Source organism: Sphaerodactylus townsendi, linkage group LG14 (genome assembly GCF_021028975.2).
Source record: "Sphaerodactylus townsendi isolate TG3544 linkage group LG14, MPM_Stown_v2.3, whole genome shotgun sequence".
NCBI classification, from domain to species: Eukaryota; Metazoa; Chordata; class Lepidosauria; order Squamata; family Sphaerodactylidae; genus Sphaerodactylus; species Sphaerodactylus townsendi.
The window spans coordinates 6,066,448-6,300,759 of record NC_059438.1 but is presented as its reverse complement, the minus strand read 5'-3'; the positions used below and the strand labels follow the sequence as shown (position 1 = coordinate 6,300,759).

General features: G+C 44.0%; 2 protein-coding genes and 1 long non-coding RNA gene across 5 annotated transcripts; all 3 read right to left on the bottom strand.

Moving 5' to 3' along the window:
- Positions 1–14,370: 14,370 nt before the first annotated feature.
- Positions 14,371–164,067, bottom strand: LOC125443503 (c-Maf inducing protein). Of its 3 annotated transcripts, XM_048515673.1 has the most exons (21): positions 163,048–164,067; positions 93,360–93,485; positions 80,035–80,085; positions 54,964–55,125; positions 52,143–52,184; positions 43,405–43,467; positions 42,659–42,739; positions 36,641–36,744; positions 35,302–35,406; positions 34,105–34,458; positions 29,637–29,702; positions 27,044–27,070; positions 25,523–25,571; positions 24,710–24,817; positions 24,169–24,285; positions 22,396–22,536; positions 20,738–20,785; positions 19,601–19,747; positions 18,834–18,939; positions 17,672–17,742; positions 14,371–16,496 (listed from the first exon to the last, which is right to left on the bottom strand). In XM_048515673.1, the coding sequence occupies exons 1-21, from the start codon at positions 163,447–163,449 to the stop codon at positions 16,443–16,445; spliced, it is 2,424 nt and encodes an 807-aa protein (XP_048371630.1). In that variant the 5' UTR covers positions 163,450–164,067; the 3' UTR covers positions 14,371–16,442. The 3 variants fall into 3 exon arrangements, with proteins under 3 accessions (XP_048371630.1, XP_048371632.1, XP_048371631.1); XM_048515675.1 differs by lacking the exons at positions 80,035–80,085; positions 93,360–93,485; positions 163,048–164,067 and adding an exon at positions 68,994–69,120; XM_048515674.1 differs by lacking the exons at positions 80,035–80,085; positions 93,360–93,485; positions 163,048–164,067 and adding an exon at positions 58,425–58,537.
- A 17,465-nt stretch (positions 164,068–181,532) lies between these two features.
- LOC125443605 lies at positions 181,533–192,629 on the bottom strand. Its single transcript, XR_007246150.1, has 2 exons — positions 182,455–192,629; positions 181,533–182,397 (listed from the first exon to the last, which is right to left on the bottom strand). It is a non-coding gene; the product is annotated as an uncharacterized LOC125443605 (long non-coding RNA).
- A 1,113-nt stretch (positions 192,630–193,742) lies between these two features.
- Positions 193,743–222,282, bottom strand: GAN (gigaxonin). The gene is made up of 11 exons (XM_048515188.1): positions 221,938–222,282; positions 207,301–207,415; positions 206,171–206,521; positions 204,765–204,982; positions 203,924–204,045; positions 202,956–203,068; positions 201,983–202,132; positions 200,139–200,275; positions 199,408–199,536; positions 197,059–197,168; positions 193,743–196,412 (listed from the first exon to the last, which is right to left on the bottom strand). Exons 1-11 carry the CDS (start codon positions 222,111–222,113, stop codon positions 196,231–196,233), a joined length of 1,803 nt encoding a protein of 600 aa, XP_048371145.1. The 5' UTR covers positions 222,114–222,282; the 3' UTR covers positions 193,743–196,230.
- Between the last annotated feature and the right edge of the window lie 12,030 nt (positions 222,283–234,312).

Sequence of the window (234,312 nt, the reverse complement as noted above, 5' to 3'; positions counted from 1 at the left end):
GCCATGCTGAGTTCCCTCCCCAAATTCTCCCCTCCCCAGGCTCTGCCCCCAAATCTCTTTGAGAAACAGGTGTCCACAGTGGCCATTTCTAGGCAACTACGCTGGCTTTCATGGGGTGCTGCTGTTAATTAATAGCAAACTGCTGAGCATAGGTGAATCATAGCAAGTCACAAATATCATTGCTGCCACGCCTAGCACCACTAATACTCCCTCAAGGGCCAAAAGGTCACTGTCCTTTTGTTTTTTACTGATGGAAAGTAAGAACTAATCACTGGCAATATCGTTGTGGTTGTCTAAAAATAGCTACTGAAGTTATCTGTTTCTTAAAGCAATAGGTGCTAACTTTATCATTGGTTTTTTTCCCCCCATGTTATTTTACTTATTTTATTTTAGATTTCAAGGGCCGTTTCTGCACGAATGCAGAAACGGCCGGGTCGCAGACATTCTTGGACGCTTTACTCCGACGCATCGCCAGGGACAGTCCCTCGCATCGTGATGGTCCTAGAAAGAGCCGGGCAGCCGGGCGCTGCCATGGGCCGAGCGCCTGGCCGAGCGAGATAATTCTCGGCTCTTCAGCCGCATCGCCGAAAGCCTGGGACACGCCTCTGGTCTTCAAGCGCCGCCTGCTCCAGCAGCCGCAGGGTATGGCGGTCCCCTGCGGCTCCTCGGGCGCACGCGCCGGGAGGCCCCGGGGACAAGGTGTGCGCTGAGAGTTGTGGAGGGAGAGAGCGCCTCGGCCGCTGCCGTTCCGCTTGGCAGCTGTTGGCATACATGCTTCTCAACAAGAGCGCCTAAGCCGCCTGGGGAAACGCCGGGCTTTGCGACGCTGCAGGGCGCGGGCTGGCTATGGCAGCTTTCGGGCGCTCTGTGTGAATGGCGGCCTGGGGACGGCATTTTTGCCGTCTCCAGGCCGCCATTAAATGCCCGTGCGGAAACGGCCTAGGTTTTTTGTGAACCTAAGGCTTTTCTTAGCTTCATAGAAAGATCTGTTTTGTCTGTCCATGGTCTCAATCTCTGGATTTAAGAATCCACAGATAGGGCCATGTGAAGAACTAGTTATACAGAGTAATGAAATTGAAGAAGAGTTGGATTTATATCCCCCCTTTCTCTCCAGCAAGGAGACTCAAAGGGGCTTACCTTTCCCTTCCCCTCTCACAACAAACACCTTGTGAGGTAGATGGGGCTGAGGGAGCTCTGAAGAACTGTGACTAGCCCAAGGTCACACAGGTGGCGTGTGTTGGAGTGCACAGACTAATCTAGTTCCCCAGATAAGCCTCCACAGCTCAAGTGGCAGAGAGGGGACATTGAAATAACAAACAATGTCAACCTGGCAGCCATATAGCAACCAAATTAAAAGAACTGATTTGCAAAAACACAGTGTTGACCCTGAAGAGAGGGGGGAGAATACTGAGGTGTGTCAACAAAAACATTTAGAATAACAGCTTTTATTGAGTTTATGAGTATTAAAATGATTGGATTAATTAACTACAATCTCATACAACTGAGCAACTTTATTTAGTGGTGTGACAGCCATGGTTCTCAGCAGACTAGTGATTACATTGTCAATCCTTAAAGTATTTGTTCTGGGGAAACTTCAGAAAAAAACTCTACAGTTGTCTTCACTTGTACCAGATTAATCAGTACACTACTTCAAGAGATGAGAAATCTAGTCATAAAATGCCTTCTGCTGCCCTCTTCTGATCTAAAACTAGACTAAGCAATACTTTGGTGTTTTTTAAAGTGTGTGTATGTGAATTAAGCAACACTGAGAGGATGGGACTTGGCTCTCTGTTTCAAAGTGTTCTCCTGGTTGGTTCTACAATTTAAATGCTATTTCATCATTTATGGAATGTTGTATCCTGTTGATTGTATTGAATCACTCTGTTATCTGCCTTGAATCCTGGTGAGAAAGGAGGCTATGATCATGTAAAGAAGAAATAATATTAGCGCTGATCTCCAGACTAGAGATCAGGGCCCCTGGAGAAAAGGACTGCTTTGGAGGGTGGACTGTATGCCGTTATACCTTTTAGAGGTCCTTCTGCACTCCAAACCCTGCAGTTTGGGTGTTTCTGAAGAGTGAGCTAGCAACTCTGTATCACACAAAAAACAAAACTCCTGCCTCAGATGTACTCTCTAGGGAACAAATTCATATATTATATCTCAGTAAATAGCTGTCACAGGGACTCCAGTTCAGATTGGAGCTGCAATACTGAAGGACAAAGGATTAAACCTTTTCCTCATAGCTTGCGGGAAAAGGATTAGCCCCTCCCCCCATATGGTCCTGATTCACACTGATAGGAGCTATGGAATATACTGAAAAGCCCTTTAAATTATCTATCTCAGGGCGTAACATCCATTGGGCAGTTTAGGCCATTGCCCAGGGCATCGGAATTTTGAGTCACGTGGGGGCATGTGAGCAATCGTTTTTTCCACATTTTGGCCTGCAGGGGGTGCATTTTTGGATGTATCGGCACCAAAATTTCAGGGTACCATCAGGAGATTGTCCTGATGATACCCCTTAGGTTTGGTGCAGTTTGGATCAGGGGGGCAAAGTTATGGACCCTCAAAGGGGGTGCCCCCATCCCACATTCTTTCCAATGGGAGCTAAGGAGATGGGGGCTACCCTTTTGAGGGTCCATAACTTTGCCCCCCTGAACCAAACGTGGGGGGTAACATCAGGACAGTCTCCAGATGATACCCTGAAAGTTTGGTGCCAATACATCTAAAAAATGCGCCCTTTGCAGGAACATCCCAGAAATTTGCCCAAGAATCTTTGTTCTGGAGTGAATTTTCTGAATTGCTGTCATGGGGGGGGGTGCAGGCTGGGGGGGCACATTTCTGAAGGCACAGTCTCAAAACTTTCAGGGTCCCATAAGGAGACTGCCCTGATGATACCCCCCAAGTTTGGTGCAGTTTGGGTCGGGGGGGGCAAAGTTTTGGACCTTCAAAAGGGGTGCCCCCATCCTCCATTCTTTCCAATGGGAGCTAAGGAGATGGGGGCTACCCTTTTGAGGGTCCATAATTTTGCCCCCCCCCTCGCGAACCAAACTGCACCAAATTTGGGGGGTAGCATCAGAACAGTCTCCAGATGATACGCTGAAATTTTGGTGCCTATATGTTTAAAAATGCACCCTCTACAGGCACCAATGACCTGGTGCACAAAATTTTTTTGGTCCTGGTGGGTTGGCCACCCATGGGGGGGGGGGGATCCAACTCAGGTTTTGCCCAGGGCTCCAGTTTGCCTCGTTACGCCCCTGCCACTGACAGCCCCTCCCCCTCCATCAGGGCCAGCGAGGGAGACAGGGAGGGCGGCCTGAGTCTCCCCACCAACGACCCTCCAGCAGTAGACGCCGCCACCAACCCAGCAGAAGGGCCCCCTCCTTCTCCTCGCTGGGGCCCCCTGGACGCTTCGTCTTTACGGCCCCGCCGGCCATTCAAGCGGCAGGAGGAGGAGGAGGAGGAAGGGCGGCGACCCAATCGGCGCACTCTCTCGGGACTCGTCCCTCCCGAGGCCACGGGGAGGGAGGGGGCTCTCCTCCCATCATTGGCTTCAAACGCTACCCCCCCCCCTTGGCCTGGCTCCCCCGGGACCCCACTCCCCTCGTCCTGATCGGGTGCCGCAGCTGCCCCACAGTGCTTGGGAGAGCCCTCCCGTCCCTCCCTTGGACCACGCCATGCTGACCGCCGCCTTCGCACGAGACCGCACGTGGATGTTATGGGGTGATTCCAGACGCCTCTGCGTTCTTTAGGCGAGCCCGTTAGATAATGTAGCCGAGAGTTTGTGCCACCTTCGCACGATGCTCCACGTCGAGGTTGTGGCGTGTCCGAGCCTCTTTGGGCAGTGGAGCCGCTGGGGATGCTGCTGCTGTCCTCCTGTGGCCAAAGGTGTGAATTACAAGCGCAACCCCGGCCACCGACCACCGGGCATTTCTCAAGTTATAGTTGCTAGAATGTGGCCTGTCGAGGCCCCTGTGGGCAGGGGAGCGGCTGCGGCGGGATCCCCGAGAGCGCTGTAACGCTAACTCAGGCCGCGGTAACGCTTCCCGAGAGCATTGTAACGCGTCCTGAATCCGCGCTAACCCTTCCGAGAGCGCTGTAACGCTCCTGAGGCAGCCCTGACGATCTTTTGAGAGCGTTGTAACGCGTTCAGAGACCGCGCTAACGCTTTCCGAGAGCATTGTGACGCTTCCTGAACCCGTGCTAACGCCTTAGGGCGTGGTAATTCTCAGAGCGTTACCACGCTTTGGGGTGAAAAGCGCTGTTTCAGAAAAGCTTCACAATGCTCTCGAAAGCGTTAGCGCGGTCTCGGGGAGCGTTACAATGCTCTCGCGGACCTCGCCGCAGCGGCTCCCCTGCCCTACAGGGGCTCGGACACGCCACATTCTAGCAACTATAACTTGAGAAATGCCCCGTGGTCGGTGGCGGGGGTTGCGCTTGTAATTCACACCTTTGGCCACGGGAGGGCAGCAGCATCCCCAGCGGCTCCCCTGCCCAAAGAGGCTCGGACACGCCACAACCTCGACGTGGAGCATCGTGCGAAGGTGGCGCCTTAGGGGCTCTCGGCTACATTGCTCTAACGGGCTGCCAAGCTCAAAGAGGCCTGGGAAGATAGTGGAATCACCCCATAACATCCACGTGCGATCTCGTGCGAAGGCGGCGGTCAGCGTGGCGTGGTCCACGGGAGGGACGGGCGGGCTCTCCCGAGCACTGTGGGGCAGCTGCGGCACCCGATCAGGACGAGGGGAGTGGGGTCCCGGGGGAGCCAGGCCAAGGGGGAGGGGTGTGGCGTTTGAAGCCAGTGACGGGAGGAGACTCCCTTCCCTCCCCGTGGCCTCTGGAGTGACGAGTCCCGAGAGAGCGCGCCGATTGGGTCGCCGCCCTTCCTCCTCCTCCTCCTCCTCCTCCTCCTCCTGCCGCTTGAGTGGCCGGCGGGATGCCGATATGTCATTTTGGTGCAGATGTGTCTACAAATGCACCCCCAGCAGGCACCAATGACCTGGTGCAAAACAATTTTTTGGGTCCTGGTGGGGTGGCCGCCCATTGGGGGGGGGGGGGGGCGCATCCAACTCCGTTTTTGCCCATGGCTCCAGTTTGCCCCCTTACGCCCCTGATCTATGTAAAACAGTGCAGAGAAAAAGATCCTTTGTGTTTAATTTCCAAGCCCCACAAAACAACCATCATATAATCCAGCAATTACTCAATGTTGATCCTTCCCTTCCTTTAAGGAGCTCAGGGAAACTTTTTCCCTCCCTCTCCTATTTTGGCCTCACACCAATTCTATGGGGTAGGCCAGGCTGAGAAAGATTGACAAGTCTAAGATCACTATGCCAGCATGGTGTGGTGGTTAGAGTATTAGAATGGGATCCAGGACACCCAGGTTTGAATCCCTACTCTGCTGTGGAAGAAGAGTTGGTTTTTAAACCTTTTATACCCCACTTTTCTCTGCTATAGGGAGTCTCATAGCAGCTTACAATCACCTCCCCCTACCTCCACAATAGGCACCTTGTGAGGTATGTGGGGCTAAAGGAGTTCTGAAAAAACAGTGACTAGCTCAAGGTCACCTGGCAAGCTTTATGTGGCAGAGTGGCAAATAAAATCCGGTTCTTCAGATTAGAATCCATCATTCTTAACCAATCCAATCCATTCTAAAACCTTTATTAGGCATAAAACCATGTGTGTTCATTCTTAACCACTATACCACGCTGGCTCACTAGAGGCCCTTTTCAGCCTAATTTACTGCACAGGGTTGCTGTGAGGATGAAATGGAGGATAGCAGAATCGCATAACTCATTTGGGTCCCCACTGTGGATAAATGAAGTAAATAAAGCAGGTGGCATGACTGGGTAGGCATTCAAATCTAGTCCTCTCCCATTGAAATCTGATATTTAAGCCACTACTCAACACTAAGGGCCCTTCCGCACATGCAGAATAATGCACTTTCAATCCACTTTCACAACTGTCTGCAAGTGGATTTTGCTATTTGGCACAGTAAAATCCATCTGCAAAGTACATTGAAAGTAGATTGAAAATGCATTATTCTGCATGTGTGAAAGGGTCACATGTCATAGTCTCAAATAGTACCTTCCTGCTCCCCTAGCACTCTCCTTTCCCTGGCTGATCTGTTTGGACATCATTTAATGGATAAAAGAGGATGCTGATGCCAGAAGTCACTCCTTGAAGTGACTTCTCACAAAAGTCACATGGAGTTGGGAGTGCTGCTTCTTTCCAGATGAGGGCGACAGAGATCGTGAAACACAAGGCATCCTTCTGTACAGAAATCCAGCCTAGCGCCCATTAAGAAAATCCCGAGACCGGAATGTTATGAATTGAGCAAGAGCTTGCATCAAAGCTGTCTCTGTGTGACCCAGCATTACTGCCCACATCTAAGAGATCCTGTTCCCATATTTTTGTAGGATGCTCCAGTATCCTGACACTACAGACTACATGTGAGGATTCCTCAGGAATATCTGTGGTTTACATATGAAGAGCATAAGTGGTCCATCTCGTCCCATATACTATCATAAACAGTAGCCAACCAGTTCCTGTGGAGATCCAACAATAGGATCTAGAGGCCGTGGTCTTCCCCTGATGTTGACCCCTGGCACTGGGAATCAGAGTTTGACCATGTTGGTTCCCTTTAGTCACCATCTCTTGTAACCACTAATAGGTCTATCCTCTGTGAATCTGTTTATCCTCCTTTTTAAAGCTATCTATGACTATGGTCACTACTATATCCTTTGACACTGAATTCCACAGTTTAACTGTTACTTGTTTTGGTTGTGACATCCTCAATAACAGCTCCTCAATAAATACTCCATAGGCATTGCAAAGACACACAAAAAGCGCATTCTCAGGCGTAACACCAAAATTGTAGAATTCCCCAGAGAGATTTGTTTGATGCTCTCTATCTTTATCTTCCACCATCGAGGGAAGAACTTTTTGTTTTGTTTGGTGTTTCCTTACTGACTCTCCTTCCTGTTTTTTTTAAAAAATTGTTGTATGTATAATAACATGTACGCAGGTTTTGTTTTAAAGTGGGTTTTTAATATGTTCTTATGTGTTCACTCTCTTGAGGGCCCTAATTGGATGGAAATGTTGGGTGAAAATATTTTAAATATACATCTAAACCCCTTTGCTATTTTGTTAAGAGTGGGTGACTCCTTGACTTGTATTAGTTAAGCTACCACAGTTATGCTGAGGAATCAAAATGTAACCATAACAAACAAATATGAAAACAAATATTTTCGTTGTTTTTTATTTTGGTCTTGCTTCCTCAGTGAAAACCAGAGCTTGACTACTGTTTCATCTTGAACAAACTCAAGGTTAGACTTGTAAAGTCTGTGAGGAAATTTTCTCCCATCTAGAGGGGTATCTAGGGAAAACGTATCCCAGTGCAAAAATCTGAGTTTTCTGGACCCCCCCCCCCCACTACCCAGTATGGGCAGCTGCCTTCCCCCACCACGACCAAACAATGTTTTTTGCATGTCCCACTGGGCGGCATGTCCCTGCTCCCATCCCTTGTGAACTCATGTTCCTAATGTGCTCCTGTTTTTTAATGTGGCTTCTTAAAATCTTGCAAACGATAAGAATAAGAACACGTAAATATCTCTGCAGAGAACAGACTAAGGGCTCAGTTACATGGGAGGTCCAAGACTGGGAGTTCAAAGATGTAATTCCACCCTCCAGTTGCTGCATGAGTAGGTGTGAAAAATAGATAGACTAGTGATATTGGAGATTCCACTGATGTCACATGGTCCTGTCCCTCCTAGGCCCCTTCCGCACAGGCAGAATAATGCACTTCCAATCCACTTTCACCATTGTTTGCAAGTGGATTTTGCTCTTCTGCACAATAAAATCCAGCTGCAAAGTGCATTGAATGTGCCTTCTTCTGCATGTGTGGAAGGGGCCCTAATCTCTCTCCTTGGTTGCCAGGTTTGCCCTGAAGACACAAAGGTGACAGTTCCGCTTTTCCCCTAATGGGCAGGTTGATGCTTCTGGGTATCTTGGAAATCACTACTAGAAACCAGATGCTGGGTTTGGTGAATCCTTACAACTGAATTCCTACTCCAACTTCCAATCCTGTCACACACAGTAGCCAACCAGTTCCTCTGTAGATGCAACAACAGGATATATCTGCCGCCTTTTGCAAGTCCCATTCAAATAAATTCTCTGGATTTCTTTTTATTATTATTTATGCATGACAGCATCTTGACTGATTCCTTTTTTGGACAAAATTTTTGCTTCAGGTCAACTGGACAAGTCAATCACTTGGAATCTCTGGGCCCTTTTTTAGTCCACAAATGTAGAAATAACCACTTCAAGATTTCAACAGGGCCACAGGGGAACAATTCCTTCCAGCTGCAGCATTCAACATCTGGCTCCTCCTCCCAAGCCATGCTGAAGTCCTTTGTGAGTCCTTCTGCTGGGGTGCATTTTTGGATGTATTGGCACCAAAATTTCAGGGTATCATCTGGAAACTGTCCTTATGGGACCCCCCAAGTTTGGTGCAGTTTGGTTTAGGGGGTACAAAGTTATGGACCATCAAAGGGGGTGCCCCATCACCATTCTTTGCTAAGGAGATGGGGGCTACCCTTTTGAGGGTCCAATAACTTTGGACTCCCTGAACCAAACTTGGGGGATGCCATCATGACAGTCTCCAGATGATACCCTGAAATTTTGGTGCTGATACATCAAAAAATGCATCCCCTGCAGGAACATCCCAGAAATTTGCCCAAGAATCTTTGTTCTGCATTGAGTTTTCTGCATTGCTGTCAATGGGGGTTGCAGGCTGGGGGGGGGGGCACATTTCTGAAGGCACAGTCTCAAAACTTTCATGGTCTCATCAGGAGACTTCCCTAATGATACCCCCCAGGTTTGGTGCAGCTTCGTTCAGGGGGGCCAAAGTTATGGACCCTCAAAACTGTAGCCCCCATCTCCTATTAGCTCCCATTGGAAACAATGGGGGATGGGGCATCCCCTTTGGGAGTCCATAACTTTGGACACCTTGAACCAAACCTCACCAAACTTGAGGATTCGCATAAGGACAGTCTTCTGATGATACGCTGAAAATTTGGTGCTGCTAGCCTAAAAACGCGCCCCCTGCAGGCCAAAAATGGAAAACCACTAAAATACCCAAAAACGAACCCTGCATTTTGATGCCCCCACAAGGTGATGCCCTGGGCAGCTGCCTACCTTGCCCAATAGGCATTACGACCCTGGCTGTGACTTATAAATGGAACTCCCACATATAAAGGTAGTGCACCTGTGAATACCTAACGCTTTGGAGAAACAGGCAGTGTTGACCACCCTTATGCCTTTCTTGTGAGATTCTCACTGGCTGTAGATGGAAAGGAACTGGTGGTGTGATTCAGCAAGGCAGTTCCTAGGATAGTAAAATACCGGTAATCCCATCAACCTAAGGCCATATATGAAAAAGAACCTGCAGGAGATTTGTAAGAAAACAAGAATCCTTTGAAATACAACGGATATTTTTCAGCAGCACACAGTGTTCAGCCCTGAATCACCACAGCGTGTTTTTCTTAGCTGGGAAAAAAAAAACCCCAGTATGCTATCATTTAAAATGAAGGTTTAACTTTGGATTCGTTTCGGTTTGTTTTGACAAAAGCAGGATTTGTCTCGGCTCTCCCTGCCAAAATGGAATTGTCACTTAACCAACACGAGTTTGCCAGAAGCAAATTTCCTGATTGCCAGAGGTTACCAAACAAGCACCCAGCGGCATGGGAATTTCATAATTACAGCAATGTTCTCGCCAACACCACGTTGGCAACGTGGGATTCATAAGCAAAGACCCAAAAAATGTTTTTCTGTTTTTCTTTTAAAGTATCTACAGATAGGAATCGTCGTTGTCTCCAAAATCTCAGTCTCAGAAAGACTCAAAGTCTGCAATCATTTGAATGGGGTTCATGCGCATACAGGGTGGGGGTGGTTGTCACATGGGACCATCCCAAGCTTTTCTGCAGCTCCTTACAAATAATGTTTAAAAATCCTAAAATGTCCACCATCTTAGCAAGGTTAGGTCGTCAGAACAGTGAAGCTGATGAGAATGGCAAAATGAATTATTTCTTTACTCAGCAAACAATTAAACTGTAGAATCCACTGCTAGTAGATGTAGTGATAGCCACAAACATGAATGGCTTTAAAAGAGGATTGGGTAGATTTGTTGTCCATTAATGGCTACTAGCCATGGTGACTAAAGGTGACCTCTATATACAGAGGCAGCAAACCTCTGGAAGTGATGTCACTTCCAGGTACACAGGGTATGATGCAAGCACATTGGGATGCCTTCCCCCCTCCATTTCCTGCAATTTCCCCCTTTTGGCCATCTGAGTGGCAGCAGAATCACCCACTAGTAGTGGGGGATTCGCCTCTCCTAGCAGGGGTCTGATAAGCCTAATGGCCACTGAATTCTTCCAAGGCACAGATCCTGCTTCAGAGGCCTTTTGCAATTAAGGACCCTTTCTTTCACAAATTCTATGTGACCCAATTTATAGAAGCTTATAAAAGTTTTTTCCCCTTCTTTCCATGTGCTGATAATAATATAGAAACGATCACTGGATTTTAAAACAATCTTTTGTGACTCTTAATAGCTGAACACTTCATATTTAACATCAGACCCCTGAAGATCTCAATATTTTGGCAGACTCCATCACCCAGCATCCAATATTTGATGGCGTCTGACAGCTGACTTACCTTTGTGTTTAGTTAAACATGTACAAACAGCATTTATTCATTTAACCAAGTAGGAACCATGGATTGCTATGCCAGGATCTTGAATATGCATGGAGTGAGAAGACAAACCCCAAATTTCTCTACTCAAAACATTAATTTGCACAGAGCGAAACTATGTCTCAATGACCGTTTTTCGCTTTGTTGTACACATTTTCAGAGCGCAGCCAGGGAATTCGTATCCACCCTGGCGATCAACGGGGTGACAGATGTCGCCGCCAGATCGCCCTCACAGCCAGTCAGGGAATTATAAACACCCCTGAAAGGCCTGAATGGGCGGCCTGCAGAGAGAACAGACCAAAAGTCTCATTAACCCAGCCAACATTTTGAATTTTAAATTGTGCCAGTGTGCATAGGAGCCGAGGACAATGTTTCTCCCCTTTCTGGTTCAAGTTAATAAAAGGGGAACCGGAAGAAAAGGCCAGCTTCCAACCAAGAAGCCAGCCATGCTCAGTGCCAGAGGGTGATGCCTGCATTTCTCGCTCACATCTGTTTCCTTGGCAGCAGAGAAAGCACAAGGAGATGATTTGGTCACTATGGCAACTATGACGTCACTGCCTTTGAGGCTGAAAGGAGCGGTCACCTCAAGTGTGGCACACCCCCCCCCTTCAGAACGAACATCGATGTGGTAGTATTGCAGCATACAGATCAGGTTTACCACCCAGTCTGTTTGCTGTGTGCAGATCCTTAGAGCTCATCATGGGGGACACAGATCCACAGGCGACAACACGGAGCTGTGTTCAAGAATGGGTACAAATGCTAGGCGGCCATTTATGAAGGGGAAGCTCTTCCCCACTTGACCCAGCGTAGTGTCGTGGTTAAGAGCAGGTGCACTCTAATCTGGAGAACTAGGTTTGATTCCCCGCTCTGCCACTTGAGCAGTGGAGGTTTATCTGGTGAACCAGATTAGCTTGTGCACCTCAATATATGCCGGCTGGGTGACCTTGGGCTAGTCACAGTTCTTTGGAGCTCTCTCAGCCCCGCCCCCCCCCCACCTCACAGGGTGTTTGTTGGGGGGAAGGGAAAGGAGATCGTAAGCCCCCTTGAGTCTCCTTACAGGAGAGAAAGGAAGGTATAAATCCAAACTCTTCTCCTCCTCTTCTTTTCACTCAGGCCTGGTCTACGCTTTGGCCCTACATCATTGAACATCATTATAAGCAAGAAGTCTGTTTGCCCTGTGTGCCAAAAAAACCCCCCAGCCCTGCAGCATCTTCCTATAAAGATGTTGGGATGCCAAAAAACAGAATGGAAGATGAAGTCAGTCCTAGACAACAGATCGCTCTTGATAGGAACCCACACTAACCTGACTGTACCAGTAGAAAAGTGGAAGAGCATCTTAAAGACTCGTGACATTTCTGGTAGGGTGTGAACTTTCATGAGTCACAGCTCACTTCTTCAGATCCAGCTACAATGGGAGTCAATCTGTCCTTAAGTATAGTCAGGTACCCAATGGGAACGGTATATAAAAAAGCAGGTGTAATTGGATTACCAGTAGATATTGTATACAGAGGGGTAGTAGGTGTGGAGAAAATCATCACTGGTAATGAGGCAGGAATCCTAGGTCTCTATTCAATCCAGGAGAATGCATTGTCTTGAGTGTCATTATTAGTTGTAATTCAGCACTCTCTCTTTCTAATCTCCCTTCGAAATCCCTCTCTAAGAGAACGGTTATTGACATTTTCATGCTACTGCCACTGGGCATCTGAATTTACATTTCTCTGCTTAAAGGCAGATGGACCCATATTTTAGCTCTTGGCCAGAGAAATCAGGAGCAAGAAGAAGAGTTGATTTTATGCCCCACTTTTCTGCCACAAGGAGACCCAAAGTGGCTTACCATCACCTTCCCTCACCACAAGCACCTGGTGAGGTAGGTAGAACTGAAAGAGTTCTGAGAGAATTATGACAAGAACAAGGTTACCCAGCAGGCTTCATGTAAAGGAGTGGGGAATCATATCTGGTTCTCCAGATTAAAGTCTGCTTCCTTAACCACTACACCACACTACACGTGGACTTCCTTGGTGGTCTCCCATCCAACTACTAACCAGGGCAAACCTTGCTTAGCTTTGGACAATTGGCATCACTGGGCTAGCCTGGGCCATCCAGGTGAGGGCACTTCATTGATACCTCCACCTTCTCCCAGCAGGGACCCAAAGCAGTTTACATCAGAGGCGGGATCCAACCAGTTCTCACCACTTCTCTAGAAGTGGTTAATAATCTTTTTCTGAGTGCCGAGAAGGGGTTACTGAAGCAACCTCCCTGCCCAATAGGGACTGGAGGTGCGTGATTGCGGCGGCGCCACTGTTTGAATCCCACCACCATCGGAACCTGTTATTAAAATGTTTGGATCCCACCACTGGTTTACATCCATTGAGATAGGTTAGGTTGTCAAGATGAAAGGGGTCAGTTTCACTGAAGAAAACTGCAGCTTCAGAGAGACGGCTCACTGTCATTGTATCCTCCTCTCCTGCAACCCTGCTTCCTTCAGGCTTCAACCCTAAATCTCTAGACATTTCTCAACCCTATACCACACTGGCTCTCAGTGGTCCCCCTTTCCTAGGATCCTGTGCACCCCTAAAGGTAGAATGTCCCGCTGAAGCCCCAGCTGGACTTCCTCTCTGTCATTTTTCCACGCTCACTAGATAACCTTGGCCCAGTCACATGTAGAAGAAGAAGAAGAGTTTGGATTTATATCCCCCCTTTCTCTCCTGTAGGAGACTCAAAGGGGCTTACAATCTCCTTGCCCTTCCCCCCTCACAACAAACACCCTGTGAGGTGGGTGGGGCTGAGAGAGCTCCGAGAAGCTGTGACTAGCCCAAGGCCACCCAGCTGGCGTGTGTGGGAGTGTACAGGCTAATCTGAATTCCCCAGATAAGCCTCCACAGCTTAGGCGGAAGAGCTGGGAATCAAACCTGGTTCCTCCAGATTAGATACACGAGCTCTTAACCTCCTACACCACTGTACTCATCCTAACCTACCTCACAGAATGGCTATGAAGATAAAATGGAAGATATAAATTGCTTTGGGTCCCCATTGGAATAATGTGAGGGTATAGATGAAGTAAATTTAAAAAAAAATGGCGGAAGGCACCAGAAACTTTATGTGGAAGGGAAGATTGTATTGGTTGTCCTTTACCCTTATTCTCAGTGCAGTCTCAATACTGAGCTGTGTGGAATTATAATTTACTATTTCTTCCTTAAAGAGGTAATCCAGTGCAGTGCTTAAACTGCTGGACTAAGAAACTCTGTGGCTGAAACTGAAGCACCCTGAATAAACCTGGCCTCCTCATTCTTTCTCAGCCTAGCCTAACTCACAGAGTTATTCTGAGGAAAAACAAGAGGAGGAAGGAATCATATATTCCACCTTCAGTGGGTTAAATGTGTGACAAATAAATAAAGTTGAGCCTGAAGTCCATATTTGGCTTGAAGAAACACGTGGCAGGAGCATGTTTTGAAAACTTAGCCTGGCCTTGCTTTCACAAGCCTAAATATGGCTCTCAAAAGGTCTTTCAACTGCATAGTTCACAAGACCTACACCACTTAAAAATGTGCTGGGAGCCGTCAAGATTTTCTGAATCCCTAACAGCACAAAAGCACTTGAAGCCAAAGAAAACACAATGCACGCCACTAAAAGATATTCACTTACAGTTTATTTTTTTTTCTCGCCTGAAATTATTTCACATCTCTTTGTACACGGCTACAGAACAGTAGTAGTAAACCATCAGTAAAAGCAACAGTGCTAAGGATAAAATGTTGGCATTAGTTTCTCTATTTCTTTTCTCTTTTTTTCCTTTTTCTTTTCTTCCCTCACTGAGTTTTATCATACAGCTTGGGATATAAGGCAGAAAAGCAAATGAACAACAACAAAATAATAATAATAATCTGGCACTCTTTATGAATTAAGACTTGAAACAATCGTGTTCTTTTTTTCTGTTGGAAAAAAAAACAGAAGGGAATCGAGAGACAGAGGAGACCAAAGTGTGAATAAGCTACCTAGTGACACATTTTTTTTTGTTTTAAAAAAAGTCAACCGGCAAAAGCTTCGCTTCCCATTGTATACGATTAAATATATATATTTATATATATATATTTATATATATATGTATAAAAATTACATTGCTTGGATGTTAAATCTCTGAGGTGTCAAAGAACTGGATAAAACATCTGCTGAACTTGAAGAAAGCACAAAACAAAGTCTTTATTTTGATTTTTTGTTTTGTTTTTTAAAAAGCTGTTGCGTTCAAAGAATGCTTATTGTGAGGGAAAATAAAACCCAAAAGCATATTTACTGAAAGAAACTGATATAAAAAAAGAGTTTCATCGTTTTGCACAGCAATGATTGAAGAGGATCAGGAAAGGGTTAGTGGTCATATTTCCGAGTTGAACCTAAGTGAGACTCATCAGTAAAGAAGTTGTGATTCGGTCTTCCGAAAAGGATATGCCAAATTTATGTGAACATGAGCAAAAAAATAGAGGGGGGGGGGGGGAGGAAAGGAGAGAACTTGCACGACGCAGCAAATTTGCCTTTGAAATATTGGACGTAAACAGAAGATGAAAAGGCCCATTTAGGGCAATCTAACACATAAGGTTGATTCACAGAAAGTTTCATTTAACTTTTTAAAAAAAACCTAACTCCAAGGTGGTATCTTTTCCACCTCTAATTTCCTAACCCCCAGAAAGTTCAAGAATGATTGGAAGTGTGCATTTCAGGTAATTTGTAATGTAAATCTAACTTACCCACCTCTTTTCTCATTTGTCTAGACAGACATAAACATATTTATATTTATATTCCCCACCCCCACCCCAACCCGAGGCCTCTGTAAATCAGAAATGCACCTGGGACAGAGACTACGTAATACAGTTCGCATTACTAAAAGGAAATCACTTGAGGAGGGCTTTCTGCTTTAAACAAACAAACAATAAGACGGCAAACTACTTTATACAGTACTATATGCAAAACAAAAATGAAAAAAAAGATAAAGAGAATTAACAATTCATAAATAAAAGACAGGTCCCAGACCTGTTATTTGTGAACCATTTTCTTAAATAGGTGTATTATGTAAATCTTATGTACAACAAAATTACTTTGCATAATGATTGCAAGGGACAGAATGAGAAATGCAGATCATACACGGTTCTGTTTCTTCTCCTGATGTCTCTGACCCCCCCTCACTTTTTAAAAAGCTGGAAAAGAGGTGGAAAAGCACCTAAACAGTGAGGTCCATCCACGGAAACTAAGAAAAAAAATTGTGTTTATTCTTGTCATTTTTTTCCTTTCCAGGTGGCATTAAAAATAAACAAACAGACCAAAAACACAGAAGGCAAATGAAAATCCGCATAGGTTCTTTTCGTTCCCACTCTCTTCTAATCTTCTTGCAGCTACAGTGTCTCGGCTTTTCTGTCGCCCTGCCCCCAATTAAAATTATGTTGAATTTCATAGTACGAAGCGGAAAAAAAAATCAGAGACAGGAACTGGCCATGGTTCCCCCCCCCCCCCCCCCCCCCCCCCCACGCAAGAGCCACTTTGCTACCTCACAAACACAGCTCCTAAAATTGAAGTCCTCGGAACTCACTGCTCTCTTCTCTATAGGTAGAAGCTGAAAGTTTTATTTCTCTGCTTTTTTTCCTCCTCAAAAATCTCTCCCCTCCCTCCTCCTCCATCTTCTTGTTGAAAACTGAAGACCCAGCAAGAGGGAGATTTCACCACGCTTCTGTATAACGCACATCCACTTCCTTTAGATTGGGCAATTTAGCCTGAGTAAAAAGAGAAAGAGATTCGGGTTTTAGATACCTACAAAGAACTCGTAAGCTGGCACTTAAGCTTTCGGAAAAATCCTCAGCAAGTCTACTCAAATGTAAGTCCCATGTTATTCGATGGGACTCATTCCCAGACTTTTAGGATCTGCAGCCACAGGGAGTTTGCTCCAACACTACGCAACAGCCGAATATTTTCAAAAGGTGACATCCAGAGTTGGATCCAGCCAACTTTTTCACTCCCTTCACCTAATAATCCTCCCTTCTATAGCCCACATGATATATCCAGAAGAGGAACAGAAAGAGGAGAACGAGTTGGTTTTCATACCACCCTACTTTTCTTTCCTGTAAGAAGTCTAAAAGCTACTTACAATTGTCTTCCGTTCCCCCCACCCCCCGCCCACAACAGCCACCTTGTGAGGTCAGTGAGGCTGAGAGAGATCTGAGAGAACTGTGACTAGCCCAAGAACACCCAGCAAGCTTCATGTGGAGGAAAGGGGAATTGGACCTGGTTCTCCAGGATAGAGTCTGCCGTTCTTAACCATTCCACTACGCTGGCATGATTTAACTAGAAAAAATCCGACAGTTGTACTGATCCATGCAAAATCGAAACACAGGACAAAATGTATGTCATACTTTTTTGTTGGACACCAGATGAGCACAAAACTTTTTTTTTTTCAGCTCACCAGAGTTCTGCACCAGGCAGGATGTTACAAAATTTGAAAAGAAATGAAGGCGGCCCCCGCAGATCTTGCAGTCTGATCTTTCAGGCATCCTTTGGGAAATGTCGGAGGCAGTTAGCTTCCTCACTTTGCTACTGAGGTGCAGACTCTGGGAGGCTGATGCATGACTAGGTCAAACATCACATGTCCGCTGATTGACCAGTGGCAGAAGAAAACGCGATTGCTCTGGCATTTGCAACTTGAAGAAGAGGATTAAGCTGCAGCTTGCAAAGCTTGGCTGACAAGGACACCTGTGTCCCTGATGTTTTGTGACAGCCCCCTCCGTTACTTTAACAAAGGTAACAATTGGGCCCCTGCTAGGCTCACATTTGAAGATTTCATAACAATTCTCCCATCCTTTGAACCCTGACCTGGCTGCCAGACATCTAACATGGCTGCCCTAGGCAGACAATGTTTCCCACAGCCTCCCATAGCTGTGCACATGGGACATACCTTGAGATCCTCATAGGTGTCAGCAGAAAGTTTGGTGCTGTTCATATTTAAGCTGCACAGGCTCTTCATAGCTAAGAAATAAAATATTATGTTGTTATAGACAGAGGTCTACAGAAAAACTTCAATATACAGACAATAATGGTGACTCAAAGCCACTGTATCATGATGGTTGGTTTAAGTGTCAAAAGATCTCGTTGAGCTGCTTTTGGAAAGCCATTCACTACAAGGATGTTTTCTGCAACCACAAACAGAATCTCGCCCTGCCTGACATTTGGCCAGGCCGTACGGGTGGTGCGTTGCTGAGCTGCCACTCCCCCCCCCTTCACCCCCGCAACTGCGTTCCTATCCAAACTCCATGCGGAGTTCAGGTCGGGGCGCTGTTGGGGGTGGTGGCAAAACACTTCCCACATGATCTGGCCAGCGGTGTCCATGGCTCCACCCCCCCCCCCCCCCCGCCGCCAGGGCCCCCCATGATTATGCTACTGAGCTTTTGAGAGTCAAAACTCCATTTCAAAAGCTTATGCCCCGGAAATCTTGTTGGTCTCTAAGGTGCTATTGGAACTCAAGTCTTGCTTTTCTACTGCAGACCAACATGGCTACCTGCAGGGATCTGATACTCCAGTCAATAATTAAGACTCAAGGTAAGTTTGAGAGCTTTATTGAACTGTGTCACGACCCTTGCTGCAAAATAGCCAGAGCTGAAGCTCAGGTTTTCTGCATGGATATATATCTTCACACATTACTCCTTAGATTGCTCCCCTCTCCCACACATTACCAGAGTTAGTTGCATGAGAAAAAAACAGTGTTAACAACAGGTGTTCTGCCCAAGGATTGTGATAGGGCTCAATCTCCCCTGCATATGGGCGAGGGATGAGGTCTGCACATTTCACTAGTGACAAGCAGCAATATTTATTTTATTTTTTATTTTATTCTTCTGTTTATATCCCACCCTCCCCTGAAGGGCTCAGAAAACAATAGAAAACAGGATGGTTCTTGGCCACGGATAACAGCAGATGTAGGTGTGACTCAACCCCGCCCACTGATGCCAAGCTGAGCAGGGGCTAGGCGGCTGACACTACCCTTGAGCCCGACCCCTGGTGAGTTAATTTGCTCCTCCCCCACCACCCCGGCCCCATACCACACCGTTTATTTGTTGACTTACAGCTCAGTGCTAACAAACCAGCATCGGTTACGGGGGTTTCACACAAATTGAGAACCTGCAGCATAGTGAGGTGTTCAGAAAGAAGCCGCAAACCTGCATCTCCAAACTGTAAAGGGAGAAAAGACATAACACGTTTGTGGGTTTTTTGGACACAGAACCAGAGTGCCGTCAAGAACGCACTTTGTGTACAGGCGCTACCTCCGAATAGGTCATTTTGGACAATAAAACAACAGGGAAATTAAATGTTGGCCCTAAGGCTGTGTTTGCCTGCTTCACAAAGATGCTGACTGGCCAGTTTTGGGGCAGAACAGGGGACTAGACAGATCTTTTGTCTGGTACAGCTGGACTTGGATTCTATCATACACCAGAACTCCTGAATTTGGGTCAAACAGAAAACTGGATGGTGTGTCCGTGGGGGCAGGGATCTGTTTTCAAATGCATCTTGAGCAAGCTCTAGCCAGTGTGGTGCACTGCTTAGAGTGTCGGTCTGGGATCCAGAAGACCCAGGTTCAAATCTCTACTCTACCATGGAAGCTCACTGGGTAATCCCGGGCTAGCCATGTCCTCTCAGCCTAATTCAATTCTCAAGGTTGTTGTGAGGATAAAATGGAGGTGAGAACAAAGTAAGCTGCTTTCTCCCAATGGGGAGAAAGGTGGGGCATAAGTGAAATACATATATAAATAGACAAAATAAGCTCCTTCTATCATCTCAAAACGGGCTTAACCGGAGCTCTTTTCTTCTAGGCTGAAGCTCGCGAGCCACATACCTGAGTCGACCACAGGTTCAGCTGCTTGAGTGAAGGCAGCTTGATGAGATGCTCGGCACAGGCACTCGTGACGTTGGTGAAGGCCAGGCTGAGGTTCTCCAGGTTTCCAAAGGAGCCCGAGCTTAACAACCGGGCGAGGTCAGCGTCCTGAAAGAGAAGGAGACATCGATCAGGCACAGAGGACAGCAAGCAGGGCTTACTATGGGCAGGAGGCTGGGAAAACTAGTAAAGGTCACTGCACACACACTGTACCATTCCTACTTTGCACCGCTGGCTAAATGCTAGGGGGAGGGGCTGCTTGCATCATACCTATCTCGACATTCCAATGGGATCAATGAAATGGAAGAAAGGAAGACAATGTTAGCTGGGCAGAATGATGGGGGGACACTGGTAGTGGACAGGAAATAAGGACAAAGGTAAATAAATAAATAAAGCAGCTAGCTAGCTAGCTAGCTAGCTAGCTAGCTAGCTAGCTAGCTAGCTAGCTAGCTAGCTAGATAGATAGATAGATAGATAGATAGATAGATAGATAGATAGATAGATAGATAGATAGATAGATAGATAGATAGATAGATAGATAGATAGATAGATAGATAGATAGATAGATAGCAAATAAAGACGAAGAAGAGTTTGTAGTTATACCCCACCTTTCTCTCCTGTAAGGAGACTCAAGGTGGCTTAGAAGCTCCTTTCCCTTCCTCTCCTCACAACAGACACCTTGTTAGGTAGGTGGGGCTGAGAGAGTTCCGGAGAACTGTGACTGGCACATGGTCACCCAGCGGGAATGCTAGAGTTATCTGGTTCACCAGATAAGCCTCCCCTGCTCAGGTGGAGGAGTGGGGAATCAAACCCGGTCCTCCAGATTAGAGAGCACCTGCTCTTAACCACTACGCCACTGCTGCTCCCCTGGTGTACCCCCAAAGAGGAAGCTTGGGACCCACTGTATTTTTCTGTTTTGTTTAGGCGATACCGCTGCCAATGACCAGAGGGTGATATTGGTGCCTGTCAGAAGTTAGGTGCCACAAGGGATCAAGTGGGTGGGAAGAAGGGCCAGAGAAAACGTTTCCAGCATGCGTTTATCACTTTGCACCATTTCCCCCCCCCCCCCCCACCAAAAACAGAAGTAAAACAACTCACTGTGGATTTGGATGGCAGTGTTAACCTGGTAGGTCCTCCTTTCCTTTGCTGAAACAGAACACAATTTTTAATTTGTTAATTGAACTGATTTTCCATCCCCAGTTTTTAGCTGACACGCTGAAGGAGGGGTCTGCGTGGCAGCTCACGGGCGCGCCACTGGTTGGGGCTGCCAGACTTTGTACATGTGTGCAGATGACGCATCTACCGTTTCTGATGCTATAATTAAGCTCTGCTGGGATTTTTACAAAACAACATCTCCTAATAAGTAAATCAATAAAAATTCAACAAAATGGGAACAAGTAAGGTGCTTCTGCATGGAGCCCGCTTTGGCATTTAAATGTGCCGAATTCTTGTACAATTCATGACAAACGTGCGTCAGCCTGGAACAAATGATCCTCTGCCCATTTGGCAGCCGGAGTGGGGAGGGAATCGTAGCTGGTGTACATATAGCCTTCGGATGAAAAGGCACAGGCCCCTTTAAAGGGATTAGATGGAATTATGGATTTAAAAGAGGATTAGATAGAATCATGGATGAGGTCCATCAATGGCTATTAAGCATGGTGACCAAAGGAGCCCTCCACATTTAGAGGCAGCAAAACTTTGAATACCAGTGCCTGGAGGTAACATCAGAGGAAGGAAAGCCTTGGTCTCTATGCCCTGTTGTTAGTCCTCCAGAATAAATGGTTGGCTGCTTTGTGAGACAGGATGCTGGACTTGATGGACCACAGCTCTTACCCAGCAGAGCTCTTCTTAGGTTCTTATGAATGGTTATCCCATCATATCCTCCCAAAGATCCTTTGGATCTGACAGAGGAGTCAGTGATCATAGCCAGCCAGAAGCTGATTTGAGCAGGTCCTCTGGAGAGTTGGCATAGAACTATTTCAAATTAATAAAGCATTCTACTTGTATTGGGGAGGGCTTTGTATGGATCTTGTATTATACAACAACAGCAACAATAATAAAATGTTGTCATGTCGCAACCAGCTCATGGTGACTCCTCATGAGGTTGTCAAGGCAACAGATGAAGAGAAGTGTCTTTCTCAGTGTAGCAATCCTGGTGTTCCTTGGTGATCTCCCATCCAAGTACTAACTAGGGGTAACTCTGCTGAGCTTCTAAGTTCAGATGAGCTCAAGATAGTTTGGGCTATTCCATAGGTGTCAAAGTCGCAGCCCTCCAGATGTTATGGACTACAGTTCTCATCATCCCCTGTCAGCATCATGCAAACTCATGATACCCTGCTGTGTTGGAAAGAGGTCCAGGAGGGTTTTGTGCACTATACACTGAACCCTGTGGTCTGTTCCTATAAATACGTTCTTCAGTGAAAAAGCTGGCTTCCATTTGCTGTCAGAGCATCATGCTGGCAGGGGATGATGGGAACTGTAGTCCATAACATCTGGAGGGCCGCAACTTTGACACCTGTGGGCTATTCAGACTGCTACTGCAGTACACACTACAATGCCTCAAAATGTCCTTGTTCAGATATTCCTAAACAGTTGCACCCCAGAAGGTTTAGGTCTTCCCTAAACTTCTCTAAAAACTTCTATGATGCCTGCCACAATTGCCTTTGGTTTTCTGTTTTGCCACGTGACAATGCTGTTGGCTTGCTCGCTTGCATGCACACACACACATGCACACACATACATATTCAAAGACATACCAGTTCTTTTAACTCCCTCTGCCGGTCACAGAGCTGCTCATACATTTTTTTCCCCACGTCGGTGCTCTCTAGAGTTGATATGATCTGAAGCTGTGTGTCTTTGTTATCGATAATGTTGTATTCGAGCATCAGGCAAAGAATCTGGCAGCAAAAAGATAAAGAAGTCTGGTTGTGAGAATGCTCCCTACAAGTTGTAAATGGAGGATGACAAGCAACATTTTGAATGCAGTAGTACAGAAGAAGAAGAAGAAGAAGAAGAAGAAGAAGAAGAAGAAGAAGAAGAAGAAGAAGAAGAAGAAGAAGAAGAAGAAGAAGAAGAAGAAGAAGAAGAAGAAGAAGAAGAAGAAGAAAGAAGTTTGGATTTATATCCCCCCCTTTCTCTCTTGCAGAAGACTCAAAGGAGCTTACAATCTCCTTGCCTTTCTCCCCTTACAACAAACACCCTGTGAGGTGGGTGGGGCTGAGAGAGCTCCGAGAAGCTGTGACTAGCCCAAGGTCACCCAGCTGGCGTGTGTGGGAGTGCACAGGCTAATCTGAATTCCCCAGATAAGCCTCCACAGCTCAGGTGGCAGAGCAGGGAATCAAACCCAGTTCCTCCAGATTAGATACACGAGCTCTTAACCTCCTACGCCACTGCTGCTCCTTCATTAGGCATCAAAAAGAGATACACCAGATAAAAACTGATAAAATAAGAGAATTGGGAGGAATGTCAAGAGTGTACAAACATAATGCATACAGAGAGGGAAGCCCAGAGGATTATTTCAAAGTACTAATCAAGAAATTGGCCACCATTTCCCATAACATGGGATCCTGATTATTCAGGAGATAATTCAGTTTGGAGTTAGGAGGTCAAGAGCCTGCCAAAATTGGAGCCTTAAGAAAAAAAATTGGGTCTAAATTCCCTAAATGTTGTCTGCCCAAAATGTTTCCATTGTTTCCCCTGCCGTGTTTTCCCCATCCACTCCTTCCCTCTGAGATGCTCCATGGAAAAGTTTACTCCATTTCATTTTCACAACTGGATGGGATGAGAGGTAGAGGCTAGTCCAAGGTTACAAAGAAAACTTCTTGGCAAAGTGAGGATTTGAATCCAATTCTCCCTGAATGGGAACATTGCTCTAGCTCTAACAGGGCATTCTTGACCCAACCCTGTACGCAGCTGCTGCACATTTAATTTTCTTGCTTTTCTTCCACCAATTTTGACACAAACTGAGAAATGTTTCATTCAAGCAAGCAGTGATAAAGACTTCAAACATTAGAAAGCTACCACAAAAACTCATTAAAAAGAGAAAGATTTGGCTAGAGAATTAAAATTCCCAGAGTTTCTTCAGCAGAAAGAAAGCTGCAGTTAAATCAGCTTTAATATATATTTTCAAGCAGGCTCTTAAGCTTTTTCATTTGGCTTGTATCAAACCTCTGGTTCCCACTGTAAACGAAAGTGTGGTGTAGTGGTTGACAGAAGGTGGATTCTAATCTGGAGAACCGGGTTTTATTCCCCACTCCTCCACCTGAGTGGCGGAGGCTCATTGGGTGAACCAGATGTGTTTCCGCACTCTTACGTTTCTGCTGGGCTAGTCACAGTTAATTCAGAACTCTCTCAGCCCCACCTACCTCACAAGGTGTCTGTTGTGAGGAGAGGAAGGGAAAGGAGCTTGCAAGCCACCTTGAGTCTCCTTACAGGAGAGAAAGGCGGGGCATAAATCCAAACTCCTCCTCCTCCTCATAACTAGCACGCCCCAACAGATAGAAAAGCATAAGTATTACTTTGGATCTTACCTCCACCATTGTCTGGTTGCCTCTCAAAGCTAGCAGCATGCAAGGTCCTAGTTTGTTTTCTGCCAGAGACAGCAGGAACTTTTTCGTCTTGTAACAAGAGCCCATTAAAATATGGACCTGAAAGAAGAGAAGAGAGGCTCAAGGTAGAAAAACAATCTTTTTCTAAATGGTAATCCTCTTCTTTAAGAAATGCTGGTGCAGATTCTTGTATAAATCACTGCATAGCCTTCCAAACAGGGACATGGTGGGATAAATCCACCCAAAGCTTGTTTTAAAAGTTGCCTTTAGTCAACCTTGCCCAGGGATTGCTCCGGGGGCGGGGGGGGGGGGACCTAGAGTGGATCTGGAACTTGTGAAGTCCCATTGCCACCTCTGCCCTCAGAGGTTTAATCTCCTAGGATTACACTTGTTTGCTTAGTCCCTTTTTACTGGGGTGGGTGTTGGGTGAGCACAAAACCTGTGGATTTCCCCCAATCTCTCCCTGGGAACAGTCTGGGAAGACTAGATGAACAGCCCACAGGCCCAAAGAGCAGGTACCTACCATGCTGGCAAACAGCTCCCCATCATCGTCGCAAGCCACACCACCAGGGCTGTAGAGCTGAAACCAGCCGTCCTTGCCAGCTCGAACACTCAGCAAACACGAATGGACCTGTTGAGCAAAGCAAAATGGAAGGTGAGTGCTTTTCTGTATAGTGTGAAGAATTCTCTCTATCTTTCTGCAGAAAAATAAGCTGCTAAACAAGACAGTGGACTGAATTCCCTAAATAAACATACTGTGCTGTAGATATTAGTTGCACCTTGATTGTTTGACTCACACAGGAAAATCTCAGGGCTGGAGTGAGGGGGAACTGAGTCCGGGGCAAGCGTGCGCCCCCCCCCCCAATGCCCCCACACTGGCGTATGCCTGGTGCATCACACCACCACCCCGGCACTACACCACTGGTAAATCCACTAGGAAATGACTGTAAAAGTACAATGGTAGCCACTTTCCAACCATTTGTGTAGCTGCAGCTCTCATTGCAAAAGCCTCTGAGTGTTTGTCTTGGTTATTTCAACAGCTCAAGGGAGGGTAGAAAAATCACTTGTTTCCTACAGGGAATTAAATCTTGGTGGTCACAGGCCCTGCATTTCAACAACAGGTCTCAGAATTCAGGGTAGGGCGTGTCTTTCTGTATGAGGCATGAGGTCATTTCTAATATGGCTGTCTGGTTCCCCGAGGACTGATACTGTTGGGGCTAAAATCAAAGCGGCCAAGCAGAGAGGCCCAGGGGGTCCTGCACTGGGCACTTAAAGGCCTAGCAATTTGACAAACAACACTCCCCTCCTTTGATCACAGGGCTGGAAAGACACTCACTTCTTGTCTTGGATCTTCTGCAAATCTTTGAATGACGTATTTCAGCTCTCTTCAAAGGGCAAAAAGATAAAACAAAAGCAGAGAGAGAGGGAGAGAAAGAGAGAGACAAATGACTGAGTGTCGGCCAACTTCAAACTTTATACAGCTGTCTCCTTTCATTTTGGTTTCACTTAAGAGTGATGGATGGCCATTTTTCCATAGAGGCCGTAGGGACGCAGAGAAAACATTTCCGAGGAAGGAACTGTGAAAGTCTTACAGAGGTGACCAAATGATTGGGTTTTTAGGCCATGGAAGAGCTCTCTATGAGTACCTCAAATATACCAGCATTGCTAAGTCACGTACCCAGTTGTTATGCCAGATCTTCAACTCTTCCCATCTCTGGCACCAGAGCTCACAGGCAAGCTATACTTCTTTCCCCATAGCAAGCTTTTACATTCACACTAGTCATGTAGAATAGCTCTGCTTGGAGTAGCATATCAAGATGCAGGTGGAGAACAGCACGCTTAACTGCTTTCTCCTCCCTTGAGTTAAAAAAAAATCACCCTACATGTAGAAAGCTAGTAATTCAGCTTGAAAACCCTACCGGTAGAAAACTAGAAATTCAGCTACAGAGCTAGACTAGAACTGTCCCTCCCTCTCTCTCTGTTCTATTAGTTTTCCAAGTAGATGGACCTATTTTTGTTTTCAGGAGCGTTCACATATACAGTTTCCCCCAAAAGAATGGCATCATTCTGAATGTGTTGATTGCTACCATTTCAGAATTCCAGGAGGATTCAAAATCACCACCAGCCACTTCTAGTCTCCAAGGTTTTCAGCCCCATGAATCCTGATCTTAAATGTACTTTGATTGTTAAGCTTTCTTTCAGGATAACTGACGCATTTGGAGTCTTGCAAAAATGGCCTCAGTAGCCATTTTCAAGACTCTCTTTTTCACTGGACTTTCCCACAAGGCAACGCTTTCCTTCGGAAGCCCTGTTGTTGCCGTGGCTGCCAGTCACTAAAAATCAGCAACTGACATACTGATGTACTGTTATAGTGATATGCCGCTGATTTTTTTTTAAAGTCTCAAGAGGTACTCCTTGGTGGTGAGGAAAAAATGGCTGCCACAGGGGCAGGAACAATGGCTGTGGTGGGGGAGGATGGGATTGAGAAAACACACATTTTCCTAGCTGCAGCAGCCAATATGACTTTGTTCTAGTCCTTCCTAAAACCACACAGCAAAGCATGTTTGAGAAAGATTACAGAAAAGTTGAGGGAAAGCCAGGTGGTGTACAGAAGCACCACAATGCTGTAGGGAAACGGTGGTGGTGGGGAGGACTTTCCCAAAGCATCCAACCCAGAACACATAGCCAGCGTACAAACTGACGCTACCTGTAGGGTCATTTGAACCTCACAGTTGTGATTCTACTGCAAGTTTGCAGAATCTCAAAACTCAAGAGCAGAAGGAACAGTACGATATAAAACTTCATTACGTAACTTACAACACTGTAAGTAATCATACAATCACAAGCAAACACTTACTTTGTGAATTTCTCATGTGCAAGAGCCCTGAAATAAAACACACAAAGTTATTAGCTTTTTTTTCTGATGTCCCTTTTTCTTCATGCAGGGTCTTTCCTAAAAGAATGACGAGTATACAAATTCTGTAAACTTTCAGAACAAAAAGCATTGTTTGGATGAATGGTATGAAAAAGTTAAAAAAAAATCAATTATTTAATTATAAAGGAAAGGGAGTGACAAAGCGAGGGGAAGCATTTTTTCAATGAATCTAACAGACACACAAAGCAAAGATGAAAGAAATAGATGAATTACAGGGAACTCCAAACACTATCACCTTGTGTATATAGCATGCTTTCTTTTAAATGTAGACACTTCAGTGGGAAAACGTTCTTTCCCTCTCAAATGCAGATATTAAAATGGAGTGTCCTGTTGTTTGATATTCAGTGAGGCTGTGTGTCAAATGTGTGCTGGCTTTAACTGACACATAGGCTCATTCCGCACATGCAGAATAATGCACTTTCAAACTGCTTTCAATGCTCTTTGAAGCTGTGCGGAATGGCAAAATCCACTTGCAAACAGTTGTGAAAGTGGTTTGAAAACGCATTATTTTGCGTGTGCGGAAGGGGCCCTTCTGACTTTTAACTGCTTATCTACGGTTGTGATTGCCTGTGAGCTCAACCCTGGTTTCACAAACAAACCCTGGTGAAAATAAACTGTGCTCTGAACCAGTATAAGGCAACTTTACATGTTCATATGACACCCCAAAACAATTGCCAGGTGGCTAGGCCCTCAAACAGAGTTTTGGGGTAATAAAATTTATCTCACCAAAACTGCTGATTTCCACCTGAAAACGAACCTGCTGAATAACTGGTGTAGCTCTAGTTGAGCTATACATACATTCTGTTCCAAGAAAAGGACAGAGATGACCTCAAAAGACTATCCCTGAATATAACCCACATTCAGTTTTCTAGATAGTTCTACCTTATCATGAAATCACTCATACAAAATGGATTTTCACCTGGGTGGGTTTGCACAGTTTTAGGAAAAAACCTATCTTGGTTTCAGGAGGGGGATTTTCAAAGTAGGTCCAAGTGACATATGAAAGGCTCTGAAGCACAGGCAGAAACCTTCACCTCTGGGACATTCTATGGTTAAAAAAATGTAGACCTTCTGCCAGCAAATGAACTACAGTCGAAATTAACCTATGGGGAAATTCCGTCATAGAAGAAGCTAATGGAAACTTTCAGCGACAGAAACGGCATACTTGTAAACATGATTTTCGGCTCCATCTCAATCCCAGGTGTGTTCATTAATTGCACTGCAATTAAGGTACCATCACATCTAATTAGGATTGCACATTAGTACAACAATTAATGGTCATTCTCGCAGAGGGGCGTTGCATCATGGTATTGATTTGCAATCTGCCCGAGGGGCCTTTTGCTAGAATGACTCAGGTACAACAATGCAGGGTGCTGCTTGGCCTACCCAGCCTTCCCAAAGCTCATGCAGCTGGAAAGCTAGGCCTTGCAAAGCACCAAAGGCACTGAGGGATGTGATAAGCTGGCAAATTGGACAATTATAGACTGTAATGTTCACCCTCTGAGATCTGCATTTCATAAACATCTGCGTCAATAATGGGTTTCTCAGGGAGGCTATCAACACCTCTTCTGTGGCATCCAAATAGTGCTTATGGAACAAAGCAAAGTTTTTTTTGTTATTTCAACGATGCACCCTTGCGCTTGTTATACATGCTGGCACAATCACTTGTTTTGTGATGGTATCCTGCTAGATCACCAATCCTGTCGGCTAATTACTTTTTGGGTGACAAACTGGCTTATACAGCAGTTACGATGAACAAAGAAGACTGGAGAGAGCTGTTCTTTCAGAAGCAGCCTGAACTCTGAATCAGAACTGTCAGGCATACCAGTAAATGAAATGAAGCTCTTTGGTCTTGACCTTCCCCTTCTAACTTTATAATGTGCTATTACTACCCCCTTCCCAAATGTCTTCCTGCTCAGGATTGCATCTTTTGACTGGGAAAACTAATGAGGCACTCCACAGAGCCAGGGGAGGTGGCACCAGCCAGCAGGAGGAGGCGGCACTGGCAGCATGCCACAGAGTCAGTGGGAGGAGCCAGACTGACTAGATTGACTGGCCCAATCAGCACTCCAATTGCTGGTAGGTGTCACTGTTTAAAGACGGCCACTGAAGGAGAGCTCACCATCTCCCTAGGTAGCTGACTCCACTGTTGAACAACACTTACTGTAAAAAATTTGTCCCTGCTATCCAGTCAGTACCCTGATGCCTGTATTCAAACCCCATTATCGCAAGTCCTCTGCTGTCAACAGGAACAGCCTCTTGCCCTCCTAGAAGTGACAGCCGTTCCAATACTTAAAGAGAGCAGTCATGTCCCCCCTCAACCAACTCTTCTCCAGACTAAACATTCCCAAGTCCCTCGGCCCTTCCTCGTAGGGCTTTGTTTCCAGGTCTCTGATTATCCTCATCACTCTCCCCTGCACCTGCTCCATTCTGTCTTTAGAACCTTAAAATTAGACTGAAATTTAACGAATACCCATTTTTTTAAAAATAGAACATGATATTGTCACAAACTTACTCTTTGGGGAATGGGATGGGTTGAAGCAAACTGGCGAGAGCAGGTCTCCAGTCATCGTAGTTTGACCTACAATGCGAAAATAAGAAATGCCATTAGTCTAAATATAGGGGTGCAGAATTCACAGGTTGGTTCTCTGCTGTTAAAATACTTCAGACCTAGACAGACGTAGAATGGATGTCAGGGCAAGACGAGGCCTCTGAACCAGTGGGAAACTCCAAAGCTCTGCTCCTTTATGGAGCATAGTGCATTGCCTAGTGCTCAAGAGGAGTTCTCCTCATAGAGACAACGAATTCAAGTGCTTGAAGTGTCAGTAATGTGCTAAATTTTTCAATGGCAGATTGGAAATCTCTAGCCTTTTCCTTCCCACTGCAGTCCACTGATCTCCACAAAATAGTTCTCCTGTGAGACAAGGGACCCTGAAGAACATACAAGGTGAATTAAGGAGAAGAAAGGCAAAATCAGTGGAAATTCCTAATACAGTCTGGAGCCGAACCAATGTATCTCTGAGCTATTAAAAGCAAGAAACTGAACAAAACTCTAATCAGAACAGATGCAGCAAGAGAAGGACTCATTATATCAAAGTGTTACATATCGCAGCACTGGCTTAAAACTGAGCCAACATAATCAGTTCACTGCCTCTGCAACTCAGCTTCAAAATCCTGAACAACGGGGGTTCAGGTCTTGCAACACAAGCAGCATATTGAAAATTTACTTTTGTTTAAAAGATATTTGTGCCACCTTTTCACTCTACTCAAAGAGTCCACAAGGTGGGAAACACTGAAACATTTCAAGCACTAAAACAGCATTTAAAATACAAACATAACAATTAAACAAAACATGTAAGTAAACCATGCTAATAGGCATTTATATGGCACTATTGCTTCATACAAAGTCTTGCTCTAATCCTTAAAACAGATCCGTAAGGTACACCAGTATAATCCCTGTGCGAGAAATTATTGGTTACAAATTGGGTCACAACTAACGTCACAAAGCAAAAACAAAGATGTTATTGAGGCTGAATGGTATTCTCCCAAGAGCTCTTAAAAGAACTCTGATATCAGTGTGCCTCTAAGTCATAAAATGCTATTGGATCGCTAGCTGCATTCTTTCTAACCAGAAGGCTCTGAGAGTGACACCATTTTTCTTTCCTTTAAAATACAGGGATCCAGAAATTGCAGAGCTGTCAGTCTAACTTCTGCCTCTGCTCTGAAAGATGGAAGGAACTCGTTATTACAGCCAGAATTGCTACACACTTGGAAGAACAAACTTCCGCAGAAGGATGTGTCTGAGTGGCTGTTTTTCAGCCTAATGACACTTCGAGGCACTAAGGGCTGTCGGTCCACTAAAGACCTCCAAGTTGCAAGTGAATTGCAGCAAAGGATCTGATTCTGCAAGCTCCTGCACAAGGTGTCCCCAGCCGTTCTTGCAGGGGGACGAACGGAGAGGAAAAAGCAGCCCTGGAAAAGCCCCCCCCCCCACAAGGAGGGACAGAAGAAGGGAGGGAGGAGCCAGACAGACCTGCAACTTGCTGGACCTTACTCCTGGCTTGCACTAGCAAGATGCTACCTTCTCTGGGCTGAACGAGACTCATCCTGGCTTTCCCTCAGCTGGGTGAGACGCCTCCCTCCCCACTCCTCCTACTGCCCACAAAACCTGTTATAAGGGGGAAAACATGGCCCGGGTTCCTTAAAATGCTGGCCCTAGGTATTCCCGAATATGTCCAAAAATATATGGGACCTGGAAATATAAGGTATTCCTGAGAATCCCAACTATCCAAATATATTGAACTGGATCTATCCAGGCAGATGTAATGTCCCTAATCACTTTGACCGGTATACCAGTCTCAAAAAATCTAAGCATGCTGCAGAGAATTCTGGGGCACTTGCTGGTTTTTTTTTATTTTTTGTAGGAGGTCAGCTAGGACTAATTGCTCTCCTACATGAACTGAGAGACTACCACGGAGTGCACCCATGCTAGGGTGTTCATTGCTAGGAAAGATCTGTGATTGCACTTCCCGCTTTATTCACCCCATTAAACAGCAGCCCTGGGGAATATGCATTTGATAGAGCTGCAAACCTTTATTCTTGTCCTGCTGCTGTCCCTTTAATATTATTTTGCAGCAATGACCAGATGATGTTATTTAACTTTATGCCGTGAAACACTTCCACAGGCCATTTTTTCCTCATTAAACCTCTCCTAAAGGGGCAGGACATTTTCCCTCTTGTCTGGTTTAACAACCTCAGTATTTGATGAAAACCAATAAACTTGTAAAGGACCCCTCATAAACTTCCGAAGAGCCCCAGTGTTTTAGGAGCACACCTTTGCAAATCACTGGCGTAAAATGATTTTAAAAAGCATCTCAGAGGATCCAGGGGAAAATATGGCTCGCAGCAACACTGAGTTTCAACCCTCTGGCTCCAGAAACTAAACACAGTTTACCATTTACACAGGAGGCGTCAACCAGCAGCTAGAAGTTGCCCAACCAAGTTTGGTGCCCTCCTCACACAACCACCTGACAAGGGCTGCTTATCAGGATCTTCTCCTTAAAATTCCCAAGCGTGCAAAAAATTAGCAGCTGCACATCTTTTACTGTGTAACCCTATCTGTAGAGTTCATGGAATGCTCACAGCAGGCAGGGCTGCCAAACTTGCCAAGGGTCCTGGAGGTGCCGCAGTAAGTTAGCATGAAACCCTGCAGCAGGTTAGCCTGCCACACTGGGTGACTGCAGCAAATTAAATTAGCCCCTGCCTAAATTTCATATCTTGCTCGGGGCCACTGCTCTTGTTGGCCTATATACACAAGAGGACCTTTCCCCCCTTTCCCAGTCTCATCTTTCGGTCCGAGTGAAAAAAAAACTGCCCATGGAGGTCACGTACAGCTGAAACAATCCCAAAACATATTAGCAGCCATGGGCAACCCTGATAAACATGACATCAGATTATGCACTGGGGGGTATTCAGAGTATGGAGCTGACCTAGTGGAGAATGTAGAGACGACAGGGCCAATCTGAGGAGGGAGGGGAAGAGAGATGTCACACTAGACAAACTGCAACCCTTCCCCTAAAATTTCCATCTGCTTCTTTCCAGCCCTAAGTAGAGTCGCACCCTTTGAAGTCCATTGAAGTTAAAGGGCTTAGATGGATACAAAATACAGTTTAGGATTGTGATGTTAGTTACTCAGTGATGACTTTGCAGTTAGCATATTGATATTTACACAGACATCACAGGGCCTGCAAGACAGAGACGTTCCGCCAGGCACATGGCTGAGGACAGCAACAGTTAGTATCTGCGCCTGCCCTCCCATCCACCCTATTTCCACCTGCTTTCATCCCTCTCTCTGTTCTTGGCAGTGTACTCCCTTCTGGTTAACGTACATACTGGACGGAGCCATCTTCCCGAGTGATCATCTCTGGGACAGCCCCAATCTAGGATTGCATGATTATCGTATGGTATTTTAATGCCGATTTTAAATCTGAATGTTTAATCTGTATTGAAATTTTTAAATATTGTAAGCTGCCTGGAGTGCAGCTTGGCCGAGGGAGGGCAGCAAATAAAATTATTATTATTATTATTATTATTATTATTATTATTATTATTATTATTATTATTATTATTATTATTATTATTATTATTACAGCAAGTGCCACAAGCCCAATGCAATAACACACATGGGGGACTGGCCATTTAACTTTCTAGGAAAGTGACAAAGAAGAAGAAGAAGAAGAAGAAGAAGAAGAAGAAGAAGAAGAAGAAGAAGAAGAAGAAGAAGAAGAAGAAGAAGAAGAAGAAGAAGAAGAAGAAGAAGAATCTTATATGATTATATGAGTGATGAATGGTTTTATATGACTCTTGCTTGCTCACTTGTATGACTTGTGCTCATATGAATGATCTTATAGGACTCTTCTCATTCATGCAGACACATGTTACAATCCCAAGTACGGCCTTCTGGAAGTAAGTCCTGCTGAATAAAATTTGCCTAAACAGACTTGCTTAGGACAGCTCCCAGAGATATCCCTACCACACACACACAAATGCAAGAACATACCCATGCCCATTATCATACCTAAGGGGAGTCATTACATTTTCTTTCTATACAGGTTCCCATAGGAGCCGGCACAGATTGAAAACTCCAACTGGTAGAGAAGTGTTGATTGGAAGAAGCAGAAGAATAATTGGCAGGCAAAGAGCAACCGACAGCCATAGCCAGTGGATGTTCTGGCCTTTCAAAATATGCTGCTGGGTCAACAGGCAAACAAAAGCTTTTCAACAGCTGGATGCTATTTTTGGAGCGACACCAGCAGGATCAGATGCCTGTTGCAGACATCAGACACGACTGCCAGCACGAGATTTATTACTCTGCCGTTTGCGCATCTTTGCTGGATGCCCGCAGATGTTGGGAGAAGACAAGCCAGCCAGAAACCCGTCCATTCCGCCACCCCTTGACTTTGCACAGAAGCAGCAATACTCACAGCATCTTGAGTATCTCCACGTAGCACCCGAGGACACGATCTGCCTGTGGGCTGAGCTCGATGCTGATGGTGCTGCAGGTGGGGCTGACCATCAAGCAGTCGATCAGGTTAGGCTCGCTGTCGTTGCCGACGTTGGCTGTCATCTTCTGGTTGGCCGTGTTGTTGCGCTCGACTTCCACGTGGATCTCGTTGGAGGTGACAATGACGGACTTGAGACGAGACTCAGTTAAGGTGGCCTCTTGGGACACCAGGTCGGGGCTCGTGTGGAGGAGACGGAGGGGCAGATTGGGCTTACGGTCACAGGGCTGCTGGCAGCCATTCCGAATTTCTTTCAGGCTTGGTGAGTTGTCCCGGCTGCGGTTTTATGAAAAAGGAGAGCATAAACAACTTTACCAGCCAGACATAACAGAAAGAGCAGGGAAGGAGGCCAGACTGTGAAGCTGAAGTGTGTTGCAGTGGCTGGAGTGGGTTTTGTTTTGGGGCCGGTTACAATTGCCTTATGCTATTTATACCAGAAGGAAAACAAACATCTCCAGAAAGAATTTGCAGCACAGGACCTCTCTTGTGAAAGTTTGCAAACTCTGCTTTTACAGGGAGGAATGGAGCTCTCCTTGTCGATGACGTACCAACAGCAGTGCAATACATATTCTGGTATGCGGCTGGCTACGGTTAAGGAGCTATTTTTGCTGAAGGGCCCATTTGAAGAAGGGGCAGAAGATGGTAGATCAGGGCACGTACACCCAGCGGCTTGCAAGTGTCCCCAGACACTGCTGCCTACCCACATTCTTGCTTCTGGGTTGCTAATGGCAGGGGGTGGGGAAAGGGATACCACACAGGCATGCATGCATATTTGGCCTAGGGCCTTCCAGTTGTTTATCCCTGTAGTAAATCATCCCAAGCTCAGTGCTAAAGTTTGCCTATCAGAAGACAAAAATACATGCATGTGAATGTCACATGTGTTAAAGGTTATGCTTCTCCCGCAGTCTAAGAAAGAATCCCTGTCCTTTCCAAATCGCCAGTGTATTTTACAGGGAAAACGAGCCCCATTTAATCATGCAGTCCTCTCTCACATATGAAGCATACTTTGGTTCTTGGAGTGTTCAAAATCCCTGCACAATACGGCATGATTCAACCATCCATGTGACATATTGTGTGTGGGGGGGAGGGAGGGAAGGACATAATGTCCAGAGAACTGACCTGTTGATGAATTCTTCATAGCAAGAATAAATGGCTGCTAAGCAAACAGCAACGAGGTTTGGCAGGACCCTGGGGTGGGGGCACTGCCCGGTAGGACCATGCATGCTGGAATAGAGACAAAACGGGAACAGTCTGAGAGTGCAAACAGGGCAGATATCACTGCAAAAAGCCTTCAATATGTAGGGGTTCCAAATGCAACACATAACTAGAGGGTAGGACATAAACTTCACGCAATTATGTAGGAAGGTAGGTATATATATGATAACAATTTTTTAAACATCAGAAGGCTTAGAACAGAAGAAGACGACTTTATTTACATCTATGGGCTTAGATGACCAGATATGGCTTAGAACTGTGGTTCTCAACCTGGGGGTCGGGACCCCTTTGGGGGTCGAACGACCCTTTCACAGGGGTCGCCTAAGACTCTCTGCATCAGTGTTCTCCATCTGTAAAATGGATAAATGTTAGGGTTGGGGGTCCCCACAACATGAGGAACTGTATTAAAGGGTCACGGCATTAGGAAGGTTGAGAACCACTGGCTTAGAAGGTTGAGAACCACTGGCTCCAACCCTAGTTCTGCAGTAACCAACCATGTATCACCTGCTCTCCAGCTCTGACTTTTTGCTATGTACATCACACTGTGTTCCCTAACAGGCTCCAACCATTACCTCTAGACTCTACCCTGGGCAGCCAGGCTGGCCAAATTCCTCCCCAGCTCCAGCTTTTAGCTCCCTTACAAAGGGCCAGCAGTCTTGAAATTCAGATGCGGCAATCAGAGCTGAAAGTAAGCTAGTATGGAGTACTGGTGAGAAAGCAGCCAAAGCAGTACCCCCCTATCTTCAGCTCTAAGCTCTGCCGTGAAAGACCATAAGAAATTTAACAGTGTAATCCTAAACAGAGTTACACTTTCCTAATTCTGCAATCCAAAACAGAGTTACCCCAGTCGAAGCCCACTGGACAGAGTTTCTCCAATCTAAGCCCATTGACTTCAATGGGCTTAGAGCTAATGTAACTCTGTTCTGGCTTAGACTGGACTAACACCATTCTGGATTGCTCTTTAAATCCATCTAAATAATGGGCATAGGATGTGTTAACTCCGCTTAGGACAGTGGTACATGTTACTTTCACCCCATCTATGATCCTTGGGATCAATGAAGAGACAATGGCTGAAATGAAGGCTACAAGGGGGAAGAAGGAACATTAAAGGATTAACACACTAACAGTGGCATCCCAAACAGATTTATATTCTTCCAAATCAATTGAAGTCAATGGGCTTTGCAGGGTGCCATTTTTCTTAAGATGGCTCTGCAAGAGAGAATGTAACTCAATAAGCCCTGACCTGTGAATAAATTTCTTCACCACTTCCATGCCAGCGTTGAGTTCATTCAAGGCGAGAATATACTCCTGAGTGAAGAGCCTCAACCGAGGGCACTTTCCAAAATCCTGCCAGATAAAGAAGAGAGGATTATTAATGTCCTGGAAAAACATCAGCAAAGCCTTCAGATTATGGAAGGAGGAAAAAACGTGCCTCGGCATATTATAGAATGAGAAAGTACAGTCCACCTTGTTATCCCTCCGCCCTTCTGCAATGCAAAGAGTTGACAAAGAGAACCCTTTTTCCCTCTCCTAAAATACTCAAACTTGAGGGCGTCCAACAAAGCTGATGGGCAGTAGAGTCAAGATGTACAAAAAGAAACATTACTTAACATAGTGAGTGATTAAAATGTGGAATTGACTGCCAGAGGATATAGTGACAGCCATGGAAGATAAAGAAGGAAAACTGCCTTTTTTAGATGTCATGGTCTTTCGCAAACCCAACCATCAACTGGGCCACACAAACCTACACACACAGACCAGTATCTGCATAAAAACTCCAACCACCACCCACAACAAAAAAGGGGTGTAATCAAAACTTTGACAGACTGTGCAAAATGAATCTGTGAACCTCACCTCCTCCCTGATGAAATCAATCATCTAGACTGGGCTCTGCAGCTAATGGCTACCCCACAACAGAAATCAGAAGAGCTTTAAGACCAAGAGAAACCCAGAGGACTGAGGAGAAACAGCCCCCCACAGGAAAAATATTTCTACCATACCTCAAGGGAATCACAGATCAAACAGGGAAACTGATGAAAAAAACATAACCTACAAACAATCTTCAAAGCTACCAGAAAAATACAGCAGATGCTACACTCAGCAAAGGACAAGAGAGACCCCTTCACTTCTGCAGGAGTCTATTGCATACCCTGCAGATGTGGAAAGGTCTACATTGGAACTACAAAATGCAGCATTCAGACACGTCTTAAGGAGAAGGATGGCTTAACCATCCTGAAAAATCTACAGTAGCAGAACATGCTCTAAACAAAACTAGACATTTTATTTCAAAACATTTTATTTCAAAACACTGAAATTCTGGACAACTCAGAAGACTACATAGGGAAGCCATTGAAATCCACAAGCACCAAGAACACGTCAACAAGAAGGAAGAGACTCTGAGAATTAACAGAACTTGGCTACCAGTACTTAAAAACACCAGAATCAAAGGCCAAGGGCATGCTGGGTTCATGGACAATGGACTCCACCCAGACCCAGGGTTTGCATTCACTAAGACTGTTGCTGCTGCAAGGAATGCAACTGTGAATCACTCCCTGGACTGGAAAACCCCACCCGCATTACATGCAGTCAACCACACCTTTACATAGCAAGTTCCACCCAAACACTTACTGATTGGTTCCCCACCCTGGGACATGGGCAATATATACCCCACTAAACTTTCCCTTCTCACTGGACACAGTGTATAACAGACCTCTCTCTGTGATACATCTCTGAAGATGCCAGCCTCAGATGCTTTTCATCTTGCTCTTTGCTTGCTTTTGCTTTAAAAAGCTACGCTACCAAAGTTTAATGTCATTCTTTTAATCTTTATTTTTTCTGTTATTTTGTTTATTCAGCAGGTGTGGTACTCAATAAATCCTAAAAAATATTTTATTCAATCTTTTTTGTCTCTGAGTTTTTCTGTGCACGACAAATCCTGACCCACGTTTGAGTGGTGGCCAGTCAGCACTTTCTCAACACGGCTCCTCTCCAAGTTCTAAAGCAAAGGAAGGCCCTTGCCCAAGACCTGGGAGACTTTAAATATTTTTTCATAAAACAGAGAAGTTATATAAATGAAAAGATATTAATGGCCAAGCAAACAAATATCTGTATATTATTTGTTAGTGTTCAGAATTTCAGTTTTTAAAAATATGTATTGCTATTAAGAGTTTCTTTTTTAAAAAAACAATATGTATACTATGATTTTTATACTCTCAGCTACTCTGCGGTATATGCATAATGCAAATCAACAAATAAATATTCCAGATTGGAGGTCCCAGGAGGCTTTCTTTGAATGTATCTTGAACCTACCCCCAACTCAAACAACCACCACCACCACCACCACCACTACCACCTTTATTAGGCCCCCAACTCAAACATTTTGGCACACCTATCTCATACCTGTCTTGAAACTGCTTCTATTAGTTAAATTCTGATAGCATCTAATCACAGCTCTCTGGGACTGCACCAGGCTGGGATATTGCTGAAGCGCACATTTTTGAGAACATCCTTAGAGTTAAGGAGTAATTAAACGGTTCACTTCAAAAACTAGTTTCCCAATTCCTAAACATTTTCCCTTGGAAGTAAGTCTCTGGGTTTGATGGGATCCATCCTAAAGCAAGCGTGGTTAGAATTATAGCTTAAACGTCAGGTCTCTTTCACATTAAATTGCCACCTAGCAGACGCTAGAGATCTAGAGGCTGATGTTCTAAAAGATGGTTTACTGACTATTTTCAGCAGCTTTTCCAGGTGTTTTAAGATGTCGGGCAAAGGACCACCCAGATATGAGCAACAAAAGGCATTCCAACAGCTGCATTGCAATTCTACAAAATCTTCTGGCAAGACACTTTGCTTCTGGTTTTTCTTTCTGAAATTCCTCTGTTATCTTGCAGTGCTTGTAGTCTGTTATCTTACAATGTCTGTTTGAGCACCTCACAGTTCAACTGCAAACAGAAGCGTATGAGATCAGGAAAGGAATCTTGATGTTTTGACTGATTGATGCCTCCACTTACAATCGCCATTAGAACAACAATATGGCAGCAGTCCAATCCCATCACAAGCTCTGTTCACAGGCAAACAGCTGTGGCTGTACTGAGCCAGCATCATACCTGCAAATAAAACTCGATGGATTGAAAGACTCCTACGCAAGGAATCTCCCTTCTATGAAAACATCATCCTTCAAATAGAAATGGCTTCCTTGGTTGGAGCAAGAATTCTCCTTTACTGAAAAGCTAATCATATCCAATCTATGACTGCCACGACCCAATGATCTGGCCTCTTATTGGACAACCTAAATGTTAGATTCAGATTTGTAACTAAAGAATACTCCTTCCTCCCAAGTATAATCTAAAACAGGAGAGTCAAACTCTGGCCCTCCAGATGTTAATGAACTATGATTCCCACCAGCCCCTGCCAGCATGACCCAGGGGCCAATGGGAATCATAGTCCATGAACATCTGGAGGGCCAGAGTTTGATATTCCTGCTCTAAGCTGTTTCTAATTGCCCTTTCCGAAACTGAATCATGGCTAACTGGGATATCCAAGCAGCTGTTCTCCCTCGCCGCTCCCTGCTTTTTTGAGAGAGGGAGGTATATTTCATTCTTTTAAATGAATGAAAGGAATCAAGTTTCACACCAGATTCTTAACAAGCATTTGAGATTCTTGCAGCTGCGTGTGAAATTGTGAACAGTCTGCAATCCTGAGCATCAGCCCAGCTGTTCTTCCGTCGCCTGGAAAAAGCGGCAAAACAGCCTCAGAAGCATTTTTAAAAAAATAAAAAGCCACTTGTAGACCAAGTTCATTGACAGCTGACAGCTTAGAGACTGTGTTCCAGATCAGGAAGTCCTTGATTTGAATCCCACCTCTCTGAAGAGCTCAACAAGTGGTCCTGGCCAGACTCTCTTTCAGCCCCAACCTGCAATACAGTGATGACAATACTGAACTACCTAACAGGATTACAACAAACTAACAAACTCTGAAGTGCTTTAAAGTCTCCTTAGTGCTACTCAAGTGCAAAGTACTATTGTTGTTAAAACTGTGAAGAGCAGCCAGGTTGCAACTGCATTCTGCAACTTAGTCCAACTTCCTAATGGCGCTACAGGACTATCTTCAAGCTCAATCATCTCAGCCTTAGCAACATTTGGACAACCTAACCAAAATGGTGCAGTGGAACTCTCTGAAGGTGAGTTTCTGCAATTATACATACGACTACCCGCCAGGTTGGGAACCCATGACCCAACATGTATCACACATATTAGGCATTTTGGCCCCTAAAGAGAGAAATTTGGCCCCTAAAGAGAGAAATTTTTCTCTCTTTCTCACAATACTTTCTCTCTTTCTCACAATACTAGAACCAGGGGGCATACATTGAAAAAGCTGGGGGGAAGAATTAGGACTAATAAAAGAAAACACTTCTTCAAGCAACGTGTGATTGGTGTTGGGAATATGCTGCCACAGGAAGTGGTGATGGCCACTAACCTGGATAGCTTTAAAAGGGGCTTGGACAGATTTATGGAGGAGAAGTCGATTTATGGCTACCAATCTTGATCCTCCTTGATCTGAGATTGCAAATGCCTTAGCAGACCAGGTGATTGGGAGCAGCAGCAGCAGAAGGCCATTGCTTTCACCTCCTGCATGTGAGCTCCCAAAGGCACCTGGTGGGCCACTGCGAGTAGCAGAGAGCTGGACTAGATGGACTCTGGTCTGATCCAGCTGGCTTGTTCTTATGTTCTTAAAGCAGGTTTTAGGAAAGGCCTTCCTCTGCTAGAGACCTTGCAAAGTCACCACCATTCAATATGCAGTACTGAATTTGATGGACCAGTGATCAAACACGTTTGCTTACGATTTTTAAAAACCTTGCTCGTCACTTCCTTTCTTGGATTTTAAGCACTGAGGGCTGTTTTCATTTATAAAGGACCAATGTACATTGACAACACTGTCTAATTGATAAATTGTGGGAGTAACAGAGAGAAATGGCATCTGGGGCAGTTTTTTAGAACATTCAAGAGTCTGTAGAGTTGACCTTTCCCCAAGGAGCAGTCAAGTACTCAAAACCACTCCAATTTATCTTTTTATATTTGCTGCTTTAAATTCTTCATGTGTGTACTGTGGTGTAGACATGTTTATTCCCCGCCACCACCAATTTGCAAAAGCCAAGTGCAGAAAACATGCCCAATTACCCTCAGCTACAACCCAAGACAAGCAGTACACTGTGCAGGTCTGTTTCATTCCAGATCTTGCAAGAGGGCCGGCTATTTTTGGTGTGGCTGCTCACTAATTCTATTTTGTCAAACATCCATGATCCAAGAATGGCATTTTTTTTTCCAAAACAGGACAGAATATTAAAAATAATAACAACAATAATAAAACCTCCAGACATCTGGACTATAGGAGATCTAAATTAGCTGGCCTTTTTAATGAGCTCAGTAAACAAATTTACAACTAAGACAGAAGGATGTGTGGGACCTAAATCTAGAACAGTCGGTTCCGAACATTCGCTCTGTGTCACGCTCGGAACAGTCATAACTAAGAGGCAGAATGCGGAGATCTGGTAGCGGGCTGGGGAGAAGAAAACAAAATGGTATGACCAGACAAGAGTAATGGGGACAGGAAGAGAAGATGCAAAAATAAGGGAGCAGTGAGCATATGTGGGGGAAAGTGAAGGGGTTGCTCCCCTCCCATCCTAAACTCCACCGGACTCTGCTGTTGAGGGGAATGAGGTCTGGGGATCTTCATAAAGTTTTCTTGCTAAAACAAACAAACATACTGCTTCTTTGTGATATGGACACAAGGCAGCTTATACCAAGAAAGATGGAACAAATCAACCTAATAAGTCAACCCAATAATCATATTAAATTGACAACACGGAACACGCCAAGAAAAAGAATCAACAGCAATAGCGAGCTGCCTTCGGCCAACCGGAAAGGGACAGGTACTGATATTTTAATAAATAAACTTCCAAAACCCCAAGCAGACCTTTATCTTTCTAAATAAATGCACTGGAAACCTTGAGTTATTGCGTGCTTCTAAACAATAACAGAACAGGTGCTAAGAAAGCAATTCCCACAGAAGATATCCAAAGAGAAGACAGTGCCATCACAAAGGCCTTTTCCAGGTTGCCATCTTAGCTTCCAAAAGTACACAGAGACAGGGCCTGCGATGCTCTTCACCGACGAAAACATTTCATGGATGAGCGCAGATAATTTAGGAAAGGAACAATGCCAAAGAACTCTCTTTCTCTGTCTGACCCGCAATTTGGACTCACCATGTTGTGTTTGAGGATTCTTTGCACAACCGGAGTGAAGACTTCTATGACCACCATGGACCGAGGACGTTCTCTGCAGTGCTGCATTCAGAAACGATAAAATATTACACAGGGCTTATGAGGAACCAGGGCTTGCAATAAAACATTTAAAAATACTTCAAAACCGGATTTACATGCCTTAGGTGGCAAATGTGGGACCCAAAGACTGAACAAAGGACTTTTACATAAATCTGGACATTAAAAATAACTAACGAGTTGGAATATTTTAGATCCAATCTTATTTGGAGCTGTGCTCCAAAGCTACCAAAATGTTAACTTGTCTGCTTTTCCATTTCACACAGTGTACTATTTATTAAATATTTCCTGCTGTTGAAATGTGCATATGTACATAAATCAGAATAGTATGAATGATTTTTTGAGTCTTAGCTCTTTTCCTGCCATGGTTTCCTCTAAAGATCCTTTGGAATTACAGTCTAGCAAAGAGCTCAGACTTCTTAGTTTTAAATACCTTGCCACTTTCTCCAGAAAGTACAATACCCAGGGTTCCCCAGAAGACTGGCAGTTATCAGCAGAGCTCAGAACAGAGTGGCACCATTCTATGCCCACTGACCTCAAGGGATTTAGAAGGGTACCATTTTGCTTATGACTGTACCGTGAATCAGTTTTAAGTCTAGAGCGTGGATTTGACCCAAATATAAATGAGATACCACACGTCAGATTTTTTAAAAAGAACCTTGCAAAGATACCTTGCAAAAAAATTCACATAAGTCTGGAGGTGGGTGGTTATTTTCCAGCAAGGGAGCAATTGCCTAAAAATAAAAGGAAACAAGAAGTTTATACATTGCTAGTTTCCTGAATCAGGACAAAGAAAGAGATCTTAAAAAGGAACAAAACCTAGTATTTTTCTAAGAGGCCCCCTCGGTCAGATAAGGTTGGCATCATTCACTGAGGCCTGGAACAAATTTATAATCCACCACAGTCCCAATCAGATATGTATTCTCATGAGGCGTACAAGCAAAAACATTTTATTTTTGAAACGTCATGTATTGTGATAATGGGCTTGCAGCTGGATTCCAGTAAAGCATACCCACCCATCCCAAAAAAGTTAAGGGTCTCTGGGTAAGGTGAGCATTCGATTCAGGGATGGATGAAAAATGGCTTAATACAAGGAGTCTTTCATCGGCCTCATCATCCTGACCAATTTCTTTTTTCCAGGATCTATTCAGACAGCCCATTTTCGGTATCTGCTTTTTTCTTCCAACTTTCTGGAGGAGAAAAACATCCATGAAAGGGGGAAGGAGAAAAAGATATGGAGCAGATCTTGTTTGGAGTATGGAGTCCGTCTAATGAACTCTGGGGGTGAATGTTCGTTCATCAGCATCACACTGGAAGATGATTGCTGCTCTGAGAACATAACTGCTTTCAGGAAAAGACCAAGCTCTATCTTGTGTCCCATTCTGTGTCTGAGAATAGACAGTGACAAAATGATATAAGTATACAATGGTGTCCCCTAGTTGTTAGCTCCTAGCTGATGGAATAACACTTTTTTTTGAACATAGAGGCTACAATTAGCAAACATGGCTAATGGCATCTGATAGACACCACCCTCTCAAGGCCATCTAAGGCTACTTACTAGGGTTATTAGGCCTGTTTGCTCAACCCCCAGGGGCATTTGGGAGTGGAGCATAAGATGTTATGACATCACTTCCAGGTAAAAAATTGATCCCCCCCCTTGTTTCCCTCCCACCACTCATTCAAGCAGTAGTGAGGGCCAGGAGGCAGCAATGGGAGACCTACTATACTAGGTAAGATGCAGCTCTGTTTTGCACAGACACACATATTTTGGGGGAATAGCCTGCTGTGCAAATACATTCGCTTCACTGTGGGCAGATTCTGTCCCCCCCCCCACCAGAAAGGCACAGCATAAATATTTTAGATAAACAAATAATACATTTATTATTTTCTCTCTGGGACCAAGTTCACCAGCGGCTCAGATTTGCATAACGCTGATTGGCGTGGCCCTGTGGCAATCGTGAAGCTCCCCCATCGAGCAGTTTGACAAGAATTACAAAAAGGATTAAGTGTTTTTTTTAAAAAGTGATGAGCAAACATTTAATCAGATAACCTTGTACGTTGGCTATCCACCAAAGCAGACAGCCTTCCCAAAAGACCAGAGAAGCGGCACTCAGAGTTCCATTTGCCTTTGTCAGAAGAACAAAAAACAAAGGGAAGCAGAGTTCCCCTCACAGAATAAGTCCCACTCCACTTTTGCTCAAAGGAATATCTTCATGGATCTGAAGCCAGTGTCCGCCTTTATGGAACTGAGTTTCACCCCTTCAGATACGTTTAATTTAGAAATAAGGGGGCCTGTTCCTTCTTTCTTGCAAGCTGTGTGTTGGAGGCTCCCTGGACTCCTCTGCTGGGGGGAGAGCCCCAGTCCACAGATTCCTGCATGCCACAGTTGGTGTGCTACACAATGTCTGCACACCAGAAACTGTGAATGCTTGCTCACCCATGGGCCAAGTAGATTGTGCCCAAGTTATATGACATGTTATATGATAGTGAATTTGAAGAAAGAACCTCAGTTTTTTCAAAATCTGAAAAACATGGGTAACTTTCAGAAGTTTACTGAATGCCACAACTGGGCTTGGAGATTCGGGTGCAACAAATACCAGATTCGGCCTGAATCTGGGCTAATTCAGGCATATTCAGGCGAAAGTCAGCCGAATACGTCCCGCCCGAATATGAACGAATATTCAGGTATATCTGAATATGTTTTTTTTCTTATTTGGGCATACAGATAATTTTATGCCCGAATAAATTCGAATCCGAATTTTACCGAATTTCTAGGGTATTGACCAAGCCTAGCCACAACATATATCTTGGTCAGACTCCTTAAGAGCCACTTACAAAACGTTTTTTTTAAAAAATCTCCTTATTTTTTTTGAAGTCATAATCACAGAAATAACAATAATGCAATAACATACAGAAGTTCCTTCTCTCAGTCACATTAGTCATTTAATTCATTTACAAGAAACAATGAACAAACACCAATCTTGATTGAACGCATTTATTATCTGCCTTCCCTTTATACATGAATGTGGTTCGTTATTTTTTACATTACTGCCTAGTCTCATGACCCTGCTATTCATCTTGATATTATATATTCTTTCTCTATATTTTAAAAAATGTAATATTACTGTTTTTTTAATCTACTTAATAGTTAGCAGGCATTCAATAAATACCTGAATTAAGAATTGCCTCTAAGTAAATATATCAAACATGTTTTTCAAATTAGGAAGCATGAAGTTCTTTTTCTCTTCTGACAAAAAATGACCAGCATGGGTATCAAGCGGATGTGAAGGCTAGAAAAAATGTTTGTTGCACAGCTTTAAATTCCACGTGCCTTTCACTGACGAACTCAAAGCAGCCAATCTAAAATTGCTAAAGTCCTCCCATCTAGAACTGAACAAACTTGAACTCACTTGCAAGGTATCTATACCCCATCTTTCCCTTGTGGCTCCAGGTGGCATATGATTTCAAGATCCAAAACATATAAAACACAGTAACATCCTATTAACACTCCTCCATAAGAAAATGCCTGCAGCTTAAACCGTATTAGAAGTCCATAGGTAAAACTGCCCTAGAACATCTCCAATAAACTACAGACTATGCCTGCTCACTTCTTCAGGGAGCCTGTTCCACAACATCAGCCCTTGAAGAAAAGGAGTAGTCTCTACTAGATGCCAACCCAGTCACTGGCAGTGGGGGAAATAACTAAAAGGAGGCAAGTAAAATCCCACAATTGGTGCACAGGAATGAATGGAAAAAGCAAGTCTTTGAGATATGTAAGTCCTAGGCCATGCAGAGCCTTAAATGTGAGAACCAGCATCTCAAGTTGAATTCAGAAACAAATTGGCCACCAACGTAGCTGTTCTAAAACAGGCAAGAGGTGTTCCCGTTGGCTGTGGTGATGGGAAGTGCTGCTAATTTGCTGCTGTTCCCGTAGCGTTTCAAGAACTGAGATGGTTTGCTATTGCCTGCTTCTGCATGGCGACCTTGGATTTCTCTGGTGGTCTCCCATCCAAGTCCTAACCAGGACTAACCCTGCTTAGCTTCTGAGATATACCAAAATTGGGCTAGCCTGGGCAAACAAGCCCCTAACAAAAGCCGGGCTGCTTCATTCTGAACCAACTGCGGTTTCTGATTCGCCTTCAAGAGTAGCCCAACAGAGAGCACACTGCCATATTTGCAGAGGCTGTGCAAGGTTCAGAAATGCCTGCAGTAAAAAGACAGCTGGACGTGTGGAAGCATCTCAGCTTTCCCGGCTCTCCTAAAGTTTTACTTCCCTGCCCAACCCCCCAACAAAACAAAGCAAACGTTTTGTTTCCCCATCATTGAGCTCATCCCTCTCTGCCCATCACTAGGCAACTCAATGCAGTTACATGCCGTAAACGCATTATGGGGTTATGGCTGATACAGTGCACGTAATGAAATCATGTCGATGTGGTCTCCCGTTGGAAATTACAATATAATTCTAGAACAAAGGGTTCTCAGCGCAGGGAGGAGGCCCTGGGGCTTTTCTGTCATCCAGCAAAGGGATTCCTGGTATCCGTTTAAAAATTAGAACGCCTGATACACAACAGTGTAGACAGTTCGCACACATTTTTTGTAACACTTTGGTTCCATGCCTTAGCCCTCCAAAGCCTCCCTTCCATACCACAGAAACCAGGCTTTCAAGTGACTAAAAACACCACAGAAATGACAAGAGGGGCTGTAGTTCAGCTGTCTGCTTGGTATGCAGAAAGTCACAGGTTCAGTCCCTGCCAGGTTAAAAAGGACCAGATAGTAGGCAATGTTAAAAATCTCTGCCAGGGACTCTGGAAAGCCACTGCCAGTCTGAGAATACAATTCTGACGATGATGGACCAAAGTTCTAATTCAGTATAAGGCAGTTTCATGCGTGAAAGGAAAAATGAATTTGAACAAGTGGAGCTGTCTTCTAATCATTGCCCAATTTGTCTGGAGTAGCGTGGTTAAGAGAAATTCTCTCAATTCCTCTTTAGGCAATTTCTCTCTGAAATCCAACAATCCCTTTCTTTTTCCAGGAATTTGAAATTGGTTTCAAATTGATTCGGTTTCGATCAAAGACAAAATCTGAAGGGCGTCAGGAAGGGAGGTTCTGCAAAATTTCCAAAGTTCACTCCGCAGATGCTCCAAGGGATGCGATGTCTTCCAAGGCTTCCTATGCCCTGGCTGGAGCACCACATGGTGTTGTGTAACATAAAACAACTGCCAGGGCTAAAGTTATGATAGGGAACACTGATTTCTCCCTCCAGCAAATAGCTCCTCAGGACCATCTCAAATTGAGGAAAAGAGTATGGAGTGGGGTGGGGAGGGTGAGATCTAAGCAACTTCTCACTGTATGTAACAGTCCCAATCCATATCAGGGCCTACATATGCCTGGGAAGCATGGCACTCTACAATGCATCTCTCAAGCTGATCCAGAGACATCCCCATAGAAAATGTAAAATGGAATTGCTCTGATTTTTGTGAGAAGCAATATCTCAGAGTTTCTACGTCCAGATTACCCCATCACCACCACCTTCCAAATGTTATTACTTTCTAAGAATACAATCCCTACTAATTCCTATTACTAAGATCACTACAGGCACCTTGCCTTTGGCTGGCCACTCACAGGAACCACAGTTGCCATCTTGGATACCTCTTTCTCACCCCAGTCTACTTTTTTGTGTGTGTCAACAGAAGCTCGGGGGTTTGCCGCTGCTGTCTCCTGGAATCATTTCTCCCTGCCATTCCACCCCACCCCCAGCACATTCTGCCTACTGATGTTAGGTATTAACTGAAAGCACAAATTAGCCTAGGTACTGTTTGGGATTGAAAGGAAATGCAACAGTTGCTTTGGAAATTGATTGCCATGACTACCACCCGGCTAAAGTGGACTCCTGAGTGATGGCTAAGTGCAATTCACACCTGGCGAGATTCGCTGTTGTGTCACTTTTTGCTGGAAGATTTGGTGAGGCATGAACTGATCAGGTGACAGCAACATCCTAGATTAGATTACTGAGCAAGTCTCCTGGAAATCGCCCGCAGCTGAAATTAAATTAGAATGATGGAGAGGCAATTTTCACCTCTCTGATAAATTGCTGCCACCATTACGATTTTTATATTGGTTCTGAGGAGAAGAGGAATAGTGATTCCCCTCCCTTCATTTAACGAGCTAACCGGAGATCATTAACTTCTTTGATTGGAACTGTTACCAGAAGTGGGACTGGATGTCAACTCAGAACCTGGGCCTCTGGATTGGGCCATAATTCTTACAACAATCCTGTGAGATAAGCTAGACTGTAAGGGAGCGACTGACCCAAAGACACTTTAAGGTTGAATTGAGCTCTCAACCAGGGTATCTCCAGTCCCAATCCAAACACTTATCTACTAAAGCACACTGGCTCTCCGGTGCTATCATACCACTCCAGTTGTTGCTCTTTTAAGGTTCCACCATGGCTGTGGCCCCTCCCATGGCAGTGTAGTACCTAGCAACCAAGGCCAAGTAACAAAAGACCTGTACCCTCATGGACGCTTCCCTCAGTCCTGATAATTAACCTTAGTGGTCCTGCATGAACTTCCAGTGCCACCACTATCTTTAAAGATAGAACCCTAGGAAGAAATGAACAAAAGAGATAGTACTGGTGTGGAACTATTATTGAGAGCCAGTGCCATGCAGCGATGAGTAGGTAGACTCTAATCTGGAGTATCAGGTTGGATTTCCTGCTCCTCCACATGAGCAGCAGAGTCTTATCTGGTAAACCAGATTTGTTCCACACTCCTGCATTCTTGCTGGGTGACCTTGGGCCAGTCACAGTTCTTCAGAACTCGTTCAGTCCCACCTACTTCACCAGGTATCTGATGTGAGGAGAGTAAGGGAAAGAAGTTTTGTAAGTCCACCTGCTCCTAACCACTGCAAGGTCTTATCTAACAGAATGAGAGAGGTGGCAGGGATAATAGCTACTTTTTTTGAAGGTGTGCCAGTTTAGAAATTTAGATTGGAAGATAAAATTGGGCCCCTCACAGTCATATATCAAGTTGACCTATTTCCAACAAGAGACAGTAATCTGTATGTCTTTAGATCACTGGAAACCTGGTTCATTAAAAGAATCTAGGAGCCCCAAATTTAGGAGTTTGGACTTTGGAGTCACTGGATCTGTATGTACTGGCAAGATTGCCTCAGGGAATGAAGGTGTTGTTGTACACTTTGTACGACCTACAGATCAAAGGAGAGTTGCTACATATTTTATGAAGCAAAGAACTGTGTAACCTGAAAAGCTGAATTTTGATTTGGTACCCATCATACATGAGTAAGAAACAGATGCACTTGATATCTCTTTTCTTATTCTCTAGATCAGGGGTAGGGAACCTGCGGCTCTCCAGATGTTCAGGAACTACAATTCCCATCAGCCCCTTCCTGCATGGCCAATTGGCCATGCAGGAAGGGGCTGATGGGAATTGTAGTTCCTGAACATCTGGAGAGCCGCATAATTCCTTAGATTGTCCTCTGAATAAAGCCAGCTAAGTTTCATCTATAATGTTTTAGAACCTCATGTTTGATTTTCCATAAAAGAATCTACTAGTATGTTGAGCAGACTTCAGCCCCGTACAATAAGCTAATTAGACTGCATTTAATAGGATCATTACAGAAGCTTTCATGAACTGGAGCACTCTTCACCACTTCAACCAATGTTGCACATTTGGCAACCCTCTCCTCAAAAAATATTTCAAAGAAGGCCTGAAGCCTAAATTATGTTTGCGAGTTGAATTTACAACATTTTTATTCCACCTTTCTTCTTAAGTCTCAAGCTCTATCCACTATATTGTCTCTCCGGGGATGCTGAGATTCAGCCACTTTAGAGATTATCCAAAATCAGCTTCGAAGGCACTTACTCCAAGCCTGCCCCCCCCCCCCGCAAGTACTCAAGCAGCTTCATTTCAGAAAAAGTCCCTGCTCATAAATCAGTAATTCTGTATCGGGTCAAACCACAACAAATGATAAATAATAGATAGTCTAAAAGATGCCTTCTGGCACAAGTACAAAATGACCAGTTGTTCTAAACAACACAAACATTTCATGTCCATTTATAATTTCTCCCTTTGTTTCCAGACCGACCCATGGTGGATGGAGAAGCCCTATGTCTACCCATCCTGCCAACCGTTAGGGTGCCTGGCAGCGCAGTACCAAAGTGCTATTTTCCTGCACTGGTTATTGTACCCACAAGGACAGTAAATCTTGTCTGGACTTGCCTTCACCCATATTTGCCTCGCTAAACACCTGCTTCACCCTTCCTGAAAGGATTAAAACAAAGACAATACTTCTGCTATGGAAGCCTGTTTCCACCTCCAGCCCTGGACCATCTGCCTCACAAAGACAAAGAGCATGCTAATGTGTTTGCTCCAAGGTGTGCCCGCCAGCACCATACTAATCTTAGTTCCTTCCTCTGGCTAGCTCAGGGGTAGGGAACCTGCGGCTCTCCAGATGTTCAGGAACTACAATTCCCATCAGCCCCTAGAGGCTGATGGGAATTGTAGTTCCTGAACATCTGGAGAGCCGCAGGTTCCCTACCCCTGGGCTAGCTTTTCTCTAAAGACCACCTTATTTGTATTACCATTGTTTTACAGCTGTAACTGAATCAACTCCCTTCACGCTTTTGGGCACTCCTAGGTGTAGCCATTTAAACTAACTGCTCAAATCATTAGATTAATTGCCCAACACTTAAGTGTAGTGTTCCTCTTTGCTAGGAAGAAAAGGATGCTCCTTTCTCCAAGAAGATTAAGCTTTTTCAGCATTGCTAGAGAACCCAACCTTCCCTATAAATTAGCCCCTCACCCAATACTCAGTGTCCAGTACTTCTGAGCCAGTCTTTGGTTCAGTTGCACTGTATGCCATCCCCCTCCTCTTCTTGAAATTCAGTGCAGGCACTGGGACTCTGCTTTTCCAGACTCCTCCTTCAGGAACAGGTAATATTGCCCATTTAATCCTCAAATTCCTTCACTTTTCCAAACCTATCCACTTAACTCTAAATATACCCTAGAACTGTGGGTGTGTTCTGGTGCTTTGGTTACTGTGAACTTGTAGTTTTATTATTTTGCTTTTAAGAAAGTTGTTCTCTTGAAGATTTATTGCAAAAGCAACTTTTCGTAAACTCTGACAACAAAGATTCTGAGCTTGCCCAACCTCTTGATAACCCACGTCTGCCCTTCGCTAATTCCCCACTCTAAGAGGGGGCAGTCCCCAGCATTTTGAGTAACACCTTGACTTGCGAATTTGATTATGAAATAGTCAAAAGTTTGAGTTTGAGCAGACATTACAATCAAGGAATCCAAGGAGACAAGAAAAGCAAAGTAAATAGGAATATCAAGAAAAAGAAACTAATATGACATTGATTGGCAAAAAGATGTTTCTTTTGACTTACCACAATAATGTTTTCATGTTCTTGAGTGGTTAAATTGGTATTCTGAAAAAAAACCCAAAATAAAATTAGTGTGAAAACCTGATTTTTTGAAATCAAGGTCAATGAGGCATTTGGTGCAGCTTTGCAATATGAATTTTTAAAATTATCTTAGACCTCCACCTTTCTCCTCAAAAGTGGGTTACTTCATTCTCCTTTCCTCCATTTTATCCCTACAACAACACTGTAAAGTAAATTAGGCTAAAGTGTGTGACTGGCACAAAGTCACCCAGCAAATTTCCATGGCAGAGAGGGGATTTGAACCTGGGTTTCCTGCATCCTAAACTGCTACTCCAAGCGCTATACCACACTGGCTCTCTTACTTGACCTTTTAATTAAGGGCCAAAGCAGATACGATAGGGACATGTCAAAGTTAGTTAGAGAGGATCATATTGTTCCTTTGATGGCAAGGAAGTAGGTGAAGACCATTTTTTCCACTATGGTAGATTCTACCCAATCTGGCCACTCTACTGAATAATGTTTGAAGCCTTCCCTCCAACTCAAGTGGTGCTTCCTCCAACAAACAATAAGGGGAGGATAAGACACTATGATGATGAAATTGACAGATGTAACTGTGCCCTTTCCTTAATTAAATAAATATTATCATCATCATCATCATCATCATCATCATCATCATTATCATTATTTTATGAAGTCACAGTGACCAGATCTTCAGTCAATATTGGCCTTCATGCATATTGGATTCTTCCCAAGAACCTAGCATATGTTGTTGTTGTTGTTGTTATTGTTACAATTATTACATTTTTTGCAAATGTACTCAGTAAGGAAGCTATGCACAGTCACCCATTTCCATCCTACAGCCCAATCCGGGGAGGGGCGAATCTGTCTTGGAACCGGCACAGGGTGTGCTGGTGTATCTGCCTACCCCACTGGCGCAAGTCGCACTTACACCAGCAGGGTAACAAACTCAGAGGCAAACCCTGTGCACCACACAGCTGAGCCAGCCTAAATCTGGACACAGAGGCTGTGGGTGAGTTAGGGGTGTTCCTGGGGATGGAGCCCACTTTAGTCAACTTCAATTGGGCTTTCAAGTCAGGAATGCCCCTGGCACAGGTCTCAGACTTATACCACTCAAAATCTCCAGGGGTTTCTCAACCCAGATCTGGCAACCCTACCCCCCGCCCCTGCCCTGCCAGAGGCCGGGGGGGGGGGGTGGAGGTATGGTAGGCTGGCAACCCTAACAGCCAAACAACAGAAATAAAGAACCAACTCTCTTGAATTTAGCTTAAATCCGCTGCCTGGACACCTGCAGATGATTCTTTCTCACCTCAGGCAAATAGACAGCAAGCCTCTACGGATACTAATGTTTTGATTTTACTCGCTAATTTTCAATGACATCATGTACTTCACAATGAACGTTTGAGGTATGATTAGTTCGGCAAGGCTTCCATATTTCCTGAAGAGCTGAGAAAATCTGGCTTTAATTAAACAAATTTAAAAACAACAACAACAACAAAACCCCTGCTGACAAATGCACGCTCCCCTCCATTTTTTTCCCCCGCGTGGCGATGTTGGACATATGAAACCAAACACTTAATCATCAGAAGAGGCTACCTTCAGACAAATTGCTTCAAATCTTTTAACCGGCTCTTGGGAATTGGTTTTTGAAAGCCTTCTGGAATGTGTCACTCTATTTCATGTCCTTAAAACACTTTAAAAACTGTTGGTCGGTTTTTCTTTTTCTTTCAGGCTCCACATAAGCAGGGTTTATATCTTTGAGGCTCAACGCACAGGGAATGTTTTGAGAAGAGAATAAAGGAACACCAGAATTAGGCTTGAAAGAACCATTCTGCTCCCGCTTGGGAAATGCTGTGGATCCAAACCTTGGAATTCACTGCAGATGATGGAATGGATTCGGCAATGTACTTCTGGCATGCACAAAAAGGTCCAGGCCTTTCTTGCATGTGCTTAGCCCACAATTTCCACACTTTAGGACATCGGGTATGTGACATAAGAGAGCATGCAACCAAGGAGACTCCCCTGGGCTGTGATGAAACTCAGCCCAAGGGTTTACAGCCAGGACTTTCCTGTGGTGGGTCTAATTCACTAGTGGAACTGGATGCCCTAGTGAGAGATGGCATAGCCTACCACTACATATTTTTACGATAAAGTAGAAGATCCACTTTTTTCTTACTGAGGCTACCAGCAATTACTGAGTTTTTAGAAGTTTTGCCTCATCTGCTGACAAATGAGTCTGTTGACAAACGAGTCCTTTCTCATTGAAGTCCCTCTGATTTTAATTAATGAATCAAGCAGGTGCTTAGCTTTTCCTGAAGAAATCACCATGACTTCTGTGTACATAACTAGGATTCATCCACATCCTGTATCTTTTAAGATACCAACTGATGTATTTTCCCCTTTAGTGGATAATACTAGCTCTATAAGCTGTTCGGGAGTTATATATTTATACCCTGCTTTTCTCCCTGATGGAAACCTATATCAGCTGACCACACTGGTCTCCTCTCTTCCAATTTTATCTTCACAAAAAAACAACCCTCTGGTGTTTGTTAGGTTGATACGTTCATTCTCACACACACCCCTCCATGAAAAGGGCGCAAATTTGTTCAGAGCCTCCCTGACCTCATGGTTCACAAGCCATCTCACAAAGGAAGCTTGAGTTTTGCAAAACAACTCAGGGGAATCTATTCCTCCCAACACATCAGCTGACTGCAGCGATTAAAATACACGAAGTACAGTTTTATTGGATTTTTAAAAGTTTTTTTTTACAGAAAAAAGGCAACAAAGAAAATCAGGAAGAACTTACTTCCGAGAGCAACCTGGAGACAATCTCCAGAGGAGCTTGATGGATGGATTCGTCCTGCAAAGGGGACGTCAGCGCCATGTCCACTAACGTTCGAATCTCTTTCAGCACAACCTCCAAGCGGCTTGGGTTGCTCAGCACCTTCTTATACTTGTATATCTTTTTCTAGAAAGGAAGTTTATAAATAGACAAAGGAAGTGCAGATGTTAGATTCAGTCACCACGAGGAAACGGCAAAAAACATGCAACATTCCACATGCTATTCAAACAAAAGAGATTCTGCATTTTGAACCTGGTGGTGGAAAGCGTCAGCCAGCCATAGTTGACATACGGCAACCCAGCAGGGTTTTCAAGACAGGAGAAGTCCAGAGGTGATTTGCCAATACCCTTTTCTGCATGGGCTGACAGAGTCCCCTTCTGCACATGCAGCATGATGCACTTTCAATCCACTTTCACAATGGTTTGCAAGTGGATTTTGCGATTCCGCACAGCTGCAAAGTGCATTGGAAGTGGATTGAAAGTGCATTATTCTGCATGTGCAGAAGGAACCACAGTTCTGAGAGAACAGACACCATACCTTAAAAGTGGTAGCAGATCTAACAGTAACCTAACACCTACATCCAAAATTATTCCAGGCGTCACTGAGACAGTAAATGTGAACTACCATTCCCCATGCATTCTGCAAGCATATATAAGTTACTGGGGTCGCCCTTTTGAAAAAAGCTGAACTGAAAATTGTGCCGAAGGCTGGCTTAATGACAGTTTCTCCTTCCCTATACATGAAGATAGCTAATACCAACTTGGACCAAGGTGGATATTGTTTACTTTGTCTGGAAATGGCTGTTCAGGGTCATCGGTCTTTCATATCACCTAATACCTCATTGGAGATACCCGGGATTGAACCCAGTGCTTTCCATGTGCAAGGCAGATGCTCTGCCACTGAGCCATGTCTGTTTGCCTAACCTGAGGTTTATTTAAATGTGAGAAAGGGGAACTCCCATATTCCTATTCTTTGCAGCCTCCTGGGTTATTTTTCGCTGGGTGCTGGACATTGTTAAGAGGTACAGCTCATGACCCAACTTTCAACCAACATGACATTTGAAAAGGCTGATTTTCAGACGATTCAAGAAATCAAGATGTATGTATCAAAATATAACTCTGAATCTATTGTGGAAGAATGTATTTGATGTCTCTGTCCCCCTCATGCCTTTACATGGATGAACCAGCCTAAGAACAGGCAATACTTCCTTCAAAACCTTCTTCCCTAGGCGTTTGCTGTAGTCATTTTATCATTTGCGGTACAGAGGCCAATCAAGTCTTTATTGTGCTCATCTCACAGTCTGACAAGATCAGTTTTCCACTGGCTAGCACCCTGTGCTTTTGAGAACCCTCCGTGCCCGATCTGTGTTTGTGTGCCCATCAATCAATTCCTTCTCTAGGCAGCATCTTGTTTTATGCTTAATCATAATAATGTACTAAAAAGCACAGGTATTTCGTCACCCTGAAAGGTAGAAGGAAGCAAAATAGAGGGTAGAGAGAGAAGATGGAAAGGCGACAGAATTCTGAGCAGACTAAAGCACAGGTTCTGGCTTCCGTGACTGGCATTTTGAAAAAACCAAGCTGAGAAAAACCATGGTGGCTGATTTAATCACAGTCTTCCTGTATGCCTAAACAGCTGTATGTCTAAACAGAGAGACAAAAGAGTGGTGTCACAAGTCTGGCAGGAAAGCCTAAATAAAGAATGTCATAAAATGTAGCACACATGGGCTTCCACCTCCCCCCCCCCCGAACCGTCAAATGCAATTTTAAATTTTATGTTGGTTAGGGTTTCCAAAATGAGGTGGCGGCCATCACTTTAGAGACATTGGATGAACAGGAGAAAATCAAGTGTGACCCTCCCACAATACAACATGCCCTGACCAGCCAGCCAGCAATATGTGCCCCAATCTTGTTCTGCACAATATATATCATGTGTTGCTTCCCTCACTTCTTGGTGGCCTATTGGTGGCAGCACCGATCCCATCTTTCAACAATCATTGGCTACTCTCCTTCCTTCTTTCTATAATTCTCTCACATACCCCACAGTGGGGATCTAGGGTCACACTGGGACATCTTGCCTGAAGAAACCATTGATCTCCCTGAGGCTGCATTAAATCAGCAACAGCAGTGAAAGACAAAGTTACTCATACATTAACACACTGCACACAAACACATATAGGACTGGAACCAATGGGAGCAGTCATCTCACATGTTCTCAGACCTACCTTGTTTCTTAAGAAACAGAACTAACAGAATAACACATGTGGTCTTAAAGTAAATTAAGTAGGCCTTGCCACACTGGTATCCATGAGATAGCCCCTGCTGGTTGTTGGGTAAATCTAGCATTTAAACACATTTACATCCAAAACGCTTCAGTACGAGTTGAAGAGGCACTGCAATGGACCTCAAGCCCACTTTTCTTTTACTGACCCCCAGTGGCAAAGATCTACTTGCTCGAGTTTGAATCAAGGGATAGACTCCATCATGGATGAACACAGTGAGCTCCTACTCATCCAGAATTTTCTCTACGTCTTCGGAGCCCTGCGGAATTTTGGATCAGAGCAGACATCTTTATTACGATGATGCCATTCACATTTTGCCCCTGATTTTTTAAAATAACAACCCCTTGAAGAGAGTGAAACTTGTATTGGAAAGCAGAGGCTGGAAACATTCCTGTCATCTGGTTGTGGTGGGGTTTTCTGGGCTGTGTGGCCGTGGTCTGGTGGATCCACCAGACCACGGCCACACAGCCCGGAAAAACCACCACAACCAGTTGAATCCAGAGGTGAAAGCCTTCGACAATACATTCCTGTCATCCTTATGACTGGCGGTTGATTATTTTATCTATTAGCAAAAGAGAAGGTATTTTAAAACATACATATATTAGTATTATTAATAAATAGTAAGCATATACAAGGAGTTAAAAATACCACTACCCCGTTTTTAGAGAAGTCAAGAAGCTTCTGTTTGCTCTTCCCCCAAATGATCTTTTTTAGATATCCAAGGTATCTTCTACCCTCTTAGGGACGACAGATACAGATTCTGTCAACAGCCATTGCAAACATATACTTACAGCACTTACAGCAAATTCTCCTAACAAGAACTGCTAAAAGAAAAATGCTTCTAAAAACAACTTCTAAGATATTAACTATTGCAACAAACAGCAACGAACACAATCGACCAAGCACATCCTTTTCACAGACTGCACAAACTCCTAACGTTTCCACAAAAGCAGTGAATGAAAGCAAACTGGAGAGGAAAGGTAGATAGATGCAAGCTGATCTATCAGCTGTTTTAAGCCAACCGGACCATGAAATAAACAAGACGCTCTCAGAATGGAGACCTAGCGCAGACCGCAACAAGCCAGCTGCACTGCTGAGGCAGTGAAGGCACCAAAAACCTCGCCCCACCATTCATTCCCCGCACCTCAGTATCCATTTGTGCAGCCGACCTCCAGCGTCGTTGTTCTAATCCAACCGGGGAGCAGCGTGGGAAAAACAGCTAGCACTGGGTGAAAAGACCACAGACCTACGAAAGCAGCTGTCAAACTGTCCCTTGCAACTTTTCTTTTAAAATACACAAACCAAAAACGGTGGGGGGAGGGGGGAAGCAGGGGCTTACTAAACCCACTGTAAGCCTTGTAAATGTTTTTTTTCCTCAAGAGAAATGTAAAGCCTTCCAGTGCTGCTGTTCACAGGAGAAGAAATGACGGAAGTCTGGAGGGGAACAAATTGCCCGATAGTGAAAGGGCGGGGGGAAGGAAAGGCTTGGAACGGCTGGTACAGATGCCTGGAAGATATTGCTCGAAATGGAGGGGTCAATCTGTCTCCAGGCTCCCACAGCGCAAGAGTCGTAAGAAGAGAACGATCAATGTCTCTTTCTCGCTCAGTTCCAGCTCTCTGGGCCAAAGGGCATTTAAATAGGCTTGCATAATGCACCATTATCTCTATGAAATGTTACAGTAATTCTGAATAACAGAGGAAGGGAGGGAGGGGGGCAGAAGAAAGCAGAGAATTGCCAACACTCCCCAGAAGAAAGCAGAGAATTGCCAACACTTCAGATCTGGTAATCTTGGATTTGAAGCTGGACCGTGATGCTTTTTTAAATCAGTACAACATTTGGAATACTCAGCAGAACTTAATCACCATTTTGTGATGGCAACGGGAGAGCGTCAGGCAGAAACTTAGAACAGTGCAGATGTAATTACACAGGTAAGTTGGGCATCTCCATTGGAGGATTTTTAACAATCCCCTGATGCTTGGATTTTTTTAAAAAAATTTATTGCTGTTATTTGTACAAATACAGGCCAATGTACAAGGTGCACGAATACAAAGGCAGACCTTCCTCAGAGGCGTAGCTCCAAGGGGAAGGGGGTGCGACGCACTGGGCGCATGCCCCTGTGGGGGGTGTGGCCAGGGTGTTCCAGGGGTGAGGAGAGGGCTTCTGGGGCGGGACGGGGGGTGGTGGAGGATGCACCAGTGCACCGGACGCTTTCCCCCCTTGCTACGCCTCTGCCCTGTGGTGGGATTCAAATAATTTAACAATCGGTTCCAGTGGTGGGATTCAAATAATTTACCAACTGGTTGTTTACAAGCACCATTTTAACAACCGGTTCTGCCAAAGTGGTGCGAACCTGCTGAATCCCACCACTGCCTCTGCCCCTCCTCCGAAGAGGAGCATCATTCTTCCGCATCCACTACAAACTTGCAACGCAAGGCATCTCACATGATCCTACCCTACACATATATCTCATGAGCCATGGCAGGACATTCTCTGCCCTTTTCCTGACGTTTCATAAACAGAGTGCAGCCCAAAGCCTGTTTTCCCATCCCCACATACCCTGTGAAGTATGTGAAGGAATTAAAATTTGGACAGGGATGAGCAGGATGACACAACTGGAGGGCAAGGTTACAATGCAAACAAGAACACAAAAGACAACTGGCAAGTCAATCCATTGCAGGACAATCCGGTAGACCAGGTTGCCACATGACTCCGCTGTATTTTACTATGAGAGGTTATCACCATGCAAATCAGTCATCTGTATTCACACAACTGGAATAGTCAAAGAATGAAAAGAGTGCACACCAAGGTAGAAAGCAGGCCTAGGACATTTTATGCCACAGGTTGTAAGTACAGAGATGGGAGTGATACTTGCTCAAAACACATTAATCCAAGGATCCAAAACAAAAGCTTCTCACCTGCCTACTTGCGGGGAAGGGATTTCAGCCAACCCATTCTAGCATCCTCAGTGGCTGGCTCTGCTGGTCTTCCTAACCCTTAAAATGAGATGCTCTGATCAAAGAACTTCATGTTTTTTTCTTGCTCAGGGAGACGAAAGCGGAAGCACGTGGCACACTGACATCCAAAAGTGGAAAATAACAGTGTACATTTGGATTGGTTCCCTGTTTTAACTGTCTCAGTGCCACTTTTTTGTTTCTGACTAATTCTCACCTGCTTAACAAGTCTCCAGGGGAGTCCAACTAAGCTTTGCTTTTGCAGTACTTGCCTTTCAGAGGTGGGATGGATGCCTCAGGTCCTTTCTGCACATGCAGAATAATACACTTTCAATCAGTTTTCAACGCACTTTGCAGCTGGATTTTACTGTGCGGAATAGCAAAATCCACTTGCAAACAGTTATGAAAGCTGATTGAAAGTGCATTATTTTGCATGTGCGGAAGGGGCCTCAGACCTCTACAGGTTATTATTTTATATTTGGCTGTCAAACCATACCTGTTCCTTGGAATCCTCTCTGCCTGACTTGTCACTTGGAGGGAAGCCGCTACAGTCAGGTTACTACCAGAGATTTTCTTAACTGGAGATACATGAGACTTCTGTATCAGGAAACTTCATATGCTCTAGTGAATCAGATCATCCGTCCATCCAGCCTAGTTTGGTTGACTCCAACTGGCAGGGGGCTCTGAGAGTTTCGGCCAGAGGCTACCCCTTTTTAGTTAGAAATGTCAAGGACTAGACCTGGTACCATCTGCATGGTGGGCGAAGGCTCTGTCCCCTAGGCCCATCCTGCTAAAACTGATATTCTGTGTAATCTTAAGTAGAGAATTTTGTCAATTTGAAACACCAACATTTAACAAATGGTATCAGTTTCATTTCCCAAAAATCAGAAGGTACACTTTAAAGACCATTCTGTAGTCAGTATCCTGTCACTGAAGCTGCACAAAAATCCAAAGACAATACATAAACTGCCCCAATACAGGCTGAATAATCTTAAAGTTTCCATATTTCTTGTTCAGGTTCTATTCATATTTCCACCCTTCTTCAACATCTTCTTGGCCTTCCTCCTTTCTGATCTTGGTCATTTGTGTACCTTTGGAAGTGACTAAGTTCGCAACCCTGATTTGGCAAACGCTGGGAGATTTCTGGGGAAATATCCAGGGAGGACAAGGCTTGGAAGGACGATACTCTAAAATGTCTCCTCTAGTCTCTATGGTTTTGCAGAAGGAGAAGGAAAACTCCGAATGATTCCATGCAGCATGTTTATAACGATTGCAACTCGTTATAAAGACGCTGAGCGGAATCCACTTATAACCTTTCAACTAATTAACATTCACCTTTCAAACGTATACATTTTTACCGATGCCTGGGGTGAAGAATCTTTTCATGCCTGAACTGCTAGCTGCAACAGCCTACCGGAGTCTGTCAGGAAGGGTCCGACTTTGACGATATTTCAGAAGCTTTGTTAGGCTGATTCCACATGGGCCAAAAACAGCAGTGTGAAAATGGTGTGAAAACAGTATAAACCCTTTTACACAGTTTTAAACACTTTTACACCATTTTCACACCGTTTTCACACTGCTGTTTTTGGCCCATGCGGAATCAGCCTTAGATTGGCTCGTGTCACCATGCTTTTTCCTGATGGCTTTTTCCTGATGAGAGGGGCAACAGGATCTAATTTTGGCATTGAAATTATATAGTTTTATTCCACTTCCAGGTGGTGTTTTTATTGTGTTTAAACATAATGCTGGAAACTGCCTTGAATCTTGTTAGAAAGAAGCGAAAAGACTGATGCAAAAATATAATTTTAGAACCGTCAGGTATACAATAAGGTGTGGGGTTTTTTTTGGCATGTTGTTCATAATACCAAAACACAGCATGCCGCACCATTAACTTCCAAGCCGACTTTGCCAACTCTGGCTTCTGTAAAGACGCATGTCCAAGCCCCCAGAGCACTGAATGACATCAGCAAAGCCTCTGTCACGATCTTAGTGCCATTGGATGGGACACTGAATGCGCACAGATGGAAAGGAAATTGTCGTCTAGGGGGTTGCGCTCTCTCTTGTGAAGTCATTAGGGACGCTCCCTGAGGGAATCCAGCTTTGGCTCCTCATTTTCTTCCATCGCTTTTCCTCCAAACTGTCCTTTCCATTTCTTGCTACTGTTGCCCTCTACATCTGCAACCCCAGACAAATTTCACCCATGAGACTTAAAACGTTTTCTTCCTTGATTGGAAATCCAATTCCTGCCTGTAAATCCCTAGCCCATCACCAGATTCCAGCCATGACAGGATTCCCTCTAGGGACCATCTCTCCCTATAGCGAACTGCTCGTTCCTGAAGACATGCTAATGCTACAGCTAAAATGTACACTGGCTTCCCACAAGCTGCGTGTGCCAGAAATTATTGATTTGTTGCTGAGTGCAAGCACAGTTGGCTCCAGCAAAATGAGAAAATGGCAAAGTTTCTGCAGGGAATCCCTCTTTTGTCGTCTACAGGGTAGGCCCCAACCAGCAAAGTCTACATTCAGCTCCTTTAACTTCTCTGGTGGGAAATGCTGAAGGTTAGCCTTCCATACATTCTGAATTTTGCTGCTAATTATGGATAAATGTGTGCTTAAGGCATCTGCCTTGGGGATGGTGGAAAGGCACTTCCACATACTTTTCTTTATTATTTTAGGTACTTTCAGGCGGGAGCACTAGGAAACCCCACAAATCTTATTTTCCTTAATTACTATATGTTAGCTGAAATGGGAGGGGACATGACATTCTGGCAAATGAGATGAACTTTCTCCCATTGTGAAAGAGGACATAATGCCCTCAAAATAAAGAGTTTGAAGAAGAAGAGTTTGGATTTATATCCCCCCTTTCTCTCCTTTAGGAGACTCAAAGGGGCTTACAATCTCCTTGCCCTTCCCCCCTCACAACAAACACCCTGTGAGGTAGGTGGGGCTGAGAGAGCTCCGAGAAGCTGTGACTAGCCCAAGGTCACCCAGCTGGCGTGTGTGGGAGTGCACAGGCTAATCTGAATTCCCCAGATAAGCCTCCACAACTCAAGTGGCAGAGCTGGGAATCAAACCTGGTTCCTCCAGATCAGAGTGCACCTGCTTTTAGCCACTGCTCTTAGCCACTACGCCACTGCTGCTCATAGACACACGGGGGGAGGATCTAGTATCACAAATACCCTGTGCACAAAGGACTTTGTCAGGTGAAGATGGGGAACCCAGGGAATTGTGAGTGGGGGAAGGGTGCCCCCATTGCACAGGTGTTCACAAATAAAACAATTTACTTTGCTTACAGAGGCACGCAGGTAAAAAAAACACATGATACCAGGAACCTTAAATCATTCACTCAAAAGTACTTTGTCTCTGCTCTGCGCACTTGCTTTTGCCATGTAAGATGTGTCATAAGTTTTTCAGCTTTTGAGAGCTTGATAAAGAAGGGATGTGCACAGAACAGTTCTTTACCTATATTTTCACAAGCTGGGGGCTTGCAAGGTGTGAAGGAGATGAAGTATTCAAAATGTTACTTTCCCTCCCATCAACTGTTTCCTCTAAGAACAATCTTGAGCTTCAGCAACCCCATGTATGTATTGTCCTCAATGTTCTGAGCCTCTCAGAGCATGCTCAGGAACTCCCATTTTGTCTGTGGTAGCCTGATTTTGCTGCTTCTGGGATTTGTGGGTCAGATATCCACTTTACTACTACAGAGCCAGCAAGGTCGCTAAGAAAGTATACACCCAGTGGTGGGATTCAGCAGGTTCGCACCACTTCGGCAGAACCAGTTGTTAAAATTGTGCTTGTAAACAACCAGTTGTTAAATTATTTGAATCCCACCACTGTATACACCACTTTAGGACCCTATTGGGGGAAAGTAGGGTGATCAATGAAGTAAATAAAATAAACACTCCTTGCTAAATGCCTCTGTATCTTCCCTCATGCTTCTCATGCTTCTACAGGGCCTCAATGGCGGTTTCCAAACCTTTTTCCAGAAGCGTGCCTTATTTATAAAACTTTTGGAATGGCGCTGCCAGCCCAAAGAGCATGTAGCCCAAATGACATTTCCTGGGCCCTTAAACAATCAATGAGTGTTGCCCCTTCATGCACTCTGCTGACCTACACAGCTACAGCATTCACAGGGAAAACTGCAGACATGATGGTGATAGTTAACCATTTCTGCAAAATGTATTGCAACAGCTTATATTAAAGGAATCCTTGTTGGTTGTACTTTTGATTTTAATTAATGGGATCAAGGTGGGAGACAGCCAACACCTCTCGCCTATACACCCAGCACAGGGAAGGGATTTTCCTAGCTAAGGCAAGCAACCTGTAGGTTCTTGAACTGGTGTGCATTTTTGCCAGATGGCACAGCCTCGAAACATATCTTGCAGTCTCGAGACTGATTTTCCCAGTTCCATGTGCCTGAGGACCAAGCACACTCTCTTTTCCATAAGAGAGACTTACAGGGGCTCCAGCTGCACTTGGTGCTAAACAGCGCAATTACGAATCAAGCCAGACTCATCCCACAAAGGAGACACTTGGATCGGAAACCACTTTGTGTTCTTTGAAACTTTCTAGTCTTGCTTCCAGCCTCTTTGGGCAAGTGTGTGTCTCCTTGGGCCCTGGCGCCGTTCTGAACGCATCCACGGCACATCTATATTTTGTTTATTACAGGAAAAGAAAGATTTGCTTTGGGGTTTTTAATTTATTTATAAAGGCACTCTGTCTACATGGAATTCCTCTACAACCGCAAGAAGCATCTCAGTCATAGAACCCTGAGCAAGAATGATGAGGGCATATCATGGACTGGTTGTTGTGGGTTTTCCGGGCTGTGTGGCCATGGTCTGGAAGACCTTGCTCCTAACATTTCACCTGCATCTGTGGTGGCATCTTCAGAGGTGTATTACAGTGGGATGTCTGTTACACACTGTGTCCAGTGTAACAGACTTCCCCCTGTGATACACCTCTGAAGATGCCAGTCACAGATATCTTAGGTGCAGGCGAAACGTTAGGAGCAAGATCTACCAGACCTTGGCCACACAGCCTGGAAAACCCACCACAACCAGTTGAATCCAGCCATGAAAGCCTTCGACAATACAGTATCATTGACATTTTTTAAATTTTCAAATCATCATCATCATTTTGCTGTCACTGATTTATAATTAACAAAATACAGAATAAACAACACAAGGCCATTTTACTTTGTAAAACTTGAGAAGTGTTGTGTAACAAATGATAAAGACAACAGAATTAAATCAATCACTATTTGTTTTTAAAACTCCTAAAATACTGTCAATTGTTTATATTGGTTGTTCATCTGTGAAGTCTGATTTTCCCCCCCGCCAATATGGTTTTGACAAAAATATTAAACGTTTTATAAATTAGCTCTCATAATATGAACTTTACTTTGCTTTACATCACTCAGCAGAAGCTTCTATAATCAATTTCTTTGCTGAGAAGGGCCAGTTTGCAAACTACAACTGATTTGAATGAAATGCTTGTTTATGCAGAGGAGTTGAAGGAGAACTAGTGGGAATATTCACTGCTGGTGAGTGGAAGCACAACGGCTATGCTTGTTGGGCTTACTGGTTGGGCCAGCATAGTGTAGTGTGGTTAAGAGCAGGTGGATTCTAACCTAGAGAACCAGGTTTGATTACCCACTCCTCCACCTGAGTCGCAGAGGCTTATCTGGTGAACCAGATGTGTTTCTGCATTCCTTTATTCCTGCTGGGTGACCTTGGGCTAGTCACAGTTCTTCAGAACTCTCTCAGCCCCACCTACCTCACAAGGTGTCTGTTGTGGGGAGAGGAAGGGAAAGGAGCTTGTAAGCCACCTTGAGTCTCCTTACAGGAGAAAGGTAGGATATAAATCCAAACTCTTCTTCTTCATCATATGAAATGAAATTTTCATGTGGACATAAATGTCCCTTAAAGCAGGGCACAGAAGACAAAGTCTAGCAATGGTAGATAAGATTATTTCTGGCAACTAGTTGACCATCTCCAGCTGTCAAAGAGTTCTGAGGAAAGCTTCTGGGAAATTATGTGGATGTGTGTAAAGTAATGTCAAGTTGCTGACAATTTATGGCGACTCTGCACCGTTTTCCTGGCAGGAGACTTACACAGGTGGTTTGTCCTTGCCTGCCTCTGGAAGGCAACCTTGGAATTTCTTAGTGGTCAAATTACTGCCCTATAATGAGGGTGCCCTGACCTGGATGGCCCAGAAGAGCCTGATCTAATCAGATCCCAGAAGCTAAGCAGGGTCAGCTCTTGTTAGTGGTTGGATGAGAAACCAATAAAGGACTTCAGGATTGGTTCTAGGGTTGCAATCCTCCAGATGTGTGGCTGGAGATTTCCTTCTACTGCAACTAATCTCCAAGCCACAGAGATGGTTCATCTGGAGAAAACAGCCCCCTTGGAAGGTGGCTTCTATAGCATTATACATTCAAGTTCATTCCCTTCACAAACTCTACACTCCTCAGGTTCCTCCCCACAAATCTCCAGGTATTTCTCAACCCACAGATGGCAACCCTAACTGGCACACAGAGGCAGGCAGTGATATTCAACCTGTAACCATATATTGCTTGAAAACCCTATGAGGTCGTCATAAATTAGTGTCAACTTGTCGGCATTTTTGGCTACCATAATCAGGTTTCTCAAAACATGAAGCAGGTCTCTGTGTGGACGATGTGGAGAGCAGACTATGTGGAGGTGTAAACAATGAGGAGTATGAGAAACTTACATCTCTTCTAGCTCAAACTGAGGTAAAGTTTTTGCCAATTTGCAAGATATCAAGTTTCAGCAAGTTACTCTCTTTGTCAGAGCGAGGAACTAGAAACAAGGGAACTCTTCCCTGACAGTCCAGTGTTCCAATCTTCTGTCCCCCAGTGCCATCCTAAACAAGAGAAATAACCTTCTAACACCATCAATTTCAATGGCCTTAGAAGCTTAAGAAGGCACATTAAACCCACCTTTTTTTCCAGAATATTCTTCCCATGTGTGTATCTTTCTCTTTTTGTGAGAGTGGCTGACACAGAAGAGGATGCCACTAAAGGCAGGCTATATCTTGAAAGTATATGGGAAAGACAGCAATAAACCTGCTAATCAAGGTTTTATTTTCAAAAATACAAATAATCACCAAGTTCCATCCTCTGTTGAGGCAGGCCTTGGGGCTAGGTTTGCCAACATCCATATGGGGGCTGGAAGTTTGGCCTGAGTTACCCTAACTTCAACCACCCAAGATGACAAACTAAAAAAAAAAATCTCCAGGCAGCACATTAAAGCGTCCCCACTACAGCACAATATTAAAACATCCCCATGAAAACATGCCCACACACAAAAGTTAAAATCCCAACCATAACACACACACACACACACCCATCAGTATGGTTGTCAAGATCCTGGGACACAGGTTTGCATACGTACAGATCAGCCAAGCATTGCTTGGGAATTCATATCCTATGGGAAATTATGACAGTCTGGGCTCTGCCACCAGCTGCCATGGTTGTAAGTGAGATGTAAATGCTGCAGAGAAATTTGTACACTGCTCCTCCAGTTCGCGAGGGAGGGGCAAATACACGCTGTTTATCCTATTTTAGCCTTCCCTTCTGGGGTAGGTTAGACTGACAGACAGTCCAGAGCTTTCAGTTTCATGGCAGAGCGGGAATTTGAGGCCACCTCTGTTTCCATTCCTGACTGTCTTCAAAGAGGGGGGCATAAAGGGTTGCGTAGCAACTGTCTGTGCTATCCTACTGTCTCCAGATTACACAAAGGTGAAAATGCATGCACAGGATTCCTAGCCAGCCAACATCGTACTGTTCTGTCCAGCAAAACCATGTCCAACCAACCTAGAAGTCTGGAAAAGCCACAAAACTCTCATTTCTGCCAAACTCCATCTTCACCTTGCCCTTGCCAAGTAATATCCTTCCACCCAACCCTAACACTGCACTGCCTTTTGAAATCAAAACTCTGACAACTACCGGCAACCCTGGAGCATGAATGTTGCAGAACTGTCTTTGCTTTTTTTGCTTATACTTCTTGGGCCACATCTGATTCCACTTTATCGAGTGTAGTTGTGGAAATAAGTCACTGTTTGTTAGCAGCATGCTAGGCCTGAGTGCTCGTTAACCCTGTTAAAACAGAGGCAATCTCTGGCAAAGAGGGCCTTATCTCCTTGTACTTTGACCTGTGTATTCAAAGGAAGGTAGAGCAGGCGGAGATTGCAGGGGCACAAAACATCTCCTGTTGCAGGGAAAACCAGGACCAGTCTGCCTGTTGCCTAGGTAACCCGTCTGCTGCCTCAAGGTTGAAATAGATGTGTAATATATACCCACATACATACCTGTAATCACACAAACACAGTCTAACTTTCCACATTGGCAAATGCTTGTCCCAAAACACTCCAGAAATATCTCAAGACGGCTGAGCGTTCTTCTATTTCCCTCCTAGCCAGCTCAAAAACTCAGCACCGAATCAGCCGGTCATCTGCTAAGGTGGAGGGAAGGAAGGGGCTCCTTTTCAAATCAGTTTCCAATTCGGCAAGACCGAATTTTTGCCACGGAGCCACACTCAAAGCAATTACAACTCCCGATCTGATTAAAAGGAATGACGGTCACTCCGTATTTCTCAGCCTTTTCATTCTTTCCATCTTCTACAACAGTTCCTCTTCATAGCCCCCCGCCGCACACACACACACACTTCCCCATCCTCTATAGCCTTTCAGAGCTGGGAAAACAAACCAGCAGCAACAAAAAAAAAATCTGTTTACCTACCGATTTTGCTCCCCCTTCTTTGGCAAAACGTGCTATTTTCCTGGGGTTTCAGCCCAGCACCGCCATAAATGGCTGTGAAACAGACTCCTCTCCCCAGCGTACCTGCATCATCGCTGTCGTCAGCAGCAAAAGAGATGTGCCCAGCCTGAGAAACGTGCTCGTTTCAGTAAGGCTGCTGCACGACCCTCAGGGACGGCTCGGCTCGGGTACCCAATGCAGATGTGCGATGCACTCGGGGCGGCTTTTTTTAGAGAGGGAGATGGGGAGGGGGAGAAACAGGAGGAAACAGCTGGCCGCTGGGAAGAGAACTTCACAGCGCCAATTCCCTTGTTTTGACAGGGAAGTGTCGCATCGTGGAACAGCCGTTTCTGTCCAAAACTAATTTAATCTCTGAATTTAAATCGCTGTGCACCAAATGCAGTACACAGCTCTTTAAAGCAGACACTTTTGCACGCTTTCAGTTTTAAAGTAGCTACAGACCACAAAGCATTCTCTCTGCTATCTGCTGCCTGCTTCCACTATTCAGATTTCTGCAGAAAGGTTGCTGCTTTAACATCAGTCTTCTGTTGTATGTACATGCTCCTATCCCTCAAAATGAAGGTAGTGGCAATTTTTTAAAAGGTTAGTCTGAGAGGATTCCCCAGGGCTGGCTAGCCAGCTTTATAAGAACCCACCCAACTGTTTCTTCTGCTAGTGAAAAAAGGAACAAAGGGGTTCCCTTTGATTACCAAGTATGTTTGTGCTGGGAACCCTAACATGAGGGCTACAGTAAAGAGGAGAACTGATCAGACCCATTAATTCAGGGGTGTCCAACTCTGGCGCTTCAGATGTTCATGGACTACAATTCCCATCAGCCCCTGCTGGCATGGCCAAAGTGGCGGCTAATGGGAATTGTAGTCCATGAACATCTGGACACCTCTGCATTAATTGCTCTGTGTAGAACAGTACAGCTCTAACCCATTTGAAAAACTCCCTGAATCCCCCTCCATACATACACAGAATGAGATGGCAGATTCCTGAAAGAATACAAAGGGATTCTGCTATTTCAGATTAGGCATGAAGAATGTCACTTCAGTGCCCTAACATTAAAAACCCCAACAAGTGTAGAGATGGCTCGGAAAGGAAAGAGGTTCTAGACCAGACTGCCCTCGGTTGAAGTTATTTTCTGCTTGTGGAGAGTTTGTTTACACCAGGCAGAATTTTTCAAAAAATGATAATCGGCTTTGGCATTCTAAAGTAGAAATAAATCTTCCCCCTGTATTTTACGTTCATAAACTATTTTTTTTCAAAAAATTAAATAAGCTGTATTCATTTTAAATTTTTGTATCCCATTTTCCCATTCAATTGGAAGCCCTCAAAGTGGCAAATAAAGAACCAGCATGATATATAAGAACATAAGAAAGAGCCTGCTGGATCAGACCAGAGTCCATCTAGTCCAGCACTCTGCTACTCGCAGTGGCCCACCAGGTGCCTTTGGAAGCTCACATGCAGGATGTGAAATCAATGGCCTTCTGCTGCTGCTGCTCACGAGCACCTGGTCTGCTAAGGCATTTGCAATCTCAGATCAAGGAGGATAGTGGTTAATATAGTGGTTAAGGTGTCAGACGAGGATCTGGGAAACACAAGTTCAGATCTACACTCACACCATGGACGTTGGGTGCCCTTGGGCCAGTCACACACTCTCAGCTTCAACCCTGGCAAGCATATGGATGGGAGACCACCAAGAAATACCAGGGGCATAATCTGGAGAGAGACAATGGTAAACTACTTCCCAACATCTGTTGCCTTGGAATCATAGAATCATAAGAGTTGGAAAAGACCCCAAGGGCCATCAAGTCCAATCCCCTGCAGTGCAGGAACACATAATCAACACACTCTTGACAGATGGCCATCCAGCCTCTCTTTAAAAACCTCCAAAGAAGGAGACTCCACCACACTCTGAGGTAGTGCATCCCACTGTCAAACAGTCCTTACTGTCAGGAACTTTTTTCTGATGTTTAGGTGGAATCTCTTTTCCTTCATCTTGAACCCACTACTCCTGGTCCTAGTCTCTGGAGCAGCAGAAAACAAGCTTGCTCCCTCACCAACATGACATCCCTTCAAATAGCTAAACATATGGCTATCATGTCACTTCTTAACTTTCTCTTCACCAAACTTCACCCAGCTCTCTATGTCTCTCCTTGTAGGGCATGAATTCCAGACCTTTTACCATTTGGGCTGCCCTCCTCTGGACCCATTCCAGCTTGTCCTTGAAATCCTTATGGTTTAAGTCAGCCTTAAGTCAGCTATTACTTGCCAGCAAAAAAATGGGGAATTAGTAGTTAAAAAGGTATTTAAAACCATCAAGTTATATAGAAAATAAGATTAATTAAAGTAAAATAAACAGAAAGGGGGGTCAATAGGGGAACATGAAACGAACCAAAAAAAGTATTCACCCACTGGGGGAAGACAGTGACAGAGGGGTACAGTCTAATGTCCCTTGGAGAGGAAATTCCCCAGTCTCAGGCTCATTCCGCACATGCAAAATAATGTACTTTCAAACTGCTTTCAGTGCTCTTTGAAGCTGTGCGGAATAGCAAAATCCACTTGCAAATAGTTGTGAAAGTGGCTTGAAAACGCATTATTTTGCGTGTGCGGAAGGGGCCTCAGTTCCATGACCTGATATCTTTGCATGGTAGGTCAGCAACTCTTTGTTACAGATGGCAGATAACAGGCTTAGATATCTAATGGGTGGCCCAAGCAAAGCCATTACTGAATGAAGTTCAAGCCAAGAATTCCGCTCATTCTATTACTTATAGTTAGCCTGCAATTAATACAAACAAAACCTTTGTATGTGTGAGGCACCCTCCTTTGCAGAAAAAGGCAAGTACAATTTGTAATTCTCAAGAATTTACTAAAACAACTCTCCTAGAGGCAACTGTCAACAAGCCTAGAAGAAAAGGGATGGTCGTATAAAATTACAATAGAATATGTATAACCTGAGTGAGCGGCCACCGTGACCTAGAAACCTGGAACTTTTTCACGTTCTCCATCAGCTGATCACCACAGCTATGCAGAACAGCTGCTTCTTAACTGAATGGTGGGAAGCAGGGATGTCCCAGCTGCCTATCAGTTGGCAATTCCCAAAAAACACATGGTTAGAGGCAGCTCTATTTTCTTGGAGCACGTTAAGGCATTAAGGGCTCAGCAGCACAGCACATGAAAGTGGAACAGATCATCCCAACATGACATAAAATGCACAGTACGTGACGAAGTGCACGTCAACTGTGCAAACTACCCTAGGTTTAAAAACATAACTCCCCCTGACCTATATACGCCCAGAGGTGGGCAGGATATCCTGATTTGCCAGGCTATTTTTCCTTTGCCCCACAGCTGGTGATAGAGCTCAAGAAGTCTGGGCAACTGCCCATCGCAGGGTTTGCAGATAATTGAAGGGCCCACCGAAAAGCCTATGGAGCTAAACTCGGCCCAGCACAAAGATGATAGTATGGTCAGATGAGGTACAGCGGTTGAGAAAATCGTATGCTTCCACACTAGAATATAGTCCTGAATGATTATGGAAATTATCATTCATTTTTACCAGCTGCCTTTGTCAAAACCTTTTTCAAAACACTTACTGATTGGTTCCCCACCTGGGGACATGGACAATATATACCCCACTAAACATTCCCTTCTCACTAGACACAGTGTATAACAGACTTATCTCTGTGATACACCTCTGAAGAAGCCAGCCACAGATGAAGGCGAAACGTTAGGAACAAGATCTTCCAGACCACGGCCACACAGCCCAGAAAACCCACCAGAACCACTTTAATCCAGCCGTGAAAGCCTTCGACAATACATCATAAGGGTTTGCTCAAAGGCAAGAATCATATCAAATAAAGGGTTAGATCCAATTCATTTTTTTCATTCACTCCTCATTACTACAGTCCGCCTCCTTTGGTGGTCAGAAGAGACCATTCCTTCCCTTTCCGCCATGAGAAAAGCTGACTGGATTTATTGATTTATTTTTCATATTTTTATCCCTCCCTATCCCAGAGGGCTCCAATCTAAAATCTGCAATAAGCAAATGTCATGCGAAGTGAGCTCTTTTCTAAGGAAATAGGTTTTCCATGAAGCAGGCCTTGTTTAAATTATCAACAAGGTGGGAGCATCCGTCATAGGAAAATGGAACAATGTTATCGCAGCAACCCTTACAAATCCCCAAATGCATAAAAGGAACATTCTTTGAACATTCTCTTTCAAAGATGGAAGGCACAATGTGAGCAAGTGGCACTCCATTGAGCGACACATGCAGTTTTTTCTCACCCAACCCAATGTAACTTACTCCCAAATAAATGTGTGTATTACGACATACTGCCCAAGCACTCAATGAATCATAGAATCACAGAATTGGAAAAGACCCCAAGGGCCATCAAGTCCAACCCCCTGCAATGCAGGAACACATGATCAAAGCACTCCTGACAGATGGCCATCCAGCCTCTGTTTAAAAACCTTCAAAGAAGGAGACTCCACCACACACCGAGTAAGTGCATTCCACTGTTGAACAGCCCTTACTGTCAGGAAGTTTTTCCTGATGTTTAGGTGGAATCTCTTTTCCTTCACCTTCCTTCACACCAGCTTTCTTTAAAAAAAATCAGAAGCGAAGGGAAGGTTTCATCCATCTCCCTAATCTTAGGTATATTTGTTATGGAAGTTTATCCATCAACAGAGTTCATGTAACTACATTCCTACTAGGTCCCATAAAACTGGGACCTACATTCCTATAAAATTAGGACCTACAGTCCCATAAAATTGAACCCCCAGAAGCAAAGTTCGCCAAGCCTGAATGCTATTACCAGGAGGGCCTCCTGGAGCCACCTTGAAAGTCTGGTGCCTCTATCTTCAAAAATGTGCAGCCTGCTTACACACTAAGAAATTCCCAATTGGCTACAATGGTGCCAAGGCACTGCAGAACAGAGAATCTTGGGCAATATCCTGGTGTGCCTGTCAGGGGTAGCTCCCATCTCCTGTTAGCTCCCATTGGAAACAATGGGGGATGGGGCACCCCCCTTTGGGGGTCCATAACTTTGGCCACCCTGAACCAAACTTACCAAACTCAGGTGGTATAATCAGGACAGTCTCTGGATGATACCCTGAAATTTTGGTGCCACTATCTTTAAAATGCGCCCCCTGCAGACCAAACTGCGAAAAAATACAAAAAATACCAAAAAAATCAGACGGACCCGAATATTCGGGTACATCTGTATATGTTATTTGTCTTATTCGGGCATACAGATAATGTTATGCCCTAATAAATCAGAATCAGAATGATAGAGAATTTTTAGGGTATTGACCAAGCCTACACAAGAGAGTAAAGGATTTAAAAAATACCCTGTTGTGCCTTTTTTAATGTGGGTGAGCCCAAAACAGTTTAAGTAACAAGGCATTAACACATGTAGCAGAAATCTGTTATAGTCAGTACATGTTGCATTCAGGATCTAGAACTTTTATAAACAAACATTCTTCAGCAAGGTGATTGATCGAGTGGTGGATGGAAAACCTCAGAGATCCCTGAACTTAGAGGATTGTTTCGATCCATTCCAACATGATTGGAATAAGTGTACACCTCTCAGTTATGGGATAATACAGGGGTAGGGAACCTGCGGCTCGAGAGCCGCATGCGGCTCTTCTGCCCTTGCACTGTGGCTCCACAGTGCCACAGTGCCCTGCAGGAAGCAGGGCAGGCACACCAACTGCCCATGGTCGGCTGGGCCGCGCCGCGGGCTTCCCCTCTCGCCCGCCCCATTGGAGCAGGGTGGGCACTTTCCCGGCGGACTGGCTGAGGGAGCCCGAGCCACCTGGCTTCATCCTTGCCAGCCTACTGCAGTGTGTAGCAGGGCAGGCGCATCCATGCGCTTCTCAGAATGAGCGGAGTAAAAGGTTAAAAAAACCCCTATATATATAGTGTTATCTTTATTTTAAATGTCAAAAATTATTTGCGGCTCCAAGTGTTTTCTTTTCCCGTGGAAAACGGGTCCAAATGGCTCTTTGAGTGTTAAAGGTTCCCTACCCCTGGGATAATATGTCCAGATATGAAGCAGCATTGTCTTCTGAGATGCTGCAAGACCTCTCAGATCATGTGGAGCAGCCAGACTTCTAGGGTATGCACTACTGACCATGTCAACAGGTCCCAAACACGGCTCTGAGGTCTGAAGTTCAGGAATGACTATTTTCCTGATGGATACTTTCTGAAGAAAAATTCCTGAACTGAATTTGCCCAGTAAAACTACAGCAAAGTATTATGCTCAATGATGAGGTGTTATGTTCACAGTGAAGAGTTATGTCAGACCAATTCTTTTGAGCCCAAGGATTTTGAAGACATATTTTTCACCCAGACTGAAAGGCCGCAAGCGCCTCTGATGTCATTTAAGGGTTTTGTGGGTTTTTTAAAATATACAAACCTCCACTTATTTAACAGCCCTATTTATAACTGTTGTCACGGTGATAACGCCACAAGGTGCTTCATGGAAAGGCTTTGCTACAGCCTCTACTGAGACATCCTTACCCGTTTGCAAGTGAGAAGATGAACATGCTAAACTTCTGCTGGTAACTCTGAGTGTCTGGACTCTTCACTTTGGGCTCTGGAGTCTTGGTTCCCCTTCTGAATGTGGATAAGGTCCAAAGAACAAATTTTGGTACAGCTAAATGCTTGGATGTACCTACAGGGGAGTGCCCTTTTATTAATTTATACATAAAAGGGAAGGGAGGGAGGAAGGGGCCCCCGGCATTTGGTTGTGACCTGTCCACCTTGGGGGGAGGGAGAGGGAGGGAGCCTGGCATCTGGTTGTGGCCCACCCACCCTGGGGGGGGGGAAGGTAGGGAGGGGAGGAGGGAAGGGATACTGTCTGAGAAGCCATGCAAAAAAAGAATCTATGAACTGAAGCTGCCCAGTAAAACTTCAACAATGAGGTGTTATGTCCACAATGGAGAGTTATATCAGACCAATTCTTTTCTCCCCAACTGGGGACCCCAAGTGGTTTATAGCACCATTCTCTCCTCTTGCATTTTATTGTCGTAACAATCCCTGTTATGTTACACTGACTAACCAAAAGTCACCCGGAGAGCTTCTGTGGCAGAATGAGGACTCAAACTTAGATCTCTCAGACCCAAGTCTGAGACTCTAACCACTCTAACTCTTTTGGTTACAAAAACAGGCTCTTAACTGAGCACAGTATTTGTATGTTTTGACTTCTGGGTCGAAATGGGCATGTTCAACAGGGAGGATTTCTTTGCTAAAAACATGCCAAGTTCAAAACCATTTAGCTACATTGCCATCCAAGTCTCCAGACACAGAACAACATACAAGGAGCCACAAAAAATTATTTTGAGAAAAACTCTAGGGAGCTGTGTGCAATCTTTGAGCTAGTAGCCAAAAACCAGGCTCAGAAAAGCTCTCCAGTCAAGAATCTCTAGTGTGCAAAAGGTTAGGCAGTTTTGCATGCTACTCTTAGCTCATGGGACTGGTAAAAGCCAATCCAGATCTTACCCATAATCTGTGGGATGTCTTGTACAACTTATATAAAAGGGAGTGTGTTATTAATATTTATAATTTATATTCATAATTAGCAGAGTAAGAGTGTGCAACGGAGGAGACACGCTGTGAGTTTATTAAAAAAAGCTTTGCTAAATAAGACTAGACAGGGAAGGTATGCATGGATGAAAACAATAAAATATTTTTAATAACTATCTAAGATGCATCCTATTTACATCTTAACTAGACAGTAAGAAGACTAAAGAGAATGTGTGGGGTGGACAAAGAGCAATAAACTTCCACTCAAATCTCCTCCTTTTGCCTACGTGACTCAAGGCACATCTTCCTGAACATCCAATGGTCAAGCAAGCATTTTACTAATTAGGCAAGAGACACCTACATTCCAGAAAGGACCCTAAATTCCAGGTAATCTAACTAATCCGGTTACAGCAATCAAACACACAGCAAGTTAACTCTTTCATGACTGAGTGGGCTGGCACTAGCAAAATCCAACAGGGAGTTGACTAAGCAGACCAAGTGCTCAGGAACAGCAGCAGCAGAAGGCCATTGTTTTCACAACCTGCATGTGAGCTCCCAAAAGTAACTGGTGGGCCACTGCGAGTAGCAGAGTGCTGGACTAGATGGACTCTGGTCTGATCCAGCAGGCTCTTATGTTCTTAAGCTTTTGCTTTCCGAAAAAGAAAACAGTCAATTTTTAAAAAGTGAACTGAAACTGCAGCCAATGTTATGAAACCTTAACGTTGCCCTCGAAATCTCCCAACGTTTACTGGGTTAGTACTGGCAACACTAGCTAAGAGGCAGATTCAGATTACTTATGTTTTAAGTGATAGTTAAATGCTGATGTCGTGTGCTGATTTCCCCAGACATGTATAACCCGCTCATCGCTGAGCTGGAAGGATCAGAACATTCCTGGGGAGCATGATTTCAGCAAGCTCGTGCAGCAACCATGAATGGCTGCAGAACCTTTGGTTGTACCATATTATCTTGCATTGCTTCTCACTTTTGATGGACCATGCAACCGTCCCTTCCACTTTTTGCCACATCAGAGCAGCAGCAAGGAAAAATGGCAATGGGGAGGAGTGGGGGGGCTGCTCAAATGCAATCCAGTTGGCACACTGAATATCAAACTAAGCACAGTAGCTACCTAAATGGACAGTGCAAAGGAAAGACTGCTTGCGCCATAGAGATCTAGAACTAGACTAATTTCCCTCCTCTACAAATGCAACTTTTTCTGTTTGTTTCCATCACCAGAAGATACAGAATTACGGATAAATTGACGACATTACTCAATGAAGAAAATCTAGATCCTTACACAAGCGTTTGGAAACCATTAATACAGTATTTACATAAGAACGAATTTGTAAATAAGATAATATTAGTAGCATCTTAAGAAATACTGAAATAATGTTATTCTAAGTGATTTTGCCTTCTTTAAAGATAAAGGTAGTTAATTTAAGAACAAATATCATGGAAACTTAATTACCTCTGTATAAACAGCACCAAATGTGACTTTTCTTATCTTTTTTCTTTGGGTTGAATAAGTATTTGCTTTCATTGGAACTGTTAGTCCTATGTGAATTACTGTAACAAAGGAGAAGTTTCTCCTGCTATTTCTTTACTAGGTCCCATTGTAAATATTATCATTTTATCTCTTTTCAATAAAGTGTTTTTTTAAACTGCAATCCAGTTGGCACACTGAATATCAAACGAAGCACTGTAGCTACCTAAATGGACACACAAGGGAAAGACAGCCTGCACCACAGAGATGGAGAACCAGACTAGCTTCCGTCCTCTACAAATGCAAACTTTTCCTATTTGTTTCCAGAAGTTCAGAACTCTTTTGTTTTTCTATAACTGCTGGGAAGAAAAATCTCAGCTCAATGCTGCAGCCAGGAAAGAAGAATGCTTTCATCCCTAGGAGCAGAACTGCAAAACTGGGTTTTCCCTCCATTTGTCCTGGACTCAGCAGGAGACTTGAAAGCAAGTAGGCCATCTCAAAGGCTAGAAAATTATTTCTGAACCCAGAATTCATTCCCCTGATTTGATGCTGAGACTTCTCATCTCTGCCAATTTCTCTCAGAAGCAGCTAAGCATTCAACGGAGGCTCGCAGAGTTAACCAAATGCGTTCAGGAGTGAAATTCCAAACCTCTAACATGCACATGGTTTCTTCTTAGAAGCACTCTGGAATCTCTCAACTTAATGCCCTGTCTTTGACTTTGCGTTTGCTGTAAGTTCCCTGAAACCCTGCCAAATAGCCTCCAAGATAAATAACTCAATGTTAAGCAGAAACTCTCACTCAGAAGTTAAACAGCCACAAAATATTAAAAGAAACCACTCTTGGCTGGCTGGCTGGCCGCAAGAGACCCAGATGTAAGATAAACCAGATTTGATTTAAGTGGGGGAGGGGAAGCCATAATGTTTTTTATTACTAGTATTTTTTAGCGATTGAGGGGCGGGGATGAAAGAAAAATTAGGGCTGATTCAGTACAAGTAATTTGTTCACTAAAGATCAACAATAATATTGTGATTGTAACAAGATGTTTCAGGGGAAGTCTGTGGCTCCACGATGAAGCATCTACTTAACAAACGGAAGATCAATCCCTGGCACCTCCAGTTAAAAGGATCTCAGGGATGAAATATTGGGGAAAACTGTCCTCTGCCTGAGATTCTGGAGAGATGCTCCCAGTCAGAGCAGAGACAGACAGACTGATAGTTTGACTCAGAATAAGGCAGTGTTGTCTGTTATAGGCGGGTCTGGATGATGTGTGACCTACTAAATCAAGCACAGTCCACCAGCTTGTGGCCAGCTGGGTTCAACCCTCCCAGTTGTTATGACACCAGGCAGGTGGGAAAATCAAACAACTGACTGAGGTCCTGCTGTGTTTTGGCTGAGGAGCTCCATTTAGCTGATTGGGCCACATTGTCCTGGCAACCTGAGGCAGCTGAAGATGCCATTGGAGTGAAAAAGATTTATCTCATTTCTGGGTCCCCCTTCTCCCCAATAAGGACCCAAAAGAGCTTCTATTATTCTCCTCCACTTTATCCTCAGCGCAATCTTGTGAGGTAAGGTGAGGATGTGTGATTGATTCAAGGTCACCCTTGAATCCCAAGGTCACCCTTGAATTCCCAGGACAGATACCTCCCAGATATGACACTCTAACAACTACACCACACTGGCTCTCAATGCCTAACTTGAGGGACAAGGAGGTCTCAAGGCACCCAAGTAAAGCATGGTATTTTACTATTTGAAAGGTGCCATTTGCATTTGTCTCCTTGGGTGGCAAAACTTCTTGGGCTAGTCAGTAACTTCTGCCTGGATATTCCACAGATTGCAAAAAGATGACAAGAATACAGAGCTCAGTGAATGATCTGGGATCACCTGAAGCCCAAACACAGGCCTAGATAGCAGATCAATGGGAGTCCCAGATAAGAACAGAATGCAAACATGATAAAAAAAACATTTTAATTCTTTTTTAAACAGAAGACAAAAAGACAAAGGGGCCTACCTTCCACTGTAAGGAATGAAACCACTGGTCCCTCAGGTAACTGTTTGCAGCCTGCAATTAAAGAGAAAGAGAGAGAGAGAGATAAATAACATAAATGCAACCATTAGATTCCACTAATGCTACACATCATTAATCCAAAACACAAGCCACTCACATGGCCTTTAAAGTCTTTAAAGTCTGGAAAGCAGCCCGAAGTTTCATTTGTTTGAACCCATTAACCTTCCACATCCACTATGGGCTTGACGAGCTTCAAAGCTTGTCCTTCCCTGGTCATGGAGGAGGGATCTCTCTAAAAAACTCTAAGCAGCAGCAATTTTGCTTTGTAACGGATTCATTTTCAAAAACAGCAGCTAAGCAGAGATGTTAATTAGAAGGGAGGGAGGGAGGGAGGGAGGGAGGGAGGGAGGAAGGAAGGAGGGGTGGACAATCAGGAAAGTATCTTGTTCATCCAACCAAACCTCAACTTAAATTCCTCAGCCCTTCAGGACTGCCCTCCCCACTTGAATACATTGAACTTTGCCTTTCCATCACGTTTGTTGAATGCACGTTTACGTACAGAAGCCATGATCATGGGAAGCTGATACTGAACTACACCACAGCTTCCACAACAAGATCTTACCATGTTTCACCCACCACACGTCCACATGGCTCCCTATTCCATTTGTTCCCAGACTATTAACGACCCATTCCTCGCACAAACAAAATCTGCTTTATTTTAAACATGGAAAAACCCTACTGCTTATGTTTCCTGGGGGGGTGACACTAAGGACGGACACCAGCAAACAGTGTAATGGCCATGAGTACCGGTTAGTTACTCTTTCATGTTTATATGACCACACAGGGCCAGTTCCTCTATAAGAAATTAACATAACAGAAAGGGATGGTGTGACTTTTAGACAGAAGAGAGAGGGATGTCAAAAGAGGATTTTTTTTAAGTTGCACAGGTACTGCATTATTCCTAACCATCCTTATTCATATTATGGGTTAAAAATAAATAAATAAGGGAATTGCCTGCCTTTTAGACAGAGGGGAGGATATCATTGGAGAAGGGGGTTTTTTTTGTTATTTTTAAGGCTGCCAAGGAATTGCATTATTCTTATCCAGCATTATTCATGCTTGTGAGATTAAAAAAAACACACAGAAGAGAATCACTTACAGCTCGGCTTGCCTTTTAAGGAGGAGGGTAAGGATTGTCAGAGGTGTCTCTGCAAAGATGTATCTGCTATCCATGGGAAGATACTGAAGGGCAATTTAATGGATGGGTGGGGAAAATATGACAATGACGTTCTACAAGCCTGCTGGCTTGTGGAGTATAAAAATTAGCTTGGTATGGCTTTGGAAGGAAGTACTGTAGGTCCCGATCTCTTATCAGGGCATTCATGTATTTGTTTTACTTTATTTATACCCCACTTTTCTCACTGCAGTCTCCTCTTCTCCATTTTATCCTCGCAAAAACACCATGAGGTGCTTTCAGGAGAGTAGCTGCCGGTATTCTGACTACTGTAAACAGCCACAGTGGTATACTTACTAGTGTGCCACAGTATGGAGAAGACAATTTTGAGAGCCTTGGAGAAAGGATGGGATAAAACTGAGGCAGAGAGAACTGTGCTCAAACTAACAATGGTTTTTGAACCACAATCAGAGCAAGGTCAACAGACTCTCATGATTAAATCTGCATATACAATGATTCTTTTGTTTCCACTGGGGTTGCTGTGTCTCACTATGGAACCCGAAGATTCAGAATGGTACTCTTTTGGGCCCCTTCCGCACATGAAGAATAATGCACTTTCAATCCACTTCCACAATTGTTTGCAAGTGGATTTGGCTATTCCACACAGCTGCAAAATGCATTGAACGTGCATTATTCTGCATGTGCAAAAGGAGCCTTTGTCAGGTTCTCTAAGGAGGAGGTAAAAATCTAGAGTAAGATGCCAGAACCAAAGGCGAGGGAGACGAGAGAATGCAAACTGTTTTCAGTGTGGCTTAGGGTTTATTTGCTGTTGGCTACGAACCCTGCACCAGGCTGCAGGGCGAGACCACAGATTCCACCTACTCTACCCTCCCCGCCATGCGTCGCCTAGTCCCAGTAAACCCTGCCTTCCAACCTAAGAGGTGCCATTCCAAGTCTCAAGGGGAGTTGGAAAACTAATTTCTTCTCAGTTGCTAAACCTCAAGAATGTTAGCCGAGTTCACGAGTTCTAACCACAGGAAAGGAGTTACTCTCCTAAGTGCCTTGTTTGTGTGCCTGGATTCTGCTGGAGGTTTTTAAATGGCATTTATTATTCACTGGTAAATACTGCTGCCTGGTACATCAACAGAGGCAGACAATGTATATTAATTTTTAAAAACTCACACAAATCCAGAGGTATTTTCCAGTCCATGGAATGATAAAGGCCTATGTGGTCTTGAGGAAAAAACCCTCATAAGTTACTGGTGCAGGATTCCAGGTCAATTTGAACAAATTAAAATTTTATTTATTTTTTCCCATCTAGCTTAATGGTTACAAAAAGTAATTTAACCTTTCCCTACAATGAGTTGAATAATGTGAGGCACTGACTTCTGCCTGAGGTGACTTTCACTTCTCTCTCACTCCCTTAAATCTCTGTGACCATATTAGGATCTGACTCCACTTCTGGTTTCCTAATGCCTTCTATGTGCATTGTACCAATTTCTTTGCGCAGTCTTGTACTTTATATAACACTAGCAGTAAAGCCTATTGTATGAACAAATACAACAGGCTCTAGAAAACTGTTGGTGGGTTAACAGTGCCCATCCAGGGGGCCAACTGTAAGGAATTCCATAGAAGCAGAAATAAAAGGCTTTTTGGTGTAAAAGACCGTTTATTCAGACATCCTAGAAAGCTCACGTACACGACGTGGCAGGAATAAAGTCTCCCGCCAGAAACACAGGTTATAACTCTGTCCATCCCATCCCCCCTCCCGGTTTCTCATGGGAACGGTGTTCTCATCTCCCTCGAAGAGATAAGGCCTCCACCAGAGTCTCCATGCCAGATGCTGGCCTTGGCCGGATTTTGAATTCCAGTCAAGGCGGCTGTTTCTGAACATCAACACCATTGAAAGCGCTTACACTCTGCACCTCTTTAAGAAAAACTTCTCCCACAGGTTTGTGCGGAAAGGTGCGTTGGAAAGCAGAAATAAAGGGAAGGCGTCAATATTTTGAATAGACCCATTGATTATACCCAGGAATATCACCACCCAGACTAAAATATTGCAGGCGTTTGCGATTAAAGCGAGAGTCCAGGATGGCGTCAATTTCGTAATGCTTGTGGCCATCAATTATAGTCGGGGGGTATATAGGAGGTAGTGCGCGGGCATGTCGAGGCGGGGAGTAAACTGGAAATGAAAAGACAGGATGGATATTGCTTGAGAATTAGGCAAGTCTAACGGGCAGTGACATCATTAATCACTTTAGTAATCTTAAAAGGTCCGCGGGATATCTTTTGCCAGTTTTGAAAATTTATGTCGTCTCACAGAGATTCTTGGTAGACAAATATACCCAGGCCCACCGTAAAGGGAAATCAGGCGGTGCTTATCCGCTTGAAGCTTTTAGGAATCTTTAGCTTGTTGTAAAGGCATGGTCTGGACTGTTTTCCAATACGGCCAGAGATGAAATCCACTGTTGAAACTCTGGAGGATTCAACGCTTCTTCGGGTAGTTGGCAGCTAGATGACCCGGTCCTCCGCAGTAAAGGCACAATCCCAAGCGGCTGGCTCCGGAGGTGGTTTCAGTAGAGACTGCTGGGCTTGACTTCTGCGAGTAAGAGGTGGTAGCAGCGGGTGGCGTGAAGCCCCGGTAGCGTAATCCAAAGCGAGGCGCCACTTGAGATCCCAATTCGATCCATTCAGCAATAGTGTGCCGTGGATCCGAATAAGGAACACCGTTCTGGCAGGTTGCGATGCGGCATCGAGAAGTATTCACATTTGTAGCTCCAGGCCACTCAGGAGAGGGTCGAGGCAGCCGCCCGCCATAATCCGGGCAAATTGAGCAGAGCAGTTGCCTTGCTGAATAGATTTAATGGTAGGATGGCTTCATTTTTCAGCATCGGATCTTGGAAGGCGGGCCCTTAAAGCTTGGAGGAACATGAGCACCGTCTGAGTATCATCCCCTTGCAGGTCAAAAGAGTTTACAAACCAGTGAAACTCCATCCAAAGGCGGAACCGATGTCCCGTATTTTTCAGCGTTCAGACCGGGTACAAATTTCGTCGTCATAGTCCCTCCCATGTAGACATCGAGTTGCAGGATGAAGTAGGAGTTTTGGAAGCGGTCCCATCGAAGCGGGCAGGTATCGGAGGTCTGTAGTATCTCCTCGCCCCGGAACTGTGAGGATGCGCATAGGTTGAAGGCGGCGGCCTTGAGAGCGAATCGATTGGAGGTGGAGGCACAGGTGCGGCGCTGGTGCTCTGAGTGGGGAGCAGGCCTTTGGAAGGTGGCGAGTCGTAGCAGGACTGGCGTAACTGGCGTTTAGCCCGTGCGGTAGCGGCGTAGACTCAAGCTTGGGGCATCTTGTCCGCTGCTTCCTCAGCTCAGCGGCTAAGTCCCTTTCCTTGGCGAGTCAAAGGCATCTTGATTAGCATGCAAAGCTGCTTTCTCGTTCCAGTTTGGCCAGTTCATCTCGTTGATAGTTTGCAGTTAGTTCACTTTGTGCCAATATGCGTTTTAGCGTTATCTAAGTCCATTTTGGAGTGTTCCAGGACCTTATCATGGACCCGATAGATTCTGCATATATTGCCGGTTTAGCGTCTGCCTTGGCGGTCCAGTTAAAGAGTTGGATTTCTTTAGCTGCTGTTCCGGTCCCTTTTGCAGGTTTTCACGCTTAGCAAATACCGTTCCTCTTCCATAGCTGGCGTTCACGGGCTCCATAAAGCTGGCATCTTCGCGGAAGCAGGCCAGCCTTCTCATCCCAGCTCTCTTTTGGCGGGAGGGAAATAGGTCAGGATGAGAAGGCAGGCTCTCTTAGGATTCCTCGCCGAATTCAGCACCTGCGTGTCCACCGGCTCCACGAAATTTTCGGTGCAACTGCTGATCCGGGATCTGGGGATTCGATTGGAAGCTGTGGATACCCCTCCCAATCCTCGATAAAATTTTGGTGGTCTTAGGACAGGCCCCAGTGCTATGCCATGGTGGATTCTTGGGAGCATCGCGAAATAAGTCCAGAATTGGTCAATCAATTGACTCCTGGTTGCCGCGAAAGTGGTCAGGCCATCTCCTCTGTGACAGGTTGCATCTGGGGTTTGTAATCCACACGGAAGCGGGTAGGTATCCGATCCACACAGAGCTGCGGTCCATAGACGAAGCGCCCCAGAAAGCGACTCATGCAAGTCCACATGATGGCTCGATCCCTGCGTCCCCAGTAAGGGGAGGCTTCGTATTAATGGTGGACGGAAAGAGTTACCAGAGACCGTTCTCCCGCCGGTTCCTCCAAATCCAGAAGCTGGACCCTCTTTGGGGGCTACAGCATCCACAGTTTCAGGAATATTCAACCTCTCCATGCCGAGACACCAGAGGTCCACTACACTGGGAAGATAGACGAATTAGGATTCCTGCCACAATGTAAGGAATTCCATAGAAGCAGAAATAAAAGGCTTTTTGGTGTAAAAGACCGTTTATTCAGACATCCTAGAAAGCTCACGTACACGACGTGGCAGGAATAAAGTCTCCCGCCAGAAACACAGGTTATAACTCTGTCCATCCCATCCCCCCTCCCGGTTTCTCATGGGAACGGTATTCTCATCTCCCTCGAAGAGATAAGGCCTCCACCAGAGTCTCCGCCGCAGATGCTGGCCCATCGCCTGGATTTTGGAATTCAGTCAAGGCCAGGCGGCTGTTCTGAACATCAACACCATTGAAACCCTTACACCAACCTCTCTTGCCTTTCCTCCCCTCTTGGCCCCATACTACTAGATGCCTCCTCTTCTTCCTGAACACCTCTTCCCAGATTGGTGGCCTGTACTGCCAATAACGGTTAACAGCACAGCTACAGACATCAGCAGTCCCGACCCTCCCACAGCGAGTGGCCGACACCTGCTCCTCCTCAGGCAGCTGCAGATGGTACAGTGACTAATTATTTAGCAGTGGGGAGAAAGACAGGTGCACAAGAGAGTAACTGTTACATTCCGCTGATTTGTTTGTGTTGTTTTTTCACCTGTTCTGTGCAAGCCCCACCCCCAAGCCACACGTGTATGGCAATTGGCTAGAATTGAGTAATGCGTGGCAATTGGCTGCAAGTGAGTCGTCGCCACCATGGCTAGTCTTTTATGTAATAGGACTAGGAAGGATGGTGGCAGTAAGATATGCCTCAGAAAGAAAGGAAGAAATAAACAGTAGTTTGTGCATATATTTATTCACAAAACAAGAAGGTGTTCATCACAGAGGCCTTTGCCCGTAATTTCAAATTATTCATGGAACCAGAGTTATACTGCACTGAAGGAGACACACTCTGCATTTGGCAGAATTGGCCTCACCAGGAAGTCTGGGCAGCTTGCCAGTCAGACTTGGCTTGGGGCAGCTCGGAGCTGACTCTGCGAGTTGAGAAAAGGGGAATCCAACAGTGCACAAGACAGAACAGTCAGGGACTGAAGCATCACATCCTAGAGAGGGAGGCAGGCTTATTTCTCCAAGATGGTGAATTGAGCACAGCACCAAGACATCTGATTGACTTTTGGCATGAAGAACGGAGACGGTGAAGCTGGACTTGTTCTTTGTAAGGAGACTCTTGGGACAGGCTCAGGGTACTGCTTCAGTTTGTTAGCCTCTCAAAGCTTATTCAAACATTAGAGTACAAAGGCTTGGATTTGGGGTCCCCCTGTCAGACATGTACAGAATCATACATAAATTGTGGTTTTTCCTCAATTTCTGCACACGCAGTGCCTAGGTATGGACTCCCACGATCAAGAGATTTGCAGTCTGCAGCATTTGCATCCAAGGGCTTTGGACTATCTGTGGTAGTGCTCTCCTGAGCTGGAAAAAAGAAGGAACTGGTGTCTAACCTGCAGGTTTCCTGGTTCCAGCCCTGTAAGACTGAAGATCAGGACTGTTGGGAACTGACCAAGTGAATCCCATAAAGTTACAGGCCTGCCAGCCAATATGTCCTGTTGCTAGAACCTAAGGCCTGTTATGTATAGCGTCGGTTTCTGCAGATGTTTGTATTATTCAAGAGGAGCCTGACAACTGGCTTGGGAAGAGAATATGCTGTTACAAAGAACAGAGTCATCATTGCTACAGCTCCTTTCACATTTGCCATCTGAACAATCTCAGTCTTCAAGAGGGTGAATCAGCTGTCAGAAAGCAGACACATTTTTCTGTGAACTGCTTTGGCTCAGCCTCCAGCTGCTTCATCATGTTTGCAGCTGCAACACCAACCTGGCAGTTTATATCCACAAAGCTAGAGGGCATATACAGAGACGTAGCAAGGGGGGAAAGCACCCAGTGCACTGGTGCATCCTCCGCCCCATCCTGCCTCGGAATGCCCACAGAATGCCCTCACCACGCCCCCCACAGAGGGGCACGCCTGGTGCGTCATGCCCCCCATCGTCCCCCTGGAGCTACGCCTCTGGGCATATATGGACTGTGGGCATTCTGGGGCAAATGGATACCCCTGGGCTTAGTCATGGTTTCTAGAATCCATAATCTTTCTGGGTTACCATAAACTTTGAGATTGTTTTGTACGCCAATTTTTATATTTGCTATAATTTAGTATAGGTATCTCCAACAGGTAGCTTATGAGCCAATAGCCAACGACAAGGCCCAGGAAAAGACTGAGAAAAGATATGCCTCGGGCTTTCTTAAGAAGATCAAGAAGAAGCAATAGCATATATTTTGTAGGATTTTTCTCTGAGCTGCTCAGCTGATGCTGCATTTCTTGTGCTCTTCCTAGCCCACTTTCTGTTCCTGGGATAAAAGAAAATTTGGTAGCATGCTGGGTTGGGAGTAGCTCAGGGTATTTTTCATTAGTCAAAAGTAGCTTTCGTTATAAGAAAAGTTTGGAAACCCATGAACACCAAGAACTGTGTTCAATGCTCATCTTGGATACCTTATATATGTCAATGATCAGAGAAAGAGGAAATGTCTTAGACTGAAGCATACTAAGAATTGTGAAATTTGTTTTTCTTTCAAAATACAGTTTTACTATGAAACTTGCATGACTTGGAAAAAAAGGAAACAGTATTGCTCTTCAGAGTAAGAAATAAACCCCTATATTTAACAACCTCCTCTCCCCCAGGCTAATTTGCTTGGGTGAGCCCTAGTGAATTGCTAGTTTATCTTGAAAAGGATATTTTGGACACAAAGGAAGGAAACTCTGAAAGGTGGATATCATGACTCAAGCCTAAAATAGAAACAGGTGCAAAAATAATGCTTTAAAAGAACAGGAAACAAAAATCACCCATCACTGCATTCCTAATCTGGTCAAACCTCTCTTCTAGATTTTCCGCAGAAGATCCCCTTGACAAAAAGAAATCACCCTGTTGTTTTTAGAAAGGTAACCTGCATATTATCTCCAGCCATTGTAATCCTTATCAGGGGTTTTTTTTTGGTCCTGTTTGTTTTTCCTCCCGGGTACACCTGATTGCCAGGAATAGGCTAAAAAAATAGCAACACCATAAGGCAGAACTTGCCTGGTCCAATTTGGAACCTGCTTTAAGCAAACATTGAACTAAAAACAGCATTTCTGATGGGTCTCGCCTCTCAACAATAACTCAAGAAAAAACAGGCAGAAAATAACATATTGTTTGATTTTCCCTTGTCCATGGATAATATCATCAGGGAGGAGAGTGGAAGGGGGGGGGCATTTATGAAAACTGACTCGTTTCTGACAGTATCAAGGCTGGGGAAATACCCATCCTGGTGTAGTTTCAGAGTCAGGAGTGAAAACATGGGTTCTTGTTGATTTGTTAGTGCCTCACAATTGGCTCAGTAGGTTCTGGTAAGCTGTTTCTGATAGAACCCAAATTGGTTGAACTTAAACACATTGGTGGGGTGGGGGGGATGGGGGGGAGTAAAGTGACCTGAAAAGGAGCTGTCCATTCTGTGAATGTGTGTACTACTACAGGGTGTGTGACTGTGTGCAGACAGCATTCTCTTTCTGAGTATACCCACTGGAATCGAACAACTAGGGAGGGGGATCATATACTCAGGATTCATAAATTTCAAGTAGGTTAGCGATCTTTCCACATTTCTTTTCTTTTCTTAAACTGCTTTCACCCACACTGGATAATGCACTTTCAATGTACTTCGGCAATTATTTACAACTGGAAATTTCCTGTGTGAAACAGCTAAAATCCACTTGTGTACAACCACTATAGTTCAGTGAAAGTTCACTGACAGTGCGTTATCCAACATGTGTGACAGAAGCCTTAATCTTTGCCCTAGTCCTGTAATCTATATTTATTGGAGAACTGTACCACTATAATAAAGGTTCGCTTTGATTTCCCATCTACATGCTGTGGCTCATGCTATGAAACACCCCTCTGATGTTTTTCCTAGCAACAAACTAGAGGAAGAGGTCAGGGATCAGGAGGCTGTGGCAGGGGAAAGCCTCTGAAACCATCTTATAAAGGGTTTGGGGGAGCTGTGAGAGCAAAACAACTAACTTCTGAGCAGGGCCACATCTCACTTGCTACTTGATTGAGCAGGAAGTGAAGGTGATCTGGTTGGGTGGTGGGGCACAAGACTCATAAATATCGCTTACTGATTTTTATTAAGCACTTAACGTGTACGGTTTAGTAGAATTCCATTCAAGTAAGGAAGGCCTCGTTCAAAACATGGCCATCAGGTTAATTACAGTTTGTGGTACTGAACTATTTCCAATGCAGTTAAAGAAACACACTGGATGTGTAGGGATATCAGCTTCCCAATATCAGGCCGCAAGGCACCAATAGGAAGTCCTAGATCGCCATATTCAATAATTTTCAGTCTGTTTCTCTGCTGGGGAAGAAGTAGATGACTGCACTGAAGCCCTGCTCTATGTAAAGATGCTTTTGCTGGCTTTTTGCCTTCGCTCCTTGCCCGCTACACAACGCAAAGAGTCCTGTTCCAAAAAAAAGAAGAAGCTTGCCTTGCAAAGCAGCAGTGATAGGGTTCTTTGCCTCAGCTCTCCTCCTCCCAGGCTACACAGCAAGAAAAGTGCTGATGAAAAAAAATCTTGCCTTGCAAAGTAGCGGCGATGGGGCTTGGCTCCCCCTCCCAACCCAGGCTACAGACTGAGGAGAGTGCTGCTGCTTTTCCTTTAAAACTTTCCATCACCAGGATGGAAAGACAAGACCTTTTTTCTCACTAGGTGGCTCAGGAATCCTTGAGCCACCACCCTACTGCCCCCCCCCTTCTCTTTTCACACACACACCCCGGGGAACAGTACTGCCCACTTTGAGAATCCCAATTCTAATGAATGAATGAATGAATGAATGAATGAATGAATGAATGAATGAATGAATGAATGAGGCTTTATTGGCATAAATTAGAATTAGAGCACTTGCCTATCAAGCACACCCACACCTCACTGGCTTGTGAGGTCTGCACAGAAAAATCCATTTTCAAAACAACTTGTGACAATCCATGTGCGACTGCAACCAAAGTCACTCTTGACTAGCAGCAGCTCAGGAAGAGGTTTTTCATATCAGCTACAACCCAAGGTCCTTTAACTAGAGGTGCTGGGGATAGAACCTGGGATCCCTCGTGCCTGCGTTAACAGGTGCTCTGCTGCAGCCCTGCCTTGATATATTAATAATAATATTTTGGCGATAGTTTCCCTTGCTGTGTTCTGCCATGAGGTGTGACACAGCCCTTCCAAGAGCAGAAGGCTCCTTCCGAATTCATAAGGCAATCTGAAATATCTCACAATCTGAAAAGAAAAAATGAATAGGCCTCTTTTTCAGCCTACTTCTCACTAAGTTTTCAGTTTCAATTTTCTTGCAGGGAAATTAGAAGTAGATCTTTAGAAAAATAACAAAGCACAGCTGAGATTTGTACACAAACACAAAATGCTGATAAGAGCTTGCAGTCTGCTGGGCTTTCAGGTACACCTTACCCCTCCCCCTTTTTGTACCAAAAAAGCAAAACAGAACACTCTGCATTCTTCTCCTAGCGTACCTTTTGCCTGATTACTTTCTTTATTGTGTCCTGACTTAAATATAGCTTTTCCAACAGAATTCCCCAAGTTAATTGCCTTCTATTTTAGTGCGCTACCTCTGGGTTTGTCAAACGTTGGGACTGAATCCAACAGAACCCACTTGCATGGGAAATCCATTCTTCTGTTGCATCCACAGCCAGTCACGCATTACAAATCCAGACGTAACAGCTCTTACTGAAAACATACAGGAGCGACTGTGTCTGAGCTGGGAGGCCTGGTATTTCGCACCAGTGAAGTACCCTGACTAGGGCCCGGCTACAAAGATCCAACATAAACATTCATGGGAGCCCAGATGCTTTTCTATGCTGTTATCGGATCTGTTGAAACAATATTATGATTTCAGATCTTCAAAAGGAAAAACAACAAGCAAGCAAATCGTTCCCCATTTCTCACAAATGTTATTAATTTGCTATGCAGTACTAAAAAAGCTAAGCAAAACTAACTATGGCAGGCCAGAGCAGATAAAAATCTACGCAGCTTGCCAAGATGCCTTTATGCTTGGCAAGGAACTTTAGACACAGGGTTGTTACCATTATCGAAAGTAAAATGCCCCCTTTAAAAAACTATTAGAACAGAACATGAGAATTCAGTGGAACCAGGAATTCAAAAAGTGGCGCAATATAATCCCTCTATTTCATTATGTATTTTTTAATTCTATCCAGAGCGTTTTCTTATGCAACAGATTTAGTAAGGAGTGGTTCTTTTGAAATTGCTTGTATTGTCTCCTAGCCTGAGAACCATTTGTTGAGACTTGTGAAAAATGCTTTATGCTGGTTTTTGCTCTGGTTTTTTAAAATCTTTTAGTGGTTTTAACGTGAATTTTAAAAATCATGTTTTACTTTGTAAGCTGCCCTCCAGCAGGTTCTTTGGAGCAAAGACAAAAACAGTAGTAACTCTGAACTGAATTGGTTGCAAATCTGAAATCTTGATTACAACTGACAATTTTTAACAGCATGAAGAGTTGCTGCTCTTTGTTTTAATGCAGTAGTTTTTCACCTCTGTTCCAGATCTGTATCCTGGTTTTCCTCAGACACATATCGGAAGTTCCTCAAAAAGATGATCAGCAATGGGGGGACGCAACTGGTCCCCATCATCAATCTTCCCCTGCAATGTGTAACCACAGGCTAGTGTTTGGGTGTGTTCCAGAGCAGTGGTCTTCAGCCAATAAGTTCAGGATCCTCAGATGGGTTGCATGCCTCTCTAGAGCTAGTATTTACTGTTGTTGTTGTTGTTGGCTTCCTCTTGCTAGTTCACATGGTTATACTACAGCAGCATCACATACCCCTTGCTCCTCTTCACATGGTGAGAACACGATCACTCAGTGGCAGAGAAAGTTCTTCAAACACTTGACTTGTTCCTCACAACCGGTGCTCTTAGCCTGTATTTTCTTCCTCCAGTCTTTCCTGGTCTGTTGCTGGTCTTAATACTGATAACGCCATAACTCTGGCTTCCTGTCATGTGACTCTGATGTCATGCGCATGCAGTTTAGTGGATCCTAGTTTTGGAAATGCTGCTCTGTGCTTGAGTATTCTTCATGGTTATGCAGGACAACAATGAGGCTCAATAGGCCTAAGAAATGTTCCAGAGCACAAACTCTGGGAACATTCCCAGCAAGATGCTGCTCCTCACAAGATGACATGGAATGACATCTTTACAGCTAGAATGAGTGCAAACTTCTGCCTTAATCCATTGCTTAATTTTGTGAGGTTCGAATCCGCCCATCTTTTTGGGTGATTCAAAAACAAAAATAGAAGCAACTTTCAGATTGGCCCATTCATCATGAGACAAAATATCTGTCCACATAAAATCAATACCTATAATAGAGAACATGAAACAACAAACGGATGCGCTCTTCAATGCACACATCAGAGCTGTGACTTTAAAATTGTATCACTGACATTTTCCATGCCTTATCCATTCCACGGAGAATATTCTCTCCCACTTTTCTCTGAGCTCTTGAAGGTTTATTGGAATGACTCGGGTCTGATTTTCACTCCCAAAAATATTGGCAGCGCAAATGAAACCACAAGATTTTGAATGCAGTCCCTCCTCCCGCCCCAGTACAAATTATTATGAAAGTAACACTGCAACCATCTGGCTGTTTGTGTCCACATTCAGCAAACAAAGAGAGGGAATGATTAAGCAACAGAAAGAAGAGAGCTGCTTTTTCATGTTCACTGTACCTGGAGCAAGACGGTTCCCCCAGGGATCGTGAGCTGTAAACAATACTTAGGGGCATTCTCCCAAGACAGCAACTGCACATCTTCGATCGAGCTGTAAGAAATCGAATTTTCCATATACCCAGCCGGCTGCAAGAACAGGGAAAGAAAAAAGAAATTATTTAGCTTAAAATCCCACCAGCACTAAACTAAGAATTATGCAATTGTATAGAATTGTTTCCTCAAAGCAAATAAAATACAAGCATCTTGATGAAGTATCCTAGTATTTAATATTGCTGAGAAATAAACATTATATGCATGACATTTTTTCATGTATAAATAAATACAAATTAAGGAAATCTGAATTTTGCATCTGTACAAGTACTTAACTGAGCAAGGGTACACGGTCCCCTTCATTTTTCATAATTTATGCAACACTGCTATTTTTTGCATTATCTTTATTGTTTTGCTGATAACAGAGAAAAAGGGCTACAAACTTGCCTTTTTAAAACGAAAGCTAATATTTTATGAAGTTAAATTAGTCCCCCGACAATGGCAACAGACAACCTAGTGTATCAGACAAGAGCTACCCCAGCTTAACTGAGTCCCCTTCCGCACATGCAGAATAATGCACTTTCAATCCACTTTCAATGACCTCTGCAGCTGGATTTTACTGTGCGGAATAACAAAATCCACTTGCAAACGATTGTGAAAGTGAATTGAATGTGCATTATTCTGCATGTGCGGAAGGGGCCTGAGCCTTCCATCTTCCACTATAGCACACAAGCACGAAAATTAAAACAAAATACAGGTAACTGTCATTCAGGATGTGTGTGACCCACATGTGACCCACAGGATGTGTGTAACCCCAGCTGAGAAGTGTCTCAACCATCAACTCTTTGGGTAGCCCTAAGCAAGCCACCACCACACTGGTCGTTGTAAGAGTTGTTGTAAGAGTTACTAAAAGAGGCGAATGTTGCTGGCGAAGAGGCGAAGAATTACTAAAAGAGGCGAATGTTGGAGCCCTTGAATACAGAAGGAACATTATAAATATGCTAAATTTGCAGTAGTCTTAGTAATAAACTAATAAATAAAATAACAAATATGCTAAATTTGCAGTAGTCTTAGTAATAAACAAGCTGCATCATGCAAAAAAAGAAATGCGAGAAGGAATCATGAAAGACTGGTGTCTACTATTAATGTAAGCACTAGCATTTAACAATTCTACATGCTTCCTGCTGAAGGGAAATCTGCAGCCTGAGTCACCGGCTTCTTTTAATGCACAAGCTATGTCTGGTGCCCAGGTACAGCACTGTCAATCAGCATGAATCAATGCGGTTTGATAAACAAGCCATCTGAGCCCTGAAAAATGATTGTGTTGGGTTTTTTTTTTTTTTGGAGGAGGTGCACCACGTAGGAGGTGCACCCTTAGAAGGAAGAAAAAAGATAGCTTTGCCCTGGATTCCTTTCCTCCTGTTTTTGTTTCACTGTCACAAAGCAGCTGGGATCAAGCTCCGCACTGACATCTGAACACTAAACCTGTCAGCAACTCTTCAGCCTCCAAAGATGAATCCTACCCAATTTGGCAGAGATCGCTGTTTGTGTACAGACACACACACACACACCCAAACAGCTTCAAGATTTACATTATAAAACCAAGACAGAGCACGGACTTTCTACTCCAACTCAAACATCCACCACATAAGGAAGCTTCTCTCTCTCATATCCTTCCAGGTCATATTTGTAAAACAAAATTAAATCAGGTTAGAGCTGAACCTTCATTTTCACAAACAGGGGTTGGTGCTAGGATCTGTCAACCACTGCTCAGATATCTATGAACACCTTCCCGAGACATAAAAGCCAATGTACAGGACAGGATATTAACTGGTAAATTATGTGCAAAAAGAGAGTCACACAGCGGTCTGTTGGTGGGAAATATCTTCCCGCACGAAGGGATGAATGGACCTTCCAGAGCCAAGATTAAACCAGGGCTGTAGGTTGGTTTGCTATCACCTGGGACAATCAACTCTGGTTCACACATGCAGGAAGATTAAGTGGAAGAAGAACCTCCATTGCTAGAGACTGCGGGTGGTTAAACACTGCCTCCCATTAATTCCAACATAAATTGGAGAATAAAAAGTTACAGCCACTCTTTGATGGCTCTGCTGTTATGTGATGTGCAGGGAGCTCTTACGAAGCAACATTTCAACTGTGACCTTTGCACAGTCCTTCAACATATGAGATGTCTATCCTCCTGCATGCATGCGTGAACTAGGTCTTAGCATTTCAAGAGGTGACCCATAATGTTTTGGACTACTCACTCCTCAAACTACCCCTTCACCTTCAGGACAGGTTCCTCACAGGATTACATTCCTCAGTGGGGGTGAGGAGAACAACTTAAGCCATGCTAGTACAAATATAAAAAAAGAATTAAGTCTAGTGTCTCCATGACAAAATTGCAGACGGGGACCAAGAAACATGTCCACTAAACCTGTTCCCTGGTCCTCACAGAACAAACACTTCCTGGTCTTGCTGAAGAAAAAAATAGAAAAAAAATTCTTGCTGCAGCTCTAGCAAATGCAAGGACGACAATGACTTGGTGGAGCCCCAACACTCAAGGAGGAAGCCTGCAATAATTAAAACTGTTCCACCGCTCCTGTGTGTTTGCTAATGAGTCGTCTCCCCGTGCCAAGAAAGAAGTTCATGCCGAAGGGAAATCTGCAGCCTGAGTCACCAGCTTCTTTTAATGCACAAGCTATGTCTGGTGCCCAGGTACAGCACTGTCAATCAGCATGAATCAGTGCGGTTTGATAAACAAGCCATCTGAGCCCTGAAAAATGATTGTGTTGGGGTTTTTTTTTTTAGGAGGTGCACCACATAGGGAAAAAACATACTTATGAGTTGTTAAGATACTCAGACTTTAATCCCACATACATTTGTTCACTTATCAGCAATAACCAGAGAATGAAAGATTTAACCAGCCCTGGAATTCTAAGCCTCAGACTGCCGGACAGGGAAAGCCTCGTGTGGTCTACTTTTCTACCAAGATCCTGTTCCATGGGGCCTACTTGCATGTTTTAACATGTTAGGAACACAGAGAAACTTGCTGGACAGACTGACCACAGCCATATAATTAGGGCTGAAAATTTGGCTTGGGAAATTCCTGGAGATTTGGGGGCGGAGCCTGAGGAAGGCAGAATTTGGGGAGGGGAGACAGCTCAGCAAGGATGTGACACCATAGAGTCCACACATCAAAATTGTTATTCCCTCCCAGGGAACTGATACCTAGAGAAGAATTTCAATTCCAAGATATCCCACCTGGAGGTTGGCAACCCTACAATATCCTTCAATATCGAGCCAAGCATGCAATTTGGTGATTTTTGGCAAGACAGGGCAATCTAAGCAGTCATCAAAGGAGCAGATCTGTGATAAGTAATTGCAAGTGACGAATTACCACAGGGAGCAGCTGCCAAAGAGATGCAACTTCAGATAATGAATTTTGAATTGGGGTGGTGGCGTTTAATGCTTCCACTTGATAACCTGAGCCCTTCGAGGGAGGGCAACTCACGCATCGAAAAAATAAATAAAATAAATAAACAAACTTCTTCCGTTTTGGTTTTTTGTCAAGTCTCTTTCTTTAATTAAACATTCCCCATTACTTGTTTTGTTAAAATAAATGCTACCACTGTCCCCCTCTATCAAAAAGATTTAGAAATCTCTGGTTGCTTTCAGGCCAGGAAGTATCTTTGGGCTGGACATGATTTTTCTCAACTTTACTGGCCGCCTGAGCTCTTGGAGGTGAGACAGGGATGCCATAAAACATCTGGAACAGTACAGAAGGGTGAACCACCCTCATTCTGGGCCAGACTGGTGGGCTACTGGCAACAGTTTCTTGACCACACACTCCTTTCCCCCCAATTACGTGACACAAGAATTATTATTAATTATTATATATTGTTAGGATATTACCAAGATCTTGTATGAGGGAGAGACGGCAGCTTGAGACAGCATGTAGAGATATCACACTTCCCTAATTCAATATTCATTCACCCATGAAAAGGATTTAAGTATAAAAAGAGCCAATTCAAACTTAAAAAAAAAATTCTCGCAGCACAGTACAGACTGTACAACCAATATGATTTACGAATTTACAATGACTTTGAAGCCAAGAATATCAATTAGTCAAAATATGACAAGCGGAACAGAACTGTCCATCTCTCAGATGAGAAGGGGGCAGTCTTTCTCAAATGTTCACTGATATAGAAAACTATGCCAAGGAAAAGAGAGAGAGATTTTTCTTAGTGGAGATGAGGAGATTCTCAATGTCTTGCCTGAATATTTGAGAGCATTTGTTGATAGGATTCATTGACTTAAATGTTTAAGTGCCCTAAACTGGAGACCGACCGACCCACCGACCGTATAAACAGATATCAGATACTTAATGGACCACATTTATTGGCTTCCAAGAGTAAGGCATGAAAGAGAAGAGTATTTTCCTAGTATATCCACTAAAAATTAATCCCAGCACTGTAAACACAATGACTACCAATTATGCCTCTGTTCTCAGTCCTTTCAGGAACCTGCATATTCTACATGGTGCTAGAGAGTTAAGTGATCAACAGTTGGTTTTTGCCTTATCAACTGGATGCATCTTAATGAAGTCTAATTGGCTGAGTAGCCCTAATGTCACAGGGGTTCAAAGGTGATGTTGGTCCAGCTGACCTAATCCTAGAAGGACACAGTGCAGGTCAATGGGCCTAGAAAAGCAGATGTGGCCTAAAAAAGGAGAATGAGAAAGTGGTCCAACCATAGAAAGAGTGTGTGTGTGGTTGTCCAATGTTTAACAGACACTGAACTTGGAATTAAAAACAAAGTGAAACTCAGATATGCTTCCAGTTGAATGACAGGGAGGGAGGGAGGGAGATGACAGACAGGCAGATAGATATAAACATACTGTAGGAGTGAAGACAGAGGTTAAAATGTGACAGGTCACAGGTATTACCAACAGACCTAGAGATGAAATAAAAGATTACAAGACTTTCGCCAGACCAGTTTTGATGTTCACTGTAGTGCTGGGACATGAAATAGGCAACATGCCAGAACATTGCTTAGTCAAGTCATTAAAAACCCTTGCTAGCCAGCCACCCTCACCAAGAAGCCAGTCCAAGAAATACATGCCCTGTTTTTGTTTTTTGCAACACCTCTATGTTAACATCACATCATTAGGGCATTACAAACATCCTCTCTTCTTGCACAATGAAACAAAACGACATTCCGTATGAAGATGAGGAAAACAACAACTGAACCAGAATATTCACGCAGGGCAGAAATTTCTGTTAGAGAATTCACTGAAAACAAAGTATAAATAATGTGTGTGTGTGCGCGCACGTGCGCGTGTGCGTTTTGTTTCTAAAGGAAGAAATGGCAGGAAGCACACAGTATCCATAATCACCTGCACACTCATGAAATTGTCATAGAAACATCACTTCTGGTTTATTGATCACTTTTGATCCCAACCTGGCCTTCAGAGGAAACTGTCTTATAACCAAGATGGTCCATTGGTCCACCCAGACCTGTACTCTGTAATACGATTGGCTGCAGCTCTCTCCGATTGCAGGCAGAGAAGATCATTCCAGCGGAAAATACTGGAGATGGAGTCGGGGACCTTTAACCCAAAACAACTATCCTGTCATAGACATACAGCCCCTTCTATGCCTCAAAAAGAGCTACCTGTGGTCCTTTCCCTCCAAAGAGCTTGGGAAGATATTGTAAAATTCTCCCAGTTCATTTTCTTGAGGATCTGATGTGGTAAAATTAATTTTGAAAAACCGAGACTTGATCAAGGCCATCCAAGACAGCTAGGATTTGGACTAGCATCATTGCACGCTACCAGTACAGATCTGAAGGAATCGTTGAAAGGAGTCCTGAAATGGTAGCTCCTTACCAAGTTCTTCACCCTATTGACGGCCACCTGTTTTCTCTGCTCAGAGGCATAGATTGCTCTTTCTGAATACGAATTTTCCCCTTTCCAACCAGGACATAAAACTCCCCTGCAAAAATAAACTTCTTCAGCGATTCACATTTCAGCAGGGCTCCCTAGCTGTCACTTGGCACCGAACAAACACACATCTGTCATCCGGCACTCCAATCTCTCTTTGGAATCTCTAAGAGGATTTCAACCGAGCTCTTCAAGGCTTGAGAGGAGACAAAATGGCAAACGCCACGAGTGATAACAAGTTCGGTTTTAATAATCTGCAGAATGCAGAGGGGGAGAAAAAAAACCCACACAACAGGATTCTAGGAAGGTTCCCAAAACTACTTAAAATGGTGAAGAGATCATCTACTTCCATATGCTGCATCCCAAGCTTGGGAGAGAAATGTCAGAGATTGACGAGCATGACTTTCACCTAAAAACTAGATTCCAGTAGCAGGGATTTGTCAAGCCAATTTAGATCGCCGAAGGGCAAACAAGTTTCTATTATTATTTAGATATTTTTCTAAGTGAACATGCATATTGAATTACCATTACAGCCATTAAAAATATTGATTTAAAAGTAAACATAAAACGTTGGAAGGGATCCTATGCGGTTTTAAACACATATAATGTTTGCTATTTTATAAAATTGTATACCATGTGGATAGGGGTGCGGTAAAGAAGGGCAAAGGTGGCAAACATCAACCTTCTAGCCTGAATGCCAGCCATTTAACTTGAGACTAAATTTGGCTATTTTAAAGGAAGTGGCAGAGCTGACGGGAATCATAGTCCATGAACATCTGGGGGACCATAGGTTGGGAGATCCCTGGTCTACATGTTCTTAGATCATGTGATGCCAGAACACGAGGATCTGGATGGAGGCACATAAGTTCCTCCTGCAGCTGTTTCTGTTTCTCCAAGTGGCATGGGGGGAAATACTGAGGCCCTCCTACCCCAACATTATGCTCCAGTGCAGGTATCAGTTCCTATCCACTGCAATTAAAATGTTTTTAGACCAACAAAGCAAAAACAATTAGTAAGAATTTGTGCAAAACATTCCTTGGAACGAGAGGTCTCCTTTGGAGTCATAAAATGGAACCCCTTTTATTTATTTTTGTCCAGTCAAAACCAGTAAAACAAGATAAAGTCACCGCCCCCACACTCTCCAGCAAAAAGCATCAGCTGCTATACCAGAGTGCCTTGGGGAGGAAAGAAAGATTGGCAGTTCAGCCAGCTATTTTATCACCCACTTCGATCAATTAGTCACAAGGATCAAAGCACAGTTGTGGTGATTTTAGGATGGGGAGATTAGATTCCTGTTTCCAAGCCAGGCTCAACAGAGCCCGAAGCTTTAGCACAGAGAGATATCCCTTGAAAGCCAGGGGAAGAGGTTGGCAGGAGATGGCTTCTGCCTTGAAACCTGTACTGGAGTCTATGAGAAACGTAGGGAAATGTTCATGATGATCTGGCTCTATCTCAATCACCCAGCTACAGTGAAAACTGCCTAGAGGAAGAAGAGGATGAGGAGGCAGAAGGAAAACACAGCAGATAAGAAGAATCTGGACCAGAATTCGATTTGCTGACCCACACATTCCTCTGCCCTGTTCGGGTGTGAAGCTAGGCAGAATAAATCAACACAAGGCCTCTCCCTCCCCTTAACATTACATTTTAATGCAAAGTTGTTCCACTTTGCTTGGGTTCTCCATGACAACTATTACGTCTTTCTCAAGTAAACTTCTAGTAATGGGATCTCCCATGCTAAGCAAATCTTCCAGGCAGAGTTCCCACCTCCAGGCAGGGCCTGGAGCTCTCCTGGAATTACAACTGATCTCCAGATGACCGTGATCAGTTCCCCCTTACGAAAATTGCCTTTTCAGACGGTATCCCACCCCCACTTAGCTCCCTCCCCTCCCATGGAACCACCCCCAGATCACCATGAATTTCACAAACTGAAATTGGCGACCTGCTATTATATATAACAAACATGTAATAAGCTGATGGTGTCTTGTACAGACCATTATACCCACTAGCCAATCCTGTTCAGTATATCTGCCCTAACTGGCAGCAGCAGCTCTGCAGGCAAGTGGGCAGAGATCTATTTTTAGAAGTCGACAATCGAACACAGGACCTTTGGAACTCTAAGCTGAAGCTCCACCTCTGAGCCACTGCCCCTCCAGGAAGTCCCTGGCCCCTTCCCCACATGCAGAACAATGCACTTTCAATGCACTTTGCAGCTGTGCGGAATAGCAAAATCCACTTGCAAACAATTGTGAAAGTGGATTCAACGTGCATTCTGCGGAAGGGGTCCTTGTGAGTACACAAAGCTGCTTTCTACCTAGCCAAGGTTTATTTGAACTGGCAGTGGACCTCTAGGTCAACAGGCAGGAGGAAGTCTTTCCCCCTTGTTGACAGTCGTTGGACCCCGCAAAGCACGTGTTCAATTGCCAAGCCACACGAAGCTGCCTTATATCTAGTCAGACCGTCCGTCCGTCCAGGTGAATACTCGAACGGGCAGTGGCTCTCCAGGTCTCAGGTAGAAATCTTTGTCATCCCCTACTACCTAGGTCCTTTTAACCAGAGATGCTGGGAACTGAACCTGAGACCTTCTGGATGCAAAGCGGAAGCTCTTTCATTGAGCCACAGCACCTTCCCAGCTTCAGATACTTTCGCCGACAGAAAGAATTCCAGCAACTGTCTCTGAGTTTCACTCATTGTGCAAAACAAATCAGTCGGCTCACGGAGCAGAATTATAACAGTGTTTGTGTTCCTTCCCTGACGCTCAGTTCAAGCCAGCTCAGGATTGTAGCACCCTGTGCCATTCACTAAAAAGTAAATCTGTCCATTGTGCAGTGGAGAACTGGAGCTGACACAGCTCCCCAGAAAGGAATCCGAATCCCTTCCCCATGAATTACGCCCTTCACGTTATTGAGAAAACAAATTGGGTCCAGCTTTGCAAACCTGAGTCCCCAGGACATTAACTCATTCATTAAGTTGCAACAAAGAGAGGTTGTTTTCCCCTTCTCAATAGTGATTTCTTCCAAAACTACTGTACTTGGCACTTGTTACGTGTGTCCCTCCCCACCCACCCCAACACATACATATACCCAACAATGAACGTTAATTTTCTCAGCAATTCTTAGAAATTGCACTGTTCTTCTGTGGCTGACACTAATATTTCCACCCAGCTTTTCAATTTAGAAAAATAATGTCAGCTAACAAAATAAAATTAGAAACAAGGAAAACAAACTGAAAATGCAACCACAAGGAAAACGGCAGCAAGTAATAATGCCAGTCCCTCGCCCCTGAAAACAGCCAACAAACTTCACAAAAAAACCTAGTTCGCACCTGCAATTCTCAATGTCAGAAAAGCAAAACAGAAAGAACACGATAATTATTTGGAAAAACATCACCATGTAGTTTTTTATTTGCTGGAGTAAATTCCTGAAAACTGCAACCCAAAGCATCACACTGTTAAAGCCAGCGGTGACTGCCTTCGGGTCAATCCCACAAATGCAGAAAGGAGCAGCGGATTTCATGCCTCGTTCTTTCCATTTGCAAACTAAACACTTCAAACTGCAGTTTTATTGTCTGCTAAATGAAGCCAATTTTGCTGCTGAATACATTCCACCAAGAGGATGGCTCAGCGAATATTAAAAAATGCATTTACTGAACAATATAACTTTTTTCTTCCCAAATGGATGTAATTACATTTCTTTATTGTGCAAAATATTACAGACAGATCTTCTTCAGGTTCATTTTGAAACAAATTTTACTGTGTTCAAGGGGGGGGGGGCTGAGGCAGGATTACTCCCTTTTAAGGTGAACAGGAATACAGTTTTTCATCTATTTTTCTGTTGCACAAAAAACACTGTGCATACAAAAAGAAATCACCGGTGCATGGAAAATTCCCCTTGCACATGTGGAACTCCATAGGTTACTGAAGGTAAACAGCAGCCTATTCACACAAGAGCTCCATGTGTGCTTTGGGGTTCCCACACCCACAAGGAATCCAGCCATAATCCCCACTGAAGCCCAATAGTCTTAAAGCCTTTGAATATTATTGGTGTATTGAACAGAAGAGCCAGTGGAGTGCAGTGGTTAAGAGAGGCAGATCTTAATCTAGAGAAAAGGGTTCGATTCCTCACTGCTCCACATGAAACCTGCTGGGTGACCTTGAGCCAGTCACAGTTCTCTTGGATCTCTCTCGCCCACCCAGAGGCAGGCAATGGCAACCACCTTTGAACGTCTCTGGACTTGAAAACTTTGTGGTGCCACAACTCAGCTGTGACTTCACTGCACTTTCCACAACACTGATCGGCAATGTGCAGCTGCCATTGGCATGCAACCTGTGGCCCATCTCCAGCAATGTAAAAGCATTTATGTTTTTTTTTTAGTTGCAGGATACTGTTGCATGAAGAAAACTTATTGCATTCAAATGCACATTTCTACTTCAAGACCCAGTGCCGGCAGTAGAACACTGGCTTAAAACTTAGTTAATGTAATAATGCAACATTTCAAAGCAGGAAATTGTAAGCACTCACAACTGTGTAAGGGACATGCTGTGTCCAGCACTACCGCTTGCTCAACAAACATCGTTCCAAACTTCTGGTTGGTAATGAACGCCGCTGACATTTTGTTGGATTTGGGTCATTGCTTCTTGCTGGGAGCCAGATGACTTTTCACCAGCTACAACTTGTGAGTAAAACCCGTTTCCCACAACTGTGATTTCCTATTGCTGGCAAAATGTAATAGGAACCCGTCAGCACTGTATGAAAATTGTGCCAGTACCACAGACACCTATTGGCCAATAAGCCAGCGACACACTTCCTGCAACCCTTGTGGATCCGTTTCAAAGGATCTTTTTGGTAAGGTCCTTCGTTTCCCACTTCAAAACTGGCCCTTTGATCTTAAATGCAGGGTATTTCTTCACAGTACTATAAAGAAACCGTAGCAGCCTTAATAGCTCAGACTAAACAGGACTGGTGCTTGGATAAGACATCACCAAGAAAAAACAGGGCTGCTATGCAGAGGAAGGAACATGGCAAATCACCTCATGAGGCCAAACTTCATGGGGTTGCCACAAGTCAGTTGCAACTTGATAGTATACTTCTGTGAGCTCTACACCTCCCCATCCCAGGATCCACTTCTATACTCAATGCTGCAACTTCACCTGAGAACTGAATCTGTGTGATCACATGTTCCAGACTAAACACTTTCAAAAGCTGGCTTCAATATTAAGCCACAGAAGGAATAATGAGGAAGGGGAAACTTATCCTGGCAGTTTACTGTGGCCACATCTCTCCCCGCCCCTCCTACAAGCTCAAATTCCAGCCGTATCTGAGTCGTGCCCTGATAAGATGAAAGGGGGGAGAAGGGAAATAGTGTGGGAAGAATATAAGGTTCACTATTTCCACTATCTGCTCTCTGATGCATAGTTCAGCTTTGAAGGCATAACATCAGAAGGCTGCAGGCCCACTCAAGAGGAATCACTTTCAGCTAGAAGCAGCTCACCACCATCATCTACACACACACACACACACACACACACACACACACACACACACACCACTGCTCCCCCCGAGACCCAGAAACTAAACAAGGAGAAGCCTTGCAATTAACATTCCCTACTGGCTTTAGTAGGAACCAAAAGACGTCAGACCTTTTTTCTTTTTTTTCCATGGGAAGGCAGAGGATGAAAAGAAAGCAACTCCACACATACACACACACACACACACACACACACACACACACACACACACACACACACACACACACACACAAGCCAACTGCATGAGAAGAAATCAAAAGAGAGGGGATGGGAGGGCTATCCAGAGAGCAGGGGACACAAACTTATTTTTCTCCACTGACCATTTCAGTAAAGCATCCAGTTAATACAGTTAACTCCCGACACATCTGCAAAAGTAAGCAGACTTCTTGGGCAGTCAAGTCTTATAAACGGGTAAGAGAGAGCCAGCAAGAAAAAGTAGAAGGAGGAGGAGGAATAGTTTGAATTTATACCCCACCTTTCTCTCGAGGTGGCTTACAAGCTCCTTTCTAGGCTTGGAGAGTCAGGTGCAACAAATACTGGATTCGGCCCAAATCTGGGCAAATTTGGGAATATTCGGGCAAAAATTGGCCGAATATATCCAGCCTGAATATGAACGAATCCGAATGCAAGGTATTCGGGCTTTTAGGGGTATTTTTGGTGTTTTTTACATTTTGGCCTGCAGGGAGCGTGTTTTTAAAGTTAACAGCACCAGAATTTTAGGGTACCATCCAGAGACTGTACTGATGGTACCACCCAAGTTTGGTGAAGTTTGGTTCAGGGGGGCCAACGTTATGGACCCTCAAAGGGGTAGCCCCCATCTCCTGTTAGCTCCTATTGGAAACAATGGGGTATGGAGGCATCCCCTTTGGGGGTCCATAACTTTGCCCCCCCGAACCTAACTTCACCAAACTCAGGTGGTTTAGCTTTAGTTTAACCTTTACATGTTTTACATTATACTTCACATCATTTAAGGGCTCAGACCATTTTATGAGACTTTTTCTAATTCCAATTTGAATTTTTACAAGAAAAACCTTTTTTCCATCTGGACCGAGTTTGTACAGAGAACTGAATCCTGAACAGAACTATTTTTTAGAAATTAGGCATCGATTATTTTAGCCAAAAGACTTTTGTAACAAAAAAATCAAGCCAGTTCAGCTTTCTAAACACTGGCTTGCTTAGTCTATAAAACTGATATACTCCATGCCAATTTTTTTCTCCCCCAACCCCACGCAGCCAGTTCTCAGCTCTTACCAAACCGTACGCAAGGCCCTTTGTTTGGGAACACCATCCGTTGGATGAAATGCAGCCCATTCCAAAACAATGTTAACAGTGGATCTAACTCAATGGCAACTGGGCAGTAAATTATACCGTGTCCAACTTTGATTCAAGACAGGATGCTGCACCCAAAAGACTCCCAGGAGATGAGTGTTCTGCATGGCACAATACAGCTTCTGAAAAGGCATGGAGGGGCCCCAGATCCCACTCCGCACAGCAGGGAATTTCAAACTGTTTCTGAATTGTATTGTTGAAGGCTTTTACAGACGGATTCAACTGGCTGTTGTGGGCTTTCCGGGCTGTGGGGCCGTTGTCTGGTAGATCTTGTTCCTAATGTTTCATCTGCATCTGGCATCTCTGAAGATACACCTCTGAAGATGCCAGCCACAGATGCAGGCAAAACATTAGGAACAAGATCTACCAGACCACAGCCACACAGCCCGGAAAGCCCACCACAACCTGTTACTGAATTCCCTCGGGACTCTTACCCAGGGATCTTCCATGGGAAGACAGTGGCCGGTAGTCCTTTTTGACACCCACAAGCTGAAATCAACACACACACAAAAGGGTAGTGGAATCAAGTATTCTTTCAAGTCCCTTCCTATGCACAATCACACAAATATGAGCACAGAAACTGACCTTTCAGGGCGAAAGCCCCATAATTGAGATTTCTACAAATAGGAGCACCATGATCACAGGAATAGACTTTATGTACATACACTCAGCCAGTGGCATTCACACATAGGCAGGGTCAGGGGCGTACCTAGGCAAACTGGCGCCCGGGGACAAAACCTGAGTTTGGTGCCCCCCCCCGGTGTATGGGCGGCCACCCGCCCCCACCATGACCAAACAATGATTTTTTGTACCAGCTCACAAATCATCTCCCACTCCCATCAAAACATACATGGCTCTCTACCCACCAACTCTTTTCCTAATTTCCTAATCACAACAACCCTATGAGGTAGGTTGTTAGCCTGAGAAACAACTCCAAGCCAGTGCAAGTGGGTATTAAGCATGTAAATCTCTCACAAATCACCCCCAGCAAAACATTTACCAAACAAATGTCAGCATCATCTCACACAAAACACCTCCAGTGGAATCCACTTTCATTGGTGTTTAAACTAGGGAGCTCAGATTTTTCTTTTAAATCTACCTTAAAGGGAGAATCTGGGGTCCCTGGTTAAAACAAAATTGAAAGTGATGCTGTTTGGGGGTGGATTCTCCCCTACCCTGAAACAGCATCACTTTTGAGGATTGGAGATTCAGATGAAACAAATAGCAGATTCAGCTGGAATCTGGGCAAATTTGGGCACATTCAGACAAAAATTGTCCGATTATGTCCTGCCCAAAAATTAACAAATGCGAATGCAAAGTATTTGGGTTTTGGGGGGTATTTTTGGTGTTTTTTCGGTCCCTCAAATGGGTAGCCCCCATCTCCTGTTAGCTTCCATTGAAAACAATGGGGATGGGGCACCCCATTTGGGGGTCCATAACTTTGCTGCCCCTGAACCAAACATCACCAAATTTGGGTGGTATCATCAGGACAGTCTCTGGATGGACCCCTGAAATTTTGGTGCCGATAGCCTTAAAAACGCACCCCCTGCAGGCCGAAACGTGAAAAAACACTTAAAAATTAAAAACACACAAACGACCCTGAAATGTTGGCACCCCCCCCACGTGACCAAATGGGGGCGCCCGGGGACATAGGGTACCCCCTGTCTCTAGGCAGGAACGCCACTGGGCATGGTCATGCTTGCTCTCACTCCGGAAGCACCGTTTTTAATGCGAACGTGTCATCTGGAGAGGGTTCCTGGTAAGCAAGATGGCTGGGGGAGGAGGTAATCTGTCACTCAAGAGGAGAAAAGGTATTTTCTCAGTTGATATGAGATCAAATATGTGCACAATGCGCACCACACGGACCTAATTACCATTAAATCATGGGTTTTGCCTGACTTCTGAAGCTGAGTCACTGGTTTTTTTAATGCAGTCTGTGTTCGCTTCTACCTTTTTTGCTGCTTATTAGTTGAGTGAGCTTTAAGAAGATGAACACATACAAAGCTGCCTTACAATGAACAAGACCACTGGTCCCTCAAAGTCACTATTATCTACTCTGAGCAGCAGTGGCTCTCCGGGGTCTTAGCTAGAGATTTTTCACAGTACTTCCTACCTTACCCTTTTAACTTGAGGTGCTTGGGATTGAACTTGGGGTCTTTGGCATGTAAAGCGGATGCTCCCCCGCAGAGAAAGGGCCTCTCTCTGAGATACAAAAAGTGCTTTTGTGGTTTGACCTGTGTATGTTATTTATTAAGGAGCAGCAGTGGCGTAGTGGTTAAGAGCAGGTGCATTCTAATCTGGAGGAACCGGGTTTGATTCCCTACTCTGCCGCCTGAGCTGTGGAGGCTTATCTGGGGAATTCAGATTAGCGTGTGGGAGTGCAGCTGGGTGACCTTGGGCTAGTCACAGCTCTTCGGAGCTCTCTCAGCCCCACCCACCTCGCAGGGTGTTTGTTGTGAGGGGTGAAGGGAAAGGAGATGGTAAGCCCCTTTGAGTCTCCTTACAAGAGAGAAAGTGGGGATATAAATCCAAATTCTTCTCTTACTACATTGCTTTCTATTTTAGTCTGGCTCAGCCGTGGTTAGTGTTTGGATGGGAGACCACTAAGGAAATCCAGGGTCTCGATGCAAAGCGGGCAATGGCAAACCACCTCTGAATCTCTCCTGCCTTGAAAACCTTACAGGGTTACTGTAAGTCACTGAGACTTGACAGCACTTTCCACCACAAATTCTATCTTCTGCATTGTTTTACATACCATATCTAGTAATTTGAAGGAGGAGGAAGAGGAGGAGGAGGAGGAGGAGGAGGAGATGAAGACGAAGACGAAGATGAAGACGACGACGATGAGTTGGATTTATATCCCCCCTTTCTCTCCTACAGGAGGCTCAAAGGGGCTTACAAACTCCTGTCCCTTCCCCCCTCACAACAAACACCCTGTGAGGTGGGTGGGCCTGAGAGAGCTCAGAAGAACTGTGTCTAGCCCAAGGTCACCCAGCTGGCATGTGTGGGAGTGCTGAATTCCCCAGATAAGCCTCCACAGCTCAGGCGGCAGAGCGGGGAATCAAATCTGGTTCCTCCAGATTAGAGTACTCCTGATCTTAACCACTACGCCACTGCTGCTCTGTTCTCTACCTGGTATAATCGTAGCAACTGCTACATGTGGGCACACGTGTGTGTTTCATTTTTACAGAATAACCCCTTTTCAGGTTATAGCCTCTACCTTCATATGCCAGGCACTTAGTTCTTTCTCAATAAATGCTGCAATTTAAATAATACTTTCAAAAAAGGAAACAGGCAGAGAACATGGAAAGCAGCCTGCATCTATGTCATTTCCCGTAAGCTACTATTTGCTTTACCAAGAATCTGCTTTTGTGCTGACACACATTTCCTCCCACTGTAACCACTAAATGATCGAGCCTAGAGATTCTTCAGCCGAGGAAGCACTGTGTTGTTGTTGTTTTTTAAATTATGGATTCTTGTTTTCTGACTGTGTATGATTAAACTTTTAGATGCAGGCTTGTCTAATATGAGGTTGCTTCCCACACTGAACACTTCTCCAAACAGGTGGTTTTCAGGGAAATGATAGTTGGCATTGCAACAAAATGAGAACATTTTATTCCTACTTCCTTTCCAAAAAATTAAAACAGTGTAGATCAGTGGTTCTTGTGTTGTGGGGCAGGATCCACTTCTAAAGTTGAAAATTCATAGCAACATACTCCTTTCCCCTCCTCAATATAAGATGCAAGAATCACACATTAGTTATCAACTGTGTGTTTGGTTACTGTGGGTTTTCCAGGCTGTGTGGCCGTGGTCTGGTAGATCTTGTTCCTAACGTTTCACCTGCATCTGCGGCTGGCATCTTCACACAGCCCAGAAAACCCCAAACAACCAGTTGAATCCGGCCATGAAAGCCTTCGACAATAAATTGTGTGTTTGTTTTTATTATTTGGTAACACGTAGCATCATTGAAAAACGGGATTATTTCAGGACCATTTTGCAACATGCAGAAGCAAACCCCGAATTTGCAATCGAGCCTCCCAGCATTCCTTTCTCCCAGCTCACCCAGTTCTACCTCCTCTTTCCTTATAACTGTCCTGTGCACACAGCCCACTTTGGGGTCCAGAGCCACAGTCTGGAAAAAATACTCAAAGCTTGCTTAAGTCTGGTTTGAATGGTCTTTAAAGAGTCCTTCACTCACTTCTACCTTTTTTATTGATACGAGTTAGAGCTTAAAGGAGGAAATGCCGCATCCTTGCTGGGGACTGCAAAGACCTGCAAAACTATTCTTCCAGACTCTGGCTTCAGGGGAGCAAAGAAAAACAGTATATAGTGCTATGATGGGGTTTACTCTATAAGATAGAGTCAGGAAAAAGCAGAATCTCACCCAGTCCAGTCCAACAATTTTAGCCTCACAACCACCACCCTATGAGGTTAGTCAGATGGACAGTGATTGCTTCAAGTTAACTCAGCGACCTTCCATGGCAGAGTGGGGACTTGAACCTGGTTCTTCCTGATCTTAGCCCACTGACAAAATGGTGAGAGTTTCCCAGAGTTCTCCACTACTTTGTGTGCTTCTAAAGATATGATCTCCCTGGTGTGTACCCTTGGAAAAGGATGAAGAGGACCCTGATACGGTAGTTTTCACATACAGTAGTGCTTTGCTCCAACTTTCCCATGTTCTGATCCACAGAATTATCCAGGCAAAGCTTAAGTCAACATTTGTTCCACTGTGAAGCCAGACTTTACTCCGCTCCTGTTTACACAAGAGCTTGAACAGAATCCATACCAGAGTGACAGAGACCTCAAGAAAAACAAAGGGTGGGGGGAGTGCATACAGATGGGTGATTAACCAATGGGTGGGGACAAGCCAAATGGTAGATGACATATTGGAATCAAAGCAGGTGGGTGGGGAGACCACTTTCCCTACTTAAAAAAAAAACTCAGACCAAAGGAGCAGGCAAGGTGAAGGCAGATTCAAAACCAAAAGAAGAAGCAGGGGAAAGGACCCTAGATGTAAAGGCATGGCAGGACCAACTTGCAGCACTCAATTCGTGAAAAAGGTGGACCTCTTTCCTGCCTCCTGTTTAGGGGTTGCTGGGAAGTGAAAATGGCAAGGAAACTCACTTGGCTTCAGGTAAACATGCATTCAAAAGTAAAATGCAGCAAATGAGCTATCCCAACATATAGGGTAGATCTTATGTAGTGATGGAAGAATACGGCTGTGCTTGCCCTAAAAACCACTCACGTGACAAATAACTTCAACAAAATATTCTCCACGTAACCTACCCCCCAGGACTCTTGTGAGGATAAAGTGAGGAAGCAAGAGTTAAGAATATTACCCTGAGCTTCTTGAACAATTGACAGATAAACATAATGCTTGACACATAGAGGAGTCAAGGGGAACACCCCCCCCCCCAAAAAAATCCTTTGTAATAATTCTTTTTCCTTTCCTTCTCCCCTCCCTCATTTTTTCTTTTTCTGTCAAGTCACAGCAATCTTATGGAGACCCCATAAGGTTTCCAAGGCAAGAAACAGGTAGAGGTAGTTGTCATTGCAAATCTGGATTTCCTTGACGGCTTATCATCCAACAACTAACCAGGGTCAAACCTGCCTAACTTCCAGACAAGATCTCACTAGCCTGAGTTATCCAGATTAGGGCACACTTCCCATAACTGCTGCTTTTAGAGGGCTGCCATAGGAGAGGATTTGCCAATGATTAATTAAATAGCCCCTTATCTTCCCCCGCTCCCCTTCTAGGAGACCTTTAAAAGCACTGACAGAAGCGGCCTTGTCCAAAATATACACATCCATCAGCTGCCCCGTTCCCACCTTCGGTCAAACTGATGTTGCACATTTCTCAAGCGCTACAAAACCCTGCATGTTGCACCCACAAACAATTCAGTCTGCTCCCTAGTTGCTTTTAGAAAGAATCTATCAGCTGTCTTCCGAAACATATTTCCTCTTTCTTACTGATTTCTGTGTTACAGCGACAGGTGTTGGGGGGGGGGGGGATCTCTTATAGCCCCAGGTTTTTAGATTTAGTGCATGAAAGTTTCATTGCCCTGAGTAAGGGAGTCCTGGTTTCAGAGAATTTGGAAATCCTATCTGATTTTGGCAGGCAGGCTGTGCCGGTTTGCTCCCTGGAGGGTGAGCGGCTCTTCAGAACAACTGCATGAGAGAGACGAACAAACATAGAGCAGAGAGGCAGGCAGATTACAGGTTTGCATCAGAGACCATCTGGCAGAGGGGGAGGCATTGGCACCGAGAAGCAGAAAGCAAGTTAACAGTGGCTATGGCCTTTTGGTTAGGCTTAAGGTTCACTGGATCGGTACCAGTTCTCATAAGGGGTGTTTACATTGGGAGGGCAATAAAATCTGCGGAATCAGTGCCTCAAGGATTTGGGACAATCTTACCATAATACTTTTGCAAAACACCAGAGATTAATGCAGTATTAAACACACACAACCCATGACTACCACGCTAGAGACATCTAGCAGGGATATAGCAAGTAAGACATAAAAGCAAAATCCAGTCTGATGCTTCAAATGCACTGAAGCAAAGGCAGGTGTCAGTCTTCTAAAGGAAGCACAGAAAGGCAAGAGAGAAGGCAAAACAATGAGCCCAACTAGAGAAAGGCAGACTATAAATAATGCGGATGGATGGATGGATGGATGGATGGATGGATGGATGGATGGATGGATGGATGGATGGATGGATGGATGGATGGATGGATGGATGGATGGATGGATGGATGGATGGATGGATGGATGGATGGATGGATGGATGGATGGATGGATGGATGGACGGACTCAAAAAGTGCCAGATCCAAAGCATTTTCTCACTCCACTCACATGATGCGTTGCTGCAGAGGAACTAACAGTTAGTGGGAGAAAATAAGACCATCAGTGGGAGTGATGAACAAATCATTATATTTTGATACTGATTTTCCACCAAGGGCAACAATCTTGGCTCTCCTCTCATTTAATCCTCGCAAAAAACCCACTGAGGCAAGACAGGCTCAAGTGAGTGGCTCCATATCTCCCAGGGGTCTCCATGGAAATGTGAGGCTTTCATTTCAGGCCTACCTAGACCTAGAAGTTCGCTCTAACCACTATGCCACACCGGCTCTCAGCACAACCAGTGTTGAGTCTACTGTGGCCGTAAGGAGTTTTAGAGGATAAATTCCGAGCCCGGGCCCCAGTGGCATACCTGAAGATCCTAGAGCTGATCATACCAGGGAAAACACTCCCTATAATTTCATAAAAGCATTGCAGCAGCAGCAGCAAATGCTCCACATATTTTCAAATTAGCAGGATAGCCTCCAGCCAGAGGAGAGAAGAGATGGCTCTTGGCTGTTTCCTAAGTATGAGGTTGTTATAGAAATTGCCGAGGCCTTCCTGTCTATTCCTCCCAAATCTTGGGTATGAATGGCTGTGGTAAAGGAACAGGATTCATTTTCCTAGGCAAAAGTAAACTCATAGTAGCAATGGCCCAGAAAAAGAGAGAAGAACTGGGAAGTCAAACATGGGGGCCAGGGGCTGGATGTGGCTCCTTGAGGGACTTATCAAGTCTGTGAACCAGCTGAGGAAACCCTCACCCTTGCTCCAGATCAGAAGTGGGGGGGGGATTTGCCTTGCTGGATTGTGGGTCTGACAAACCCTCTAAAGGCAGCTGCCCCACCACACTGTGTGTTTGCCAATCCAGGCCACCCCCCAGTGCCATTCTGGGGTCAGCAAAGCCCCCCCCCCCCACAAGGGGCCTGGCCTGACCAAGTCACATTTATGTCATATCCGGACCTCATAACAAATGAGTTCAACACCCATGGACTAGAATATACTAAAGATCACACACACATATTGGTCCACAAAATGTCTGGCAACAGAGTATTGCTTGTGTCTTTTTAAAGGACCTTATTGTACAGATTTTGATGCATGTATGGAGGGAAGGGAGAAGGACACATAAACCCTGAAAGCAGATTTCTTTGAAATGTGGTGTTGGAGGAAGTTTTACTGACACTGTGGACCACCAAAAAGACAAATCAGTGGATTCTAGATCAAATCAAGGCTGAGCTCTCTTTAGAAGCTGACATGACTAAAGTGAGGTGATCCCACCATGGTCACATTGCAAGAAGACAAGACTCACTGGAAAAGACAATTATGCTAGGAAAAACTGAAGTCAAGAGGAAAAGAGGAAAACCAGACAGGAGAGGGATTGACTCAATAAAGGAAGCCACAGTCCTTAGTTTGGAAGACCTGAGCAAGGCAATCAACGATAGGACGTTTTGGATTCATAGGTCACTATGAGTCAGAAGGCACTTAACACACATACAGTCAGACTGTTCACCTTGGCCAGATCATCTACTTTGGCTGGCAACAGTTCTCCAGCACCTCAAGCAGACAAAGATTTTTGTCCATACCCAAGGCTGCCAACCGTCTCCTGGAATTACAACTCCAGAACTCTACCAGTTCCTCTGGAGAAAAATGGCAACTTTGGAAGGTGTATTCTATGGAAATATATTCTCGTGTGGTGCCTCCCTTCCCCAAGCCCTGTTTTTCCAGACCTCACCCTAAAATCTCCGGGAATTTCCCTACCTGGAGTTGGCAATTCTACCAGTACCTGTGATCCAAAATCCTTTTTGTTTTGGGATGCCAGGGACTGAACCGGGGACCTTTTGTATACCAAGCAGATATTGTATTAGTGAGCAACAACTTCAAGGAAAAAAAGGATAGGAGGAGACCACAGGAACACCTGAAACCAGTCCCAGTCCCTCCTTGGACAGTTTAGGGAAGGTTCACACCAGTGTAACCTACCAAACACCAGATGGCAGCTCGCAGGCCCTGCCTTTTGGCTTCTTGAATGAGTGGCAGTTTAGGGGCACATGGATTTTATTAGCTTTTGCAGTTCGAGGCATGCACAGGTGAGTGTTCCTGGGGTCTTTCTGTTGGCTGAAACCAAGATCCCACTGCTTCCAGGTTCCTGCTGGGCTTACTTCTCAAAGATACTCGAAAACCTCTGCTGCATCAGGGACACACGGGTTTAAGCTTTTATGTAACTCAATGTGAAACATCGCCATCTCCGGCATGGCAGTAAAAAAGAACCGGCTGAAGGTCAGCGTTGTTTGCTTACAAGTAAAGGCAGAACAAGATGTGAACACAGGTCCATATTTACCAGCAGTTGCGCGGTGTGTACTGGGTCAGAGGGATTAGGGAAATGACTAGGTATTTGATTGGAGAACAGGTTAATGTACAATTCTGGGATTGCACAGGGGTTAGTGGGTACCTTTTCCATCTGCTACAAAAGGTGAAAATGACAGCCTGCTATAGAGCTAGAGGGGAAAAATATCTCTCTCTCTCTCATTCTTATCATGTTTCTAGTTTCCCTAGATTTATTCTTTTGGCCCTGGCTAACAACTTATTGATTTATAACTGAGGAAACAAGCTAATGTTCTGTGTCATGAAAAGGTACACAAGTTCAAACTGTGCTGGTGCAAATGCCCGACAGAAACCTCAATCCAGGTACAGAAGTGAATGGAGATGCTCTTAGTGGGTAAATGATTCAATACCATGGGAGTGAAAAATACACCTTTCCCTTGCTCTGTTCTAGTTGCGAAACTAAGATAATTCGTCATGACCCTTACTACAAAGGAGTCTCCCTGGCGATCATCTACCTGGGTTGCAACACAGAAGGAACTCACATCAGCTCAAATAAGATGACCGGGGAGAAATTTAGCAGATGTAGCTTACTGGCGTATGGCTTAGATGCTCATTTTAGTGCTCTGAGTAGGAATCATTGTGTATGATTCTCACCACAACACTGAGGTCTAGAAACTTGCTTTGACTGTCGGTTTAAAAACACGAGTTTCGATTTCCATGATTCTGCCACCACTCCTTGCCTTGTGCTTCAGGGGCTCTATTCTGTGCCTAGTGGCAATATCCTCACCACTCAGATTCCTAGCAATTGCCTGAAGGAGGTAGTTGAAAGACTTTCCATACTCTGCGTACGTGCCAAGCATGTACAGCAGCTTCACAAAACACGCACCCAGTTCACATCCTGAAAAAAAAAAAAAGAACTGATCGCTCTGCAATTAGCAGAGGCGAGGAAAAGGCTGGCAGCAGAACGCTCTTAGTCAAACATTACCCCAAATGTCCAGAGGGCCAAGATCTGCTAGAGCCGACTGTTTATCCAGCAAATACAGTTAAAAGTTATGATGCTGCCCCACCCAAGCTACTCTATCAATGTCGTAAAGGTAAGGTGGGGGGGGGGAAGCCATAAAGTTTGCCAGGGTGTAAAGCCAGGTCACTGCCAAACAGTCCTCCCCGTCCATTTTCACTGCTCCGATTCAAACAAACAACCAGCCATGTTTGAAAAACAAGGGACCTGTTTGTGTACAACCACTCGAGACAAGAATCAGCCAGTTACCATACCTGTGGGATACACAAAGCCAGCCCGCTTTTTCTGAGAGAACAACGGGACCACAGCGGTAAATTGATGGTCGACCAGCAATTTTTTTTTCTTTTTGAGAGGCTGTTGAGAGGGTAGACTGGAAGAGGACTTTTTTTAATCTGCCCAACTACCCACATCCAAAAATAACATTCTCAAATTTCCTGTTGGTTTTGAAGGCTTATCTGCCACTGCTGTTTTTTTATTCCCCAGAAAATGGAAAGACATGGACATTCACACCCCACACTCACAGGCTGTATTGTAGTATGACCAAACCCAATCAGCCAACCTGGGCTAAACTCAACCAACCAGCTAGACTCAAACAGCCCAGCACATTCAAAAGCCAGTGTGGTATAGTGGTTGGAGCATCAGACCAGGATCTGGGAGACCCACTCAAGTAATGGAAACTTGTGGGGTGGCCCTGGGCCAGTCACCCACGGTTAGCCTAACCCCATGGTGGCAAACCTTTGGCACTCCAGATGTTATGGACTACAATTCCCATCAGCCCCTTCCAGCATGGCCAATTGGCCAAGCTGGCAGGGGTTGATGGGAATTGTAGTCCATAACATCTGGAGTGCCAAAGGTTCGCCACAACTGGCCTAACATGTGAAGATAAAATGGAAAAGAGAATAAGGTCAGCCATCTTAGGTTCCCACTGAGGAGAAAGATGCTGTATAAAGAAAGCGGCCATAGTGTGTCAGCTGATTTGTGTCACTTGTCCCTTAATCCTAACAAATAATTTGAGCTCAAACAGAGGTCTGATGGATATAGAAAGCAGTTTAGAAATAAAAACAAGAAGCAGCGGACTCTAATCTGGAGAATCAGGTTTGTTTCCCTACTTCTCTACTTGAAGCCTTGAGCCAGTCTTCAAAAATCTCTCAGCCCCACCTACCTCACAAGGTACCTGTTGTGGGGAGAGGAAGGGAAAGAGTTTGTAAAGCCGCTTTGAGACTTCTTACAGGAGAGAAAGGTGGGGTATAAATTCAAACTGTTCTTCTTTTCTTCTAAACCAGGGGTAGGGAACCTGCAGCTCTCCAGATGTTCAGGAACTACAATTCCCATCAGCCCCTACCAGCATGGCCAATTGGCCATGCTGACAGAGGCTGATGGGAATTGTAGTTCCTGAACATCTGGAGAGCCGCAGGTTCCCTACCCCTGTTCTAAACCAATAAATAAACTGATACTCATTTCACAAGTGTCCTGATACACACACTCAAACATCTTTTGAACATTTTTGAAAATTTGACTGGGCAAGCACACACAGTAAATAAAGTTTGTAAATAAATATGTGTACTACTAAGAATCCCCTTCAGGGATAGGGTGGTATACAAAACCAAACAATCAATCAATCAATCAATCAATCACACCTCCCTACTTTTTAGGGGTAGTTGTCTTACATTCAGAATCATCCTCCTTGGGGTGAATACAGGTCCCATAAGAACCGGTCATAAACAGTCAACAAAATCTATGGCAAAAAAAAGTTTTGCCAGTTTGCAGGGCTTGATCTGAAGATTCAAATGTTTCTCAAGATCTTGAGCAGGATAGGAACACTGACCTACCTTTCAGGGTTGTTGTGGGGACTTATAGCAAGATAATGTTAGGACACCTTAACACATCTAACACATGCTATATTTATTATTGTCACTGCATACCTCTTGCCCTTTAAAAAAAAGATTCGTTGCAAAATAAATTTGCAAGAACATAAGGAGAAAGAACGGGCCAGGGGAAAAAGCAAAATTACAAAGAAAAACAAAAGAATGTGAAAGGCCCAAACTGGGAGAGAAAAGTCCATTTCCCTGCAATTACTTTGCCAGTTTCAAAGGTCCTTTTGCTAGACTCCACTTAACATAGGGTGGCAAAGTTTCTCCAACATTATCTATGAACCAGGAACCTGGTCCCCATTGAGCTTTTAAACTGAGCAGATAAGCAGGAAGCCGCAAAAGAGAATGAGCTTTTCAAGCGGTAACCAGACAGCAGGGTCACTCATATCCCCGCCATCTGTACACTGTTTTAGCAAACACAGACACGCCTCAACATGAAATGGAAGAAACAAAAAGTGTTGACTCTTTCCAACAATGCGGGCCACGGAAGGCCAGGGCCAGCCAGTGGAGACACACAATTTCGTTGGAAAGGGACGGTTATATAGAAAAAGAGCCATGTTAGGTCAGAACCACCATCCACCTAGATTGAACAGAATGCCTCCGAAATGGGGCAACGCCACATGCTTTAGAAGACGTTAGCAAAAGCAGATATTCATGCACACATCAAAGGGTGCAGAGGGAAAAGATGTTTGACTGTCTTATACATTTCAACTCATTCCCAGGACAGGCTACCTTTAGCATGGGTATTACAATCCACACAAGTCAAAGGATGACTAACACATTTGCTTAGTTCCTAGCTATGTCTTCCACTGGTAGAGGAACCTCCCACCAATGGAAAAAAGGGGGGCAGACTCAGAAAGGGATCCCCCCCCCAAATTTTGTTTTCCTGCTGAAGACCTCTGTGTTCTCCTTCCATGGTTCTTGGAGATCAACCCACTTCCAAGAGCGCAGTCACGTAGCTACCACAGGACGGGGGGAGGGGTGCCCAGGCACACACCATTGGCATCATATGGGGGCAGCAAATCGCCCCCACACCCCTCCCCTTCCCCCCTTGCTCCCCCCCCACCCCAGGCCTGGCAGAAGCTCGGAGCAGCTTGGCGTGCCCAGCCAGGTTGCTTTTTCAGCCAACTGCTCTTTGCAGTTGGCTGAACTAAGGTAAGGGGGAGCAAGGGGGGGGAAAGGGCAGGGCCCCCCAGGGGAAGCCCGGGCGCCATTTTGCTCTGGGCGCCATTTGCCCCCTTCCCACGCCACTGCAAGAGCACAGTTGCTGAGTTGCTGCAGAAGGAAAGATTGCTAAATTTGCCTCCAAAAAGTACCGATTTGTTTGCACTAAACAGGATCCAATCCACTATGGCAGCTAGAGGCATCCATACATAAGCTTTCAGGGCAAACTGATCTCTTTTTTATTTCATAAATTCTATGTCTTGACTTTCTATATTGTTAACACAGTTTTGCAAAACTAAAGCCAAAATCACACCAGTTAAACTGAAAGTGGTGTTTTTTTCATCATTTACTTCACCTGTATCTTCTCTTTCTTCCCAATGGAGACCCAAAGGAGCTGACATCATCTTCCTCTCCTGCATTTTATCATCACAACAACAACAACCCTGAGCTAAGGCTGAGAATGAGCGACTGGTCCAAGGTTACCCAGCAAACTTTCACACCAGAGAAGGGATTTGAACCTGGATCTCCCAGCTCCTAGGCCCCTTCCGCACATGCAGAATAATGCACTTTCAATGCACTTTCAATGTACTTTACAACTGGATTTTACTGTGCGGAATAGCAAAATCCACTTGCAAACAATTGTGGAAGTGGATTGAAAAGTTCATTATTCTGCATGTGCGGAAGGGGCCCTAGTTTGACACTGTAACCACCACCCCACACTTCTGAGGTAGTCAAATCCTTAAGATTTGTGTGCCTGCGCACAAGAGAAACAGCACAAGCGGTAAGGAGTGTGCTATGGACATGTTTATGAACCCACAGCTCCGCCACAGTTCTGCTCTTGCGACACTATGTCTAGTTGCTAACACAGAGCTGATGGACTTACTTCTGGTTTTCCGAAGCAACTGCTCGCGGCTGTGCGCAGCAGCTTGTGATCAAGGGATGATGGATACTGCAGACTCGTCCTGCACCCTCACGAGGGAATCATTTTGTGATTATTAAAATACTTCCCAGAACACGGCAGATCTTGTTTGTTTCGGCACAGGAAAAAAATGGGGGGAGGGGAATAAACTTCCACTATCCAGACAGGACATTCTAGATTGAACACCAAGGAAGGGAGAGGATTTTTAAAAATTACATATATAAAAGCTGACTTCTTTGCCGTCTATGTCATTGTTACTTGTCACCATAGAAACCACATCCTGCATTGCTGCTATGGTAACATTGCAGTATCTTTTTCCCCTTCTCTCTCCCCTCCCTCTCTCTTTTCAAATAGTGACCCAAAGAGACGGATTATTTTTGGACAAGGACTATTCAAACGGCAAAAAATGCCACAACTTTCTACCTGTGCACGCAGTTAGTGATGACACCTTGCGCTTGTCCCTAAAAAAAAAAAATACCAAGGGAAAGGAGGTTTGTCTCTGCCAAGTGGCGAAGTGGTTAAGAGCAAGTGTACTCTAATCTGGAGGGACTGGGTTTGATTCCCCGCTCTGCCACTTGAGCTGTGGAGGTTTATCTGGGGATCCAGATTAGCCTGCGCACTCCCACACATGCCAGCTGGGTGACCTTGAGCTAGTCACAGCTCTTCAGAGCTCTCTCAGCCCCACCTACCTCACAGGGTATTTGTTGTGAGGGGGGAAGGGTAAGGAAATTGTCAGCCCCTTTGAGTCTCCTACAGGAGAGAAAGGGGGGATATAAATCCAAGTCCTCTTCTTCTTTTCCTTGAAAGTTCAGGCCTGCCTGCATCTCAAGATGAATCCATCCTAATCTCACTGCTCCCCCCTGCAAGAACCAATCGCAATTTCTTGTTCACAGAGTCTAAGGATTATGCTCTTTGGTGGATCAGCAATGGTTTTCAGTCTGGGGGATCCTGAAGTGACTTAGCAGTACATAACTTACCTTATAATGGGACAGAGAAGATTCCCAAGACAGAGAAGATTCCCAAGGAGGCAGGTTATTTAGATACTTGCACCCCCTTTTCTAGGGACCCAAAGCAGATTACTGCTGCTATTTTATTTGTACAACAATCACCTTATGAGGTAGGCTGGGCTGAAAGAGAGCAACTGGACCAAGGCTACCCGGCGTGCTTCCATGCCAGTGTGGAAACTCAAACCTGGGTTGACCCCACCAATTCCCGTGAGCTTCCTAATAACAACTGTGACCCAGACTGCTAGTCTAAGAACTACAGGATTTATCGCAGGTGTACATCAGTGTTGCCCTCTCTGTAGAAGATTCACAGCAGCCTAGACATTAATCCAACTCCATCAGGCAGGTCCAGGTTTGCATGCAAAGACATCCAAAAGAATGAAACGATAACCAAAATGCCAGTAGAAGGGAAGTGACGGTCCGGCATGATTCATCACCAGTGCTAAGCTGTCAAGTTCAGCCAGCAAAGGAAATAAAACTGCCTTGCCTCAAATGTAATGGAAGCCCAACAGATTCTGCTTCTGCCATTAACAGCTCACTGGTTCGACGCCTAATTGTTTTAAATGCACTCTCCGTGGCACACCAAGTTCAATCGCTGGTCATTACGCTTTGCTAATGACTCATAAATTCCTCAGCCATGTTGTTCTTGTGGCGCACTTTTGCATAATTACCTCTTTTCCTGAGAGTACACCCTTTCACCCTTTCTCCGTGTAGCCTTCTGGGCATACGAGGAATGCTGCCTCAGCATTTTCCCTTTCCGGGCAGCAGAATCCAGATTTGGTTTCACATGCCCAGAGGGTCTTTTCTTTAAAAAACAGGCCCACCCAGGTCCGTACTGGGCAGGTCTTCCTCTGTGAGATCCACACGAAGGCAGAAACAGAATGATGTGCAGGGTATAAACAATGACAAATCTCTGCAGCAGAGAAAAAGTCCAGAAGTGCTTTGGGGAGAACATTTTCCAGGCTGCTTCTATCTGCAGGAGAGATCATTTAGCTCAGCACCTTGCTACAACAGAGGCCGAATATTTGTTTTAATTTCCCTCATGCTTCTTCTGTGCAACACGGCAGTGCTGTGTCAATAACAAAGGCAGATAAGATGACAGATCTGTGCTAGATTTGGGCGTCAGTTTACTACTGGAATTGGCAGTTCTAGAGGAGAGCAAACAGTTGATATGTGTCTTCTTTGACCCAACGGGGCGCGGCTCTTCTTAAAGTCTGATTCCCCTGGATATGGTGGGAGGAAAAGGAAATGGACACAAACCTGACGCCTATTTTTTTTAAGTCCAAAGGGGAAAGAGTCAGAATTATTACTGAAATAATTTGACTTTTTACAAAAAATGAAAACCCCCCCCCCCCCCCCAAAATCTGTCTGTTGCTTGGAAACCTAAAAAAAAAAACCCATTTTTTTACACTGATAAACAGCAACAACTTGACTGGATAATTTGTTGTTGATTCATAGGATCTATTTTGTTTGTCTTGTTAATGTATTAGCCAACAAACAGCAACTTGCTCTAGTCTAGTGAGTTCACGGCAGAGGCCAAACCCAGCCAGGAGACTTTCCGATTTGTCGCTCGATCTTGTTATTCTTGCAACGACATATTCCTATTTTTACAGGTGTCTTAAATTGAACTTGGCCTTGTATTTCAAAACAGAAAATCAATAAAACGTTAAGGAAAAAAGCCCATGACCTGCTAAGTTTGGAAAAATTGCTTTCGTAGCTCATCCAAATACAACCTTGTTCAGCTCAGCATCTTGTCAGCCTATCCTTGATGGTATTATCAAACACCCCTTGTACCTAGTGAGATGTAAGGAGCACCCCCGAACATCACAGACGATCTCGCACGATCCGCATCTTTCCCCGCCCAAAATAGACAAGCAAGCAGCATTTCCAACATAAACCTGTCTGTCAGTGGAGCCGTTCAGTTGTTTTCCTCAGGGTAATGGCCTCACGCTTTATTCCTCTGCCAAAAGCTAAGCATGGGTATTTGCAGGACGGTGCGGTCATATTACATGAGGGCCTTACCGGATGGGAATATATTGGATGCAGTTGATTTCTTGAGCTGGGGACCCAGACCACGTTCCAATGCTCAAGTGCTAAAAAACATCACAAGTGGGTCTCCACGTTGAGCAGAAAAAATTGCACGTTCCTGCAGCAATAGCCATGAAGAACAAAGGTCATCCGCAAGCCACTTATGGAAGCTTCCTGGTTTATGTCAACTGCTGCTGAGCCCCATTTCCAACATTTCGCTAAATGACTTATTTCCTTTCCAATGTTTGCACCACAACGGGGGGGGGGGGGGGGGCATGTCCTAGGATCTCTTTTAAAAGCCTCATCAAAATAATTTGGTCTAATTAAGCCATTTCACTGCTGCATCTATGCCTTGGAGGAGCAGGAAGCACGTGCACATTTATTTATGCGAGATTTATTTGTTGGTATCTATAAGGTTGCCAATGTGGCATAGTGGCCAAGGGCAGCAAGTCTGGAGAACCGGGTTCAATTCCCCACTCCTCCACATGAAGCCTGCTGGGGGACTTTGGGCCAGTCACAGTTCTCTCAGCCCACCCAGAGGCAAGCAATGGCAAACCACCTCTAATTGTCTCTTGCCTTGAAAACCCGATGGGGGGGCCACAGGTCAGCTGTGACCTGATGGCAAAATCACACATAACCTTGCAACATGGGCACACGGGAACACGACCTTCTGAAGACGAGTATTTCAGAGGTGCACAAACCAGGAAGTCAGGACTGGCTGAGGCTTCTCATCACAACAGACATGAGGATCTTGCCACGTAGCTACAGTGGCCCAGAAAACAACACTGGAGAAGTGGTTATTTATTTATTCATATCCTGCTTTTTTCTCCCCAATGGAAACAAACATCGTTCTCCCCTTTTCCATTTCATCTTTGCAACACCCACCCTGCAAGGCAGGCTGAGCTGAGAGCGAGTGCGACTGGTTTAAGGTCACTCAGCGAGCTTTTATGGTGGACGGGGGCTTGAATCTCGGTCTCTCAGATTCTAATGTGATAATATAACCACCACACCACGCTGGCTGTCTCTATTTAAAAACACCAAAAAAAAAGAAAAGAAACCCTCATCCCTAGATTTGTACACTATATTAACCAATGGCCTTTGCAGACTGCACAACTTTTGATGAGGAAGTGCATCTTTGAAGCAAGCGGCAGACAAAACAGAAGAATGCCGTTGCTGATAGTATTCCAACCACATTGAGCTTTGAGCAGGCTCTGCAGTCTCACAGAAAGTAAATCCCTCAAGCTGTGACAGGGTGATAAAGAACAGGCACTTGTGTTTCGGCCTCAAAGAATACTTTTCATAATTCCCTCCCCCCCACTAGTCTCTCTCCCTGGCGGTGTTTCTTTCTCATTTTCAGCTGCCTGCAATGGTGCCTCAACAGGAGAAATTAAGGACGCATCTCTTTCCCCATAAAACCGAAAAGGATAATGTAATCTGAGCGAAGCAATCAGGACTGGAACAGGGAGAGAGTTGGAGGGTTTTCTTTTACCACAGATATCACATCACAGCGAAGCAAGAAACAAAACCTAAAAAATAAGAGTGGGAGTGGAGCCCTTGAAGTCGAGCCAAATGCAAAAAGACTGAGGATCGCGTTTCGTTTTGCCATTGGGGAAATTGTACCTGCCTGACCCTCAGAGTCTATTTCACGTTCAGCTGCCGTGCTGGTGTCCAAAGGGTGGTTCATAAGCCCCTCCCACACACACACAAACACACCATTATTTAGAGGATTTATCCATGCTCAAGAACCTCATGGCCTAGCCAGAAACTGGAGCAGCGTCAGCCTGATCTGCTCTGAACCCTCTCTCTTCTCTCTCTATTGTTTTTAACCAGGCTCTGAAAAATCTGCCCAGACAAACTTATTCGATGACAAAAAAAAATAATCACAATCCATGGTTTTGGTGAAGAGAGCGCCAGATCCTTTCCTTTCATTCTGCATCAAATCTGTCATCTTCTAAATCTGCTCCAACGCTCTGTACAAAAACAGCTGACCATGTGGTGACGATCACCACCCAGGTGGGTCAATTCAAGAAGCAGCATCCCCAAGGAGGCTCCCCATCACAAGCCACTTAATGCGATGGCATTCCCTTTTTATTTTTTCCCTCAGAGGACCTAACAGTAACAGTATGAAGGTGTTAAACATTCACTCAACCAAGTCAGGTAACCAATCTCCAGGTGGGGCCTGGAGTTCTCCCAGAATTACAGCTAATCACCAGACTATACAGATCAGCTCCCTTGGAGGAAACAGCAGTTTCAAGGGGGAAGATTCTATGGTATACAATAGAGTCTAGCCGAAAGTCCTAGAATGGCATCACATCCCTGCTGGGTTCTCTCTTCTCCCCCAATTCTGCCCTCCCCAGGAATCTCTTCAAAATCTTCCAACACACACACACACAAGTATTATGGCGACCCCGTAGACTTGCACAGGTATCAAACTCGAGGCCCTCCAGATGTTATGGACCACAGTTCCCATCATCCCCTGTCAGCATGATGCTGGCAGGGGATGATGGGAACTGTAGTCCATAACATCTGGAAAGCCACAAGTTTGATACCTGAGCCATAGACATTTCCAAGACAAGAGAAGTTCAGAGGTGGTTTGCCATTGCTCTGTGTCACAACTCTGGCCTTCCTTGGTGGTATCCCAACCAAACACTAACCATTGCTGATTCTGCTTAACTTCCGAGATCTTAAGAAACAGGGCTTGTACAGGCCAAGAGTCTTTGACACAGTGCAATCAACAAATCCTGGGTTTGTTCAGGACTTCTGGAGGAAATAGGAGGGAGGCATTTAGGATTTCAGACAGCCCCTTCTCCTCACCTGAAATTGCTTCTCACTGTTACTGTGTCCAAACTCATTTTCAGTCAAACTATAGAAGGATTTATACCAAGGTCCCGGGTTTGGGGATAGGGGAATCAAATTATCCTTGCAAAGAAACCTACCTCACATGGCTGTTGTGCAGATGGATCATTGTACACTGCATTTAGCTCCCTTGGAGGAAGGGCAGGATAAAAATGTAGTAAACAGATAATAAGATTTAAGGCAGTCAAATATCCTGTTTCCAAAAGATGCTGAGCAAATATGGTTCATTTATTATAATGATGTTGGGTTGTGGGGGGTGGGGGGGCGACGACAGGAACACGAGGAACCACAATGGTTCAGAGTTCAGAGTTTGACTCACCTGCACACACTCCTTTGATGTAAAAAAGCAGACACAGCCTGCTCCTTCCTCTAAACATGAAACAGGGCAGACAAGTCACTAAACAAACACAGACATGTCTCATTCAGACTGTAGCTAAGCACAGATTTGAACATGGATCAAGGCAAACACTAACTCAACATTATTAATGGCAACAGAGAATCTTTCCAAAAGGGCTTGGCGTTATCACTATAGGCAGACTCCTACTGGATTAACTTTTGGGAGGGAGACACTGATGCACACTATCCCTTGCTAGTCCAATGAAGTAGGTCTCCACCCCCCCACCCCCCCGGTCAAAAGAGGCTTGATTCTAGAAATTCCACTGTGAGGTTCGGGGGGATTGCTTTGATGGTAGTACTGCAGTTGAGTGCATATAGAGCATAGGTGTCAAACTCGCAGCCCTCCAGATGTTATGGGCTACAGTCTCCAATGGGGACTGTAGTCCATAACATCTGGAGGGCCGCAAGTTTGACACCTGTGATATAGAGAATGGACTTGTTGGTGTGTGTTGGGGGACGGGGGACAGACAACAGTGTGCAAGTTCAAGTAATTTGTCAATTAAAGGGGAGGAAGGCAAAGAACCTGTCAGCGATGATGGACATACAGTCATTTTCCTTCTCATTCCTGGTATGTTTTGGCTTTGGGGTTTTTGATCACTGTAAACCAACTTCCAGCGCAGAAAATATTTCCATTTGGAATTCATTGAAATTATCACAAGCTAAGAGTTTACTTTGCCCTTCCTAGGCACCACCCCAAGATTATGAAATGCAAATCAGAGTATTGAAAACGATCTTTGACTCTGAAGGTTACAAGTTGATGGCTAAAAGGGACATTTTTTCATCCCTTGCTGCGTTGCTGCACTGTCTAGAAAGGTGGAACAAAGAAGGAATAGTCTTCAATGTTTATTTTACATATATTTCTTGAATTTCTATCCTGCTTTTTTGACCTCAAACAAGATTATAATAAAACAACGATTGACAGGAGCTACAGTTTCCAAAATAATCCCTTAAAACCTATCCCAAAACCAATTTGGCAGCTCATACGGAAGCCATGGAGCTCTATTATAGTGGGTCAGCCTACTGGTCTATCAAAGTCAGTGCAATCTATTTTGATCAGCAACAATTCTCTAGGGTTTTGGGTCAAGGTCTGATAGTTACAGCTGGAAACCCTGAGTGTCAAACCTGATAGTTGCTGCTGAACAACAGATGCTCAGCCAACAAACCACAGAACCTACTATGACCTCCAGATAATCTTGTGCAGCCCACTTGCGGCCGCTGAAATCACTTATTTTCCAGGCATTTTCAATCCTCTTGGGACCCATAAGGACCAGAGAAAAGTGCTTTAAAAAAAAGAATTCTCAAGATGTTTATCGTTTCAGAGGGCAGCTGTGTTGGTCTGCAGTTGAAGAGCTAGATTCAAGTCCTGTAGCACTTCACAGATCTACAAGGTGTTGGGGAGTATGAATATTCGAGAGTCACAGCTTCCTTTGCCAGATGCTCATGGTCAGAATGTTTGTATGTCAAGTCCTGTGTGCGTGCGGCAGCTTCACAGTACTTTTCCTGGGCTTCAGAAAACCGACTGGGAGCAAGACGACATTCACACAATCCCACCTTAACTTTGCAGGGTATGTTTTATATCCTGTCCTGGTTTATTTATGACATTTCAACCCTCTTCTGCTCTACCCTCATCAGGGCCACTAAGGCAGGCAGAAGATTTAAAACGTAACAAAACATACCCTGGAAACCATTAAAACCTAACAAAAACACATCAGCAAACTAAAATGCACAATAAAAAGCGAAAATACGCACAAAAACACATCAGCAAAACCAAAGTTAAAATGCACATAAGTCACAGGTGAATTATGGCGACCCCATAGGGTTTTCAAGGCAAGAGACATTTGGAGGTGGTTTGCCATTGCCTGCCTCTGCATACAGACCCTGGAATTTCTTGGAGGTCTCCCAACCAAATACTAGCTCCAACCGATCCCGTTTAGCTTCTGAGATCTGATGAAATCCAGCTAGCCTAGGGCTATCCAAGTCAAAGAACAGTATGTAGTCAACGACATAGAAACAACAGCTGAAACAGGGCGAAAAGGAGTGAAGGTGGTTGTGGTATGCTAGCGATGAACCCTTTTGGGCAGGACTACAAAACCATGAATTCTGCATACTGCTTTCCCATGATCTCAGAGAACCATGACCCATTGGGACAGACAAGATAGAGAGGGCGTGACTCGGTGGTAGAGCATCTCTTTGGCGTGCAGAAGGTCTTCTTCATCTTCAGCATCTCCAGTGACAAGAACAAGGTATGAAGTGATGTGAAAGAGCTCTAACCTGAGAACTTAAAGAGCTGCTGTCTACTCTATTGTCTACTCTAATACTATCCTTGAGGCACCCATGGTCTGATTCAATATAATTCGGTTTCGTGCTCCGACAGTGTAAGACAACTTCATATACAGGAGGGGGTGAGGTTCAGTGGCACAGGGTTTGCATGACGATTGTCCGAGGCTCAATTCAGTTAAAAGGAGCAGCTTTCTCTGCCAAAGACCACTGAAAAGCACTCTCAGTCACAGCCAATAACCGAGCCACTGTTCTGCTTTGGTAAAAGACAAGTCTGATATGTTTCTACAGCGAAAAAGGTTGGGGTTTTTTTGTAAAGCATCTGGCAACACTTTATGATTGCGACACTTTCTAATTGCGGTTTTGTCAGAGTGGATGAGTTCTGACAGAAAAACCACCCATTAGGGTCTGAGGAACTATAAGGGGGAACAGGTGACGATCCTTTTAAAATTAATGGCACTAAAATAGACATAATGACCAAGTTTCAGGAGATTTCACAGTTGTACTTCTCATTTGGTCATTCAGATTTTTGCCGCTCCCACAATGCCTTGGGGCAGGCCCACACAAGTGTGAAAAGGAAGTTGATTATACTGGAATGCAGAAAGAGAAGTTTAGCGCACAGTGCTACTGGGAGAAAGAAAAATGCCATTAATCATTCCATGTGCAGGAAGTTTAAGCATTATTTCCAGCAACCGGAAACAAAAATGACAGATTACAGAACAAGGCTGAAATTGTACCTAGAAAGTATTTAAAGGGTTGGACTTGGGGGTAGATTTTCTCCAACTATCTGCAAGGTTTCAAATGAATGCACGGAAAAATACCCTGTTTCCCCGAATATAAGACATCCCTTGAAAATAAGACATAGTAGAGGTTTTGCTGAAGTGCGAAATATAAGGCATCCCCCGAAAGTAAGACGTAGCAAAGTTTTTGTTTGGAAGCATGCCCGACGAATAGAACATAGAAAAATAAGACATCCCCTGAAAATAAGACATAGCGCAAAAATTAATATAAGACACTGTCTTATTTTCGGGGAAACACGGTAGCTGCTACCCCAACAGTTATTTGTGCAGCCTTCACTAAAGGGTCACTCATGCATTAAATAGCAGCCAACTGGAGTTTGCCACAAATATCTGCAACTATATGCAAACAGTTTGTTACATTCACACATGCACAGTTTTTAACTACATGCTTCACTCTTTGGGTGCATATTTTGAAATGCCAAAAAAAGTGAAATGTGGATTAATGAGTCTAATACCTGGAAGTCTGGCTTGAATGCAGTTTCACAAGTAAAACCAAAAGACTGCTTTTCTAGAAATCATTGTCCAATGTGATTTTACAAACTGGGTTTTCAGCTCCATTTATTGATTTACTAGTGATAACATGCTCAACATTGCCTAAGCTCTTATTAATCATTAAAAGAAGGTCCTTATGGTTACAAAGGCAAGTAATGCCTGTGGCCAGGGCCTTGCAAAAGCTCAGACGTAAAAAGAGCCCTGCTGGATCAGACCAAAGGTCCATGTAATCTAATATCCTGACCATGGTCAATTACAATGCTTTTAGAACACTCACAAGCACATCAATGCAAAAACGTCACTTTCCTACCATTTAGTAGTATTCGAAGGTATACTGCCCCTGCCCCTGGAGGTTCTGTGTAATTATTGCAACTAATACACAGTGGTTGACATCTTTCACACATATTTGCCTTGTCCCCCTTTAAAGGCATCTAAGCTAATGGCCACTGTTGTGGTTTATAGCAGGAAGTTCAAAAAAAGAAACAGAAGAGACTGGAGAATACCCTCAGATGGAAAGCAACTGTGATATGAAACTGCTACATAAGCATCTCTCATCTACTTTCCAGAAAGAAATGCCTGCAGCAACTTGCTTACCAGTTAAAAAGGCAATTCCTCCCCTTAACTTTGCCGTTTCTCCACCCCTTAACCATCACCAAATACAGCTGGGCTTGGCCCCTGTAATAAACATAACATATTGCATTGCTGCTTGATAGATGGATTTCCATAACTGAAACCAGCATGCACACAGGAACTGAGGCAAGAAAGCTGTGTAATTTAGGAAGGGTGTAGAACGAAACTGGGTGTTGCAATAGTAAATCTTCACTGATACTGACCTATTTTCCTACTGCCTCCATTCTATAATAATAACCACGGCCAAGAAAACAGTTTTTGTAGGAACACGCACTCTCTGACGCAGAAAACCAGAGGACCTACCAAGAAACACTGACCTAATTTGCCACCTGGAGCTCTGGCTGCAAAGAGCATATGGGGTTGACCCAGGAGTGCCCAGCTCATAGCATGTTTTCTAAAAATGTTAAAAACAAACCTTCCAAACAAATATCACAGTAAGGGGCTGTCAATTTTAAGTGTGGTCCCTCAAGCTTTCCCTTTAATATCTACCTTATCTGTATCAGTCATTGAGTGATGCTATTTAGCTCCATGCCACAAAAATCCTCCAAGGCCCTTTTCTGCATGTTAAACCTCAGTTAAAGAAATATTCTTCTCCTTGCCAGCTGGGACCTTACTCATAGTGGTCATCCCCCTCATCTTAAAAGCAGCTGTCAAGAAACACACCTCTTGAAATTTAGTTCCTAGAGAGGTTGCTTTACCACAGCACTCATGATGACTGTCTGCTTTGCCCAGGGCTTGCAGCAGAAACTAGACATGCTGAGTTGAAGACCAAGCAAATCCAGGGCCCCAATAGCACCCTCCAGCCACCTATATGGGTTCCTTGCAGACTCAAGCCTCAGCAAGTTGTCAGAGGCCTAGAACAGGCCTGCCCAAACCTCCAACATTCCTCAAGTTGTCAGCTGCATCCACCAACCTTCCCGCCAATCCCAAAGCCTCCAGAAGGTCTAGATTGCCCTGAATCTAGACCAGAGGCGGGGCTACCAGGGAACGGGGGTGCACCATGCACCAGGCGCACGGTTTTGGGTCACGTGAGGGGCGCAAAATTCCCCCTGACCCCTCCCCCTTCCCCAGGCCCTTATGTTGACGCAATTAGTTGATATCAACTAAAACTCATAATGTGATCAACTAAGATTTGTTTAACTGGGGAGCAGTTCTAATTATGCTCAAATCAATTCAGGGTTCACAGATTAAGCAGATATTGCTTGATTAATTCGAAAAAGTCTGGCTTTTTAAAATAAGGGGAGACTCTTTTTAAAAGGCTGTTTTGATTTTGGTATGTTACTGCAATAAAGAATAGGAAAAAATATATTAAAAATTAGCGGGGGCCGGCCACACATTGCTGTGGCAATTGTCCTTCTCATCACAGTCCGCAACCCACACAGATGTCCATGCAGGTCCAATGATCCCCAGTATAGCCTTTTGGGAGCAGCAGTGGCAGAGTGGCTAAGAGCAGGTGCACTCTGATCTGGAGGAACTGGGTTTGATTTCCAGCTCTGCAGCTTGAGTTGTGGAGGCTTATCTGGGGAATTCAGATTAGCCTTTGCACTCCCACACACGCCAGCTATGTGACCTTGGGATAGTCACAGATTTTTGGAGCTCTCTCAGCACCACCCACCTCACAGGGTGTTTGTTGTGAGGGGTAAAGGGCAAGGAGGTTGTAAGCCCCTTTGAGTCTCCTACAAGAGAGAAAGGGGGGATATAAATCCAAACTCCTCCTCCTCCTTTTCCTTCTCTTCTTCCTCTTCCTCTTCTTCTTTTGGGGTGGTCAAATGGAATCCCTCTTTCCCTTTTCAATTCACATTATTATATGGTGCTGTCTTGGTTTTAGTATAAGGTAACCCTTTCCATTCCACAACGGAACTGTCCAGAGTGCGGAACCCGCTGTCCATGAGGCTGGTTGACACGCACAGTCCTTGCTTGGGTAAGGCAGAACTGGGGCAAGGAGGCTATCCCAGTCAGGCAGCAGAGGTAGGGTGGTGAGGCGCTCAGATCGAGGCCAGCTCCCTGGGTTTTTAAAGGGCCACGTGCAAAAGAAGCAGAGGCAGTAGTGCTGGTTTGCTCCCACCCCACGGATTTTCTTAGAAGAAAAAGGCAAACTCCAGCTTGCTTTTAGTAAAAGAGAGCTGCGGCGAATATGGGTAAGGAAGTGGGTAAGTGGTGGTTGGATGTGAGGGAGGGTAGAGTGAGGTGTGTGAGGATGGGCTGGATGTGGATGAGAGTATGTGAGTTGTGTGGTAGTAGTGGGACTATTAGAAGGCAGGACTATTTGGGCCCTCTTTGGAAAAGTCTCACCCTCCCTGCTTCCATTTGTAACCTTGTGCATATATAATTGTCTGCGGCACCCTCAAGACTAACAAATTTATTGTGACATAAATTTCCAGGAGCCTGACTACAGATGCATAAAGTATTACACCCAGTTGGCCCAGCCAGGAGATACAAACAGGGGTGGGACACAGTGACACAGACTTATTACATAAAGTGAAGGCCTACTTTCCCAGGAGAAGGTGCATTATAATACAGTGTAAAGAAGATGACATAAAGATCCAATCAAGAGAGGGTGTGGACCACTCACTTCTAACCGGGTTCAGATCCAGCCTCTACCATGGAAGCTAGGTGGATGAACCAGGGCCAATCATACACACTCAGCCTAATCACCTCACAGGGCTGCTGAGGATAAAAGAGCAGAGAATGATGTCAGCTACTTTGAGTAGGGTATAAATGAAGTAAATAAACAAAGAGGCAATTAATCTGAATGTTGCATTTAAGCCTGGAACAGTTGCTTTCTGTTTTGCAGTGAGCTAACCATTCCAAGTTCCTATTATGCCCTGATAGTATCAAATCTGCATTCATATTCTCACTCAGCAACTTCTTCATGGAGCGTCTCCCTTTTAAAGGCACTGGAGGAAATGGAAAGTACCGTCAAGTCGCAGCTGAGTTACGGCAAGCCCATGGTGTTTTCGAGACAAGAAATGTTCAGAGGTGGTTTGCCATAACCTGCCTCTGAACTGCAACCCTGAATTTTCCTTGGTGGTCTTCCTTCCAAATATAAACCAGGGCCCTGCTTAGTTTCTGAGATCTGATGAGAGCAGCCTAGTATAGGCCATCTACCTCACAGGCCTTTTCAAAGTAACAGCCCTAATATCCCAGACTAGTTTGATCTTGTCAGAACTTGGAAGCTAAGTAGGGTTGGTATTTGGATGGGAGACCACCAAGGAAGACTGGGTGTGGAGAAAATAGCAAACCACTGCTTATCTCTTGCTTTGAAAACCCCATGAGAGAATGGAAAAGTATATCAAACAATAACAGATCTTGAAATTATTAACAGTAATAGTAAGCATTATTCATGTTCATTATAATCTTCCCTTTGAGTATTTTTATGCTGTTATAGAATATTGTTTGTATAACCACGTTAGCTTCTAGGTTCCAAAATTGTAATTAATTTAGATCAGATCTCCGTTTATATTATTTCTATTCTTGTTTCGGACTATTTTATCAATGTTTCTATTTGTTATCCATTAAAATAAATATATCAGAAAGAAAAAAGAAAACCACAAGGTGGGATTTCATGGAGTTGCCATCAGTCTGTTGTGACTTGACAGCCACTTTCACCTCACTACTTTTGCAGGGAAATTTATTTATGCCCATCATAGAATGCACAGGGAGATTTAAATGTTTTCCACTGGTTGATGAGTATTTCCATTTTTTCATATCCAGCTTGTGTCTATTTGTTCTGCTGTATAGAGACTGTCCAAGCTGGTGAATGTAAACAGCAAAAAGACACTCCTGGTACATGACTGCAAATGAAGTGGTTTGTAATGGTATGACCCGTTGACAAGGGCTGTGGGTCAGTCATGCAGCATAATGCACATTCAGTTCACTTTCAATGCACTTTGCAGCTGGATTTTACCGTGCGGAATAGCAAAATCCATTTGCAAACAATTGTGAAAGAGTGGATTGAAAGTGCATTATTCTGCATGAGCGGAAGGGGCCTAAGTGATGTAAAATACTTCTGTTTGAGACCCTGGAGATCCACTGCCAGTCCGACTAGACCAGGGGTCCCCAAACTACAGCCCGGGGGCCAAATGTGGCCCCCTGAAGGTATTTATCCGGCCTGCCAGGCATGGCGGCAATGGCTCCATTCATGTGCAGTGGGGGCTCAAGGGAGAGGAGGAACCGGCCCCAACGGCTGTTGATTGCAATTACATGATGGCACCCCCAAATCTCCATGAATTTTCTGACCCAGAGTTGGAAACCTTACACGTGGCAACTCCCGCTCCGCCCTTCCCTCTCGGCGACTCCATGTGTTGCTCTCAGGCTTTCTGTTCCGCCTCACTCCCATTGGCATCAGCCAGGCTGGTGAATCGCTCGCTGGCTGCTAGGGAGGAAGAACCCAGGAAGATACCTAATCCTGGGTTAGATGGAATGCTTCATTGGGAAAGTTCTGCTTTTTTTTTTACAGGGGAAGGTATTCCACAGCCTCCCCAACAATATTTGGAGCCCGCCCTGTACTTGACATACTTTGGTCACTGTTCTAAAAATAGACCATGATAGAAAGGCTGAAAGGTGAAATCAAACATTTTACAATCATTTGTGCATAGGAATTTGTTCATAGTTTTTTTTAGTCCGGCCCTCCAACAGTCTGAGGGACAGTGAACTGCCCCCCTGTTTAAAAAGTTTGGAGACCCCTGGACTAGACTTTACTAACTTTGATGGACCACAGGTCCGACTCATCATAAGCCCCAAACATCTATTGAATGGGCCTCAAGTATTAATTAGGCATGCCAAAGACTTCACAGAGGAGCTAGGTTTGAAAAGACATCACTTTGCTTTTACTCTCTCTATTGAGGCAATTACATAGGAAAGGTATAGTTATAACACAATCCCTCTTTGCAACCTTCAGTCAAAGAGTTGACCTTTGGATCTTCTGGAACTTTCCCTTCTTAAAATCCGAAAGGGCACAAAGGGAAAACCAGTAGCCGCCCCACTGATTCTCAGCTGCAGCTACCAACAGTCACAAGATTTAGAACTGTGGACACATTTGCACTCATGGTCTCCAATAGCAGTACTCAACCGTAGGAGTAAAAAGATTTCACGTTGCTGCTGTCTGCGCTGCTAATTCCTATTAGCCCTCATTGTAAGTCTTTGAAACAGCAGCAGTGTACTCCACCAACAACTGTTCAGCAGAGTCATATGAACACCTCCCTTAGACACACACAAACACTGTTCCAGCTCCATTCAAGAAGACAGGTATCCAGAAATCGAAGAGCTCCTTAAGGGAAGCCTCCATCTTCCTAGGACCCCTCTAAACTCATTAACCTGAAGTCCCTGGGAATACAGTTGCGTAGGCTGGACAGAGGTTGCACAAGCTCGTCTGTTTTAATCACAGCAAAGCAGCCGTCTCATTCGCTACTTCTGAGACAGAGAAACTGGCAAAAGAAACTATTTGGACATGCAAGCCTGAGGTTAGACCTAAAGTTTCATTCGATCGGTTTGGATTAGAGAAAGCTGTCCAAGAACAACTTGCTGATTTACTTTACTTTGAGATTTGGCAATGCAGACTGGACAGAGTTCAAAACCGAATTACGTTTGGCCAGAGGATGATCAAGCAATGTAGGAAGCCATCTGGATGATGTTTGGGAAATTAGAACAGGAGAGTCCTGGGTGGGGGATGGGGGAGGCCGTGCTTTAAGAAAAGGCTTTTTCTTTTTTTTTTAAATTTCAATGCATTTCAGCATCCAAGATGGATTTCAGGTGAAAGGTTTTGAATTCTACCCCCTACACACACGTATCCTTTCACTCATTCACCCACAATCCACAAGCCAAGAACTCTTCAGACATCGCGTAAGACGTAAGTAGATGGTCTTACAACAGTGCTGTTTGTTTCCAACAATGGTCTTATCCCAGGAGCTTTCAAAGACAAACACATTCCTCCCAGAAGGATGTAACCCAGGTTTTGCAACGTTAAGGAGCCGAACCTGATTCTCCTAAATTCTGTTCAGACAATCTAACCTCCACGCTATGCTGGCTTCCGTTAGGAGACGCCAGGGACCAAACCTTTGAAATCTCTGTCTCATCATGCTGATCGTAACTCATTCCTTCCAAAACACACTGTCCAGCCAGAACACAGTTTGCTGCTCGTTTCTACCCAGAAATCAAATGACTGAAACTGCTCATTGTTTTTAAATGTGGATTTACCAACTAAATAACTTCACAGGGAAACAGGACTGAACAGCCCCCATCCCAATGGTTTGAGCCTGGGAGTACCTCGGAATTATGACCAGGAGTGCTCGGCTCAACCACAAAATGGCTGCTGCGAGAGGTGGAGTCAAGGGCAGGGGAAGAAAAGGGGTAATTTTTAAAAATATAGAAAAGAAGAGTGAGAGAGAATTATATCAACACTGTAGTGGCAACTGCCACTAAAACAATATTGTTTTAATCTGCCAATTGGATATTTAATGGCCAGGCACCCTTCTAAGTAAGAATCCCAATTTCCAAAACACAGTGGATCCCAGAAAATGAGTCAGTGGGCATTACGGCACCCAGAGACAGCTCACTGGGGACCCCGAGAATAGAATAGGGCAATGGTGGCGAACCTATGGCACTCCAGATGTTGATGGACTACAATTCCCATCAGCCCCTGCCAGCATGGTCAATTGGCCATGCTGGCAGGGACTGATGGGAATTGTAGTCCATCAACATCTGGAGTGCTATAGGTTCACCACCACTGGAATAGGGGGATAGAGTGACAGTAAGAATGAATTAGCCAAAACAGAACACAAGGATCCAACCTTGTGCACTTTTATGCTCCCCAAACAGCAATAACTTTGTACAGAGCACAAGGCCAGCAACCACAGTTGAAAGGTTACATCCCCAAGAGGCAGCTGGATATAGTGGGTTACAAGATGCAAACAATTAATGCTTTTTTCCCCTTTAAAACACAGTGCAGAAAGTTACCCTTGTGCAACAGAGTTTCTTGGACTCTCGGAGTGGTTAAGGAAGCCCCACTGGGCTTGTGCCGTTTGCTACACTAGATACCTTGGAGAAAAAGAAGCAAATAAAAACAAAGTGCTCCGGGTGGAGGGAGCTGCCTGCTAAGCTGTTACCGATTCCCCACTAACAAAACAAACTGCAATTGGAACAGAACCAGAGAACAGTAAACATAACTGCCTGGTTTAAAAAAACAGCCACAGCAAGACCGTCAATTGCAAGCAGAGCTTCTATAATGCAAACAACCATTAGTTTGAGGTTTACCAAACAGAGGGGGACAGTTCCCTACTTGCTTTGAGGAGGGGCCATAGTTAAGCATCTGATTGGCATGCTGAAGGTCACAGGTTGAATTCACAGTTAGAAGCACCAGGAAGGAGATGGCAAGAAACACTTCCACTTCCAAGTAGACAATACTGACCTAGACAGACAGATGGTCTGATTCAAAATAAGGCAGCTTCATGCGTGTGCAGTCAAAGTTTACTAGGTCTACTAGAAGAGACCCTTCCCTTACAGCACAAGTGTCAAACTCACAGCCCTCCAGATGTTATGGACTACAGTTCCCATCATCCCCTGCCAGCATGATGCTAGCAGGGGATGGTGGGAACTGTAGTCCATAACATCTGGAGGGCTGCAAGTTTGACAGCTATGCCTTATAGGGTTTTCCAACCCTGGGATGGTGATGAGCCGCTGCAAGTTTGTGGTCAATTGCTACTGGAAACCCAAGGAGTTCAAAATTACCAGTTGAGTCTTGTCCCCTTTCAAAAAGTAGCAGCTGAGAGGAACAAAAGGTTATCCTTGAGATGTTAAAAGCTGCAAAACCAAACATTGTTTGAACAAGCAAACCCCAAATGAAGCTGTCCGATGACCCGGTCAACGTGGGAATACAGCATCACTATTTGGAAAGCTGTTCCCACACCTGAACAAATTGTTGTGGTTGGTTCTTAATCCAACATATCCTGGAGGCCTTGAATCCTCAGTTCTGTTCAAACATAAAAACACTGCTTCTGAAACAAAACCCATTCCCACCCAGTCATCCTTTGTATTGAATTCATTGGTGAAAGACACAGACTGGCACGTTTCTATGGCAACCAAAGGGGGGGTGACTTGGCTCACAGTCATGGTAACTTCTGAAACTCTGCCTTGTTGTCCCTGCATACAGAGTTCACTTCCTTCTAACTCCTGGGTTACAAACAGTTTCCTCTTCATAAAATGCACCATTTTCCAAGCAAAGTAAAACGGATTGTTGTATCTGGTGCTCTGGGAAGAGAAGCCAAAACACCGTGAGCAAAGACTAGGATTTATTTTTGATTGTGTAATGTGAAGAGAGCCAGAGTGTTTGCAGCAGCTAGAATATCACACTAGGATTGAGAGATCCAAGGTTTGAATCCCACCCTGCCATAGAAGCTTGCTGAGTGACTTTGGGTCGGTCACTCTTTCTCTCAGTTTCATAAAGTTATTGTAAGGAGAAAATGGAGGATTGGAGATCAACATTGTAAGCTGCTTTGGGGAGAAAAGGAGTGTAGCAATAAATCAAGAGTTGGGGCTATTTACACCCAGCAGGTACAGTTTTGCAAATTTCAGGGGATAAACAAAAGTTTCATGGCCTTGGTCTGCTTTTCAAGTCTCTCCAGTGGAAGGGAATGAGTCTTAAGACAGGGGACTCCAACCTATGGCCTTCCAGATGTTCATGGACTGCAATTCCCATCAGCTCTGCCAATTGGCAATGTTGGTAGGGGCTGATGGAAATCGTAGTTCATGAACATCAGGAGAGTCACAGGTTGGAGACCCCTGCCTTAAGATGAAAGGCCAAAATGAAAATGACAAACGATATTCTGCTCAGCTTCAGAAATGTGTGAATTTAGGAAGCATGTGCTGTTTGCCACACAAAATGCCTATGGAATGAGTGTAAAGCAGGAACGCCTAAACTGTTTGGCTCCTGCTAAATTGCCAAATAATAATATTGGATTCTTCTTTTCAATCAGGATGAATGTTACTACACCCAAGGGAGATGGAATTTTCTCTCTATGCTGTAGAACCAATGACAAGCTAAAACAACCAAACACTGTAATCATCTTCAGGAGGGGCTCCTAAATACTTGAGGTCTGATTATCCAGCAGTTGAGAATTTGGAATATGTTAGCCTGATATACCCCCAAAAGCACTGAATTCGAGTTAATGGCAGGTACTACAGCAATTCTGCATGCCCTATCAAACTCATGATGATTCAGTCATTCATACAAATGGTGGCTTGAAACTGAATTCCAGTGAAAAAGACTCTAAATTTTCACATGGGTTAATCAGATTGGGAATGTATTCTTTGACTTCCTATTATTTTGACCTAAAGTGTTTAGTTTGTTACCTGACTTCTTGTTTACTTGTTTTAGTTGTGAGCTGTCTCAGATTCTGGTGAAGTGATATAGAAAGCTGCAAAACTAGTAAATAAATTAAAGAACATGAAATTCTACAGTAATTTTGTTCATAAGCAGACTTGAAACTTCACAGAATTCACAGGTTCATACAGGCACACGCAAACCCCCACCTAATGCAAAAGCTTAGAAGTTCGGCATCAATGAAGTAAATAAACGACTAGAACTGTTAAATTTGCGAACAGCTAGTGTGTGATGGAAGGTGGAACAGGGCAGATTTATATGTAGGGAAAGACGACCTCTTTCTGTTGAGGCAGAATGAATATCCAACAGCAAAGATGGATGACATCCACAGAAAGGATGTTGAGGCAAGCCCCAAGTGCTACTAGATTTATTTTTTAATTCCCGTTCTGTTCCTAATTCCCTTTCTCCCATCCCTGCAAAAAAAATTTCCTTCAAAGAGAGCCAAAATTCAAATTTGACCAAGTCCCACACCTCACAAATGGCCTTTCTGCTTTTTGGTTTGATGCATCATGGGTGGTGTGACTTGGGTGACTGAGGAACCAACTCAAGTCTCCTCAGAGGAGGCAAACATGCTTTAGGATTCGAAGGGAGGATGGGAAAAGACAGATTTTCAAAAACACTGGACACCCCACAGAGATCCAAACGCCCAGTTTGGGACTGTTTATTTTTCTTTCCCCTTCTCTCCAATCTTACCAAGCTGCACTCATCAGCTCAGAAAAGGATTTCTCACCCTGACAGTGTTTTGACTTGATTCTTTTCACCCACAAGTCTTTTGTTTTGCGCATAATCTAATTCAGACCATTTTTTTTCCACACACCACTTGGAACACTGGAGCTACCAGACCAAAACCTGATGGTCCCCCAAAGGCACAGATAAAGAAAGACAAACTATGCACGCACAACAGGTTTCAAACATGTAAAGCCCATTTTAAACAGCAGCAGCAGCAAATGGCCAGGAGAAATAAATTAAGTTGTCTGGGAACAACCTGAAAGCTAACAGTTGCAGAGGATTTTGTTCTGTGGAAAAAGGGCATGAACAGCAGGAAACACTGATCAGATCCCAGGAAGAAGGTCTATACTTCCCCGATACAAAACCAAAAAGCAAAGCTTGTACAGTTTTTTTTAAAAAATGCAATTGTTTAACTGGCAATAATTGATGCAGAATGCAGAAATGGGCATTTACAGGGTGGACTGCAACGTTTGAATTACCTTAATGAATAATGTGGTGAATGGGAATTATTAATAATAATGCATAAAACTCCGGTCTGAAGGGACATGATGTAGAAACGTGGGTGATGCTAAGATCTGGGTCCAGCCTGCTTGGATATGTAACCATCAAACCCTATGACCACTGCTTCAGTTTCCATGGAAGAAAGGAGGCATCTTGGACACAGAGGTTTCCTAAAAGCAAGGTTTTAAGAGAGGGACCTATTCAAAGATACAGGTCTTCACTGAAAGTGAAGAATATGGTCTAAAAGAGAATTCCAGATGTGTATCCACATCAGTCTAAAGCCATGGTGGCGAACCTTTGGCACTCCAGATGTTATGGACTACAATTCCCATCAGCCCCCTCCAGTATGGCCAATTGGCCATGCTGGCAGGGGCTGATGGGAATTGTAGTCCATAATATCTGGAGTGCCAAAGGTTCGCCACCACTGGTCTAAAGCAATAGAATCAAACAGGAGTTCAAGGGCACTTAAAAACACTAACAATCTATTCCAGTATATTATTTTTGTGAGTCAAAGGTCCTTTCCCCACAGCAGAAATATACTGTATTGAGGACATTATAAAAAGCATTCTGGGGAGGATGTTCGTACAGCTCTCTCCCCTAAAACGTTTACATGTCGTTTTATTTTTCTCAATCAGGATTTTTCAAAAATTGCTGAAGAAGAAATACTTTTTCTCCGAGGCAGGATGAAGACGTTTCCTGGTTGCCCTATGCGAACAAAGCAGGCAGGAAACATCTTATTTCTCCCGGATCATTTCTCCTGCCCCAATTTGCCTGAAAATGAAAATGGGTCTTTTTATAACATCCTGAAGATGTCATATTTGTGCTGTGCAGAAAAGACCAAAACTCACTTTTAGATGCACACATACAAACACACACCAGAAAGGTTGAGTAGAGAAAGATGTTACTGAGGCCAGTTCAAAGCAAGACTCAGTCTAAAGGGTAACCAGGCAGAGCTCTGCCAACAGCAAGGGTCTGCTGAATGAACGAACCAATCTCAACAAGGAAGAAAACTAAATGCTAAGCAATCCTAACCATCAGAGAAAGGTGGTGCCAAAAGGGAACCATTGTGCTCATTACAAGCAGTTCCAAACACTAACGCTGAAGGCTCAGATATTACTGCATTTCTTTTAAATGCTGCTACCAGGACATGCCTGAGCAAGTGAAGGTGAATTCCAGAGAAATTCAGAACTTCCCCTTCTCTCTCACAGCCGGATTTCCTAATTCAAACAGGGCCTGCATTTCACCCCAGCAAACTGCTGAAAGTGAAAAGCAATCTGTAACGAAGGGCTCTCTAGCAAAAGATGCTGTGTTGTATTTTCCTGTCTTCCTCCCCTTCCCGAATGCCCTTGCTCGCTTTCCAAACCTTTTCATCATTTACTTCTGAACCAGGCGTCTTCCCCTTCTATGCCAAGACTCCACACAAACAATTTGCCAACTGAGGAAGAGGATTGGATTCCTGGAAATACATACTTTCAATGCCTCTGTTTTAACAGGAGCAGGATATTGCAACCATGCTGACTAGTGGCCCACTGGTTCAGTTCCGCAGAAAACAGAGGAGGAAAAGTAAACACAGATGCTGCCTCTCTCACAAAGACAGAAACAAATCTGGACAGGCTCCCAAGCGATCTGCAGAGGGCCAGGAAGATCATGGCAGATGCCATCTCAAAGTTGCCACAACACATGGAGGGGAACATTGCTCAGTTTGCCCTCGAAAAACAATGCAGAGTGGGGGGGTGGGGGTGGGGGTTGACTGTCTGGCTCTCCTTTTCCCCACCCTGATTAGTAGCCTGGTGTGTTAAGGGGGTGGGAAGCGCTGTCAAGTCACAGCCAACTTGCAGCAATCCTGCAGTTTTCAAGGCAAGAGATGAACAGAGGTGGTTTTGCCACTGCCTGCCTCTGTGCAGCGACCTTGGACTTCCTTGGTAGTCTCCCATCCCAGTACTAACCAGGGCGGACCTCGCTTAACTACCAAGGTCTGATGAGATCAGGCTACACAGGCCCATCTGCATCAGGACAGCCATTTTTCAGGCGTATTATGAAATTCTATGCTTATACCAGGACATGTTCTCTCCCATGTGCCATCGTGACATCGTTACAATAAGAGGTATCTGGAGGGGGCTAGCCCAGGGGTCGGCAACCTGTGGCTCTCTAGATGTTCATGGACTACAAATCCCATCCCAATTGGCCATGCTGGCAGGGGCTGATGGGAATTGTAGTCCATGAACATCTAGAGAGCCGCGGGTTGCAGACCCCTGGGCTAGACAATGTAATGTGCGTCACTAGGGCTACAAAAAGAACATAAGAACCTGCCTTATATCAAGACAGGCTGTTTGGCCATCTGGTTCACTTCTGTCTACGCTTCAAGTTCTCCAGGTTCTCAAGCAGACAGGTGCTCCCTCTCACATCTCCTACCTGAGGAGCTTCTAAACCAACAGGTGCCAATGCTTGAAACTGGGTATTCCTGCACACAAAGCAGGCACTCTGCCCCAGAGCCACTGCCTCCCCACAGGCCCCGAGGAGAATCCGCGAAGAAGTCTTTAAACGACCTTGCCTTCTGCTCCCTTTTATCATCAGATTCCTCTCCCCACCTCCCCAAAAAAGTCATATTCATTACTTCTATAGCACACTTTTTGTAATTCTGGTTACGTCATTTATTACCACATAAAGGTTCAAATCCAGTAATGCACAAGCACAAACATAAAACACATATGGTGCAGTTCTGCTTGCGCAAGACCTTTTGCAATGCCCAGGGCATTCCTCCCTATCGACTACAGCACCCAGATATTAGTTTCGCAATGTCTTGCACAAGTGAAAAAGTAAGTGGGGATATAATAAGTTTGGCCTGGAACAGGTAGCTACTTCAGACTTCCACTTGTGTAAGAGCTCTTGGACAAGCAGACCTTTTGCACTGGATCCAACCCAAGGAACATCTTGAGAGCAGCAGTGGTGTAGTGGTTAAGTGCAGGTGCACTCAAATCTGGAGAACCGGGTTTGATTCCCCACTCTGCCATTTGAGCTGTGGAGGCTTGTCGAGGGAACTAGATTAGCCTGCGAACTCCAACACAAGCCAGCTGGGTGACCTTGGGCTAGTCACAGTTCTTCAGAGCTCTCTCAGCCCCACCCACCTCACAGAATCTTTGTTGTTGGGGGGGAAGGGAAAGGAGATTGCAAGCCCCTTTGAGTCTCCTTACAGGAGAGAAAGGGGGAGGGTATGAATCTAAACTCTTCTTTTTATTCTTCCGCTACCAATGTGAAATATTACTGGGCCACAAGAACGTCATCCCATTCATGCAAAGAAGTCTAACCAATCTTATAACTTCCAAATTTGGGAAGGATCACTGGTAGACACAAACTGCTTGGCAGGTGGTGAACTCCCATTATCAGCTGGAGCATACGATCAGCAGATGAGACATAGATTTAAAAAAAATGACATGGCACAATATTCATTTGTTTAGTGATTTCCACACCCTGATAACAGACAATGGCGTAATAACCGTCATCTGTGCTGCCTTCTAGTACAGTATTCCTTACCGCATGCTCAGGGAGGGCGTGTTTATGTAGATAACTTTCATTAAAAAGAGAAAGCAGGCAGGCGAAGGAGGATGCAGGAGGTAGGGAAACAAAAAGACCAGAAAATAATGAGGGCATGGGTGCATCAGAAAGGGGTAGTGGGAATTAAATCCCATGGGAAGTCATGTGAGAAGCAGTCGAGGGAGAATAAGGAGCAGGACCTACTAGAACCAAGTAAACAACATCTAGAATGGCTATGCTGCAGAAACAGAACAGACACCTTTTTGTTATTGTCAAAGGCTACAACATTTAATCAGGGAATCAAATCCAATTCATAAGAACATAAGAACAAGCCAGCTGGATCAGACCAGAGTCCATCTAGTCCAGCTCTCTGCTACTCGCAGTGGCCCACCAGATGCCTTTGGGAGCTCACATGCAGGATGTGAAAGCAATGGCCTTCTGCGGCTGTTGCTCCCGATCACCTGGTCTGCTAAGGCATTTGCAATCTCAGATCAAGGAGGATCAAGATTGGTAGCCATAGATCGACTTCTCCTCCATAAATCTGTCCAAGCCCTTTTTAAAGCTATCCAGGTTAGTGGCCATCACCACCTCCTGTGGCAGCATATTCCAAACACCAATCACACGTTGCGTGAAGAAGTGTTTCCTTTTATTAGTCCTAATTCTTCCCCCCAGTATTTTCAATGAGTGCCCCCTGGTTCAACATCTAAGCAACTAAAACATTCATGTTCATTTGGGCCCCAGATATTTTTTTTTCTTTAAAAAATCATTTTAATACAAAGTAATGCAAAGTGCAAACAGCATGTGACATCTTGGAAGAGGAATACCCTGCTTTGAGAGAGTGGAATGAGAAGGCCTCTTCTGAAAGGATGCCTCATGAAGGAAGGGGAGCTTCGGTTCTCAAAAGTCCATGCTGGGCTTTTTACGCCATCGGTTGTGTTTGTTTTAAATTTCGATTTTATGATGTTTTAATGTTTCTATTCATTGTATTTATTGTGTATGTTTTCGCTGTAAGCTGCCTTGAGTTGCTAGAGATAAGGCGAGATATAAATACAAGAACTAAATAAATAACATAAATAAAAGCTTGCACCCTGGAAATCTTATTGGTTTTAAAGTGCTGATGGAGTTGAACTTTGCTGAACCTCGTAAGTTCTACACAAAGTACGCTTCCCAATAAGCAAACTTACTCTGATTAATTAATTAATTCAACAATTAAGTCCACTGGATTAATCAACTAGGATTGTTTAAAATTCAATGACAACCCTACATCTTCCCCAGCTCCACAAACCTCCTCTCCATTCCTTTCCAGATATTGTCACAGGCTTGCTATCCCGTCGCCAATTAATTGCCACTTAATTGTTGGAGTCTCACATGTATTACCTATCTATCTACAGCTAGAGAGCTAAGCAGGTCTAACAGCCATGTCCTCTCATGGGACAGGTAAGTATTTTGCCCAGCAGCATTTCAGGTGGGCCATGGGAGATTTGATTGGCTGTGCAGATTTTTTTTAAAAAAAATCTTGCTTTGGCAGCAGCTGCCACCACAGCACAAGGATCTTCACTGTATGACTTAAAATAAGCTGTGGCAGCCATTTTGTAGATGGCTCCATTTCTTGCAACAACTATTTTGTGGTAGCCATTCTGTGGACATACCCACTATGACATACCAGAATTCAAAAGGTGCCCAAAGGCTCAAATTGTTTAGATACCTTTACGCTAGGGAATTCTAGGAACGCCTCTCAGGGGAAATGACCCAAACGTCACAACTCACTCAACCAGTGGGTGGCAATTGTACGAGGGAGGAGAAAGAAGAACAAAGAGACCGCTGTGAAATCCCCAATGCAATAAGGTTAGATAGGGTCTCCACTTCAAAAAGTTTGTGACTCTAGGGACTTTTAACAAATGCTTTTTGCCAGTTTATTTGTTCCAGAGACCTCTATGTCTCCTCCTCCAAAGCCCAAATGACTCCTGGGATTATTTGGAGAGAAGTACGACAATTAGGCTGATGTAAAAACCAGAACAACTTTGTAGAATTGATATGATCTTGCTTGACTAACAACATAACTGCATCATGCGCCCCCAAGCCATTCTCCGAGCCACCAAGTGACTCCTCAACCTAAGGATCCCATACATTTCTGCTGAGGATCGGTATGCCCTTGCCCCCTTCCCCAGTTGCTTGTTTTCGTTTAAAGTTCACCGTGCTGCTGACGACTCCACCTCATCTTGCCAGTACTCATAGCCAACCGTGGGAGTCCTTGATTACACAGTAAGCGAATCATAGTCCACACATCTGATTGCAATGTGGAAAAGCTACCCTTTTACGTAGATGACTGCCTGCCCTTGCAAAGGTTTCTCATGTAGGAGAATTCAAAGGAACAATGAAGACACAAAGGAGGGCTGGCTGAGTCAGACCAGTGACACAACCAACAAACACATTTGCTGCTGTCCATGAGCAACGCTGGATCGCAAAACACTGCAAAAAAAACTCAGGCCCAAGCATGCTAACAAAAAAAAATCATTGCATTGAGAATGCTGGAGAAAGATCAGATCAGAGAATCTACAGAGAGAGAGAGGGAGAGAGAGAGGGAGAGAGAGAGAGAGAGAGAGAGAGAGAGAGAGAGCTTTACCACTGAGACTACCCAAAAAACTGATCTACATTCTGCAATCATTATTCTTGCAGAATAAAAGAAAAAGATTGAGCAATTAGGACTCATGACTGAATTTATTGTATAATGCTAGGACAGTGATGGCGAACCTTTTTGAGACCGAGTGCCCAAATTGCAGCCCAAAACCCGCTTATTTATCACAAAGTGCCAACACGGCAATTTAACCTGAATACTGAGGTTTTAGTTTAGGAAAAATGGTTGGCTCCAAGGCGTGTGTTACTCGGGAGTAAGCTTGGTGGTAGTCAGTGACTTGGCTTTGAAGCAACCGTGCAACTCTTCCAACGGGTGAATCCCGACCCTAGGAGGGTTGACTCAGAAGCAAGCCCCATTGCCAGCAACCAAGCTTACTCCCAGGTAAAGGATCGTGCTTAAGTTCTTTGCATGAAAATCAGTGGGGTTTAACAGTGCTTAACAGGGTTACCTACACTGCTTCTCCAAAACTAGGTCTTAGGTTTAATGCTAATAATTGAGCCCAGCGGCCCAGGCCAGCCTAGATTTGGGGGGCACTCTGTTTGCGCGTGCCCACAGAGAGGGCTCTGAGTGCCACCTCTGGCACCCGTGCCAAAGGTTCGCCACCACTATGCTAGGACTTCAACAACAGGTTTACTGGTCCCTTTTCTAAACCAGGGGAAAAAATCAGCACGTGGATAACACCAAATCCTTACCCAGCAAGGCATTTCTCTTTTCTCATTTTTGAAAGGTATATATAATAGTGCCCTGACCTGGACGAGCCAGGCTAGCCAGATCTTGTCAGATCTCAGAAGCTAAGCAGGGTCAGTCCTGGCTAGTACCTGGATGGAAGACCACCAAGGAATCTCAGGGTCACTATGCAGAGGAAAGCAATGGTAAACCACCTCTATTAGTCTCTTGCCTCAAAAGCCCTACCCGGTTGCCACGTCAGCTGTGATTTGATGGCACTTTACACACAGAGATAAGAGTTAGAAAGAAAGTTAAACCTCCGGAAAAAGTTCAATCAAGTTGGTTGATAGGCAGAACATTGACCTGAACCAGGGAGATCCCAGTCAAACCTTACCTTACAAAGGTCTTGTCTGTGGATAAAAAAGTAGAATTGAGAGTTGTAAAGTAATTTGTACCATGGAAAGCCAAATGAAAACGATTTAAAAAAATGTCCTGAATTGAGACAACAAGCAGCTTCCATAAACAGATTAGTGAGAGCAACTTTCAGATGCTGATATGACAAATTAAGGATGTATCTCTTACTTTAGGCCGTTTGAGTACTGGTGTAGTGAAAAAAATGAGAAATGGAAAAATAAAATAGGCAAAGTAGATTTTGTTCTAACAAATGAATGGTAGCTTAAATAATTAACATCCTTACAATTTTAAAAAATATATCAAAAGAGTAAGCCCAACAATGTTTTAGTATTATGCAAAGTTACACCAAAGTTGAGGTGGTTAGAGTACCAGATTAAGGCCTTAAATTTGTTTCTGGCCCATTCATGAAGCATTTCCTCTGTGGAATTCTGCATGTCTTTTCTCCAGTTTCACCTGAAAACATTTCCAAGCACCTTTTGCCTTGATGGTTTTGAAAACACTTTTACAACCTTGCTTTTGACTGAAACATTTCCAGGCCAGCTTCCCTCGCAGTGCAGTTATATTTGAAACATTTCACCTTTCCGCCATTTTTTTTGTGTCCCTCACTTCACTCCTTTCCCCCAATTACCTCTTCATTTGGGTGGGAGGGAGTTCTGTTTTAGGTGAATCAACAAAGCATCATTTAAATGGAGCTGCAGAGTATCAAATCAATGGATCAACAAAGAATCGTTTCAACAAATAAACAAAAAAAATTTAAACAGCATGGTGGCCATGAAACATTTGGAGGAGGTGAGTATGAACAAACATTGTAGTAAAGGGAAGAGGAATCAAAAACATTCTGGAAACTTTCTAGGTGACTTATGCGGAAAAGGCCCAGGTTTGAGGAAACACAGAACTGAATCCTCACTCAAGCAGAACAGAGGGAGAAATGACCCAGCCACAAAACAAAATTGGGTAACCAAAAGGTTGAGTGAAATAAAACCAAATTAAGCAATTAAATATATCCATTACAAAGCACACATTTATATACACACACACACATATACACATATATACAAGGGCATCTTTAGCATTTATGGCAGCAAATACAGAGCTGATTATCTAAAGCCACCTAACAAGCACAGGGTTTATAACATAAACTTACATGTCAAATGATTTTTGGCCCCCCAGGTCTTCTTTAGTGGCCCAGTTACAACATACTATGCACACATAAACATGGATTAAATAAACAGAACCATGAGAATTGTGTATCAGCCTGGGTATGTATCTCAAAAAATCAAGAATATATAAGAAGTGCCCTTGCTTTTAATAGATTTGCATGAGAAAGTAATAAATGTGAGGTTGTATGCGTTGCTTGCGGTTCTGGTGAAGAAGGGGAAGGAGGCAATCTGGGTAATTCTCCCTGTTTCTGCTTTTGTTTATTTTAAAAATGCATTATTTGGAGGTTTCTTTTCTGTCATATGGAGCTAGAGCCATAGTAAGGGGGAACTGCGCCCAGGGCACATGTGAGCCCTGCGCCACTGCCATGCCCCAGAACGTCCCGCCACAGCCCCACACCGATGCGCACCCGGGGCAACACACTCTTCCCTGCCCCCTGGGCACTACGCCACTGTATGGAGAGTCTCCTCCTCCAGGCTGCTTTATCTGACAAAGCAAGAAGAGGTTTCGCATCCTGGACAGATTAACTGGACTGCTGCTTCATCTTACCAATCAAGCAGGAGCAAAGCAAAAGCAAAGCTCAGTTCTAACAAGGAATGTCTCTTGATCTCAGTCTCAGTTTATCCTTCCTTAATAATTGACATGCTAAGGCAAGCGTTAACTAAATGAAAGAAAAGACTGTGAACTATTGTTATGAGAGCCGGCAAGAGAAGGAGGGGCAAAGGAGGAGACAATGATAAAGTGAGAGATGATTTAACTCACTCTTCAGCCAGCAAACAGACTAAGATATCCAACTACTTCTCCGGTCATGGTCCTGTAACATTTCATGTGCCGGGTTCAAATCGTTTGCCCTCCTGGTTGAAAGCCAAGATAATTCTACTGGTAATAAATATATTTCATTGTTTAATTTGATTTGATTTCACCCAAATCAATCAAAATTTGATTTTATTTGATCCAAATCCTCACTCAGCCACAAAGCCAGGGCCACGCACTTTTCTTTAACTTAACCTATTTCACAGGTTATGCAGAGGATAAATGGAAAAGAAGAGAGAACCCCCTCTTTTGCCTTCGGACAGGCTAAAAATGCAATGACGTAAGATTTAAAACTACTGGTTAAAAGGCCAGCAATTAATCAACTAATTATGATCTGACTGAAGTGTGTTTATATATATAAACCTGCCTTGAGTCTTAGCAAGAAAAGTAGACTATAAGTGAAGTAAATACATATTTCAAAGCAGAGTTACACCCTTCTAGGCTTATACACTTCCATGGACATGGAAACATTGTCTAGGATGAAAACAAAATTCGATTCCAATAGCACCTTAAGACCAACACAATTTTCCAGCGTATAAACTTTCATGAGCTGACTTATTCATCCTGGTTAGAATGCCACTGTGTCAGTCCTAAAAATAAAGTTTACATACCAAGTTTTTACATAGCCAACCCAGGAAGAGATTAGGGCAGACTTCCCAAGATTAGCTTGGGAGGATACCTAGAAGGATCCAGTTTTGTTCTCTTCTAAATTCCAAGAATATATCCGCCAGACTGTTGTTTTTTTAATTATTTTTTTTCAGTTTTGTTTAATCTTATAGCTGCCAGTTCTTTAGCTGGTTGTTGGCCTTTCAACTCAATCTGAGCCTCTCCCAGAGGCCTGGGATGTTGTAATGTATCAGCGCAGATCCCAGCAGGGCTGCCTTTTGAATCTGACAGATGTTGATTTTGTCAATTTGAAGATGTTTTAAGTGCAGCCCTAGTTTGTGCAGAATGGTACCCAAGGTGCCGAACGCCACTGGACAACCTCAGTTAGTTTGTGCCATAGTTGCTGAATCTTGATGATCAAATCATGATATTTATTATTTTTTTATGATTCATGTTGAGAATGGATATTATTACTACCATTATTCATCCTGAGAAATCCACTTGCATAGATTCATTTAGAACAGCCCATCATTCTCCCCGTCCCCTGAATGAAATAATAACTGGAAAATTACAACACCATTTCCTATTGTATACATCACAAAAGAACCTAAAGTCTCTTCTCTGATCTCTACTTCCCTTAGGCCTTGTTTATTGCATCATGTGTGATGTCCTAGTACACCAAATCCTAATTCCTAGAGAACAGTTTAAGGGTGGATTTTCCAGTTTGAGGAACAGCTTTGATTTATACTCTTGTCTTCTCACATCATCACAGCTTTGTTCTGTGGTGGAGGAATATACAATCTACAAACATCTTTATGTGGAACAGAGTATAGTATTTTAACCTGTGTTGCGCCCTGGATGGCCCGCTAGTCCAATCTGATCAGATCTCAGAAACTAAGCGGGGTTTGCTCCAGTTAGTATCTGGATGTGAGACCACTGAGGAAGTCCAGGATCACTTCATAGAGGCAGGCTACGGCAAACCATTTATGTTCATCTCTTGCCTTGAAAACACTGTGGGGTTGTCATAAGTCAGCTGCAAAATTGATGCCATTTTGTACCACTGTATTAACACATACATAAGAAAAAAAGCAGGGTAAATGCTTTTGGAATGAGCCTATTTAACCAAAATCAGGGATTCTGCTCAATCCTAAAACTGCCTTCCAACTGATACCTAGGTTAAAAGACACATGAATCAGCGGAACATACAATTCCATCAGCCAGAAAAATCTGATGCTATCCGGGCTCCCGGCCCAGTGGTAAGCAGGACAGCAAACAAGCTACCCTGACAAGATCTTGTTACCATTCCCAAAGAACAGCCAGAAAAACTTTTAAAAGTATTATTGTTAATCACAAATAGAAACATCTACATGAAATATTTGTATTCCAACAGGAAGTAAACAGAACGTTAATCAGCCATGGGCAGCTTCAAATCACAGGACTCAAATCACAGGACGATGGCAGAGCATATATGTGAAGCCAAGGGCTTTGCGGCCCAGACAAAACCTGCTAACAGAAGAGGAAGTTATAAAATAACAGTAAGGAAAAACAGGGAACTAGTCACAAGGAGAAGGAGCAAGACAAATAGTCTGGGAACCTATTCAAGCCCAAAGTGTCATCGGGCTTTCCAAAAAGATTCAGAGGCTGACAAACTTTCTGGCTCCCTGTGACGGAATAACTCCCCAGACTGTTCAGATCCTCTGAAGATGCCAGCCACAAATGCAGGCGAAACATCAAGAGAGAATGCTGCTAGAACACGGCCATACAGCCTGGAAACCACACAGCACCCCAACTTCCCAGACTGTTTGTCTGGTTTCTTCCTTCCCCCTGTGACTGGCTCCCTGCCCTTCCTTACTATGATCCTACAACTTCTTCTTCGGTTAGCAGATCTGGGCAACAAAGCACCTTGGCGAATACTTCACAGACTTGCCCTCAGACCCCGCAACAGGCTCTTGACACAAGCCGTTTTTCTCAGTTCCCCAGGCAGACAATGCCATTTCCTGCTCCACTTACCACACCAGTCTTTCTTGTCCAGGCAATGTTTTGGAACTGACCTCGACCGGACCAAAGAGTAACTCTGCCTCACCCTTCAGCAAGGTGCCACAACCTTTCCCTCAACTGTGGTATGTGTGCAGGGCACTCAGCTACATGGTCACAAATAAGAGTGAAACAGAACTCAGGGAATTCAGGAGTTACCTTACTCAGGAGTTACCAAGTCTGCAACCCAGAGCCTGCCTGCTGGCTAGGCTGGTGAACACGATACCCTCCTCAGGTGCCACATGAACGGCAAGCTTTTGGTTCTGTGCCCATCTCATTTTCAGGAAACAATTCCTGACTCGCTGTGAAATGCAAAGGGGAAGGAATCCTCTTTCACAGCTGAGTATTCCAGCCAGCTGAAGTGGCCGAGTACCCCTGATGACCCTGAAAAAGGCACCATTGTCAGATCAGCTTCAAAATATTTTGGTCGTGTTCTTTTTAAAATGCATTCTGAAACAGTCTTCCAAAGATTCTCTTTCCTGTGGGGGAAGAGGATTAAAAAATAGAACAAGCCAGCCCTCTGTCAACAGGACAGGCAGAAACGGATCTGAGAATCATTGCAGATCACACAAGCAAACCTGAAAGAAGGGACACCCCTTTATGTGATGCCACAATATCACAGAAGGCAGTTTTTCAGCTGGTGTTTTTCTTGCCGCTTTTGTGGAAGGATTGGCTGAAAGTGGATTGCTACAAGGAAGGGCGGCTGTAGAAATGGGGCCCGGAGAGACGGTGTGGGGTGCTGGAGCTGAGAAAGGAGAAGCCTCGTCCAGTGGCGTTAATGACCCAACATGTTAAGGAAATAATGCTTTGGGTTGCCACAACATGTAAAGGAAATAATGCTTTGGGTTGCCAATATCCACGATGCCAAGGGTCTGACAAACAGTAGGACAATTAAAACGTATCACTCATGAACCTGGCTTTTATTGATGATGTGAAATCTTCATCTTGCTCAAGAAGCTCAGAGTTATGCTAAGCAGAAAAAGCAATGCTCTTCCACCAAATAAACGCATATTTCTAAAAGTGCCAACTCTTCTCTCTCCTATTGCTGATAGGAAACACATACACACCCTTAAACTCTCAAGTGCAAACTGTGATTCCTCTCCACCCCCCATAATGGCCTCAGTTGGATTTTCTCAACATGTGTCTCAAATGTGTCTTTTTCTGCTACGTTTGTTGAAGCTATTTATTGTGTAATTAAACATGAACAATGTTTTTAAATTAGAAAACAGAACCACCACAACAAGCTGGAAAGCACTTCAGAAAAACCCACACCAAGTTGGAATAAAGAAGTCCCAGCAGAAAACAGAATCTTATGAATTAATGGCAAGCATCTTCTGAAGCAAAACGAAACTAGCCAACCATTTCTCAAACCAACTTCAAACTAGGCCTTCATTTGAGAGGCCTGGCAGCAAGCGAATAAAATCAAGTGCATCAACTTCCGTTCAAAACTTTCAACAGTTGACTCATCAACAACCACAACTACGAGCTGTTGGAAGCGGTGGCTAAATTTTTAAATGGTGTTATTTTAACTCGTCAGAAATTGTAAAGTTGTAAAGGCTGTTATTATCTTGCTAAGCTAATCTTAAACAATCTATATGCCATTAAAGGTATTCGAAATCGAATCGACTCATCAACAAGCTGCTAAGCGCCTGTCGGATGTTACCAAATTCTCATCTGCAATAGCTCCTGCTTCACTTCCCATAATGGGAGAAGTGAAACTAAAAACAATGAATCAATGTCCACTTTTTGCTTCCTTGGTGGAGGTTAATGGGTAACTGTGTTGTTATTAGTCAACCAGGGTGTGTCCTGTTCTTAATAATCAAGAGTCCACCAGGTTCTTCCTAACACAAAATATACTTTGGCCCTTTTTAGATTCCCAGACCTGCAAGGTATTATTTGAAACCTCCAACAGTCAAGAGAATTTCTGTTCCAACTATACCATATGGTAGCTCCTGCTTCTGAATAAGTCTGGATAAATCTGCACTGCAACACAGAATATTTTTTAAAGCAAATCTTACTACTTTTGAAACCAGACAAATATGAAAGTAAGGTTATCATCCATCCAAATCGTTCTGGGAGGCAGGAGAAAATTAAAACAAAAATGTACATTTTCAAAATTCACAATTTCTAACTTAATGATAAGGCATAAAGCCTTAATTCTGGTTAATTCATCTAAGTTCACACACGTGACCAAATGCACTATGCCACCTCAAAGAAACAATGACATTTATCATTTATTAATTTAGTAAATTTAAACTCTTAGCTCTCTCTTTTGTATTGGTTTTAATAACACTCGTAATACCAACTACCGTAGTTGGCTTTATATGTGCTGGTCTCTGACTGTAAATTTAAATAAATCTGAATTTAGCTCTCTCTTAAAGATACCACTAGGGGCTTTCAACAAGAAAAACCACAGGATGCATGAAAACAGATTAAAACAACAACGAAAAATCTGTAACAACAACCATCTAAAAAGCAAGTCTGAATGAACACCCATTAACAGCTGAAACGGTAGATAAAAGTATAAATGCCCATTCACTTAGGGCTCTTACACACACACACGCGCGCGCACGCCAATCTGAGCCAATGAGTCCACTGCGGGCTGGCCAGCTAAGGGCAGTCATTCCCCGAACGCTGATGTGTGCTGTCCAGTTCGCTGTGGACTGCCCACCTGAGGCCGTCACCCAAGCCCCCAGGACCTGTTTGACCAAGTCACAATAACAAATCAGTTTGACACAGCCCTGCCTTAAAGATTAGCGCCATTTGTTTCCAATATGAGTATGGTCCTAGCAGATGCTAAGATGGTATCGAAGAAGTCAATATCTTAACAAGGCTTTGTTGGCAGATATTAAACTACAGTAGAACTTGTGTGGGAGACATTCCCCAAGAGGATGGTCTTTAATGTTGACGCAAACCTGATGCGACCAGAAGCTCTCTTTACCTTTACTCGGTAGGACAATAGGAGAAAATTGGGGTAGGGGGAACAGGAATTGTGCCATTCTGCCATTTCACTGGCATGATGCCCTAGGATTCCCCTGAAAATCTTCAGTACGTGCTCAGTCTGGAAGTGACATCATCATGTTGGTGTACCGCTCTAGGACTCCCCCAAAACTCTACGGGATGACTTTGGACCAGAAGTGACTTCACAGCATTGGCGTGGCACCTGTCTGCATGTCCCCGCCCCGTAATCTTGCTGTTTGCCACCACTCAGCTGACATCTCTACACAAACTACAGTGATCCGAAAGTTGCCTATGATTCGGGACAGCAACAACTCATCCAGAGGTACAATCCCACCATTTGCTGCAGTCATCAGGATACCAGTATCAACCAGCCTTTTGTTACCAATTAAGTGCCAAGCACTCAACTGAGGTCCTGTTTAATAACGGGGTACAATAAATACATGAATTAGGACTGCTACTGAACAGACAATCTGTGGACAAAGGCACAGTTCAGTTCAAATGCAACATTCCTAATGCATTATGCAGGCCTTGTTGGGGAGTTATTTAGTAATTCTGTGAACACATTTTCTGTCTCCTTAGGAGACAGACAATAACTGTATGTCTAAACATTTGGTTGGCAGTCTGAGACTGAGATCGCTCTCTCTGTTACTCATTATCACGGCAGTATAAGTTTAAGACTACTGTGCCAGATGCCCGAGAATGGAAATTATGTTTCCAACGTAAAGAGAAGAAGAACCAACTGAAGATTAGGGAGACGAGTAGCCAATGTACAATTCCTAATGAGTCTAGCACTCATCCAATTAAAGCAATCAAACCAACCCGCTTTCCGAAATAAATCTTAAAAGGCCAGTAACAGTCAAATTGGTCTGTTGAATTCAAGGGGGGGGGGGAGGGATCTAGCAATAAAATAAACAAGAGCGTATGTCTTTGATGTCCTTGTTTGGGTCTTCCTAGGCCACCTTAGTTTTGGGGAAGAAAATACTGGGTATACTTTTCCTTTTTCAAATCTGCACACCACTGCCCAACTCAAACATGTGCTATGTGTCAGCTGGCAAATGCATGCCAAGAGTTTGGGTTAGTCTCCCAGTACACACAGGAGCCTGCTGATAGAACGCATGCATATTCTTTTCCATTTCTGATTTCCTCAGGACATTTTTCACCCTTGACATTCGCCTTGACCTTTTTAAAAGTACTGTCATAGTCATGAGGACTAGCAACACTCCAAAGTGGATTTTCTAATTGTGAATTCGGGAAGGGATGCATTTTGACCTCTCCCGATGACTCAGTTTAGAAATACAGATATTAAAGCATTTCCCTCCAAAAAGGTTGCAGGGATTCAGTAATTGTGCATGCTTTCAGAATATTTTATAAACTTTGCTAGATTTAACTGTTTGTTGTGGGTCTCAGAATGCTATTACTGCAGAGAACTCAATTAATGATGCATAATAAAATCAACTATGTTAATAAGTAGGTATTTTGGCTCTACAAACGTTTTATTAACAGTCTTGAAAGTTATTGAACAGGACAGCAACATTCTAAATAAGTATTTTCTACAAACAAATAGACATATTTATGTCTTGCTTGCTTAATAAGCTTCCCCAGAGGGAAAAAATAAATGTCCCTGAGCAAGCAGTTAGCTACCTGGCAAACAAAAGTTTGCAAATATTAAAATTATTCAACTGGGACATCTAGCACTGAAACAAACAGACAAAAAAAATGACATGTCAATTTCCATTCACACACTGGTAGAAAATAAAACTGTTGATGAAAACAGTAATCCTGTACAGAATCAAGCTCACACTGGAGTTGAAAGTGACAATGAAAAATGCATCTTGTTTAAAGCACTCTGCGCTATGAGAAAGAGCAGGAACAATAACAAAACAGAAGGGGTGGGGAGCACAGAGGACATCACAATAATGTGTGTAATTGACAAAGTAACAAAAAAAATCAGTAGACAATAATCTCCATTCCTCTAAAACAGTGGCAAAAGTCCCTACTGCTGCTAACACAACTGCATTCAATATGCAACTTCCTGTGTCAGGGATCAGCCCTTCAGATTTTTATGTATATTTCTGTGTACTTTAAGTAAATATTAATGAAGACCACTAACAAGTCATACAATGTACCATCCTATTATTAACCACAACAAGAAAATAGCTACGCGCAGAGACATGACTCAGTTGCAAAGAACCTGCTTTGCATGCAGAAGATTCCTGGGTCAGCCCCTGGCATCTCCAGTTAAAAGGACGAAGTGACATGAAAGACTTTTACCTGGAGAATTGTTAGACAAGGCAGACCTTGACAGACCAAAGGCTCAACTCAGGATAAAGGCCAAAGGCTGAACTCAGGATAAGGCAGTTTTATGTAAATATCCTTCTCATCTGATCGAATTAGAATGTCAATTTCAGTACAGAACAAATAAGTTCCAATTTTCTTTTCTAAACAAATTAAAGATCGGAGTCCTTTGAGAGAGAGGCTAATTTTAGTTTTTCATTTCCCCATCTCTCCCATGCCCAATACTTTGGTCAACCCCTTCTTCACCGCGGGCGTCACAGCAATTTGCCAACGACAAGCAAGAATCATTTGGGTTCCCAATAAAGGATTGTTATAATAGTTCGGGTATCATATTGATTCCAGAAGTCTGGCTGATAATCGCCAACATTTGAAATCAAGTCAAAACAGATTACATCCCATGCAGAAAAAAAAATAGCCCATTAAAAAGTATTCCAAGTATTTTTTCCAAATCTCCATTTTAACCGGGGCGGAGTAGAATCCAATAATATGCTGTGTAACTTTCTTTTCACCACTTTCTATGTCACCCCTTCTCAAACCCAGCTTATCTTTCAAAAAGTTGATCGCTGACTTCTCCAAAAGAAGAATGGGTCACTACAAACTTGGGGCAGGGGGGGGGGGAGGGGTTATAAAAAGCCTACTAAGCAGAAATCACTCTTGCATTGTACAAATGAGAACGGGAGAAATCCACTTGCAAAAGCAACCTTTCTATGTAGCCCTCAATTGATTCAGATACCTGGCAGCAGCATATTTTAAACTGCCTGACACATCAAAAACCAGAAACATATTTAGAATGATTCTTCTGGTTTACACACGTGCACAACCCAAAATGAAAAGTGCTTTAAGTGAAACATGTTAATTCAGACTCAGGCAGGGCACGAGGGGCAGTGGAGGAACAGTAACCAAGATGGCTGTCTGCTTCAAATCACACAGATGTTACTGTCTTCCCCAACAGGGTTTTAATTTAATGTTCTCAAGGACTTTAGATTGCAAAATTCCTGGAACAGGGATCCTCTTTTTTATGTGTAGGCTACATGTGGAAAAGCCAAGCATGGACTACAGATGCAGCTGTTCAAAACAAATCTTTCAAACTTCCCTTTTCCAGTTATTTTCCATGTATTGTGCACGAAACGCCCTCACTCTTTGCATCAATACAAATGCATGAAGTATCTCAGCTTTAAACATTAAAAACTAGCCGAAAACAACAGAGATCAAAGCAAGAAGCAAATAGTCTAATAGGCGGCCTAGGGTTATGGTACAGGGAATAACAGGGCCATTTTTAAAAGGCTTTTCTGGAAGTAAGCCCCACTGAATAGAACTGAGAGTAGACCCGTTTAGAAAAAGGCTCTTTAAGACAATTATCATCTCAAAACCTTTTGAAAACTGCATGAACCTTAGATGCAACCACATATTTACCACCAAAAGCATGATATTTCATATAAAGAGGTTTACTTCCAAATAAGTGCGCTCAGGATCCAGAGTCAGCTCCGAAAGTGTCTGCTTACTTGCCTTAATCAAAGTCTGACCTTAAGTAGCTTCCTTCCCAAGACTGAAATCCAACCCAATTACCTGTAACAGAGCATCGCCAAGTCAGAGGGGCTCAGTTCTGAGTGAAAATGCTTAAGATTGCACTTCATGCCATAGTTTAAAACTTCTGATTATATATTTGTGCTTTCCAAATTTTTTTCCTAGTGACCTTTTTTCAATGAGATGAGGTGGTATGTCTCCTCTGCTGCCTCAGCTTGCTATCATTCCTCTTTTCCACATGAGGACCAAATCTGGGGCTCAAACGATGGGGCAGCAGTAGATCCAGGTGTTCAAACCCCATCACGTAAACAGCAGCAGGATTCATGAGGGGGAAACCCAGCCTCCCACCTCTCCAGTCTGCCTGCAGTGGTGATTTCCCTCCCCTAGCTAGGTTACAATACTGGGAGTAACTGTCTGGGGATGAAGGCCTGTAGGAAGAGATGTGCAAAAAAGCATCCCTTTATGCTCTTCAAATTAGAAGCCCCGTTTCCACTTTCTACATGAGTGGGGCAGATTTTGTTAAAACACCCAGAGCTATCACAGCCACACCCTAACACACCTGAGAATCAGCACAGCACGTAACTTTGTGCGCTCAGACCTCAGCAATCAAAAAAGAGAATAACAATGTGCAGCACTGGACTCAGTGATTGGCGGGCAGTATAAAGCCTCTGGATTGGTTGATAGTGTGGATCAACACCTGACTGGATTGGTTGATAGTGTGGATCAACACCTGAGGGATATATTATGCCTCATGTATATCAAACCACAGCAGCTGTAGGGGAAAAAGCAGGATTTCTGGATAGGCAGCATAAAAATGATCTAAATAAATAAGTAATAAATTAACTGCAGCTATTGGATAGCTGTTCCAGTCCTTGATTCGTTCCTCTAATACCATTCTTCTTCAGCAGCAGCAAATTAGAAGACCTTACAGGCACGCAATAATTCCCATGGTTCAACAAAATTGCAGTAAATGTCAGGATTCGTGGCGGCTTTTTAGGTGTGAAAACAAAGCAAGGGAACATTTTATTAATGGTCCTTCTCTGGATATGCTTTGTGAAAGAACGCCATGGTAATAAGACATCATATATCTATAGTTGAGATCTCCTTATTTACATGTACCCACATTTGAATAGCAATTGATTATATCATTGAATTGCATTATATCATTGAAAAAAAAATCTATCCAGTGCCTACACCATTTCTGTGTTTGGGGCAAATCAAGGCCTTACAGAGACTTTTGAGTATACAAAGGATTAAAAATGGGGGGGGGGGGGAGAGGGAGGATGAATTTTTATAATGATAGTTCACTAGAACTCTACAGCTCTGGCTAGCTGTAAAGCACATCCCAAGGTTGTTGTCAAATTGACTGGTTTATGCCCTTGTACAAAATCGCTCCCTGTCATTGAAAAAAATTACTGTTCTCCCACTGGTAGCGTCTCCACCACAAATGGATGACTACTTGACCTAAAGCGTCTTATTGCCAGTATTGTTTCAACCACTGCTTGGAGAGTGTGGGAAAAGATAGGGAAAGAGAAAAGGGGGTGGGGAGAGAAAGCACAGACAAAAACAACTAGAGGAAAATGTTTAAAATAGTCAGGAAAGGCTGAAGGCCACCGATTTGAAAATACTAGGCTTACAGAACCAGGTATATATACCCAAATGGTACATTGCATGAAATCTTTTTAAAAAGGACAATAATATACATTCACAGAAATGAGAACTGGCAGTTTGAACAGGTCAGCTTCGATAGTACTTCTGAATCAGAACGAGAAATGACAACCAAGCCCCTTACACTCATCTCAGTGGTATGTAGGCTGCTTTCCCTACACACCTTCGTGATGTCAATTTCTCTTCCTCCATAAGTCAGTTTCCTGGGCTAATTGTCAATGAAGTGGGGGAGGAAGTATACGCCTGGAGATGAAATTTAGTTTCCTATCCTGCCTGTAGTCATTGTGGGAACACAGAACACTCCTCTTCCTTCCAAAATACCAGAAGGAAACCAAGGCCCGAAACCACTTTTTTTTTAACTATTCACAGCAAAAGTATTCCACAAACCTCTCACCAATCCATTCAAAGTATGGGATTCTTCTTCACCCTATTCCACCACAGTTCTAAGCCAAGAAATACTAAATTGTCTTTTAAAAGGTAGTTAAAATGTATGAAGGAAAAAAGAATGTGAGAGGGAAGAAACCGAACAGACTCTCCATCATGACAAATTACCGTGGAGTGGTTTTCCATTAACCAATTAATTTCACACAGACACAAACAAATGTATATTCCAAATGTATATACCCAAGTGTAGGAGCGCTTTACCGCTCCTGCTTTATATCCTCAGCTATTCCGAACTAAGAAAGAAGAAAATAATATTTTAAATGATCATTCCACACACTACATGCGTGTGCATATTGAAACCCAGCCTGAAGTCGTTGTCCTGATTTGTTAGCTGGGCCGCCTGGCTCAGTAACAGGTATATATACAAAAATGTTACATTGCATGACATCTGGAAAAAAGGACCATAATATAAATTCACAAAAACAGGCACCTGAACCTGCCAGCTTGGATAGTACTTTTGAATCAAATTAAAGAATGACAGCCAACCCCCTTCCTCTCATCTCAGTGGCATGGAGGCTGTTCTGCCTGCACACCATCCTACAGGTGTCTCGGCATCCGTCCCACTCCCCACCCTATTTCCCCAGGGATCTGTGGCCCTTCCCCCATTCCTTTGTGTTCTGCCTCCCAAGTCCAACACTCTCTAGACCCAGGTTAGGTACCCCCTTTTGCCTCGAGTTCGAATCAAATCCTCTCATTGGCATAATTTAATCTCAACATAAAAAGCTGTCCCCTCCTTGCCATTCAGACCACCGTCCTTTCCCAGGTGAGTCAAGGAGGCTCCCACCACGATCCCAAACCCACCCCTTTAGGAAAGCGCGATTAAGCAGGGTCCCCTTTCTGGGGATAGGGTCAGGCAGAGGGTCTCCTGCTCTTGGGGGGGGGGAGGGAGGGGGACTTACCGTGGCCGAGGCCAGGCTGTTGTCCGCCAGGGTGAGATGGTGAGGCTCCCACCGCCTGAGGAACTTGGAGGTCAGGATCTTGCTGAGGAAGGTGCGCGGGTGCCGGACGGAGCACACCTGGATGTCGCCCTCCTGCAGCAGCTTGTACCTCATGCCGGTGCAGTGGCCGCCTCGACGGCACGGCGCGGCCCCGGGCCTCGGCCCCTCCAGGTCGGCCAGCAGGGGCTTGGTCTCCTCCAGCGGCCGGGGGTCGCCTCCCCCGCCGCAGCTGCCGTTCAGAGCCATGGCAGCCGGTCCGACGTGGCCCCCCCGGCCCGCCGCGCCTTCAGCCCTCCTCCTCCTCCTCCTCCTGCCCAAATCACCTTTGCAATTGACAAAGGGATCCCAAGACACGCACAACATACAAACCAGGGTGGGGAAAGGGTGGGAAAGGCTGCCGTTTATATTAAAAAAATAATATATATTTTTGTTCAAAAAAATTTTTTTTTTGCAACGCCTTTGAGCACAAAGAGATTTTTTTAAAATCCCGGTTGGCAACTTCAATGTTTTTTCTCCCCTTTTCTCCCGACGTCTCTCTCTTTTGTAGAATAGGGCGCGTTCGGGAAGGGTCTTTTAGGGTCTTTCCTTTCTTTCAGAGGGTCCAATCCATATCGCAAAGAAAGACAGATCCAGCAGCAGGAAGCAGGAGACGAAAGGGAGCCTTCGTTTTCTTTTTTGGAAGGGAAAAAAAAGGAAATGGGAATCCGAGAAAAAAAAAAAAGGAGACGGGAACAAGACCAGCCACAACAATAAAGAAAAAAAAATCCGTTTCCAGCTTGCGCCTCCTTCGCTCCTGGATGCACGTCTGAATGGGGGGGCTGAGGATGCGTGTCCGAGGGAGGGAGCCTGGAAGGAGAATAGGGGAGCGTGCGGGAGTGGAGGCGGTGTGGGAAAAGAGATGGGGGGGGGAGGACCGGGGGGGCGGCCGAGGCTTCCTCCGCCGGCTGGAGGAAAGAGCGAAAAAGCCCCGCTGCAAGATTGTTGCGGGAGCAGCTCCGGAGCGCCTGTGATTGGCCCGCCCGGTCACGTGCGGCCCGCTCTGACGTCAATGGGAGCTGGAGTGGCAGATTGCTGCTCTCTTAAGGCAGACTGGGGGGTCCGCGGAGGGGAGGGGGCAATGGAGGGCAAAATGGGGGGGGGGGAGGCCTGTGCCTTGCAAAACCGGGCTCGTGGCCCTCCAGCAGGGCCCCGGGGGAGGGAAGGGCGTTGCGTGATTGCCCTCCAGCAGGGCCCACGCGGGGGGATTCTGAGCACTTTGGCAAAATGTGCGAAGCCTGAAGCTTGTAAAGCGCCCCCCCCTCCTCCTCTTCCTCCCCCCCCCCCGAGCCGGGGAATGGGGAAGGGGGTCGCAGTAATAAAAGTGATGATCGGAATTCTGAACACCTCCCCACCCCCACCGCGGTTTGCAAAGCCGAGCAAGCTCCGCCTCCCCGCTCCCTCCCCTCTTCCAGCTCTGTCTGGGTGGAAGTTTCATTTTTATTAATCTGCAGTGAAGACACATCAGAGCTGACGGTTCACACATGGCCGGTATAGAGAGGCTGTGCTGGGAAATTTGCAACGCCCGGTTACCACGCCATGCGTTTCAGTGGGTTTAGACTGGACTAACTTTGCAGAGGATGGTGTGGTTACGAGCGTGTGAAGAAGGGTTGGGTTAAAAGGCTTTGTAGTTTGATTTTTGCTCCGCAGATGCTTTTTTATTGCTTTGGGTTGAAGTTTGGCCGTCGATAAACATAAAAATGCAGTTTGTTAAAGCAGTTGTGCATATTCTTGCCCCACTATTACAACAACTGTAGAAGGGGAAAATATTATTATTAAACCTCAGTTCTACCCACCTGTCTCCCTGAGAATCAAGGCTGATTACAAAATGTGAAAAGCATTTCAATTGGACAGGAACAACTTGCAATAAACCATGCAGTAGGACTCTGGTTACAAAGGCTAGAAAATAGGCGACCAAAACTGTCTTAAGGCTGCACATCCTAAAATTAAAAAGCAGGTTACAAAGGTAGATAGCATCACTGCAAAGAAACTGAGGTGATAGATATAATAAATCCTGCAGTAGAGTACAATGTAGTTCCATACAGAAGAGATATCCTGAATTGTTCCATTATACTACTATTCTAATGGGGTGGGGGGACGGGGACCCCTCATTACATCAAAGGAGGCTGAATTAGGGACAGACTTGTTTAAGTACCATGCTCTCGAGTCACCAGCCTCCCAGGATGTAAGAATTTCCTTGCTGGATAAGAACCAGTCTGTTCTAGCATGGGGGGGAGGGGGGGCATCCTTTAGGTGGGGAGGTCGGACTATTACACTTGATCTCTAGGCAATCAAAATAAGTTCCCCTGGAGAAAAGGACCCTTTGGGAAGATGGACTCTAGGGGTGCTTCCGCATTGTCGTGCTCGACCTGAGATCGACTAGAGTCCGACCCGAGTCCTCTCCCGCACAGGCGTGGCGTCAGGACTCGTGTGTCTGGCTTCGACTCCACCTCCCTCTGCGCCATTGAATTTCTACGACTCTACTGGGGAGTTGGAAGGTGGAAGCTGGCGGACTCGGAGTTGCACTTTTCGAGGCGAAGCCGGCAGTCGCAGGAATCTCCGTCCCTTTCGTGACTCTGCCATCTTAGCCAATCACAACCTAAGTGGCCATTTAGCCCATGCGCCCAGAAGGGGAAGACTTCGTGGCGGCGCTGAAAAGCTTTAGGCATCGCCAGAAGGCGAGGGGAACACAGCAACAATGGGAGCGCTTGGCAGGGGAGGTGGTCCAGCCCTCAGAGCTTCGGCTCGAGACACAGTCGGCTGCTGCAATGCGGAGGAGGCAGGAGGATTTCGGAGTCAAGGTAAGACTCCGCCCGACCACAGCGGAGAGTCAAACCTGAGTCGACTCGTGTGTCCGGAAGCTCTATGGCATTGTACCCTGTTAAGAGTCCCTCCCTAAATCCTGCCCTCTACAGACTTCGCCACCACCACCCCCCAAATTTTTTTAGGTCTTTCCACACCCACATCTGGCAACCTGTGGTTTTGCTAGTGCAGCCTTCTGCTTCCAAAGATGGATAATTCAGACCTAGGGTGAGGTTCGGGCTTCAGAGCAGAGAGCACCTATAAGAAGGTACCCCTGGTTCATGGCACTTCATGAATATCACAGAGTGAGAACTGGGAAGGATTTTTCTCTGCCCGAGAGCTGCTGTTAATCAGAGCACACCATACGAATGTCAATGGGCCAGTGGTATGATTTAATACGTGGTTAATTCATATGTACGCCTGTAGGTCATCTGTTTTTGTATGATCCAACTGTCGCTGTTTACCAAAGGCAATTTCTGTCTCAGATGAGAAAACAGGAATCTGGTAGCGCTTTAAAGACTCACAAAATGTTTTCCAACGGAAGCTTTCATGAGTCAGGGCTCACTTCATCAGAGGCAAGGGAATGAACTCTGAGTCACAAAGACTTCTGCAGGAATACATTTTGTCATTTGCCAGACTTCTGTTTTGGATTATGTGGTTACAGACTAACACGGCTACCTGTATTGAACAGTCCCCAATGCATATTTGTTCTGCCTTTTGAAATTTTAAAATCGCCTTTCAGTGTGATGTAGTGGTTACAAAGTTGGGGTAGAATCTGGGAGACCCGTGTGTGCGTGCGTGCGCGCGCGCGCCTGCCTGCCTGCCTGCCTGCCAGAGGGACATGTGAGATCACATGTTCCCAGGCGCAGGCTTTCTGGTCACCTGGGGAGTGGCACAGAATCTCCCCACAGACAGTACCAATCAAGCCAGCAGTGGCAGAAGCAACCTGAAAATCTCTGTGCATGCATCGTGGAGGTCGCGGAGCAAGGGTACTTGTGGGCTGGCGGGCTGGGCCCTATGAGTCACCAACTCTCCAGAGTTGGAGCCCGTGCCAGCATACTAACTTGGCCCCTTCCAGTCTGCCCAGCGGTAGACCTGGGCCCCTTCCGGCATGCCTAGCAGTAGACCTGGGCGCTCCTCCGTGAGATCGGCAGACAGTTCGATCCCCCCCCCCCCCGGTTTCTAGTGAAAATGAAGCCCGGGCGGGGTGGTGGTGGAAGATTTTGCCCTGGGCTCCATTTTCAGGGCAAATTTAAATTTCACCAGACATAGATTAAGCATGGGACTGTCACCTTTGAATTACCTAATTCCAGACAGGCATAATAAGAGATCAGTCTGTTGGTTTTTGCTTTTTATTTACCACATGGTCCTTTGGCTAAAGAGCTCAAAGCAGAATACATCGTCCTCCCCTTATCCCTTTTATTCTCACAACAATAATCTTGTGAGGTAGGGCAGGCTGAGTGATTGGTCCAAAGTCACCCGACAAGTTTTGTGGATCTGGGAAAATTTAAGCTCAAATCTCCTCAGTGCTAGTTCAACATTAACCACTACACCATACTTCCTCTGTAACTGAGAGGAAGGAAATGAAACCTGGGACTTTTTGTGTCTATTTGAGGATGTGGCTAAGAAAAAGAATAATGAAAGCCAAAGACTTCAAACTGCTCAAGAGTTCACAAAGAAAACTGGAACCAAAATCAGGCCACCCTGACCTCCACTGCAGTTTTCGTTTGATTTTATGCCGCTTTTCGAATTTTAAAGAAGCATTTAACAAAATAGCAAAGCAACAGTACAACTAAGCAACAGCGTTTCATAGTGGTTGAAGTGTCGACCCAGGCTCAAATCCCCTTTCTGCATGACAGCTTGTTGGGTGACTTTGGGCCAGTCAGACATTCTCAGCTTAGCCTACCTCACAGGGTTGTTGAGAAGGATAATATGGACAAGAAGAGAATATAGCAAGCTCACTGAGGAGAAAGCCATAAACAAACAAACAAACAAAAAGTCATTAAAAGTCCTTACACAATGACTGAAAGAAGAGTGCTAAGTGATTAGCATGTGAAAAGGCATTTCAGAACTCATGGACAGCAACCAAGAAGGCCCTGTTCATGGAGGCCAAGATGATCCCTGAGCATCTTTGAATTAATAGTAGAGCCTTCTCATTCCAGGGTAGGGAAGCTGTTAGAGCGTTGGACTAGGATCTGAGAGATCCAAGTTCGAATCCCACTCTGCCCTGGAAGCTTTCTGGGTGACCTCAGAGCTAGTCAATCTTTTTTAGTCTTACTTATGTCACAGGAATGTTTTGAGAATAAAAATGGAAGCAAGAGAGAATGATGTTCTAAGCTGCTTTGGGTCCCCAGCGGGTAGAGATACCTAAATAAATCATTATTTGAACGCAGAGATTTGCTGTTGACCCATCTAGTGTGGTGCATGAATGTGTTCCATTTTGCAACTATTTAAACAAGCCTCAACTTCTCTTTTCTGTTAAAAGCCTTAGTTGCGATTCCCTTTTCTAATGAAGAAGAAAGCCCTTTGGGGCTATAAGTATGCAAAAAAGAAAAATAATAACCAGTAATCCTTCAAAAGTTTTCATTCATATAATTTCTATTTTGAGAAAAATTCCATGTGGTTCTTTTTTTAGAAATGCCTTCTTTCTCCCCACCCCCGCAAAAACAACCCCGAAATGACTAGTAGCATTGGCCCTTTTTTTGCATTTTTCCATCAGAAAGGCTTACTAATGATAATAAAAACCAATGTGAATTCAGGAAAAGGAAGACAAACCATTCCTGAGAGGTTTCAAAGACATGAAGAAGATACCTGAGGTGTCAAATACTCAAGCAGAAAGGAGCTGTGTCCACTGGCACTTTGTATGGAAGTCAGACCAAGATCTAGAATAAGGAATTAGAGGAATACAGTCAAGAGGGAATTGTTAGGACTTTAAATGAAATAGTTGAGGGGTTGGACCCAGCCAGCTCTAAGTCTTATCCAATGCCCACCCACCCCCCTTCACTACAGCCCTCATTCCATGTGCCATTTGTACAAGGAGATCCCATGATCCTCAGCATAGCTTTTGGGGAAGGACTCCTCTTTCCTTTTTCACCTGCGCAAAAACTGGTTGGATCCAGTTCAAGAATCCCAGCGAATGAGAAGCCTTCTGGAAAACCTGAATGAAGTTGCCTTCCCAGTAAAAACAAATATGTTGGACGGAGAGGGAGGAAGTGGTTTATTTTACTTGACAGAGCTAACAAACTCTTAGCCCAGAATCAGAAGGCAAATAAAGTTCTTCACACTCTAGTAAGGTCTCTTGGCTAAGGAGACTTCTGTATTTACCATAGAAGGTGTTTGTGGTCAAGTCCTTTCCATACCACGGGCGTTGGGTTGCAGGCAGTTACCTCTTTCATTTTTTACCAGCAGAAAAATTGGATGGCTCCAACTTAAGGTCATCAATTTAGGGCCAAACCACACAATTTATTTTTTAACAAATTGGGTCCAGATTTCCAGGTTTCGTGGACCTGACCAATTTTTCCTAAAGAAGAAGAAGAGTTTGGATTTATATTCCACCTTTCTCTCCTGTAAGGAGACTCAAGGTAGTTTACAAGCTCCTTTTCCTTCATCTTCCCACAACAGACACCTAGTGAAGTAGGTGGGGCTGAGAGAGTTCTGAGAGAACTGTGACTAGCCTAAGGTCACCCAGCAGGAATGTAGGAGTGCGGAAACACATCTGGTTCACTAGATAAGCCTTTGCCACTCAGATGGAGGAGTGGGGAATCAAACCCAGTTCTCCAGATTAGAATCCACCTGCTCTTGACCACTATACCACGCTGGCTCTCACCCCCCAAACCCTCACTCAGCGCTGGCAACCCTGCGAGGGAGGCACAAACTACTACTCCTTTCACACCATAGTTCCAAGCTGAATAGGACTTTTGCAGACTTTGAAAACTATATTTTCTGCCACAGCTGTGCAGCTGTAGGGAAAACCAGTTGGGTGTGGAGAACTTGGGTCTAACACATTAATGAGGGGGGATATGATTGAAGTCTACAAAATTATGCATGGGGTAGAAAATGTTGACAGAGAGAAATTTTTCTCTCTTTCTCACAATACTAGAACCAGGGGGCATCCATTGAAAATGCTGGGGGGAAGAATTAGGACTCATAAAAGGAAACACTTCTTCACGCAACGTGTGATTGGTGTTTGGAATATGGTGCCACAGGAGGTGGTGATGGCCACTAACCTGGATAGCTTTAAAAGGGGCTTGGACAGATTTATGGAGGAGAAGTTGATTTATGGCTACCAATCTTGATCCTCTTTGATCTGAGATTGCAAATGCCTTAACAGACCAGGTGATCGGGAGCAACAGCCGCAGAAGGCCATTGCGTTCACATCCTACATGTGAGCTCCCAAAGGCACCTGGTGGGCCACTGCGAGTAGCAGAGAGCTGGACTAGACGGACTTTGGTCTGATCCAGCTGGCTTGTTCTTATGTTCTTATGTTCTTAATGTGTTTGTCTCTTAAAGCGCCCTCACTTTGTCACAAGAGCATAGCAGGGTCTGCACTGTTCCTTTTTTGAGTTGCCCCCCGGTCATCGCCTGTTGCGGCAGCACATTGAAAGATAAACCATTTAGACTTCAATAAACCAGTTACAGCCCATCTTGGGAGCCAAATTCCACAATAGCACTAAGATACAGGAGAAGAATATCTTGCCTAAAGTGAAAGACTGTTTGCTGCAGTGCTATCAGCCCTGCGAGATAAGTACTTTTAGGGCTATCCACCCTGTGAAAACCTAGGTCAGCGTGAACCCAAAACAAGATCTATAAACGCATCAAGAAGAAGACACAGCATGAAAACTGGTGTCCAGGTGCTGGAAAAAGTATCCAGAAAAGGCAGTGTTGACACAGTGATTGAACTTTGCAAAACAGTTCCTAGAAGCAAACAAGAAAGAAAAAGAATCGCCATCCAGAAAAGGGCACAATGTGATGCTCGATCTGTAATTGTAATTTGTATAAACTGATGTTCTCAACTTCTGGGCTAGATTTATCCTCTGCATTGATTTTGTTTCTGGTTGTTCTTATTTTGTACATTGTTTTTACTTTTAATTTATTTATTTTATCTATTTATAGTTCGATTTATGGGCTGCCCTTCCCCATAAACAGACTTAACAGATTTATGTTTAAAATAACCAATTCCACAGTATGCTGTGGAGCCTCAGTAATCAATAACTACCTAAAGGGAATAAATTGAAGGAGAAAGAGAGGGGAAAGAAGACATGAGGAAGGGAAAGGGAGGGGGAAAGGGAGGCCAGCTGTGTTGGACACAGATGTTGCCCTCAACCATAGGCCTGACAGGACAGCTCTGTCTTGCAGGCCCTGTAGAACTGAGGTAGATCCCACAGAGCCTGGGTCTCATTTACCAGAACATTCCACCAGGCCGTGGCCCTGGTTGAGCTCAATTGTGAGCTGTTTCAAGCCTCAATCCAGGCTGGAGAGGCGGCATGCAAATTTTTCAGATTAAATCAATCATGTTCAGATATTTGAAGGGATGTTATGTTGGTGAGGGAGCAAGCTTGTTTTCTGCGGCTCCAGAGACTAGAACCAGGAGTAATGGGTTCAAGGTGAAGGAAAAGAGATTCCAGTTAAACATCAGGAAAAAAACTTCCTGACAGTATGGGCTGTTGACAGTGGAATGCACTACTTCGGAGTGTGGTGGAGTCTCCTTCTTTGGAGGTCTTTAAAGAGAGGCTGGATGGCCATCTGTCAGGAGTGCTTTGATTGTGTGTTCCTGAATTGCAGGGGGTTGGATTTGATGGAGTCTCTTCCAACTCTATGGCCCCTTCCGCATGGGCGGAATACGGCGGCCTGGGGACGGCAAAAACGCCGTCCCCAGGGAACCGTTCGCACAGGGGGCGCAGCTGCTTCACAGCCACTCTGCCCTTGCTCCGCCCGAGCGGTGCGAAGCCGCCGTTTTCCAACCTCGCTTGCCCAGCGAGGCTTTTGAAAAACGGCTCCACGGCACCTTCCCTCCCCCCATGTCCGGGCATATCATTTGGGGACCCTCTGCCCCGCTAATTCCAGAGCAGTCGCCAGGGTATGTCCCCTGGCCTCGGGCGACGTACAATGGAGGGTCGCGAGGATTGCGGTGGTAGGTCGCTTTAACGACAGCAGTTTGGCGCTGCCGTCTGGCGTTCTGGGATCGTTCATGCGAACGGTCCCAGAGGGGTCGGGTCAGCGTCATCTCGCCGACCGGACCTCTTCCGCCGTTGTGCGGAAACTTGGCTCTGAGATTCTGTTCTATTATTCTATGTGGACACATGAAAAGACTTTCAACACCATTCTAAACTCCAGTCTGCCCACTGAAATCAATGGAATGCACTGTTAAAAATTCTGTGAAGGTCCCAAATACAGTGGGCTGAGGCACTCTTGTGTCCTCACCCAGTTATAACTCCCAGCGGACATTCTGATCTGGAGCCAAGGGACTCCTTATTACCCCTGGCCCATGGCAGGTCTGTTTGGCCTCAACGTGGGCCAGGGCCTTTTTAGCCTTGGCCCCTTCCTGGTGGAACAGTCTCCCAGAGGAGATCAGGAAGAACTGTTCCACCAGGCATTTCGTTGCGGCTGATCTCTGACTACGAGTCTCCCCTAGGGCTATGTGCTTCCTTAGCCCATAGGTAGGTTTTCTTCTCTGCTTGGTTTTTACAGCTTTTTGTGTAGTCTGGTTTATTAACTTCTGAGTTTATGGACTATGTAGGTTATTTTACCTTATTATCTGGGTACTGTTTTTAAATCATGGGTTTTAGTCGAAACATCTCTTATGTATTACACTGTTGATTGTACATCGCCCCGAACCAAACATGGGAGAGGCGATTAACAAATCTAATTAATAAATAAACACACCTTTTCAAGTGCTGAAACACCTCTGATGGGAGGAGTGTGGCCATTTGAGTACTTGAAAAGGTGTGAGGGGGGCAAGAGTGTCTCAGCCCGCTACTCTGTGAGCCTAACCTTCATGGCATTTTTAAATGGTGGCAGAGTCTGCAGGTGGATGGCGTCCCATCTAGTGTGGCCCTCAAGTAAAATACAAGTTAATAATGGGGCTCAGTGCACACATTCTTTCCCACAAGGCCTCGTATCAGAAAACGTCAGCGTGGATTACGCCCCTAAATAATTTTATTTTTCATAGGACTCGCGTCAGAGATCTTGTGAGAGAAGTCAGACGAATCTTTCCATTCTCCGAAAACATGAGAACATGATAAACAAGCAATTATGTATTGCTGAACCTACTTGAAAAAACTATGACTAACCAAGAAAGTGGTGGAGGGAAGGGCGTTCACAAGGAAGCAAACTCACAGCAAATACGCCAAATGTTATCAGAGGGACTGGGACAGATGTGAACAGGCATTGAAAAACAAAACCTCAAGCAGGCGAGGGAAAGAGGGTGGCTTCTTCAAGATACCACTAAGAGCAACTGAAATCTTACCTGGGACTCTAGTTAACAGATAAAAACAACATTTCAACCAAGTTAATATCATTTTGGAAGACGAGTTCACTCAGATGGTCTGGCACCTTTTTTGGGCCCAAAATAAGTTGGTATAAGAATAGTCAAGTGTTTAATCTCAGAGAACTCTACTGCAGGTTTTTTAAATCCCCCAGGAAAGATGTGATTTCCCAGAATTATAACGAGTCTCCAGGCTACAGAAAGCAGTTTCGCTGAAGAAAATGGCTGCATTGGAATATGGACTCTATTTATTTATTTATTTCCTTAAGCTTTTATACCGCCCCATCCCTGAGGGGCTCTTGGGCGTGATTAATACAACTTAGGAATAATACAATGTAGAGATAACTAAAACATTTTTAAAAGCAGCCGATAAAACCATAAACTATTTCTAATAGATATACCATAAGAGCCCAATAAAGTAAGATGGCATTCAACAGGTCTAATTTGTAAAGCTCTCCCTCCCTCCCGCCATTAAAAAAGGGAGGGGTGAAGGCAACTACATTCTGATTATGAAAGTTCCCTCGCCCCCCGCAAAAGGGAGGAATGGCGAGTCTCATTAGATGGCAATTGGCCCAGATGTCAAGGGCCAATTGCATTAGATCCTTCCATCTTTTTTAATGAAATTATGTACCGGTATTTCTTTGCAGCTTGTGGTTGTACTGTTAGCTGCCTTGAGTCTCAGGAAAGAAGGCAGGTTGGAAATGGTTGTTAATAAACACCGCTAAACAACCTCTACTGCTCTTTCATACCCCTTGATCTTGGAGGATCCCACATGCCTTCAGAGCCTCTTGCTTATCAGAATCCTTGAGTTTCCACCCTTCATACACTGTCAGGGAAACGAACAATCGTAAGTGATGTAGCAGTGTCTGTTAACTGTTTTCGAGGCCTGAAAGAAAACTTGTTTTGGCTTGTCAGTGGAATAAACATGTCAAAAGGAGTGATGGAAGCCAAGCCGGGTTGCAAGTCCCTGCAGTTCCAGACAGCAGGAGGGCATAATGGCAAAGGTTGATCATTCAACTGGAACTACAACAGTTTTCCTTAGATCAACACCACTGACTTTTTAAGATGGGTGTACAAAGGAACCAAGGACAGGGAAGGAAGTTTTTGGTACAATTCTGCACTGAGTTGCCAAAAGTGATAAGCGTGAGGTACAAACTGGTTGGAAATTAGTTCAGCTCTGCCATTTGTTTGATGGAGGAAAATGCCGTGAAGCCCCAGCTGACTTGTAGGGTTTTTAAATTAAGAGATTATTTGCCATTGTCTGCCTCTGTGTGGTGCCCCTGGACTTCCTTGGTGGTCTCCCATCCAAGTACTAATGAGGGTTGACCCTGCTTAACTTTCAAGATCAGGCTAGTCTGTATCACCAAGGTTAGGACCATTTGTTTATCAGCAGCCAACTTATATATGACACTGGCAGAGAGCAATAGGGAAAGGAAGGATTTAAGTCTACCTCCTCAGGTTTTATCCTCCCAAAGACCCCAGTGAGGCAGGCTAAATTGAGAGTGGGTGACCTTGGGAACCCAGAAAGCCTCCGTGGCAGAGTGGAGATTACAGTAGAGACTGTGTGTGTGTGCGTGCGCCCGGGTGCATGGGAGGCAACATTTTAACATGAGTTGGGTTGATGTGATGCTCTAGTATTCCCTAGCACCTCTATGGTTTTACCACAGAGTTTCCAGTGAATCCTGTAGAGTCACACTTCTAGGATGACGTCACTTCCAGTTTCACCCCAGGAATGATATAATGGCATGGATGCTATGCAAGTTTCCCCACCATTCTGCCCCCCACCCGTTCACCACTTTCAGTGGGAGTCAGTGGTTATCCAATATGGTAGGATACCTGGTAGCCCTAAACTCAACCTTGTGGCCAGTGATGGGATACAAATAATTTAACAACCAGTTCTGGTTACTTGCTGAATTCCACCACTACTTGTGGCCCTAACTAGTCACTCTGTAATTTAGCACCAACTCATGGTAACGCTACAACAGTGGCCTACCTTATAGGGTTGTTATATGTGAAGTGGTTTGAACACTTTGGGAAGTCTCAAATGCACAGCTTCCATGCTGCATTCCCTTATCTGAATGGAACATCTGAGAAGTCTTTGACATGTCTAAGGTGAGTCCAAAACATTTGGCTGAGCAGAGGCTCATGGGAAAAGGCTTTTTTAAAAAATGAAAATGTTTTAAAAAGCAATTTAAGGGTCGATGCGGTCACAGCAAGGGAGTAGGAACTGTCAGTCAAGCAATGAATCAGTTTCCACCGAAATAAGCTCATATTCTTGTTTCCCTTTTTCATTGCCTGGGGTTCCTGCAAAATTCCTGAGAAGAACCGGGAGGGTGGCTTTGGCAATTCCCATGCTAGAGGCTCCTGTGGCAGGTTTCTCAGAGCAGGCCTGAGCATGAAGCAAATGAGGCTGCTGACGTCAACATGCCACTTTCTCGCCTTCAAACCGCCATCTTGTTGCCACGGCAACAAGAAAGCAGTCTGAAAGAAAGCATTATTGAACAGCCTCCCCACTGGGGGCTCACTCCGTTTTTCCAGAGCATCCACACAATTCCAGCCCCGGTCAACCGCTTTCCATTTTTCACTCTGCTTTGCTCTAATCTTTCTCAAAACTGGCTTGAGAAAGTTTTAGGAAACACTGAAAAGTATGTTTGTGCCTCTTGTGGATGGAGAAGTCTGCCATATTGGTGCAGTTTCACCTTGTGCCCTATGAGGCTTTTCTTTTAGGGGATTTGAGGAAAAGAAATAGTGTTCTAGCAATGTGGCACTTATTGATTTCTTTTTAAAAGTCTCAAAAAGACCATCAGAGGTTTGTGTCGGGCAGGGGAGGAATGGTGTCCAAGGGGAGGCTGAGTCAAGAAAGGAACGGGGAAATTGTATGTGCAAAAGAGCATGGTACAGTGGCTAAGTAGCAGATTCTAATCTGGAGAACTAGGTGTGATTCCCCCACTCCTGCACATGAAGCCTGTTGGGTACCCTGGGCCAGTCACCATTCTCCCAGAACTCTTTCGGCCCCACCTACCTCGCAAGGTGCCTGTTGTGAAGAAAGGAAGGAGTTGTGATTGTAAGTGTGGTATAAAACCAGTTCCTCCTCCTCTTCTTCATTTGTAATGGAAGGAACATAGAAATAGCTGCCCCATGGAAGCGACCCAGAAGACAGAGCTGGAAAATTCCCAATTCAAAATCCCACCTCAACCACCATTAGGTGGCTTTCGGCTACCTTTTCTTCCCCTCAGGCTGAATGCTGCAAAATGCTGAATGCTGCAAAATTCTGGCTTGTTTGACTAGGAAAAAAAAAAGTATCCAAGCCTGCTAAGGTAACGTGCAATGCAAAACAGAAAGATGGTGAAGAGATTTGGATGACTGGGATGTGTTTCCCTTGCATGACAAGAGAAGCATCTGTTTAGAGAGAAACGGCAATTTGCACATTCTTTTTCTTTTGCTTGGCACAGAAGAGGGCGAGGACACATCTGGAGCCAGATGTGACCTATGCCCCCAAGTTATGGCATCCTTGTTACAGTCAGTGAAGCAGCAGCCACGGGGGAGAGAGATTCATCGACGTGCATTTATTTTAAGAAGGTGCCTGTTTGTGAGTGAGAACTATTTATGAATGAGCCATTTGTTAAAAGGGCTGCCTGCTTCTCAAAGGAGCACCTCAGTGAGAAAAATGTAGACGTTGGTGGAGTCTCTCCATTAGGAATTTCACAATGGGCAGAAGTTCACTCTCTCCCTCGCCAAAGAATTTCACAATGGCCAGAGATCCCCTGGCCTTGCTTTTCCTAGCCACAGTCCTGGATCCGAAGATGCAGAAAAGCGGAACAGAAAATTCAGAAGGTTCCCGGGCGGCCGCATGCTGTCGGAGAGCTGAGGAAAAATAGGCTTTGCCATGCAACCCCAGTCAAGAATACCCAAGCAGAGGCGCTTCTGCAGCTTCTATAAATAGCCGGAAAGCTATTTTTAAGCCCAAAACTATGCTTTGAAATGCTAAATCCTGTCAGGATGGGGATGGAAGCTAGAGGGAGCACGCTCTGGGAGCTACCCTGTTCTCCATGTGCAGAAAGCTTTGGCCCCTTTCTGCACGTGTCGAAGGAGGCCTGAACACATTCCGGCTGTCCTCAGGAGGCTTCCTTCATTCATGTCGAAAGCGGCTGGCCTCATTTCTTTCCATTCACTGCTCTCCATTTACATTCTCTTCTCTTGAAGAGGCCAAGGAAGGAGAGAGCGAGGGAGACCATTACATGAGGATCACCTGAGGGCCGTTTCCATATCTTATGAAGCCGTGCTTCTTCTTGCAGCTATTTCAGTTCATAAACTGCAAACTAAAGGGCTCCTTTGGCAGAGAAATAAAAAAAGATGCTTGACTTTTAATTCAAGCCTGTCGATTTGGGCTGAAGACCGATTCTGTTTTCCCTCAGGGCACTTCGGTCACTTTCGCCTTTGCATTTCATAGCCTTATGAAAGGAATAGCAGTGGCATAGAGGTTAAAAGCAGGTGACCTCTAATCTGGAGGAACCGGGTTTGATTCCCCGCTCTGCCTGTGCACTCCAACAAAACGCCAGCTGGGTGACCTTGTGCTAGTCACAGTTCTCTCAGAACTCTCTCAGCCCCGCTTACCTCTCAGGGTGTTTGTTGTGAGGGGGGAAGGGAAAGGAGATTGTAAGCCCCTTTGAGTCTCCTACAGGAGAGAAAGGGGGGATATACATCCAAACTCTTCTTCCTATGGGGGTTAAGTGTAAAACTTCAAAAGCACAGCTCAAAAGGGACATTCAAAACCAACACAGTGTAATGGTTAAAGTATCAGATTAGGATCCAGGAGACCCAGGTTTGACTCCGAGTTCTGACAGGGAAATTCGCTGAGTGACCTTGGGCCCAGTTGCTCTCCTCTCAACCTACCTTACGAGATTGTTGCATGAGGGTAAAACTGGAGAGGGGACTGATTGTATCAAGCCATAAGCTCCTTGAAGGAAGGGCTGGATGAATAATGTACTCAGTAACAATGACCAACTTGTCTCCATCTACCCCTCAGCTGCCACAGACGAGTGCACGTGTTGTAACTTGATCCCATTCATATTTACACTGAAATAAATCCTGCTGTTTGAAGTTCGGCTTATTCCCAAGTAAAGGTGTGTGCAGGATTAGAAACAGCAAGGAAACCCTTACCCAAAGGGTATAGGAAACCAGAAATGCACAAATGGCAAAGCCGGAAAGGTGTCCCCCCCCCCCCCCATTTCCACCAGTGACCAGCAGCGAAAATTGCCCTCTCTTTTCTTCTGCCCTGAAAGCATTGACAATACATGCTCAGTACTGTCTCTGAGAGCCAACGTGGTGTAGTGATTAAAAGCAGGTGAATTCTAATCTGGAGAACCGGGTTTGATTCCCCACTCCTCCAGCCGAGTGGCAGAGGCTTATCTGGTGAACCAGAAGTGTTTCCACACTCCTACATTCCTGCTGGGTGACCTTGGGCCAGTTACAGTTCTCTCAGAACTCTCTCAGCCCCACCTTCCTCACAAGGTGTCTGCTGTGGGGAGAGGAAGGGAAAGGAGATTGTGTATGTAAGATCACCTAAGAGCTTGGAGAGGCACTGCCCATTTGAGTAGACAAGGCTGACTTTGATGGACCAAAATGTCTGATTCAGTTTAAGGTAGCTTCATGTTCATGGAGAACCAGGTTTGATTTTCCGCTCTGCCACTTTAGCTGTGGAGGCTTATCTGATGAACCATATTAGCTTGTCCACTCCAACATATGCCAGCTGGGTGACCTTGGGCTGGTCACAGCTCTTCTGAGCTCTCTCAGCCCTATCTACCTCACAGGGTGTTTGTTGTTGGCGGGGGGGGGGGGGGGGAAAGGGAAAGGAGATTGTAAGCCCATTTGAGAAAGGGTGTGTGTGTATAAATCCAAACTATCCTGTGGATTGTGGTTGGATTTGGGATTGTGAACTAGCATGGCTGTAAACATTTGTCTCCACAGTTGAGGCCCTTCTTCCTTTCATTTACATCAGATGGCCAATCTCAAGAAGCATTCAGAGTGAGGCTTTATGGTGAGTTAACTCTGTTTGGCTAAGGATCAGCCTTCCCCAGCAACACAGCTTTCTTGCTGTGTAGGCCACTGGCAAATCAGAGACAAACCCCAACTAATTCTGGAAGCACCTATTTCAGGCTTCCATGCTTGGCCACTGGCTGAGATCAAAGAAAAGAAACCAGGACATGTACTAATGGATTCAAGGTGCAGGAAAAGATTCAGAAAGCCAGATGTGAATTCCCATCAGCCCCTACCAGCATGGCCAATTGGCCATGCTGACAGAGGCTGATGGGAATTGTAGTTCCTGAACATCTGGAGAGCCGCAGGTTCCCTACCCCTGACCTAAACATTAGGAAGAACTTTCTGTCAGAGCTGTTGGACAGTGGAATTCACTGCCTCGGAGAACGGTGGAACCTCCTTCTTTGGAGGTTTTTGAACAGAGACTGGATGAACATATGTTGAGAGTGCTTTGACTGTGTGTTCCTGCATGGCTGGAACTTGATGGCCCGGGTAGACTCTTCATACTCTATGATTCTATGAAACGTCTGTCTTTTTTGTAATATTAACGAAAAACAATTTTTTAAAAAGATCTTGGCTGCAGCCCAGAATTGTGTGTATTCTAGCAGTTCCAGAAATAATTTTTGTCCACGGTTGAGAAAACAGCAATGCCCCAGGAAATAAGGAGGCGGTACTCAGGTCATGGAGGGAACTTCTTTGGGACAACTGCTATACAAAACAAACAAGAAAGTTGTAGGTATCAAAGTTGGGTCACAGTGGCAGTGAATGAAGCATTACCCTTACAGTGCTTCTTCAGATTTCTATAGACATGTCATGATTCTAGAGAGGTCGTCTGTAACAAACTGGAGCCGCAGTAAACATTCAATCTAATAACAAGATTAACTGGAGCCCATTTCATAAACCCTGATCTGGATAGCCCCAGGGTAAGCTCATCTTGAGCCAAAAGCTAAGCAGAGTAAGTCCTGGTTAGAACTTGGATGCGAGACCTCAAAGAAATACCAGGGTCACTATATAGAGCCGTGGTGGTGGACCTATGGCACTCCAGATGTTCATGGACTACAATTCCCATCAGCCCCTGCCAGCATGGCCAATTAGCCATGCTGGCAGGGGCTGATGCGAATTGTAGTCCATGAACATCTGGAGTGCCATAGGTTCACCACCACTGATATAGAGGAAAGCAATGGTAAACCAACTCTGAATGTCTCTGCCTTGAAAATCCTATGGGGTTGCCATAAGTCAGCTATGACTTGACAGCGCACACAGACACACGCTTCATAAGATGCATAAGCATGAAAGACTTTGGCCACAATAGTTAGCTCTTTTAACATGGCATGTTTGGGGGGTTTTTTGCCACAGACTGCTGCTGCAGTATAAATTGCATTCCGAGGGTTCTGGAAACCTCCTGACATTGTCAAGAGCTGTGTGTGCTTTCACATGCACTACTTACCCCAGACAGCTATTACAGTGCAGTTTTGCTTATTTTTGCAAAGCATTAGCAGAAAGCTGTGCAGGCAGGAAACTTCAGGCTTGAAAAGGGCTGTTTCCCTTCCTCTGAACCCAGAGTCCACCAGAATCGTGTTCTTTCCCCACGAGATAGGCAGGCTTCTGCTTTTCCTTTTCTTGCAATAAAGGATATCCTGCTCAATAAAAATTGTTCTTAGCAGAAGAGCACCAGTGAGTCTGCTCTACATTGACACTGAATCTTTCTGCATCTTTACGCACAAAGGACATTTTGTCTCAGGATTGCAATTCAGGCTCTCAACAGACTTGTTTTGTTTTGTCGAAAAGTTTCATCTAAGATGCTGTGACTGCGCAGGACCGCATGTGCGCCATACTTTACAGCTTGATAACAGTATCTTCGCAGTGATAGCTTTTTACAGCTGTCATGAGACTTCACAAGCCACCTCTTGCAGCACAGAGTGGGTGCAAAGAACAATGGGAATATACACCTCTGATAATAAGTCACGGGTTTTCCAATATTCTTCAACAGCCATTTCTTCACCCTTGATAGTTCTGCAAGAAAATCTTCCACCCCATCGCTTTAAAAAATAACTCTGAGGGAACCAAACATATTTTATGCAAGGAACGGTCAGTGTAAGCAAACCATAAAATGTTTATTTGGTTAGTTCATCAAACATCTTTAAGACAAATTAAATTTTGGTCTGCATACCCTTCTATAAAATAGTTCAAGTTTTCAATGAACCTCCAATACATAAAGCAAAGTGACTTTACTGTACACAAATCTCAGATCAAAATACAACACTCTTCGTTTCTCTTTACACGTTATAAAACCCGGTCAATACAAACTACATTAAAAAAGATAAAACACACTTTCACTTATCCTTAGTACAATATTACGCCACAATTTGCACAGTGGCTACGAAGCCCCAGAGCACAATCCATGTGCTTTAAATTAAAAACAAAAAAACACAAAACAGGAAACCCTTAACTTGCCCAACATGATACCGAACATGTAAACAAAGTGCTACTTAATCCAACGACCCATTTTTAATACGCATTTTTGCATCTGTAGATTATGTAAACTTGAAGTGTTACCAATGAGAAGAAAGGAATTCTGATTTTCTTTTATTGGTGGACAAGCAAGATGATTCACAGAAACATACCATTGGAGGGGAACGAGGGGTGAGTGAAATGATCCTTAAGCAAACGGACTCAGTACATCTCATGATCCAAACCCCTTCTTACAACTCCAGGATGTATTCAGAGTTCCCTTTTTTTCTTATAGAAATGAAGACAGACTCAACATCTGTAGAGTGTATGTGTGGGAAGAAAGGTCTGGAAGCCCTGACCATGCACTCGGTTCAAACAAACCATCTTCTCTCCTGCGGCAAGAACGGAAAAGACACCCATCTTCTGGGTTTGTTTGTTTGCTTTTGGAAGTGCTGCCATTTGAACAAAGGGTAAAAGGCCAAGTTGTGGGAAGTGCAGACTGACTCTTGCCTGTGGTATCACCCGCACCACCACTTCCAAATGCAGAAGAGTTCTGCAACATCTGCATGGTTGTTGTTTTTTAAAGATAAATGTATAAACTATCATTAGGGTTACCAACAGCCCAGAGAAAAATGTTTTGTCCCTTTAATGGGTTGTTGTTTACCAGATGACATCATTTACCTCTCATCCCATGAAAAGCTTCAACCGCCCATAAGCCTCTGTTAAAGGGACAGGGCATTTTCCTCCAGGCCTGTTTACAACCCTAACTATAGTGGTTTCTGCACAGCCCAAACATAACGGGCCGAGGAAGTTATTTATCCCATTTTGGGGAAGAACTTCGCACAGGGCTCTTCCCCAAACAGTGTTCAGCCCATTACATTTCCCTCAGCCCAGGTTTTCCAAAAAAATCACTAAATCTTTTGGAAGAAATCAAAGGACCCTCAGCCACCCGGACTGTTTGCAATTGCTTCCCGGAGGGTGAAATCTCCAGTGCAAAAGAAAACAGGGGAAACTGCTGTGCAGAAACCACCGACCAAATGTACAGAAAAGGGGCAAGGTCGTCAGGTTGAGCTAATCATATGCAGGATGGGATATTTGCAAAGGATGTTTCTGCAAGGTAAAAGTGAAGGTGGGCGAAGACAGACTCCTGCAACCGTTATTTAAAAATGTGACGTCTGTCTTTGCTTTATGAAGAGAAATGCAGGTACACAAGGTCATTCCCTACTGTTAGAGCAGAGAATTCCATAGTCCCTGCACATGCAGCATATTAGGTGCACCCTGGAGCCAGTGGATCAAGATTATTGTTTCCCTAAATGAGCAGTCAAGATTAAAAAAAACCCAGCTATGAATCAACACACTTGAAAAGCATATACAAGGAACACAGACAACACCACTTTGTCGTTACTCATTAAGACGACGTTTCATTGCAAAGCCCAGTTTTCACTAACCAATCACAAAGTGCCATTCAAATTGCACATTTTTCTTCTTCAAATATAAAAGAGTACAAGTTAGCATGCACGACATTCAAACTAGCCCAACCATATCTGTTCTTACGTAGGTGGGTTTTCTCCTAAGTCCAGGCTAGTATGAGATACAGAATCTCTGGAGCAACTAAAGCTGAAAAAATGAACTCCACGCTCATACTTAACGATGGGTTTGTTCAGATGCCATAATGTATATTGAGGAAGATCCCCTCCCCTCGCTAGTGAATGCAGGTGGAAAGTCACACTTTGAGTGGGGGGTAGAGGAAAGAGCACCGATGGAGAGGATAGTTTTCTCAACAGCTAAAAATAAAAATGAGGCAGAAGTGTGAAAACTCAGCCGCCAGTGCTAGTTAACCAGTGCAAGCAAGAACATGGGAACACCATACCCTTCAGCTTCCTTGAAAAGGGGGATTCCGCAAAAGTCTCCCTCCGCACAGACTCTGGGGAAGTGTCACCTCTCAATGACAGAAGAGACGGTGCGGTGTGCAGAAGGTCCCAAGGTTACCCCCCCCTGGCCTCCCCAGTTCAGGGCTCTGGAAGATTTTGGCCCAAGACCTTGAGAGCTGTCGCCAGTCAGAGTCATGTTGCCTGTCCATGGGTCTGACTCAGCATAAGGCAATTTTCATGCGTGGTTTCATAGATCCCAACCACACACATGCATTTTAGTGTTGCTTTCTGGCACGTCTGTTCAGCATTACGGCAAAAGTGTGGGAACGTGGCAGGACTAGCTGAGGTCCCTTGTGAGGGAAAGTATGGCATCTGAACAAGCCCTGTTGACCGAGTTGGCAAAACAAAAAAAACAAAAACAGGACAGTCACCTTGGAGGTCCACTGTTTAGATATTTCTCTTGGGTTTCTAGAGGATTGTGTATTAGCACTGACAACATCAAGGGGATTGTTATTAAATCTGGCAGTCTCTACCAGTCTTAGCACTGCAAACACTCTCATGGCGCTGAGCAAGCAACTGAAAGTACATCTGCAAAGAGTCACTGAAACTCAACCCCCAAATATACCCCTGCAATTAAGCGTTCCAATAAGCCTGTACGCAATTTAACCAAACGTTTCTTCAACAGCACCTAGTTGAACCTGCATACTAAAATCAATTGTGCTTTAACTGTGGAAGAGCAACATGCTTGGGGCTGCTGTCTCTAACATCTCGACTGATTCTGATTCCTAGACAGTCCCCTCGCTAGGTTAATCTCTAAGACAGGGGTGTCAAACATGCTGGATAAGCTCTCTCAAAGCAACACCCTCCCTCTGCTGCAGGCTCACCAGTCCAGTGCCTTTCTGGTAGCAGCCAAGGAAGCCACACACTCTTGGGTCTGGCCAAGTCACATGTATGTCACATCCAGCCCTCATAATGAATGAGTTTGACACCCCTGCTCTAAGACAATGACTACAGCAAGAAATTTTTGAAATTTAAGCATTCTGACCGTAAACATGAGTGGAAAGAACAAGTTCTCAGGAATATGAGTCACGTACAGTGATACGTTCTGCTTTTTGTAAATTGCTTGGGTCGGATATCCTCCTCAGCGATAACACCATATACTTCTGCCATTGCTCCTTACAGCTAATCTGTTAAAAGCCACGATTGCTTTCTACAATTCACTGCGCTGACACTAAGGATGTATAAAAGAAAAAAAATGAACACCCTGATGGAATCATCTGCCCTATGGAACTGGTGACCAAAAGCCCTGTTCCAAACCTCTGTGATGCTCCAAGTGCCTTTTAGTATTACTTAAATGTCTGCAGGAGTTAGGACTCGATCACTCTGTTTGCTACAGGGAAATGTTCCAAAACTGAAAAGCATTAGCTGCCCCTTAGCAGTTCAGATATAAGCAGCGTACGATGATGGAAAACGTGACTTCTTTTTCACTACGCCTGCAAACTCATGGCACAAGACATCTGATTGTTTTAAAAAACACATACAAATTCAATCAATGCAAACAAAAAAATAATTTTGAAATTATAAATCACAACGGTTATCCAGATACGGTGTGCTTTTCCTAGAAAAGGCCACTTTGACAAAGTTTGAAGAAACCGTATGTTTCCTTAAATAAATTGCACATCTGTTAAGAAACACTGTAGATGCATCGAAGAACAAGGACTATAAAAATAGCTTCTGGCTTGGCTATATGTGAGCAGCCATACAAACTCGTTATGTTTTCAATTAACAAAAACAAAGCAACGTATTTACATCGATCTCTTGGAGTCTACCTGTAAAGAAGGCTGAGGCTGACAGCACAAACAAGAGAAAATCAGGGCACGCAAACACCAATGGAAAGCTTTGCATCAACTTGAAGCTTTTATTTCAGCAAAAAAGCTTTCACAGACTAGAACGGAGGTCTTTAATGCTTCCAGATGCAGGACTTGCCTTTAAACACCCAGGTGGCAGCACAGGACCCGCTGAAATTCAAAATGCAACAGAAGTGACCGAAATCGTGTAACAAGAAGAGACGCCAGAGCTATGATCTCACTGTTGGGAGGGGGCAGGGTGGACTGGAAGCCCACAGTGTACTGGAGGACCAACTGACAGAGATGGGGGAATGGCCAGGCCAAGGCAGAAGGCAAAAGAAACTACATGTGTGGACGATGGAGGGGCGTGCATCCTGGAATCTGTTTGCTCTAAAAAGGAATCCTCCCCAAAGCTGAGTAACTTTACCTCAAGGTCCTCCTTTACCTCTCAGTGGGTATAAAAGGCAAGGTAGGATGTATGCTGACCGTATTCTCTGCATGCATGCATTAGTTCCAGGTCCCTCCAGAAAGCAGGAAAACAAAAACAAAAAAAGGGGTTCATGATCTTCCTTGGCTGAAGACTGGGTCTACAGCATACACCCACAGATGCACAAAGTGGCTCCTCAGAAGGTAGACACACAGAAATGTATGAAAAAGTTGTAAAGTAGCAGGGTCAAAGAGCCAAGCCATTGAAAAAGTTAAGAATAAACATTTTGCTACTCTTTACTGTGCCATTTCCCTTCCTGCTTCTCGACAATAGAGTAAAATAACTATCCCTCTGGAATGAACTGGGGAAAAAACCTAGTTGAACTCTGAGTTTATTTCAGTGGAACGTCACTTCCTTTGGATGGTGGTTTTTAACAACGCAGAAGTCAAGACTATGAATTTTATTCACTCTAAGTGAGCAAATATGGGAAGGAGGCTTAGTTCACATGGCCATAGTTCTCAGAAACTGAAACCGAAATGCTAAAAGAAAAACCAAACTTTCTAAAAATGCAGTTCAAATGCAACAGGCTGCAGAAAAATCAAGGTTTGTCAAATGTTATTATGCTAAAAACTTGGCTACCCTCAAATTAGCCCACAAGAGGCATACAGGCGAGTAGTCAAGGGATATTTCTCTTAACCATTTTGCGTGAAACAAAGGCCCCTTCCGCACATGCAGAATAATGCACTTTCAATCCACTTTCAATTCACTTTGCGGCTGGATTTTACTGTGCGGAATAGCAAAATCTCCTTGCAAACAATCATGAAAGTGGATTGAAAGTGCAAGATTCTATATGTGCGGAAGGGACCATAGAACCAACTTCCTTCAAGTTTACAAAAAAAAAACCCCTTCCCTTCCTGATCACCTGGGAATTATTATTAGTCACCAAAGGCAATCAGGCAAGTAACTACCATGCAGAATGGAAATGCTGGACACCCATAAAAGGTAGACCGAATGAAGCAATGGCAGTCTTTATATTAAGTCTTTATATTAAGACTCTAGGCAGGATCTAGAGTCTTAATATAAACCACAGCCTGTTACTTAGCTCTGAGTGACTGCCTCTTGCAAAAAAAAAAGGTGCAAATATTTAAACAGAGGCTTGTCTATAGCCCTTTCTAGTAACATAAAAAAGTTGCATAGTTCTGGAAGGAAGAGGGGAGAAGGAGACAGAGAAGATGTCTAGGCTTACTAAATTCTTCTCAAGGAAACTGCATCACCCTTGTAGTGGTTTTTCCTGGGTTTGTTTGGATGCTGGCCAAATGAGATGACTTCTAGTATTGAAGCTGGCCTCCTTAAAAGCTACCAAGCATCATCATCATCAAAGGAGGAGGAGGAGTTTGGATTTATACCCCACCTTTCTCTCCTGAGCTGGCATGGATACAATATAGATTTGCAAGAATTTATCCACCCTATGTACGAACCAGCTTCTGACAGGTGGGGTTTTCAGTGGTAGTCAAGAATTATCCATGGTAGTGTCTTTAAAAACAAAACAAAAAACCCACTTCAGAAAGACCAAAATGCTTTCACAAATGAGGTACGGGCATCCCAGTTTTAAGGGGATTCAGAAAGCTACAGCAAATATTGGCTATGAATCCTTGTTAGGTGTTCTGTTTTCTTTTGTCTTATCTGGTGAAGATAAGATACTTGTGTACTGGAACTGAAACAGAATGAAACAAAAGTGAACCTAGCAACTGTACAATTTTACCACGTCCTTCCTCTTTTTCTCACCTGTCATGAGTTTCAAGATTGGGCTTTAAATGATCAAAATATGACTGACTGAAGACAGCTTCAGCCACCCTAGCCTATCAGAGAAGCTAACAGAGCGGAAGATGCCATGCATATTTTTAGTGCCACCAGAATGAGACGAGGAATCAGAATTCATCAATCGGAGCTTATTATCACATGCTGAGAAAGGCACCCCTTTTCCTCCCTAGAACTGTGAGCAGCAGTACGACTTCTACCCAAATGAGAGAGAAAACAGCTCCTTCCTTCATGAGAAGAATTTTTGGCAAGCCTGACAATTTTTCATGTTTGTTCTTACTTAGCATGCTGCCTTGGCTGATGAAATATTTGGGGCAGGCAGCCTTTTACTTGGCAATTAGCTAGAGAAATTACAGGCTCCCATACAATAACTGAAATGGAACTGGCTGGCTACTTTGAGACGCTTGAGAAACGTCTCTGATTTCGTTAGGAGTGACTTTACAGAAATCTCCTTTGCATAAATAAAGCATTTCTACAATTTTACAGCAACAGAGAGACTGCAAAAGTCTTAATGTTCAATCAAAGGGAGCTTTTATACTCCGTGAAAGGTGTTCAGAAAAGAAAGAACAGAAGGAAAAGAGTGCTCACGAGGCAAAGCTGAAAATTAAACATGGAAAATAACACAAAAGGAACGAACAACTACCGTTCAAGAAACAGATGGATTCAAATATATCAAGCACAACATTCAGGAATTCTAAAGCAGGGCCAAAGTAGCACCGTTCAATACGCTTCAAGAACAAGGCTCTGGGTACTGAAAAAGAACAAAATGTGATCAGACGTGCCAAACAGAGTAAGCAAAGGTTATCTCTGCACATGTGTAAGTGATTCTTCTGCTTTTCCTGAGAAGCAAAAGCTGGACGTTTCTGCTTGTTTAACGTTGCTATAGTTAAATGTCAAAATTCAAGTGACAACACAGTTGTAAGGTTTTTCTTCAGCACAGCTGAAAAAAAGCCAAACATGATATAGGATGCTGAAGGTTACTTGTATTTCAAGGAACACACTCTCTCCCTCTAGTTAATACTTCAAGGCCTCACAGATCTACCCCTTTATGGAATACCGCCCATAGCTGGATTACCAAGTTCAAGCAAAGCCTATGAGATCCTGTTAATAAATCGGGAGATGAAGGGTAGAAGCAAATGCCAGACACCAACACTAGCTTGAGAATTCTTCACATAAAGCAATGCCTAGAAAGATCCATCCATGCTTTCTGCACCAAGTTTATCTTGAGTAATGTGAGAGTTTACATTCATGATCTCACGAAGTGACAACAAATGGGATTCTGATTTAAGCAGCAATGCACACATAGCTTAGCTGAATTGCCCTTGCTAGTTTTTGGCCTTGGGTAAAACTCTTATGAACCACACCAGAGAAATATCAGCCTGTTAGTTTACAGTAGCAGAAATCTCAGGGTGGTTTTGAAAAGCAGTTATCTCTAGGCCAAATGTAACCCTAATTCTTGTTTTTCCTTGGGGTGGGGTGGGGTGGGGCAGGTGTTGAGACAGCAGTGTAAGTGAAAAAACTGTGAGACACTAGGAGGGGAACTCTTTTTACTTATTCTAAAACATCAGAGCAATCTCCAGCCGAAAGGACTGGACATTACAGCCCCAGTAATAGAAATGTCCCTACATTAAGGAAGGGTTTCTTCTTGTTTTACTATACGACAACACAACCAGACCTTCACTCCCACCCCCAATCCATTGCTCTTTCTAAGCCCACTCACACTGCCCACAGCCACTTTTACATCTGAAACAAAAAACCTCAACACTGTTTCAGGAAATAGTCCTAGACCTAGGATATATATTGGGGGGGGGGGGGGGGATCTGAGGTACATTAACAGAAGATTCAGACCAGGTTTCTAATCAACTGATTTCAATCAAACAAGCACTCACGAAAACATCATTTCACTTCACCCAAAGGGTTTCAGTTGGATCTTGCAAAATGGAAGCCACAGGCAGCAGAGTGGAGCTAACGTCCAGTTGGGTTGCAGGGTCAAACTGAAAATGATTTCAATAATCTAGATTGGTCCATCAGCCTGTGGGAAGAATCCGAGCAACCCAATGAAACGGTCTACTCCTCTGTGTGTTTATTCAGAAGTAGGGCTGCTTGTGTCCCAGGAAGTTGACAAAAGTGCATAATAAATCTAAGATGTCTGTTACTTTTATAGCTGTTTGGGGGGTTTTTTGCCAGCACTTCTGCCCCAACTCTAAACCTCTTGGCAAAAAGGAAATGATGAAAAAATTGTATTTCCCTACTTAAATTTAAGGCTTTATTAGAGTATTAAAATATTGGAACGACCATAAAATTTTTAAGTGCTTGACAGAGTCAATTATCATACTCTTCAAAAAAAAAAGCTAATTTAGCATTATGAAAAATTAACATACCCTTAAGACATTAATCCATTGACTACAGTCTTATTAGGCACTTGGCGATGCTCACGCTATTAATTCACAATATTGTTAACAGATGGCAATGCTAGTCCTGCAGTCAAACACCAGTCTGGAGGATTATTAAATGGTCCAGCGGTATGTCTGGATACACCTTTGATAAGTCATGCTGAACCAAGTAAGCTTCAACAAAACTTACAGAGGGTATGTAATTCTTGCACAGTGAATCGGGAATAAGCGACAGCAAGCAGGTATTGGAGAGTACCAGCCAATGATATGGACTGGGGAAGAAACGGACATGATGTCACAGCACAGGTAGGAGGAGAAAAAAAGAACTTGACATGGGAACTTGACAGTGTCTAGTTCTACCTGAGAGCACCCAGTATTTCACCAGTTGAAGCCCCAAGTCTGAGTAACTAAAAAGCAGACTTCAGACTAAAAAGTCATCTTCTATTTGGCCAGTGCATGAAATGGGAGAATAAGTTGGTAGATCTGGGCCTCAGATCACTGTGTCTCAGAGAGGTACTTGCGTGCAGGCGGACTAGATTCTAAGATAGCCATTCTGATAGATCTCTGTTCAGTTCTGAATACAAACCTTAGTTGACACACACACTGCCTGAAAAACCAAAACACAGGGACATCTTGAACCAGCCCATGTTGTTCTCAGTGTATTATTATCCTTCTTTCTTCTTGTAACAACTGAAATATATCCAGAATATGTTTTTAGCCATATGGTTTAGGAAATGGTTTTGAAAATCAAAGGAGGGTGTTACAAATGGCAAGACGTAGGCTGGAAGCGATACCAGACTCTTCAAGCCATTATGGATGTCTTTTGCGCATATACTGAGATGTACACCCTTCCTCTCTGTTTGTCGATCCCTTAAAATAACTTGCACAGGGCATGATCCATTCCCCAGCAGATGCTGCCTGTGCATACACAACAGTTGGTGGCTGTTACCTGTAGTTCATCCACACCTTATACTTACAAATCCAGTCGCTCTCTCCTCCAACTTATGACTTACTACAATTAAGGACCCCCCCCAATGAGACTAACTACTGGCAGGCTGCACCCTCCGCAGACAAACAAGGAATGGAAGAGGGCAGCATTGCAGTGCCCACATAGGAATGGATCAGGCTCATGGTTTTAAATCTTTATATACATTAAAAGAAATAAAACAGTCAGCTACCATCCACTATTTATTTACATGCATGGCACTAGAATATTAATGGGACACCAAAGTGTCCATATGCACCACAGGTAGTGATGTTTCCCAAGGCAGCTATGGAGGATAAATTAAAACACACATGCGCGCACACAAAAACACACACAACACACTCTGGCAGAACCTTAGTTTAAAAATTTCAAGCATGCATCATGTTTATTTTTTTAAAAAATCCCACTAGTCGTTTTGCAGCTCAATGGTTTAAATACCTCAGTACTTTTAACTGAGGAAATCTGTAGTACCTGCATAGGGGAAACTACATTCTTGGCACTTAGAATTGGTTTCTGTTTGCTACTGCGTGCTGCAATGCATATGAGAGACAGAGGTTCAGTGCTTTTGGAATCTGCATACTGACAGTGACTGAGCACAGAAACTACATCTAAAACACTTTTATTTATTTGCACCAGAGGACACTGCTTAATGCAAGAGATAGCGTCTTTGCCCCCACCCACCCCTTTCAATAGGTTTCTTTCAATTAATTTCCTTAATGGTGTCTGGGCATTTGTGGAGAGAGAGCGCCCTTCAATTTTAAAAGATTTTTAAAAATGAATTATGGCTGCATTACTTATACCCAGATACATCTTCAGAGCTGATTATATGTTAATCAACAAATTTTGATAGTTTTGGGGGAAAGCGCATCAGACTAAGCACAAGATGAACAACTTAGTTTTGAGGCAAAGTCTGTAAATGTTAACCTGGGACTTGCTCACCCTCACAAGCAAAGCCTAAAATGGTGCTGTGATGGACAAGAGCCAGAAACCACCAGAGATCATGCTGCTCTTGAGACTCAGACACATTTGCTAAGCACGAATGCTCTCTGCTAGGCATTTCTGGAGGCCAGGGCCACTGGAATAAATGCAGCCTGCATTCAACACTTTTGAGGGCCAAAAGACATTTGAAGGCAGATTGTTCCAATACAAGCAAGTCCTATGAATCAAAGCAGGATAGTAAATGAACACTGCTTTGCAAAATCACTTGGCCATGAGTCATTTCTCTCTGTGGAGGCTCTGTGTTATCTGGCAGGAGAAAGACTGGATGGGGAGAAGTAATGGGTAGAAAAAGGTGATTTTGTATTTATATCCCACCTTTCTCTCCTGAAAGCTCCTTTCCCTTCCTCTCCCCACAACAGACATCTTGGGAGGTAGGTGGGGCTGAGAGAGTTCTGAAGAATTGTGACTAGCCCAAGGTCACCCAGCAGGAATGTAGGAGTGTGGAAACACATCTGGTTCACCAGATAAACCTCTGCTATCCAGGTGGAGGAGTGGGGAATCAAACCCAGATTAGAATCCACCTGCTCTTAACCACCACACCACGCTGGCTCACTGGGTGGAAGCTTTGCCAGTGGAGTCTTCCCATCTCTATTCCACTATTTTAGAAGTCTCCAACAGCATTTCAGACACATGAATCTACTGCCACTGTTTTTCGTCTGGGCCCAAAACCACAGTGACCCAATGTTCTGGTGTAGCTGTGACACACAAAGTACAACGAACAGCTACCCTAACACTGTCTGGGAATGGAACAGGGCAGTGGTTCAGTGGCATGCAGCATCTGCTTTGTGTGCAGAAGTTCTCAGTTTCAATCCCCGGCATTTCCAGGTAAATGGATCAGATAAGAGGTAACGTGAAAGTCCACTATCTGAGACTTTTAGGAGAGTTGATGCCAGTCAGAGTAGACAGTCCAGACACTTAAGGGACACATGATCTGACCCCGTTAAAAAGGCAGCTTCATATATTTATGTGCTGGCACACATTGAGCTACTGAGCTATCTTTCAAATCCCACTGGAAAAAGCTCACAAGCAATGCTAGCTGCATAGAAGCATACCAGTTTTGTTGGGTGTGTTGGTAAACCAGTATTAATCCAATCCCAACGACAGCCTTTCCCCCACTATGGCCTGTTGTGTTGGATGAATGTGTTTCACGACAATGCAGCAGTGCTAAGCAGCTCTACAATGGTTGCGCGATCCCAAATACTTTCTGCGCAGCAGCTTAAAGAATGAGCTTCATGTTCATAAACAAACAGCTTGAATTCAGCTACCACATTCTGCAGAGAAAGAGCAGCACAGTTTCTGGCCTAGATTTTCCATTTCCTTAACCTGCTTATTCCTCCTTGCCCCTGCGCCCGGCAATGATAACAATTTTTAAAAAAACATTCTACAAAGCTCCAAAGCGTGATGAAATGTCAGTGAAATTAAAGCAACATTCTTTCTTGCCAAGTCATCACGCTCCCAGCATAGAGGGCTTTTTGTGGCTTGATTCAATAAAAATAACATTCTCAATATAAAAGGTATGCTAAATTTTTACCATTAGCAAAAACACAAACATGACTGATGCAAAACACAGCTTTCATAATCACAAGCGTATGCAAATCATACTAGCATCTGACCATATGATAAAGGTGAAAGCCCCAACTCCCAATAAGCCATGGGGTGCTGCAAGTTTGCAGAATATATTCACAATAGAGTTGTTAAAAAAGAAACTTGCATCAACTTTACAAGAAACAGACACTTCAGACTATTCATAAGACTGCTGAAGATGGAAATAATAGCTTACAGTATTATAATAATGCATAGGGAAGCCCATTAGAATATGCAAATGTAATACTAAACTGAGTCACTTCCAATGCATTGGGCCAGAGGTTGCAAATCCAGTTAAAATCTGCAACAGTTTGCCTTGTCTTAAAGGGAATTTTTAACAAAAATTTGTTGCAGCTGCCAATCAGGAAACCCCTTTGGGTACACATAAGGTGTAGCAGTTCCTCTTTCTCCATCCCAGGTTCCTGGAATAGCCCTTCCTTTGGGTGGCTTGTAGGGTGTATGTGGGGGTGGGGGTAGATGCCCCATTGTATATTCAAGCCTAGCCATACGTTGTTCAAGGAAATGCTTATTTTATTTCAAGAAAATGGCCAGCGAGCAAAAAAAAAATGCCCAAACTCACACACATCAGAATCAGGCATACCTAGTGGCACAAATTAATGGAATAAAAACTTTTGTTTACTTAAGAGTTATTCTTTTCAGTCTTCTTATTAAAAACGAGGGGAAAAAATGATCCAGCCAAAGTTAATCACTTCTAAGCCTGACTGATTTCAGTGAGCGACAGAAGCATGTGTTTCAATGTGTCTCACTGAGATCAACGGGACTCAAAACTGTTTAAAGCTGCGGCTGGACTGTGCCCAAAGTTGGAATGTCTCCATCCATGGAGTTCAGGAATTGTCACATCAACGTCTTGTTGTAATTGTGCCCTTTCTTTAGTGTGTTATCCCTTTAAATCAGACCGAGTCCCTTTGGATTCAGGATAGCATAAACAAGATAAGCAACAAGTCCAACAAAGAAGACTGCTCAAGGACCCAAAATAGTTCAGAATGGGAAATATATCAATTATAATAATGTACAGTGCAAGAATAGGGTTTGAGACAACACAGAACGTTGCAGCTGCCTTTCTCCCGTTTTCTTTGTGATTGTTATAAACACCAGGTAACAAAATAAAATTTACAGTAGTGAGGTAAATTGTGTTCTACCAGCAGAAACTGTCTATGTATAATTCAATTAAATATTAATAGTCTGAGCAAAACCTACAAAAAACTGGAAAGAAAAAACTTCACCAATGGCATTTGAAAGGTCAGCAGTAGTCAAGGAGACTGTGCATTTGGAAGAAGTCATTTGTACACCAGCTTTCGATCCCCACAGGAGCTCTCCAAACTGACTCTTAAATTGTATTACCTTTTAATCGTTTTCTCTTCCCTCCTATCCCACCCAACCTCTACATCACCTAACGCTCCCTCTTCTTGACTTTTTTGTCTAGAACTTCCGTAAATATGTTCGGCTTGTGGTCAGCCAACAGCAACTTTCAAGTCATCTTGAAAGAAGAGACTCCTTACAGCACAGCTCTCCGAAACAGCAACATTTCTCAGGGCCACGTTAGCCCCGTCATAGCAACGGTGTGGCAGGTCTTGAAGGCCCAGCCCTCCCCCCTTTAAATGAGGACTGGATATTGCAGCATCTGAAATCCACACCGTGGCTGTACGGTGGCTCACATGTGACACCGTCTTAGATCGCTTGATTTTTACACAAGGTTTAAAGATAAAAAATCCTGTGTAATCATCTGTTTTATATTTGATTGTAACCCTTAGATCAGTTCAGTTTAGTCCATTTTAAATAGATTTTAAAAAAGATTCTTAGAAATGAAAAAAAAACCCACTGAAAATGACATATGTACAATTCTACTCTTTCAGGCACAGACCTTAAATTGTAAGGAAGGCCTGGTAAATAAAGGTGCGATTGCCCATCTCTCTCTCCAAAGTGGAGTCAACTGTCTCTTTTGTCAGACTAGTAAGATTGGTTTTCATACACTATTTTGAGCGTCATCAATGCTAACAAAGTTCAAGACAGTGCAGTTATGCAGAACGATTCCCCTTGGCGGAAATGCACCTCTCTTGTTTTCTCCCATTTTACTTAACCTATTTCTCTTTGTCAGAAGCAAAGGGACTCCTTCGCTAGCACGGTTTAGTATCTTTAGATAAATAGAACTGAAGGCGTCTCCTTGGCCAGTTGCCAAAGCATGACAGCTCGCCCACAAATACGTCGAGGCTTAAGCATTTAAGCAGTTGTGTGTTTTTAAAAAAAACAAAGTTAGAACAGTTACCATACCCAAGCTGAGCATACAGTCTAATTTTCTGATGCAAGATGTTTTGTTTCTTCTGTAGATAAAGCTATGTTGTTATGGTGGACCCTCTCAAGACGTTCTCATCTCCTCGGCTTTCCAGAGATGTCTCAAGGAGAGGGAACACGAATGCGGAACAGCCCTTGCTGGAGTTGTAGTCGGAAGAGTTTGCAGTTTGCAATACGTAACGCTGCACAGCCGGTACGGCGAAGATCCGAAGGGAATAGCGGCTTTGTGTGGTGCCAAGTCCCGGTACTTCTTTTAAACTCTCGAACGTAATCATAGTTGGTACCTTTTGTAAACGACATTTGATTCTTTAGGATTCAACAGTATTTAAGAAATAGCTTTACCCAATAAAATCAATGCTATTTTTAAAGGAAACTCATGGGGCAAAGGTGGGTGGACAGTGAATTAAAAAAGAAAATGCAAAGAAAACTCAAAGCCAACAATGTTTTGCTTCTTACACTTTTGTTATTGTGAGAAGTTCTATTGCAAAAAATATGTAGCTCCCTCCCCAAGATAATGTGAAATTGATTTACATATCCTATTTACACTGCACCTTTCCCGTACTGTGACCTTAAATAGCTATTTAAAAAGAGAGAAGTGATATCTATCTAGATCTGGATATTTTAAGGAAATCTTTTTTTAAAAAACAGGATTAAGATACACAGGAGTCATTCAAACACTAATACCTTTCCACCTTTAAGACAAAAGGTTTGTAACTGTTGAACTTGTAGAAAAATCCTCAAGGCCCAGATGTAATGCACGACAGCTTTAAAGTGGACAGCTTTAAAACTTACAGAAGAGACGCTACTTTGACATTTCACCCACCCTTTTGGGAAGCCGCCAGAAGGATGTCTAGCAATGGCATCATAGGAGACAAATGTAACTTTAAAAAATGCACAGCGGGAAAAAAAAGTTTCTGTTTAGTTTCTAACCTGTGTCAAGGTCTCCAATCACATAAATGCTAGCTCCAATGGGCACAGCTCCATAGACAAATGAAGAGCTAGCTGGGATGCATAAGTTCTGATCATTCAAGTAGATCCACCTGCAAGTAAAGGCAATGTGTAAAGTGTGGCAAGAATCATTTGTTCAATGAAGACAGGCACTTGTGAAGATATACCTGTTGCACATTTTCACATACCCAAGGCCAAGCACAAAGTGTGAGGTATTTTATTTTCAGAAGCATACAACATCAACATGCAATGCAATCCTATTTGTATTTATATGGAAGTAAGTACTGACATATATCTGGTGTTCTCCTAAGAAAGTATGTTTAGGATTGGCCTCTGTGGCTGGAATCAACTGGCTGTTGTGGGTTTGCCCTGGAAACACATCTTACCGTGACATGCCCCTGAAGATGCCAGCCATAGATGCAGGCGAAATATTAGAAGCAGAAACTACCAGACCATGGCCACACAGTCTAGAAACCCACAAGAGCCATGTTTAGGACTATAGCTCTACAGAAGACTTGCACCTTTCTAAGTGCACTGAAGTTAAATGGTGTCAAAGAGTATAATTCTGCTCAGGGCCACCTTGCTAGGGATCAATCGCAAATGGGTCCACTCAGAGATGAAGTCCTGTGTTATTCAGTGGGGCTCACTTCCAGGAAAATATTCTTAGGATTGCAGTTACAAGAGTGTGATTTCCCCACTGCTCTATGTTGCACTTGGGAGGTGCGTTTCTGTACAGTTCCTGGGCAGGAATCCAGGAAGTAAAAAGTTTGAACATCACTGTTCTAGATATAAGTGGTACCAAAATGGACAATGGACAATACAAACCCAGACTTAAGTAATTCTTTGATCACTCTGACAGGAGCATTTGGATTTCTACCCAGGGAACTGAGAAAGGACCAGGCCATCTGCCATCTGACAAAGGGAGCTTTGACTCTTGAAAGCACAGACCCCCCCCGACCCCCCCCCCAAATCTGATTGGTCTCTAAAGTGCTACTGGGCTCAAGTCTTAGCTCTTCTACTGCAGGCCCACATGGATACTCTCCTGAAGTCATTTGTACGCCTTGTACTTGAACCACCAATCTTGTAGAATAGCACCCTCTTCTGGTTTCCAGTAGTATACATGCTATCACAACTAAAGGTGGTTACAGAACACAAACACGTACTTAAAAATCTGGCTTATCGTTTGAAGCATTCCCCCTCACGCCCGATTTTAGATAAACTATGCAAATAAAGGGATGCATCGACTGCACTTTTGGTAAAAGGAAGCTATTCCACTATCTCAAAGAAATACTGTCATTTATGAAATTGGATGAATCTTAAGAGGGGAGGATCCACAGGTCCCAGGCAGGCAAAAGTACCCCAAATTCAGTCCCTGCCATCGCTAGTTTAAGGACCATGGACAGCAGGGCTGGGAAAGACCTCTGCCTTTGACCTTGGCAAGCTGTTTCTCATCAGGGCAGACTGGGGGTTTTCAATCAGCCTTTTCAATCAGCCTCACTCTATCCCCCTCTTTAATCACAGCCCTTTTCCGTGTCGCTTTTGCCAATGATCCTTTTTTGGAGGTTAAAGGGGCTGCGCTCTCCTTTTTTCACAAGCAGAAAATCCAACTGGATCAAATGATTGCTGATTTTAGAAAACCACTGAAAGTCATCAGTTCTTTGAAATTAACAGCTATACCAGGGATACTTCAAAATATTCTCTGGGAAACCATGAAAACTGTTTTACGTGACATTCTCAATGTTGATGTTTCCGGGAATAAGAAGTAATAAGGGGATGCCAGAAAACACATTCTTAAAGAAGATGAAAAAGGTGGGTTTTATATCCTGCTTTTCTCTACTGGAAGGTGACTCAAAGCGGCTTCCAATCACCTTCCCCCTAACAACAGGCACCTTGTGATGTAGGTGGTGCGGAGGGAGTTCTGAGAAAACTGTGACTAACCCAAGGTCACCCAGTAGGCTGCTTATGGAGGAGCGGGAAAATCAAACTCAGTTCTCCAGAACAGTCTGCTACTTTTAACTACCATGCCATGCTGGTAATCTAATATTGTGAGGGGGAAAACATTAAAACTCTCTAGCTTCTCTCTTGCTGGATCCACCCCTTGATTGCTAGCTTGATTCAGCACAAGACAGTTTCATATATTCTGTTGTATTAGTGTATTAGTTGTATTAAATTTCAGGGCACAAACAGATGAAGCAGATGTATTTTAAAAGGTTACTAGAAGAACTATGCAAATAAAGCTGTAGAATTTAGTTAGCTGAAAACAGACTACAGGGAAAACAGACTGATTTGCATCCACTCTTCTGTTAGTGAACAGAACCTCCAAGTTGTCACCTTTTAAATTCATCATGATAGAATTCCGATTTGCACGTCACCATTTCACTGGACTGATTATCGTCTCGACTTCTCACTCCGCCAAAGACATAGAGCTCTGAAGCCACACCGCACGCCACTGCTCCAAACCTAACAAAAGAAAACTTTTCTTTAGAAAGCGTATATGCTGTCTTTCCAGAGAACGTGCTCAAGGCAGTTCATGAAGTACAACACAATAAAATCATAAAATGGCATAAGCGCTATTAAAATGAACTATTCAAAACCCAATCAGAGTACAAAAGCAGCAAAAGGAGTTTAACAGGCAAGGGAAAGGCCCGTCTTCCCTCTCAGCAAGAAGCAGAATTCAACAAAAGTATGTATTATGAAGATTTAGCTTCAAATTTATTGTGCAAATAGGATTTTTTTTAAAAAAATCACACATTGACATAAAGACTGTACATTTTGATGGGACGTTTCTGAAACCTGGAAACTTCCAATTATGCGGTGGGAGCAGAGCTGCATGGGGAGAAAGGACAAAGCATGCAACCGCAGCAAACCAGGTTTATGTCCATCATGTCTAAATGCAGCCACTGTACAGTTAGGGAGGGACTGCCCCCTCAGGGAATCCTTTTTGATATGAAGATCTGTAAGTGCACCTGTCCCTGTATTATTCTATCAAATACTGGAAGAGCTACGAGACTGATGTGAAGCACATTTTGAGTAACCCAGACCATACTGAACATGTTACCAACCTTCTCTCTCTCAAAGGACAGATGGCAGTCCATTGCTGGGTCCTTGGATCATAACATTCGACGGATTCGAAAAGTTTGCCGTAAGACCCACCGCCCATTGCATAGATTTTCTTTTTCATAGCTGCATAACAACCAATCTGTTAAAAAAAAATGTAGCTTTCATGCCCAGTAACATTTCATTTAGAAGAGACGACACGATATAAGTTTTAACCATAACAACAACAAAAAAAACAACAGAAGCAATTGCCCTTTCAAAATAATTTACAAATTGGGAAAAGAGAAAAGAAAAGTTTGCCCTCTGATGTGCATTAACCAGGCTAGTTCCTAAGCGGCATGCCATCCCTAATAGCATTCATACAGAAAAATACATCAGCCTATCAGGTAAATTCTTGGGAGAAACAACTGTTATCCAGAGAACACTTGATTTTGATGGAACTAACAATGCTCTGCATCTCCTTAGGATCTATCTACCTTTCTGTTCTGCCTGGTAAAAGAGTTCACCCTTACCAATAAATATCACTAATCTCATTTGGTGTATGTAAGATTGATGCAGTGACTGCCAATGATACTGAAAGGGGAGTGGAGAAAAATAGAATCATAGAGTTGGAAGAGACCCCAACAGCCATCAAGTCCAACCCCCTGCCATGCAGGAACACATAATCAAAGCACTCCTGACAGATGGCCATCCAGTCTCTGTTTAAAAATCTCCAAAGAAGCAGACTCCACCACCAGTGAATTCCACTGTCGAACAGCCATTACTGTCAGGAAGTTTTTTCTGATGTTTAGGTGGAATCTCTCTTCCTTCACTTTGAACCCACTACTCCTGGTCCTAGTTCTGGAGCAGCAGGAAACAAATTTGCTCCCTCACCAACATGACATCCCTTCCAATATTTAAACATCGCTATCATGTCACATCTTAACATCCGGGTTAGCTTCCACTAGAACACCAATTATAAATGAATTTTACTTTGGTTGAATGTTAAAAAAGGAACAAAGTAGTGACTACTTGTTTGCACTGATATAACAGGCTCGAACAGAACGAAACATAAAACTTCTGGAGCTGTGGGAAATTTAAGTGGGACAGATATGAAGTGCACCACCTTCTGCAAGCTCCCTTCTCCACACACCTAAAAGCTCTGGCGCAAACAGTCCAGAGGGCTGCCCTGACTACAACTGAGATAACATTCTTCCCCAGTGTCAACCTCTGTTCTTGACTTTCCAGTAAGTCTTTATTCCAGCTGTGCTACTGAACTGCAAGAGAGGTTTGGCCATGGAGAGGTTAGCTAGCAAGAGCCACCCCAGATGCTATGTCTTAATTCCCATGTGCGTGAGGTTATAGAAAGACTCCTTAGGAATAAAATGGGGTTATCAGTAATATACCTCATAGAGCTGTTGTGAGAATGATTGAGTCTGCACTGACCCAAATAATTCCTGGTCCAAATCCAACCTCAGTCATAAAGCTACAGTCTTAAAACAAAGTGCCTTCTCATTCTTGGCCTCATACTTACAAAATGGGAAGTAGTGCTGGCCTATCTTACAGGCTTGCAACAAGGACTTCTTAGACTTCTAATATGAAAAGTCTAAGAAGTCCTTACTGCAAGCCTGTAAGGTAGGTCAGCATTACTTCCCATTTTGTATAAAGCCAAGAATGAGACTATATATATCACAACAACAAATAAGTGCTGAAAATGTTTCACGTCCATGAAGAAAAGCAGCAGATAAACAAGAATCCAGACGCTGGGAAACACTTGATATATTACAGGCGGAAATAGGATTCAAGCACCTGTGAAACCAGGCACAGAATCAGATACCCAAAACATGGCAGTGGTTTTTGAAAGTCCTACCTTCCTAATCATCGTCAGGTCTGGTTGCTTTGTCCACGTCCTGTTATAAATGTCATAGGACTCCATGGAGATGAGCTCCCGCTCCCCATCCTCACCTCCCAGAACATATAACACGCCATCAATCTCCATTAAACCAAAGTTGTGCCGTGCCTATTAGAGAACAGTGAAAAAAAAATTAAGGTTTGCATTGGCAATAAAAAAGAATTTAACAGATTTTTGTTAATAAGGAAAATGACTACATGAAGGTCTGATCAATGCAAATTCAACTCAGTAGAGGGCACTACTGTTTTGTTTATTTTGATACTTATGCCCTGCTTTGCTCCCCAAATGTCCCTAGTCGGCCTCTGCGCTCAGCAGAGGCTGATATGCTGGTGGTCCCGGGCCCCTCTATGATCCGGCTGGCCTCTACCCAGACCAGGGCCTTTAGTGCCCTGGCCCCTACCTAGTGGAACAACCTCCCCCCGACCTAGAACAGTTCCACAGGGCCTGTAAGACGTTGTTCTGCCGGGCTTTTGGTGAGGCCGGCCGGTGAGGTGCCATCCCTACACACTTTTCCACCTTGAATTACTTGACTGCCGTACGACTGGGCTACTGATATTGCTGATACTGTTGATTAGATCTGTGCTGTTGGAGATACTGAATGTTTTAAATTGTTTTAACTGAAATGTAATTTATTTCCTTTATTGGGGTATATGGATGTGTTTGTTTAATTTGTACACCACCCGGAGCCCTTAGGGGATAGGGCAGCATATTAAATCGAACTCATAAATAAAAATAAAATTTAAAAGTGGTTTACAGCATCATTCTCTCTTCCTTCATTTTATCCTCACAATAATAATCCTGGGAGCAGATTAGGCTGAAAGAGAACGACTTGCAAAAGGTTATTCCATGGGCAGAGCAGGCATCTGAACGTGGGTCTCCCCGATCCCAGCAGGCCAACACTAACCACTCTAACTCTAAGCAACAAACTTGCCTCATTCATTGGTGTCAGAGGGCTCCACGAATTTGTATCTGGATCATACTTCTCCCCAGAACCCAAAGTAACTTTGTTATCATCTTGACCTCCAAGTACAAACAGAAACCCTTCTGAAAAACAGAACACACAACGATGTCAAAACTCAAGCAGAATAAATTAACCCTGCAGAATAAATTAAGCTGCTATAAGGTTTATAAATATCAGGCACTAAGGATCTTGGCTGTTACAATACACTTAGCCTTAGCACTCCTTCTTAGCTTTTCAGGGCCACCAAGATAGGCCAAATTATTGATATCAAGACCTGGCTCAGAATTAAACACTTTTTTGGCCTAATGACCCCCAGTTCAAAATGTAAAGTAGGAGAAGCTTTTTCCTTCTGCATTAATCACAAGAACATACAGAGCAAAGCTCCACTGAAGTTCTGAGGTGGAGCATTCTTTTAAAAAACCGTTTTCAAAGTTATCTGCCTAATAGCATTTCTAAGGCTGCAACAATACTTTGTAAGTATACAATTTTGCGATTTAATTTTTTTTAAAAAAATCAGCTCTTATTCATTTTAGAAAGCTACTTGGACTCTTGTATTTAATACAACACAGAAAGGAACGAGCTTGTAATTTTTCAATTGCAAGTTTAGAGAAATGACATTTGGCAAATTCTATGACGCAGATATAATGTGGCCAAGGATTCTAAGAGGCTAGTGAATGTTACATCCATCTGAAATGCTTTTGTATGTGGGCAGGTCATGGGAGGATTTTTGCTAATTTTTCCAGAGTCTATTGATCCAGAAGATCCCTTTTGAAATAGGGAGGGGGCATAAAGTGAAGGCTGCAAGGCCCAAATGTACGTTGGGTCTGTTATATAAAAACCTTTATTTAGTCAGGAATCTTCTCCTGTTGGGTTTCTTTAAAAAATAGGCAATAACATTAGTTTTGTCTCTTTTGCGTGAAAGACAAGCATTTGTTTACCAGCTGAAAGAACACCGTGATTAATCCTGGGTGAACTCAGAGGGGCCAGTTCTATCCAGAGTTGTCTGTTTGGATCATACAGAGGGCACATACATCGCACAGTTGCTGACGGCTTCCGGGAACTAAAATAAAGAGAAAAGTAAATAAAGTAAGTAAACTCAGTTGTAACTCAGTTGACTACCATAGGTGTATTTCTGATTATATGCTTGTAAAATAACCTAGAGCTTTGCCACTGAAAGTCAGTTGCCACTATACAGATAACCCTCAGCTCTATATTTCACAAACTAACCCCAGAAATAGATGTCTCTATAATAAACCAGTGTTTGAAAGCAAGTTCAGAGAAACAGCATTTGGCAAGTGCTATACCGCTAAATTTACTTTCTAGATTAGAGAAAAGAATCTAAGTTTATGAGTATCTGGGAACACCTGACAGACTTGACATACTTTTTGTTTAAAATGGAAGAAATATACTTATGATTTGGGGTTTTGAGGACGGGAGAACAGAGGAAGAATGGTATTCCAAAGCTTTAGATTTAGCTGAACAGAGAAAACACGGCCACACTCTTCCCACACCTAGAAGAATGGAAAACCACCAAACACCCCTGCGTGTCCAGATTCGTTATTGCACCTCCTCCCTGGTTCTGGTATTGCTTTACTTACTTTATTTACTTTTTTTATCATTTTAAATGTAGTTTTAAATTACTCAAATGTCTTTTTATGTGCACTGACTTGGGGACTGGGTGGAAAGGCAGCATTAAAATGTTTTAAATAAAATGTTTTAAATAAACACTCCACACACACACGCTGCCAAAATCTGAAACACTGCACCTGGACAACTTACACTCTTTCTTCACCGCCAACAGTCACAATGCACTCCGAATATCCTCTGGGTTTAAAGGAGGCTAGCATTGCCTCCCCTTGTTGTGGTGGCATGAGCGGAATGTTGTTACATTCTTTGACGATCTCCCGTACCAACGGCTCGCTCATCATTTGCTCACGCAAGTAAGCAGAGTCCAGCCCAGATACCCAGACAGCTGACATGACATCCTTCATGTGAACCTAAAAAGGCACGAAGAACTTTTCAAAACACAATTATAAAACAAATTAAGTATTTCAGCCTGCAGCTTTCAGGAAAAGTTTGCTTCCTGGAGAAGGAGTGGCATAATGGTTAAGAGCAGGTGTACTCTAATCTGGAGGAACCGAGTTTGATTCCCATTGAGTCTCCTACAGGAGAGAAAGGGGGGGGTATAAATCCAACTCTTCTTCTTCTTAAAACCCATGGTTGTGCTAAAGTTACAGTTATAGTGTTGGCACAGGAGGATAAATAAGTACCAGCAAAAAGCTGGAAGTGTGGGAAGGCAGCATGACATAGCCCGATTTTGTCAGATCTCAAAAGCTAAGTAGGGTTGGTACTGGGATGGGAGACTGCCAAGAAAGACACTGCAGAGGGAGGCAATAGGAAACCACCTCTGCCTCTCACTTGCCAAGTCGGTTACAACTTGATGGCACAAACATATGGAAGAAACTGGAATGTGGACATGACAGCAAAGGAAAGACTTTCACACTAGCCAGGGCTGTGTATGTGCTGCAGTTCTGCAGAAGTGCAAAATATTGTGCATTGAAGAGCAAATTTCCCAATCATCTCAAATCCCTTTTTTTAAAGTGCATTCCTAGTGTTACCTAGGAAGGGTGTAATCAATGCTGAAAGAAATCTCAAAAGCCAGTAGAATGTAAGTTAAGGTTTCCAGTGGCTGAAACAGAACCAGGCGACTCCTTATTCTTTCCACAAACAGCAGAGTTATGCAAATCAGCAAACACTCCCAAATAGGTTATAAATAGAAAAGGTAGGTTCAGAGGGAAGCTGCATTGGTCTACAATAGAACAGCAGATTCAAGTAAAATATTCAAGACCAATAACGTTTTCAGGGCAGAATCTTTTGAGAGTCTTTTTGCACCTGATAAAGGGGGCTTTGACTCCCGAAAGCTTAGACCTCAAAATCTCGTTCCCTAAGATGCCACTGGACTTGCACCTGAATTTTAGAAAATCTGTAAATCAGCTCAATCTTTTGAATTTATACAGGCTAGGCACATAACCTTTTCTTTCCCAGTGTTGAATGCACACCTTCCCTGTAGCATCACTCAACTGCAGCAACCAAAATCATTTCAATCCGAAGTGCCCAGGAATGACCAAGGGCGGAGAAATCATTCTCCAACAGTTTTGCACAGTTCAGTGATTCCACCTTCTCACCTTTCTTAATTCAGAATCATGGCCGATCCATCTCAGGACTGCTTCAAAAACATGTCTTTCGTTCCCAACGTTGAGCTTCTCCAAGGACAGCACTTCTTTTAACTTCTGAGGATTTAGTTCCAAGAACTCCTCTGAACTACTGACGTCCCGGAAGTGGGTTTCCAGGTATTCTGAAGCGAGGTAATGCACATGATGCAAGGAATAGTGCAGGGCAAAGTCCCGGATTCCAATACAGTTCTCAGCAGCAATGCAGCCTTCGAGGAACTCGCAGCACAGGGTTTTTAAGTCTGTAAGCAGCAGGAGGTCAGCGGCTTGTACTACGTCCTGGATAGTGTCTTCATTTAGCTTGATCTGCAAAAAAACCCAAAAAACTTGTAAGTTACAGCTGGAGGATTGAAGAAGCATGCCACAAGTCAAGCACTAAATACCAAGGGGTGGTTCACACACTCCTGTGTTTATTTATCAGCCACCAGTGACGCACATGCCACAGCTTGAGCACACAGGATACAAAGTTATCACCAAATACCATGACCCTGCAGGAATTATGGATCTCACTACTGAAGACGTGGTTGATGATCGAAAGTTCTAAAAAGGTGGCTGCACAAATTCACCAAGGACAGGTCTACCCAAGGCAGTTGGACAAGATAGCCCAATGGAGCCTTCAAGTTCACTGTTGCTGTGCCTTTGAACTTCAGCAGTTTGGGAACAAACAGGGAATAGAATTGAGAGCTTCTCTGATGCACCCTCGCTGGCCACTGTTTGTAATAGGAGGCTGGAATAGATTTATCTTTAAATCTGATTTAGCAAAATCCCCTTGGTTCTTCTTTTTGTTTTTTAAATTACAATCCCCATGATTCACCAACACTTTTTTTGAGGGCACAATAAACTTGTGTCACTGTGAACTTATATTTTTGTTTTGGAACGTAAGAAGTGACATCAAGGAACAGGCCAAGATACACCACATCCTTTATATTTGTAGAAATCCCAGCAACAAGCAAACACTTGGTGGCTCTTGGAAAATTAATCTGTGCCGGCCTCCCATCTGCCCACTGAAGAGGCTCAGACATTTCAGTTACAGTGAGAGTTTCTCAAGCACAAAGCTACACAGATTAAACTTTGGGGACACAAACCTGACCACTGAAAATGTAGTCCAATATCTCTTTCATAATTTCCACAGATATCCCTTCAAGTTCGATTTTATAAGTTGAACCATCTTCCTTTGGTGGATTGTAGTTCAGTTTTGTTCTGGAATTTTTAAAATATACACACATAGTCAATGATTAATCCAAGATAGCTGCAGATGACCAAAACGCATTCACATATTTCAGAACTGACCACATGCAGACTGTAACCTTTCAAAGGTACCGAGTGACACAGAGAGAAGGATGATTAGTTGGTGGCTGTTGAAAGCACAACAGATTGTCGTGCTAATTCTATCAGGAAATAAGAAATTATGCTAATTTGAATCTCACTATTTATTTCATGCACATACTCCCAGAATTCCCTGGGTTTTTTTAACATTACACAAAAGCATTCCAAATGATGACTGGAACAAAGTTTTCCAAATAAAAAACAATTAGTTAAATTAACCATGATCTAATTCACAAAGCAATTCTCAGATCCATGTACCTGTTGAGAACTGTAGACATCCTATCTGGTCATACTGTGTATATGAAGATGCCCTCTGTTGTCATACTTCAACTGCCTAACCTTTCCCCAGTTCATAAAGAGACCCACCAAACCCCAACCTTTATGAGCTCCCAGTGCCAAGCAAAAACTATTCAGATCAACATTTGGGCAGGGACAAGCAAAAGCAAGACACACACTTAGAGCAAGAACATTATTTTCCTCCTTTCAAAATACTCTCCATTTCTTCTTAGGAGCACAACCGACAAGACAAGCTAGTGAGAGTCTAGACCTGAAAAGCTGTCTATTTATTAGTAAATTTGGCAATACAAAACTGAGGCAGTGTTTTCAAGAAGTCACTGACGGGGGTGGGGGGGGGGGAGAAGTGCCCTGTTAACAAGGTTTCTAAGCAACAAAACCCAGAAGCAGAATGTTGCTGAAGGACAACCAAGTAATGTGATGTACCTTGGCAGTTCCCAGGACACACCGTGAGAGGCAAAACACAGCAGATAAGCAAAGATATGTTAACAGACATGGATCAGAGGGACAGTTCAAAGGCTTGTTTAAAAAAGAACTGATTCTGTTTTACTCTTCTGTTCCCACAGTACTAAACTGTGGGGTGGGGTGGGGGGCATCCAATGAAGCTGACAGGCAATAGGCCCAGGACAGACAAAAGGAAACATTTCTTCACTCAATAATTAAATTGTGGACTTTACTGTCAGTGGATGAATGATGGCCATGGGTATAGATGACTTTAAGACAAAATTAGGTGGATTTGTGGAGGACAGGCTCCTCAATGGCTAGTAGCTATGACAGCTAAAGGGAACCTCCACATCCAGAAGCAGTAAACCTTAGAATACCAGTGCTAGGAGGGAATACTGGGGAAAGCCTTGGCCTTTAGGCCCTGTTGTGTACCCCCCAGAGTAACTGGTTGGCCATTATACGAGACAGGATCCTAGGACAGGTAGACCAGTGGGTCTGATCCAACAGGGCTCTTGTTTCATGTTTACTGCACAATGGAACCCTTTCAATATTTCGCCCAACAAGTCCCCAGGAGTCGGATGAGCTGATTAGCGCAAAGCAGTCGGCTGTGTAATGTTTGGGGAAGCACCTATATAAAGATGCAAATAAACCATACAATTATGAAACGACATCTCCTGATCAGGGACAAGTCACTCACCAGACAGGATATGTGAACCATGAAGCAATGCACCAAATATGCAAATCTAATAGGTTACACATTCCTCATGGGAACACTGAGTCAGCACAAAGGGTGTTGCTTAAGGTTATAGGAAAGAATGACATGGGCTGGGAGACAACACACCTGAAGGCACAGGAAGGCACATCAATCACTCCCCACTCACGCACTGGAGTTTCACATTACTGCCCCCACCAAAACACATGCTTCCGAAGTGATTGGTGACTACCCACTTTTTCAAATATTCGAAGTAATCCAATACACTTTGGCCCTTTGTTCTGCCTGACACCAATATATCTATAATGTTTTTCTCTGAATCCCACTTCGAGCAAAGCCTCAGTGAAAGCAAGCCTATTTCCCCACATTTAAGCGCCATATAATAACCATTTGTGAGCTGCCAGAACGCCATCTCCTCACATTAACCCTGATTAAGTCTTGTTTAATTGTGTTATAAAAGACAGCCAGTTACTTTATAATGGTGTCTTTTTATATATAGTTGACATCGCTTTCCCATTCCTCAAATCCTGCAATCCAGTTTGACTTTGGTTTGTGAAAGTTTTACGGCTGTTCAATTCAAGACTGACATAAAGAAGCATGATGTAGCATTTTTAAAGACAAGCCCCCTCCCCCAAAGGATTTATTCTGAACAGAACAAGGTTTTTTTCCCCCAGGTCACGCCCTAGCCCTTTGGCAGCACACATGAAAGATATGCATCTTTGCCACACCCTGCACTGAGTGCCAATTCTCTGAAATTTCTGCTTACCTGCTTGTTTTCGAGTGCTCCATACATGATGAGCAAACTCAGAATGCCCGAGAAATAACAATAAATGTTTGCCCCGTCACAGGACAAAAACTGAAGCACTCTACCTTCCAACATGGAGAGGCAGCTACTGTTTATGTTTTTAATTTTACCACAAAAATATTATTGAAAAGTGTATCCAAACTCTCATATTCAATAAATACATACACTGATGCTACTTCATTTTGGCGACCACTGTTCGGCAAACAAATCAAAACTTGCTTATTTGATTTTGTATCTTCTAAATTGTCTCTTCCACTATCCCTCTGTACAATTCTTTCAAAATCGGATGCAGTTCTCTAAGCTAACCAATGCTGGATTAAGTGATACCAGTATTTTTCATGGCTGGCATAAACTGTATCTGCTAATGGAACCAAGCACAGCATTTGCCAGCTTATAAAAGAAGGACTGCATTAATTCCAGATCAACAGGTAACTCACTGCAAGACTCCAATCACGATCTCTATGCCAGTATTAACCCTGCTTTATTCGTATACGTGGTGTTTTTCCGCCAATAATCTTCCCATCTGTCTGAAATGAACAGTGGATGGGGTCAATTGTGACCTGAAGGCACCTCTTTTTCTAATAACTTATTTACAACTCACTAAGACCATAATCACATTAAAGCACCGTAACACATTAAAAATAAAGAAATCCCATAAAAATTGTCATAAGCATAATCAAAGAAATAGTAGCAATACCATGCTGACTATCCCCTCCAAAAGAACACAAACACCTTCAAATCAGTTGATCCTACGTCTCCAACCAGGGATCTGCCATATGCCACAGGGTGAGTATGCCCTCATTCTAAATTAGAAGCAAATTCTAAATTACAAGGATTTCAGCTCCTACAGTTAACAGGCAAAAGCCAAGCTGATGTTGAAATAGCTAGTCATTGTTTCCCAAGCTTAGCTCTATATCTGAATTACAACACTGTAAAATTTCTTCCCAGATGTGGTATTCCTTGAACAGGTGCTACAGCAAATAACCACAACTTTATCTTCTCTTCATAATACTAAAAACAACTTCAAAGGTCTCATTCAGGATAACCTGAGCTAAGTTTTATCTCTGTTATTTTGTTCTTAGGCAGACGTGACCCCATAGAACAAAACAAGGTCTCAGTGGAATAATCTTACATTCCCTCAACTCAGACTGACACAGAAAAACTGTAAGCTCAGTACTTCTGAGCAAGTAGCCCTCAACACGACATACTTCTGAGCAAGTAGCCCTCAACACGTCATGTAGTTACATGACTCATGATTCAATTCAATCAATCTCTGGGAAGCTATTCTTTAAAAAGTTTAGTTTAGAATGCCGTATGATCCAAATGTGTGTCACCCCACCATCCCCAGAATTAGCTGCAATGTGCAGGCATTCCATGATACACACACTACGGTTCCTCAACAGGTAAGTCAATTGAGACAGGATTTCCTCAAAGGTATGAAATTGGAAAACACTGCTGGAAACTCATGCCTATTGACAACCAATAAGCATGAGATAACTAATGGAACAGCAAATGTTCTTTCAAAAAGAATCAGAGGAACAACTGAGAGTTTCAATCAATGCCCTAGGGAATACTCAACGTAAAGCACACATTCAACATAAGCTAGCACGGACAGACCTTACAACCTGGCCTACAGATCGCTTGCCCTGAAAGTCTGCTTTCCACACTTTTATCTTTTGCCACCTTATAACATCTGATGGAGCATCCTGGGGGCCCTGAAACCTTGCACAACATTTTGTGTCAGTTAGGTTGTGTCAGAATGTTCCTAGTTGGGGGGTGGGGGAAGGGATGTTCAGGGTAAGGGATGCTTCTCTTCCTTTCCAGCCAGTTGGTTGGGGGGCCTTGTGTAACTCAGCTTCCTTATCTGTGTGAAATGCCTTCTGTCTTTTGAACTTTCACTTTGATCTTGTGGGAATGGGGTTGACATCTTGGCCAGGGGCGGAGTGGAGGGAACAAGGGAACTTAAGCCCAAGCTTTGCTTGTGATCTCCAGAATCCTCAATCACTGTTCCGGATCTTTAGTATTCCCAATAAAGGCTATAGTTCAGGGGTCGGGAACCTGCGGCTCAGGCGAGTCAATGCGACGCGCGCTCTTTTCCCTCCGCCCAGCTGTTCTGGCTTGGCTTCCATGAGCCGGAGCCGCCGCCGGCCCCTCTTCGCCAGCCCTGCAGGAAGCAGAGGCGGGCATTATCTGTTCAGCCCAGCTGGCCGGGCGAGGGCCGCTGACATCGGGAAAGCTTTGGCTCCTCGCCCGCCTCATGCCTGCTTAGCGGGGTGGGGCCTCTCCTCGGGCGCCGGGCAGGCCGAGCCGCCGGGCCACTCTTCGCCCGCCCTGCAGGAAGCAGGGCGGGCACACGCCATCAGTGGCTTAAGTTCCCACGAAGTTTAGAGGCTGCAACGCCCCTTTCTCCCTCTCAGGAAGTCCCACTCTGCTCGGGAAGAAGAAAGGGGCGCTGGAAGCCATCTAAGTCAGCTATGGGCTTGCTTTTTTTTAAGCGGAGAAAGGTCCCTTTCTCCGGCTTAAAAAAAAGAGCAAGCCCATAGCTGGGTTTAGAGTGCTGCAACGCCCCTTTCTCCCTCTCTCAGGAAGTCCCTCACCGGGAGAGAAAGGGCTGAAGCCTTCTAAGTTTCCGCGCAAGAGTGGGCTTGCTAATTTAAGCTTTTTTAAACGGAGAAAGGTCCCTTTCTCAGCTTAAAAAAAAGAGTTAGCCCATAAGCGCCCGAAGGTTTAGAGCTGCAACGCCCCTTTCTCCCTCTCAGGATGTCCTCTGGGAGAAGAAAGGGGCTTGAAGCCTCTAAGCTCAATGCTATGGGCTTGCTTTTTTTAAACGGAGAAAGCGTCCCTTTCTCAGCTTAAAGAGCTGAAGCCCATGAAAGCGCCGGAGTTTAGAGGCTGCAACGCCCCTTTCTCCCTCTCTCCAAGGAAGTCCCTCTGGGAGAGAAAGGCGAGCTGAAGCCTCTAAGCCTCGGCACTCTCCTGCCACAGGAGCCGGGAGCCAAGGACCCCCTCTGCCCCACAGAGAAAAGGCTCCAGCTCCCTGCTCCATGGGGCAGAGAGGGGAATGGCCCCAGTGGTGGCCTCGTTCGAGTGCCACTTGCTCTCCTGCTGTGGGAGCTCCTGCCCCAGCAGGGGAAAACTGCCCCACTCCATGGGGCAGAGGGGGGGATGGCAGCCTCCCACATTTTTTTTCACACACCCCCCCATCCCTGTTACCTGCCACCCTTATCCCTGTGCCACATGCTTCCCATCCCTGTGCCACGCACCATCGCAACCTGCTGGATTAGGTAAGTAAGTGGTGGCGCTGGGGCGAAAACTCCTGCAGGCCGCCCTCGAGCGCAGCTTTTGCCCAGCTAGCGCCTCATGCGGGCACATCTCTTAGCCCAAGGGTGTGTAAGCGGGGGAGGGAGGGAGGGCTGAGCATGAGCGAAAGCAAGCTCGGGCATGGGGAGCGGATCGGCTGGCAAGTGCTGAAAGTGGAGTGGGTGGGGGGTGAGCCAAATGGCTCTTTGGTGGTGAGCCAAATTTGGTGGTGAGCCAAATGGCTCTTTGAGGGGGAAAGGTTCCCGACCCCTGCTATAGTTAATATCTACAGTTTCTTTATTTTGGACTAAAGTTTGATAGATTGGCCCTAATCTATTACACAGTTTTTGTTCTTGTGCTTAGGTTCTGATCAGACCAATACAGCTGTACAGCTTTTTCTCCTACAAGAGAAACAATTCCAGGGATTCTGAACAATTGAGAGGCAGGACCGGACAGGACAAAGCTACAGTGATCAATTGCCACCTTCCTAATGTTGTATTTGTTTAAATAAACACATGTTAGCACCACAAATAAAGACAGAAGGGAAACTGTCAACATATGCCAACACATATCACTTAGCACTTGCATTAGCCAAAAGTGCTCTGAGACGCTGACAATTATGACTGCCAGTTACTCAACTAGTTAGGTCTTTACATAAGCTCTGATGGAACTGATTTTCAATCTCACTCTATCATAACTTAGAACAGAGCGATATACTGCACCAAATTTATTCCATGACTAAAGGTGCTGTAGTCATCCGTCTCTTCACAAGCCTCAATAAAAACAAAATCAAACAATACCTAACCAGAAAGGTAAGAAGCAAGAGACAGCACAGGTGACCCACACCTTGCTCCACAACAAAGGAAGATGCTTTATCTCTTATAAAAAAGCCATGAATAAATCTGAAGCTAATGGCTACAATCCAATTATGTGGGAAGCCATTTGTATACCATGTGCGCATCACAGCCAATCTCTACTTCTGAAAATCCATATTCGCCCACTGAGAACAGGGAAGAATAGAAATCATGCCTGCCATGACCTGTGCCACCTATTCCACATGGCTGCTTACAGTAACACGAAACTATCACAGAGGAGAATGGTGGGATTGGAGGGGTTCCAGAGCAGAGACCAGAGGAGCTTGGCCCAATGGCTAAAGCTTCTCCCTGGTCCCCAGCAAGATGGAGTATTGGCCTCCAAGTCTGCCAGGCCTCAGATGTGGAAGGGAGAAGTTTCAGCTCAACCAGGTGCACCTACTCCCACCCAGTCCATCCCTGGTTGTTCCCTCTAGACCTCTCTCCCTGGCAACAGTAGGAAGGAAGTCGTTCTGATCACCTCCTTGGTCTGCAACGGCTCAAATAGGCCCTCTCATTCCTTGCATGCCTCATCCCTCAGTGACTGAACCAATCAGCCCTTTGAGGCTCTCCTGCCCCTTCCAACCAGACACATGGCTGCCTCTTTGCTTTCTAAAAGCACCAGGTCCCCATTTCACCCTGAAGGCATAACTTCACTGGCCATTAGAGCTGGTGGGGGGGGGGGGGGAGAACCACAGCTGTTGCACTCCCATGCACATCCCCAACCATTAGCTGATCCTTCTGGATATGGCTGATGCAGCCATGTCTTCCAACTGCACCCATGGCCAGCTAAGCCACAGGGAGGGACCCAGCGCCACCTGGCACATCCACCCAACTCAAAGCCCACAAAGTGGCCTTGGAGCTGTGACTGGGGGCAACAGCCATGGAGACCAATCCATTCCCACACAACGTTCTTGCATTAAGTTGAATCCAAGGATTCCCTCCCTCTAAGCATTCCGTGAAAAAGATTTCCATCAAAAGTTTTTTTCCAGTAGAGAAAGGCTTCTTCGCTTGGAAAAACTCAATGGAAAGGAGCCAATGAATCCAACCCACTGATGCAACAGACAGAACTCTGTATGGATTTTTAAGCATTTTTACTTCATTATGGGAGCTACTGCCAACTCTCACGATAAGTGCCTCTCAAGTGACAGGTACTTATCAGCAAGTCCCACTTTGTTTTGTATTTTTGCCAGCATTTGTAGGGGCCGATACTGTCACTGCACATCATTTTCAATAAATGTATTTGGTAGAGATTTATTATTGTTATTTCAGTGTTTGGGAGTTTTTTTTCTCCTTTGAATTTTGCTATAAGTGCTTTTACGGGAAAGAAACAATCATACTTCAGTTGGTCTTCCAAAAATTACAGAACTGTAACCCAGAAGACTGACAAGTAGTCCATGAGAAATCACACTACCCATGCACATTTTGTGCATTGGGCAACTCCATGCACAAAGCAGAATCATGTGAAACAAAAAAACTAATGTTCCCCTGAGAACAGGTTGCACCTCTCCATACCTGTTTTAATCTTTCCATCCACGCAGGCTACCTGGCACACTTCACTATCCCCAGGCTATATAAAACATGTTTCAAATTTTGGCTAAGACTTTAAACTTGGATTTCGTACACGGATAAGACACCTTATAAACTGAAACATTAATTTAATAATATCTGGAAGACCCAGATATTGTTTATGCAGAAGGAAAACGACAGTGATTGTGTTATGAGGACTACTCACTGAACTCAGACCCAGACCTTTGTTATGTTCTGTCATCAAGGTGCACAATAATTCATCAGTGCTCCTCCCTGTAATTTATCCTCCAGTTAACTGCTGTTTAAGGCAATTTGCTGCTTTGTACCACTTTAAGGATGTCACAGTACTAGGTCATTTTAAGTCATGTTCTGCTGTTTGCCTTAAAATAACTCCAGTTCTCTCTGGAATTCCCTTTCTGTCCAGATAACTTCTCACGGGTAGAAACAGAGGGTACACAGCAAGCCTGGTGGTAGAAAAGCACCAAACTGCTATTTCAAAAAACAGCCCTTTTTAAACAAACTAGCAGGTAACAAGGCTGAGTTTATTTTTTTTATTTGAAACAAATTTCTGCTGAGAAGCTTTTTCAAATCAAGTGGTCAGGGGAAGTCCAACGATGTTCAGATTCATCATATGCATATTCATTTATAAGTCCCATTGGGGTTTATCCCCAAGTAACTAAACTGAGACTATTGTACTTTGGTTACCTTATGAGAAGACAAGAATCACTGGAAGAGACAATGCTAGAAAAAGTTGAGAGCAGCAGGAAAAGGGAAAGACCCGACATGAAATGCATTGATTGTATGAAGAAAGCCACAACCCTAAATTTGCAAGATCTGAACAAGGCTGTTAACAATAGGGGAAGACTGGTTGTGGTGGGTTTTCTGGGCTGTGTGGCCGTGGTCTGGTGGATCTTGTTCCTAACATTTCGCCTGCATCTGTGATTGGCATCTTCAGAGGTGTACCAAAGAGAGAAGTCTGCTACACACTGGTCTCGTCCAATATTAATTTGGAAACAGGCATTTGGTCTCAGCTAGTTGCCAACCTTTTCACAGCTGAAAGGCTTTCAGCGTTCTTCAGCGGCAGGGCAAAGGGAAGAAGGGCTCTATTAAAATGGTTATTCCAATATAATTACGGCCCTTCATCAGTGCTCATAATTTGCAGTGCATCCGTTTTGAAACTGGGGCAGTTTTCATTCTGCTTTTCTTCCTCTGGCTTAGGGCAATAAGCTTCACGTCTGGCTCTGGCCTCTCCTTTAATTAGAGTATGGTCCCAACATTCACGTTATTTTTCCATCCAGCGCCACATTAAATCCACCAGCAATATGCCCTATTATAAAACATGTCTTCCCAAACAAAATCTTGCTGCATTAACATAACATCTAATGTTTTTGGTTAAAAAAGCTATATATGATAACTGATTCCACTGTAAAAAAACAACTCAACATAAAAGTTCTTACTCTTGTTAAACCAGCTTTCCCACAATATGACTGCTGTCTAAATCAAATATATTTTCATACCTTGCCATGATCCATAAAATGTTAAATTCAACTGACTGCAATGTTACACAGAAGATAACCCGGAGTTTTAAGTTTTCACTGAAGTCTTTCTCCTTGTTGTTTAAGGATATTATTATTATTATTTAGGCAGCTATGTATTGTATAATATAAACTCAATAAAGTAACACCCCAAAATAAAACAGTATCTTTTACCAACCAAAATAATCTAAGTGTGCAAGCTTCCACCATCTTTATAACTCTTAGGCTGGGTGTTAAAAACAAAGACGGAAAGGACAAAAGATAGTTCAGATAGCAATCTCAAAGCAATGTCTGAATCTTGTGTTAAATGCTTGATTAAAGGCATTACATGATTTTTTATTTGAAATTTTGGTTTGGACCAACATGGTCAATTTTACCTTGTCACTCAACTTACAAAGGATGGAGGTAGGGGGGAAAAAACCCTGTGTTGGATTCACAGGAAGAGCTACCCGAAGAGCTACAGGAAGAGCTCTCAGTGGGAGCAGACCTTTCCATATTTTCCCCTTCTCAAGTAGTTTGCCATTTGACCCAAACTTGGAGGATCAGGAGGGCTTCACAAGTGGTGCCACAAGACTGAGAGCAGTGGGAGAGCAACAGGACTGCAGCAATAAGGAAACAACATTTCCGTTTTTCTAGTGAAACCAATCTATACATTTGCATGATTCTTTAGCATTGCTGCCTACAACTCCACACATATATTTCGCTGGTGACCTGCTCCTAATCCTCAGTTTTGGGACCAATGGCAAGCTGTTTGGGGATGGACAGGAAAAAAAGGTCTTCTCTGCCAACACCATTGATGAGTTCCTCTGGTGGATCCCATCTCTGATTTGCTGATCAGTGTGTCCTGTGTATTTGAAAGGAAAAATACTTCAGTTAGACAACTTTTCTTCTTTCCTGACCACTATATCACTCTGGCTCTAGAGATACCCTAAACATTGTGTTTTTCCAGAGCAAGCAAGTTATAAGTTGGCATGACACTAAACCAGTGGTAAGGCAAACAAAAGGTCAATAGAAACCTTTTAAAAGGTACCTGCTCTGTTTAAGGGTGACACTGATGCACTTCAGAGCCTCAGAGTATCAGTTGGTCCCTATTCGCAAGACACGGCACTTGACATCAAAGGTTCTGGCAACAAAATCTGTCGTCATTTTACACTACCCTTTCCTTATGTTTAAACTCATAAAGAGGAATTAATTACTAGTCCACAAACTCAGCCAGAACTATAAAATACCTGATGAAATGACAACCGTCAAACAACTAGTGCTTAACAAAGCTTGTCATAAACACTTCTAAAGCCAGCACAAACCCTTTAATGTAGGTTACAGAAACAGTAATGATTCAATATTCAGTCTGTGCATTGACCTGAAACCATTTATCAAACCAGACAGTGCTGAAAATAAAACAGTGCTTGAAACGGTGTAGACAGGCTTCATTGGTCAGTTCGCTGGGGCTTATTAAGCATTTCATCTCAAGGAGGCCATTAATAAAATATTACTTTTTCTCTAAGGTTGTCACAGTATTTCCTGTTGTAATACCAGTTGTCATTTTGAACATAAAGTCATCTGTGCAGCTTACAAATAGGTGCCTGGTAATATTTTATTTTGTAAGGGTATTTTTAAAGCACAGATAAAAAATGGGTGTGGAATTACACACACACATGCAATCATCAGCTGTTTCCTGAAAGCTATGCCAAAGCCAATATAAACAAAAAAGCACTTTCTGAGCATACAGAGCATGAATCTCGGAGAAGCTGCCTTCCAATTAGCTGCCAACTAATAATTTCAACACCCTTTCCCTGATGAAAAACTGCTTGCCTTTGATCTTTGCAAATCAGCCTGTGTTTGTCACACTGAACTGGGGAAAGCTGACAGTGCCCCGTGTGAGTAATGTTGGTAAACAATGAGATTTCCTGTATCGCTTGACACCCAAAGAGAAAAATAGAACAGAGGGAGCTATGTGAGCATGAGCAGGCAAAAAAGGAACTTTGAAATAGCTTCCCTAAGAACTCAACTCATCCAGATGTTATAGTCTGCTGCACTGGGGGTTGGCCAGAACCTCAGCTTCCGTATGCCTGTGAATCATACAGCAGACTCACAGATACATGCTGTTGCTTGTTTACAGCACAATAAGATTAATGTGCTTTCCAAGGATGTAAAATGAATTAAAGGACATGGTATCCAAGATGGGTCAGAATGACGCAGCAGACATTTAGTTGAGCCCATCGATGGACCCATTCAGTGTTTTACTTTTTATTTATTTTATTAGATTTAATATCCCGCCTTACCCAACTAAGGTCAGGCTCGGAGCAGCTTACATACATAAGTGCAGTACTTCCCTGTACTTGGATATATTGTGATCAGCAATGTGGAGTAGTGGTTAGAACGCCAGATTAGGAATTGGGAGACACAGGCTCAAACCTGTACTGTGCCACAGACGGTAGCTGGGTGACCTTGGGCAGTCAGACACTCAGCCTAACCTACCTCACAAGGCTGTCGTGAGGATAAAACAGTGCGGAGGGAAACACTGTAAGCTGCTTTGGGTTCTCACTGGAGATAAAGAATATTGTTGCAGTTGCAGTGTATGGGGCAAGAAGAAAACGAAAGGATAGGAAGAGAACCCTTTCCTTTCAATCTTTCCTTACAGTATATCCTACCTGTTTGCTCTGGCCTTGGGCTTATGCCCCTGAAGCCTCACGGCCAACTGTAGCCAAGCTTTAAATATGGCACTTCTTCCCTCCATTGTTTCCCCTCACTGTCCATTTTACATTGTAAGCTCCTTGGGAACAAGGTACCTGTCTCTGTGCCTTCATAGCTCTAAGGTCCCATGTATTATTGCTTGAATCACTCTACCAGTAAAGCAAGCTTATTTGCTACATAAACAATCAGGCTTGCAAGAGGAAGAAAACATTTGAGGTAGTAACCTTAACAGCTTCGAGATGTTTAACAATTCTCACTCAGTTTTTCATCCATGATCAGTGGCAGTAAACATTTGGGTTGGAGAAGACAGCTGGTCTCTGCCCATCATGTGGACCATATGGGGCATCTGGGCACAACGTAAAACATGAATTGGGGGTCTATACGGGCAATGGTTTGATCCACCAGGGCTACTTTTGTGTTTTTATCTAGTTTCTACCCTATCTCCCTTTTTCTCATTACAACACCCATAAAACAACCTTTCTCCAGGGATTTTATTAATATGATAGTAAACTTATAGCTAGGAATCAAATGGTCAAAATCCTAGATTTGCACTATTCACACATTATATGAATATCCTGCAAAATAAATGGCTATTAACATAAACGGATTCACAGGATTACAGGGCTTGGAAGGGTCCTATGAAGAGCTAACAGTGTGTATTTTTTTAGATCACAAACATGGCTAGGTTAGAAATCAGCACTTTTAATCACCCAAAGTGGTTAAAAAGAATGGGAAGAACGCAGATTTCATCCTAGGTTCCACGTGCCATCTTATGGGCATGCCTGTCAGAAAAAGCTTTGATCTATTATATAGTTTTTAAAAGTCACAGGACTGCTGCAATTAAAACAAAAAAGTTGGCAACCTCCATTCCTACTGATGAAAGTCAGACCACACTGTTTAGTTTGTACTATCTAGAAAAGCTATCTAGAAAACATGATTTCTGTAATCCTAATGGTACGTATGGGGTGAGGGGAAAAGGAATTTTTCCACTGTTGAAAGAAAGATCCACCTTGCACTTGCTCAAGAAAACTTTCTTCTACATACGCCCAAGGCACCCACTTCATTATTACTTCAAATGGCTGAACCATGGGCTCAGTTCAGAATCATTTAAGTTAATAAACAAGATGCCTTGAGCACATTCACAACAAACCACCTAATCAGTAAACATCAGGGAGGGGGAGGAAAAGATTTCCAAAGCAGAAAAATTGCAAAAACCCCAGCAACACTTCTAGATGCGCCAAAATCTTCCAAAACACCTTGATGTGTAAACAAAAAGCACAGCCCAGGCCTTAACCTCCCCCCAATCTCATTCAGTTGGCTCCTCTACTAAAGATACTATAAATCCTTACTCATTAAGCATTTGAACTTAAAATCCAAGAACTGCCTTAACAGTCCCAATCCAATGAGATGCCAGTAATCAATTTATTTCAATAATGATTATATTTTTTAAAATATATGTATGCTATATTTTCTGTTTCCCATAAGCAGTGAGGCAGTGTGTGGTGGTGGTGGTGGTGACAGAGTCAAATTAGGTTCAGGGTACCCCACTCTGCCATGGAAGCTTGCTGGGTGACCTTGGGCTGGTGACATACTCTAAGCCTAACCTACCTCACAGAGTTGTTGTGAGGATGAAATGGAGGGAAGGAAACAGATTGCAAGGAAACTTAAGCAGAAACTAAAGATACAGCCCAAGGCATGAATGTACATTGAGACTCCCCTTCATTTCAGGAGTAGGGGTTTACTTTGGGATTAAAACCGCCACAGGCTGGCACTGACAGCTCAGATCCAATTTACCTTGGAGTAAGCAATGCCAGAGCCTGGTGCCAGCAGCCCTCATCTAATCATTCTTCAAAGGTCAGGGCTGACAGGCTAGAGCACTTAAGCCACAAACCCAACGTTACTTCGGAGTAGGCACTTACAAACCTCAAACCCAACGTTACTCCGGAGTAAGCCCTTACCGCAGGTTGGGTTACTTCAGCGATCTCAGATCAGAACTACCAGCCCAGCTCTGTTTCCGAGTTGGTACTCCAGCAACGGGTCAACCATACCCCTACCTTACTCCAGAGTAAGCCTCGCTCCAAGCGGACGCTGCTTCAGCCCAGAAGCAGCCAGGCTCCCAAAACGTGCCGAGCTCCTAGGCACAACAACGCCCGGCCGGCGGCGGGCCCCGAGGCGGAGTTTAAGCCCTGCCCTACCCCACCCCGCCTTGGGCCGAAGGAAGCCGGGCTCACCTGATGTAGGGGCTGGCGGCGGCCAAGATGTTGGTCTGCACGGGGATCTCGTGGCCCTCGAGCACCAGGTGGGCGTCGCAGAACCGGCCCTCCTCGCGGAAGGAGCTGAGCGCCCGCAGGAGCCGAGCCGGGTGCTGCGGGTCCGACACAGCGCTGCCCGGCGCGCCCCCAGACATCCCTCTCGCTCGCCGGCCTCGCTCCTTTTCCCTCACAAGGCCTCAGTCGGCCTTTCCTGCCGCCTCTCCCCGGACTTCTCACGCGCGCAGGCCGGTATGCCTCAGCCGCTCTCGCCTCACAGCGCCTCACTGCCCGCCTGCCAGCCGGTGCCCCGCCATCCTCCCAACCCCGGCATCGGCCTTGACGTCATCTCCCTGCGCCGCCCCTCGCGCGGGCTCCTCCTCACAGGGAGCAGCGGCTGAGGGGGGTGCGCCTCACGATGCTAAGCCCGGCTGGGCTGGGCTGCGAGGTGGTTTATTCCATCCTCTGAGTCTGGGCGATAAACTTGCGTCACCTTTAAATAAGGACTGGGGGTTACGCTTCTCGTCCCCCCCGTTCCACCCCATGACCTCATGTCGGGAGAGGTCCTCTATGTATGCTTAGAGGCTATTTGGGGTTCGGGGGGGGGGGGTCATGTTTCTTTTCCCCGTTCGACATTGCAAGTTTTTGTTCCCCACCCTCTCATTTTGTTTGTATAACAGTCTGTGTAGGAATACTGCTAATACAAATCACTGCAGAGCCTGGTGATCACACACACTACAATGTTTGGGGTGACATGCCAGCACACAACAAACCCGACAACAATTGTTTTCCCTGTTTGAGTCATTTTTTGTAATTATTTGATGTTCCTTTATATGATATATAGCATCACACATGATTTGATTGTATTATTTTTAAAATAAATGAATGCAAATAATGCTTTCTGTTTTGTTTGAAGGGGGTGTGTGTGACATGTCAACAGATCAAATTAGGCATTTGCTAAATTTTTGACATACTCAGCTTTCTACCCCGACAACTTCTCCTTTAAGAAACACCTGGTCCAGTTACTAAAGTCCTTGTAGCAAGTTGCTCAGATGAGCTGTGTGGTAGCCACTGCCAAGCATGGGCATCACACAAGTTATGTGGAAGCTGTTATGTGACAATGTATTGCCGAAGTATATTCGGCAATATAATGTATTGTGTGACATCTTATTGTAGCGACTGCCACATCAAAGTGAGTTGTGTAAATTGCATGGTAGCAAGTCACCTTGCTGCTGGACTTAGATTCAACAAATCATCCATCTACAGCAGGAGGGAAGGGAGCAGAGTTAGACTTGGAAACCAGAATAGCTCTTGAAAGGGCCATGCCCATTCCCCCTGCCTTTTATTGACAAAAAGCAAGATTTAAAATCTGACAATATTGTGGTTGCAAAGTAACCACCACAATGGTTGCTGAGATGTCAGAGGGCATTTATTTGTTTTAAATATTCTATTGTTTTAAATTTTTTAAAAAACCCAACTGTATTGCTTTTTAAGATGTCAGGTTTTCTGCATACCTTGGACTTTTCTCAGGTATATAAAAAGGTCTAACTTGTCGGTTCATGGCTCCAGTCTCTGAATACAAGCATGAACTTTTGGGGAATTAGCTCTAATGAGAATTAGATGTATTCAAAGTTAGATATATTGATGAAGCCCCAATGCAATACTGTGTGTCCTCAAAAGTGACCCTTTGAGTTCAACTCATGGGACTTAATAATAATTAAACTCAATGGGAATTACTTTCAAGCAGGTATGTCAATCTTGTCAGATTTCAGAAGCTAAGCAGGATCTGTCTTGGTTATTATTTGGATTGGAGATCACCAGGGTTACTACACAGAAGGTTGCTACATGGAAGCAGGCAATGGCAATCCACTGAAAACCCTTTTGGGTCCCCATGAATCAGCTTCGACTTGACAGGATTTTCCACCACCAAATTTACTCAGTATCTGATCAAATGAGATTTGACTCATGAAACCTTATGTCAGAATAATTTTTTAAAAAATGACGCTGGACTGTTGTTTTATTCCATTACTTCAGTCTAACTCACTTGGAATTAGTCTCAGGGGGCAAACTGAATTAAGCACCATAGCAATAGGTAGTGTGTGTGTAGCATCAATAACCCATCTAGGAACACAGACTTTTACAAGGTATGATAAGTTAGTGATGGAGTCGCCAGATTTTGCACCGATTGCTTCCAAATTGAAGAAAAGATGTTCTGATCTGGTGAATTTGCAAAGTAATATATGATACATGGCTTACATTGCAATCCAGAACAGAGTTAATCTTCTGAATTCCACTGATCATTTCTGTACGTTCCCACATACATTTGAGCAGACAGAATATCAATTTCAATTTTCTGAATTTCACAGATGCTGATGGACTGCTTTGTAACCAGGACTGGTAAAGTGTTCTTAAGGTTTAGAATTGTTCTTATGACAATAATGGGCAGAAGAATAAATTATGCATATCTACATATGTAATAGTAAGGAGGGTTGATGTGCAATTCAAACAATAAAGAGCCTCTTTAAAAAGGCTCATTTTTGGTTTAAGTTGCAGTGATCCAGAACCGACTTCATCAAGTGCATTAAGGCTATTTTTATGCATACCTGGGAATAAACCCCACTGAACATTTCTGAGTAGACCTACTTAGGATCGTCATGTAAGCGTGTCTTCAACAGACAGATATATATACATTCTCATATGTATGCATGTTCATCCTCTGTTCTTGTCTTTGTGGTGCAAATTTTTGTTTTCAAGCTCCTCAGGGCTAGGACTTGCCCTCTTGTGTTTTGTAAAGGACCATACATATTGATGGCACCTATATACATAACCTCATAGTTATATGCATGTCATGGCTTTTTGACCTCTGTGAATGTAAACAAATATGATGTTGATAATGAAGGCCTGCCCAAGCAGAAAAATAAATACAACATGATGGTTCTATTATGCATGTGTTATATTATATGTGCACCCAATCATCTAGCTGTGCGGTGATACAAAATAATCTGTGGCCAAGAGTTGCTGTGGTGTAGTTATAACATGTGACCGGCAAATAAACCCAGAACATACCACAGACTAATCAACACCAGGGAAGATAATGTCCTGTAAATATGGCTAATGAAAGAATTAAAACTCAGGAACAGATAACCAGCCGCATTTCAGGATGCATTTGCTTTAATCATGAGTGTTTATTATAAAAATGGTTGATAATAAGAATTCTAAGATGGCATGCTGCCAGACCTCAAAAAGGAGGTTGCACATTACCATATTAGCTATGTTGTATTCATTGTACCCAGCTGTAATTCTAAAGGGCCCCTAAATATTTCATGTTCTGATTGAAAGGGCCATAGCTGGTTCAATATGAAGCTATATTTGGCTCTAGAGCCATCACTTGCAGGCCCCTGTTAAAAATCTAAACTTTTCAAGCAATAGAGGTGCCCAGCATATATATGCTGAGTGACTGTGCAGCATGAAAGTTTCAAAACAAAATAATTGGCTGGGGCAAATGATATCACGGCACATATTATGCATCATACTTAAGCATAAATAAATAAAGATTGTGACAGTGACAAGTTGCCTGCAGCTGGCTTGTAGATCTACCAGACTGAAAGTCGCCCACCAGGGTCTTGATGGAGCAAGTACTACAGAGTTGTGTAATACCAGGCTGGCACTTCTGTGTATGCATATATTTTCCTGTATATGTATGCATTTTTGAGTTCTTTGTTCACATTGTGGGGTTACAAATGAAGCAGATCTGCCCTAGAAACTACCAAAGACGGATGGTCCAAATTCTACTTTAATCAGGAAATCTTTTATTTTTAAAACACTAAAATGCAGCTAGAAGGATTTGCCATTTTCTTTTCAAGCAATACAGGTGCTCAGCATTCCCAGCCAGAATTCAAAGATTCTGTTCACTCCATGGGGGAAATACTTCAGTAGGCTTTTCTGGGGGGGTATGTGGGGCAAACAGAAGCTTGGAAAGAGTGCTATTTTGTCTTAGAAAATGGAGGGGGGATAAGCACCCCCTCCCCCTGACATTCCTCCAAAGAAATAGGTAGCCCTGATTGTTTTTTGTAGTCTTGCCCACGATGCCCCAAGGAAGAGACAAGACGTGGAGATTCCATCTGGTGGAGAGCGCCAGCGGCAGGAAGCGCGGGATTCCGTGATCCTGGCAACTCTGCCATGTGCTAGGCTCTGCCTCCTTTTATTAGGATTTACAAGAGGGGGGGCAATGTGGGCGGACCAGGAGGCAGGAGAGCGGGAGAGCGGGAGATCATCATGTGATGCATGATCTCATAGGGCTGCTACGTGCAGGAGGAAGCATCAGCGTCTGGATCTAATCCACACCTGGGGGCAGGAGCCCCTTTGTCCCTTTGTCTGGGACATCTGGTGACCTTGGAGTCCAGGCATCTCATGACCTATGACTCATGGGGGAATGGGGTTGGGGGGGGCGAGTGCGCCCAGAAGCAGCTCGTGAGTCGGACACCCGGCATGCCAGGCGCTCCTTCTACGGTTCTGCTGGGTTCGCGGGCTCACCCCTACAGTTTTTCAGTTTCTAAAGGTCAGGAAAGTTACGGCGCTGTCCTAACCAAAGTCACACCCTTCTAAGTTCCGTGACTTCAGTGAAATAGAAGGATGTACGGCAAACCACATATTTCCTGCCCAGGTTCCCCACTGTGGCACAGGAACTTTCTGGATGATCTTATGTTAGTTGCTTTTTCTCAGCCTAACCTACTTCACAGGGACATTGTGCAGATAACATGGAAGAGTGGGGAATTATGTAAGCCAGAGGTGTCAAACTCATTTGTTAGGAGGACCAAATATGGCATCAATTTGACTTGTTCAGGCTGGGTCTGGGAGGGTCGGATGGCTGCCTCGTGGGGCTGGATCTGGCAGGGCTGTGTGGGGCCAGATCTGCATGTTTGACGCCCCTGATGTTAGCCATTTTGGATTCCCATTGGGAGAAAAGCAGAGTATAAATATATGTAGGAAGGCCCATATTGTTCATTGATTATTAATGAAACTCTGGAAATTTCATAACTAAGGGAGTTGCTTTGAATATACGTAACCTGAAAGCCATTATTGATTAATCATGTCTCAATTCGTTGTTTATTTCTGCTGTTACCTGTTGGCAATTATGATGCACAGAATCCTAATTGTGTTTCTCCTTCTTCCTTGAGCCTGTCAACAGAGACTTGGCGTCCTCAAATAGCCTATTTAGGTCAATAAGGGAAGCATGTGATGTAATACTCAGCTCCAGGAAGGGCAAGTCTAGGAGCACAACAGTTGAAAGTGAGCTGCTGAAATAAACAGGAAACGATTCAGGCCTTATTCCTTTACCTGAAGAACATAAGAGGAGCCATACTGCATCAGACCAAAGGTGCATCAAGTCCATTCTGTCCAGACAGTGGCCAACCAGCTGCCTTTAGGAAGCCCATGAGTCAGATGGCTGCCACAGCATCCTTCCGCCTGTGCAACGGATACAAAGAGGCATATTGCCTCTGGAATTGAAGGGAGGAGATATCCATCATGACCACTAATAGCCCAGTCTTCCATGAATTTGTCAACTCAGTTTTTAAATCCTTCCAGGTTTGCAGTCACATCCTGTGGCACAAAGTTCTGCAATTTAACTTTACATTTTCTAAAGAATTATTGCTGTGCAAAGTACCTGTCTTTCTCACAGCCACTCCTCTCACACAGTGAAAATAGGATTATGTGTGGGGGGGGGGGGGAAGGCATGCCTCACCTGTTCTGTAGCACTTTAAATTATATTATTGCTTGTTCCTGTCTTGCTATGTGGTTTTCACTTTCTCCCAGTCTTTCCTCCCCCTTTCCCATGCCGCATCACCCTGTTATCTTTCTGCTTCTCTTCGAAAACAAAAAGCTTACAAAGGAAAAGAGAATGACAGCAATTCTTCTCAAAGGGTGTATCTTAGGGTTGGATGTGATTTCTCATTTGAAGAAATTGATGCTTTACGGTTCTGAGCAAAGCCATGTAGGAAGGAAAGGGTACCCTTTGCCAGGATGCACGTGAAAGCGGGGGGGGGGGGGGGGGCACCAAACTGTAAACACATATGGCAAATCATTCAATTTCTGCCATTAAAATAGTTTTTTAATGAGACCTGACCCCCCCCTCCCCCGGGATAAAATGGGAAGGCAGGTGCATTGGAAATTTTCCCAGGCTCTGGGAAATTATATTTGCACTCTAGCAGAGCATGAAAGGAAAGGATGTAAAAAGGAAGAGGACATGAGTGCCAAAGTCCCTGACAGTATATCCATCCAGAGGGACTGGTTGAAATACAATGGATTACATCCAAATGGTTTCCTTTCTCAATATCATCCAATTTTCCTCCTCATCACAGTCCTCAACCCACGCAGATGTCCATGCAGGTCCAATGATCTCCAGCATAGCCTTTTGGGCTGGTCAGCTAGAACCCCTCTTTCCCTTTTCAACAGCAGATTTGATCCAACCCAATGCAATGAAAAAAATATTTCACATTGTTGTATTATGGTTTCTAGTTTGTTTAGTATAATTCAGGGATGGTCCAAATCTGAACTGTACAAACAATAACCAGAAAATTGCAAGGAGGAACTGTAGTGAAATTCATGCTTCTTGCAAATATCACCCATGTAAGCTTTGTACTGCTCTAGGGAAACAATTTTAATAATGATTTTGTTTTCTCATTTTTCAGCATTTTCATTTGTTTAAGAGACTAGTTCAGAAACATCCCTAGTAAGATGCTGAAGGAATTATGTATCCATACTGTTTTTATTTCCATACACCCCTTCCCCCCCACCCAACTTTCAAGCTTCAAGTACTATTTAATCTTCCTCACTGAATTGACTGTGGAGAGCCAGCTTGGTGTAGTGGCTACTGGCAGACTAGGATCTAAGAAATCCAGGTTTGAATCCCACACAAGTAACTGGATGGAAGACCCCCAAGAAATATCAGGGCTGTTATGCAGAGGCAAGCAACGGCAAACCACCTATGAACATATTTTGCCTTGAAAATCCTACGAGGTCACCATAAGTCAGCTGTAACTTGAGGGTAAAAAAATTGTGTTTTTCCATGCAACTTTTTTTTCAACGTTCAAGCTTAATTCAAGTACGGTATAATCTTCCTCACTGAATTACCTGTGGATCAGGGTATGAGGAGGGTATAATGCAGTGGGTCTGATACAGTGCAACCAAGTTGGAAGGTCCCATTTCCCAGTGGCAATTCACAGGAACATGGTTATCCATTTGTATCTACTGCATGCATATGAATGGCTGCTGGGAATCAGGTGCCTGCCAATATGGTTGCACCAGATCAGACATTATTTTTCTCATAAGGCTGTATCTACAACAGCAGTTCTCAACCTGTGAATTGCGGCCCCTTTCACAGGGGTCGCCTAAGACTCTTTGCATCAGTGTTCTCCATCTGTAAAATGGATAAATGTTAGGGTTGGGGGTCACCACAACATGAGGAACTGTATTAAAGGGTTGCGGCATTAGAACCACTGAATTCTACAGGGACACTTGCTATGGGAATTTACAGCTTCAGAACTGGACCATTATCCATGCAACTAAATTGGTGCCCATAGCAGTGCAAGGTCTGTATCTCATCACTCAATAAGTGATGTTTCACATATCCACAGTAATACATTCTCTCGAGGGAAAAAAGACATATACCATCATTGGTAGATGCCTGTTTATATTGCTTCAGGTCAGCTGATCAGGAAGCCACTGTGTTCATGATGAACGCTAACCTCACATTCCACGAAAGAAAGTCCTCGTGTGTCTCCTAGGATCAGAGGGGAAATTAAAGCCTTCCTGTTTTTAGCTTTGCAAATGAGTAACAAGGATCACGAACCACAGTTTTACCACCCAAATGAGGCCAGCCAATTTCAGCGCACTCAGTATAGTGGCATAGATCATGATTAAGTTAAACAGGGCACCCTAACCGGAAAATTTGGTTTGCCCCGCCCCACAGAAAACACACACACACCCTTTTATATTGTCTGCCCACAAGTGGCAGTGTGTGTTGTCAGCCTCGGCCTGATTACAGTCCTTTGCATTGAAATTTCATCTAGGATATTGGTGGTGCAATGCTTTAAGTGGTTCAATTGATTTCATTAGCCCTAAACTGCATGCTCTGTTGGTCTGATGCTGCATCACTGAAGTCAAGAAGCTATCCGTAGCGGAAGTGAAAGCTCAAAAAGTGACCCCAATCAAATTTGTCAGATAAACACTTTGGACGGAAAGAGGATTTTCCTGGAATCGGACTGTTGGCCAAAGTGGTTTTGTAGATAATTCTTAGGTACAATCAGGACACTGAAGATATTGCTTTCCCTTGCAGCAGCTTGCTTTGATTAGACTTAAGTAGAAAATCCAAACGGTTAGTGAGATCTGATGTATCCATTGTGTGTAAAACTCGAATTGGTCTATCAGGGTCAGTAACTCTCTGCTCTGATTGGCAGCAATCCTTCAGGGTCACAGGCAGAGGTCTTTTGATTAATTTACTACCTGACTCTTAAAAGGAGATGCGGGGATTACACGTCATTCAGCGTTATTTGAGTCCTTCATAAGATCACTATGAAAGGTACCTTTTGTGAAGTAGGAAGATAATGCATTTGGCTCTCCTTTGACTGATTTCAGTATTTTATACCTTAACGCATCTAATGCACACTTGAATAAAACATCTGGGGTGTATATGGACAGAAAGTAGAAGCTCCAGGATCACATATCTCACATTTCCATTGTTAAAAAGAATCTGCATCTCTCCCACTGCCCCCCCCCCCCCGGCACCAGCCCTTTGGATTGATGCTATGGTGTGAAGGATAGGGGATTCACACTTTCAACATGTACCAGTGTCCCAATACAAACAGGATCCTCTTAGCTGCTATTAACCCTTGATGGAAAACTGACAGGCATTTATATTATACCCATCTTTCCCACTCATCCAGGGCAAACTACATGAGGGGACTTTGACCAGAGAAACAAAAAGTATGGATTGTTCCCATCCCATATCATAGCTCTTACCAAATTTGGCATCCCTGTGCTTGTTTTAAAAAGAGAGGAGACCCAGTTATGGATTCCCATGTATTGCCTTCCCATGCATTGCCTTGGGTTGGGAAAACCGGCATCTTTAATCTGAAATATTAAGCTGTTATGTGTTTATGACATTTTTATACTACTCTGCTTCCAAGAAGCCTGGGGCAGCTTGTATGATTTTCCCTTCCTCACTGAGCCCCGGAGCAACCCTGTAAGGTAGGTTAGGTTGAGAGACGGAGCGTCCTGCCCAAAGCCACTCAATGAATGTTTATGTCTCTAATGATTTAAATGCAGGCCTCCCTCCTCTCCTCCAAATATTCCAACCACACATTGGTCCTTGTCAGATGAAACAGCCAATCAGAGCAGACATTATGGACAATTAAGTGTTTTTGAGTAAACACAAGGTATTTCAAAGAGGCATGCAGAAATGTTTAGATAAGGTTGAACAAATGATTAAAAAAGATTGTAGATATGAAAATTAAGAAAACCATAAAAATGGCTAGGCAAGTTAATGAGAATAAGAACAGTTCCAAGACAGGTCAAACCACGTCTGTCTGTGCAATCCTATGAAGACTTAGTCCAGCCTAAAGCCATTAAAATGAATGAGTTTAGGCTGGAGTCAGTTTCCTCAGGATTGCATTGTAAAGATTTTAAGGGTCAGAGTCGTACAATTATTTCTCTTTAGAATTTATACTAAGGCATTTATACTTCAAAATTCCATAAATATGTCAAATAGGAAAATTTTACATGATGATTAAGGTATAAATTATGCATTTTGTATAGTTGAAGTATTAAAATAATTTAAAGTGTTATTCTAATGTAATTGTTTTATATATCTCCCCCCCCCCAAAAAAAAAAATTACAGAAGTGACCCAATACGTGGCCATAAAAATACCTTAACATTTGATGACAACTGAAATCTGTGTTCCTGGTAGAGCATGCTAGTTTGACTTCTTCACAATAAGCAAACATTTTAAAAATAACTTTGCACGCATTTCAGGCTGACTCAAACTGACCTGATCAAAAACAAACAGAATTCTTTTAAATATACCTTGGTTTTCTCCCATCAGTTCCTCTGGCAAACATACCATGCTGTTAAGGATCAAGCAAAGCAAAACTAATAACAGAATAAGCCAAACAGTGATTTTCACTTTTATTAATTTGGGAAACATTCAAATCAAAAGATACGTATCGACTCCTAGGTGGACTGGAACTCTGTTAGTACAGTCAGCATTGTGTAAGATTATCAAATGACATTTGTAAGGTCATCTCTGGGACTTATGCCATGTTCCTTTCCCCAGAAGAAGTAGATTTGATTTCTATCTGGAAGAAAGCCACCCAGTTATTTAAAAAACCCTCACTTTTTCAAATTGTCAAGGGCCATATTAATGAATCTTCAATCCCAGACAAAACTTGAGGATGGGGCCCCAGAATCACTCAAGCAGCCCAGGGGGGCTGATTAGCTGTAGGGCAGTGGGTCCCTGACCGCCCTATAGTTAATTTCCCCCACCGCCCTATAGTTAATTCCCCATCCTGGGCTTCAGGCAGTGCTGGGGACGAACTGAAAGACAATTGGACAGCCCCACCTCCCTATGTGGTATATTGTTGGTTGCTTTAAGGACAACTCCCAGTAGGTCTCTAAAATGGAGAAGCTTAGGTTTTGTGACCATAACTGGAGGAGTCACATTTACTGAGGTCTAGCTGTGGCCTGGTTGACTGCTGGGTTCCAATAGATGCAGTTTCTTAACCACTACTATCTCCAGAACTAATCCTTTTTCTCCATAAAGGCATAATACCCTACAGCTAATGGCCCTTCCCCAAGTTGTGGGAGTCTCAGGAAGCTTGGGGATAGGTGGCAACTTCATGTGAGGGCTTTAGGCAGGATGGCGAGTTCTCCCAATTTGTTGCCCCAAATATCCTGCAACTAAGACTACCCCTGAAATACCCCTGGAATATCAGTCTTTTCTGACTGAGCTCTAAAGCTATTATTATTATTATTATTATTATTATTATTATTATTATTATTATTATTATTATTATTATTATTATTATTATTATTGTTGTTGTTGTTGTTGTTGTTGTTGTTGTTGTTGTTGTTGTTGTTGTTGTTGTTTGTTGTTGTTGTTGTTATAATTGATACAAAAACAGTAATACACAGCAAACAAGAGCACTAGGGAAATTTAGACTCCAGCCTAAGATCATTCATTTTAGTAGCCTTAAACTGGAAAAATTGTTCTTTCCCTTTAGCAGAAGTTTAATGACTGAAAATGGACAGCTGAAACTTTTCAGGGCATGAAGTTAAACAGCACTCCCTGATAATTGCTTAGATATGAAACTGACATAGAAATGGAGGACCAGTTAAGAAGGTCAGAACCCTACTTCACAGCAAGTAGCCATGTGTTTTTGAGTTAACAGCTATAGTTCCTATGGACCAGAGAATTTTAACCAGATCTTGAAATGCTCAGAATGTAGAATGCTCGGGCAGAGCTCTCAGTCTTACACAGTTCTTAAGGATTTCTCCTTATTAGCTTCAATAAATTTGTGAGAATATTTTAAAACTGCAAAAGATTATATTTCTTGTGACATGACAATTTGGTATAGCACCAATACCCCATTTATCATACATGTTTAAAGTTGAAGCCAACTCTCTTTTTCGTTTCCCCCAGGGCATAAGAACAATGTGTTTTCAACGAAGGCTATATTTATTTGTTCTTTCTGTCTGAATGACCTTAAGGAATACTATATGGGAAAAAGCTACCACCACGCTGTCTGGCACATCAAATTACTTCCCCAAATTCCCACTGCTATTTGTCATGTTCTCTAGATGCAGAAGTAAAAAAGTAACTTGGCTATTTCCCTTCAGCCAGCAGTCAACAAAACTAACAGTATGAGAGCAGAAACAAGATAACTAATCTCACATCTGGCAAACCAGTAAAACACTGTTTGTTTATGAGATAGAGAAGTCAATGCAATCATACCTTACGTTCCCAAGGAACAAAAACAAGGAGAACTGAAGGATTTAAAGGAGGAAGGCTTACTTTAAATAATAAATAAATTTTAATTTAAGATTATATAAAGCCTCACTGAATTTGAAAGTTGGATTTTTTCCACCTAGAAGGGAGGGAAACCTTACTCTCCTTTTAAAAAACCCCAAACACTTGATCAGATTTGGCATTTCAGTTTGGTCTTCATCACCCTTGGGAAATAAAGTAGCCCGGTAAGGTCTCACAGTGTGTTTCAGTTCAAGGCCAGCATTTCTGATAAAAATCAAATTAAAGAGAGATTTTATTTTCCCTCCCCTATTATTATGATGCACATCTTGAAGAA

Coding starts and splice junctions, on each gene's coding strand:
- GAN (XM_048515188.1), bottom strand. CDS start 222,113: ATGTCTGGGGGCGCGCCGGGCAGCGCTGTGTCGGACCCGCAGCACCCG. Junction 206,522..207,300: donor ACTACATTTTCAGTGGTCAG/GTTTGTGTCCCC, acceptor GTTTTTTTGCAG/ATCAAGCTAAATGAAGACAC. Junction 203,069..203,923: donor TCACGGTGTTCTTTCAGCTG/GTAAACAAATGC, acceptor TCTGTTTTTCAG/AAGGGTTTCTGTTTGTACTT.
- LOC125443503 (XM_048515673.1), bottom strand. CDS start 163,449: ATGTTGTGCGTGTCTTGGGATCCCTTTGTCAATTGCAAAGGTGATTTG. Junction 80,086..93,359: donor GGGGAACCGTCTTGCTCCAG/GTACAGTGAACA, acceptor CTTTAATTGCAG/GCTGCAAACAGTTACCTGAG. Junction 25,572..27,043: donor GCACATGAGAAATTCACAAA/GTAAGTGTTTGC, acceptor TGCCCTTTGAAG/AGAGCTGAAATACGTCATTC.